At 36.9% G+C, this 288,358-nt stretch overlaps 1 protein-coding gene across 1 annotated transcript; it reads right to left on the bottom strand.

Moving 5' to 3' along the window:
* Positions 1 to 45,577: 45,577 nt before the first annotated feature.
* On the bottom strand, positions 45,578 to 220,306 carry LOC149531888 (3'-5' exonuclease domain-containing protein). The gene is made up of 8 exons (XM_089809433.1): positions 219,375 to 220,306; positions 196,390 to 196,542; positions 168,963 to 169,095; positions 101,576 to 102,018; positions 101,237 to 101,313; positions 100,860 to 100,995; positions 71,786 to 71,989; positions 45,578 to 46,006 (listed from the first exon to the last, which is right to left on the bottom strand). Exons 1-8 carry the CDS (start codon positions 220,074 to 220,076, stop codon positions 45,947 to 45,949), a joined length of 1,908 nt encoding a protein of 635 aa, XP_089665559.1. The 5' UTR covers positions 220,077 to 220,306; the 3' UTR covers positions 45,578 to 45,946.
* Between the last annotated feature and the right edge of the window lie 68,052 nt (positions 220,307 to 288,358).

The raw sequence follows: 288,358 nt of genomic DNA, 5'->3' as shown, positions 1-288,358 counted from the left end.
ACACAATATTTTTGGACAAATTGTCCCTGGAAAAACCCCTAAGGGAAAACCAGTTCTACAGATGAGAAATTATATTAAACTTCAGCAAATCAAGAGATACAAAATTCTTTGCCTCTTACTAGCAGAATTCTGACAACCTCCTAATTTCTCCCGCTGATATTCCCCACTGCTATTCCCACGCTAACACTGCGCCCTTGCTAACACTGCAAGACTGTTTGCTAACACTACAAACGTTTCTCCAAACTTCTTATGTTCTCCAAATGCCCCCCTGACCTCCTTTTATACTACTCTTGTTGTTAAACCAACGATCGAGATTGATTTACAATCGACGGTTGAGATTAAAACAACTTAACAACCCTAACCAAGTCGATTTCTAGTTGTTTCCAAAAGTGGTCAATTAATTAACAAATATTTGTTTCTAATCTAACCAATTAGTTAGCAAAACAATTACTTGCTAAATAATAGCAAATGAACAAACAGTTATCCAAAGATAACAAAACTAACACTCCCTCTTAGCGAGGAAGCTGTTCTGCAGGACACCTAACTTATCTCTGAAGAAGATAAATTTTGCCTTCCCCAATGCCTTAGTCAGAATGTCTGCTACCTTCTCCTCTGTAGGTATGTACTGTAGCTGAACAACTCCCCTTTGTACACAACCTCTGATGAAGTGATATCTGATATCTATATGTTTAGACCTATCATGAAACATTGGATTCTCAGACAACTTGATGCAACTCTGATTGTCACAATGTATCACAATAGTCTCAACCTTCTGACCAAACAAGGCTACTAACAACTTCTGAAGCCATATAGCTTCACATGTTGCCATGCTAGCTACTATGTATTCTGCTTCTGCTAAACTTAGAGCCACAGACTTTTGCTTCCTGCTGAACCAAGATACAACTCCTGATCCCAAGTTGAAACAACACCCTGAAGTGCTCCTTTTGTTTGTTGTACTTCCTGCCCAATCTGCGTCAATATAGCCTATCAACCTGATACCTTCACCTCAAACATATCTAATCCCATACTCAACTGTACCACACAAGTAACGTAGCACATGCTTAGCCGCTATCCAATGCATTCTCTTTGGTTCAACCATGAACTGACTAAGAGAGTTTACTGCAAATGCTATATCTAGCCTAGTGTTGACCAAATACATAAGTGAACCAATCAACTGTCTATATAAAGTGGGATCTACATCCTTCTCCTTAGATGTATCTACCTTCCTCCAATTCGTAATCATGGGTGTAGACATGGCTTTGCAATCCTCCATCCCGAATTTCTTCAAGATTTCAATGCAATATTTCCCTTGACCAAGGAAAATCTCCCCATCTGTCTGCCACACTTCCATGCCTAGAAAGTAGTGCATAAGTCCTAAATCCTTCATCTTGAACTCTTCTGCAAGGTTCCTCTTGCAATCCACTATGAGCCCTAGTGAACCTATAAGAAATAGGTCGTCCACATAAAGAACAAGAATGAGAATCTCACCCCCAACCATCAAGTAGTAGACGTTAGCATCTACTTCACTCTTCACAAAGCCCATTTTCTACAAGTATGTATCAATGCGCTCATACCACGTTCTAGGAGCCTGCTTGAGTCTGTACAATGCTTTCTTCAATCTGCACACGTGGGTTTCTTTGATGTGTGCTACAAAGCCTTTTGGTTGTTCTATGTATACCTCCTCCTTCAACTCACCATTAAGGAATGTTGTCTTGACATCCATTTGATGGATTTGCCATCCCATCTATGCTGCAAGTGAGATTACAGCTCGTATAGAAGTATACCTGGCAACTAGAGCAAATGTCTCCTCATAGTCTATTCCCTCCTTCTGAGAGAACCCCTTTGCCACGAACCTCACCTTGTATTTCTTGATGCTACCATCTGTACCGTGCTTTATCTTATAGATCCAGCGTGATCCAACTACAGCCATATCTGGTGGTCTAGGTACTACCTCCCACACATCATTCTGCATTATTGAAGAATATTCTTCAACCATAACATCTCGCCATACCTGATGTTCTGCAGCTTCCTGATAGCTAGAAGGTTCACTATCTACCAATTGACTAACTAATGCCACATAGTCATTGAACTTGGCTGGTTGTCTTCGCTATCTAGTACTCTTCCTAGGAGCTCCCACAAACTCCTGAGTATCCCTTTGTATATCTAGAACTACTTGGTTCCTGCTGCCAACTGTAGAGGATGAAATGTCAACCTCTAAGTCTTCTAGATGCATTTCCTGTTGCACCTATTGCTCCATACTCTGTGAATCTTCACTAACTGAGTCTACACTCGTACCGGTAACTGTACTTGAGCTTTGTTGCTCTTGACTTGGTCTTGGAGCTTCTGTTGGCTGCTCACTCTAATCATCTACTGGCAAATCTCTAGATCTCCTGAATGCCTTGTCCTCCATGAACTTGACATCCCGTCTAACAATAATTCTTTTAGTCCTCGGAATGAAAATCCGGTATGCCTTTGAGGTCTCACTGTACCCAACAAAGTACCCCCTCTCTGCAGTCTGATCTAACTTTGTACATGTATCTCTAGGAATATGGCAATATGCCAAACTCCCGAATATCCTGAAGTGACTAACATCTGGCTTCTTCCCTGTGAAAGCCTCCTCTGGTGTCATCTTCCCTAGCACCTTGTGTGGAACTCTATTCTGGATGTAGACTATTGTATTACACGCCTCTGCCCATAAGTAATGAGGCATGTCCTGGTCATGTAGCATAGCTCTTGCTGCCTCCGATATAGAACGGTTCTTCCTCTCAGCAACTCCATTCTGTTGTGAATTGTAAGGAATAGTCCATTCTCTCTTGATTCCTTCTCTGGTATAGAACTCCTGGAAGACGTTTCCTTTGTACTCGCCTCCATTGTTTGACCGAAGAACCTTTATCTTCTTTCCTGTCGAATTCTCCACAAGAGCCTTAAACTCTTGTAATCGACTGAAAACCTCATCCTTAGTCTTCAAGAAGTATATCCAGGTCTTTCTAGAAAAATCATCAATAAAAGTAACATAGTACTCATATCCTCTGAGAGATTTCGTCGACATTGGTTCACAAACATCTGAATGTACTAGATCAAGAACACCCTTAGATCTGGTGTCACTCCTTGGAAAAGATGCTTTCGCAAACTTCCCCAACACACATCCCTTACATACATCATCATGCTCTGTGCTCACCTCTAGAACACCTGTCATCGTCTCACGAAGCAATCTAAGTGCTCCATGATGAATATGGCCCATCCTCCTATGCCATAGCTCTCCAAGATCTCTAGGATTACTGTTGCTCATAAGTGCCTTAGGAGTATCAAATTGCAATCTATAAAGGCGACCACTCCTAACTCCAATAGTTATGGGTGATTTCCAATCCTTGTGCTTAATCAACACATTTGTCCCTCTAAAGAGTACATTATACCCCCTATCCTGAAGAACAGATACATAAATCAAATTCATACCTAAGCCTAGCACATATAACACATCATGAAGCGGAATTATCTTTCCATTCTCCCTCTAAAACTGAACAATCCCTTTCCCAACAGGGTTGAGTTTGGACAAGTTTCCAATAGAAATCTGGATGTTGGTGTCCTCCTCCTTGTAACTGGAGAAGTACTCTCTAACTCTTGTCATATGAAATGACGCCCCACTATCTATATACCAAACACACTGTGAGGTTGAGCTAACCATACAAGCTATGAGTGCAAGCTCATCTTCCATTCTACTTGAGAGTTCTTCCGCACTTGCTGAAGCTACCACCTGCTTGTTACCCTTCTTCCTCTCTGGGAAATCACTGACATAGTGGCCAAACTCATGACATCCAAAGCACTTGACCTAAGAAAGGTCCTTCTTCTTCTTTTCGTTTTGTGAATTCGATCATTTGCTAGATCCCTTCTTTGCTTTCCCTTTACCTGCCAGAGCAACGTTCTCTTGTTCCACCTCATTTTTTTGACTCTTGTTGGCCCCATTGACAAGACTTAGTCTAAACTCCTCCTGAGTGAAATCAGTCCATAGTCGATCCCAACTCGGTAAAGTATCTCGTCCACTGACAACTTGAACAAAGACACTCCATTGTTTAGTAAACCCATTTAGGGCTATTCTCACTAGCTCGTCATCACTAGGACTATCTCCAACAGCTGCTAACTCGTCCTTGACAAGTCTGAGCCTGGTAAAATAACTTGTGATGTCTTCTCCCTGATTCATTCGAGTATTCTTTAGCTTCTCTCTGAGAATCAACTTCATGTTGGTGGTAGCATTCTGGTATAGATTCAGAATGGCGTCCCACATCTTCTTCGTCGTATCTAGCTCTGCGATATGTGGAACAATATGATCCTTGACACCATCAAGGATAATCCTCCTCGCTTTGGCATCATCCTTCCTATATGCTGCAAGCTGTGTTGCATCTGTTGGTACAGGTACAACACTGGTAGCATAATCCTTGATACCATTCTCTTCCAACAATAAAGAAATTTTGGCCTTTCAGACACCAAAATTTGAGGCACCATCCAATCTATCCTGATCTCTCAAACCAGCTGAAGCCATCTCAAGGATTTAAAGCAATAATAAATCTAAAGAGATCAAAATTTCTTTCCTAGGGCAAAACCCTTCTACCCTTAACAATGCTCTGATACCATGTGAAAAATTTAACTATTGCAGTCATTGATTATCAATCTCCTATCGTAAATGGTTATTAAATTGCTGAAAATAAATTCTCAGCTAATATCGAAAAATAACACAACTGCAACTTCACTTATAAAATACGGAAAGAAATGAACAACACAATGAACTTAATATTTTTGGACAAATTGTCCCTAGAAAAACTCTTAAGGGAAAACCAGTTCTACAGATGAGAAATTATATTAAACTTCAGCAAATCAAGAGATACAAAATTCCTTGCCTCTTACTGGCAGAATTCCGACAACCTCCTAATTTCTCCCACGAATATTTCCCACTGCTATTCCCAGGCTAACACTGCGCCCTTGCTAACACTGCAAGATTGTTTGCTAATACTGCAAACATTTCTCCAAACTTCTTATGTTCTCCAAATGCCCCCTCTGACCTCCTTTTATACTACTCCTATTGGTAAACCAACGACCGAGATTGATTTACAATCAACGGTTGAAATTAAAACAACTTAAAAACCCTAACCAAGTCGGTTTCTAGTTGTTTCCAAAAGTGGTCAATTAATTAACAAATATTTGTTTCTAATCTAACCAATCAGTTAGCAAAACAACTACTTACTAAATAATAGCAAATGGACAAACAGCTGTCCAAAGCTAACAAAACTAACAGAAAGTCCCAAATTTTGGCACTTCATCCAGCACCTCTCATGTAATTATTAGTGATTATTAAGAAGCTATCCTTGCTATTATCTCTATTATTGTCAGACCCTGAAAATACATGAATCCTTCCAAATGCCTACTTATCGTTTGGAGAATTTTCTTGATACTCGTCAGTCCTAGATCTTTTAAGACTCAATGGTTGATTCAAAAAAATCCTTCCTGTCTAGCAGTAAGACATAAATATGTCTTAGTAGATGCCTTCATATCCAAATGAATTGAGTTGACTTCATCGCCCTTGCCTTGGTTACCAAGGACTTCTTCTATCAAATTTGATGCTAACTTCAGCTGTTGATTTTGATCTTGACACTCAAATTATTTGGAAATGGCATCATACTGGTTTTGATACGGCAGTGGCGTATAATTGCATTGTTTTCCCTAAATAGTTTGTCACCTTCCCATATTTCATATGGGAGAAGTATTTAAGTTGCATCACATATGTGCTAATGGCATTTTATTGTTCTGACAATGTTGATTGTGTGAACATATTTCATTTGTTGCTACTGCTAACCGCGAGCGTATATTCGCCATGTTCTGTCTTTTTTGAGATTTATGAGGGCGTGAATTCTTTACTCACATTCTTTGCATACTTTGATTTTTCAAAGTAAATGTCATGCATACGGTTTTGGTTGTCATTGCCTTCAGACCGCAGTATAGCAAATTTATTGACCGGTAATATATTTGCATCCCCATTATTTACATGTATTGATCCTCTTATCCTGCTTTCGCTGAGATTATTAATTTCTGCCCTTTGAGCCTGCTTCATTCATTTACAATTATTTATCACGATGTCTGCTAGTCCAAAATGTCTGCTGAATTCGCCATAATAAATTGTAAATAAATACAACTATTGATTTTCAATCTAATATTATTTTAATTTTATATTATAAGTTTAATTTATTAAAAAATTAAAAGTCCAACTATTATTTTAAATTATTAACTTAATTTTCATGTGTATGACTACCATTTGAAATTCATCCCACTTGTCCATTTTCCCTCAACATTCAGAAAACCACATTTGCTACAAAATATGATTCAATAAATTTAGGGTTCATTTTGTGGTTTTAAATGTTTTGTACTCTCTTTATTGCCCATTGTTATTTTAAGTGCAGTTATATTGATTGATTTTATACATTTATATTACATAGTTTATATAAAATATTTATACCTTTAATATAGTTTGTATTTTATAAATCAAAATTATGTTATTAAACATTATATTATTATTATTATTATTATTTATCGGTAAACGGCCATGGCTATGATTAAGTTTTATTAAATTAAATTAAAAGTACAAGCTGTCCACCGTTCTGAGGGGCACTGGTAAGAAAGAATGGGGAAAGAAAATCTCTAGTCTTGCCTGGGACCAAAGTCCTATGTTATACATAAGGGGCATACCCCAATTTATTACATCATTAAAAGTCAAAAGATAATATCTGTATCTTTCATGAAAGGCTCGAAGGTACAAGAAAGAATGGTAACCAAATCTCTGTAAACATGTCACCACAATCAACAAAGCGTTAAGAGTTAGTAGATAAAGAAATCCATCAAAACCTTAACACAAAACCGGGAGGGCCCATTCCATAAAGATATTTTAATGAATTAAATAATTAAAAAATTGATGAATTTAATTGTAATTAGAATTCAATTTTTTTAAATAAATTGTTATCTAAAATATAGTGAAAAAATATGATTAATTAAAATATTAAATAATTAAGTTTAAGAATCGTTACTACTTACCATGATTAATGCATAATGTTTTTATTAAAATGAAGAGTGTCAAAAGTGAATAACTATGCAGATTAAAAATGATTACATGGGGAGCAAACCAAGATGGAACCTATGATAAAGGAAAACAAAACAAATGGAAAAATGCAGGAAAGATAAAATTGCCATGGCAGAAGGAGGACCAATCTGTAAACGCATTTCTTGTTTATTGTTTTAAGTGAGTGCACGAAAATTGAAACCTAAATTATGCAAAACTGGGAGAAATAATTAATTGGAATTAGCCCTAATTGAAATGTTTTCAGCTTACCAAGTAAAGCCGAATGATAACAAAATCCAGAGATTGCAACCGAAACTAGAAGTTGAGGCTAAATCATAGCTATAGAACGTTTATCTTTATTATATGGATCGATATGTACAGTATCAAAATGCCACTAATAATGTAGAAAGGGACATCATATTAAAGTATGCCCTGCATGCTACTCTTTAACAGAAAATGTAGGCAATAAAGCTATCTACAGTAGGAACCCATGCTTATAATAGAGCGCAAGAACCAAAATTTTGGGTCGAAGTATCATACAAAATTACCCAAATTACATATATTTATCATGTTCTCTTAAAAACCATAATAATTTCTACGGCTTCATGCAGAGTGGAAGCCTTTGAGCTTGGGGGAACTTGTATGTCGATCTTCCCCTACTGGTTTTGTCGTAGTTAGGCAAATAGAATTCCACGTCCTCCAGGTTGGAAAAGTCTACATCCGGATGAATGTAGGCATCATACGCCCTCAAATAGTTGGTGAGCCAGTCCCTACCTGGGTCTTCAACAATTCCTCTCCACCTTAACAGGAAGTTGACGCTTGACTCCATTCTTGGCCATTCACTAAAGAACTTGACGTTATCCCTAATTACCAAGCATGGACGCCTCGGGCTCCTACCAATTTTTAGACTATTTACTTCAAACTCCATGTAAACCTCAGGGAGAGGGATTCAGAGCCTAGCATCTATGTTGGCGACTGCAATTTCCAGCCCAACTAACCAACAAGGATCGAAAATATTATGGGTTAACCTGATAATATCCCCTTTTTCCACTCTAGCCCTAGCTAAGCAACCTACCCAAAGCCCTACAATATCATTGTTAGTCCTCCAGGGGTATTCATAACTAAATGTTCCCTCTCCTAATACCCGACTAACTGCAACTCGACTCATATCATCTATTGACCAGAGAAGCCGATTCCATCTCTCTTATTTTATCGGCCCACAAAAAGCCATAGTGTGAAGGCATGAAAAAGACTAATATTGGAATCCATAAAACCTAAACCAGACCTCTACTTATTACTCAGATGAAACCAATTGCTGGCTGAGTTAAGATGAAAATGCATCCCAAATTTGACTAATAAATAGGAGAGGGAGAAAGATCTAGATGCGAGATAATGACAATGACATCCAAATGATTATTAAGGTTTCTCTCAAATTCATCATGGAAAGTTAAATCACTCAAAAGTTAGATTTTCCTCAATATTGGGTACTCTGCCCAATTCATATGAAATCAATTCACATGCAAGAATATAAATTGATTATGATTGTTTCAAACACAATAAAGGATCAAAGATATGATTAAATGATAAGGTGCTATAACCACCAGTTCCCAAATTGGCTAATTTGTCGGCCTTCTTGTTGCCTTCTCTGTAAATATGTGAGAATCTAACTTCTTCAAATGGAGAAAGTGATTTGATTATGTCTTCTAATTTGGAGTTTAAAACCTAGTTTGGGGTTACTCCCTTCCTGAGAGCATTAATAATAATTTGGAAGTCCCCTTCAATCATAAGGTTTTTAATTTTGAGTTTAATGCAAAGATTAATTCCTTCTTCAACTGCTTCAAGTTCTACAATATTATTTAACACCATGTCTAGAGGTTTGGATCTTTCTGCTAACCATTTACCTAATTCATCCCTTATGATACATCCAATTCCAGCTTTACCTGGATTCCCTCTTGATGCCGCAATGAAATTTAGATTCTTCCATCCCGGTGGTGGGGGTTCCCATTTACAGGTTTGTCTGGCTAGATTATTCTTCTTCTTATAATAGAGGGGAGGGTTGATTAACAGTGGCCATCATTTTTTTATTTTTGCATCCCATTCAGAGAAGGATCCTTCTTCTCTTGTTCTCTTCCTAAGATCACTATTCATCACTTTCGAAATCGTTACTTCTATTTTTTGCATAAAGAGCTTGCTCAGATAGACTTTGGTTTTGAAAAATTCGACGATCTCGTTCTTTCCAAATTTTCCATAAAGCAATTGCTGGGGAGATATTCCAAATTTTACCATAGATTCTCTTAAAAACATCTTTAGGCCAGCCTAATAAGTGATCTATCCAATTGCTAGCTAACTGGGAGGTCCAATTCAATTTACTTTGAAGCCACCTCCAACAGTCCTGAGAAAATTTACATGCATATAAGAGGTGTTCTGCGTTTTCTTCTACTTCTTTGCATAAAATACATCTTGAGGGTCCTTCAAATCCCATTTTCCTAATTCTATCTGTTGTTAATATTCTTTTTTGCATGGCTGCCCAGAGGAACATTCTTGATTTTGGAAGACCTGCTAGATCCCAGCATAAATTCATGGGGAGGGTGTTAGCTTCCCATTTTTGCAAATTTGTAATCATTTTATATCCTTCCTTAACTTTATAAATTCCATCTTTTGATGTTGCCCAAATTAGCTTGTCCTCCCTGTCTTTAATTGTAATAATTTGGTTCTTTAGAATGTTTTCTAGTATCTCCTTATCTGACTACTTAATTCCACATTTAGGTAACGATTTCCATTTCCATTTTTTCCCCATGTCTGAATCAGATTCCTCTATGTAATCTTTCACCTTTTTCCCTTGTAAGGTTTTAAGGAGAGAAATTGCTTCTAATGACAAGTCTGAACTCATCAGAGGGTGATATTTGTTCCACAAATCTTCCTAGAAAAAAGCTTCATCTCATTTCGCTATGTCCCATGTAAGGTACTTTGAGATCAGGTCTCTACTATTAATAAGGAAATTCTAACTTGCAGAACCTTTAGGGGGGTTTTTAATTCTAAATAATGAAATTTTGTCTAAAGGGTTAAGATATTTATTGAATAAGATTTTAGCCCATTTCCTTTCTCTTTCTTGATATAATCTCCATACTTGTTTAAAGCCCCTAGGGCTTCGTTTTGCCATTCTAGATTTTTGATTCCTAATCCACCAAATTCTTTTGGTTTGTAGATTTTAGTCAACTAATTAAGGTTGTTTTTTTCTTATCCTTTAGTCCATTCCAAAAGAAGTTGCGAAGTTTTTTTCCTAGTTTAGAGTTAATATTTTTGGGGAGATGGAAGAAGGAAAGTTGATAAATAGGGATGGCCAATAAGACAGCTTTGATCTTAGTTGTTCTTCTCGCCTTTGTTAACCATCTTCCTTTCCATGATTCTGTTTGGTTGTCGATTTTCCTGAGAATATGTTCCCAGCCTGGATTGGTGTGATTACTTTTGTCAAGATATATCCCTAGGTATTTGAATGGTAACTTGCTTTTTTTGAATCCTAGTTTGTTACAAATTTGATCTTCAACTTCCTCAGCAGTATTTAGAAAGAAGATTTCTGATTTTTCGGCACTAATCATTTGCCCTGATGCTTTTGTGTATGTATCTAGGATATGTCGCATGTGATCTGCCTCTTGAAGAGTACTGATTCCAACAAGAATAGTGTCATCAGCAAATTGTTGGTGGGTGGTGTTTTCTACTGCATTTGTAACTCTCACCCCTTTAATTTTACCCTCATCTTTAATTGCCCTACCAAATGCCTCTGCCATTATAATGAACAAAAATGGGGAAATTGGGTCTCCTTGTCTGATAGCCTTAGATATGTTAAATAAACCTTTTGGGGTGTCGTTGATGAGGATCAAAATTTTGGGAGTAGAGATACATTGAAAAATAATGTTGACCCATTGTTTAGAGAAGTTAAAGGCATCTAAGGTTTTACAGAGAAATCTCCAATCTACCTTGTCGTATGCTTTTTGAATGTCTAGTTTAAGTAACATACAGGTTTCCTTATTTTTAATTGCTGAGTGAATAGTTTCCTATATGATGGAGATGTCATCTAAAATAGATCTACCAGGGACAAAGCTAGTTTGTTCTTCTGAGATGGGTTTTGGGAGGAATCTTTTGAGATGATTAGCTAAGATTTTTGTGAAAACCTTATAAATAGTATTACATAATGCAATAGACCTATAGTCCCTTGGCACTACATTTTCGCTATTTTTGGGGATAAGAGTCAGAAAAGTGTGATTGATTTCTATTAATATAGAACCTCCATTACGTGTGGCTTCTAAGGCTTTCCACAACTCTTCTCCTAGAATTTCCTAGCATTGTTGGAAGAAGAAAGCTTGAAAGCCATCCGAACCCGGTGATTTATCCGGGTTAATACTAAAGAGTGTTGTTTTAAACTCTTGAAGAGTAAAGGGTCCAGTAAGGAATTTATTATCATCTTCTGAAATCAACTTTGGGATGTGTTTTAACATCTCTTCTTGGGAAATTCTATTGGATGAGTCATAATTATTAAGTGTATTGCTGAAGTATTTGATGAAAATATCAGCTATTTCTATTGAGTTTTCAGTTTGCTTCCCCTCTGAATTCTTAATTTTTGAAATGTTAATATAATTTCTATTATAAAGAGTTTAATTATGAAAAAAATTGGTATTGCGGTCCCCTTCTAGGAGCCATTTTTCTTTAGATTTTTATCTCCAGAATATTTCTTCTTTAGCTAGAATTTCCTCATGTTTTAGTAGGTATTCTTTTTCTAGATGAAAGGATTCATTATTCATTCCTTTTGTGATGGTTTCTTTATTTAATTTACTTATTTTTTCTTCAATTTCTAGTTTTTCTTTAAAAATATTTATAAAGTGAAGATTATTCCATTTTAAGATCTTTTCTTTAACACTTTTCAATTTTGAGACAAGGCAAAACATTTTAGAACCTTCGAACTATTCCTCCTGCCACCATTTTCTGACATGATCCATGAATGCTTTATCCTGAAACAACATTTTCTCACATTTGAAGGGATTCCTACTTGGTTTGATCTGCTCTTTGATTTCTAGTCTCACTAGAAAGTGGTCAGATCCAGCCATAGGGAGAATTTCCGCATTAACCAACTTGTCCAAACTGGGTTCTCCTTTTAGGAGAAATCTATCCAATCACTTTTCTATATAACAGAATCATTTCCTTTTGTTATTCCAAGTATAGATACCGTTCTTTATTTTGATATCCATAAGAGAGTCTTTCTAAATCCATTTTTTGAAATCTTCCATAGTTTTGCATCCTTGATTACTCCCTCTCTATTTTTCTTCCTTACTTAAAACCGCATTAAAATCTCCTCCTATAATGATTGTTTCTTGGGGCATTGAATTGATGAATCCACTGATTTCTTCCCAGACTGCTAGCTTATCTGCTAATGGTGAAGGCCCATAAACATTTACAGTGACTATTTGGAGGTTTGATTTTGTGTTGATGATTCTTACTCCCATCCAGTTTTTTTGGGAGGAGAGCATTTCTATATTGATTTATTGAGGGTTCCATATGATTCCCAATCCTCCTGATGCTCCCTACGAATGCTGGAGTTCGGATTTCCATTTTTCCAATTTCTGACTCAACTTTATTTATTCTTCTTTATTAAGTTTAGTTTCTTGTAATAATGTAAGATTAGAATCAAATAAGGTGAGGTTATGCTTTAGCAAGCATTTTTTGCTAGGGGCATTAAGACCCCTAGCATTCCAACTTGTTATTTTCATTGCTTCTTGGGAAGGAACTTCCCTTTCCCGTTGTGTAGTATATTGAGAATCTTAGTTTGATCCTTGACCTGTCCAGCGGCCTCTCTGAGTTCTTTTAGTGATTTCCTTCCCCTTTTCTACTTTGATTTTCCACATATTGGAATCTTCATTCCTTCCTGATTCACTACTATATCTATTCTTTCAAGATTTTGCTCTTTTATTACCTTTTCTGCAATAGTTGAATCCTCACCTTCCTGGTTTTCTTCTGAGATGATTTCTTTGATTAATAATTTGTTGATCTGTTGATCCTTATCATTAATGGTCTGGATAGGTCTTGAATCTTCGACCTCTTTGCTTCTATTTTCTTTGATAGGACTACTCATTGTCATATCCCACCAGATTTTATCTATATTAGAGGAGTAAGGTGGCTCTCTTAGAGCAGAATCAGTATTTTTTGAATCTAATGCAAACATATCATGTTCATTACTAAGGGTTTCCCAAAATTTGTATCTTTTCTTTTTCCCTTTTTCTTGATTGTTATGTTGCTCCACTGAGCAGAGTCTGCTAATGAGATGATCACTTCTTGCTCTAGGTTTTCCTTTTGAGAGACTACTTATTGTAAGACTTATGTGCTTTGCTCATCTCTCTTTTATGTTCTTTGTTCCTCTTGCCTAATGAGATCCATTTCTTTCTCATGCCTCTGATCCTCTATTTGAATATCGCAATTTCTTGATGTCTCCCCTATTTCTGTGATTTTAATTCTCTTCCCTTTATGTTCCCTATGTATTTCTTCTACTAATAGACTCTGATCTATTAGGTCATTTTGAATCAGGAAGGCTTCATGCAAAAGCTTATTTAATTTAATAATGTTCAAGTCCATTTCCTCAATGGCCTCCTTTTCCAACTGATAGTCCATACAATTTTTGAATTTATTTAATGAGTGTTGATAGCTGATGTTATCCTTCCAGTCAGATTCTGTCATTCTCTCTATAACCTTTCCAATGTCCATTGATTCTTCCCTGCTTTCTGGTATACTTTTCTCAGTAATATTTACTGCTTTTTCTTCAATCAGATTTTCTCTAGAGCTTTTTGTCTCTATGATTGCCTCTTCCTTCCTTACTGATTTTTTGCCTATCCTCTTTTTTAAGATTATGTGATCTTTGATGTTATTTTTTATATATAATTTTGATAGGTTTGGATCTATAATTTTGTTAATGTCTCCTACATATTCTTTGAAGGTTAGATTATAAATAGATATGTTTGTAATGATCTTTCTGCTGACAAGATGGTTTTGATTTGTTTTAACCAAAACCCTAATTTTATTAGTTCTACTTAAATTATCTTCAAAACCTATTATTGTTCCTAAAGAATTACCAAATTTTTAATGGTCGTTTCTTCCATTAGTTTTGATGGAATCTCTATGCTCTCCATCCATTTTATAGTTTTTGTATTTTTAATATCATTTTTATTGAAGTTTGGTTGCCAAGCTAGAAATTTAATATGATGGCCCTTGTAGAAAACATAATCTAATTTCAGAATTTCCTTTTTATCTTGTGCATTTCAGCATAGAATAAACCAAAAAAATTCAGCAAACGAGTTGAGGCTACTTACCTTGTCACCCCAAATCTTTGAGATAATGCACACTAGCCTGGATCTGTTTCTTGACAGACCATTCCAATACATATAGATACCCTTATCTTCACAATCCTTCCATTTCCCTTCACTATGAGGGTTGCTGATGATAATTTCTTCACCTTTTTCTATTTTTGTCAATGAAACTTGGATTTAATGTCTTTCCACTTTTTGCTTATTGACAGTTTGATCGATCTTTCGATGCAACGGGATGTAGACTTCTTTCTCCTTGAATGGGGTTCTAATCTGCGAGTTGTGCTCATAATTCTGCTTCGGAAGAGCCAAAGGGCTTCCGGGTTTAGATATTTTTTCCTGAGCCCTCCCTAAAGGGATAGAATCGGCCTCAAAAATTATTCATGGCTTTTCAGGCATCTTTATCTGAGAAATTTCTTTCAATTTGGGGCTAGGGTTAAGCTCAGGTTCCGGCGCATATTTAGTTTTACTGTAAAAGGCTTTTTGTTTTTGAATTTTTTCTTCCATTCCATTTTGACTACGCCAGAATTGTGATTGCTTTCTCCTTTTGCACACAGTCTGTCATCCGTCTTCTTTTTTGTGGAATTGATTGTCATGAATCTCATTGTTTCGTTTGATGTGTTGCTAGACAAAAGTTTCAAATTTGTTTTTGCTTGCATCCTGGACATCACCTTGTTCATGACTTCGCTATGAAAGGGCATCAAATTTGTTATAGGTCGTCAGAGGAGGCTATGAACTTATCTTCTGTTGGAAAGCAATGAATCTCAATTTGGGGTGTTTGTCTTTCAATTGATATTTCGCTGGTTTCGCCATATTCGCAGAGCAGAGCTTGAAATGTTTTTTATTGTTCAAATTGTGAACAGCATTACATTATTATTATATTTATTCTAAGTTGATGAATTGTAGATTGAGGTCTAAGTCTATTTGTTATATCAAATTGAAATTAAATTAAGATAATAAATTGATTGAAAATATTATTATAGAAATTGAAATATTATTTATACATATACTTAATATATTATTTGTCATGATAGATTGTTATTTAAGTTAAAAAGAGTAACATGATTAACAAAATTCTTTGTAGTATTTTTAATTTAATTAGAATTATAAATATTTAATCTAAATTTATGGTTGATAATTATATTAATTTATTTGATATAAGTTTAAACATAATTTTAAAGTAATATATATAGTAGGTACTTAAAGAAACTATCCAATGATAACATCTTATGTAATTGAAGTAACCTGACTATTATCATTTATCGTGGTTTTTTAAGAATGTGTGATTAACAATTAGAAGGGAGGAGGAAAATATTGTATTAAGATTGTCCCATGTATATAAAGTTACAAATAAAACTAAAAAAATTAACTCAAAGAAGCTGCTCTAGAGATGCATACAACCACAAAGACAATCCCATACTTTAATAGTTTCTAGTGAAGTTGTTGTAGACCTTCATACAACTAGAACAATAATAAGAATCTAATATCCTAAAGTTTGAGGGGATTTATTTTTAGAATATATTTATGTACACTAATTTTTCATTTCTTATAGGTTACTTTCAATTTTACCTGGATTAAAATTATTTTTGAACTTCAAAACAAAAACAACTCAAAAAACAAAACACTTCAAACTTCATTTTCAAGGCTTTACAATGGTTTTTTCTCTCTTTTGAGTCTATTTTAAATTTTGTGATTTCTTACCAATTTCATTTGTGTTGCAAAGTGGTTTTCTCCTCCTTAACCAGTCAGGATCTTATGATTACATGCTTTTAACCATATGTTCTCCTTTATTACACTAAGAAAACATCTCTTGATCTCAAAAGAAACTCCTATTTCTAAATCTACTTAAGGGTGGGTGAGAACTTCCTCCATTCCTATTATGAAGAAATTAGGATTCAATGGGAATTGAGAATCTATGTTTCATACGAGGTTTCCACAAATGCCTAAAATCTGGACAAAGGAGCAGGTCAAAGTGGGGAATCCCATTGGGAACATCGACCATGATAAAGGAGGTATTTTCTTTAGTCAATTATGGCATGTCAAAGATGTTTTCATGTTGGTCTATGTTGCTTTACAATTTCTTCATATAATTGTAATCCAAGAGAAGAGGGCTACTCTTTAATTATGATTAGTTTGGGGATGCAGATTTATCAACCTGTTGGCTAGAAGAATGTTTGGCAAACTTATTTTAGAAAATAGTAAAGATGTGACAAAGGCATTTGTTCCTCATTTTAAGGATAGAGGAAATTTCACTTATTGTTGCTAATTTTTGCAGAGCTGCAAAAACTGCCAAACGCACATGAGTTTTACTTACGAGCTTGATTTATCCCTAAATCTGATACGATGGGAAAGTAGATGTCTGATCAATAGAACTTGTATGTGTAACGTGAAATGATAGGTTTTCTATGTAAGAGGGTTTGACAACATTGAAGTTCATGGAGGTCAAGAATTCCTGATGGACCAAATCATGAAAGAAAGTGTAAACAACATAATGGATCACTATGGTAAAAATTTGGAGAATCATTGTAAATTTTCACTTGAAATTATGAAGCAGTGGTGGCTGAAATTGGGGTAGAGCATGTGGGAATTCGGCTTGCCCTAGGAATTTACATGGCAAAGGCCTTGAATAAGTACAATATTGCATATGCCCACTTTGTAGAGGCGATGCATGAAAAGGGAGATGGAATGAGCATGAGCTTGTTTCCCATGAGGAAAGCTTTTTAAAACACTTTCATGGTTGCAAGTGGTTATGATGGAGAGGAAGGGAATGAAGTTGTTTCAAGTAGAAAAGAACATCTAGTAGCTCATGGCAGTTTTTTAAAAGTATATACCAAATTGTCAACAATATTATTGTGTTTGATTCAAATAAGAGATTTTGCATTTTGTTTTTCTTCCTCAAGCTTGTCAATGGTATGGTTTTATTGGTGCTTTATTCTTTCCATGTAAGCTTAATTTCACCATGGTGGATCCCTTACTGCCGTTGGTGGTTTTAATGTCATCCTGTCATGCACTGCATTTCTAGTGACTTTGTGAGGCCAAACAAACCACAAATGGATTTTGTGGCATGTGTATTATGGGACGGGCTCTGTCTACATTGGCCTCTCTATTCTTGGATTTCAATTATCATGGATATTCTTTCTTCACTTGTTTTCACTTTGTCACACACTTATCATGATGGTAATTTGGTTGCAACTCTTGGAAGCTCTTGGTGATTCAATTAGTCCTTGTCCCTTTCGTCCTACATGGCAAGTTTTAGCTCTAATTTTGATTGGTCCCTACTGTGGGAATCTTTTGTAATTTTCATTTTCCTTTGTTTCAATATAAAGGGGACTATCCCCATGATAGCAATTTGCCAAAAAATAAACTATCAACTTCAAATATATAACCAAAAAATGATCATTTTTATATCTCATTATATATGCTCTTCATAATTATTCGATTAAAGCTATAATCACATTAACACTCACTCTTGGTTTAGGAAAGATAACACAAGAATAGATATTACCTCAATGTAATATTACAAAATAGTAATTTAAGAATATCTTTGATCAAAAGATATTCCTTATTTAGATATCATCTCATAATATCAAGAGTAATGGCCTCTTGAGTGGCAAGTCATGTGACATTCACTAAGTACTCTTTGAGCAATGTGAAGAATAGCCATGGTATGTTTACAGAACTCAGTCCACCATTCAAGTTATCATGTATTGTGATCTGCTTAGACATTATGAGATGTCCATCACAATACAAGTTCATGGTCTATTTCTAAGGAATTTAATCCACCATGCAAATTATCATCTATAGTTATATGCTTAGACATCATAAGATGTCCATCACAATAGAAGGCCATGGTCTATTTAAGGAATTTAATCCACCATGCAAGATATAATCCATCATGATCTGCTTAGACATCATAAGATATCCATCATGATAGAAAATAAGTTATTGTAAAATAGTTACCTTTCAATAACTTCTGCAAATACAAGTGATAATCATTTTGAAGTTGTCAATTCCTCATGATGTGTACACAAGGCCCATATGAAATAACATTTTAATTAATAAAAAAATCAATAGTATAATAATCAAATCTTCTGAGACTCTTCTCAGTAATCACAACATACCAAGTTTGACCTTGACAGCTTTCCACCTTCATTTGCAAGAGGCTTGGTGTGGATGCTAAATAATTGTGAACTCCCTCTTAATCCAATACTACACTAATTTTATGGATATCTTGAATTTCTTTAGAATACAAATTTCTTCAAATCCAAGTTTCGATTACTGATTTCAGCAAAAGAAGCTTGATGTTTATGTATGTCACGACAATTTGTTGTAGTAGTTGGGTTCCCTTCATTGGTGGGGTGGGCCCCTACAATTCTATGGCCCCCCCCACGAGGACGGTTTACCTGACCACTTAATAATAGTAGGCAACCTCGGTCGGATGCTCCAGGGACTCTAATTTATTCATTCGATGCTTTGGGGCTCCTTAGTAACTCTCTCAGTAGCAGGGAATATGTCCCGGATCTAACAACCCTACTGGGCACCGAGGTTTTCACTTATTCTAGCCCCCTACCCCTTCTTACTAACCCCCGACTCAACTCCTACCCTCAACCACCAGCCCCCTGCATACCCCCACCAACTCACTTTTCTAGTACCTACCCCCACCCCTACCAACTCACTTCTCTCCCACCCTACCAGCCACCTTCAACTACACCTTCCTTTGGCAATAATAGCCGAAGGGGCCCACCCCCCACTATTCTATTAGGGCTAGCAAGGGAGGCGGGGTGGGGGACTCGATAGCTCCGGTGCGAATAATATGAAAGGGTCGGCTGATTGTTCAGTAGCATTTCCCATCTATTCGCTCGCCCGACCTAACTGTCGCTACGCGCCATTTGTTCCCAAGGACGTGCCCATAGTTGTTGCATCTATAACATTGTACTTTGAAGCAGTCTCTTTGTCTCTTGTGCGACTATTTAGTATGGGTACTTGCCCTTTTTCCTCTTTAATTTAGTGGTGAGAATTTGAACTTCTTCATTTTTGGATCCTATACTAATTCCTAGGGATATTAGATTACACTCTTCTTGAATACAATCAACCTTTAATCGATCAAATTTGAAGAGTTTGAAACAAGCACATACTCCTTATCTAAAGTTTTCCCATGAAGTAGGGAGTCCATCTAATGTTACCATAGTTAACTGCTTATTGTCATAGATGTGACAAAGTATTAAGAGTCGGTTTCTTAATTTTGTTATCCTCATGAAGTATGAGGTGGTCTTTTCTTTATTCATCTCTATATTACAGAGTTGTTTCTTTAGAGTAAGAAGACTACTAGTGTTGTTAATTTCAAGCATATCTTCTAGTACTTTTAACTTATCATATACAGAGTCCACTTTTGTGATAATAGGTAGTAAATGATTTTTCACTCCATCCACCAATAACTCCATTGTTGTCGTGTTTTCATCCTCACATCGATTTTTTTTGTTGTCTTTCTCGGGTTTAGGAGAATTTACTATAGTTATGAGATCATGCTTTCTTAGGGTTAACATCATTCGTAATTTTTGGACTAATCTAAAGAGCCTTCGAGTTTGTCTTCAAGACTCGTGTCGTTTGCCATTTTGCAATAGTATGGTGATTTTCGATTATTTTCCAATAATAATTAGGATAATTTCCAAAGAATATGATCTAATCTTTTCTTCAAACTTGCTCTGATACCATGTTAAAGGTTGTGATCAAATTTAAATTTATAATTTATCAAGTTCATTGAATCATACAATAAATTTTATATATATATATATATATATATATATATATATATATATATATATATATATATATATATATATATATATATATATATATATATATATAGAGAGAGAGAGAGAGAGAGAGAGAGGTGTTATATTCAATATATGTGAATATGTATTTAACTTATTAACATGGATTGTTTGTCAAACTTGAATAGTATGTAAAAGAACTTTTATTTGATGTGTTTGATTATAAGCAGAACTACCCGATCCTTTATTTAATAGGAGAGTGCAAACATTTAGGAGGCACATCACAAAGAGACATGTCTCCTAAGTGGGAGGCACGTCCATTTGTGACGCCTCTTCGAGTAAATCAAAATGATCATTGAAGACACTAAATTAACCTATGACTTAACTTGCTAAGAATAACGACAGCCAAGCAAGTATATTAATATTGTTTAGTCAATGAGGATAATTATACTTCACAATTATCTAACTAAAGCTATAATCAAATTAATTTAATTACTTAATAATGATTATTTTCATTATTTACCTGTTGTAAAGTTTCCTAACATTGAAACAACAACAAAAATGATCAAAAGTTGATTTTTGTATAGCTAGTTCTAATGTTTTCTTATATAAAAATATTAATGTCGTATGTTTTAGCTTTTATGTTTGATATGTATAACTTTATATACTTTTGAAACTATTGTTATTATAAAAAAATTGAATGGTTTCATTTATTACTATCATATGGTCAAAAGAAATGAGATGGAGAATATAATAATAGTAAATAGTTCACAGTTGAAACTATGGATCACTATTATATGTAATAGCGACAATATTGTAAACTACTATTGTTTAAAATAAACTAGGTTCACTTGTAACATTGTGTACGGTTGCTCTCAATTTTCTTTGTTTTTTCCTATTGTTTTATCAATGAGATGGTAAAACTATTGTTTTGCATTAATAGTGCAATGTGATATATCTTAGTCTTAGGCTAAAGATTAAAATATATATTGCAAATCAAAAATTGTCAGCTACCTCATATACCTCCTAACCATTGCACAAGACATAGACTCAAGCTCCTCAAGCTTTCCCAAGAGTCTTTGTTATGATATGATTTCAGAAAAACACAAAACGCTTATATTCCTAGCTAATATTCTTATGCATGTATGATCAAAATATCAACAAAATGTTTTATTTTTAAGTTGTCACTATATATTTTCATATGAACTTATGAATTGGTTGTGTTATTACGAAAACCATGCATCGTTAAAACTCGTTCTATTTGTTCTACATTGTTTATTTGCCAAAGGCTTGAAAAAGCAACACATCAAAGGAAAAATAGAACCTACAACAAAGGAAGAATAAATTGTTATACAGAAGATTATTAGCTAATCAAAACAATAGGAAGCAATTAAAAGTTATTGCATTTGGTTGAAAGTTTCTGAAGTTTTTTCAACAAATCCATTTTGTAAATATCCTACAAACATAGAATTCCATGAAACATCGTGTTTTTAGCCATTTTGTCAAACAGTTCACATGCCTGGTCTATGCATCCACATTTTCTTTCTTTCGGATGAAGCAAATTTTGCATCTACCATAATGATATGGATTTTAAGGTTGGTGCTCTCAATGTTCTAGTGACATTAGTATTTTCGCTTCCATCTTATATCTCTTGCTCTTAAAAAATGAAGTTAACAAAATTCAAAATAAACGTAAATGCAAAAAAGCTATAGTGAAGCAACCTCCATTTTAGCACGTCAAGTGAAAAGGACTCCAAAGCTCGTTGTGTTCTAGTGATAAGTTTTAAAGAACAAAGACAAAACCAAAGGAATTAAGGTTCTAAAAAATTCTCTAGAAAGAAATGATATTAAAGAAACCATGGCTCTAGTTTAGAAAAAATAGGAGAAAATACATAATTCTACACACACTATTCGAACTAAACTTTGAAACTCTAGCAGGCAACCATGTAATGGTTTCATTGTTGATACTATCAAAATGCATCCATTAAAATCTTTTGTACACTTAAATTCCACGACAATGCAACCCTGTGAAATATCAATGTAGCCAAACAATACAATAAGCTATTGTTGTTCTTCAAATTTAGAATTTAGAAAAAATTAAGCAAATAATACCCTAATGTTGCCATAAAATTTTCGACACAACAAGTTGTTCAGTCTTTCCGCATTGAAACCTTGTCCATGAGCCCTCCACTATGACTTGGCAAATGAAAACACTAATTGTCCTAAAATTAGGATATACATAAAATCAGAACCTTTTTATTGATTCGGCCAACCTAAAACACTTATTTTCCTAAAATTGGGGCATGAATAGTGGCACCAATGACTATGGGGCAACATGTATGCACCTGTCTCAGTGTTTTTGCTCTTATGTGCTTTATATTCCTTCTATGAAAAGATGCATTTTCATGACACTGTAGACAGTGCCAAATAACGACATCATCAATTCAGCAAAACTAGACTGCAATTGTTATATTAATTAGACAAACTAAAACCCTAGTTGTCTTAAAGTTAGGGCATCAATAATTAGAGCATGGATTCAGCCAAACTAAACAAGAATCTTCAAATCAATTTATTGAGAACTACAAAAGATGGTATTGAACTAGGAAGCTCAAAAGAGTTGAAAATATACCTTTTGATGCAGTTTCTACAGATCAACAAATGACAGACTTTAGCAAAACTCCAAGTTCAAGCTCAAAAAGATGTGAGTGGAAAGCGGCGCCCCTACGGCAACCATGAAGATACCAGTGACCCTTTGCTTGTTTTCTTATTAGTTAAGCTAGAAGATGCTTCAATTGAAATGACGACATGGAAGGTGGCATAGATGGCAGATATTAACAACGTGCTCAAACATAGCAAACCTTTCCATCCTCATAACAAAAACCATGAAGGAATTCGCCTTGGCCAAAATTTGTGAATCCTTGTAGTTCAAAACAGCCTGCATGAACACTCCAACCCAAGACACCAGACCAGGAACCCTAAAAACAGAGGGATTGATGAAAACTCCATTGCAATTGATCTACATCGTCATGGTGACATCACATTGTGTTGTTGAATACTATTTACCTCTTAACAAAACCCTAGCCACTCTCACCAAAAATAGAAGAAAAAACAATACCACGAGGCAATGTCGAAGCACCAAGAAGGTGAGATCATCATCCAATGAATTCAATAATCCAAATTTCTTGAATCAAATCAATGGCTGAAAAAGAATTGTGCACACGAATCGAATGCAATTGTATATACACCTCTTGGCACAAAAGCAAAAGAAATAGAATACTACAATGGAACTAGAGCGTGATTCGGGTTTTTCAACTTTTTGCGTAGGAACATTCTTGGTGCATTTGTTACAAACTTATATGTGTAGACATTTTTGGGCATTGGCAATAATGGTATACAAAGGTCGGTGTGTTTGCTAGCATGAATAAATCCTTTAGATAAGATGAGCCAACATGTTGATGATTTTTTGTTGAATGAAACCAATTGGGCAAGAATCATTTGACCCTTTTCAGTATCATCTATGAACAAATTCATCATCGAGAAATCATGTCACCATGTAGAATTCTTTACTGCATGCTTTGCATTGCAATTACTTGTAGACCCCAATCTATCTAACAGAATTGTCTGAAAGCTTTCCACACATTTGCCCATAGTGAAATCAAGCACCCCATCCCCTATCCTCAACTAGAACATGTCCTCACTATAATTCAAACACACAACATGTTGAACAAGAACAAATCCATCATATGAACATTATATTATACAACAAATGAAGATACTGTTAGAAATATTGTAATCATATTGTTCTCATTGATGTCAAGAAAGAATGTCACATTGTTCCATTGATATCCCAAAGAGAAGTGTTGATTCAAGAAAGAAATTGATGATCAAAGACAAACTGTTGTAAAAGGATTCAGGACACTAGTCATCATCCAAATTAACTCGGCTAAAGGATGAATCTAAAAGACCAAAAGAGACCCAAAGACAAGTTTCGGGGGCATTAAAAACGTGTATTAATGTAGACCAAAAGACAAGTTTACGGTTGTTCAAAAATACTGGCTGACCCCCCTTCATATTGGCCTATATGCAAGACAGATTTATATATATGTTGGCCAATTCTCTCTTATTGTTCTCCAGAAAAACAAATATATATTGATTTCCATCAATGCTCGCTGACTCGTACTTTGGCACCTTCTTTGCTCTACATAATATAAAATGAACCTTTAACTAATATTTAGCTAACTTCCTCTGATGCTTACGAAGACAAGATATATGATTAAAGATCAAATCGCCCATGTATGAGTCTGAAAAGAACAATTAAGATTGAAGCAAGAAGCAGCAACTGCAATGTAATTCAAACAGTCATTGCCCTTGGACAGCAATGCATAATGAACAGATATCAACATTTAATAAAGCAAAAATTATGTTGTTAAAAAATGGATTACATTTTATTATTTCATGTGGAAAAGACAAAATAGCAATTATGGATTTTTTTTGTTTAAAACAATCAAACTTTAACAAAAGACATGTATTTAAGAAAGGAAACCTCACTTGGATTGTGATGCATCCATTAGGAGGTGATGCTTCTATTTCGTACAAGCAAAAAGATATAAAGGAAGATGTGTGAGAGTAGAATGCATAAAGAGTGATGAAATAAAAGAATATAGCCAAAGGAAGTGAATCGAATATCCATTCAGGAAAATATGTATCATCCAGATTTCAGAGCAGACATTGAAGAAGAATAAGAGCAGAGTTATAAAGAAGACAGATAGCAGATGTGCAAAGAAATTATATTAGATTATTAAATTGCAGAAGAAGATTTGAGGAGGAGATTGAACTGTGGATAAAGAAGCAGATGTAAATTTGGAGCAAAAATAATTGCGAAAAATGTAGCAGACTAATGAAGCAATTTGAAGGAATATCTTCCCTATTCGAGTAGAGTTATGAGCTAATTGTTAAAAACTTTTATGAGCAGAATTTAACCTCATCTTTTCAGTGTTAAGGTTGTGATAACTTTACCATTACGTAAAAAAGTCACAGCTGGAGGAGAGATCTGTCAATGGCCTATATAACGAAGATACACAAAGCCCACCCTTTAGACCTTAAATGTCAAGAGAATTAGTACCTATATATTCAATGGATTATGTGGGCTTCTGCGGATTAAATTTTGCCAGACATCAACTTCAATAATGTCATTGGCTTTAGCCACATTTAATTTGGCTGAAACTAATGTGTCACTCATGCAAATGTGAAATCATTTTCAAGCATAAAATTTGAAGCCTAAACTGTTATTCGTGACCAAGAGTAAAGTTTCAAGTCCCATTTATCTGTAGAACCAATCAATGGAGTAAAATTTGAAGCTGCATTTATGTGCACCTAAAAGGGAAAATTTCCAAGCCCCAAATCATCCAAGTAATTCGTAATCTAAATATCAAACAACAAACAAAATCAAAAAATTCCATTCATACATAATTATCATTTAAAGTTTTCAACCATACAAAGCTGAAGTTTTCATAAACTTGCTCCTCCAAAAACAGAAACCATATTACAGCATGAATTACAGTATTAGCCTCCACAAATTTTGACACTCACATGCAATAAAACTGCCTATTGTATGTCCTTTAAACCAGTAAACCTTCAAAATGACCTTGCCTACTTGTATATTCAGAAATCATTTTCAGCACAAAGATCATGAATTGAAGGTTGCAAGGATAAAAGTAAAAAAACCTGTTAATGAGCAGACCTGTGTTCATCCAGCAAAACGAGGAGGCAAAGTAGTAAGGTGGTCGAAACAACAAGGGTGGACAAAGATTAATTTTGATGGTGCATCAAAGGGTAATCCAGGGCCTCCAGGGATTGGTTATGTTGCAAGGGATTGCCTGGGTAACATCTTGATGTTTGGGGTAAAGAGGATTGCGAAGGGGACTAATAATTTGTGCAGAAGTGCCTTCTTTTGGACTTATTGAAGATTGTATTCTCAAATTGTAAGGTCCTTTGAGACCACTGGTCATTTGTAAGGATGTTCAATGCATCTTGTCGTCATTTTGCGCGTAAGAGTATAGGCTACTTGCAAAGTAGCGAAAACAAATTCCAAGTATCTTGTCACCAATTTGCAAGTGAGGGTATAGGCTACTTGCGAAATAGCGAAAGTTTTGCTATTTCGCAAGACTACCAGTTTGTACCTTGCAAAACTACAGAATTTTGCTGTTTCACAGGTCTGCCAGTTTGTGTCCTGTGAAACTGTGAAATCTGGTCACCAATGGTTATTTGATTCAAATTTCTGTTTCGTCGGTTGTTGTTGGGAGGGAACTGATATACCATGCCTATATGGGCATCCAAATGTAACTTCCAAACAGAGAACCAAAGATTAATTTGGGGAATGAATAATTTAAAGAGTTTTTGTGTGCAAATATTGAGTTTTTCCTGTGTAAAATCACCATTACAGAAATCTGTATGGACTTGTATTGATTGGGAAGGTATCAAATTTCATCCTGATGTGTAGAGCATAGAAGTATTTTCTTATACTTTTTAAAGTTCTGATTCATTGTACAGAGGATGATGCAGCGAGAATCCAAAGGTACCCCTACTGGAGGTACTCCGAATCCCTGCAAATAACCATGTAGCTCAAACACAACAACAATGCAAGATCTGATACCAAATGCAACTCTTTATTCATAAAACAATTGTTTACATGTAATGTGCATGGTTTTAAGGCCTTCCGAGTTAGGGCCATATACAAAAGCAATTACAAAACAGTTCTGCAAGATCCCTGTAAATCCAACTCCACACTAATCCCAGCTAGTCCAGATCTACACTTTGGTAGAAAACCCCAACGAAATCTCAACTTGTGCTCGCAAACCCACCAAGCAATCTCCTAGTTTGTCAAGCCTCGGCTACTAGCCCTTCTCAAAAGTCGTTCCCACACTTCATCCCCTTCTCCAAGCTGGATGACTCTCTCATAATCTGCAATCTGCTTTAAGACTCCACAAGACACCCCTACTTATACCCAACTAAGCCACAACTTGGTTAGCCCATTACAAATTAAAATAAACCCTTATATTAAATGCCCATGCAAGCCACAAGTCAGCTGCAACACAAATTAAATACCTATACACAAATTAAATGCCAAAAGTCAACTCACAGACAACTCGGGCACTATAGAGACCAAGATCAAACCGAGTGTCAGAAACCACCATCGAGCATCAGCATTCCACCAAGCATAACCAAGCTCCATCATTGACCGAGCCAACTCGGGCAACACTACTATTGAGTTCCTAGTGCAAACTGAGCCACAATATAAGCCGAGTGCCACCTTCACGAACCGAATCCCTTTACTGACCGAACAACTCGAGCAACACTACTGTCAAGCTCCCAATGTAAACCGAGCTTACAGTATCTGCCGAGTGCGCCAAGCATCGTCGAACGCCTTCATTAACCAAGTCACTCACTTAACAAAGCAACCATGAACAACTCAATATCGACCGAGTACCACCTCTTCACTAACTGAGTCTTCCAACTCCAAAGCCAGAACACCCCAACATGCAGGATTGCCAACCAACCAAGGATGCTCCTGCATCAAAGGTAGATCTATACATTTTGGTGACTATAGGCCCTAAAACCCTCAAAGCTAGGTCTTCTGTAATAAATGGACAATTCCTTTTAATTCTCAGTGAAATGGAGGATTGCCTTGTATATTTTATGTTTCTATTTATTGTTTGCATGGCACACAATGGTTCCATGGTGTTTGGAAGGAATTGATGGCTAAGCATCCTCATGTGACTAGCTGTTGAGAGAAGGAATTGGAGAGTAGAAGATCCTAAAATGCTAAGGGAAGGAGGGTTTAGTTGAACCTAGAAGACTAAGTGGTGAGACTCACCTTTGTGAAGGTTGGACTGTCTTGGATGGGTTCGCTGGAAGGGACAATAGACAAGTCCGTTTTTGGATTAGACCTAGTGTATAGGTCTAGTGATAGGAGTTCGGGAGGGATCCTATAGGGTGGTTGAAATCTAGGTTGTGTTTGGGTCAAACATCTTTCCCTCTGCATCAATAATGTTGTTTAAGGGTTTGGTTGTGCTCCATGTTGCCAAACCTAGGAGAAGTATGGGGATTAGGAATTTACACCTAGAAGGTGATTCCTTCATCACTGTTGAGGCTATCATGCTGGTACTTCACAAGCCTAGCATTTGTGATGAGGTTTTTTGGTGGCTTGGTACAGAAGGAAGCTAATTCTTTGTTGTTTACTGCATGAGGTAAATAGATTAATGCATACAGACAATAGACAATAACAGCAATACTCCTTTTATTATTCGCATAAATGCCGAAGAGATTACATAATGCTTAGAATGACCATTACACTGATCTCAAATGGTGTAAATATACTTCTTGAAGAACCTTCTTGAAGGGGTCCGTTGGCTACATAACAATTACCAACAACATCAACCTGTTGGCTACACAATATTTACCGACAACATCATCCCCCCAAAAAAGAAAAGTCGTCTCCGGATGACAACACAAAAAAACTCAAAAACAACTAATTACATTAATGCATAGATACTAGACCGAAGGATGTGCCTCTGACTATGTAGACCGGCTTCGTCGTAGCTAATACACTTGTTCCATCCAGACCTTTTGATCAGCTCTGATCTGTGAATTCTCTTCCACTACCTCCTTCAGCATCATCGTGACCTCATGGCATTCAGCTTATTTCTGATCATGTGCTTTCTTTGTTGATTCCTTTTCCTATAGCGTTGCTGTAAGTTGTTGTTCTGCCTCCTGCTTCCCTCATACAATTTCCTCGAGTTGTGCTAAAAATGTTGTCTGCTCCATTTCCCATGCAATCTGCTGGATGGCAAGTCGGTCGACCATCTCCTCCCGAGCCTCTTCTACGGCCTCTCGAGCTTCTTGCCCAGCCTTTGTCGGTCGTCTTTTTGTGAGCACCAACTCTACAAGGAACTTGCTTCTCTTGGTGATATCACTGAGGATGAATGGATATCCTTTTCCTTTTCCTTCACTACTGGTATAAGACCCTGCATCTGTACCCTTCCTTCTGCTTTATCTGGTGCTGCTGCACTTTGATCTCCTGCCTCTAGTAATGTAGGGACCTTGGTAATGTCACTGTTCGACCAAATTGCCTCTAACTGAAGGTTCTCTCTCATGGGAGACTGAATGAAAGGACCTCTGGCAACAGGGGGAAGTAGTCATCGTCTCAGATACTCACTTGCCCAACTCGTTGAGCTAATCTGTGCAACTGCTAGCACCTAGTGTTCATCTTCCAGCGTGCTCAAATCAGCACCCTGATCTACTACATCATGCAACAGTGTGTCGGCTATCATGACTACTGCATCTGTCCCAATCACCTCTAATCGAACCTGCTCTTGTGCCCTTCCTTAACTATCTCCTCCCTCTGTGGCTGTCGACTCTACTACTGGATGTGGCTAAGGTAGACTCAATGCTACTGACTGACGTGATTCATGCTCCTGAGTACGAAGGTCAATTCTCTTCCCTCCTAAACCGCTAGCTAAGATTGCGTTCCCGTAGGTGTGTCTGTTGGTGATGCTGTCCTCCAGCTTCCTGAAGGTTGGGCAGCCGCTGAGTGTGAAACTAATCCTGCCGCTCCTGCTGCTGTTAGTGATCTAGGGTTTAGAGTGACTAGGGTCATTAGCACTGGTTGTCATAGTGTGCACATGCAGTGCTAAAAAAGATGGCGTAGCTATTACCGGTGTGCCGTCAATTGTCGCGGAAAGCGAAGTGGGGTTGCTGAAATCACCCCAACTTCCTCATCATCTTCCTCCTCATCTTGCTCCACCTCCTCCATTTCCTCTGATTCGTCCTCTTCACAAGACATATCCTATCGGCCACTATCCGTGTTTCCGGATTCCTCTATCTCTTGTCGTATCCTCTTCTGGCCAACGTCTTTTTGCCCTCCAAGTGTGTCTAAATGCCTCCACTACATTATTGGAGGCTCACCAGGTCTAGTCAAACTCGGCTGGATTTCCAACTTTTCTTTAGGTATCATCCTCGCAGTCGCCTCCAAAAAGAATCTGATGGCATAGTGCAGCATGTAAAATGTTTTATGCGGCATGTAAAATGTTTAATGCTGCAATGTCATGAACTCATCCATTCGTGGCCAATAGAGAAGCCCAGTCATAAACCCTCCCATTCATGAGTCTGTTCATGATACTAACCAACAGAAAGGAGATGTTCAATGCCCTACTTGACCCTGTAAGTCGACTCTTTATCACGTCCATGAGGCACCTTCAATGGCCTTCTCTAATATCTGATTTCCGCAACCCTCTTCCCCTCAAGGTGTTGATAAGGGCATCTTTCTTCTGTTGTACCTGATCCCTGTACACTAATTCCACCAGCTTCAATTTTCTCTCCTTATCCATCTTTCTTGGCTTACTGTCAATTTTCTTTCCTCCTTGTGCCATTCCTGGTATGCCGAATACCCTAGTAAAGTCAGTTGGCCGGAATGACATCACCACGTCGTACCCCAAGGATGGAACTGAACTTTTACGGGAGTGTCTGTCGTATGCCTCAATCATGATACGCAAGACACCTTTGAAATCCCGGATACAAAAAAATGGCATCCAAATTGCCCACTCTACCTGTGCCTTCCATATGCTTGCTTTGACGAGGTGGTCATCCGAATTTTCATTCCACCATTTCCTGCACCCCAGCCCATTCAACCCTTCGAATGCTACGTTCTATGGTGTTATCTGTACATCTGGCTAGTTCTGCACTTTGGCCCTTTGTTTCCCCTTGTCTTTTCTAGCTGGCCGCGCTCTTGAAGGCCCTATTTGCATATCTTGACTCATGGCTAAATCTTGATCGAGTTTCTTTCTGATGGGGACACAACCCAAGAACAGAATGGACACAACAGAAAAGGGGAAATTATATTAACTGAGAAAATAAGCTAGTACAAACATTACAGGAAAATAAACTTCGAAACATGCCCTAAGGGTTTACAATAGCATAAATCTGGAGATAATTACTCCTTTCAGTACCTCCTCTCAAACTCCACTCCGAACTGCTTTTTACAATGCCAGAAATCTACTTAAATAGACCCCGAAGGGTTAAGGACTAGGAGTACATTCTAGAAAGTGCTAGTAGGCATCCCCCGACCAAATAGAAGGTTCCAAAAGCTGCGTTAGAAGTCGGCGCAAATCTAGAAGAATCCAGAAATGGTAACCGAACTTCCGGGAGGCATAACTTTTGAACCGTAGCTCCAATTGACGAACCGTTTACATTTTCGAAAAGCTCTCGAAGCGCTCTATAGCCCTATGGACCAGCTTCGCTCGTCCCCCATTTTTCGGCCCTTTTCGAGGTCATTTAATGCCCCTAACCTAACTTTGAAGCATTCTTAGGTCTCCAAAACTCGAAAAACTGCAATAACTTTCAAACCGTGGGGCCTTTTGACCTGATTCTTTTTCTGGAATGCTCTAAATCACAATTACATTCATCTGGCCAATTCACACCTTCTCGGTCACCAAAATGATGGCCAAATTGCATGCTCCTATTTTTTCGGGATTTTCTAGCACACTGATAGTTGAACTGTGAGAGTTGGAACCTTTATTTGACCCAAATGGGTATCCAAAAATGAAAAGACATGAAACAGAAACTAAGTCTAAGTACATTTTTTTGGGTGACACAGGATTGCCCTTATACCTCTGGATGCTCCTGCATCAGACACCCAGGGTAGATTGAAAAGTGACCCTGTCACTTTATGGATGGTAGAGGAAATCCCAAATGGGAAACCTCAGCTACTGAAATCCAAGTTGAGTCCTTGATCGGCCGTCCTTTCCATTTGACCAAATACTCTTCATACTGCCTGTTTCTGGTACTCCTACCCACACGATGATCTAGAATGTCTTCTATCTCCTCCTTAGAAGCAGGAATTGGACATGGCTCTAACACCAGCTGCTCATCTGCACCATCATCATAATACTCTGTTAAATCTGCAATGTTGAAAATGGGAGAAATTTGAATACCATCTGGCAGCTCCACCTCATATGCATTTCCTGCGTCATGTTTCTTCAGAATTTTGCAGGGGCCAAATTTCTTCATTTTTAGCTTGTTGTAAGTACCGGCTGGAAATCTTTCTTTTCGTAAGTGCACCATGACTAAATCTCCTACTTGGAATTCCTTATGTCTTCTCCTTTGATCAGCCCTAGCTTTATACTCTTGATTCATCTTGGTAATGTGTGCTTGAACCTCCTCATGTAGACGCCTGATATGTTCAACAAATTCCTCAGCTTCAGCACTTGTCCTCTCCCCTTGTTCTATCTTCCTCAATTCTGGTGCAGTCCTTGGGCTACTCCCATATACAATTTGGAATGGTGATTTTCCAGTACTCCTATTTATAGAGTTATTGTAAGCAAACTTTGCTTGTGGTAGAATCAAATCCCATCCCTTGGGCTTATCCCCAACTAAACATCTCAGCAAATTGCCCAGACTTCTGTTTACCACTTCTGTTTGGCCGTCAGTTTGTGGGTGATGCGTGGAACTGAATTTCAAGTCTGTTCTCAACTTTTTCCACAATGTCCTCCAGAAATACCCCACAAATTTAGTATCTCTGTCAGAAACTATGCTCCTTGGAAGACCATGTAGTCTTACCACCTCTTTGAAAAACAAGTCTGCAATATGGACAGCCTCATGAGTTTTGTGGCATGGAATGAAATGTGCCATTTTGGAGAACCTATCAACCACCACGAATACTAAGTCATTACCCCTTTGTGTCCTTGGCAATCCAAGAACAAAATCCATACTTATGTCCTCCCATGGCCTTGATGGAACAGGCAATGGCTTATATAGGCCAGTATTGTGACTAAACCCCTTGGCAACTTGACAAACCTGGCAACTCTGTACAAACTTCTTCACATCCTATGAAATTTGAGGCCAAAAATAATGTTCTCTAAGAATGGCAATGGTCTTATCTCGACCAAAATGTTCTGCCATCCCTCCACTGTGTTTCTCCTTAATCAGATTTTCCCTCATGGAACTCCTTGGAATGCACAATTGACTACCCTTGAACAACATGCCATCCTGAATCAAATAGTCTAACCACTTGGTTCTATCTACAGCAACAGGTTTTTTACAAGCTTTCCATGCTTCAGCAAAATCAGGATCCTCGGGGTACAAATTCTTGAGTTCATCAAACCCAACTACTTCAACCTGCATTACTGTAAGCAACAACTGTCTCCTACTTAGTGCATCTACAACCCTGTTAGATTTTCCACTTCTATGCTTCAACACAAATGTATAGCTCTGCAAGAACTCTACCCACTTCATATGCCTCTGATTCAATTTACCTTGGCTATTTAGGTACTGTAATGCCTGATGATCAGTATACAAAACAAATTCTTTTGGCAATAAATAATGCCTCCATTTCTTTAAGGCCTGAACTATTGCATAGAACTCTTGATCATAAACAGAGTACTTCTTCTTTGCATCGTTCAACTTTTCACTAAAATATGCAATATGCTTACCTTCTTGGCTTAATACAGCCCCAATAGCACTACTACTGGCATCACAATCTACCTGGAAAACCTTTCTAAAATCTGGAAGTGCCAACACAGGCTGTTCTGTTACCTTCTTCTTCAGCAATTCAAAACTTCTCGCAGCTGCTGCAGTCCATATGAACTCTTTTCTATCCCCTCTTATTGTATCAGTTAGGGGTGCACATATGCCACTAAAATTCTTAATAAACTTCCTGTAAAAACTAACCAGACCATGAAATGATCTCACCTCAGTAGCAGACCTTGGAGTAGGCCATTCTAAGATGGCTTTTACCTTCTCTGGATCCATTTTGAGACCTTCAGGTGATATAACAAACCCCAAATAGACTAACTCCCTTTTAGCAAAGATACACTTCTTCAGATTAATTAACAGTTTCTCTTCCCTTAGCCTTTCAAGGACACTACGAATATGCAATAAATGTTCTTCCAAAGTCTTGCTGAAAATTAAAATATCATCCAAATAAACAATAACAAATTTTCCCAAGAACTTCTTAAGTACCTCATTCATGAGCCGCATGAAGGTGCTTGGGGCGTTCGTCAATCGAAAGGGCATGACTAACCACTCATAAAGACCCTCCTTGGTCTTGAAGGTTGTTTTCCACTCATCTCCTTCTCGAATCCGTATCTGATGATAGCCACTCTTGAGATCTATCTTTGTGAAGTACTGAGCTCCACTCAAGCAGTCCATAAGATCATCCATCCTTGGCAAAGGAAATCGGTACTTGATGGTTATCCTATTTATAGCTCGAGAATCTGTACACATCCTCCACTCTCCATCCTTCTTTGGTGCGAGTACTGCAGGTACTGCACATGGACTCAGGCTCTCTCGAATCAAGCCCTTCCTCAACATCTCCTGAACCTGTCTATTTAGCTCCTCTGTTTCAGTAGGAGTCATCCTGTGAGCAGCCTTGTTAGGCAAACTAGCTCCTGGAATTAGATCTATCTGATGACTGATTTGCCTTATTGGTGGCAATCCATCTGGAACATTATCAGAGATAATATCTCCAAACTCCCCTAGTAAATCTAAAACTTCAAGTGGTATTTCACTACTACCTTCTTTATCTTTCCTAGGAATCAAAGCATAGCACATATGCTGATGTTTCATGCCATCTAAAAACTTCCTTTCATCAACAAGACAAATCCTAGCACTGCTACATACCTTTTCACCTTCCTTTTTCATGGGCTTCAATTTGTGGCGAACTCCATCCTTTGACAGAGAGTATGTGTTTGCATGTCCATCATGTACTGCATGTCTATCAAACTGCCATGGTCTACCCAACAATAGATGGCAAACATCCATTGAAATAACATCACAGAGAACTTCATCATGGTAACTCCCAATTTTGAATTTCACTAAACATTGTTCACTTACCAGAACCTTATGATCATCTTTTACCCAAGCAATCTGATAGGGCTGGGGATGTTTCTCCCTCTTGAGCTTCAGCTTAGAGACCATCTCTTCTGATACCAAGTTATCAGTACTACCACCATCAATGATCACATCACAACATTTATCCTCACACTTGCATCTCGTACGAAACAAACTCCTCCGTTGTCCTTGTTCAATCTCACCACTTAGTAGGACTCTTTCATTTACCAAGGTCTCTCCTCTTTTTGCATCCTCTGAATGTGATGATTGTGCATCCTCATCCACATGAGCAACCCTAGCTTGGCCCTCAGCTCTCCTATCTGTCCTTCCTTGTCGTTGAGGGCATTCAAAGGCACGATGACCTTCTTCATTGCAATGGAAATAGGTACCACAGAAGCCTCCTCTCCCTTGTCCACGTCCTCTACCTCTTCCTCTTTGATTTCCAAAGTCTTGATCATGGGAGCGGTTGAAACCCTCATTCCTCTAGTTCCTGCTAGTACCCACATCTTCATTTTTCTTTTGGGTTTCATTGCAGCCTCCAAATGATCTACCGCTTCCCCTTCCTCCTTGACCATGCCCTCTTTGTCTTCCTTCAAACCTTTTATTCAACTTCTCTTCAACTCGTAAGGCAAACTGGTATGCCTCTTCAACGCTGGTCATTCTTACCAGACTTAATTCCTCCTGGATGCTAGGTCGCAACCCATTGATATAACGAGCAACCTTCTCCTTATTTGCTTCTGCATGCCCCGCTCTAATCAAGAGTCGGTAAAATTCCTCTGTATATTCTTGGACTGATCTTCCTGCTTGCTTTAACCTATGCATCTTCTTAAACAAATCAAGCTCATAGTCCACAGGAATGAACTTCTTCTTCAATTTGTCCACCATGCGATCCCATCTTGTGATCTTCTCCTTTCCTCTTCTGTTTCTTTCCAATTGAACCTCTTGCCACCAGATTTTGGCATGGCCTTTCAGTTTGGCCTTTGCAAACTTAACCCTATCTGGGTCTCTGATATCCTCATACTCAAAGTATTCTTCCAGTTCATTGATCCAATCGATCAACTCATCTGGTTTCAGATTTCATGAAAATATACCCACTTCAATTGTGGGTCTTTTCCCAAACTTAGTAATGGCCCTAAAAAGCCTTTCCTCTGCATGATTTAGAACTTCCCCGTCAAATTCCTCTTCTGGTCCCATTACTTCTTCTTCATTGTCATCCTCACTGTCGTCACCTACGGAAACATTTGCTCCTCTACGGAGCTCCTCTTGCAATGCCTGCACCTACCTTTGGAGGGCTCTAACCTCCTCAAGATTAATAGCTCTGGCCCTTCCGCCACGCTCTCTTCGTGGAGGCATCTTCTAACTCGAACCCACAACCACACAGTCCTGGTGCAAACTACCTCACAGTCGGCGCTCTGTCTACACACTCAGGAAAACCCGCTCTGATACCACTTGATGGGGACACAACCCAAGAACAGAATGGACACAACAGAAAAGGGGAAATTATATTAACTGAGAAAATAAGCTAGTACAAACAGTACAAGAAAATAAACTTTGAAACATGCCCTAAGGGCTTACAATAGCATAAATCTGGAGATAATTACTCCTTTCAGTACCTCCTCTCAAACTCCACTCCGAACTGCCTTTTACAATGCCAGAAATCTACTTAAATAGACCCCGAAGGGTTAAGGACTAGGAGTACATTCTAGAAAGTGCTAGTAGGCATCCACCGAGCAAATAGAAGGTTCCAGAAGCTGCGTTAGAAGTCGGCGCAAATCTAGAAGAATCCAGAAACGGTAACCGAACTTCCGGGAGGCATAACTTTTGAACCGTAGCTCCGATTGATGAACCGTTTACATTTTCGAAAAGCTCTCGAAGCGCTCTATAGCCCTATGGACCAGCTTCGCTCGTCCCCCATTTTTCGGCCCTTTTCGAGGTCATTTAATGCCCCTAACCTGAGTTTGAAGCATTCTTAGGAGGTCTCCAAAACTCGAAAAACTGCAATAACTTTCAAACCATGGGGCCTTTTGACCTGATTCTTTTTCTGGAATGCTCTAAATCACAATTACATTCATCTGGCCAATTCACACCTTCTAGGTCACCAAAATGATGGCCAAATTGCATGCTCCTATTTTTTCGGGATTTTCTAGCACACTGATAGTTGAACTGTGAGAGTTGGAACCTTTATTTGACCCAAATGGGTATCCAAAAATGAAAAGACATGAAACAGAAACTAAGTCTAAGTACATTTTTTTGGGTGACACAGGATTGTCCTTATACCTCTGGATGCTCCTGCATCACTTTCTCCAAGCCCTTTTTCTGGCCGATTGCATACCTATTACTCCTTTGTCGTTTTGCTGGATAGATTACCGTTAGGTCAGTTACTTTTTCCGTACAGCTATCTACTGCAAAAATTCCCCTCCTGACCTCCAATTGTACCAACCCCTAGCCACCGCATAGAAGCAACCTATATATTTATTATTATTATTACTTTTTTTTCCCTTCCTTATACATCGTACGGCCGTACGGTTGTCCTTGCTTCTCTGCTGTTGGGTGCACTGTACAAACACTATACCTTCCCTTGTTTTGAACGGCCTAACGTACGGCCTCCTGTGCGATGGTTGTTGGTGTCATACACCATACGATTAGTGTGAACACAATACGGCAATGCTGCAAGTTTGGTTCCTATAGACTATTCTATTTCAACTTCAAAGACTGGCATTCTCCTGATGCTCTTAGTATTTCCAGACTTGAGATTATATCTTTTAGTTCATGCACTCACACCTGATATTACAATGAAATTCTCTTACCTCTAGTTGCCAGTTTTGCTTGACTGTGATAATCGACTACTTCCTTGTGCTTACTGTATCGAATGCTCATATTGTTGATTCAATTATTCAATATTCTTTCCATATTGATGAACTAAACCCTTTGTAGACTGAGGGAATCCAAGGTCGCCAAAATTGTCAAGAGATACCGATGCTAGTCGATGGAGACCAACGAAAAACAAATACAAAAATCATCCTTGCCCTTTTCCATGACGGCAATCCTTTACATACTTGTTTGTCCAAATGCGTCCCTCCAAACTTCATATGGAAGTCAGTCAGTTTTTTGAAGTTGCCAAAAATAATCCTTCGTCACAAGATATCTTCCACAAGTTATAACTGTCTCCAGCGTATGAAGTCTTCTCACAACTTAATAATTTATTGATGAAACTTCATATCAGAATGACTGGAGTCGCTTGCTTTTTCCACAAAAATGTATACCAACGTCACTTAAATGGGCACTTCATATGTTCGTAGACACCTCCTAACAACAGAAACCGTTATTCTAAAAAGTATATTTGTACACCTGAAGTCGTCTACCCAGAATAGATAAATCTCTAGATTGCTATGCCAATATTCTCGGGTCATATAAATATTTTGTCTTCAGGCTCTACATCTCCGTACCTAGCATTTGTTCTTCTCCTTCACCGATAGCCATATCTCCCCCCTTTAAACTTAATTTTTATACGCACAAGGGTAGTCAGAGGGTTTCTTATTTATCCATGTTTGTCGTACGGTGGAGGCACTTAACGTTGTACAGCAGTCAACGGCTTGGAGTTGTCGTACAGTGACTGTATGTTAACTGTATGGTGATTTCACTTTTCTTTCTCTTTTTTTTTTCTTCAAAATTTTACTGCTCTTCGATATTCGGTGACTATGGAACAGGTCGCGCATGATATACTTTCAATTTGGAACCATTCACCATTTCAGGAATTTCCTGTCCGTCCAATGTCCATAACTTTATTGCTTCGTTATCACCTACTTCCTGGATCTAGTATGGCTCGACCCATTTGACTTTAAACTTGCTTGGTTTGATTTCATTCCGTCCGTCATACTTCAACACCAGCTGTCCCAGTTGGAACTTGTTTAGTTTTAGGTGTTTATCATGCCATGCTTTACGCCTGTTTTGTGTCACCTCCATGGCCCATTGTGCCAATAGTCGCTTCTCCTCGAGTTTGTTCAGATTATGCAACCTTTCCCTCAGACTTTCCATGTCATCCAACTTATTCTCCAGCACAATCCTCAGACTCGGTATCATAAATTTTGCTGGTACCACTGCCTCTTGGCCAAACATCAACTGAAATGGTTTGTGCCCCGTCATCACCTTGTATGCCATGCGGTATGCCCAAAGGGCAAAGGGTAGTTTCTCCTCCCAATCTTCACCTTCGACCGCACATGACTTGTAGATGATTGCTACCAGGATCTTGTTCGTAGCCTCAGCCTGTCTGTTTGCGCGTGGGTAGTACGAGCTTGATAGAGAATGAGATATCTTGAATTCCATCGTTAACAGTTTAATGACGTGATTGACAAAATGCCCTCCATGATCACTCGTTATCTGAAGTGGAATCCCATAATGAGTGATTATTTGTTCATAGATGAATTTTGTTGTACTGACCGCTGAGTTATCCGGTAGAGCTCGTGCTTCCACCCAATTTGTCAAGTATTTTGTAGCTACAACTATATATCAGCATCAGTGCGTTTGGCTTACTTTCAGGGGTCCCATGAAATCCAATCCCCATTGTTCGAATAATTCCTGCGCACATGAGGGGTGCAACGGCATGAAGTCTCTCTTTAGCGGCTTTCTAGCCCTTTGGAAGGTGTCACACCCAACAACCCATTTGTGTGAGTCGTTGTGCACTATTGACCACCAAAGTCCTGCCAGCAATATTTTCCGCACTGTGGTATCAGGTCCCATATGTCCTCCTACTGGACCCTCATGTGCTTCCTTCAACACCCTCAGTATTTCCTCCTCTACCACACACCGTTGCAAGATGTGATCAGGCCCCATTTTGTACAGTAATCCATTAATCAATTGAAATGTACGGCTCCTTATTACTAATTTTTGCCTTTCATTTTGTGGCATATCCTTCGGTGGCTGTCCCGTGGAAAGGTACTCCCCAATACTCGTGTATCATTTGGTAGTACTGCAATCTGGAATAATTGTGCATCAGGAAATCATCATTCATGCCGTCGTCCGCTAGTTCACCTATTTTAATGTGCGACAAATGGTCTGCGCTGACATGTTTCTTCCCGGCCCATACAATGATTTTGAAGGTGAATTCCTATAGCAAAAGTAGCCACCAATTGATTCCTCCTTGGATGATAGGTTTATTCACCAGGTACAACAGAGCCTGATGGTCTACATAAAACACAAACAGTGTCGCCAGCAAGTAATGTCAAAACTTCTGCACTGCGTAGACCATTCCTAAAGCTTCCTATTCTATTATACTATAATTTTTCTCTACCTTAGATAGTAGTCGACTAGCAAAATACACCAGGTGATCTAGCCCGTGGTTACCTGTCTGTGCTAGAGTTGCTCTTATTGCATAGTTGGATGCATCTATGTGAACATGAAATTCCTTGTTCCAATCCGAGTACACCAAGATAGGTGTTGTGGCCAATTGTACCTTCAATCCTTCAAATGACTCATCCTGTTCTTTCTCCCGTTTGAACGGTTCCCCTTTGCATGTTAAACTGTCCAGTGGGTATGATACTTTGGCAAAGTTTTTGATGAATCTTCTATAATAGCCTATGTGTCCCAGGAATGACTTTACCTCCATTACATTTGTAGATGGCTGCATTTCCATTATCACTCTGACTTTGTCTGGATCTGTTTTCAATCCCTCCTTACAGACTATATGCCCCAGCAATCTCCCCTACGGAACCATGAATCTGCATTTCTTTGGATTTAAAGCTAGTCGTGCCCTTCGACATCTTTCCATGCGTTCGCCCAATGCCGCCAGATGTTTGTCTTCGGTGTTGAATACAGACCAATCATCCAAGAATGCTTTGAAATTTTCGACGGACATTTTATCGAATATGTGCAGTACAATTCTTTAGAACGTCGCCGATGCATTGCACAAGCCGAATGGCATCCTGTTGTATGCATACACCCCGCCTTCTACCACAAATGTCGTTTTCAGTTTGTCCTCTTCTGCTATGCAAATTTGATTATATCCCAAGAACCTGTCCATAAATGAATAAATCTCATGTCCAGCTACTTCCTCCAATATACTGTCTATGAAGGGTATCGGGAAGGGGTCCTTGATTATTACTACATTGAGGCATCTGAAGTCGACAAATATCCTGATTTGGGTGGTATCCTTCTTCAAGGATATGACTATGGGTGATACCCATTCACTTGTTTGAACCTTAAAAATAATACTGGCCTCCAACATTCGATTAATTTCTTCTGTAACCCGCACCGCGTAGTTTTTATTCATCCTATAAAGTCGCTTCCGTACAGGCATTGCACCTTCAACCAGCAGAATGCGGTGAACACACAGCTCCGGGGGAACTTTCAAATCCTTATATGTCCAAGCGAATACATCTTTGTATTCCAAAAATATTTTGAATGTTGCAGCTTTTAGTACTAGATTCCAGTTATCTCCCACCAGTACATTTTTTGGTTCGGACTCATCTCCCCAAATTCATGGTTTGCACCGCGGCTTCATTGTATTTGATCGACTTCCCCTCATCGAATACATGTGCAAGTGTTTCATCCAACGGTGCATCCCCTTCTTTTATTTCCCTGAACTCTTTTGGAAATTCGTCTCCATTATGCCCTTCCTCGACCATTAGTATGTTGCAGCTCTGGAATAGCTCATAATCCTCCATCTGCCAGTGAAATAATCCGTTCACCGAATCCAAATCATCATCCGTCGATCCACTTCCAACCATAGGACTCCTTCCGAATCTGGTTCCATTCGCTGCTTTCCTTTATCCTCTTCTTCAGAATCAGATGAAAGAGCTTCCTCGCCCACCATTTGTGTGTGTAAATCAATAATGAATTTTCACCCTTTTCTTTATAGTGATAGCGTATTCTTCTTCCAGTCATACTTAACCTTTGCTTGTACGAGCCATCCACAGCCTAGAATGGCATCATATCCTCTCCTCTTCAGCAGGATGACGACGAAATCGAGTAGGAATGGCAGTGTTCCAATAGTTATTGGTTGTGCCATCAAGACGCCGAGAGGTTTAATGCCATGTTGGTCCGCCGTCAATAATTGGAATGTAGATGGCCACAACGTCGGCTGTCCCAACTTCTTCCAAGTATCTTTTGGTAGGACATTGACCCCTGAACCTCCGTCCACAATTGTGTCTGAAAAGATTGTTCCGAATATATCCATCTCGACTACTGCCATATGCCTTCCCGTTGTGACTGCCAGAAGCATTGGGTTTGTTGTCATCGTTCCACTACCGTTCCTTCCTATTTCCTCCATCGCTTTCGGAAACAGTGTCATATTCAGAATGGCCATCTGTAACTGGGGCATTGTGAGGTGGTCACTTAATTTGATCAGGACTTCCATTTGCATCACTTGCCTTATTATGTTTTGCTCAATGCAATTCCTCGTTGAGGTACCAGTAGTGTCCTTCAATTGTGATTTCTCTGCCTGCGTTGCTTTCTCAATTTCCGCCCTTGCTTCTTCCAATCTCTTCTTTTCTTCTGTTGGGTCAAGGTACAGTTTTGCTTGTTTACAGGTGATTGCCAACACCTCTTCGTCGGCACCGATACTGATCAAATTCACTCCTGAATTCGAACACTTGGCATCTTCATAATCTCCAGGACCGCACCATCTACATAACATCTTTGGTGCGTTTGTACAGTTCCGTGCAAAGTGGCCCCACAAGTTGCATGTTCGGCATTGAACCATCGGGCGGCTGTTTGCATTGTACTGAATTCGGCTATGGCCCCCATTATTATTGTTGGTACTGTTGTTTTGCCCTTTTCTATTATTTTTGTGCCCACCCAAAGTGGCACCATCACTGCTGGTGTTTCCGCTCCCTCCTAACACGGAAGCCTCCTGTGTCAGGAGCACTTATTGATGCCCTCTTGTCTTCATATTGAACAAGCATTCCTTTGTGGAATGTCCCATAATTTGACAAATATCGCAGAACTGGTTTTTCAGACAGGATCCCTTCGTGTGACCTTTTGTCTTACATTCCATACACCATAGCTTGTTTCCCTTCGTCTCTTTTTGCATATTTTTTAATTCCTTCATCATTCTAATCATATCCTTCTGGAGAGCTCGAACCATCTTGCTGCCCTTTTCATCATCACTGCTATCTTCTTTTGAAAACGCGTCATCTGAGTCGGATGAGCTACTTTTTTTCTTCTTTTTCATTTTGTGTTCACTCTCTAAGTCCATCGCTCGATTGTGTGCTTCTGTGTATGATGATGGCGGCGCAATCTTCATTTTCTTCCTTAACTCCAAGCATAGTCCTTCAATGAACCATCTCTTCTTCAGTTCATCTGCTAGCTTACTTTCCATTTTATTTATTAATTCTTTGTTTCCTGGCATATACACAGACTGTTTCATTTTTCCCCTGCTTTGTGGTATAGATTTCTATTACGATCTCATTGTCGTCTCTCAGCAATTGAAATTTGGTGATAAACTCCTTTTTAACTCCCGCCCATGTAGTTAATTTTTGGGGATCGGCATCGGCAAACCAATCGATTGCTACACCCCTTAGGGTTGCTGGAAATTGTCGGACTCATTCATCTGTGTCAGTTAAGCCATTTGCCGTCCAAATTGTTTCACATGTCTTACAGTGTCTAATTGGATTGGTCGTTCCATTACCATCAAACTTTGGCAACTTCTCCTTTGGTCCTGCCATTATTACTTGATTTTGTGTACGGGCGTTGTTCAATACTGCAACATCGACACTGTTCGGCACTGCAACACCACCATTGTTCTGCACTCCAACACCGGCATTGTTCTGCACTTCAACATCGGCGCTCTGTACTCCGACCCCGACACTTTACACTCCGACACCAATGCTCTACACTCCAACACCAACGCTCTGCACTCCAACACCGGTCTGTTTCGGACAGTCATCTTATTTCCAACAGTTGCATTCTTTGGTGAAGAAGAGTCTTCGTTAAGCGAAGTTGTCCATTCTGGAAGAGTTCACTCCACACTCGTGCTCCCTCGGCACTCTGAGCCATGCGAGTTAATTCCCTTCCGTCTGAATTCTCTTCCCTTGGCATATACAGGTTCAGAAATTCCTCCCTTGCTTCTTCCACCAAATCCAACTGTTGTCGAGTCTCTTCCAACAATTCCTCAGTGCTTCGATGTCCATCAGCAATCTACTGAAACCTTCATCTACGCTCGGCCTGTTGTGCCAAAATTAAATTCTCTCGTCATCTTTTCCCTTTATCTTATTCCTATCCTTGTTAAGCTGATTTGGCATTAGTCTTCATTCCTCTGCCTTCGTTTCAAGTCCATTGGGCAACGGCACCAAATGTTTACCGCATGAGGTAAATAGATTAATGCATACAGACAATAAACAAGAACAATAGTACTCCTTTTATTATTCACATAAATGCCGAAGAGATTACATAATGCTTATAATGATCATTGCACTAATATCAGATGGTGTACATATACTTCCCGAAGAACCTTCCCGAAGGGGTCCGTCGGCTACATAACAATTACCGACGACATCAACCCATCGGCTACACAATATTTACTGACGACAACCTATCGGCTACACAATATTTACCGACGACATTTGTTAGCCCTTTGATAGCAACAAGGTGATTTTGGCCCAATCGCTGCAAAGCATCATTATTGTTTAAATATGGATATTATTTTGTTGGTGCTTGACTAGCATCTCGAGGTTGCAGAGAGCAAGGGTGTCATCAAATGGGCTTTCAAGTTGTTCATAGATGAGGATTTGCTATTCTAGCTTGACAATGTTCTAGAGTGGGCAGTTCAAGGGGTTGGGTTTAATGTGTTAGAGGGTATTGAAGACCTATGGAAGGCATAGGAGTTTGGAATTATTCCCTTCGCTCAATGGAAAATTGGGGTGGCTAACAAAATGGCTACAGAATAAAGGTCCTCACTACATGAAAGGAATTGAAGTTGGCAAATCAAGTTGTAGAATTGGTGGTTGTGTAGCCACGAGTCCCGAGTAAGTGAAGGTTGAATCGTAGTTCTTGTGTGGTTTTTGGTTCTGTTGAGGTACAGGAGGGGAATGTTGGGGCAGATCAGGATTTTTGGTGGGTTGGTAGGGGGCGGTTTTTGGTCTTCTTTTTGCTATGGGCACTAGTTCCCTGAGTTTTGTATTCCCAGTGTGGGTCTTCTCTGTTCAAATTTGAATTGTGCCCATCTTGTTGAGTTTCAGTCATTATAATCAAAGTTATTTGCCTAATTATCATTTTGTACTGTTGGTGGGTGGTGCTGGATTGGGTAGGTGGTAATCCTTTGGTTTTGGGTGGTGGTATGGTGTCAGTAAGGCAGTTGATGGGTGGGCAATTCACATGATACTTCTGTAATTTGATGCAATGGTGCACTTTTTAATCCTTTTATTATTAGTAAAATTGTATATTATAACCGACCAAAAAAAGACTAGTTTTAAAAATAAAAATTCATAAATTAGATAATTGTGATACCATCATAGAACATTCAAAATATGCATGTGCAATGCATTGAGGAGCTAATACAAAATTTCACTTTTGCCCTAGGATTAATGGTTAAGGTTACTTGCTTAATTATGATCAACAAAATGTAGGACTGACTGCAATCACTTTCTTGGAAAATGTAATTGCACTTGCAAAAAAATTCAACATTGATAGCTTTTCCAAGTGTTTGTAAGAGATTGTCAATTGTGGCATGTTGTAATCTTTAAGTTGTAGAGTTCTTGTTCTTACAATCAAGGTTCAAACCCCATTAACTATTCTTGAGTATTTAAATGGGGATGACCCCTTGTTTGTCACCTTGCCTGTACATAGCTTTGAGGAAAAAGCATTTACCCCTCTTTAAAAATGGATGTCCATAAGAAATGATTTAACTTGCAATATCATGATTCAAACATTAAATTTGCAAATACTAGAGAATTGTTGAATCGCATTGTGGTATTGAGTGCCCTGAAAATCCACACAATTTTACCAAATTAGTTTATGCAGAAAATTTGATCCCAAATTATCTATAAATATTAAAAAGAAATGAGAATATCCTCTTGTCAATCATAAATGATGTTAGTGCATCTCCAATAAACATGAGTATAAAACATCGCTAGCTAATTAACACAAAGGAACTTCAACATGCCTGTTTTCATGATTACTGACATGAATGACAAGTACTTTTATAATATATAATTTGCAAAGACTAAAATACATAATAATGACAGTCAGATTTGTTAGGAAAATTGAATCATGTAAAGAAGATTTGATCATGCATTCAAGATGAATTTCTTCACTAAATTAGCCAAGTATGCCTTGGTCCTTGGCTGCTAGCTAGCTGATAGCCATCATTTTCCAAAACATACACGCATGCTCTCAATTAACATTTAATGTCATTAAAGTGGATAGACCAAAATAAAATTTGCAATGCAGTAAATAATCACATCCAGGAAATCTTCTGTTTCATTTAAACTAATAATTGTAAGAAAAAGGTAGCTGATATTCTCATGTATAAGCTTTGTTAAGATAAAATGCCACTTAAAGGGGGCTTTGTGAGTCATTTCAGACCTTTAGATGACAGCTCCTACTTTTTAGGGCTGGGTTGGGGGCTATTTTTAGGGAATGATTGAAAGTTGGTTCTTTTCCATTTCACTCTCATATTAAGTTTACTTAAGTGAGCTCATATATTAGGAGGAATTACATATTTTGGATGTTATTATTAGTAGAATATTGTTGAGTCATCGTTTTGACTCCAATTACTCATAAGATGTCATGTGGTCAATTCCAATTTGGACACCACCCTTCTAGATTGTAGGTGGATGGTAGGTGGTCGATTCCATCACGACTCTACTTCCTCCAAGTTGAATCACTTGTCTCAATCTTGTCCAAGTATCCTACCATAGCTTGCCTATATAAACAAGCCAGCTCTCTTGCATTTTACATATTAGGAAATATTGATGTTATAATGCCTTTAATATTTACATCAGAGATTGTTCTTGTATTGTTATTCTAACAATTTTATTTCCTCTCGATTAATCTATGTATTTCATTAGATTTTGGTTTTTATTTGTTTTTCACAAATTCTAACATAGTATCAAAGCAATTTTGAAAGAGTACATTATTTTTATTAGAGGTCTTGTAAAATCTTGTATGCTCTTCTCTTGCGTTTTTATACGAACTAGAGAATCAGAAAGGATTTATGAAGACCCAATAATCCCTCTTTTGCATATAGGTGTGTTTTCTTGTTCTATTGATTGCAGCACTCTGGTGAATTCATAGAGCTATTCTGACAATTTCATTACATCCAAAAGGCTTGAGAAAGTCAAAATTGGCTTTCGTTTCATCCAAATCGGAGTCTGTTTGCATCAATTACAAACTCATGCTTATAGTTCAAATTTGGAAGAGGGCATGTGAAATAGAGCATTTTTAGGCCAAATAGACCCTACCATTACGTCCAAAAGACTCGAGAGATGAACTTTCATATATAATACGTCCTATTTTGGTACTCAGGGCTCTCTAAAGTAGGTAAAAAAAACTTATAATATTGACATGCAAAACGAAGCAGCAATGGATGGTTGAAAATCAAATAAAAATTATTTCCCAAAAATTGCAGGCGCCTACATTTGAATCTGCGCCAAAAGAGAGTCGCCCATGCACTAACAACAAACCCATGTGACAAGCCGCCCAAAAGAAACTGCCCACATTAGGTAGCCACCAAGTGGGGCCCACACACATTCACTAGCCGCTAAAGGAGACCACCAGCCATTCATGTTTGTCTTCTACTTAGGCGCTAGTCAATTTAAAGCACTCAAAACCCATTTTCTTATGAATGTGGGTCTAGAAGTCTTTGCACTATGTCGCCGACCTTCTAAGTTAAATTTGACATCCCCATGCCCGTCTCTATGAGTTGTTTTTCTTTGTCATAACGTCCATTAGCCCATCAAGTTGAAGCAATGAGATTTCTAATTTACCCCTCTTCAATTGCATTTTATTTTGGTAGTCTAACTTTGAATGGCCATAACTTCATCATTTGGACTCCAAATTGGATGCAATGTTTTTTTATTTGGGGTAGAATTCTCCAAATAATTCAATGGTGGTGTTAGTTTTGTGTTTTGGATGTAGATGGTAATCCTAAATTGTAGGTTTTTATGGTTGTACCTGTGTAATCCTACATTTTGCAACTTTCAGAGCATCGTATGGGCTCATATGGACAGATTTTGGAGTGCCATTTTTTTTAAGTGCATGATTTTTTGAGAAGAATCCAAATACTCTATTAAAAAATAGTCTTATTTGCACAAAAAATGTACTTTCAGCCTTTGGCAAAAATTGACACTAGTAATAGTTTGGATTCATAGAAATCTTTTGTACTGATTGTATAAGTCTTCATTTCCTTCAGATTGGAAGTTTTAATTGCAAAATCAAGTCCACTTTGATCCATATTTTGCAAAAGTGGCAATTGTTCTTGCACTGAATTATAAAATGTCAAAAAGATTTTAAGATCACTACCTATGAAGTTTGATTCTAAAATATCTGCAATTGAAGAAAGAAAAGATTTAGATACGTTGGCAAAAGATGAATTGCATGGAATCCTTACTACTTATGAAATGCGGGTTGGAAGAAATGAATCAAAGAAGGAAATAGCATTCAAGGCATCTAAAAGGGGTAAAAGAAAAAATAAGATTTCAAGTGAAAGCTCAAGTACTGAATCAGATGAATCAAATGCTCACTTCAAAAGAAAGTTGAAAGAGGGGAATGTAAAGAACAAAGGAAAATTCAAATGTTTCAATTGCGAAAGACCTGGACACTATGCATCAAAATGCCCTCTAAACAGCAGTGGCTCTAGTGATGATGAAGAAGAAAAGTATACAAAGAAAAAGGATAGGATGCATGCTAAGAACCATCATAAGAAAAAGAAGTTTCACAAGTACAATAAAAGCCTATACTCGAAGAAAGAAAGTAGCTCATCAAAAGAGTGCAATGATGAATACCATAGTGATGATACAGAAGACAAGATACTTTTTTTGGCCATGACCAGCGAGAAAGAAGAACAAAATGTTAATAAGTCATGCAGCAAGGATGAAGATGTTGATGTGATATATAGTGAAGAAGAAGAAAATGATGTCATCTACTGAGGATGAAAATGTTGATGTCATGGAAGAGTTACGTTATGCATACAAACAAAATACTGTTGTGAGGTTTTCACACCATCGCCCCAAAAATTTGGGGACCCCCTTTTAATCGCCTTGGCAAATTTTTTCGAAGTTGTCCAAAAAATTTTGATTTGTTTTTTTCGAAAACTTTAAGCCTTGGACACCTTCAAGGCCAATGGGGAGAAGGTTAGATTTATTTTTCATCCGGTGTCAACTTGATTTTCCAGAACAACCAATTTCATCCTTAGGCCAAACAAATTTTTAAGAGCAATACTTGGCAAGGTAGAATTGTGAATTTTGTACTTGGACGATTTGTTTGAAAATTTGGATAATTTTCAAAAATGAAAATTTTTTGTTAAATCTGGTCTTTTGGAAAATCTTCAATTTTTGGTGAAAAGAAATTAATTTTTGTGATGATGAAATCAGATTGCAAAGTCAATTTTAGACTATAGAGGTAATTTTATTTCTGTCAAAAAAATTTTAATGGCATAGCAAAATCGATTTGGATATGAATTGCAAAAAATTGGCTTTAATGGATTAAATTGCCTTGAAAACTTTTTAGCCTCTAATGAAATTGGTAATTTAATATTGAAAAATGGCTTTTGGTTAGCCAAAATCCAATTTTAATGACATATTAATTACTAAATCTTCATTTAATGGAAATATTTAACACCTCCAATGCATTATTAATTTTCTTTTGCAATTTTGGTCCAATTACCAATTTAAAAAGTTAATTTTCATCATGGCAAAATTAATTTTGGTTAAATATTTAATTGTGAACCATAATTTTGCATTAATTATTTGTTTTTCTTTCTCCGAGGGTCCAAGTTGGCCAGCTAGGGAGGGTTTGTGGAGTTGGCTATAAGAGGAAACTCCTTCCTCTTCTTTCCTCACTTCTCATCTTCTCCTCCTTGCTTTTGAGTGATTTTTATTTGAGGACAGATTTCTCCATTTTTGAGCAAATTTCTTCTTGAAGCAGCTCTTTGGTGTTGGGTGATTTTCCTTGCAAGGCAGATTTTTCTCCATTTTTGGCAATTTTGGTCTTGAAGCCAGATTTCTCTTCCATTGGCGATTTTCTTAAGGGCAGATTTGGCCCTTGTCTTGGGAAATTTTTGGTGGAAAGGCAGATTTTTCATGGTGTAGGCAAGTTTTTGCAAATTCTGATTTTTGCAAAGAGCTGCGATTTTTGCCCTAGGTTGGGCAATTTTATTTGGAGGTGAATTACATGGTAAATTTATGATTTGCAAGTGGATTTGACATTCTCAAGGTCTGATCCTAAATCCGAAAAGTCACTGTCCGGCTATTGGTTAAGGTGAATTTTAATCATTTAGAGTTGAAAGGGGTCCTTAAGCTGATATCCTTCTTTCGTTCTAGTCTAAGGATTGCTTCCCTTGGTTCTGCTAGCCTTCTGGTCCACCACTCTACCATCCCGTAATAGGGCGACAAGTTGGAGAATGTTAGTGCAAGTAAGAATCCCAAGCAGACAAACACTAAGAAAGACAACGAGGATATGATGCCCAAAACACCTTTCTTCTCGAAAATAAAGCGAATAACTGACACCAATATTGGTACAGTGGACATAATACAGATGAAGGATAGACTAAAAGAAGGACAATCCCCCTTGGCAAAGAAGATATACAGAAAGCGGTTGCACATCACATCCTAGGCGTCAACACTCCCATTACAACCATGATGAGCGACATCTGAGCAGCACTTGATTTTGAAGACATCAATGAGACAGGACTTAGATCCAGATTGGAGAAGCTAGGAAAGATTGCTATCAAAAATAAGCATTTGAACACCCTGTCCTCCCTCAATGCTTCTGTTGGATTCACAAAAGAGTATGAGAAGGATCATGAAAAGATACTACAAGCAACAAGCAGCGTGGTGAAGTCATCGGAACTCAGGACAAAGCACACGCCTTGTCCTTCTATGGAGGAAGTCAACGAAACGCTAGCTAAGTTCATTGCCTTAGCTAAGAAAATGAAAGAAAAGGGAAGAGTTATATTAGAAGATCATTTGATGTAAGCCCAAGTGGCAATTTCTCTTTCTTCTAGAATAGGACAAGTGTCTATTTCTGATTGGCCACCATTTTGGTGCCTTCTCATTGGTTGCCACTTTTTGCACTTTCTTCATTGGTCCGTTGATGAGGCGGCGTCTTCTCATTGGCCGATGGGGTGGCAACCCTAATTAGGGTTTTTAGGAGCCAATCTGGATTGTTGATTTTGCTTTTGATCTCTACCGTCGGTTGTAATTTTGGCCTCTATATAAGGCCATTTCGCTCTCATTTGTGGGGGAGTTATGTTGGAGAATTGTTGCCAAGATACAATCAAAATTGTTCTCTATTCATTGTTGTGACTTGCATGGTGGATATACATGATCATTTTGGTCTATTGCATGTTTCTTCTCATCTCTCAAATTAAAGTAGGATTTTATTTCATGCTGCTAGAGTAGAAGTAGATGGCTAATTGTATGGTGATGTTGGTAGATGTTTGATAGGGATCAATGTTAGACCACTAGCATCCTAGCAGCTGGTTGGGAAGCCTTGTGTGGTAAACTAGTTCATTTTCCTTTGAATCATTGCATCTATGGAGATGGGGCCACTAGTTAGCCTTCATTGGATTTGATCCCCGTCCATTTGTTAACCTTTGCATTCATAGGAGTAGGAGTAGAATAGCGAGTAGTTGGGTAGTCGAATTTCATTCTGAGAAAGTTAGGAAGGTAGAAGTCATTAGAACCATTATTGCCTCCTCCTCGTGCAATCAACATCATCTAGCACTCACACCAAACCACCATCTCCATCATCCCACCAAAACCCAAGTCATCCTTGAATAAATCGTGTAAGGCCGCCTACGTGATTACCAACAAATCACATCGATAAACTGAGCGAGTATCCACAAGTGTAAGGAACATTGGAGTTATTCTCATATCCCATGAGCAATAACTTTTCAAGAGAGGAATTGTATGTTTGATACTTCGTATCGGATATTCAATTGCTAATATGTTATGTAAGTGATACAAAACTCGCATCAACATTATCTGGCGCTAGGAGGGCTGAATGATTTTCATTCTTGGATCAACTTGGAAATTCAGAGTAGAGATTGACAAGGAATGAGCTTTCAAAGTTAGATTTGAGATGAGAGATCTCTTTTAAAATCGGAAAATCAAAAAATTCAATAAATCAAAAAAATTCAAAAAAGGAAGAAGAAAGGTTTCTCAATGGATAGACGAGTGGACGTTCATCCTATTTGGTCTGATTTGAACAAAAGGTTACCTCCATTGAATTTGTCTCAACTTGCAAGATCAAGGAAATGTAGGATACATGGTACTACAGATCATGGGGAGATGGATTTTTGGTATTTCTCTTAAGAGTGGACTTGGCATTAAGAGGAAAATTTTCTTTTTCACAAATACATGAGCCTGCAGTCTTTGTCAATTCGGAGGAAGATTTTCTTGTTTTCAAAGAAGATATCAATAGGGAATAGGGAACCAAAAAACAAATGTGGAAAATGTTATTGGTGCCATGCACATAGTCTCATATATTCAGAGTCTACTTGCCCATCTTGCCAAGACACCATTGACTTGGTTGAGTTTCAATTGGGTTGGTACGAGGAAATATCAGTAGGGGGTGGTAAGAATTTCTTTCAGCTTTCAAGTTGGACACCAAAGAATGAAGAGGGTGATATATATCAAGATGATGTGGTTGATTCTAATGTTCAAGATAACCAAGTGGATGAACCTTCGCACATTATATCAGGAGGTGGAGAGGTTGACAAGAAAATCGAGGAAACAATTGAATTTATCCAAGAGAGAGAGAAGATGGTAGGCAAAGGTCAACATGTGAGAGCACACAAAGAACTACAGATGGAACTTCGAAAGGTGGACGAAGAGGAAATCTTTGGTGAGCCTTTATGCATAATTCAAGGGGTGACTCTTGAGTATGGGTTGCAAGAAGTCTCAAATATCCTTAAAGAGGAAGATAATCAAGTGGGTGAGTTGAACAAGAAATTACAAGATATCACAAGAGAGTTCAAGTATGAGGAAAATATTGATAAACCAATACAAGGTGCTATCTCCACTAAATTCTTTGGGGGGATGCTTGAAGATCCTTTAGAAGAAATACAAAAGAAGTCATTGCCCAAGGCCTTTCAAGGTGATCAAGTTGTTGCAGGTGGCATGATTCACCATCAACTTCGACCTCTAGAAATTTTGTCTCTTGAAATGGAAGATGATGGGCCACTCACAAAGATGTATGATGGTCCTCTTATCAGTCTTGAAGGTACTATGTTCGGTGAGAGTCTATACAAAGAATGGCAAGATGTTCCTGAAGAGAGTCCAAAGGGAAATTACATGCTAGATGATGCAGCTTCTATTGACGAGGATATGCAAGGATTGTTAAGTGGTGATCAAGTTGCTCCCATGGAAAAGGAAAATAAAGAACAGTTTGGGTTGATGCTACAGTTCGATATTGTGCTCAGGCAACTTGGAGAGGTGTTTGATGGGGAGAATACCAAGGAATCCTTGATTTTTGAGGATACACTTGAGGAGATTCACAAGGATTCATGGTTCATTAGTCACAGGGACAAGCCCCCAAAGGCAATATTTCATGAGCTTGATTCCAAGATTGCTCCTGCCTGGACTACTAATGAGTCTGATGTAGATGTTATTGGGATGGCACACCACCAACTTCGACCTCCTAAGGCCATGGAGAATTTTTAGGTTCCATTTGAATTTGAAGCAAACCAGGTTGTTTCTTTCCCTGCTCTTAAAGATGAAAGGTTTGAAAGTTTTTATTTTGATTATGAAAATTCTGGAGAAACAACTTGTATTTGGATTAATCATGGACCCTATGAGTTGCCTCAATTGTTGATCTTGCATGATAGTTTTCTAGAGTTTGAGTTTGAGGTGACCAAATTTTTTTCAGAGTACAAGGATGAGTTTTCGAAATTCAGAACTATCACCCAAACCTTTCTACTTTTGAACATCCTAAGAAACCATGTTAGATCCAGTGTATATATTCGATCGGTTAGTGTTGTCCCTTTAGAGTTTTGTACATAGTTAGGGTAGGTTTGTCTTGGACCATTTGGTTCAGGAGAGTAGTTTAGTTTCCTTTCAGTTGGGTTAGAGTAGTTTCCTTTCAGTTGGTTAGAGTAGTTTCCCTTTTAGTTGGTTAAGATAGTTTTCTTTCGGATGTCTAGTTTAGGTGTTGTGAGGGAGCTTGAGTTTGATTTGTATTAGGTCATTTGACTTGAGATCTTTTAGCTTCCTTAGTTAGAGAGCGTTTTGGTTTTGGGTCTTTACAACTGCAAAAGGGGGGGTCCATGTTATCACTCATGGGCGAGGTGTGTAGATTTTATATTTTTGGTGACAAAACGGAGTCTGTCTTGTTCATTTATCGAATATATTTGACGAAGTTCAGAGGTTAAAGGATGTGTTTAGTCATTGGTCTATGGTAGGACTTGTACTAAATTTGGGTTAGACTCGACAAAGGTTCTTGAGTTATCTTTGACATGGTTACAACATTCTACTCACACTTATTTGCTCTGAGTTCTTGATGTTTCAAAGTGAAATTGGACTTGGTAAAATCATACACCTGCTTCAGCGCCACTGTGGTCTTCCAAACCCTCTGCAAGCTTCATTGCCTGCAAACCAAACGAAAGATTTTTTAAAAAAAAAGAGAAAATATCATGAGAAAAAAAAGAGAAAAGCAGTATCAAAGTAAAAGTAAAGATGAAATTTGGTTCGAGGGTGTGCAATCATCTCTACCAGTGCTATAAAAATAATCGCTAAAGGTAGAATCATGATTGTGGTGCCAGAGCGACAACTCCGTCAGGGCTATAGACGCCTGACCGGCAACGGGGCTCTATCCAGGTTGCTTTTGAAGTAAGGATATTATAATAAGCTAAGTTTAATCGATCGGAGAGATTATCAAGTTCTTGTCGAGCGGGGAATAAATCATTTACACACACGTGGGTAACTTATGGTTAGGATGCTTAGGATCAACTTGAGAGTTCTTTCCTTTGTTGAGTGCTCGTCCTTAAGTAGATTTCCGGATAGGCCATCCTGAGATTTTTGTTCTAAGTTACTTATTTCTTGGAATGTTCAGAACATTCCTTTGGGTTGATGCTAGATGTTGTGAGGTTTTCACACATCGCAGCAAAAATTTGGGGACCCACTTTTAATCGCCTTGGCAAATTTTTTCAAAGTTGTCCAAAAAATTTTGATTTGTTTTCTTTGAAAACTTTGAGCCTTGGACACCTTCAAGGCCAGTGGGGAGAAGGTTAGATTTATTTTTCACCCGGTGTCAACTTGATTTTTTAGAACAACCAATTTCATCCTTAGGCCGAACAAATTTTGAAGAGCAATACTTGGCAAGGTAGAATTGTGAATTTTGTACTTAGACGATTTGTTTGAAAATTTGAATATAATTGTATAAATTTGGATAATTTTCAAAAATGAAATTTTTTGTTAAGTCTAGTCTTTTGGAAAATCTTCAATTTTTGGTGAAAAGAAATTAATTTTTGTGATGATGAAATCAGATTGCAAAGTCGATTTTAGACTATAGAGGTAATTTTATTTCTATCAAAAAAAAATTAATGGCATAGCAAAATCGATTTGGATATAAATTGCAAAAAATTGGCGTCAATGGATTAAATTGCCTTGAAAACATTTTAGCCTTTAATGAAATTGGTAATTTAATATTGAGAAATGGCTTTTGGTTAGCCAAAATCCAATTTTAATGACGTATTAATTACTAAATCTTCATTTAATGGAAATATTTAACACCTCCAATGCATTATTTATTTTCTTTTGCAATTTTGGTCCAATTGCCAATTTAAAAAGTTAATTTTCATCATGGCAAAATTAATTTTGGTTAAGTATTTAATTGTGAGCCATAATTTTGCATTAATTATTTGTTTTTCTTTCTCCCAGGGTCCAAGTCGGCCAGCTAGGGAGGGTTTGTGGAGTTGGCTATAAGAGGAAACTCCTTCCTCTTCTTTCTTCACTTCTCATCTTCTCCTCCTTGCTTTTGGACAAATTTTTTTTGAGGGCAGATTTCTCCATTTTTGGGCGAATTTCTTCTTTGAGCAGCTCTTTGGTGTTGGGTGATTTTCCTTGCAAGGCAGATTTTTCTCCATTTTTGGCAATTTTGGTCGAGGCCAAATTTCTCTTTCATTGGCAATTTTCTTAAGGGTAGATTTGGCCCTTGTCTTGGGTGATTTTTGGTGGGAAGGCAGATTTTTCATGGTGTTGGCAATTTTTTGCAAATTCTGATTTTTGCAAGGAGCTACGATTTTTGCCCTAGGTTGGGCAATTTTATTTGGAGGTGAATTACATGGTAAATTTATGATTTGCAAGGGGATTTGAAATTTTCAAGGTCTGATCCTAAATCCGAAAAGTCACTGTTTGGCTATTCGTTAAGATGAATTTTAATCATTTAGAATTGAAAGGGGTCCTTAAGCTGACATCCTACTTTCGTTCTAGCCTATGGATTGCTTCCCTTAGTTCTACTAGCCTTCTGGTCCACCACTCTACCATCCAATAATAGGGCGACGATTTGGAGGATGTTAGTGCAAGTAAGAATCCCAAGCGGACAAACACTAAGAAAGACAAAGAGGATATGATGCCCAAAACACGTTTCTTATCGAAAATGAAACGAATATCAACACCAATATCGGTACAATGGACATGATACGGATGAAGGATAGACTAAAGGAAGGACAATCCCCCTTGGCAAATAAGATATACCGAAGGCGGTTGCACATCACATCCTAGGCGTCGACACTCCCATTACAACCATGATGAGCGACATCAGAGCAGCTCTTGATTTTGAAGACATCAAAGAAGAGGATATCAATGAGACAGGACTTGGATCGAGATTGGAGAAGCTAGGAAAGATTGTTATCAAAAAGAAACATCTGAAAACCCTTTCCTCCCTCAATGTTTTTATTGGATTCGCAAAAGAGTATGAGAAGGATCATGAAAAGATACTACAAGCAACAAGCAGCGTGGTGAATTCAACAGAACTCAGGACGAAGCACACACCTTGTCCTTCTATGGAGGAAGTCAACGAAAGGCTAGCTAAGTTCATTGCCTTAGCTAAGAAAATGAAAGAAAAAGGAAGAGTTATATTAGAAGATCATTTGATGTAAGCCCAAGTGGCAATTTCTCTTTCTTCTAGAATAAGACAAGTGTCTATTTCTGATTGGCCACCATTTTGGTGCCTTCTCATTGGTTGCCACTTTTTGCACTTTTTTCATTGGTCCGTTGATGAGGTGGCGTCTTCTCATTGGCCGATGGGGTGGCAACCCTAATTAGGGTTTTTAGAAGCCAATATGGATTGTTGATTTTGCTTTTGATCTCTACCATCGGTTGTAATTTTGGCCTCTATATAAGGCCATTTCGCTCTCATTTGTGGGGGAGTTATGTTGGAGAATTGTTGCCAAAATACAATCAAAATTGTTCTCTATTCATTGTTGTGACTTGCATGGTGGATATACATGATCATTTTGGTCTATTGCATGTTTCTTCTCATCTCTCAAATTAAAGTAGGATTTTATTTCATGTTGCTAGAGTAGAAGTAGATGGCTAATTGTATGGTGATGTCTGTAGATGTTTGATAGGGATCAATACTAGACCACTAGCATCCTAGCAGTTGGTTGGGAAGCCTTGTGTGGTAAACTAGTTCATTTTCCTTTGAATCATTGCATCTATGGAGGTGGGGCTGCCGGTTAGCCTTCATTGGATTCGAACCCCGTCCATTTGCTAACCTTTCCATTCATAGGAGTAGGAGTAGAATAGTGAGTAGTTGAAGGAGTAGGAGTAGAATAGCGAGTAGTTGGGAAGTCGAATTTCATTTTGAGAAAGTTAGGAAGGTAGAAGTCATTAGAACCATTATTGCCTCCTTGCGCAATCAACATCATCTAGCACTCACACCAAACCACCATCTCCATCATCCCACCAAAACCCAAGTCATCCCTGAACGAATAGCGTAAGGCCACCTACATGATTACTAGCAAATCACATCGATAAACTGAGCGAGTATCCACAAGTGTAAGGAACATTTGAGTTATTCTCATATCCCATGAGCAATAACTTTTCAAGAGAGGAATTGTATGTTTGATACTTCGTATCGGATATTCAATTACTAATATGTTATGTAAGTGATACAAAACTCGCATCAACAAATACAAACTTGAAAGAAAAAGATACTTAGTACAAAATGCAGGTTAAAGAATTAAAGACTCAACTGGAAGAATCCAAACAAGTTGAGAATGATGAAGAGGAGTGTACCAAATTGAGACAAAAAATTGAAATGCTGAAGAAAGATCTAGAGGAAAGCAATATCAAATTAAGTAAGAGTCTCAAATTTGAAAAGAGCTCTGAAATTCTATCCAACATAATTGATAGTCAAAGACCATCCACCAGCAAGAATGGAGTAGGTCTTGAAGGAGAAGTAAGCAATCAAAATCATACATTCAAAGGTTTTGTGAAGCAAGGATGTAATACAGAAGATCCATTCACTAAATTTAAAGGAATTGAAATTAAAAAGAATTACAAAAAGCAAGGATATAAACCTAGCTTTTATGGATATTGCTATTCATGCAGCTATTTTGGTCACATGGCAAGAGAGTGCAGAACAAATATAAGAAATTCCCATGAATGGAGAAGCTGGAATCACACTCCATATTTGAACTATAACATTTTATGTGATAAGTGCAATAACTATGGGCATATAGAAAAACATTGTAGACTTGATGTTGAAACTGAAAGAGATGTCAAGAATCAGGATACCAGAGGTGATCATAAAGTAAAAACTACAAAAGTTTGGAAAAGAAAGATGACAAAAGGAGGAGAAACAAGTGCAAGTGCAACTTGCAGTACATACACCTCTTAGTCATGAGAAGATGCATAGACTCAAGGGGAGATATAAATGAAAGTATTCATTAACCCTTGGAGAGGAGTGAAATGTTTCAAGATAAGTTAATGTTTTGAAGACATTCAGAAGATGAAAAGCAGATTGCTTTGATGTCAAAGTTTGCTAGAGGAATGTTTCAAGAGGCAAATGGGAATATACAGGAGCATTGAAGAAATCTTCTTAGGCGGAGTAGTGGAGAACATTCAAAGGAGGAGCTATATATCTGTATGTATTTAATGATGAAACATGCATTCAGATCGACATCCCTTTGCCATTGATGTCAAAGGGGGAGAGATATTGAAAAGAGGAGAGCCGAAAGAGATTTGAAGTTGCCATCAATGACAAAGGGGGAGATTGATGGAAGTATTGTCATTGATGTCAAAAATGGACAAGACACATAACTTCATCAATGTCAAAGGAAATGGAAGATACATATAAATAATGACAGTTGGCAACTAAACTAAAAGAATGAACAAACATCAGTAGTAATATTTGCTGGCAGATATGAAGTAATCATGAATCTGAAAGAAGTGATATTGCAGATTTATTACAATGCTTATCAGACATGTCACCATTTGAATGATTAAGACCAGACCTGGTGAACCAAGCATGACGAGTGCTACATTGATTAAGACATGAGGTTTCAGACATATACATATATAAAAGATGTGAAAGCATCCGGAACAGCTTGATATGAAAAGCGGTGGCAAGAGATAAGCTTCACTGTATTCAATATAGAAACATTGAAAGTAAAACTTGGCATGATATATTCAGAAGCAATATACTTAGCATAATAGAGGCACGATAATATGAATGAAACCAAACAGCAGATCATGGAGATCTAAGGCAATTACACATGTTGTGAATAAAGTTATCAACTAACGGTAATGCATGAAGCCCGATATATTTTGGAGAAGGCCCTAAGAAATGAGTTTTTCATATATTTGAGTAAAAGATCAGACGGAAGTGCTAAAGAATAATGCCCAGCAGTGAACCTATGCTAAGAAATGATTACACATTGATAATAATGGACATCTTCAGACAATTGCAGATATACATGAGCAATAATAATAATTTAATCTGAAAATGCGATGATAGTAATTTATTCAATAGCAAAAGAATTTATCAAGACAAAAAATATCATTTGCGATTGGTCTTTGAAAAACTGTGATAAAGGAACGGAGCGAGAATGATGATTATAATCAGCGATCACATATACGAGCAAAGTATTATATGATGATTATAGAGGCACCGTGGAAATTTAATGAGCAGGTCAGCGATAACAAAGATCTGAGTCAGCATATAAGGAAGATGGCGATTATTTCAGGACGCATGGAATAAACGAGTGTCAGATTTAAATATCCATGATGGAAGCAAAGGTCTCAGTTTCAAATAAAAAGGAGACACATTTAAGTGTGCCGCTGAGTATGTGGTGGGCGAATACATGAAAACCTTCGATTTATAAATGGAAAAAAATGATCCCCACTGGGTACACTGAGTTGATTAAAGAAGTCTATGCAAAGAAGATTATAAACCGGCATTTACCAATTGTGTTTTAGTTTTGAATAGGTGTCATTTATAGTAAAAGAGATACAACTCTTAATGTTGAATAGTCATATCTGTTATCAAATCAAATATAAATAAGGTGTAACATGGAGAAATAAGAGCGTGTAGAAAAGTGAAAAAGAGAAGATTATTTATAAAGAAAAAAGACTGAATGTGAGCAGATGTAAGAAGGATAAATGAAAGAGTGAAAATAAAGAAATCTGATATATATGTTGGATAGATAAGATAAAAAGAAGTATAATATCATGTAGACTGGGGATATATATATAAGACATTTTTATGAGGCATATGTGCAGATATAGAAGAAACAGATGCAAATTATAGAAATGATATGCAGACTTGAAGTAGAGATTTGATTGTCCATCATTAGTTGAAGTAAGCCAGATTGCTAGGGTGGAAAAGAAATTTGTATTAAGTGGGTTGGTGCTCACGAAGACAGCAAAGGGGGTTGGAGCTTCCTGTAGATCGAAGCTTGCAAAGTGTGGGAATTGGAGCTTCTAGTGAGTCGGTGCTCATAAGCTTAGAGGTTGTAGACTCTAGTAGGTTGGAGCCTACAAATCATTGTAAAAGATCAAAATTTATATAAAAGCATTTATTGTCATGGTTTTGTCCCACATTGGATTTCCACGTAAATCATTGTGTTAATGTGTTCATAATTGTTCATTTTAGAATTTGAAGTTATTGCTTGGATAAAAGTTTTAAATTGGTGAATTTCTTAATATACTAATTCACCCCCCCCCCCGCCCCCCCCCCACTCAGTATATTCTGTGCACTTCACCATCTTCCTCCAGTCATCATTCAAAGAATGATTCTCCTCCAAATTCTCCAAATGCTCCAAATATTGGGCCTCATTGGGCTCGACAAACACTAGAATTAGTAGGCGATTGGGTTGGTGATCCTTCAGATGAGAGAAGAACAAGGTCTCAGTTCGAGCAAGCTCCACATCTCTTTATTGCTACAACTTCTGATCCACAAACATTTCAAGAAGTTTATGGTGTTCTCGAGTGGGATACTACTATGCATGAAGAGTTCAATTCCTTAGAGAGGAATCATACTTGAGATTTAGTCCCTCTTCCTAAGGGAAGAAAACTTGTTCGATGCAAGTGGATCTATCGAACAAAATTTGCAGCAGACGGGTCAGTTGATAAGTATAAGGCTCACCTAGTCGCTAAGAGATTTTTCCAAGTTCCTAGAATGGACTTCTCTGAGACCTTTGCACCCATTGCAAAGATGAATTCTATTTGACTTGTCCTTGTCATTGCTGCATCCCATCATCGGGAAGTTCATCAGATGGATGTGAAGAGTGTCTTTCTTCATGGTGACCTTTAGAAGGAAATCCATATGGAGCAGCCACAAGGGTTCGTCTAGGATCCTACACTTGTCTATCACCTTAAAAAGTCCCTCTATGGCCTTATACAAGCTCCTCGAGCTTGGTATACTAAGATGGACTGCTTCCTTCTATCAGTTGGGTTCGCTCAGTGTCATTCTGATTCGAACATCTACATCTTGCAGCAAGATGATACTCACTTTTCTTGTCCTCTATGTTGATGACTTGTTGATCACAGGGAGTCACTCATCTCATATCACAACAGTCAAAACTGCCCTCCATGATTAGTTCCTAATGTCTAACTTAGGCCTTCCTCACTACTTCTTAGGGATTGAGATCACTCAATCACCTTCCGATATATTCATTGGCTAGCCTAAGTATGCTCTTGATATGCTCTCCAGAGTTCACATGGCCAACTTCAAATTTGCACTAACTCCATTTTTGTCAAGGGTCAAACTTGAGGCTTCTTGTTCTTCACCCTTGGTCAATGCTACCTTGTATCATCAGTTGGTTAGTAGCCTCATATGCTTGACTCACACAAGGCCTGATATTTCATATGTTGTGGGCATGGTCTCTAGGTTTATGCAAGAAACACATGAACTACATTGGAAAGCAGCTAAGAGGATTCTTCATTACATCCGGGGTACTCACAGTTATGGGATTCATTATGTAACGAGTGTGAATATTGACTCGGTGGACTATACATATCCAAATTGCGCAGGTGATTCTCAGGATCGTAAGTCTACTTCTAAGTATTGCTTCTCTCTTCATTCTGGTCCAGTTTCTTGGTTGAGCAAGAAGCAGTTTGCTATTGCTCTTCATCCACTAAGGCTGAGTATCAAGGAGCAATTAATGCAACCACCAAGGCTATTTGGCTTCAACACATCCTTACTGAGTTTGGCATTCCTTTCCAAAAGCCAACAGTCATCTTCTGTGATATTCAGATTTCTTGTAATCCAGTCCCTCATCAACGAACCAAGTACGATTCACATGCACTATATCCGGGAGTTGATTCATAAGAAGGTCCTTCACCTTCAGTATTGCCAAACACCCGATCAAACTACAGACATCTTCACCAAACCCTTCACTAAGAACAAGTTCACTCACTTGTGTGCTTTTCTTGGGGTGTCTTCTTCTAGAGTTTTTTAGCTTCATTTCTACTCTCTTTTGGAGAGGAGTTTTGTCCCACAAGGTTTTCTCATTTTCTCCGGTTATGAGAGGATTTTTTTAGTTATACATGGGTACCTAACATGGCTTTGATGCCAAGACCCATTAGCCATATATTGCATTATAGTACTCCCTAGAGTTTCACTTAAGGGGGGGTGTTCAATAAATAGTTCTTTTCGATTTCACTATTATATTAAGTTTACTTAGGGGAGCTCGTAAATTAGGATGAAATATATATTTTGAATATTATTATTAAGATATTGTTGAGTCGTCCTTTAGACTCCAACTACTCCTAAGATGTCACCTATGGTTGATTCCAATTTGGACACCACCCTTCTAGATTATAGATGGATGGTAGGTGGTCGATTCCATCAGGACTCTACTTCCTCCAAGTTGAATCACTTGTCTCAATCTTGTCCAAGTATCCTACCAGAACTTGCCTATATAAATAGGCTAGCTCTCTTGTATTTTATATATTAAGAAATATTGATGCTATTACGTCTTTGAGAATTATATCAGAGATTGTTCTTGTATTGTTATTCTGACAAATTTATTTCCTCTTGATTAATCTATGCCTTCCATTAGATTCTGGTTTTTATTTGTTTTTCACAAATTCTAACAGATCCTGGGGTGTCTATGGACCATTCTTGATGATTTGAGACCATCCCCTAAATTTTTGAAAGGGTCCTATTCTTAAGAAATGTCAATTGATTGGTTGACCACCTAGAGGACTATGGAGCAGAGCAAGCTCACTTTGAGCAGTTTTAGTTGATTGGAGACAACCTCTTACTTTTTATGGAGGATTCCTAATTTTTATGAGAAACTACTAGTTGGCCTGCAGGACTCAAGCATCACGAGTGATCACGAGGGTTCAGTCAAATTCCAGATCTAAGTCCAAATGAGCATTTCATGAATAAATTAAAAATATTTGGGTTAAATAAATAATTATAAAGTAAGTATTATAATCACTTTATATTTTAGTAAATTATAATAAGGTCATGGGCCTATTTCCCTAGGAATGATGACTATATATTGTTTTAAATAAGGGGCCAATGCTAATAATGAATAAATATGCCTTTGAAGTTAAAGCTATAGAGAGAGCATATATTTTATTAAATTCAATAAAAAATGAAGAGGAAACCCTGAAGCCATTCAAACTTCATTGTGATGTCCCCAATTTCATAATAGGTTTTAATAGAAAAAAAAAGAATTAAATAATAATATTAGATTAATATGAATAGATAAATATATGATATAATATCATCTAATATATATTTTTTGATATATTTAAATATAATTTATATATAATGATAATATATTAGTATTTACTAATATAATGATAATATACATACTAATATAACAATCTTATGAGATATATAATAATGATGACAAATAAAGATATTGATTATAAATAATATCAATTATCTATATGGGTTATATTATGCAATGAACATACTCAAGGATAATATTATTATATAATTGTAATACAAATATAGAAATTTAAAATAAATAATAATATTATGTAATATAGACATCATAGTTACGGGACTCGGACTCACCTCTGACTCGGAAAATCAAAATCCGACTCAGACTCGGACACAGCGACCGGACTCAGCCAAGACTCGGCAAGGACTCGAAAAACCAAAAAACCCATGAGATTTGTTTACCGTATGGGGTAAATAGATTAATGCGTACAGACAATAAACAAGAACATGTAACAGCAATACTCCTTCTATTATTCACATATATGCCGAAGAGATTACATAGTGCTTCCAATGATGATTACAATGATCTCGGAGGGTGTATATACTTTTCGAAGAACCTTCCCGAAGGGGCCGTCAGCTACATAATATTTACCGACATCATTCATCCCCCCAAAAAAGAAAAGTCATCTCTGGACGACAACACAACAAAACTCAAAAACAATTAATTACATTAATGCGTAGATACTAGACCGAAGGATGTGTCTCTGACTGTGTAGACCGGCTTCGTCATAGCTGATACACTTGTTCCGTCCGGACCTTTAGATCAGCTCTGATTTGTGAATTCTCCTCCACTACCTCCTTCAACATCATCGTGACCTCATGGCATTCAGCTTTTTTCTGATCATGTGCTTTCTTTGTTGATTCCTCTTCCTGTAGCACTGCTGCAAGTTGCTATTCTGCCTCTTGCTTCCCTCGTACAATTTCCTCGAGTTGTGCCAATAATGTTGTCCGCTCCATTACCCATGCAATTTTCTAGATGGCAAGTCGGTCGGCCACCTCCTCCCGAGCCTTCTCTGCAACCTCCCAAGCTTCTTGCCCAGCCTCTGTTCGTCGTCTCTCTATGAGAACCAACTCAGCCAAGAACTTGCTTCTCTCAGTGATGTCACTAAGGCATGAATGGATATCCTTATCCTTTTCCTCCACTACTGGCATGGGACCCTGCGTCTGTACCCTTTCTTTTGCTCTTTCTGGTGCTGCTGCACTCTGATCCCCTACCTCTAGTGATGCAGGGACCTCAACAACCTCGTTGTTCGACCAAATTGCCTCCAACTGTAGGTCCTCTCTCATGGGAGACTGGATGGAAGGACCTCTGGCAATAGAGGGAAGTAGTTGTCATCTCAGATATTCACTCGCCCGACTCGCTAAGCTAATTTGTACGACTGCTAGCGTCTGGGGTTCTTCTTCCAGCAAGCTCAAATCAGCATCCTGATCCACTACATCATCCAACAATGTGTTAGCTATCATGACTGCTGCATTCGTCCCAATCACCTCTAATCGGACCTGCTCTTGTGCCCTTCCCTGCATGTCTTCTCCCTCTGTGGTTGTCAACTCCAATATAGGATGTGGCTGCGGCAAACTTAATGCTATTGACTGAGGTGATCCGTGCTCCTGTGGTATGGAGATCAATTCTCTCCCCTCCTGAACCATTGGCTAAGGTAGCATTCCCATAGGTGCGTTCCCCTCCTGGACCACCGGCTGAGGTAACATTTTCGCAGGTGCGTTCCCCTCCTAGACCGCCGACTCAGGTAGCGTTCCCGTAGGTGTGTCCGCTGGTGATGCTGTCCTTCGGCTTCCTGAAGGTTGGGAAACCGCTGAGTGTAAACCTGCTCCTGTTGCTGCCAATGAATTGGGGTTTAGGGTGACTGGGGTCATCAAGACTGGTTGCCTAAACTACTCAAACCCTAGAATGTGAGCCTCTGCCATAGTGTGTACATGCAGTGCTAAAAAAGATGGCATAGCTGTCACTAGGGCAGCCGTCAACTGCCACGGAAAGCAAAGTGGGGTTGCTGAAATCACCCCGACTTCCTCATCATCTTCCTCCTCATCCTGCTCCACCTCCTCCATTTCCTCTGAGTCATCCTCCTCACAAGACATATCCTGCCGGCCACTATCCGTGTTTCCGAATTCCTCCATCTCTTGCCGTATCCTCTTCTGGCCAATGCCTTTCTGCCCTCCAAGTGTGTCTAAATGCCTCCAATGCATTATTGGAGGCTTGTCAAGTACTGTCGGACTTGGCTAGATTTCCAACTTTTCTTTGGGTATCATCCTCGCAATTGCCTCCAAAAAGAATCCGATGGCGTAGTGCGACATGTAAAATGTTTTATGCTGCAATGTCATGAACTCATCCATGTGTGTGGCCAATAGCAAAGCCCAATCATAAACCCTCCCATTCATGAGTCTATTCATCATACTGACCAGCGGAAAGGAGATGTTTGATACCCTATTGGATCTTGTAAGTCAACTCTTTATTACGTCCATGAGGCACCTCCAATGACCACCTCTGATGTAAGATTTCTACAACCCTCTTCCCTTCGAGGTGTCAATAAGGGCATCTTTCTTCTGCTATACCTAATCCTTACACACTAATTCCACCAGCTTCAATTTTCTTTCCTTGTCCATCTTTCTTGGCTTATTGTCAATTTTCTTTCCTCCTTGTGTCGTTCTTGGTATGCCGAATACCCTAGTAAAGTCCGTTGGCCGGAATAATATCACCACGTCATACTCCAAGTATGGAACTGAACTTTTACGAGAGTGCCTGTCATATGCCTCAATCATGATACGAAAGACACCTTCGAAATCCAGATACAAAAAACTGGCATCTAGATTGCCCACTCTACCTGTGCCTTTCGTATGCTTGCTTTTACGAGGTGGTCATTTGGATTTTCATTCCATCGTTTCCTACATTCTAGCCCAGTCAACCCTTCAAATGCTATGTTTTGCGGTGTTATCTATACATCCGTCTAGTTCTGCACTTTGGCCCTTTGTTTGCCCTTGTCTTTTCCGCCTGGTCGCACTCCAGAAGGTCCTACTTGTGTATTTTGACTCATAGCTGAATAGTGATCAAGTTTCTTCCTCCAAGCCCTTTTTCCGATTGATTGCATACCTATTACTCCTTTGTCAGTTTCCTAAATAAATTACCCTTACGTCAGTTACTTTTTCGATATATCCTGCTTGAAAAATTCCTCTCCCTCCGTATAGATCTGTACGGTCTTCCTTTGATGCCTTGAGAATGGCTGGTTCTCCTGTGTTTTGGTACAGCCCTACTGCTTCATTTATCCTGGAGGGTACTGACTTCACTGTATGGATGCATTCACTATACGGATGCAGCTAACTACTCCATACGTCATACGGTCGTACGGCCTCCTCTTTGCTTGTTGGTGTCAAGGATTTACTTGTGCAGTAGATATGTCAAAGGTGATTCTCCAATGCCCTAAAACGTTCACTGATTTCTTCAAAATTTTGATCCTTCCACGAATCCAAGTCTCCTATTGGTTCTAAATCTGCCCAAAAATCCTCTATGTTCACAAATCTTCACTAACTCCAAACAAAGTTCCTACAAACCCTCGAGCTTATAAACTCTCCAAACCCTTGTACTTGCTCCGAGGAAGGCCCGCGTTTTCATTGACGTGTCTTGACAGCCTCGACATGGAATTTGCAATACTCTAGAATTTTGGCAAGGATTTGACCTCTCAAGTTGAGCAAAGGTACAATGATTTCCATGCACATATCCCCAATCATTTGCTTGTATATTTTGCAAAGTAGCAGCGGCAACAAGGAGAAAAAAAGAACCCAACCCTTTTCCTTTTGTTTTCGAAAGTTTTAACTGCCTTGAAACCCTCGGCTCTATATTGGTCGACTATCTTGTAAATAGATTAATGCATATAGACAATAAACAAGAACATGTAACAGCAGTACTCCTTTTATTATTCGCATATATGCTGAAGAGATTACATAGTGCTTGCAATGATGATTACAATGATCTCGGAGGGTGTATATATACTTTCTGAAGAACCTTCCCAAAGGGGCCGTCGACTACACTATTTACCGACGACATCAACCCGTCGGCTACACAATATTTACCGACGACATCAACCGTTTGGCTACACAATATTTACTGACAAGATCAACCTATCGGCTACACAATATTTACCGACGACAAGATTAAAAGATTTTTTAAGGATTTAACGATATTTTTATGCATCATCTAGTCAATTAACATCAAATACACAATAATTGAGATAAATAGAAGCTACTTAACACTCATACACAATTTTGCATAGATCACATAAGTATAACAATCAATTTCTGAAGGAAAAAAACTGAATAACATAATATAAAGTTGAAGATTTAAGATTTAAAATTCAATCCTTAATAAATTCGTGAAATACCACAATATCATTTTCAAAATTAATATTCACTGAAAAAAATACCTTCCAGAAATCTCTATCTTTTTAAATTTTAAAAATAAAAAATAAAAAAAATTTGGAGAGTCTGAGGCTCAGGACTCGGTAGAGTCCCTGGACTCAGCAAGTCCACGTGGTCTTTGCCAAGACTCGGCTGAGTCCGAGTCTAGAGGCAAATTGCCTCGGAAAGGGTGACTCTGGCTCGGACTCACAGAGTCCTGGTCAGACTTGCTGAGTCTCATTACACTGATACATATACAACAATATTATTAATATAAGATATAATATATATATTATTAAATATGAGTCAATTAAATAGTATTATATCATAACAATAGTAATTAGATTGATTATTACTTGAAGGGATGTAACCATTGGCGACCATTCTCTAATAATGATATCTATAAATAGGAGGCAAAAAGGTAGATTAAGGCATCAAGAAATGGAAATATTGATTTCATATGAATCATAAAACAAATTAATAGTGATTCTAGAATGGGACATTACAGAGTGCATATATTTTATTAAATTCAGTAAAAATGAAGAGGAAACCCTGAAGCCATTCAAACTTCATTGGAGAGAAGATAAAACGAGCTTGGTGCTTTCATTTTATCTATCTAGGTTGTATAATTTACATTGCACATTAAGGTTGGAGCTCTGATTTCAGGGTTTGCAGCAGATTCGCCCTTCAAGAACAAAAACTCTTGAAGAGACCAAGCTGGACATACCGCCAGCTAGCCTGTAGATTGGGTTCTCATTATTCCATCAGCTTGAAAGAGCATTTTGGGCATCGATTTTGGGAAGGTTATTGTAGTTGATTGGAGAAGAGGCAGAATTTCACATTAGATTAACAGATCAAACCTGCAGTAGCAAATCAAAATTAGCCAGGAATCTAGATCAAGTCCATGCAACCTCCAGACGATTCTCATGTCCATCCAAGGTAGAGTTTGCATGCAGTTTCAGTCATATCAGGTAAAAATTGTTCATTGTTGTTGACATCAATGGGACAGAAACTATTGTTCAGAATCTATTAAGGTTTTGTTCCACTGGGTTGTTGCATCTTTCTCTGTTGGTCGTGCAACCTAGTACAGCTCTGTTACTTCAGATTTGAGTTAAAGAATCCAAAGTCAGAATAGATTATCATATTTATTTGCATTCTATTGTTTAGTTTCATTTTGACATTAGGCGATTTCCTATTCTTGCACTTCATACTATCAGAAAAGACAAAAATCCCAAAAATCAGGAAAAACATGAAAGAATCAGAAATTTGAAAATTTAAAATATTTAAAAATTAGAAATTTCTCCATTTGCTGGTCAGAGAGTTGGAAAACAAGAAACTTAGAGATTTGCTTTGAAACCGTAGTTAGAGATCTTTCATCATCAAAAGGTATTTATCAAGTCTATAAAATAAACATGCAAAGTGCCAATCCACTCACCTTCGACCAATCATATCATGCCAACTATCCCAGTGCAAGAACTCTTAACAATATTATGTACAAACTCTTAACAATATTATGTACAAACTCATTGAATTTGCCAAAAGCAGAAAATCAAAGAAAAATATCTTCTAAAGGAAGATTTATTACAAGTCCATGGGGCATTTTATCATTGGCCCATTAATTAATGCCTTCTTCAATAAGCTCCTACCTAACTAATTTTCTCATTGGTTCACAAAGAATTATAATTTTCTTATTGGCCCACAAGATGGTGCCTAATTATAATTGTCTGGCATTTAATGTTTGTAGTTGTTAGGTGGATTCCGGTTGTACTGGCTAAATCTTGGCCTTTGATTTCAAATCAACCTTGGCCATCCATTTTACTACGAACTACTATAAAAGGCTGAGCCTTCTCATTTGCAACTCATTAGATTATATTAGATAAGGGAGAGATCTGAAGAACTTGTTGCAATAATACTCCCATAAATATTCCTTCTTCATTGTCAGTTTTTATGGTGAATTGTTTGTTATATTTGGAGTATCGCATGGTTTCTAAATTTCCTCACTTAGATTAGGATTTTATTTCATGTTGGTTAGAAATAGTGTTTAGTTGAATGGAAGATATTTTGGATGCAATTTGATGAACTCGCTTAGACCAAGCCACTAGCTGCTTGTTGATTGTAAGTAAATCTTGCGTGGTCAAATGGCATATTGATGAGTTTTACTTCAATTATTGTTTGCACAATGATATGCATTGATGGATGGTGTTAATGGACTGGTGATATTTTGAACATCTTACATTTACCTTAGGAGATCACACTAGCTTGGTTGATGTTGATGGCTAGACTAAGTCTAGTACAGTCACAAAGACAACCACAGTTTCTTACATTCTAGGAGTAGTATAGCTTTGTAAACCCTTTTCTTTGCAATTTGTTTGTTTGGAAATAGTTGAAGTGATTGATATGCTTTGAATGAATAGTGTAAGTCTGTTTGTGATAACCAACACATCACATCATTATGAGTGAAAGTTCACAACAAAAAAGAACCTTGGGTTTGTCTCTTTTGATCACACAGTCCATATACATTGTTTAGCATAGGAGCATCCTCATTCAAGAGAGAGTTGGAGATTTGACATTTCATCTCAAAATGCTTAGTATACAATTATGCACTTTGTAGTGGCATAAAAAGCACATCAACACTGCCTTGCTTATTTTTTAAGGATTCGTCTCGTGAAGTCATGTATATTGTCAAATAGCATGCTTCACTTAAACATACAATAACTAGACTAAGACAATAGAACATTTATGATCCATACATGTTTTCACTAATTGGATATACAAGATTTTTTCTACATCAACATAAAATCAAAACAAAATCTAGGAAAGAAAAAAAAGAACCTAGGAATGATTTGGAAGACGGGGAACACAAGCTATAATATATCAGTGATTACAATGAAAAGCCATACAACCAGAGATTTATTGTAAAAAAACAATTTTTAAAGAGTTGCATACCTCCCAATATATTTGTTGGCAGTCTGAACATTGCCAAAACTCTAAATCAAGATCTATCAAAAACTCTGGAATCACTTGTTCAGATGTAGCAGCTTCTATAGCTTCATTTTTTGTGAGTGACTTTTCAATGAACTTTCCATTGCATTTGATACATCTAGACATGAGTTGGTACTCAGATATTTGTAGATTGAATGTTTCAATGACCTGAAAAAAGAAACTGCATAAGTTATCGATCTGAACATAACAAATATAGAAGCCAACAGTAACAATCATACCAAACATCCCAAGCTAGCAGCCAAATAAGGTAATTTTCTTTATTGCCTTTTTCCACTGGCACATCATTGAGAAGACACAAAGTTATCGATTTGCGCATCATTAAATAAAATTTATTATCCTCCAATCATGTTTTCTTATCAGAAAAAATGCACATTATCGTACAAGCTGCTAAACAAAATATAATGACAGATAAAATAATTTTTGTGGTCAGTTATCTATTTTGAGTCACATGCCAATTTCATTGCATATTCAATTCCAGCTCTGTGCCTCATGCTACCACAGAAGCAACTGCTACAAAAATATTAAGGCCCTCTTGGAGGAATGAAACTAGTCTCATATGCAATTACTAGTTTTCCTTAAGAAGAGAAGCAATAGAATATTTTTCGCAAAAGGTTTTTATGGCTAAATATTTTTTAAGTAGTTGTAGATACACTACTAACAAAATGAAGTATTTAAACACAGTATGCGAAATATAATCTCCCCTCTCAACTAAGGGGAGGTACCCTTCCTATTGTCATTGAAACAATTAGAACTTAACAAGAAACTCAAACATAATCTAAGACTGGGTGCTGCACATATCACTTCCTTTTTCTTCAAGAAGGATTTCCACTTTCAAAAGCATGCACTTACAAACTTGAGACTTTTGACAACTTCACTTCTAAACACTAATTGGAGCAATAATGGCAATAATCTTAAGATTAACTGAAAGATTATCCTTACACATACCTGTAAACTATTAACTAAAGACTCATACGTTATCCTAAAATGATTTTTAAAGGATGAGGCAACAATATGTTTGTTGTGAGGTTTTCACAAAATTTTTGGGGACCCCCTTCTTTCTAATTGCCTTGGCAAATTTTTGGATTGTCCAACAATTTTGAGTTTTGAAAAATTTCACGCCTTGGCACCTTCAAGACAGATATGGGGAGGCTTAGCTTATTTTCACCCGGTTTTCTTAACTTGATTTTCCAGAGCTATCAATTTTATCCCTAGGCCGAATAATTTTCTAAGTTAACTTCAACTTGGCAGGATAAAGTTGTGAATTTTGTACTTAGGCGTTTTCTTTTGAAAATTTGGTCTTAACTCTGTAAATTTGGATAATTCTCAAAAGAGAAATTTTAATTAGACTTAAGTTTTTGGAAAATCTCAAATTTTTCTTTGGTGAAATTTTTTTAATTTTGTTGAAATGAGGAAAATTGCAAAAAATCGATTTTTGGTTCTAAATGCAATTTTAATTTTTTATTTTAATTTTTAGCTTGGCAAAATCGATTTGGTAGAAAATTGCAAAAAATTGGCTTTAATTGGATTAATTTGCCTTGAAAACTTTTAAGTTTTTAATGAATTTAGTAATTTAATATTGAAAAAATAACTTTTGGTTAGCCAAAATACAATTTTAATGACGTATTAATTACTAAATCCTCATTAAATGGAAATATTTAACACTCTCAAGGCACCATTTAATTTCGTTTTGCAATTGGAGCTAATTGGTAAATTTAAAAGTGCAATTTTTCTTTTTGGCAAAATTAATTTTTTTTAAGCTAAGTATTTAATTGTGGGCCTTAACTTGAATTTAATTTTTGTTTTTTGTTTTCTCCTAGACCATGTAGGCCAGCTTTATGGAGAAAGAAAATTGGCTATAAAGGGAGTTTCCTTCCCATTTCATTTTCACAAATCATTTCTTCCTCTCCATATGGGCGAATTTTGTGGAGGAGCAGATTTTTTCCAGACTTGGGCGAAATTTGTGGGAGCCGAATTTTGTGGAAGGCGAAATTTGTGGGGGCCGAATTTTGTGGGAGCCGAAATTTGTGGAAGATAAAATTCTGATTTTTTTCCAAGAGGCTGCGATTTTTGCCCTAGGTTGGGTAATTTTATTTGGAGGTGAATTGCATGGTAAATTCCTGATTTGCAAGGGATTTGAACTGCTTGAAAGTCATATCCTAGGTTCCGACAGTCGCTGTAAGTTTATCGGTTAAGGTGAATTTTCATCATCTAGAGTTGCAAGGAGTGCTTAAGCTGAGATATCCATCTTTCATTCTAGGCTAAGGATTGCTCCACTTGGTTCTTCTTGCCTTTTGGTCCACCACTCTACCATCCCGTAATAGGGCGACGAGCATGGAGGATGATAGTGCAAGTAAGAATCCCAAGCGAGCGAACACTAAAAAAGACAAAGAGGATATGACGCCCAATACTTCCTTCTTCTTGAAAATGAAGTGAATAACCGACACCAATATCTGTACAGTGGACATGATACGGATGAGGGACAGACTGAAGGAAGGACAATCCCCCTTGGCTATAGGTAGAGGTAATTTCATCATTTAGAGTTGCAAGGAGTGCTTAAGCTAAGATATCCATCTTTCGTTCTAGGCTAAGGATTGCTCCGCTTGGTTCTTCTTGCCTTTTGGTCCACCACTCTACCATCTCGTAATAGGGCGACGAGCTTGGAGGATGATAGTGCAAGTAAGAATCCCAAGCGGGCGAACACTAAGAAAGATAAAGAGGATATGACGCCCAATACTTCCTTCTTCTCGAAAATGAGGCGAATAACCAATACCAATGGTGGTACAATAAAAGGATATACAAAAGGCAGTTGCACATCACACCCCAGGTATTGACACTTCCACTGTGACCATGATGAGTGACAACGGCGTAGCCCTTGGTTTTGAAGATATCAGAGAAGATGTCAGCGAGACAGATTTTGGATCGAGGTTGGATGAGTTAGGAAAGGTTGCTATCAAGAAAAAGCATTCGGGCACCCTTCCCTCTCTCAGCGCTTTTATTGGATTTGCAAAAGAATATGAGAAGGATCACGAAAAAAATACTACAAGCAGCAAACAGCATGGCAAAGACAGCGGAACTCAAGGCGAAGCACACACACCTTGCCCCCCTATGAAAGAAGTTAACGAAAGGCTAGCTAAGTTCATTTCCTTAGCTAAGAAAATGAAAGAAAATGGAAGATTTATATTAGAAGATCATTTGATGTAAGCCCAAGTGGCAAATTTCCCCTTTCTTCTAGAATAGGACAAGTGTCTATTTCTGATTGGCCACCATTTTGGTGCCTTCTCATTGGTTGCCACTTTTTGCACTTTTTTCATTGGTCCATTGATGAGGTGGCAGCTTCTCATTGGCCGATGGGGTGGCAACCCTAATTAGGGTTTTGAGGATCCAATCTGGATTGTTGATCTTGTTTTGATCTCCACCATCCATTGTATTTCTAGCCTCTATAAAAGGCCATTTGCTCTCATTTGTAAAGGGTCGGAGAAATTGTTGCGAAGATAATACCAAAATGCTCTCTTTTTCATTGTTGCGATTGGCATGTTGATCAAGAACATTGGGTGTTATTGCATGTTTTCTACTTCCACTTAGTTAGATTTTCTTTCAAGTTGTTTTAAGTTGGTTGCATTTGAAGTTGTTTAAGTGAAGTTAAAGTAGATGGATAGTTGTATGGTAGCATTGGTAAATGTTTGATAGGGATCAATACTAGGCCACTAGCATCCTAGCGGCTGGTTGGGAAGCTTTGTGTGGTAAACTAGTCTATTATTCCTTTGAATCATTGCACCTATGGAAGTGAGGCCGTTGGTCAGCTCTCATTAGGTTCGATCCCCGTCCATTTGCGAACCTTCCATTCATAGGAGTAGGAGTAGAATAGTAAGTAGCTAGGTAGTCGAAGCTTAGAGAAGCAAGTTAGAGTAGATCAAGTGATAGAACTCATCCATTCACCTTCCACAACCATCGCTTTCCCATTAACATCATCATTGGCAGACACACCCTCCATCATCGCGACCATCAAAATTATCTGCCTCCGCACATTTCACAAACCGAGTCGTCATCTCCATCATTCCACCAAAGTTCAAGTCATCCTCGAATGAATAGTGTAAGGCCGCCTACGTGATTACCAGCAAATCACATCGATAAAACTGAGCGAGTATCCAACGGTGTAAGGAACATTGGAGTTATACTCATGCCTCATGAGCATTAACTTTTCAGGAGAGGAGTTGTATGTTTGATATCCTGTATCGAATATTCAAATCCTAATATGTTATGTAAGTGATACAAAACTCGCATCAACAATGTTTAGTACGAAGACTTTCACACATAAGACTTCCTTCTAATTTCTACTATAACAAAGATTCGCAGCTCAAAGACTATGGATTCACTTCTATGTAACTCAAATTAAAACTACTGCACAAAGTCTGTATGAAATCAGATTTAAGACTTTCCTGTAATTGGTACAAATAACTCATAATTTTCTCAATAAACCCAAGGTAATATCACTTTTGTGATGTAAGAACACAACAATGATATAACAAGTTTCTCCAACTCAAAGATTGAAAACACTTGCTCTGTTATTTACTTTGAAATCAACTTGCACAAATAAAATAAAATTTTGTACTTTGCATTGGAGCCTGCTTACAAAATAAGGCTCATGGCTTGATTTGTTGATTTGGCAGGTCATGTGTGCAAAAATGACTGACAAAGGCAGGTTGAATGGATGCAAACGTGGTGCCAAAGCTTAATTTCGGGTCTTGGAATGCAGACTGCAAGTGGCAAAAAACATGGATATTGACTTGCAATAGTGAAAAATGCAAATACATTTCATGTGTAATGGGAATGTAAAAGTCTTAACTAATATTTGGGTGCTAGAGACCTGAATTCAAGTGATTTTAGTGTATTTTGGGTTAAAAAAGGTTAGCTGCAAGTTTGGAAAGCTCATTTGGTTTCTTAAAGTGTCAAATATAGCTCATAAGGCTGCATTTCGGGTTTTAGATTGCAAGTTACAAGTTTGGGTAAAGCATGCTTGCATTTTTGTGTTGGAATGAAAACTTGTAATGATGCTTTCAAAACCCGAAATCAATAAACAATGAATAATTTGGGTCTTGGAAGACAGATTACAAGTTGCAATTTTGGGTCTTCAAAGATGGATGATAAGTTGCAATTTTAGATCTTGGAAGACGGATTGCAAGTTGTAATTTCGGTTCTTAGACCTTCGTTGCAAGTTCTAGCTTTGGATCTTGCACCCTTCGTTGCAAGGTTATAATTTTGGATCTTGGACCCTTCACTGCAAGTTATAAAGTAAGTTACTTGAAATTTTTGATTTTGGACGCCAACTTACAAGTAATAAAGTAAACATAAAATGTACTTGCAATGACCATAAAAAGACCCATTTTCACTGAAAAGGACCAACTCAACATTAATAACAAAACAAAAACATAAAATACTAAATCAAAATCTATTAGCCCCAACTAATAATGTTGTTAATGTATGTGTAAGAGTCGTATCAATTCTTATGTTCTCATTGATGTCAAACCTTAATTGGTTAGACAAAATGCTGATTCAGAAGAGTGTCATATCATTTGATTGATGAAGAGGATTTCAATAAAGTATGAGGGGCACTTGAATGAGTTAGACTTTGACGGTATAATGTTGGTTTGATTCTATGTTACCCGGGGACGCATTTCCAGCCCTAAACCTGAAGTTTCGGAAACGAGGACGGTTTCAGGGACGGGGGAACAGCAGGGGACGTTTCCCAGATGTCCCCACTTGGAGAAGAAAATAGGAAACGCGTCCCCGAAACTTCGAAAACGGTCAACGAGTTTCCGAACCACGTTGACTGTTTCGAAGACTATTTTTCCATTTCCTAACATCCTGGGGACTGCATAAAAGGTTTCCTATTAAAATTTATTAAACTCAAAAAAACCATTAAAAAAAATGATTTTCCAGTCATCTGCAGGGCCGAACATGTAGAAGTCAATTTTTTTATAAAATATATTATAAAATGAATGATTAGGGGCAACTATCATACCATCTTTGTTTTCATTTTGAAGCTCAAGATGATAGTGATAGTGACTTTGATATGGATGATTAGGGGCAGCTGCCTTAGTATCTTTTGTTTTCATTTTGACTTTGATGTTTCAGACTTGGCGTGTTCTGTCTTGACATTATAATATTATATGATCATCGATACACTATAGTTGATACTTCAAAAGTTTAAAACTTTAAAGTTTGAGTCTTTATCTATTCAATGTTTCCATTTTATTGAGAGTTGATGTTTTTCATTCTCTTATTTGACTCATTTCATTATGTGCTAATGGTATCTTAAGTACTTAAATGATGATTGAAAATGATGCTATTTAGAATTTTCTATGATGATTCGATTAGATGCTGATTGCTATGCTCTATGATCATTGATGAATCATTATTTGATGAATGAAATTGATAATTTTAAACTATGTTGCTATGATGAATGTAAAAGTGATGAATATATTTGAAAATTCAAATAAAATTCAGATATATATATATATATATATATATATATATATATATATATATATATATATATATATATATATATATATAGCCGTCCCCTATTTCGGCAAAAAAAAAATCGTCCCGGAAACCCATTTCCCCGTCCCCCCGTCCCCTCGTCCCGGAAACTTGGAGTAACATAGGTTTGATTGCTTTACATGATCTCAAGCAAGATGTATAAGCAAGACGGTTTAGTCGATGAATGAAGGAAACAGTATTAACGGAGCTACTATAGTTGTCACCTTGCACCTAAGCAAGAAGTGAAGAATACATAGTGTTAGTTGAGCAATTTAAGTGTTAACCAAGTCTAGTATTGACAGTGAGATGTAATGTTCACCGAGTGCGAACAACAAGAACAAGTTTAGAAAAGATTAAATCTGAGGCCGACATTTGATGAAAATTAAGAATGTTCGAGAAGTTTCAAGGATAAGGAAGAAGTCAGCTATAAAATCAACGGCTGGAGAAATTCAAAAGAGATCTAATGGAGAAGATTTATCAATTTAAAATGGAGCACAGAGTTCAAGGTGGAAGTCTATTCCCCGAGCGTTTAGATTCAATGAGATTGTGATTATGCAAAAAAACCTCAAAGATTTTGGTATGACCAAAATTTTCTATTTAAGGGATGAAATGCAAAGTTTATTGTTGTTGATTGATGATTGCTAGTGATTGAAGTTGAAGAAAGTATAAGTTGAACCAAGCATAACAATATTGGAAAGATCGAGCAGAGGAAGTGCGAAGTTGAAGTGTGAATGTGAAGTGTGTGAAACAACCAGAAAGGGATCAGAAGAAGGAGATTGACCGAAGCAGAGATCTGAACAAGTAAGGTAGTGCTAAAACCTAATAAATCATTTCACTGTTACTTTCTTATCATTGTAGTAGTAAACTCTCTTAACCAAGGGTCTAAGTGGACCTAACAGTCTTTTGAAATCCTATATGGTAACATTCAATAGTAATGTTTGTAAGTCCTTAAAAGTAGACCACTCTTTAGAAATGTCAAGGAGTGATAAGGTCTAGATGATCTTTGGTGTAAATCCTCTAATAAGGTCACATTAACAATGTGTATGTAACCTATAACAAGGTTGGCTCCTAATAGAGCTTACTTTAGAAGAGTGAAAATATTTGTGTTGTTTGTTCCCAAGTGGTTTTTCCTTTTACAGGGTTTCCATGTTAAATACTTGTGTCAAAATGTGTGATTGTTTATTGTGTTGCATGATTATTTCATGTTAATTGTTTAATGTTGCAACTCAGTATAAGCTGGATGTTTACTCTGATACTTGGTATATTAAGAAATAGTAAATTTCACAGTCTGATGCAAAGTTCAAATCAGTTTGAATTATGATGTTAGATTGTGTTACCGAGTTAATGATCTGAAAGTTTAAGAAGCCTAACTTAGTGAAAAGTGTTTTTAAGGCATGTAGGATAACTAGTTATAACTAATTCAAACCCCCCCCCCCCCCACTCCTTTAGATATCTAACAATTGGTATCAAAGCTGAGTGCTTGAAGGAAGAGGTTTGAAGGGACTTAAGCAAAAGATCCAAAGATGTATAAGAGAGAGGTACCAAAGCTGAACAAGGAGTGTTTTTCTTCATGGCAAAGCAAGATAGACTTTATCTATCTGGGATTGGAGACAATGCACTTTTCTATGTGGACAACCAACACACCCCTCCCATTGGTCCTATGACAATTGATGAGATGAAATAGAAGAAAGAACACAATACTCTTATGATTGAGATTTCTTCTGCATAGAATAATGTTGAGTTTGATGATGTCAAAGATTGTGGTCGTACTAAAGAAATGTGGGATAAGCTGATACTTGTGCATGGTGGAGATCAAAATGTATTGAGAGCCAAAGCATAAAGTCTTAAGAGGCAAGTATGATAAGATGAAGATGAAAGAGAAAATATTTGTTTTGTATGTGAGCCAAATCAAGGAAGTTGTGAGTGCTATCAAAACTACTGAAGGTGTCATCAGTAATGAAGAAGTTGTAAGTAAATTTCTAAGAACAGTACTGCCTATTTATGCTATAAGAGCATTTGTTACTCAAAAAATTTGTTACATCCCAAATTTTGACCTAATTTAAATTTATTTATAGTCGTTGGATTGAATGGATTTTCTTTCATAATCATGTGAAGAGAGTGGTTAAATATATCCATTGTATTCATTATGTTAACTGTTTAATGATGATGGGCATTATCCATTGTTTGTCATGTGATGATTAGCAATTGCTTGATTTCAGAATTATGGTTGATAATTAAATTCGTTATCGACATTAAATGTTATTATGGATTTACCATGGAACTTGTTATTATCGTGGAAATGTTGCACAGGTGATTGTAGGAGAAGAAGAAGGGGAGAAGCATTGCTAAATGGGATCAACGGAATGGGATACTAGCTTAGTCCAATTATCGGGTTAATAGGTATGACCTTTAATTGTCTTGGTAAGGACCTAGCGACTTGAACATCAAGGTGCAATCGATGAACCCGCACGAGCTATTAAATAAACATTTAAAACATTAATTATTTTAGTAAAAATAATGCGTACCTCAAATGGTTTTTGGTTGACCTTTACACCATATCATTATAACGTATATTTATGTACGTGCACATAGATATAGGAATAAAGGTGACACCATAATTTTTTTTTTTAATAAATAATATGATGCCACCTCAAAGGTACATCTACGTACAAGTAGATAAATATTTATTATAATTATCCTCGATTTATAACCTTCAAATCTTTTTCCATATTTATTCAATTTCAAAGAGATTTCGAATACTTCCTTATATTATGAATTCGTGAGAGACCATAAGCATGATATCTCTTCCATACAACACCCGATATCTCTACAACTTATCACCTGATATCTCTTCCATACAACACCCAATAACTCTACATTTTTTCCTTGCAACAAGTTGCCATTTAGATGTGATTGATAATCACACAGAGATTTTGCGCCTGAAGTAAATTTCATGAAGGAACTGACTATTAGCATCCAGCCAAAGCTCCAATACTTCTGAACTTACCAGGTTATGTGGTTGACTTACCATATCCAATCGATTTATAATATATTCTTTTATCAGATACCTCTGCATTATATTTTCAGCTGTAAGCTACAAACTCTAGAAATATCGTACATCCTTGTTGATATCATCAGATAGTTCCTCCTTAAGTCAGAACTTCTCATGATAGGTCAATACCAGTTATTCACGATATGCTTTCACATCTTTATTTTACTGTTGAATGACATAGTAATTATTTTGCAAAGATTATCTTTCTCAAGTCACACATATGTGATATGTTGAAAACATGTAATATTCTTATATCAAGTTGAGGACCAAAGACAGACCCGATTGCTCTGAGATTCGAACACCTGGGACTCACCGGCTGTATAGCCATGGAAAAGGTGAAGAGGTGAAATGAGAATCTACAATAACATGGAAATAAAAGTCAGATATGACATAACAATTCTAAATTAAATTCATTTAATTGCTCATGCTTATTCATACTATTGTTCCCCTGTTATCAAGTCGAGTGGTAGTGATCGAGTCATTGAACCCATCAGAAAACCTTGGCCAAGGTCGTTAAAGGCATGCTTTCCATCTATGATCACTTGATGTCAGTAGTGCCAGTTATTCGGACATGTCCATCCATAACTGTGTGGACATTCTAAACATCGGAATGCAAAGGTGGCTAGACTAAAAGTATCCCAAGCCTAATCCCGGGGTAGGGAGTGCCTTTCTATTCAATAGATTGTGTGGGGATGAATATGGTACGAGGTTGGGAGGTTAAGCCTAAGCCAATATATCTCCTCTTACCGAAAGTCGAGTCTTGTACAACCAATTAAAGACTCATCAGATACTTCTCATATGTTCTTTCTATTTCATGTTATGCATTTACTTTATTTGTATGCAAAGAAAGATAGTAAATTGTTATTTCAGTTATATCGGTTGATCATTATTACAGTTACTATAGTTGATCATTATTACAGTTATTTCAGCTGATCATTATTATAGTTATTTTAGTTAATCATTGTTAGTCGATTGTTATTATAGTTATTTCAGTTAATCTTTATTACAGTTATTTCAGTTGATCATTGTTACAATTATTTCAGTTGATCATTATTGTAGTTGTTTCAGTTAATTATTATTACAATAATTTCAGTTGGGTTTTGTTATCTCAGTTAATTGTTGGTAGTTAAAATCAATTAATATCTCATGAAAAAGAATTCAATATACTTTGTTTCAATAATTAGTTGAGGAAAACTCTTTCTAGATCACCTTTATTTTGTTATGAAAATCCGTTTGTTACAAATTCAGAGCTATGCCTAGTAATGATCTTACTCTTGATGGTTTGGTAGGTCGTTTGACTACATTTGAATTAAGTAGCTTTGCTAATAGTGTGCCTAAGATTGAGGATGCTTTCAAGTCATCACTAACCATTGGAAGTTCAAAGAAAGGAAAGAGCCGTAAGGATGAAAGTGATTCAAATTCAAAGGAAGATATAGATGAGACAGAAGCATTACTTGCAAGAAGGCTACGGAGAGGTAAAGGAAAGTTCAAAGGTAAACTAACCCTGATATGTTTTAAATGCAATGAAGTTGGTTTCCCTGTCAAACAAAGCTCGCCTAGAAGTGTAAAATCTGTGAGAGCCAACCTCAAACGGTTGCATGCGATTGCTAAAACCCTCAAGATGGCAAGATTTAGCTCTGATGCCAATGTAATATCCCTTGTAGTTTTGATTTTTATTTTCTAATTTCTTAACCTAAGAATTTCGTCAAACACTTTGCACACAAGGGATATATTGCAGATATAAATTTTGATTGCTTTCTAGATGCCAAACTTTAATAAATATGCTTGCAAAAAACTCCAAAACATCTAACAATGAAGATGCAAATGTTTTTTGTATTTTTTGATACATATAACACTAGTTACGAATGAGAAAATATGCATCTACAACAATAAGACATTAGGGCAACAAATTTTGATGTAAAACTCTGATATAAATAAGATTACAAATGATTTCAAAATTCTTAAACATGCCCTAAGATATTCCAATCTATCCTCCATGCAATGCAAAATGAAATAGATAGAAACTTGGAAGATGCTCAAGAAATTTGGATTTTACTATAGCGAGTCATTGTAGCAGCAGCGACACTGCAACAAATCACTATAGCAATATTTGACTTATTCCTTCAATCGTACTCCACAATCTCGCCCTAGGCCACAGATTTGGCATAATGAAAAGGCTGTGGGTATTTCACCAGCTCAAATGGAGGCACACAAAACAACTCCATTCTCCAGTGGCAAATGTTGAAACCCTCGCTCAAAGCTCTAAGAAATCAAATAAGCAAATAATCGATGTCTAGCAATGAAGCTGTCGTCTCTATTTATTCTTTTCGTTCACCCTTATAGAAGAAGATAAAATATTATTTAATTGCACTCTCTAGAAGCTTCCCCCTTTCCAATACAATAATTAGTTGTGCTTCTAGAAAATTCACTCTCTAGAAGCTTCCCCCTTTTGTCATGTCCCCTTTTAGCTCAGTCTAGCAGAGACACGAGTCAGCTTATTATGGGGTCTTGTAGGCTAACAGGGTTGGATAGAGACCCAGTATGGTTATTCAGTGTTGGGGACTTGATGTTCTGGCAGTTATTGATCAGTTGGGAGACATTCCTTTTTTTTAGGAGGCAATTCTTACTTTTTAGGAGGTATGATCTTGCCCAGGGTTGGGTCTCCATGAGATTACTCTTTGGGTTCAGTTTCAGAGGGATAGGGCTTGTTTCCTAAATTTTAGGAGCATCCTTAGATTTTAGGGATGAGACTACCAGTGGATCCTTGATTTCCGACTTCAGTCACAGACAAGTGACAGGATGATTTTATGGTTTGTGATGTCAATTGGGCATTTTGTGGCTATTTGGGTTATATTTTTCATATTTCCTAAGTTAGCATTTAATAATTAAATAAGGCTAAGTTATAGCCATTTTGGAGTAATAAGGGGTTTTTGGCCTCATCTGAATTGCTTATCCCTTGGTGTAATAGCTCGTTGGAAAGGTCTTGAACTTTTCTAAATATTTCTCTTTTGACTCAGAGCATTTCGGTGAACGGATTTCTTTCTATTGGGAAAAAAGTCATTTTGTAGATACTTGACCACTTTAAAAATGAGAAATATATTATTTCATAACCCAACGCCACATGGAGACACTTTTAGGGTTTGAGCTAAGTTTGGTGGGTTATAAGGAGATGAAGACAAAGTTCAAAGGTATTATTGGCATATTACATTTTGGATTTGGATTTTGGGCTTTGATTGAGCTTTCAACATTTGGGATGCCAAACCCTCTTGCTTTGCCTATTTGGGACGTAGCCCCCAAAACAGTGGTTTGGATTCTTAGCAGTCAGAAGCATCTTGGAGATTGTGCATTGTTTCTTCAAGGGAACGCAGTATTCAGTCAGAGTTTTAGTTGGAGTTTGGACATTTTATCCACGTGTGGACACTTTGCAGTTGTACAGCCATGCCTGGCAGCCATATTCTTTCCCATGTGCAGCACTTAAAGAGCTGGAATCTGGCCGTAACTTCTTTCTGGGCTCATGTTTCTCATTCACGCCTTCAGGTTGGCTTTGTCCTTGGTTGTATTCATCTGGATATGATTATAAATCTTCATCCAATTACTTATTAGGCGTATATTCAGGAAAATCTGCTTGAAGCGACTTTGTTTTAAATATATTCAAAATACATTTTTAGAACTGGTTCATGCTATTGTACTTCTGTTATTACTTATTGAAAATCATAAAAAATACAAAACAATCAAACCCTTCTACAACTTCTGTCTAGCTCTGCAAGAAAATTTTAATAAACAGGGAAAACAAATTTAAAAATATAAATTTACAGCAGATTAGCAGAAGAGATCCATTAGGGATCTTTCACCTTTCCAATACAATAATTAGTTGTGCTTCTAAAAAATTTAATTACTTAAATATAAAGTCACCTTTAGATTTATTTATTTATTGACTTTAATTTAATTTATTTCTCCACTTAGCCTTTGGAGAATGAAAGGCTAAGAACTCTACTAAGGTTCTAAAAGATGGAGAAATTATAATCCGCCCTTCCTAAAATTGCTTGTCCTCAAGCAACTTAAATTCAGGGTGTTGCGAAATCTCCACATTCTCCCATGTTGCATCGTCTACCGGCAAGCCCTTCCATTTCCCTAGATACTCCCTTATAGTACACCGCCTCAAGTTCCTTTCCCTAAAATCAATGATAGCCTCTGGCACCAATACCAATTTTCCCTCATCATCCAAGGGTGGAAGCACTGTAGAAGGAACAATATGGTGTCCTAACGCTTTTTTGAGACGTGACACATGAAAAACATTATGAACTTTACTTTCTACCAGCAAGTACAACTCATAAGCCACCTCTCCAATTCTCTTGATCACCTTGAAACGTGGCTTAAGTTTCTCGGCATCACTCTTTTTGAGAGTGGACTGGCGGTAAGGCTACAACATCAGATATACCATCTCACCTACCTCAAAAGTTTGCTCAGTCCTCTTCTCATCAGCATATTGCTTCTATTGATTCTATGCCTTAGGGATATTCTCCTTAAGAGCCTTTACAATGTCCTGGCTCTCTTGTAATAAATCTCCAGCACTAGGCACTCTACTATCTGATAGCAACAAATCCATGAAACTAGGTGCCTCATATCCATATAATGCCATGAATGGTGACATTTGTATAGACAAGTTATAAGTGGAATTATAACAATAGTCACATAGATATATCCACTTAAGCCAAGCCTTCTGCTGCCCTGCTATGTAATTCCAGAGGTATTCCTCCACCCATTTGTTCACTATCTCTATTTGACCATCTGTATAGGGGTGATAGCTAGTACTCAAAGTGAGCTTTGTCCCGTACAATCTGAACAACTCCTTCCAGAAGTGACTCATAAACTTGTTGTCCCTGTCACAAACAATGCTCCGAGGTAAGCCATGCAACCTGAATACCTCTCTACAGAACAAATCTGCCACCTGTGTAGCAGTGTATGTAGTGTTGATCAAGAAGAAGTGGGCAAACTTTGTAAGCTGATCAACAACATCATATATACAGTCTCTACCCTCTGCTCTCGATAGTCCTATGATGAAATCCATGGACAAACATTCCCACTTCTTGTAAGGAATTGGAAGTGGTTGAAGAAAGTCAGCTGGGTAAGAGTGCTCCTGTTTATTTTGCTAGCAAGTAGGACACTCTAACATACTACAACACCTCAGCTTTAAGCCCTTTCCAAGAAAAACGCTCATAAATTTGCCGGTAGGTTTTGTAAAAACCTGGATGTCCTTCCATAGCTGAGTCATGATAAACTCTCAACACCATCCACCTCACCTCTGACCCTGGCACCAAATAAATGCGCACTTTGTAAATGATGAGCTCATTCACAAGGGTGAAATCACTATTCTAGATCGATCCATCTATGAATCCCGATGCCCATGTATCCTTTGCATACTCTACAAGAATCAAATGTCTCCAATCCTCTGATATATCTATCATCAAGATAAAGTGGGGTCTTCATGACAAGCCATCTAGTACTACATTCTGTGTCCCCTTAAAATAAGTAATATCAAAGTCATATGCCTGTAATTTACTTACCCATTTATGTTGCCTGTCATTAAGATCTCGCTGCCACAGGAAATGTTTCAGGCTATTGTGGTTGATTTTTATGTTGAATTTACTACCCACGAAATACTACCTAAATTTAGCCAAAGCATGCATATGGCCAACATTTCCTTATCATAAATGTTGAAGCTCCTCTCAAGCCCCCTGAGCTTCCTACTCTCATAAGCAATCGAGTGCTTGTCCTGCATAAGCACCACTCCAACACCTTTGCCAGATGCATCACAATGTAGCTCAAAAGGTTTGCTAAAATCTGGTAATGCTAGCACTGGACAAGAAGTCAAACAACTCCTTGAATTTATCAAAACACTCTTGTGCCTCAAGAGTCCATAAGAAAGCCCCCTTTCTCATCAAGTTCGTCAAGAGTATTGCATGCCTAGAATATCCACTAAAAAACCTCCTGTAGAACCCACACAACCCCAAGAATCCTCTCAACTGTGTCAAGTTCACTGGAGTAGGCTACTCAATATTAGCACGAATCTTTTCGAGATCCATGTGTACTCCCTAAGCACTGATAATGAGACACAAATATAGTTAACTCTGATAATCCCAAATCACATTTGGACTCCTTTGCATACAAGGAATCCCTGCTCAGAATGCTCAACACAGTATCTCGTGTTGCACATGCTCATCCCATGTCCCACTATACACCAAGATGTCATCAAAGAAGACTAAAATAAATTTCTTCAACTGAGGTTGAAAGACCATGTTCATCGTGGATTGAAAAGTAGTTGGACCATTAGTTAGCCCAAATGGCATAACTACAAACTCAAAATGGCCAAAATGACACCTGAATGTCATCTTATCTATATCCTTCTCTCTGAGTCATATCTGATCATAGCCTGATCTCAAATCAATTTTGGAGAAGAAACGTGGTCCATGTAACTCATCTAATAACTCATCAACCTGTGGGATGGGGTATACCTATTTTTGATAGTCTTCTTGTTCAGGACCCTATAATCTATGCACATCCTAAGAGTTTCATCCTTCTTCACCAAAACCACAGAAAAAGTGAAAGGAGACTTACTTGGTCTAATGTGCCCTATAGCAAGTAGTTCCTTGATGATTTTCTCGATCTCATCCTTCAATCTCTTTTGAAACCTATAGGGTGTGATCATGATGGGTTTAACACCCTCCTCTAACTCAATAATATGCTCAATACCTCTATCTGAAGCTCTACCTAGTAGTATTTCACTGAAAACCTTGTAGTGCTTGATTCTCAGTTCCTATATGTCTGGGTAATATTCTGAATTTTGCTGCCCCTATGATAGCATTAAAGTGCAATGGGTTGCCCACACAACCTGGTCACATCTCAACAAGCTCCCCATGCATCTGCAAGACATATCCTAAACCCACTGTCATGAATGGCCTCAAGTATATGGGTCTTCCCATCTGACTGAAACTTCAACTCCATATCTCTCAACTTGAGAGTGAACCCTCCAATATCATGTAGCCAAGTCATGCCAAGAACTAAATCTGTATCACCCATGTTAACAACATAAAAATCTACTTTGAAAACAAAGTTGTTGATCTTTAGGGGTAGACCTGTAATCTTCCTATCACATTTGAAGATGTAACCATCAGCTACCCTAACTCTCAGACCCTCAAACTGCTATGTCTTTATCCCACGCCTCTCAATCAACTTGGAATCAATAAAATTGTGAGTAGCACATGTATCGAACAAAATGATAACTCATTGACCAGCCAATACCCCTCTCATCCTGAATGAGCCCTCTTGTTGTACACTAGTGCGATGGGCCTCCTTAAGTCTACCCTCAGTCTTCTCATCACCTGTAGCCATTTTCTTCAATGTTTCATCATGTGTGCCTTTTTTTCAATTGATTCCTCATTTTCAAATTGCTAGTCCGAAGTTTCAGAATTAGAATCCTCATAATAAACCCACATAACCCTGTTTGTTTTCCCCTTTGGCCTCAAAGGACAATCATGGTTCATGTCATAGGGTCTTTTCCAATAAAAACAAAGTTTTTTCTTCCTTAAATCATTCAATGTCTCTCTATCCAAGGGAGCAAATGATTTATCTTTATTTTCAACCTTTGTTTCATTCCTCTTAGGTTTCTTGAAGAATGGTTTTTTGTCTTCGCCAAATGATGCACCCTTTGAATCAAATTTATTTACTGAGGTTGTTTGTTCCATACGTATAGCCTTCTTAATCGCTTCTTGCAAATTGAATGGATCAAAGGCTTTTACCCAACCCTTCAGTGGTTTGGATAATCCCTCAATGTACAAAACAACCAATCTCATATTTGAGATATCTAGCACCATAATGAATAGCCTCTAAAAGTCACTAATGAAATACTCCAATGCACTTGTTTGTCTCAACTGCGCCAACTCCCTGAAGTAGACGCCAACTCCCTGAAGTAGACTTTTGGATCCTTCTTATCAAACCTCTCTATCAACCTACCCACGAAGTCCTAATATGAAGTCACCTAGTTATGTTGAACAACCATCCCATGGTACCACCAATCATGTGCAGCTCTTGCTAAATGTAGCATGGCATATTTTATTGCCTCCACTTCTGTCATAGGCCTCAGTGCTAAGAAGGTATCAAGCGTGTGAATCCAAGCTTGCGCTGTCATTTTGCTACTACCATCAAATGTAGTCAAGGAAAGCTTCCCTGTAGCACACTTTTGTTCATTATCCTCATCACAAAGTCTCCTATCTTGTCTTGTTGCCCTATAATGCTCTCTCCTCTTGTTAACAAACCGCTCAAATGTCATCCTCCCTCGCACCTATGGAGCTAATAAATCTCATCCATCATTCACACCCATGAGGATATCTATGAATGTCTCCACTCCCACTTCTTTTGTAGGTGCTATCTCAGGCTCATCTCTAATGAAGGTAGGACGAGTAGGCATGTCTATTGTCCTGGAGTGCGTCCTATGAGCTCTAGGAGAACCCACTGCACTCCTGTTATCCCCATGATTCTGTCTATCCTATGGGTTCATGCATTGAACCATGGTAGTGAGTGCCTACAAATCCTGATCCATCTGCTCCTGTCTTGTAATCATTGCTCTGAAAAACTCCCTTGTTTCTTGATCCTCATCCCTATTATCCCTTGGTGGGCTGCCCTCTTGCCTGTCACCCATGATGTCTGGTTGCTTGTCAAATTCCTCTTCCCTGTCAAACAAAGCTTGCCTGGAAGTGTAAAATCTATGAGAGCCAACCTCAGACGATTGCATGCAATTGCTAAAAGCCTAAAACCCTCAGGATGGCAAGATTTAGCTCTGATACCAATGTAATATCCCTTGCAGTTCTGATTTTTATTTTCTAATTTCTTAACCTGAGAATTTTGTCAAACACTTTGCACACAAGGGATATATTGCAGTTCTAAATTCTTATTGCTTTCTAAATGCCAAACTTTAATAAATATGCTTGCAAGAACTCCAAAACATCTAACAATGAAGATGCAAATGTTTTTTGTATTTTTTGAAACATATAACACTGGTTACAAATGAGAAAATATGCATCTACAAAAATAAGACATTAGGGCAACAAATTTTGATGTAAAACAATTAGGCTACAAATGATTTCAAAATTCTTAAACATGCCCTAAGATATTCAAATCTATCCTCCATGCAATGCAAAATAAAATGGATAGGAACTGTTGGGTGGATATTTTGCAACCGAAAATTTTGGGTAAAAATCCAGTCGCAAAATAAGATGACCAGTCACAGCGTGTGACACAGAGTCTCTCCTACCTTAAAAGGAAGACTCCCCCTTCTCACCGTTCCTTTGATCAACTCAAGGTAAGCAAGAAGTTGAGAGATTTTGTAAAAAGAGTGTTCCCAATATTCTTTCTTCTTAACTTTCAAGAAAGAATCCACTTACTCATGGAGCAAGTAATGGGTAGAGTGAATCTCTAACTACACTTCTATCTAAAGTTGGAAACGGTGATACCAATAAACTGACACTAACTCAAAGGCTAGCTAAAAGTGTACCGGGTTGGCTTTAAGTCCGGTTGTACTTTTGTATGGGAAAAGCTTTACAAATGGGGCACAAAGACTTCCAAAAGTAAAGATAACTATTTTGTGAATTAAGAAAAAAATATAAGCTACAGACAAAACTTCTAGCCATATATATATATACATCCACAATTTCTCCCAGTCAAAGCTTCGACTCCAATTGCCTCTCAACTCTTTTGTATTCAATTACCAAGAATGCAAGATAACATGAATCAAAGATAACGTATGTGAATTATAGACAAAGCTTCTAATTCATACAAATAACAATCTAACTCAATCAAAGTTAAGTGTAAATTGCTCTTCTGTATTCACTTTTCTCTCATAATAGTACTACACAAACAAAGTTATGCTGGCACAATTTCTCCAGAGCTCTTTTGAATACAATAAAAGATGATTTTTACAATGAGGGGGCACTCCTTTATATAGGCACGGGAGTTGAGAAAGAAGTGGAGGAAAAAGTAGGATTAAGTCAACTAACTTTGACCCGGTCTAACTAACAAGAGAAATTATTGGATCACATGTCATTACACATGTAAGTTGCATTACATGTAATTACACATTTAAGTCTATTACATGTAATTACACATTTTCATGTAATACATTCTCTTCAATTACAAACATGAAAGAAGAAGAAGAAGAAGAAGAAAAATGGAAAAGAATTGAAACAATCCTAGGGATTGTCCTGAAAGGCCTTGCACATGACGATGCTATCCCGGATGATCACAGGATCAAGAGTTCCTATATTTTGTGTCACTGCATTCACCTTGATAACCATGGTATTGCATCTTTTGATAACCTTTGACTCTTGATGAATTGCCTGTTGTCATTTAAAATTTTGATATGATCAAACTTTTCTCATTCAAGTTGTCGTGAATTCTCCTTTGTAGATTGGCACATTCTGCATTTTTTGACACTTTGAAAACCTTCTTAACAATGTCCAGATGTAAACTCGGAATAACTTTCCATCAGCACCTTTAACTTTTTTTTCTTTTTTTTGAAGTAAAGTGCTTGGTGTATGTAAATGCGTGCAAATGACAACTTTTGACTTTAAAAGTGTGACCTTTAGTCAAAAGAGTTCTCTATATGTCATTACACGTAAAGTACATTACATGTAAATGCAACATGTAATAAGGAATGGAAAATGAGATGACATGCAAATGTGGATGGAGAATGAGCATACATGTAAGTGCATATGAAGGATGAGATAAAATGCATAATGACAAAGGAAGTAAAATGACATGTATTTGCTCATGGAGGTGTAAGTGTATATGGAAAGAATGAATGCAATGTAACTTGAGGCGAAGTGAACTTTATAGTCATCTTGGTGGAAAAGTGAAGTCAAGGTACCTGAAAATGACATCTTTTGACTTTTCAAAAAGTGACTTTAAGTCAAAAACGGGGTTTTGAGATGCAATTACATGTAAGGTTTTTCGTGTAATCATGTCGTGCAAGTGAATACCGAAAGTGAGATGAATGAAAATGGAAGCGGAAAATGAGATTACATGCATGTGTGGATGGTGAATGAGATGGAAAACATGTAATCGCATTTGTTAGATGAGATGCAAAGTGTTGTGACATGGAAGATGGAAATGGAATGTGTTAACGCTTTCGCATGAAATGAAACAAGAACAAGTTCTTAGGAAAGAACTTCTAACTTCTCCAAAGTGGAGAAAACCAGAAAGCAAGCACACAAAACACAAAAAATTCAAAAGAAAAACGTACCTTTGGCAAATGACTCAAACATGTCAACAAGCAAAGCACTACAACATGCAAATTTGAATTTGGAGTTTCGGAAAAACCAAAAACATGAAAATGAACAATTTCTTCATTTTTAAAGGAAAAATCAAGTGGCAATCATCAAGCAATAACGTGCATAAAATCAATAAGATAAGCACAAATTAAATAGCAACAAAGAATAAGTCCACTTACATGAAGATTAAGTGCCAAAAATGATGGAAAAAGATGATCCAAAGTTGAATATTTCTTCAAAAACTTTTGGACTCTTTCAAACTTTTACAAATTTGAAATGGAGAAGGCAGCAAATAAGGCATTTTTAGCGATAGATGGCAAAAATGTGCCCTATTATTGCTCTAAACTCCAACGTTTTTGGCAAACTATGCTCATGGGACATTTTTTGCCAAAAACATTTTTCTCAAGGTGTGAGATCAAAACATTTTGGCTTCCAAAAGCCAAAACGTGTATCAATATGCAATGTAAACACCAAGAAAGGCCAAAACAATTCCTCTTGGGACAAAAACGTGAGCCAAAAATGGATTTATTTGAAGATTCTTCCAAAAACGTAGCCTTGGAAGGAACTTGAAATAACGTTTTTTAGCAAGATAAATCCATTTTCAATGTTGGAAAATCATTGATAGGCAAAAACGACTCTATCAGAGAAAATTTCATGAAAAAACATGAAGGAAAACTCCCACAGTCGTGAAAATCAAGTTCTTGGAGGCTCTTTCCATGTGTTCTTCAAGAGCTAAAACATGAACTTTAGTGCAAAATACACCTTTTGGTGTCCATAGCATGTTTTAAAATATGCATAAGGTGAAAATCGCACCTTTTGGTGTCCGTTGCATGTTTAAAAATCCCTCCATAGTGCAAAACGCACCTTTTGGGAGGCATGGCATGTTTTAAAATATGCATTTGGTTTGAAAACTCACCTTTTTGGGTTGATTGCATATTTTAAGTGAAAGCTCACATTTTAGATGTAATAGCATATTTAAGTTATAAAACTCACCTTTTTGATGTCATTGCACATTTCAAGTGATTTATATGTAATGGCATCAAAAAGGTCCACTTTTAATGACTTTTACATGCAGAGGCATTAAAAAGGTCCACTTTTGATGGATTTATGCTTCCAAATTTGAAAATTATATGCAATGGCATGTAAAAAGTCCATTTTTGATAGATTTTACATGTAATGACATATAAAATGTCCACTTTTGATGATTTTAAGTGATTCTAATAAGCACATGTCAATTTAAATTCATTAAAATATTACTTAAGTGGAACATAAATTATATTTACATATCATATTAATAATATAACATGTGAATATCATTTAAAAAGTAATATTTACTAGAGCATTTGATTTAAATGCTATAAATTAAATTGAACTATATAGTTAATATAGTTACTTAAGTGAAAAATCAAAAAGTAAACTCAACTTAAAAATATAACATAAAGTGCACTATAAATACTTTAAGTGAAAATTTAAATGATAAAGTAACTTAAAAACATAACATAAAGTAAATTTAAGTTATATTTTTCAAAAAGTGAATGTCAAATTAAAAATATAACATGATATTTTTAATTCATGTTGTTGCATCAAAAAGTCCACATTTTAGGCACTAAAACGGTCATATCTTTTAACTGACAACTCTGATTATGCTCTAGGTTAGATCAAATCGAAGGGGAAACTGAAAGCCATGACTTGAGCAAAAACCAAAGGACTAAAAACCAACAAACGCACACTCAAAAGAAAAGAAAAGGACGATGAAGGCCTGAAAAGGACTTGACAAAAGTCTTCAGTAAAACAATTTGATATATGAATTTGAGTTAATTGATCGATCAACATTAAGCACTTGAATATCAAATTCAACTCAGAGAGATGTGAAACTAGTTTGACAACATTTCGTACTATTACCTACATTTTGTGGTGACAAAATACAAGACAACAAGAACCTAGAAACCGCTCAAGAAATTTGGATTTTACTGTAGCAAGTCACTATAGCAGCAACGGCATTGTAGCAATATCCGACTTATTCCTTCAATCGTACTCCACAATATGGCCCTAGGCCACAAATTTGGCACAATGAAAAGATTGATTTGTCTTCTCCAATAGCTGCAACCCTTCAGAAGATCTTTCACCAATATGCTTGAATAGAACACCTGTATGATGTCCTCCCAATACCAAATTCACTGGGTATTTCACCAGTTCGAATGGAGGCACACAAAAAAACTTTGTTCTTCAGTCGCAAAGGTTGAAACCCTTGCTCAGAGCTCAAAGAAATCAAATAAGCAAATAATGGATGCCTAGAAATCAAGCTCTCGTCTCTATTTATTCTTTTCCTTCACCCTTCTAGAAGGAAATAAAATATTATTTAATTGCACTCTCTAGAAGCTTCCCCCTTTTCAATACAATAATTAGTTGTGCTTTTAGAAAATTAAATTAATTAAATATAAAGTCACCTTTAGATTTATTTATTGACTTTAAATTAATTTATTTCTCCTTATTTCTCCACTTAGCCTTTGGAGAATGAAAGGCTAAGAACTCCACTAAGGGTCTAAAAGATGGGGACGTTACATAAAGGAAAATTCAAAGGTAAACTACCCCTGATATGTTTTAAATGCAATGAAATTGGTCACTTTACTGCTAGATGTCCTAACAAGAACCGGAGCAACAAAAATGATGAGGAACACAAATACAAACAACTCAATAAAGAAAAAGATAAAATATCTCAATCCCTAAAAATAAGAAAAGAACTTTCAATCTAGATGAATGACCAACTCTACATTGAAGAAAGAATTGAAGACATCCATTCAAGCAATTCAAATGAAGCTGATGAAGCAATCAAAGAACTATTTGAAAAGAACAATACTCTTCAAGAAGAAGTAAGAAAACTAAGAAGAGAGTAAGTAATTTAGTTAGTAATATTGCGTGAAGTCATGGAAGAGAAAAAAAAAGATAAAAGCAGAGATAGAAGGAAAAATAAAATGAAATTCAACGTCTATCCCTTCAGCAGACAGACTTCATTGATCAGCTCACCAATGCAAATGCAAAAATTGTGAATCCAAGATTAGAGAATGAAAGATTGCATAATGATCTAAACACTAAAAGGAAAACAAGGACTAAAAGGACTAAGGGAAGAAATCATTCTACATGGTTGAGGAAGATCACACCAAGACAGACATAGAAGATGAGGAGTAGAAGTGGTATATGTTGTTGTTAAGGAAGATCCCAATGAGGAAAGGTATGAGGAACAAAAAGCTTTTATTTGTCATATCAATAAGAGTGATACATGGATTATTGATAGTGGATGTTCACATCACATGACTGGTGATATAAGTAAGTTTGATAAGCTAGAAGAGTATGAAGGTGGAACTATTAAACTTGAAAATGATGTTCCATGTCATGTGAAAGGTAGAGATTTATTGATGCTAAATGATAAAATCATATGTGAGGATGCATATTGGGTTCAAGGACTAAAGTACAATCTGTTGAGTGTTGCACAGTTGAATTATACAAGTTACAAGCTGGAATTTCAGAACAAAAAAGTTGAGATATATGATGATAATGGAAATCTCATTGGCACTGGAAAGAAACAAGAGGTAATCTATTTTATCTAGATCCTACTTTTAGTACATGATTGTTTGCAAAAGTTGAAGATTTGTGATTGTGGCATAAGAGACTATGTCATGTCAATGTTGAGAATATGGTCAAAGTAAGTAGAAAGAAGAAAGTGAGAGGCTTACCAAATCTGCATAAACTAGAGAATGCTATATGCAAACAATGTCAACTTAGTAAGATGACTAAGTTTAGTTTTTCAAGCAAATACCATTGAACTAATGGTATCTTGGAGTTAGTTCATACTGATTTGTGTGGTCCAATGAAAGTTGAGAGCTACTATAGAGATAGGTATTTCATAATGTTTGTTGATTATTCTAGAATAACAGTGATGTTTTTAAAGTTGAAATTTGATGCTTTTCTAATGTTCAAGTGGTATAAAGCTAGTGGAAAAAGAAACTGGTAAACAATTTAAGTGTCTAAGATCTGATAGAGAGAGTAATTTTATGTCTGATGAATTCACCAACTTTTGTGTTGAGAATGGAATTAAGAGACAACTATCCCCACTGAGGGTGCCACAATAGAATGGAATTGTTGAAAGAAGAAATAAATCAATTGTTGATCATGCTAGAATACTGCTAATTGAAAAGGGAGTTTCACAAATGTTTTGGAGAGAAGTCATTAGCATTGCAGTATATACTCTCAACCAAGCTCAGTTGAAGAAAGGAACAAGAAAGACACCATATGAACTCTAGTATAGTCATACACCGAATGTAAGTTATTTCACAATATTTGGAAGTAGTTGCTCTATTCATAAAGATGCAAGGAATCGGAAGTTTGACTCTAAAGGTGATGAAGGCATATTCCTAGGTTACTCTACTAAGAGCAAGGCTTACAAATGTTTGAATAACTCAACTAACACAATGATTGAAAGTGCAAATGTTAAAATTGATGAGTTTGCAGATAAGAATGATGAAGAGAGCAAAAAGGAACCTGATGATAACAAGAAGTTTGTATATGTCTATGAAGATGAACCTAGTACAATACCTTAGCAATAGCAAAGAGCTACCGAGCATCAACCTAGATTACACGAGTCATAGACTAAACAACCTAAGCAGAATGTTTAGACCCAACCGAGCAATGATAATGTTAGAGATCAAAGAGTTGAACCTATCCTAGCAAAGTATGTGAGAAGGAACCATTCGCCTGAGCAAATCATTGGAGATAACAGTGTTGGAGTCATGACAAGAAGTAAAGTGAAGGATAATACTTATTTGACTGTTGAGTTTGAGCCAAGAACTATGAAAGTTGCACTTGATAATGAAGATTGGATCAATGCTATGATTGAACAGATAGATCAGATTGAGAAAAACAATACATGGACATTGATGTCTAGACCTACAAACAAGAATGTAATTGGAACCAAGTGGATTTTCAAAATCAAGTTGAATGAGAATGGATAAGTCATGAGAAACAAAGCCAGATTAATTTGTAAAGGTTATGCCCAAGAAGAAGGTATTGATTATGGTGAGACCTTTCCACCTTTAGCAAGATTGGAGCATATGAAGTCTAAGGAGCGAATTGTAGATATATTCACAAAGCTATTGTCTAAGGATGCTTTTGAGTATCTGAGAGGTAAGTTAGGGGTCCTTCTCCTATCCAAGATTTGCTAAGCAAGGATGCATATTTCATCAATTTATGGATGATCAGATATATCTTTTTGGAGTTGATGCAAGAGTTCATCACTCTTTAAGAATTGTTTCCTGAAATTGTTAAAGAGACTATAATGAAGCTGATATAATAAGTACATGCAAGGTACAAGGTATTACAACAAAGTTTTATAAGTTCTAGATTGGAACTTATAATTACCTTTGGTATTGTTTTCAAAGGGGGAGATGAACTAATAAAAGGCAGTGATATACTATATGAGAAAGAATCTACGACTATGAGTAAGTCAAAGGGGGAGAGTAACATGAACAAGAAGAGAATCTATAGATGAGAAATAACAAGTGTTGTATACTCAAAGGGGGAGTTCTACAAGCTGATATGAAGAGATGTTGTTGCACAGAAAAGTGAAGTACACCCTAAGGGGGAGAATTTGTCAAAGTGGAGATGAATTGAAAAGAACCTGATGCTGAACCTGTTGCAAAGAACCTAAATGAAATTGGAGAGCTTAAGAGAAGTGTTGCTGTCAATAGATACATTTGATTATCTCATGATGTAATGTTATGTAATATCTTATGTATATATGTTGCCATGAATGCCAAAGGGGGGGATTGGTAGCCCCAACTGATTATGTTGTTAATGTATGTGTAAGAGTCATATTAGTTATTATGTTGTCATTGATGTCAAGCCTTAATTGGTTAGACATTATGTTAATTCAGTAGAGTGCCCTATCATTTGATTGATGAAGAGGATTTGAAGAAAGTATGATGATGTAAGTGTTGATAAGTATATGGTATTCAATGGGCACTTGAATGAGATAGACTCTAACAGTATAATGTTGGTTTGATTGATTTACATGATCTCAAGCAAGATGTATAAGCAAGATAGTTTAGTCGATGAAGGAAATAATACAGTATTAACCAAGCTACTACAATTGTCACCGAACACCTGAGCAAAAAGTGAAAAATACATGGTGTTAACCGAGAAATTTCAGTGTTAACCAAGCCTAGTATTGAGTAAACGAGATGTAATGTTCACTGAGTATGAGCAAGAAGAACAAGTTTAGAAAAGATTAAATCTAAGTCTGACATTTGATGAAAATTAAGAATGTTCGAGAAGTTTCAAGGATAAGGACGAAGTTAGTTATAAGATCAACAGCTGGAGAAATTCAAAGGAGGTCTAATGGAGAAGATTTAATCAATTTGAAATGGAGCACAAAGTTCAAGGTGGAAATCTATTTCCTGAGCATCCCTCGAACATTTTGGAACAGCAAAAGTTTTCTAATCAAGGGATGAGATGAGAATTTTATTTTTGCTAATTAATGATTGTTGTTGATTGAAGTTGAAGAAAGAATAAGGTGAATCGAGCATAACAGCATTGGAAAGATCAAGTAGAGGAACTGTTAAGTTGAAGTGTGAAGTGTGTGAATCAGCCAAAAAGGGATCAAAAAAAGGACATTGAGCAAAGCAGAGATCTGAACAAGCAAGGTGGTGCTAAACCTAACAGAGCATTTCACTATTATTTTCTTACCATGATAGCAGAAAAATCTCTTACCCGAGTGGACCTAATAGTCTTTAGAAATCCTATATGGTAACATTCAATAGTAATGTTTGTAAGTCCTTTAGAAGAGGCCACCCTTTAGAAATATCAAGAAGTGATAAGGTTTAGACGATCTTTGTTGTAAATCCTCTAACAAGATCACATTAACAATGTGTATATAACCTTTAACAAGGTTGGCCCCTAATAGAGCTCACTTCTAAAAAGTAAAAATATTTGGGTTCTCGGTTCCCAGGTGTTTTTTCCCTTTACAGGGTTTCCACATTAAATATTTGTGTCAAAATGTGTGAATGCTATAGTGTTGCATGTTTATTTCATGTTAATTGTTAAATGCTACAACTCGATATAAGCTAGATGTTTACTCTGATACTCAGTATATTAAGGAATGGTAAATTGATAGTTTGATGTAAAGTTTATATCAATTTGAACTGTAATGTTAGATTGTGTTACTGAGTTAATGATTTGAATGTTTAAGAAGTCTAAGTTGGTGAGAAGTGTTTTTATAGCCTGTAGGATAACTGATTATAACTGATTCACCCCCCCAATTATGTAACAAAATCGGGTTTTAAGAAGGCTATTAGAAGTGTGAGCAATTCAATCTTGTAACTTTACTTGTAATAACGATTACTTGCAATTACAGGCCAGAGATCCAACATTGAAGACAAACTTGCAATACAACCTCTGAAACTCGAATTTGAAGAAAAAGCTAACTTTTAGACACCGAAACTTAACAAAAACAGAGGTGAAGGACTTGAATTTGTCAATATACTCCTAGGAAATCAAGAAACGGCTCGAAAAACATGTCTAGAACCCTAAAATGTTAAAATTTTAATAGGTTAAACCTTAGGGACAACATTTGGCTCCAATAGAGGAATTGCCTTCAGTCATGGGAACGAGGAAAGATAGTAGATTTGAAAAACTCCAAGTGCCTTAGTATCTATTGGGTTACGAAGTCTAGCATCAAAAACATAAACTAACAAAAACAATGACACAAGAAACACAAAGCAAAAATACTTTAAATAAGACACAAACTTGTGCAAATGACACTTATTGAAAATGAAAAGCCTTCCTAACCAAAACTAGCAAGCACTGAAACTTTTCAAATAAAACCATTCACAACCTCAGCAAAATAACTACCTTACTTCAACAACTTGCACTACCTTGTATGTTCAGTAACAACTTTGTATAGATGAAGCACAAACAATAGTACCAAAACTTTATGAAACCCTCCTTGGAAGAAGTGAACAAATTCACCTTCTTCTTGAGATGAATAAACATTAAAACATTTCAAACATTTTTTTACCAAATGATCAAATGGAAATGAAGTATTTTTGTATACCTCAACAAGTTGTTCTTGCTTGGCAAGATTCTTCACCCTATATGCTTGGTTATTAGGTATAAGATTACGTCTCAAAAGTTTGGTGTCACGAGTCAAGAGTACCCTTTTCTCTGCGTGTGCTTGCTCTAGCAGTTGCCTAAAAGTACAAATGTCTGTCAAAAACAGTTCAAGAACAGCTAACCACCAAGAAGCACAAAGAAAAATCCTGGCTTTTTTTCTGTACAAAAATAATTAAAGGCATGAAATATACAAAGAAAAGGTAGATAAGGATGTGATAGTTGATTCAGTTTCCATAAATAAATTATATTCCTCAAGGCCCACTGATGGCAATGTTTGCACTCCTAATTCACCATATTTCCATGATTTCATCTGTTTACCTCGGATCAGCCTTCTTGAAAGATGGAGTAGCAGCATCAATACCAACACAGCGGAGTTGCTTTGCCAGACCTTCAACCTGCATAACATTTACATGACTTCTTGCAAAAATTTATATCACATTCTTTAAAAAACAATTGAGATAGCAAAATTTCATGGTTACCACCTACTGTTGCATTTAACTGAAACCTAAGATCTCAAAGCAATAAATTTGAATTGCATAACTCTCATGTTCAGCTAGTCTAGTGAGACATTTTCTGAAGCAAGTTTTAGCTATCCTAAGGGAAACTGTTCTCAAAACTATGTTTGAATTCAAAATTATGATACAATTAACAACTCACCATAACATCACAAAGAAATCTAGGAATTCCGTCACCACCAAGTGTTGGGTCCCATGGTGGAGGTCCTTTCCATTCACTGTATCTCCCTATTGTTTCTACATTGTCATTCTCACTTGTTCGAAATCTCCGACTTCTCCTCTTCCGGGTACCCAATCTTGCTTTTCTCTCACATTCACTCAACATTATTCTTTCCCCAATAATTTGTGCAATTTTTGAAATAGACTTATAGAAAGGAACTAAATTTCTTCTTTTATAATTCAAAGAAGAAAGTGAAGCCGTTGATAAGGATCCTTTCATAGTTTTCTTAACTATATCAGCTGCTTGTCCAAACTTTGCTCTCAAAATATGTATATTTCCATCTTGACGTGGAGAGGAGAGTAATACTCTCAATCCAAGAATTGCAGTGGAGATGCTTGAATCGATGATCTCATTCTGAGATGTGCCTGCAAATTAAAGAAAAGGGGTCATTGTGCTCTTTATTTTAATAAGCTTACATCTAAGCAAGTAGAACCTAATTTAAAACCATGTAAAAGTTGAAACATAGAAATAACCATGTAGAATGCTTACTATTTTTTATTTTTGTCATTACTGTAACTAAGCATAAGAATAGTAAATACATCATAAGTTTGTTAAAATTACCAATGAATCTGTTGTGCCAATAATCGTAACATACTTCGTTCAGTCTGAATACTGTCCTAAATGAGGGCAACTGTACGAAAGTAGAACAACAGGGTGAGACAAAGCAGATGTAGTACGAGAGGGCATTCCTTTTAATCATTCTACAATTACCTTTTCATCCACAAATATAGTAGTAGCAACCACCACCCATATACAGATGCATTCCCTATGAATAGAACCCATGACCAAGAAATTTGAATCATAAAGAATAAAGCAGAAGCATTCTTCACTGCAGAGAATCCCAAATTATGTACTTGTATTCCTAGCTACCTGCCAAGCATTTCTAATGCTATTTCAAAATTAAAAGTCTCATTACCACAAACAATTATTAACATTGACTACCAGCACACAGGAATTTCATCATTGAGGTCGTTACCCCATTTCCAAAACAAAAGTTGAGAGTTTGAAGCTTTATAGTGTTACACCCCATGAAACTCAGTGTTCATATTTGAGTTTATGTTTTTGCCATTTGTTCTCATAATTGATTATTTGTATGAGTAAAATACCAAAGGGTTTGAATTTGTTACCGCCCATGAGGAATGCTCTATCTCTTACCAAGGCCAGGAAATTCAAATCATAAAGAATAAAGCAGAAACATTCTTCTCCATTCCAAAGACTCCCAAAACCTGTAACAATATTATTCCCTGCTACCCACCAAGAGATTACTAGTGCTATTTCAAAAATAATATCTCATTAGCACATGGATTTATTAAAACTGATTACCAGCAATATTTTGTACATTAGCACATGGATTCATTAGCACGCTACATATTTTGTACATTGCAGAATCCATTCTCTATTGATGTAAGAATGGCCTTGCATCCATATGAATCAATGCCTCCTAATAGACCTCTGGTCAGCCTTGTACTTTTGGCGCCAAGAATAGGATCAGACCTATTAATTACAAATTACATTCATATAGGTCTTGCCCAATTACATAATTGCAAGTTACTTGAGTCGCCCAAATAAGGATTGATATGACAAAGTACATTAGCAACATGGCTAAGGTCAACAGGCCAATTGCCAATTAGGTGTACTAAGTTGGCCCTAGAAGGGATATGACCTAACTACACATCAACACCATGATACACGGTCTATCTCTTATTATGATGATAAGACTAGGTCGGTCATCGATTGGCTTTGAAACTAGTCCATCTGGATCTCCAACTGGAAGCTATACAACTGTTGGATCTATTACTAGCTATCCATCCAAGTGGGGACACTAGATCTAGCTCAAAAATTGGATCTTTCTTTGGTTCTTGACCAACTTAATGACTTGCATGATCAACTCCCTGAGTTGAACATCCCACAAGTTTTTCGACCATTTACTTGCAAGCTTCTGGCAATTACTTCAACAAAAACTTGGCAAATGTTGCCATGTCAAAAAACAAGCATAAAAAATCAAACACCTCTCCCTTTTTCTCTGTAAGGCAGGAAATCCCTCCCAAACAACAAACACTAATTTCAAACTTTTTCCAACAAGGAGAGAAGATCAAAGGTGATTTTTTAGTCAATTTTGAAGCACAAATCAACATTTTATTTTTCAATTTTCAGTGTTTTTAAACATTTTGGCTGCAAAATGTTACATCTAGATAAAAAATAATCATCATATACTAAAACTAAGTAGTATTTTTGCATTTAAATTCCAAACAATGAAATTCATAAATCATTTTGTTTTTGTTTTTCATTTGTTAATAGCTTTTTTTTATTAATTCAAAAGAAAGGATCTTACATCATTAACAAATCTACACCTGTCCATTGACCCTACTCCAAGCTAATACTTCTGAATTTCAATGATTAATTCCCCACCCCAAAAAAAAGAGATACTAAAAAAGTATAAACAAAATCTCAATATCCAAGCAAATGTTTACAATCACTTTATAACCAAGTGAATTAAGAAAGAGACCCATAAAAGGGTTGCAAACAAGGACCACCTCCCAAAGACCCTAAATGACAAGAGGCCCTTTGACAGGCATAAAATCACACTTTACAAGTAGGCTCACTGTTCAAATGATAGCGTAGAATCATTTCAAACTCACCTATCTTCCTAGATTTATTTTATCTTTTCCCTTTGACAACTTGCCAACCTTCTTTAAATCTCGCATCCTCCTCAATCCATTTTGGCAGGAAATCTGAATTAATCTCTCCCTTTTTATGACCATAGCCCTCCCCCAAATCCTTGAGGGTACTCACAACACCAAGTCGGTCATGATCTCAAATCTCTAATTTGTAGAAAATTCAAAAGGCTCAAGAGAAGGTTGACTTCTCCCCATTGTGCTTGATGCCTGGATCTCATTTTGATTGAGGTCCTTCTGCTCTCGTGTGCTCACATTCTTGATTGGGGAGCATTCAGACTTGTTCCATGATAACGTCTTAGCACAATTGCACTACAAGCTACTCATCTTCTTGTCTAAGCCCAACTTCTTAACAACCTATGTGGCCCTCATTGCTTTGAAACCCACAAAATCGCTCTTATCTTTTGATGCCACTCCCCTTAATAATTATCTAATGCAATGATGGACTACTCTCCTTCCACCAAGATGTTTGTGTGATGTCCCTTTTCTAGTGGGCTTTAGAAGCTTGGTTAAGTTAGCTAATCATTGCAACCCTCATGAGGTAACAACTGGATTTGAGGGTCTCTGGTGATTGACTTACTATTTATAGTAAGTCAGGAAAGCTAGTTTCCACTTTTACTCGTGCACTATACTGATGCCTTGGGTCTGGCTATTTCAGTAGTCTGATGGAGCCTTGACAATTTCTTGGGCTAAAAGCATAATGAAAGTTATTTATTGAGTTTTACGTAATTAAATAACTTCATTTTACAACCAAAAAGCAAGATATGTTTTAAGTGAAAAGTGTAAACATGAAGCCTTTTTAGTGAAAAAAGTAACCATGAAGCCACTTGTCGTTTGGTGTGGAGAAGAAGCCATTTGAATTAAAATGTTATAAAAGCAAGCTCTTGGAGATGAAAACCATCCTATGTATTTTATTGGTAAACAGATTCTTCTTTCTGATTTTAACTCTTCAACGCCCTAATTTGTGAACAATATATGATTACAACAGTTGGAAAGTCACTTCTGAAAAAACTTACTTTCCTCTAAATTACTAGGTACAGCTCCCTATTGCCAAATTTGCAATGAATTTTGTTTACTCCTAATCTAAACAGGGTATTGCAATGAATTTTGTTTACTCCTAATCTAAACAGGGTATGTTCTTAACCAAAGTACAGGAGAGGTAAACCAAGTCAAACCTATACAAGAATTAACTCAGGCAAGAAATGATATTTTGAGGGTTAATTAAGTTTATGAACTCACACATCTTATGAACTCATGGTTAATATGTACTAAGGCTAACTGATCTATCTAGAAACTAAATTGCACAGAGAGAGATTAAATTGAATGAAAACATCTAAAGGATCTCTTTTAAGCCTATAATGACAGTACTTATCATATTCAGCCTGTTGTTTCAAAACAGGGGAATGAAGCTCTATTCGTTCCTCATTTCAATCCAGAATAAAGAGAAAACAAGCAATTAACAATTAAACAAAATAGATTAGAAAATAATTGATACCAAAATAACATTCAATTGACTCTGCAACATCAAGTACTTCACACCAAAAATTCGCCGACCTTTTATTAATCTTTAATTATCATGCATATAGGATTTCGTGATGACCGTTAGAATGGAAGTTCAATCGGTTCATCTCCTCAAAAATGACAAATGGCAAGGAGCCAGTTTATCTATTACAATGATTACATTTTTTAAAAATGAAAGGGCGGAATATGAATCACTTCGCCTTCTTTCCTTTTTCTGCCTTTGCCCTATAGGCTTTAGCGGCAACATTGATCGGAATTAGCTCTTCGTGTTTATGGATGTGTACATTAGTGTATCTCAAGAGCCATTTAGAATGCTCTCGGGCCAGATCTTTAATGGCACCCAACCGATCTTGTAATTCTTCCATGGCCACGTGCACTCATCCACCAAGCCTCTGAAGCTTGGAGATTCTGTCCTGGTGACTAGAAGTCATTCTTGTCAAATCATCTATGAAATTGGAGAAATTTATCTGCATGACAGTTACTCCAATGATTGCCTTCCCTTGCCCACTAGACTGGGAGTCTGTATGCAAACCTCTTAGTAGTTCATAATCTCTATCTTGCTCCTTTACTTTGACTTCAGTTTCTTTAAGTCCTTCTGCCGCCATGATCATTTCGAACTTGAATTGCATGCTCTAAAACCACTCAACTAGAGGCTCATCGCCTTTAGGTAAAATCTTTGCTTCAACAGCCTCATTTACCTTCATGTGGATGATCATCTTCAACAAGGAAACGCAATCATCGCTCTTGGTTTTCTCTGCAGCCAAGGTGGCTCTATTTGATGATATTTTATCTTTCTCTTTTTCCAATCTTAATATAGCATTACTAATTTGCTATATAATGAAGAGTCCTTCCACCTTGATCTTCTCTCTCCACTCTCTACCAATTTTCCCAAAATGCTTATCTTCCTGGAGCTGGGAGATAAGTGCATGAACGTCTACAGCGGTGGGATCTCTAGTAATGGGCATCCCAAAGATGTTTGCCAAAGGAGTGACTAATTGCCTTATAAAACCATCCAATTCTTGTATTTTTGCTTTCATTCGGACCTTTGACAACTTAAGGCTTTCCAGCTAGCCTTCAATCACCTCATTTGTGGACTTCCACAAGCCAACTTTGGTATCGTGTCTAGCTTCTCCAAGATACACCGAATGCATGGTGAAATCATTTGTAGTCATATCCTCAATCTTTCCTTCTTTAGTAGGTTTTGTTATATCCATTGTCAAATGCCCTGTTTCAGGGTCTTGTCCAAGGATAGACAAGGTCTTTTGTTTCTTAACCTTAGTCAATGCAGATCCAGCGCGGACAGCAAGGGATAAGGTATCCTTGTTGGGAGCACCTTCATCCTTCCTCTTTCTCTTCCTATCCAGAGTATCTTCCAACCAAGAATTTGTGCCTATTACCTTTGAAGCCGTCCCAAGAGAATCTATGCTAAACATTTTCCTTTTGACTAGAGTGATTGCTTTTGCAGTTGAAGAGAAGGGATTCTTTTGGGCTTGTGAAACGAGTTTTGAGGAGTCTTGGCCTTTCTCCGTCTCTGCAGTCTTCTTGGTTGCCTCATCTAATTCAGTGGACTCACTATCACTACCTCCTCCATCTCCTAAGTCCACTACTTGCACATGAGGGCTGCTTGGTAGAAGTGCAGCACTTGCAGATGGAACTAAACTACTATGAGGTGAGGGAACTAGAGTAACAGCACTATCTTTCGGTTCATCCACCTTCTTCTCGGCTTCTGGTTGGGCACCAATCACTAGGAGGGAGTCGTCCTGACAAGTCTTAGCCATAGGGATATTTTTGTCTAGAGGTTGATCACCTCTACTTAACGGTTGAGTTGGTCCGTGAGTTATAGCCAAGGTTATGCCTGATGTGCCACCTTGTGAGGAGGAAGCAAGGGCAGTTGTTGGAGAAGCTTGAGTGGGTGTGCTTTTATTTCGACTCCTTGCTATAGTCCACTCGACACACTTCTCGGTCCTTTTAATAATTTGGGCCATCATGACATCTAGATCTTCTCTAGTATCCTCATAAGGCTTTGAGCTGATAGGAGTATTTCTTAGCTTTGTTAAATAGGTATTACTATACATATTCTGCCCATCATCTTCCACTCCCTCCACATTGATATCAACGCTATACATTTTCACTTAATCTAGTGTGAGTCTAGCGAAAGCACGATCATGGCTCTCGAATTCATCCTTGCAATCGGCCCAGTAGTCTTCAATGGTGGTGATGTGTTTGATAACACTTCCAATCTGCAACACCTCCCTTACATATCCATTTGGATCAAACATAGGCCTCAAAACCTGATACATCTCCAATTTATATTTCATCTCGAATACCTTTAACATATTCTTTGCATCAGAACGGGACTCACAACTGAAAGCTCCCACCTTCATAGGAAACTTGTAACCTTTCTTCTTTAAACTCCCACTCAGCACGTTCACTTGAATCGTTTGCCTCACGATCTCGATCATATCGCTTGGATATCTCAGCAGCTTCAAGGGGAATTCATCAAAAGCTGCAGGACGCAAATATGAAAATGATGAGAACTGGATAAAATAACTCCCGAACTAACTAATGGCCGACATAGCTTCGGGATTGAATCTCCTCTCTGGGCATCCTTGGAGCTCCCTGCAAATTCTCATGGTAAATGCATCATTGACTCTTGTATACTCTGCGTAACTATTTTCCAATTGTAAACATGGGTAGAACTCATAAGACTTCACATCGTCAGAGAAATTTTCTACTCTTGGGAGAGCTTGCCATAACTATAGAGAAGCTAACATGTAAATCAGAAAGGAGGACATATAGAAGGTGTTGTAGAATTTCGCAGCACGGAGAGCATTGGACAAAATCTCGCTTACCTCGTGAGCCCAATAAATCTATTGGGTGTCAGAGCAGATAACTTGCACCAAAAAGAAATATTGCTCAACGAAGTTTAAAGCTTCTACCTCACCTATCAACCTATGCAAGAGAACCAGGATGTCGACAATCTCAAGCTTGAGATTAGTACTAAAAAGAGTCTTAGGAACCTTACTCTTGGTGCTCCTTGGTTTTTGAAACCATGATTACATGATTTCCTTTCTCCAAATCATTTTCTTCGCGGAAAACTCAGAGATGGCTCCGCCAATTGTCAAATCTAAAAACTCCTCCCACTCCGAAACTCAAAGGCAAGTTACCACAGTTTGTCTACCAATGGATATCAATATTGTATCATCTGGCAATACAATCTGTCTAGTGTCCAAGTTATAATGATTTATGCACTCATATATCAATTCCAGAGCTTGGACTGCAACTGGAAAACCCGCTACTTCGAGTAGCCCGCATCCTCGGAGCTTCTCAATAATGGGATAAATAGGCTCTAATCTCACTCTCTTCTGAAAATCTTGCATGTCATAGAAATGAAGAGAAGTATCTGTGAAATTCTGCAGTGAAGACTTGATTCCATTCAATCCGTTGAAACCTACAAAACTAGTTGCCATTCTGTTTGAAACTGAATTTTGAATCCAGAAGACGAAAGGAATAGCAAATGTGCTTATACTAGCTTTTTGAAAAAGTAATGCAATTTTAACAGAATAACAGTTCAAGAAAGAGCGGTAGTTTTGTAACTGTTCATGTTTCCACCCCTATAGGGGCTTCAATTCACCTGATGGAATGAATTCAAGGAGAGATCCATTGGAACAGTAAATGCATAGTTTTAATGGGTATTTAGATGTCTTTTCACTGTTCCGTTGGCCCAACGGTAACTTTCTATCTCTCATACTTACTTTCCTGTTTCCCATTAAGTTTCGAGAAGTTATGAAAAGAGTACTCCATAAGAAAATATCCGCTGAATTGAATTATGCTTAATAGATCTTTCCCGCAATGGTTAGATTATTTTCATTATCATCTTGAGATGTTTTGCAACAAAATATAGGTTCAATCCGCTTACCAACTTGATTTTCTTTAAAATCTAGAAAATTGTCCTCATGGGTTGAAAACCAAGGAGAAAATGATTTCCATTTCTCCACCCAGTCTTCGCTTTTAACTTTATCTTTTGATTATGTTTTCCCTTGAGTTCGGAAATGTGGAAAAGTAGTGCGCAAAATCATTAGGGGGCCCACATTTTGTTTCTTTTCTCTCAAAATTACCTTTGGCAGGAAACAAACTTCATGGGTTGAAAACCTGCCGAGGAGAAGTCAATTTCTAGTTTTCCGCCTGGAATGATTATAAGAGCTGAAACAAATCCTGAATACTTCCTGAGATACATAATTGTAAGAGGAACATCAATTTGTCATAGGCCACCTTATTATCCTCTTATTTTGACCCGTATGCATCATTTGGTGCTCTTCACCAGAAATCGCCTTCATGGGTCGAAAACCTGTCGAGGAGAAGACGAAGTCCAGATTTCCGCAAGCTTCCATTCTCATGGAGAAAACGATGGGCCGCAAGCAAATATAACTCTTGCGAATAACCTTTGCATGTTTCGTGAATCTCCATCGGACTAGGTACTAAGCTACCCGCAAAATCCCTCGACACAAAGGAAAAACCATCCGGCTATGAAATGTGGAGAAGGAGAAAATGAAAAATCCGATGAAGATTCCTTCCACCTAAGGGGACTTAGACTTGAATACACCTAGGACCTTACTAAAGCAAAAATTTCCACTTTACAAATTGGTTAGAGGATGAAAAGTGGGGCAACACATTTATTATTTTGAAAGAAATTGTAAATTTCTTTCAGACTTTTTCAGCACTTTGAATTGGTTTCAAATGCCAATGAATTGTACCACATTACTGCTCCAATTTTCACTGAGTAACTGGACCAATTCATGTTGAAGAATCGATGTTTTACTGCTGAAAATGGTTTACATGTTTGGCATCATGTAATTCTGAATTGAAACAGCCACATGAGTATACTATTCAACTCAGCAACTTTGGTGGCTCCCAAACAGCAGATCAAGCTCTAAATAATACTAGTGTGGGTTTCTAGAAGGGCTGTGATCAGTTTTAAGGCAGCAGCGATTGTAAATTCTGTGATCATTTTTTAAGGCAGCAGCGATTGCATTTACAAAGCTGCATTTGCAAATTCAAGGCCCATGTTGCTGCTGGAAGGGTCAATGTTAACATTGAAGGGGAATTTATGTCTTTAAATCTCAGCTGGAGACCAGCATTACATTCTGTTATACCAGGTTCATTACATTTCAATAAACAAGTGTCTTCATGGTATATATTTGCATACCTTAGCATATGTTTGCATAATTAAATATAGAAGAGAGAATTTGTAATTTCAATTTCTATGTATTGTTATATATTTCATATTCTGAAAAAAAACATATATCTCAAAAATACAAAAAAAATCCATTCTTCAACATAGTTTGAGTGAGAGCCAGTTGGGCTCTTTATGGTGGTTCCAAAGCGGTTTCTTGCCATCCTTGAGGAAACTGGGTTCACATATGCAGCAATAGAGATTTATACTAGGTATTCATTACAGACATAAAGGGGGGACCTCACCACTAGGTGAAGGTGATATTGATATTCGATTTGGTATTATAATTTATGGGTGATAGGAATGTTGGCAATACAGGTAATGATGAAGAGAGAGAATCTAGAGATTTATTCAGGAATATTGCAGATGAACAATGCGAATTGGGAGCTGGTCAACATCAGGTTGCCAATGTACAGCAGCAGCTCTCTGATACACTACAGCGCATGTCATTTCTGATACATACATCTTGATACTAACGGCATACATCCTCATACCGACGACATACATCCTAATACTGACAGCATACATCCTGATACCATATTTACTAACGACATCATCCCCCCCAAAAAGAAAAGTCGTCTCCGAATGACCACACAACAAAACTCAACAACTAACTACATTTATTCATAAAACAACATAGACATCATGAACCAGAACGCTGTGTCTCAGATTGTGAAGACTAGCTGCATCAAAGCTAATACACTTGCTCCATCCGGACCTTCAAATCAACTCTAATTTGAGAGTTTTCTTCCACTACTTCTTTCAGCATCAAAGTGACCTCCTGGCACTCAACTTCTTTTTGATCATGAGCCTTCTTCGCTAAGTCCTTCTCCTAAAGAGCTTCTACCAAACGTTGCTCCGCTGTTGCTACCTATTGTTCCACCTACTACCTCCCTCGTGCACTTTTCTCGAGTTGCGCTAACAAGGTTGTCCGCTCTACTTCCCATGCAAACTACTAGGTGGCAAGTCGGTCGGCCATCTCCTCCCAAGCCTTCTCTGTCATCTCCCGAGCTTCCTGCCCAGCCTCTACCCTTCTTTGCTATATAAGCACCAACTCTGCCAAGGACTTGCTCTGCTCTGCGATGACAGTCAGGTGAGAACCAACATCCTTATCCTTCTCTTCCGCTAGCTGGTAGAGGGTCTGTCACCTACACCCTCCATCTACTTTCTCTGTTGTTGTTGTGCTCTGATCCTCCACCCCCGATACACAAATACTACACGACTGTAGCAAGTCTAGGTCTCATCAACTAGTCAAACTTCCCACGACTGATAACCGCAATGACTGGGGATCTAGGGGGCAACGCCCCCAGCGGGATCGAGGGGCATCCACTGAAGTTTTCCCTTCCCTTTGGCATCATCCGTTATGCATTCTGAACATTTTCGATTTGTCGACTTTTTTAATTTTATTTTTTTAGCAGACCTCCTGTCACCCTTCTTTGTACAGCTACACCATGGATTGCTTCTGCCATAGCCTTTTGACTCCTTTCTTGCTCATACGGTGGAATGAACCCCTGCGTATAGTGAAATGCTCTAGGCTGTTGTACTTGATACTTTCATTGCACTCCATACTTGTAAAATGGGACCGTACAATGGTATTAGCAAGCCAAAAAACTTGTCGTACGGTTAGCAGAATGATGCCTCTAGGAGCAATTTGTTGCCGTATGGGCTCAATGCCTGATCACTTAGGGCCCGTTTGGCGAGCGGAATAGGAATACGTATTCTAGAATACGTATTCTGGAATAGAAAATGGGGCTACGTATTCCTGTTCCCCGTTTGGTTTAGCCAATATTTGATGAGAATTCGCAAACCCCAAAATTTATGTTTTCTAAAATAAAAAAAAGTGGAATAGGAATACGTATTCCAATAACACCTATTTGGGTGGAATTGCAAAACCCCTTTTTTAGGCCAAAATTGGAATACGTATTCCTATTTTACTTCGTATTCCAATTCCGTTTTGGTGCATCCAAACAAGGAATTCAAAATTTTTGGAATACATATTCCTATTCTGCTCGCCAAACGGGCCCTTAAAAACTTTGCAAAGATATGCCAGAATTGTCGTACGGTGTTATAACTGAGAATGTTGTATGGTGCTTTAATTGGGAAAGTCGTATGGTGTTTTACCTTGGAATGTCGTACGGTGATACACTGCTCCCATCGTACGGTGATCATTGGCCATCTTCATATTGCCTCCTACGTCTGTACGGTGCTATACTTGGAGTGTTGCCGCCTAGGAAGAAGCTATACAGGCTTAATGTACAAACACTATGTCGTACGATGACACCTTCATGTCGTATGGTGTTCAACATTGCTTGTTGATAATGTCGTACAGTCACTTAAAAACACCGTACTGTGTTCATACCTACAGTACGATTCCTCCAAGATGTTGTACGGCCACTTACGGTGCCTTTTCTCTCTCAATTTTTTTTTTTTTTTTTTTTTGAAATTTTAATGTTCAACTGTCTTTTAGCTACCTTTATTTATCTTGCATATATGCAATATTTACATATATACAGTATTTACAGTCGTTCGTCCACGGAGGTGCATTATTTCTTCCATGGTAGACTTTCGACCCATTCACTGCATCGGCTTCTTCCTTCCCATCGAGCATCCATAATTTTATTGCTCTGTTATCACCCACTTCCTGAATCTAGTACGGCCCAACCCATTTCACCTACAACTTGCCTGGTTTGATCTCGTTCCATCCGTCATACTTCAACACCAACTATCCTGGTTGGAACTTGTTCAATTTCAGGTGTCTATCATGCCATGCTTTGCGCCTGTTCTGTGTCACCTCCGTGGCCCCTTATGCCTGCAATTGTCACTCATCAAGTGTATTTACAGTCGTTCGTCCACGGAGGTGCATTATTTCTTCCATGGTAGACTTTCGACCCATTCACTGCATCGGCTTCTTCCTTCCCATCGAGCATCCATAATTTTATTGCTCCGTTATCACCCACTTCCCGAATCTAGTATGGCCCAACCCATTTCACTTGCAACTTGCCTGGTTTGATCTCGTTCCATCGGTCATACTTCAACACCACCTATCCTGGTTGGAACTTGTTCAATTTCAAGTATCTATCATGCCATGCTTTACGCCTATTCTGTGTCACCTCCGTGGCCCCTTATGCCTGCAATCGTCACTCATCAAGTTTATTTAAGGTACGCGATCTCTCCATCCGGTTTTCCATATCGCCCAGTTTGTTCCCGAAGCTTGGTATCATGGACTTTGTCAGCTGCCCCTTCTTGCCGTCAATGACACCTCCACTCCGTACTGCTGCAACTTTTATTAAACCCTTCCTCTTTGTTTCCTGTGCAAACCGTATGATGTGTCTTCCATACTGCTGGCACCTTTCTGTTATATCCATGGTTCGATGTAACATTTTCTTTCTGCGCAGTCGTACGGTGGGATCTTTCCTTTTTTTGGGTTCGTACTATATGTTCTTCCCCTTAGCTTTAGCTGTAACCGCCTTTCCTTTTTCCGCTTCTCTATATTCCTTCGAACATTCATTTTCCTCCTTTCTCACCTTCATCCACCCTTAACATACAACAACTCGGAAAGAGTTCGTAGTCCTCTATCTGCTAGTGGTAAAGACCATTGACAGAATCCAAATCGTCGTCTGTTGATCCTCCTTCCAACCGCAGGACTCCCTCCTGATCTGGTTCCATACGCTACCTTCCTTCATCTTCTTCTTCAGAATCTGATGACAGAGCTTCTTCCCCCACCATTTGGGTATGTAACACAATGACGAATTTCCACCCTTTACTCTCAAGTGATAAAGTGTTTTTCTTCCAGTCGTGTTTAACTCTGGCTTGTATCAGCCACCCCCGGCCCAGAATGGCATCGTATCCTTTCCGCTTCAACAGGATCACGACAAAGTCCAACAGGAATGTTTGTTTCCAATTGTTACTAGTTGTGCTGTCAGGACTCCCAATGGTTTGATTCCATGTTGATCGGCCGTTAGCAGCTAGAATGTAGGTGGCCACAATGTCGACTATCCCAACCTTTTCTAGGTGTCCTCTGGTAACACATTAACACCGAACCCTCCATCCACAATCATTTCCGTCAACATAGTCTCGAGAATTCCCATTTCGACGACTATCAAATAGTGTCCGGATGAGAGGGCTAACAGCATTGGATCTTCTGCACTTGCGCCACCTTCTTTCTCCCTTCCTTTCTCTACTGGTAGCTTAACAGTTGGAGCTATATTCGTGAGTGTCGTCCAGAGTTGAGGCATAGTGAGCAACAGATCATTTATCCTAACGAGTACCTCGGTTTGTAATAGTTGTTGTACGATGTTTTGTTCTGTGCAGTTCCTGGCGGAGGTACCAATCGTGTCCTTCAGGTGTGCCATTTCTACCTACGTTGCTTTCTAGATCTCTATCCGCGCTTCCTCCAATCTCTTCTTTTCCTGCATTAGGTCGGGATATACTTTTGTTTGCTTTCGTGTGATGGCCAGAACCTCTTCTTCGACCGTCCTGATGGTGATCAAATTTACTCCCGACTTCGGGCACTTAGCATCGTCATGATCACTGAGTCCGCACAACTGCATAACAATTTCGGTTTGTTCGTTGTTGTACAGTCTCGAGCGAAGTGGCCCCACAAATTGCATGCGTGGCATTGAACTATCGGCTAGTCATTCGCATCGTACTAAATTCGACTCCTCCCACCATTATTGGTGTTGCCGCTACTGTTGTTGTTTTCACCGCATTGATTATTTTTGTATCCTCCTGACATGGCACCCTTCGTACTGGTGTTCCCACTCCCTCCTGATGCGGACACCTCCTGTGTGAGGAACACTTGCTGCGGTGCTCTTGTTTTCAAGTTGAAAGGGCATTCCTTTATCGAATGTCCCATGATCAAGCAAATCTCACAAAATTGGTCTTTCGGGCAGGATCCCTTCGTATGGCCTGCTTTCTTGCACTCCGTGCACCATAGCTCATTGCCCTTAGTCTCCTGGTGCATGTTCTTGAACTCCATCATCTGAATCATGTCCTTTTGGAGGGCGCGGACCTTCTTGTTGCTGCCTTCATCATCGCTGCTATCTTCTCTAGAAGGCGCATTGTCATCTGAATCAGATGAACTATTCTTCTTCTTCTTTTTGGTCTTTTGTTCACTTTCTAGGTTCATTGCTCGATTGTACACTTCAATGTATGTCGATGGGGGCACGATCTTCATCTTCTTTCGCAGCTTCGAGTGAAGGCCTTCAATGAACCATCTTTTCTATAGCCCATCAGCCAACTTATTCTCCATTTTATTGATCAAGTCCTTCAACTTCCTGGCGAAGACTCGGACTGTTTCATTCTTCCCCTGCTTAGTATTGAATATCTCCGCTACAATCTCATTATTGTCACGCAAGAGTTGAAATTCTACGATAAACTCCTTTTTAATGTCATCCCAACTGTTTAACTTTTTTGGATCGGTATCAGTAAACCAATCAATTGCCACACTCCGTAGGGTTGTCGAAAATTGCCTCACCCATTCGTTTGTATCCGTTATGCCATTGGCCCTCCAAATCGTTTCGCAAGTTTTACAATGTCGGATGGGATCAGCTACTCCATCACCATCAAATGTAGGCAACTTCTCCTTTGGTCCCACCATCCCGACACTGACGCTTGGTATCTCAACGCTGACGCTTAGTATCCCGACATTGACACTTGGTATCCCAGCAGCTATGCTGTTTGGTGAATAAGGGTCTCCGTTAAGCAAATCTGTCCCTTCTGGAAGTGTACAGCGGACGAAAAGTTCACTCCATGCTCTTGCTCCTTCGGCACTCCAAGCCGTGCGAGTCGATTCTCTTCCGTCTGGATTCTCTTCCTCCGATGAATACAAATTCAAAAACTCCTCCTGTACTTCTTCCACCAACTCCACCCACTGTCGAGTCTCCTCCAACAATTCGTCCGCGCTATTGTGTCCATTGGCAATCTTCTGGAACCTACTTCTGCGTTCGGCTTGCTGTGCCAAAATTAGATTTTCTTGCGCAATACATATTCCATCTTTTCCCTTTACCTTATTTCGATCTTTTTTAAGCTGATTTGGCATTAATCTTCATTCCTCCCTCCCTCCAGGTTCATAGGGCAACGGCACCAAATGTTTACCGTACTGGGTTAAAGAAATGCATACAGATAATAGATAAGAACAGTAGAACTCCTTGTATTATTCACATATGCCAAGACATTATATTATGCTTATGATGATTCGATGCTTTACAATGATCCCGAAAGGGGTATATATACATCCCGAGGAACCTTCCCGAAGGTGTCCGTAGGCTACATACAACATGTTGGCTACATAATAAGAACCTTCTCGATACCGATACCTACAACATACATCCTGATACTGACGACATACATCCTAATATTGACGGCATACATCCTGATACCAACGGTATACATCCTGATACTGACGGCATACATCCTGATACCATATTTACTGACGACACTATATACACAGGTGGGATGCTTTACCTCAGGGGGTGAAATGGAACCTAAACTTTCACAAGTTTAGGACCTAGAAGAGAGAGCATTCCAGAGGTAGACTTAATGGAAGACATAGGCATAAACAAAATGATTTGAAACAGGCGACTAGCAAGTTGACTTTCATTCATTTTGATGGGAGTGGTAAGGTAACAGCTAGAGCTTGGGTTCAAAAGCTTGACATCTCTCTCATTGCATCTTATGTTTGTGGAGGATGCTATCCAATTTGTTGTGTTGCATGAGGATGGTATAGCCCATTACTAGTGGTACCATGGGTTGGTCACATTAGATCATGATCAAATTATATCCTACCAAGAGTTTGTGGGTAGACTTGTAGAGAAATTTGATCAGAAGGATCTAGAAACTTACTTCCAAAACTGTTGGGTGGATATTTTGCAGCCGACAGTTTGTATAACTTTTGTTGAAAAATAGGAGCGACAGCCACAGCGTGTAAGACAAAGTCTCTCCTAACTTAAAGAGAAGGCTCCCCCTTCTCGCTATTACTTGGATCAGCTCAAAGTGAGCAAAAAGTTTAGAGATACTTAAAAGGGGTGTTACCGACATTCTTTCTTCTTTTCTCAAAAAAGAATCCATTTACTCATGGAGCGGGTAATGGAAAATATCGATCTCTTAACTACACTCTTATCTTAAAATTGGAACAGTGATAACGATAAACTCAAAATCAACTCACAGGCTGATTGTAAGTGTATAGGCTTAGATCTATGTCTATTTTTTCCTATTCTATGAGGACGAATTGGGAATGTCACAAACTCCTCTACGATCCTTTAAAGATAAATCTCTAGTATTGGGGCACACAGACTTTCAAAAGTAGATGATTTCTAAATTCTAAACCTATAGGTTATTTCAGCACACACACATGAAAGTAATTGTTTCTGATAAGATGCATGAATTAAAGAAAGCAATATAAATTGCAGTCACAACTTCCAATTTATATCATCACAATTGTTTCCAAACATAGCTTCAAAACAGATTCTTTCTTCTACTCACTTTGCTCCAAATACAAACAAGATTATCATGAACTAAAGATAGCAATACAAATTGCAGTCATAGCTTCCATTTTATACTACAACAATTGTTTTCAAACATAGCTTCGAAACCAATTGTTTCTTCTATTCACCTCTCTTTCAAGCTTGTACAACAAATCACAATTATGCTTGCAACTTCTGTAGAGCTTTCTTGCATATAAAAAGATGATATACACTCCTTTATATAGGCAAAGGAGAGAGGAAAAAAAAGGAGAAAAAGGTGGGAGAAACTCAACCACCTTGATTAAGTCAAACAAAGAAAGAAGATTTATTCAATTACATGACTAAAGGTATGTGTAATTGGGTTGCATGTAAATGGATTACCCGCAACATGTCTTTTGAACTACAAACTGAAAGTACACTTACATAAACTTGAAGAAAATGCTGAATCAATCTTGAAGATTGTTAGCAAAAGCCTTGTACTTTGTGATGCAATCACGTAGAACCGAAGGTTCTAGAGTTCCTGTGTTTTGTGCTATTGCGTTCACTTTCCCTAAGGCGTTGCATCTCTTGATGGATTCTTCATTATCTTCTATGAACTGCCACAAGTGTTTTGTCGAGAACTTGTAAATTGAAAACTTGTTCATCACATGCACTCCAAAATCCTTTGCTTCAAATTCACCATTGATTTCATTAGTGAACTCCAAAGTGATGGTTTCCTTGGCCAGCAAGTTGTTGTCATCAGTAAACATTTTGCATCTCAGCTGATCCAAGTCTTCTGTTATGTCAGTCTCCATAACATTGCAATTCCTAAGGGCTTCATGTACATCTATGACTAGCCCTTCTATCACTTGTCCCTTATTAACCATAAGTCCTTGATACTCATGAAACGTTTCTTGGTATGTGATGATTTTGTATGTGATTAGAACATCTAAATCCGTCTCCTACATTTTGTTTCAGATGCTTAAGCCTTCATCCAAGGTTTTTAGTTCTTAATTGAAGGAAGAGTTTGTTTCTTTGAGCTTTGAAACAATACCTTTGAGACGTCCAAGGATTTATGTACATCCCTTATGGCTTGAACTCTATGTGACAATTCGCTCAAATCAACTCTTTGTTGCTTCATCTCTCCAATTCACCTATTCCAAATGAGGAGTGGTGACAATGGATTGTGAAGAGTGTTGGTGAATAATCTCATGAATGCGAGTATTCTCCAGTTAGCTGATTCTTTCTTTCCCTAAGTTCATTATTGCATCGAGACAAGATAGAAACTACATCATGAGCATCCATTTGACATCCCAACTGCGATTGTTTTCCAAGTTCAATTTTGGTGAACTTGTAATCTAAAGCATGAAAAGCTCTTCATGTAGTTTGTCTACCAAGGGTTCTACGATCTCAACATATTTGGTTTTATCAAAATCAACAAGGATCCGTGAGACAACTGTTGCTTTATGTACTGCAAGTTTGGATTTGTACTTCTTTGGAAAAACATCATCAAGTGGCAACTCAATCTTCCTCCTCTTCATAGTAATATTGCTTAGCCATGCTGGTAGGCTGAAATCTTCCTTAATGGAGACTAGGATGGTTGCCATGGCAAACATTGATCCTAATTGTATCTTTGTCGTTGTAATGCATGCATCAATTTGCACAACTTGTATTATCGATGCTCTTTGTAACAACTCTAGCATAAAAATTTCAACTCTAGTGGTCGAGGTATCAAGTTGGGAAACTTGTCCCACTATGAGAGTAGGAAAAGTAAAGAAGTCTCAAAAACATTCTCCAAAATTTCAAATTGTTATACTGTGAGGGCAGGAGGAGCCACAGAAGAAATAGGCATCGCTAAAATGTTCACTTCTAAGATGGGAATGGTGGGTACAAAAACTGTAGAAAAGGAATTCACATCAGTGTCCAATGTAGACAAGAAAGCTAATATTGGATAAATGACTATTTGGCTTTTGACTGTTGTGGAGGTGAAATGATGACAATCTCTTCTTCTTCATCTAAATCATGTTCTTTTGGTGAAGCTGGAGAAGAATAAGATGCTTGAAAAATGCCCTTTCCTCGTATGATTTTCAGTTTTGACCCCTTTTTTCTGAAGTAGAAGAACCATCTTTCCTTTTACCCTCAACCTGTGATTTTTGGCCTACAAGACCAAAATGGTTGCAATTCACACCAGCTTTCAGCTTTATCCTTTTGAGACCCTTACTTTTCAACCATGTACTAGTATTCATGAAGATGACCTAAAATCTGTCAAATATGGATGTAGATTCCTTCTGTTGCCACTGGATGGGAACAAGAGGAAGCTTCACAATTTGACTGTTATGGTATTCTAAATCCAAAATCATATCATCATCCTCAACCCCTTTTGGAATAGGAGCTAGGTTAGGATCTATGATCTGTTGCACGTGACCCGGTAATAGTCCATTCTGGTTACCTTTGTTTCACTTTGAAGATCTACCCAAACATCCTCTATGCGATGAACTTCGGTGAATGTTCTCTTCATCTGAGAGTCCATCCCTCTATAGTCAAAATATCTACCCTCAATTTGAACTTCTTCAATGTCATTACATAAAAGTTCACTTTCCATACACTTGGCCTTGGGCACTGTGGTGATTACATACTTGCCAATTTGCAAAGGATTTGTAGAAGAGATCCCAAATCCCAGCCTATGCTGAGTGGTCTACTATGCTTGCACGATCATGAATTGTCTAGCCAACTCCACGAGGATGACGCTGTCAGTAGGATACGCCAATAAGGTATAGGGTTCTCCTTCGAAGCAACCAACTCTCATGTATGTGAAAGTTGAGAACTGTAGGAACAAGAACCCATACTGGTTCACCTTCTTTCACACCTCCTCAGGAACTCTCTTCTTTGCCAACTCTTTATCAAAGCAAAATTTGAAATGCCTATAGAAGGCATCTCGTACCCTTGTGTAGTAGTACTTGCTTTGTGTGAGAGTGAGTTGTTCGTAGTAGTTCCAAATTCAAAGTAAAGCCTTGTCTCCCTTGGTAGAGAGTCCTAAGAAAGTTCCCATAGTTGCAGCAATGTAGACAAGGTAAGAATTCATGTAGAACGAGAGGAAGCTCTTCACATGAACTGTAATGTCCCCATTTTTAGCAGGTTCCTGCAATTGGCTACGTTAGTTCACCATCGCAACCCTCGTGAGCTGACAGTAAGATTTGAGGGTCTTAGTTATATGGTTATAGGCTTTTCAGCAGCCTATGGTGTGTTTTGGCTCCGTTTGAGGGACTTACTATTTATAGTAAGTCAATCTATTGGTTCCAATGAGCTGAGTTGAGTCAGAGGAGTTGGAGGATGCTCTTAGTTTTTATTTCGAGCTTCCGGTTTGGGCTCCAAGAATCTTGGAGGGAGCATCTATTTATAGTAAGTCACCTCGTCGGGTTCATTCATCGTCTTTCATCATCAGGATCACTTTGGTGTTGTCAGATTTTGATTCTGATGTATCTTCAATTGTTTTCGCAAGGGTGAGTTATTATTATTATTATTCATCTAAATATGCTAAGGTTACTATTTTTGTTAGTGTTGTTGGTTGGTCACCTCAGTATCATAGCTCGTTGGAACCAGGACGAAAAGTTTTAAATCATGGGAATAAGAAACAGTGGCCTTACATGTCAGAATTTGAAGTTATGGTGGAAAAGGTCATTTTCGGAGCCAAAAGCAATTAATAAATTAGTTTATAATGGCACTTTATTATGTTTTAATGTTGTGTGTGGGAAGCTTCTTAAGTGAAGTTCATTTGGAAAACTTTGTGCCGTTTGGAGATTATAAATATGAGCCCATTTGATGAGTAAAGCATCCGATTGATTATTTTCTGTTGTTGCCTGCGAAGAGTTACTGAGTTTGTTGATTTTTTTGCCCTTGCTGAAGTATAAGGGTTTGGAATTAAGAAGTCCTTGGTAATTCACAGCTGAAGTATTGTGAATTAATTTTGAGAATTGTCTTATTTAAATTATAGTATTTCTTGACTATTATGTACTATACTTGGGAATTTCAATGTGGCTGGAGAATTTGTGATGTGGAACACCATTATTGTCTACTGTTTGGCGTGGTTAAAGAGGAATGTATTGTGGTTGTTGTCCCTGTATTTGGCAGCAATTTCAGACTTTGTGTAAGGTTGCAATCAATTATTGGAGGGAAGCAATTAGGTTTTAGAGCACCTGCAATTATAAGCGAGGAGCATGTATTTCTGAACTTGCGAGTAAATTGGATTATTTCTTGAGAGTTGCAATCCATATTTCATCTGTTAGAAGTCAATTTCCTGGTTCATTATTGCATTCTTGTAAATTTTCAAAAGTCAATTTTTAAATTGGATATTAGTAGCATTGCCATCAATTATAGAATTACTTTTGAATTGTTTAGTGTTGATCATTTGTCCAAATTGATAAAGACTTAATCAATTAAACTTGTGAGCAGCTGGTTGTGAATTTAAAGCATTATTTATTGAGTGATAATAATTTGCCTACCAAATGTTTGACAAAATATCAAACTGTTGATTAGCAAAAGCAAATTGATGTTTGTTAAGGATATAGCCTGTTGAGGGTTTTTACATGAACTAACAACTCACATATTGTTGTACTCATGGTCTCTCCCAAACAGATGTGCTCTCTCCTTTCAAGGGTCTGGTAAATAAACTTGTACATCCATGGTTCAAAGTGGTTGGACTCTTTGAGGCCACAAACTCAGGTGAGAAGAGGGATCAAGTCATTGACTTCCTAACAAAAATCTGTCCTATGCATCGCCTTTGGCCATCTACAGAAACTAATCCTCTTTTTAATCAGCCAATTTTCATTAGAGAACTTGATGTGATCAAGTTTATTTTCATTTCATAGTTGTTGAGACTTCTCCTCGGTCAAGTCCACACACTCCGGCTTATCTGGTACTTCAAAGACTTTTTCTTTAAGGTCTAGATGTAGATTAAGGACAACTTTCCTATATACATCTTTGATTTATCTTGCTTTTGCATCAAAATGGTTCGTTCCCACACAAATTCAAGGGTTGTCATTTGTAAAGTAGAGACCAAGTGAATGTTACTTCTCTCGATCCATAACATGTCCTCTTGGAAAGATGTCTCAATCAACTATAGGAAATCCACCATATCAACATGACCAATTTTCCTGTCCTTGATTGCATCAAATGAGGATGAAACCTTGGATGTGGCACTATGCCCCAGTTCTTTATCATATTGGTATTTCATCTTGCCCTTTCCCTTTAAAGGCAAGGATTCCTTGGTCATATCGTGACTTGGAGAATTGGCTGCAACATGAAAGTTCCAAAGGGTGAAAACATCTTCTAATAGGATTGGATCCATGAAGGATTTTGACTTGATCAACAATGATGGATCAATGAGGGATAAGTATTCAAAGTATGATTTAGATATTTTTTGAACACTTAGGAAGACCGGAAATGGTTCAAACATCTTTTTTGGCAAGAATGGCCAAAATTGGGGTTTTCCAAGTGGATTACATGTAGGCAAAATATGGCTTTTGTTTTGAATGACTACGAATATAAAATGAGAGTATGTAGATAAAAGTTTTGTGTTTAATTGTGTGGGCTTTCCCCAAAATCGGGGTTTAGGAATGCAATTACATGTGGTGAAAAACTAACTATTTTTAACATATGCATGTGTAATTGGGTTTTAAAAGTCTGGTTACATATTTGGCGAGTGTGGAGTTGGGCAAAAATTGGAAATGGAATGAGTACGAAGACTGGAATATGGAAAGATACTTGCATTCTTTAGGAGAAATTTCGAATTCTTTTCACAAACCAACCCAAAAACAAATAACAACAAGCACACAAAGTATTTACAAAACAAAGAAATGAAAATGAAGAACATACCTCTTGCTTTCACACAAATTGATAACTTTCAGCACTTCACTCTTGTAAGCAATTTTGTTTTTGAATGAAGAACCCTTTGCATTACAAAGAATGATAGTTTTGAATTTATTTATCAATTTGGAACAAAAATCTAGGGTTGGAACAAAACAAATGGAAAGCAGAGAGGAAAGACTGCATCAAATAAGCGACAAGAACAAGAAATGCAAACAAAACCCAACTCTTATACTTGAAGAGCAAAGAGCAAAAATTGGAGCAAGAAGTTAGAATGAAACTCTCTTCTCCAAAATCGGGTTTTTTGAATGTGTTTGCATATGATCAAAGCTTTTGAAAATCTCCAACACCCAGCCCTAAATCGCCCTTTTCACGTGCCATTGCATATTTCAAATGATGCAAATGAGTTCTTCAAGTGTTATTAAGATATGTTAGCATCAGTCAGGATTCAAGGATAGACACGGCAATTATATGTGTATACATGTATGTATATCAGTTCACATGGTGAACTGATATACACACACAGACATAGCTAGTATTATTGCCATCAGTATTATCTTCCCTGTAATTACCTTCTGTCCATATCATACTAAGTTGAAGTCTGAACCTTGTTTCTTGAATCATACATTATAACTTGCCATAAACCGATCATACATTAAGATCATGATTATGATCCATGCATTATTCAGATCAGTATTTATGGTTGTTTGATTAACTGAAAAACCCAAATTAAGATTTTTGTTAGTTTAATCTATAACACTCGATTAGGATTGGGATCACTAGAATATAAACTAAACTTATCATAGTCTTTTCAGATCAAATAGAGACATCCACAGCCTAATGTAAGTTTAACAATCATTTACATGGTATCAAAGCCAGTCTAAAGCCGATCCAAGGTTAAACTCGAGACATCAGACCACTCATCTGATATTGCTCATATATTAGATTCATCAAAAATTGTTGATACAAAGTGCTATTGAAGAGCAATAAACTTGCATAAAATGGTCGTAAATTATTTCTTGAATATGCCATATATTCTTGAAGTCGATGATTTATTCAATCTTACCAATAGTTATTCTTGTCCGAGTTCTGGGAACAATCCTAAAGAAACTAAGGCCATATTATATTGTCGGAATTCCTTAGATTGAAAGACTCTCTGTGATGGCTGGCGAATATGGGACACATTCTACTCAATGAGGGCCATGGAATCAGCACTCTATGAAAATCCATGGACTGCTGATGGTTACTGCGTAGAGTAACAGGATTTGTGTTGGGTCTTTTTTGCAACTCATGCATGGGTTATTCCTAGAATCATACTATGCGCGTATAGCCCAAGTCGAGCTGCTAACAGGTTGGGCAGAATCATACCAAATTGGCACATTTCAAGTCAGCGGATTGTTCATCCATTATGGTTGCCATTTTTGAAGCTCGTAACTTATCACCTCTACAGTAGTCATTCATCAAGCTTGCCGAAATCTGGGATAGTCAAGATTTAGTCGTTGATGCTTAATGGACCAAACAGTAGGAAAAATAGTAAAAGATATGGAAAGGATTATCGGGAAAGGAGTATAAGAGACAAATTAGTCCCTGGCGTCTGATGAAACGAAACAATAGAGAAGAATGTAGTCAGTGATTAATGAAGGTATATATATAAACTGCAATTCATCCCAGCAGGTAAATTACAATCATCAGGAGGGAAAATCATTAATGAAAATATACATTTCTATGCTGAGGATATAAAAGAAGGAATTACGGCATTTTATCAAGGATGGAATTTCATTGAGTCACAGGAAATAGCCATACACAGAAAGGTAGAATATGGAAAGTAAGTATTGGAACAAATAGATTCATGGTTAAACAAATATCTCTATCATCCTAATCCAATTTTGATCATACAACCAGTTTTTTAACTTTATAGAAATGAACCAATATTGTCGACGAAGCCATGCATTTGGTCTTTGCTAAGGAAGATTGCAAGCTCATTGCTGACGAATGGTAGTGGGAGTTTCATTGTAACTGACAAACAATATTTTATAAATATCACATAGTGGAGATTACGTGCTAATATCTAGCGATGTCTTTGATTTCATCGCCGAAGGTCATCTAAGTTTGTACATCAAAGTTGTGAATGTATTTGGTGACGCTGAAAGAAGAACATGTGCTTATGTGTTGGAGAACTTTCAGAAGGCATAAGTCTAGAAGGAAAATGAATTAGGGATCCTATCCCTGGGTTGAGGCAAACCATAATACCTATTCATAGATGGAAGAGAATCACGGGACTCACTATACGGTGAAAAAAAAAAAAAATTATTACAGAGCTTATCTCTGGGTAGAGAGAAGTTACATAAAATTCTTCTGGATGGAGAACTGTCATATGTTCTACTGCAGGGGGAGAAAAAGAGCCATAGGACCTATTTATATGGAGAATAAACAGACCTACTAATGGATGAATGAGAATTATGGTCACAAGATTTGCTCGTATTTCTATGTGGAGGTGACTGAAAACAGTAAGAGACAATCCACAAGCCACATGAATGGTCGATAAATCAATGCACTGAATTAAAAATACTTTTCGCCAACTAGGAGCGGCTTCAACAACTTAAATTCTATGTGGAATGTTTCAAGAGTGCAGTGATTACCAAACAAGCATCTTTGACAGTACAAATATTATTTAAGAGTTGGAAGGTGACTCTCAATCCGTGGTGGTATCTAGAACAACGTGATTTGCCTTGCATCAAGGCTTCTTGTGGATCAAATTGTAGCTGATGAATTTTACTGATGTTGCAGTTCTTTCAGTCACAAACTTTTGGAGAGAAAGAAAGAAGTAAATTGCATCAAGAAGGATGTTAATGGGCATCTTAAGATAAGGATGATTCTTTGCAAAGAAGAAAAAGAACATAAAGAAGTTTGTCATAATTGATATGATGCATAATTGTTCAGTGATATAAGAATGGGAATTTCACATTGTGGGGGAGAATAATAACCAATGTTGCATTCCCACTGTTTGGCAAATGCTTATATGGAGGCAGTTTTCTGATTTGATGCATATGGACCTTCACTAGAGCAGCTTGTATCAAAGATATTGATGTGCAGATAAGTATTTATTATCCTTGAATATTATATTTATTTACTCGTGGTCTCTCACTTTTGTATTTCTATATGTACTATATAGAGATATCTGCCTTGATCTTTTCCTTTGTCTCCAAGGATATTCTTACAAGAAAAGAAGAATGGTGCATTAAGTATGCTACCAAGGCATCGCAGAGGACTCAATCTTAGGGTTGTAGCTCCATGGTGGTTTTGAATCTTAGTCATATGTTGATCATACTAGAAGATGGGAGTCTATTGAAGAAAATTATTATTCTATAACAAGAGGGAGCAACTAGAGGATTTAATTCAATTGATCTTTGACGATAGATGGGTACTTAAATGCTTACAATCATGGGACAAAGTTGATGGTTGAAACATCTTCCTAGAAGAGGAAAATAGCATTACATTAGAAGCAACCTTCAACGAGGAGGTCAAGAAGTTGACAAATGTACTTGGGGCTTCAGAAGGAAGCCAAATTAGCATGAATGTCTAATGTAGCCAAATCTAAGGATAAATCCACAATTTATTACATTCACTCAGGTTAATATGGAATCAGATAAGTACATTTGTGTCTCTGGAAATTACTCTTATTAATATAATTAATCATGTAACAAATTATGAGTCCCTTAGAACAAGATATTTTCCATAACTGGAGTATATGAATAGGATATGCCTCCGTGACAAAGAGAGCAACCTAAGGATCTACATTTGTTGACATCCAATGATATTGATTCAGAGGGAGTAAACCATGTCAAGATGGTCTCTCTAACATTAAGTTGAGGTACACTATCATTGAAGAACAGACGGTCAACATTCTCGCCAAGCCTCTTACTAGTGAGAAGTTATGCGTACTTCTATTTGTATCCTTACATATTCCTTCCTTTGAGAGAAAAGTTCAAGGTGAAAGCCATTATTTTCACCCTTTGGATTGAGCCATAATGGATCCACCCTCTGATAGGTTGGACTTTTCCAGCCACTTTACACATTACACAAAACACTCAAATGCATAGATGCCCTTTTCCAAGTCATTTACATACTGTCTCTCTGCATAAAAAATGCCCAAGCATCAAGCCAATAGCACTTTTTTAGTGCATTTACACTTGCATTTTGCCTCAAAGGCCCAATCACGCATTTGGCATGCATTTGCATGTAGCTATTTGAATGAAAAGCTGAACGTATGGAGTTGATCACACTTTTTGAGGGGGGTTGCATATTGCATTTACATGCAAATGGGCAAATCGTGGCTTTGAGAATGAGATGCATATTTAAATGTTGCACAAAACCGCCCAGCCATGTAGTTTTGGTGGAGAAACAAGTTGTTTTAATAAGGTAATTTTGGTTTTGAGAGTGAAATAGACATTGTATATTGAAGAAATATCATATACAATATGTTGTTGGCCTAAAAAGGTGTGATTTGCCTCTAGAAATGAGACAAAATAAGAAAAATCGAACTTCTTGTATGCAACTACATATTTAACACAAGGCAAATCACACTTTTTTAGTGCATTTGCATATTTCTTCAACTACATATGTAAATGACTTAAAAGAACTTGTTTCTAATTTGCACATGTCTAATTGATTCGCTTAAGTGAATCACACTTTTTGGGGTCCATTATATATTACACATAACATTTTTACGTGTCATGTGTGAATGGGTTCAAAAAGTGCACTTTTCACTTAAGTGATTTAAGTTATATGATAAAGTGCAAACATTAATGTCTAAATAGATTAAAAACTGCACTTCATAACTTATGTTAGATAAGTTATAACTTAGAAAATTAAAAAGTGCAACCTTATAACTTAGAAACACATTTTAAAGTGATTTTAAATTATAAATGTCAAAAAGTGTAACATAATATCAAAATATAAGATTTAATATTTAAAATATGCAATTAGGGTTCTAAAGTCCAATTACATGTGCACTTAATAAATTTTGATTAACAACTCCAATCAAGTCCTAAGATAGCTTTAACCGAGTGTGTGACCGAAAGCAAGAGAGATCAAAGGGAACAAAAAGACTAAAACAAACAAACATACTAAAACGCAGAAAAGAACCTTGAAGGCCTCAAAAATCAAGTATATGCTACTAGACTTAAAAACAAAATGAATTGACGAGAACCTTCAATAAAAAGACTCGCAATATGAATTGGGAAGGATTACTTGACCATTTTTTGCCAATCATATAGTGAGTTAGAGAAATATGAAATTTAATTGGCAAAGTTGTGTTGCCTTCATTTTGTGATGACAAAATAAAGGACAAGAAGGACCTTGCTCAGCTCAAGAAAATAGGCAGCCTAGAGTCTTTCATTAGTGTGTTTTTGACTCTATCGTGGTTCCTAATGTAACAAAGAAATGCTTGGTTATGCTATTTACAAAGGAGTTACAAGAGCCACTCAGAGGGTGGCTTATGACATTTGATTCGCCTTTCCTACAAGGGACCATCAAAAAAGGCCAAGAACATGGAGCTTTCAACTCTTAAGAGGCAAGCACAACCTGAACCTACCACTTCACCTACAAATGAGGTACACCCACAGGTTACCGATGAAAAAAGAAAATAAGTTGTGAAACATGATGAGGCAACTCGTGAGGATTTGATGAGACAACTTTGCTATTGGTGCAACAAACCTTATGACAAAGAACACTCATGCCCTTTGAGGCCTATGGGAAGAGATAATAGTTCTATGTAGGTGTACCATGATGAGGTTCAGGGTGAATCTTCACAACAACTAGTTGGTTCAAATATTGAGGATGCTCAGAGAATCTCTACTAAGTTTGGTCCTAATGCCAAGTTGTCACATATGGTGTTTTCTACTGATGTACCACTTACCTCCAGTTTCAAAATGTGAGGATTGATAGATGGACATCTTTGCATTTCCATGTTAGACTTCATGGTTTCAACAACAGAGGATGTTTATCTTCCCAAATCCATGGTGTGCACAAGTCTTTCTACCTATTGTTTTCATTGTCAAACCTACAGACAAAAAACCCCCGCATACGTAGGTAAATTTGGACAACTTACAAAAAACTACACCATTGTTCTAAAATCCATTTATGAATTTCTCCATGACTGGACCAAAACCCCTCAAACCTTCCTATCAAGCCAGATTCCATAATAAACTATTAAGGGGCTTCCTAATGAATGGTTCATAAGGCACAACACTTGGTGAAGGTTTTACAAATGGGGTTCCAAGCAGAGTGGGTTTAACCACAGAGGGATTTCTCCATGACTAGACAAAAACCCCTTAAACCTTCCTATCAAGCCAAATTCATGAAAAACAATTATGGGGCTTCCTAATGAATGGTTCATAAGGCACAACACTTGGTGAAGCTTTTGCAAATGTGGTTGCAAGCAAAGCGGGTTTAACCAGGGAGGGATCTTTGTAGTTAAGCGTGCTCAAGCTAGAGTAGTACTAGGATGGGTGACCTACCGAGAAGTCCCAGTGCTTCACCTCTATGAACATCACCTAGATCTATTGCGTGTTAAGTGTTCAATTCATTGTCATGAGAGATGGGTTTGCATAAACCACTACTCATGAAATATGGGTCAAGGAGTTTGACTTAAAAACTACACAGTTGAATCCTAATAGCAATATCACAAATTTTTCATTTTCAACTATCTCTTCTTCAATCATTGCACACAACCTAACTATGAGTCTGTCAGTGAGGGGTTCTACCTATTTTAAACTAGTCTCTCTACCTTCCCCCCATGCCAGTCATATTAACTACATCTAAATATGACCCAATTGATAAAGCATTACAGTAACTTGAACCCTTAAAGACTTGTCGCTCATCTCTTTTCCAAACCTTGTCCTTCAAGACATTGTTGATGGCCACTAAAGCCTCACCCTTCTTAAATCCCTTAAAACACCCACACTTCATATCTTTTATTGGCAGATCATCCATACACATAGAGCCTGAGAGCTCCACCACCCATAGCCATTTCGCCCAACCTAAAAACATTGTCTGTTGTCACCATCAAGTAAGGATGCATGCCGAAAGAGGTTGTCAACGTTGAAGTTGTGTGATGCAGCAAAAACACTACCAATCATAAGAGAGTGGAACAATGTCATAAGGATCTCAAAACCATTTTTTGGGTTATTTTTTCGCAATTTTTTGCATACCTAATTTGTTGTGAAAAAACATTTAGACTGTTTAGATTAATTAAATATTTGCTCATTAAACTAATTTTAGGTTGTTTTTTAGTGAACAATCATTTTATGTATACTTTAGAGTTTTTTGGATTAAAAATAATAATATTTTGTGCTTTCACTTTGCTTGAGTAGGTTAAATACATCATATAATGGCAATAGAGAAGCTTTTGCCTCAAGTTCAACCTGAGGAAGATCGAGAAGCTCGTGCACTCATTCTATAGAAGTTGGCAATTTTTTCTTGAAAATATGCTTATCAAGGCTAGATCCTAGAATAGGTTCTTGCATTATGTGCACAAAATTATATCATGGAAGCATGAATCACTTCAAAAACCATCTTGTGTGCATTAATCATCATGATATCAAGCCTTGTCCCAATACCACTAAACCAGTGTTCCGGGACTCTGCAAGTCTGAGGCAGAGGCAGCGTTTCTAAGGAAAATGGCCTCTGGACTCAGACTCAGCCATGTCTTGGCAGAGTCCACGTGGACTTGTCGAGTCCCGAGCCCAGGACTCTCGCCGCCGACTAAGGTAGAAAAGTGAAAAAACAAAAAAGAATAGAGTTAAGTTGCCTTTTTTTGGTTTGTATAACATCTATTTGACCTAAAAAGGTCATTCCACCCTTTGCTAATGCTTGTGATAGAGAGGAAAGAGTTAGAGAAGAGTATTGGGGTTTTGAGAGAGAAATTGGCAAATTGGTTGGCTCTCCCATATCGATTGCTGATGGTTTGTGCAACTTTGTAGCTTGCACTTAAGCATTAAGAGGAGCAGAAGGAAGCATTTTGAGGAAGCTTCTACAAACTTACTTGCATTTCCATTGTTTGTGCAAATTTGAAGAGGTAAGCAACAAGTTGCATTTCTTTGTGTTGTTTTGTAAATTATTTTACATTCATATTTTTTACTTTCCATTTTGTTTACATTTTTTTTAGTCTCTACTTCTAGTATCTACTATTTAGATTTATTCTAATTTATCTTAATGACAAACTTGATAAGTAAGAAGGCCCTAAAGTTTAAAAATCTGATTTGATGCTAACTTTTTTCTATTTATAATATATTCATATTGCAGCAGAAAACACATTGACATCATGACTCAGGGTGAGCCTTGTGGAAGTGGAACTAGGACTGCATTTAACCTTGATGCAAACCTAGCTGCAATAGCAAGGGATAGGGCTTGGAAACATGCCATCCTGGGCCACAAAAAGGGAGTTGTTACATGTTGGCATTGCAGTGTAATATATAAAAGAGGAGGCATAAATAGATTGAAGTATCACCTAGCACATATACCTAAGCGTGATGCTAAAAAATGCAAAGAAGTACCCCAGGATGTTATGCGAGACATGCAAGCTCTTCTAGAGGAGAAAATGGAGAAAAAAGAATTTAATAAGAAGCAACAAGAAGAAATTGCACAACCAGCCCAACAGGGATCTTCTAGTTTTCGCTCTCCATTATTCTCTGCTGCACCTACTGCTTCTACGAGTGTGACCATTGGGCCTCACATTCATAAGCAAAGATCAACACTTGATTCCATCTTTGTTCCACGCACGGCTCCAGGTGCACAACCATCGCTTGAGAGCATGGGTTGGAAGAAGGAGAAGCATGATAATGGAAAATTGGCACTTTGAAACTTCTTCCTCTACAACAACATTTCATTCAATGCAGTAAGGTACTTATTTATTTAAATTTTAATTTATGTCTTACTTCTATTGCTTTCAAGTTTCAAGAGACAATAATATGCTAATTTTGTTTATTTTAATTTGTTTTCAAATTTAATAGTAATAATATAATATACTAGTTTGTTTAACTCTATATTTTATATTATTTATTTTAGGTCCCCTTATTGGCAAATTGCAATTGATGATATTACTGTTTGTGGTTCGGGGTTCAAAGCCCCTACTGCTAACGAGCTATGAGGCCCTATTTTGACCCAAAGGGTGGCCAATGTAGAGGGTGCAATCAAAGAGCAACGTGAGGTGTGGAAGACGAAGGGTACACCATCATGACTGATGGTTGGGCTGATAGGAGGAGTAGAACACTCCTCAACTTTCTTGTATCCTCATTAGGTAACTGTAGACATTAAAAATTTAGAAGTAGAACTTGTACTTAAGTGATTAAGTTTATAAATTATGAATTTATGATTGATCATTGATCATTATACTAATTTGTTTCTTTTTTTACAGGTGCCACGGTTTTTTTGAAATCAATTGATGCCTCGAGAAAAACAAAGAATGATGTACATCGTACATCTTTGTGAGGTAATGGATGAAGTGATAAAGGGCGTGGGTGAGGAGAATGTGGTGCAGATAGTTACAAATAATGCATCAAATTATGTTGCTTCAGGAAAGCTTCTTATGGAGAGACAACCTCACTTATTTTGGACTCCTTGTGCTGCTCACTACATTGACCTCATGTTAGAGGATCTTGGTAAACTCCCTTGGATAAAAACAATTATAGAGCAAGGAAGGAGTGTATGCAAATTCATATATAATCATACATGGGTCCTCAGCCTCATAAGGAAATACACTGACCAAAAGGAGTTCTCTCGTCCACGAGTCACTAGATTTGCAACCAATTTTTTCACGTTGCAATCTTTGCTTGATTGAAAGAGAGGTTTGAGACGCATGTATGTAAGTGAGGAGTAGATTGCATCATCATATACAAAGATCACTGCAGGGATTGATGCAACTCATCGCGTTTTTGATGAGGCTTCCTCTTGGACACTGATCGCTAATATTGTGATGGTAATTTTCCTTTTTGTCTGCATTTCAACTTTTTTGTTTATGAAATTATGTTATAAATTATTGTTTATTTTTTAAAGAAAATACTTAAAACTTATTGTTTCTCTTCCAACTTCCATAATGATTTCAGTTCATAAAGCCGCTTGTTCTCCTACGAATTGTTGATGGAGAGAAACCCACAATGGGCTACATTAATGAGGGCATGGATAGGGTGAAGGAGGTCATTCGCTCTTTTTTTGCAAAGAATCGAGATAGGTATATGCCTATATGGGATGTCATTGATAGACGTTGGCACAATCTACTTCACAGGCCTACACATGCAACAGCCTACTTCCTTAATCCAACATACCAATTCAGCCCACATTTCAAGGCTGATGATGAGGTGTGGAGTGGCCTCTATGATGTTGTACAGAGAATGTCACCCAATTCAAGAGTTGGAACAATTGTAGTCCGTGAGATTGAGTTGTTTAAGAAAGCTCAAGGGGACTTATTTGCACGAGAGTTGTGCAAGAAAAATAGGATAGAATTGATGCCTGGTAAAAATCTTTGATTCTACATCCTAATTTCTAATTCTATTACCATTTTAATTTGATAAAGTCAAAGTTATTGAATTGATTTAAAATTTTCTTGTTTCAGATGTATGGTGGGAGATGTTTGGCATTGAGGTGCCAAATTTATAGAGAATTGCGATTCGCATCTTGAGCCAGCCATCTAGTGCATCAGGATGTGAATGTAATTGGAGTCTATTCGAGCATATACACTCGAAGAAGCACAATAGGTTGGCAGTGAAAAATTGAATGATCTTGTCTTTGTTCACTACAACCTTCGCCTTTGCCATAGACAAATCCTAGGCACCGATACATCATTATTTGTATAGAGAATATTGATCCACATGCAGAGTGGAACACAGAGATTGCTGATCCTATCTTCAATGATGAAGACGTGGAGTGGGTTGATCAGGTGGATCGGAAGGCTGAGGCAGTAGCGATGGCAGTCGAGGAGGCTAGAGTGCGAGGAGACAGAGTGCAGAACCCTGAGGCTAGGAGTGATGGATCTGAGTCTAATGATGAGGATTATGTGGGTGAGGATGAGGATGAGGTTTAGTCTCAGATAGAGGGAGAGAGGATGGCTCTACAATCTTTCATGACTTATCTTAGGCGTACTCTAGGAGGACATAGGCTAGCCTTAGTCTTCTACTATTCTACACTCTAGTTGTTATTTTGATATATGTTTTGAACTTTTGATACCATGGATTTCGTAATCCATGAATATTATAGACATTTGACACAGCAGTGACACTACGTTTATCACTTTAAGTTTATATTGTAATTCATGTTATTCAGTTTTTTTTCCTTTAGAAATTTGCTTTTATACTTATGTGATCTATGTAAAATTGTGTGTGTATTAAGTAGCTTCTATTTATCTCAATTATTAGGTAGTTGACGTTAATTGACTAAAAGATGCATGAAAAAATCTTAAAATCCTTTAAAATCTTTGAATTTCATGGGTTTTTCAATTTTCCAGGTCCTTGCCGAGTCTGAGTCGGATTTTGACTTTCTAAGTCAGAGGCGAGTCTAAGTCTCGTAACACTACACTAAACAAGTAAAAAGAGAAACAAATGACCTATACTCTTAATCGTAGAATAGAAAAAATTGCAAAAGGATTGGATTCACATAGCCATAGCAACATGCATAGATGGTGGTCATAGCGCTTAAGTCAAACCAAAATCAGATGAAGATACAGCATGTCAACGCATAGTGGGCACTCTTCTTGCTCCACGCATCCAAGGCAAATCCACCTCCACTCATCTACTTCAAGCAAACTCCCAACAACACCGCTTGTCCTACATGCACACTAGAAAAAACTTTTTGTGCCCAGAAACACACCTAGAGCATAACCATCAATGGAAGCTACTAGGTAAAATGGGGAGGTGCATGAACATGCAAATATGGCATGTCTTCGGTCTTGGTATTGTTGTCCTCCATTTTGTGAACAAAATGGAGATAACAGTACGAAACGTTTTCAACTGAGTTTCACATATCTCTAAGATAATTCACTATTTAATTGGCCAACATTGATCAACCAATCATTCCAAATTCGTATAGTGAATCCTTTTGCTGAAGGCTTTCGTCAAGTCTTTTTTGTTTTTTTATTTTATTAGGTTATGCTTGGTTTTTGAAGCCTTCAAAATCCTTATTTGCGCTTTCAAGTGTTTGTTTAATTTCTCTAATCTTTTTGTTTCGTTCAATCTCTTGCTTTCTATTCTCCCTTCGATTCAGTATATCTTAGGTCTTAATCAGACTTATTAGCCAAATGATATGACCATTTAAGTGCCCAAAAAGTGGACTCTCCAAGCTGGATCACATATTTAAAATATGGATGTTGTATTCTTATGTGGAGTTTCACTTTTTGAAAAATATAACTTAAAATGACTTCATGCTATGTTTTTAAGTTACTTTATGACTTTTGATTTATCACTTAAGTGATTTAAATGACTACAGTGCACTTTATGTTATATTTTCATGTTAAGTTGCTTTTTAATTTTTCACTGAAGCGACTATAGTGCACCATATAGTCTAATTTAATTTTGAGATTTACTTTAATGTTTTATTTAAAATATCTAAGTAAAATATACTATTTGACCCATTTAATGTAATATTTTCTCAATAATCAATTAGACATGTGCTAAATAGGAAATTTAAGCTGTAATAATATGTCATTTTTGAAATATGTTGCATACAATTGCATCTAGAGAAATATGCAAATGCAAACAACAAAAATATGCAAATGCATCTCTATAGTGTGATTTCGACTTGTCCGACCCAAATGCATGAAAGTCAAAAGCATATTTTAAAACATGTAATGACACCTGGAGAATGCGATTTGCACTTGGAGGCAAAAAATAAAATATGCAAATGCATCTTTGAGTGCATTTTTTCTCTTGGAGAGATATGTTTGACTTAGAAAAACAAAAAGGCCCAAAAAAACATGTGTTTGCATGTCTAGAGTCTGATTTGCATGAGAAAAGACATTTCCAACCAAGGCATCACATGTTAAGTGGGCTCAAAGGTGCATTTTTCACCAAAAATGCCCTAAAACATGCATTTCCAGCTCATGTGTTTGCAACCTAAGATCACGATTTGGCACTTGAATGCATGAGTTTGCATCTAGGATCCACCCTTTTTACCATTTCATGCAAAAACTTCTCATGCATTCGCATTTGTAGGATACGTTTTTCACCAAAAACGTCCAAGAACATACTCATTGAATAATGTTTTGCATGTAAAGGAGTTTGGAGACCACATTTTGGCATCTACAAGTAAAAATGCCCATGCATTTGACCTTGGAGACCACGATTCGCAACTTTGAATTTGTCAAGTGCTCTTAGTTGTTGCATGCAATTGCACTTGGAGAACCCAGTTTTGGAGAAGACTTGTTCATCCAAACCAAAGTAACAAGAATCGGAATCGGATCGGAATCGGCAAGGCCGAATCAAATCGTGAATCGGCCATGAATCGGAATCGAATCGGCCATGAATCGGAAAATTTAAAAAACCCTTGAAATTTAGTGAGTAACTTATTTCATAAACCCTTTATTGCTGATTCGATTCACCGATTCACAAAAAATCGTTTGGCTTGAATCGAATCGCCGAATCGCGTGAATCGCATGAATCGCCGTGATTCTTGGAACTATGATCCAAACTTCTCTTTCCTCCATTTTTGGCTCATTGAGCTCCAAGTAAGTAAAAGGATTCAACTTTCTTTGTATTTCTTACTTGTTTTTCTACATTATTGGATTCTTTGGCTCGTTTTTGTCCATTTGTTCAAATGCAGCTCATGTCTTTTGCATTCTGTATTTAAATAAGTTTGAAATCCTCTCATTGCAAATGCAAAAACTCTTCAAACTCCAAAAACGAAAAAATTGCATGTAAAGGGATATCTTGAAGTTTGTCATGTTTGAGTCAATAGCAAGAGGTATGGTTTTGTTTTATTCTTAGTTTTTCTTTCTTGTTTGTTGCTTGTTTTAATTTGTTTTTGGAGAAAAGTCGAAGATTTTCACCCAAGAATGCAAGTGCATTTCCATGTTTCCATCTCCAACACTTCATCCTTTTTCCAAACTCACTTATTTTCCACTTTCCCATACATATAATCGCTCTCTCCACACCCGATTGCATATTTTACACAATGTAACATAAGAGATTTTCACGACATGCAATGACATCTAAAGAACCCGATTTGGGTGAAAACTCACATTTTAAAGCACCCAAACTCTCATATTGCACATACCCAAATGCCTCCGACTTGCATTCTTGCCCATTTCCAACCTTCCAAAGTGTTCAGTAAGTATCTAGTCCATACTTCAAACATTCATTCCTCATGGATTAGCCATTGTAACTCAAATCCCAAAGTTTTCATGGATCTAATCTCATTGGAAGATATTTTCATCTTCATGTTGCAACACACTCTTCAAGATATGTCAAAACTTCTTGAAAGAACAGAGACATCCTGTCCAATAGACATGTTTTGATTCGCAAGAAGCAATTATTAGTGTGGTCTCCAATTTCACAATGACAGCCTTGGAACCTGAGTTCGTATGGGAATGCGCCAAGCATTTTGACCAAATGCAAAAAAGAACAGTTAAAGATGTTGATGGGAAAGTTGTTCCCGATTTACATCCGAACATCATTAAAAGGTTTTCAAAGTGTCGGAAAGTTTAGAATGTGCGAATTTGACAAAGAAGAATTCACAACAACTATGGAATGAGGAAAAGCTTGATTACATCAAGTTTTCAAATGACAATTGCCAATTCATCCAAGAGAATGCAATAGTGCAGAATACAGGAACTCCCAATTCGTCAATCATCCACGATTGTACCATAAAGTACAAGCCCTTTGTTGATAATCTACAAGATTAATTCATTCAAAATCAATAGCTCCAACATTTTCTTTAAGTGTTTTTCATTGTTGCAATTGCAAAAGATATAGATTATGTGTAATTTGATTGCATGTAATTTGATTACACAAACCTTCAATACATGTAATCCGATAAATCGTATTTCTTAGTTTGACCTAGTCAAGGTGGTTGAGTTGCTCCAACCTTTCTCCTTCTTTTTCTCACTTATTTTTCTTGTATAAGGAGTGCACCCTCATTGTAAAAATCATCTTTTATTGTACGCAAGAAAGCTCTGATAAAATTGTGCAAGCATAACTTTGATTGTGTAGAATTGATTTTGAAGGAAAGCGAATGCAAAGAAACAATTGGAACTAAAACTTTGATTGAGAGCAATTGCGATAGTGCAAATTAGAAGCTTTGACTGTAATTTGAATTGTTACATCCCAAATTTTGACCTAATTTAAATTTATTTATAGCCATTGGATTAAATGGATTTTCTTTCATAATCATGTGAAGAGAGTGGTTAAATATATTCATTGTATTCATTATGTTAACTGTTTAATGATGATGGTCATTATCCATTGTTTGTCATGTGATGATTAGCAGTTGTTTGATTTCGGAATTATGGTTAATAATTAAATTCTTTATCTACATTATATGTTATTATGGATTTATCATGGAACTTGTTATTATCGTGAAAATGTTGCACGGGTGATTACAGGAGAAGATGAAGGGGAGAAGCATTGCTAAACAGGATCAACGGAATGGGATACTAGCTTAGTCCAATTATCGGGTTGATAGGTATGACCTTTAAATGTCTTGGTAAGGACCTAGTGACTTGAACATTAGAGTACAATCGATGAACCTGCATGAGCTATTAAATAAAAATTTAAAACATTAATTATTTTAATTAAAAATAATGGTACCTCAAATGGTTTTTTGTTGACCTTTCCACTATATCATTATAACGTATATTTATGTACGTGCACATAGATATAGGAATAAAGGTGACACCATAATATTAATTTTTTAATAAATAATATGATGCCACCTCAAAAGTACATCTACGTGCAAGTAGATAAATATATATTATAATTATCCTCGATTTATAACCTTCAAATCTTTTTCCATATTTATTCAAATTTCTTGCTAAAAACTGAAATGCACATTTGGCATATTTTATTGGTGATCAAGAAGCCAAGTCTCTTCTTTATGAGTTACCGCTTCTTCGAAGCCAAAGAGATTTTGAATACTTCCATATATTATGAAGCCGTGAGAGAACATGAGCATGAATATATCACCCAATATCTCTTCCATACAACACCAGATATCTCTGCAACTTATCAACCAATATCTCTGCAATACATCACCCGATATCTCTGCAATATATCACCCGATATCTCTACACATTTTTTCCTTGCAACGAGTTGCCATTTCTTAGTATTTCTGCTGAAGACGTGATTGATAATCACACAAAGATTTTGCGCTTGAAGTAAATTCCTTGAAGGAACTGACTATTAGCATCCACCCAAAGCTCCAATACTTTTGAACTTACCAGGTTATGTGGTTGACTTACCATATCCAATCAATTTATAATATATTCTTTTATGAGATAGCTCTGCATTGTATTTTCAGCTGTAAGCTACAGACTCTAGAAATACAGTACAACATCCTTGTTGATATCATCAAATAGTTCCTCCTTAAGTCAGAACTTCTCATGATAGGTCAATACCAGTTATTCATGATATGCTTTCACGTCCTTATTTTATTGCTGAATGACATAGTAATTATTTTGCAAAGATTATCTTTCTCAAGTCACACATATGTGATATGTTGAAAACATGTAATATTCTTATATCAAGTTAAGGATCAACAGACAGGGCCGATTGCTCTAAGATTCAAAAACCCGGGACTCACCGGTTGTATAGCCATGGAAAAGATGAAGAGGTGAGATGAGAATCTAAAATAACATGGAAATAAAAGTCAGACATGACATAAAAATTCTAAATTAATTTCATTTGATAGCTCGTGCTTGTTCATACTATTGTTCCCCTGTTGTCAAGTCGAGCGGTGTTGATCGGGTCATTGAACCCATTAGAAAACTTTGGCCAAGGTCGTTAAAGGCATGTTTGCCATCTATGATCACTTGATGTTAGTAGTGCCAGTTATTCAAACAAGTCCCTCCATAACTGTGCGAACATTCTAAACATCAGAATGCTCAAGTGGCTGCACTAAAAGTATCCCAAGTTTGATCTTGGAGTAGGGAGGGTCTTTCTATTCAATAGTTAAGCCTAAGTCAATGCTTCTCCTCGTATCAAAAGCCGAGGCTTGCACAACCAATTAAAGACTCACCAGATACTTCTCATATGTTCTTCTTTCTATTTCATGTTATGCATTTACTTTACTTGTATGCAAGGAAAGATGGTAAATCGTTATTTCAGTTATCTCAATTGATCGTTATTACAGTTACTATAGTTGATCATTGTTACAGTTATTTCAGTTGATCGTTATTTCAGTTAATCATTATTACAGTTATTTCAGTTGATCATTGTTACAGTTAATCGTTATTACAGTTATTTCAGTTAATCTTTATTACAATAATTTCAACTAATCATTGTTGCAGTTATTTTAGTTGATCGCTATTAAAGTTATTTCAGTTAATCTTTATTACAATTATTTCAGCTAATCATTGTTACAGTTATTTTAGTTGATCGCTATTAAAGTTATTTCAGTTAATCATTATTACAGTTATTTCAGTTGGGTTTTGTTACCTCAGTTAATTGTTGGTAGTTAAAACAAGTTAATGTCTCATGAAAAGGAATTCAATATATATTGTTTCAATAATTAGTTGAGGAAAACTCTTTCTAGATCACCTTTATTTTGTTATGAAAATCCATTTGTTACATGAATGTATTATCTTAGATTCATGTTGTTATTGTGTGTTTAATAATAGAGCATAACAAGTTAAAAAGCAATTGGAACGGCGCTTTGATTGGGAACTATTGTGGTGATACATAAACTAGAAGCTTTGACTATAGCTTGTATTGTTGTCTCAATTCACAAAAATAGTTATTAAAATTAAATTTTATGCTAGTTCCCAATCATAATTATTTATGTTGAAATTTAAGCTAAATTTATGTTCTTCAATTTATAATAGTTTATGTTGAATTTAGTCTAATTTTTGCTTAAAATTTGAAATTTGCACTTTCAATTTATACTTGTAAGCTGCTCATGAATGCAAATAAAAGGTCAGTCTAGACGTGGCAGAACAAAAGAAGAAATGGAGAAAATATGGCTCCACTATTCTTTCAAATGGGTGGATAGATGATGAAAACTACACCATTACTAATTCTTTGATAGCTTCAAAAGGTGAGGTTTTTTTTAGATAAGTGGATGCCTCAAGTAAAAGATTAGAAGTTGTCATGGAGGTGGGTATAGACAATTTGGTGCATTTTCATTATGTAACAGCATGCATGGCTGCTAGGAGATTTCTCAAAGACAAACATAGGCCACTTATTTGTCACCTTGCACAGCACATTGCCTTGACCTTCTTTTGGAGGACATAGGCCTCGACCTTCTTTTGGAGGAGATAGGCAAGCTTGACAAGCTGACATCTGTTATAGGTGATGCAAGGAGCATCACAAAATGTATCTATCATCACCCTTAGGTTCTTTGTTTGATGATAGAAACATCCAAGGGAAAGAGTTGGAAGGATCAAGTGTCACAAGGTTTGCAATGGTTTTCCTAACATTGCAATGTTTTATTGGTTCATTGACTAGTTTGAAACGAATGTTTGTCAATCAAGAATGGTTAGACTCATCTTACTCAGAGAAACCCAAAGGAGAGAGTTGCAATCATAGTCTTTCACAACCTTTTTTCACTAAGAGCTATAGAGAGTGAGAAAATAACTTCAAAACTTCAAATTTAATCCTTTTTCATTTGTAAATTGTAGGTGTTATAAGCCCTAGCTTAAAGTTCTCCGTTTAGTAAATGGGAATCGAAACCCAAAGGGATGTATTTAAGACTATATTAGTAGCGATAAAGAGTCAAAGAAAATGTATTACACAAGGGGCGGCCTCAAATTTAATTCCATATACAAGATTATTGACTAAGAGGTGGAACAATCAACTCTGCCAACCCATCCGTTAATCAAGGTATCTCCTCAAACATTGTCCTTTTTATTCAAATATCCTCTAGAATCCTATGAAGAGCACACAATTATATTGAATGGGGAGCGGGGGTGAATCAGTAAAATAACAACTTTGCCAATTTAAAAAAATTATGCAAACTATAACTTCAAATGCAGAAATAAACAATTATGCACATGAAAACAAAGACACAAGATTTTACATGGAAACCCAATGCGGGAGAAAACCACGACAAATAATTGTTTTATATATAAAATTGTCCTTTTATAGTGTTTTGAAAGCTCCAACCTATTAGAAGCTACAACCTCTATGTTTATGAGCACCGACTCACTAGAAGCTCCAACTCCCACACTTCACAGGCACCGACCTACTAAAAGCCCCAAATCCCACTATTGTATTCGTGAGCACCAACCCACAACACCCAAACTGATTCTCCACCTTATCAATGTTGCTATCTTCAACTGATGATGGACCTATTTAAAACACTCATTTATTTGTTTCTGTTGGTGTAAATAAGTATTCACTATTTACACTTTACTTAAGTTTACTTAAGTCAATGCATTATTTTATTATTTATTAGGTTGACACTTAGGATTTTGTGTACTTTTATGAGTTGTCATGTTGACAACACAGAAGTAAGCAACTCTAATTCAACACATGGTGTCTACAACACTAGAGTTTGCATAATTAACTGAGTTGTCATGTAAACAACACAGTTATTTGCACTCTTAATTAAGCACATTGTGTCTACAACATTATTTTTCGTGCTACACCTTTGTAGGTTTATCCTCTCATCATTATACTTACTCCTTTGCTTAACAGAGGATAATCCACTCCTAGTGGACATGTGCTTGGTTGTAAGACTTATTAGTCTGCTAACTCCTAGACATTCTAGAAGCATTCCAGAGGCCTTTATAAACAGGCACTCCTAGTGTACTTGTACATCAATTGAATACTATATTGTTATTCTGATCATATTCTGGTCTATTTTGTGCTTGTGCTTGAGTTCCTTGATCTTGGATGAATTTTTTCCTAAGGCAAATTCTTACATGGTATCAGAGCTGAGGGAGATTCTCTTCACATAGCCATTGGAGACCTCGTTGCTTCATCTCTCGAAGGGACCCGATTCAAATCCAGAGCATCTACAGTCATTGGGAGCGTCTAGAGCTAAAGCGGAACTCACCATTGCGCCCGCAGCGTCAATTCATTGAAAATCAACTATAAATTCGCCTATATTGGGCAATAGTCGATTTTGAGGAAAAAAATTTGCAAACCGGCACCTGAAGGCCCAATTTGCAAATCTAGTATGGTCATTTATTAGATCTGTTAATTTATTTTCCAGGTCTGTATTTTTCTCTACATTTTTGAATCTCTATTTTCGGAAAAAAAATTGGCCTATTCAGCCTGTAGAGAAATTTTTTTTGCAGGAACCGAACGGTGAAACCCCGGCCCCTGCAAAGAATATTCTCGGAATATTCTTCGTAAATCAAGCAAGTACCTCAAACTGCTGGTCATTCCAATTCACATTAACCGACAGCTGGCATCAACTATTTCCGGCATATTCCTTCACCAATTTCTTCGGCGAGCACATAAATCCCTACTCCTTACCACCTCTAGAAGTTCTTTGTTTTAGTTCTGCGGCATTGTGCTTTTAAAAATTCCTTTTACCATACACCTTGTGCATGTGGGACAAAAGTCAAGTCCTCACGGACGTTTTAATAACACTTCCGGCGACTATACTCTAAATCTTGGCATTTAAAAACTTCGGAGTTCCGACCTGCTGGCGAATAGCCTTTTCCAGCACCGTCTTTTAAATATTGTAGGCAACCCCAGCCACTGCCAAGTTTCCTGGCCCACACTAAGTTTCCCGGCCCCTAGCTCTAATTTCACAACACTGACGCCGTGAACTCCTCCCGTCGGTGAGTTTGTCCTAGCCCTCGGCAACTTCCTTCCAACAGGACACACGGCCCCCCATAGACGTGCCACGTGGTGCCTCCACAATAGTTGCTTCTTACACGTCTACAAAAGCCAGTCGTACACAGCCGCAGACCACGTGGACGCAACAAATCATGAATTGCCATGCAGCATGTCTGCACAGCATTGTCCCAGCCCAATCATCACGCCACGTAGCGGCCAGCTCTGTAGGCTCCATACACACATAAGTGGACACATTGCTATCGACACGTGGGATCCGTACGCCACATGTTGATCCGTACGAACACAGTTAGCAATCTGTACTGCCGCATCACCCTGGGAGGCGATTTTTTTGCTACGTCAACAATTCGCTGTCTTAAATTTGACGATCGTTTGACCATCATCCAGAGGCAAATTTGAACTGCTGCTCTCCAAATGCAATTTTGATCTGACAGTCCGACTTTGAGAGGCCATAACTCAGTCATCCGGACTCCAAATCAAGTGCAATTTTTTTTATTTTGGGTAGAATTTCTTGAACTTTTCAATGGTGCTGTTATTTTCTGGTTTTGGTGCACGGATTTGTCAGAAATAGCATTTTTTGGCAACTGTACCTCTCCAATCCTGCAATTTACAACTTCAAACACACCCTACGGGCTCATCTGGACTCCAAAACAAGTTCCCTTTTTTTGGAAAGTGCATACTTTTTCATCTACTTTCCAAATCTACAATCAGATTATAGGCTTGTGTGGACAAAAATACCACTTTCAGAAATAGGTCCTATTTTGCATTGTATTGCTTCAAAATTGTTGTATTTTTGAGCTACATTGTAAAGTTCCAGATTTGAACTCCAAGAGGAGGTTGTAAAAAGAAAAATTAGAAGCCCACTTTACACATTTTGACAAGTGGCCTATTGTAAACGCATTACATATAAAGTGTCAAAATCTTTCATTTGGGAGGGGGGAGGATTTTTTGATTGAGTGAAAATGGGGGGTGTGTATTGTGTTTTGTGTCTCCTTGATATTATGCTCTTGCATTATGGGTTCTTTTTCAAAGTTAACTCCACATAATTATGCTACTTGAAAAGAAAACATAAAAGAACCATTGGTTGACAAAGGTTTGCTGCATTATGTAACTGGTGCAGCAAAGAAACCTTCGACTGATGCTGATAAGGCTTGAAAAGAAGATTGGGAATCCAAATAAGAAATGGCCCTAGGAACCTTGCTAATATCTCAGATCCCGTCAAATATCATGTTAGGAAACTTACCAATCCAATAGAAGTTTGGGCTAAACTTGAAGCATTGTATGGGACAATAGCTGAAGACATGGCCTACACCATTGAGGAAAAACTTCTCAAGTTGGATCCTAGGAATTTTGACACCATCAAAGATTATCTTACCTAAGTAGACATGTATAGGGCACAACTTAAGAATTGTGGTGAACCCGTCAAGGATGGAAAGATGATCAAACATATAATGACTCATCTTCCACCTAAATATGCTCCTTTTGTTTCCAGTTATAATACTCACAAATTAAAGATGGGTAGTGCCTACACTAAGCCTTCATTCGAGAGATTTTCAAAAATGTTGGTCTTAGAACATGACAATTTAGTATGGGAATTATCCAATCATCCAAAACCAAAGCCTTGGTAGCTAATGAAGGGAATTCAAGTGGTAAAAACTCCAACAAGAAGCAGAAGCAGTGGAAGGCTAAGCCACAAGATGACACACAACAATCCTCCTCTAAACAACAATCTTCCTCGCATCAATCTTCTTCCACTCAACAACCTTCCTCACAACAAGGCAAGTCTTTTTCCAAAAATAATCAGAAGGGGAACAACTCCAACAAAAAGGAGAAGAAAACTTGTGCCTATTGTAAGAAGAATGGTCATGATGAACATGAGTGTAAGGATAAGCAAATTGATGAATTGGTACCTAATGAGGAAACACAAAATTGATGTACCAAATACCTATAAGGATAAGGGATCTTCAACCACTTCAAAGGGTAAGGGACAAGCTTTTGTAGCAAGTACAAACAATGCTGAGGAATGGGTTCTTGATTCAGGAGCTACACATCATATGGGTGCTTCAAGGGAGCATTTTTCCTCTTTGAAACCATCAAATGTACCTTACATCTATGTGGGCAATGACACTTCCCTTGCCTTGTTGACTCATTCAAATTCACAAAGTAAACTATGGCATGAAAGATTTGGACATCTCAATTATCGCTACCTTCAACAACTTAGCAACAAGGATATGATCACTGGTCTACCTCAAGTCAAGTATTCAAAGGGTGTATATCCAGGTTGTGAAGAAGGCAAGCATCCCGAAGAGAAATATGACAAGGGGAAGTCTTGGAAGGCTACTGTTGTTCTTGAATTGGTTCATAGTGATGTAGCTGGCCCATTTCCAGTACCATCTTTTGGTAAGGCTCGCTATGTTCTCACCTTTATTGATGACTTTTCACACTACACTTGGGTCTTCTTTCCTGCTCATAAGAGTGAAGTATTTGATAAGTTTATCACCTTCAAAGCTCAAGTTGAGAAAAAATCAGGGAAAGCCATCAAGATTCTACAAACAGACAATGGCAGGGAATATGTCAACTCTAGGCTTATAGACTTTTGCACTCATGAGGGTATTCATCTTCAACATTCAGTTGCCTACACACCACAACAGAACAGTGTTGCTGAAAGGAAGAATAGAACCCTTAAAGAAATGACCACTTGTATGCTTCAACATAGGTCTCTAGATCAAGTGTTTTGGGCAAAAGCCATGTGTTGTGCCAATTACATCCAAAACAGAAGTCCCCATAAGGCCTTAGATGGAATTACACCTTTTGAGGCGTGGTGTGGCAGAAAACCAAGTGTCAAGCACTTTAAAGTTTTTGGTTGTCCAGCATGGGCAAGGATACCTCCACAAAAGCGAAAGGCATTAGAACCTCAAAGTAAACCTTGTATATTTGTTGGATATCCTGACCATCTTAAGGCAAACTCATGGATCCAGAGACACATGAAATCCTTTTTGAGAGGAGTGTTCACTTCGAAGAAACTTGTCCAAGTTTGGCTTCTTCAACTACTCCTTCTTCCTCCTTCGTCGCAAGTGATAATAGTGATGATAGTGACTTGGAAGATGAGATTCCTTCAACTTTGACTCGCAAGACACCACCTTCGCAGGGTCCACAAATAGTTGAGGACATTCCTTCTTCTTCCACTAAACCTCATTGGGCACAGCAAACCCTTCATTCAGTAGGTTCATTGGTCGGGAATCCTTCAGACACTCGGAGGACAAGGTCGCAACACAAATCATTTCCACATGCTTATATTGCCATTGCTTCAAATCCACAGTCATTTAAGGAAGCATCAGGGATTCCAGAATGGGACAAGGCCATGGAGGAAGAATCTAACTCTTTGATGAAAAAAAACACTTGGGACTTAGTTCCCCTTCCTAAGAGAAGAAAGTTGGTTCAGTGTAAGTGGATCTATCGAACCAAATTTGCAACGGATGGAAGTGTGGATAAGCATAAGGTCAGACTAGTAGCCAAAGGTTTCTCACAAGTTCCTGGTATTGACTATACTGAGACTTTTGCACATGTCACCAAGATGAACTCCATTCGCTTGACACTAGCTATTGCTGCAACTCATGGTTGGGTTGTACATTAGATGGATGTAAAGAGTGTCTTTTTGAATGGTGATCTTCACAACGAGATTTATATGGAGCAGCCACAGGGGTTCGTACAAAATTCTACTATAGTTTGCAAATTGAAGAAGTCTATCTATGGTCTTAAGCAGGCTCCTCGAGCTTGGTATGCCAAGATGGATTCCTTCTTACTCTTAGCAGGATTCACCAGGAGTCATTTTGATTCAAATGTCTACATTCTTCAGCTAGATGACTCACATTTGATACTCGTGCTCTATGTAGATGACTTGATCATTACAGGAAGTACTTCATCTATCATTGCCAGTGTCAAAACCTCTTTGCAGGACAAATTTTCTATGACAGACTTGGGTTTACTACATTATTTCCTTGGTATTGAGATCTCACAGTCTTCAGCAGGGATCACACTTACTCAACCCAAGTATGCTCTCGACTTGCTTTCTCGATTTCACATGAATGACTACAAGCCTACTCCTCCTCCCTTTCTTTCAAGTGTCAAGTTAGAGGCCAAGTGTACCACTCTACTTGTTGATGCTACATTATACAAACAGTTAGTTGGGAGTCTCATCTACTTGACACATACACGCATTGATATAGCTTTTGCAGTTGGCATGGTTTCTCGCTTCATGCAAGAGCCACATGAGCTTCATTGGAAGGCCGCCAAGCACATCGTGCACTACATACAGGGTACACATACACATGGGATACATTATGCAGCAGGTATAGGACTTCATCTAGTTGGCTATACAGACTCAGACTATGTAGGATCTTGATTCTCTCAAGTCTACTTCAAGTTACATGTTTCACCTTGGTTCGGCCCTATTTGTTGACAGAGTAAGAAGAAAAATAACATTGCTCTTTCTTCAACTAAGGCTGAGTATCGAGGAGTTGTCAATGCAGCTACAGAGGCTCTTTAGTTACAGCACATCCTGGAAGAGTTTGGATTTGATCTACCTAAACCTACAGTCATACATTGTGACAATCAAAGTGCTATTGAAATCTCAAAACATCTAGTTCAGCATTAGCGGACTAAACATATTGAGGTTCATATGCACTACATCAGAGAGCTGATACATGAGCAAATCATTGCATTACAGTATTGTCCTACAGCAGAGCAGGTCATAGATATCTTCACCAAACCCTTCACTGAGGTCAAGTATATTCATTTGTGAGATCTCTTAGGGGTGCAGGATGTTGCAGAAAGGGAAGTCCCTTGACTTCTCTTTTCCTTCTTCTGGGAGGGATCTTTTCCTCATCTAAGGTCTTCTTCTCTCTCATCTTCTTTATTGTACTTATCTCTCTTTTCGAAGGAGGGTTTTTCCCATGAGGTTTTCTCTCTTTCTCCGCTTTATGAGAGATTGCATTGCATCACATTGTATGTCTAGCATTGCTTTTGTACATGGGTACCTAACATGACCTCGTAGCAGGGACCCATCATGCATTTGTGAGCTTAAGTGCATTCCCCTAAGTTGCACTTAAGGGGGGGTGTTGGTGTAAATAAGTATTCATATTTACACTTTACTTAAGTTTACTTAGGTCAATGCATTATTTTATTAATTATTAGGTTGACACTTAGGAGTTTGCGTACTTTTATGAGTTGTTATGTTGACAACAGAGAAGTAAGCAACTGTAATTCAGCACATGGTGTCTACAACATTGGAGTTTGCATAATTAACTGAGTAGTCATGTATACAACACAGTTATTTGCACTCTTAATTAAGCACGTGGTGTCTATAACATTATTTTTCGTGCTACACCTTTGTAAGCTTATCCTCTCATCATTGCACTTACTCCTGTGCTTAACGGAGGATAATCCACTCCTAGTGGACATGTGCTTGGTTGTAAGACTTATCAGTGTGCTAACTCCTAGACATTCTAGAAGCATTCCAGAGGCCTTTATAAACAGGCACTCCTAGTGTACTTGTACGTCAATTGAATACCATATTGTTATTCTGATCATACTCTGGTCTATTCTGTGCTTGTGCTTGAGTTCCTTGATCTTGGGTGAATTTTGCCCTAAGGCAAATTCTTACAGTTTCTTTATTTTTCCCTTTCTAATTTGTATCTAATTACCAGCATATACGTCTCATTTGTACCTTCACAAATTCCTTTTATATTTGTATATATGTCTCTTTTAAATTTGCGCATATATATATATATATATATTATCTTACACATATATCTAATTAAAAGCTGTATATATATGTAGTTACTAGTTTATGTCAGACCAAACCAATATATCTGAATTTATATATACTCTTCTGGCCTTCACACATACTGCTCTGCTCTCCTCCTTCTGACGCTTCTCTCTGTTATTCTGCATTCATCCTTACACTCTTCTCTACACTTTCACGTTCTTTCAATACTCTGATGTCTCTCTCCTTATTATTATTCTATCTCCTCACTCACCTTTTTTTTTGGTTAATAAACCATTCTAAGTCATATCTTTTCAAATACTTTTAACAAATCATTATTTTACGATATTTGTTCGTCTCCTTTTTATTCTATCAGGCCTTGTCTTCTAACATCCTCTGTTTATTAGATTATTTAATTAAACCTTTGGCACTGCATAAATATATTGATTATTGCTTTCATTATTATTATTGCCCACCTTCGTATTGTGAAATGGCATCAACTTGGGTTCCTTGAATTGCCCTAAACTTCCATTATTTGTTATTTCTGACGTGGATCAGAATATCACCGATTATGATAATTGCTGCATCCACTTTTAATATATTTGTATATTCTGAACTTTTTATTAGATGTGTCCAGTTCTGTCTTCTTGCCATCGGTTTTTTCTATTGTGCATTAATTTTAGAGGAGACTTTGTCTTTAGTGTTATCTTGCATTCAATCGATTGGTTACTGCTTCTGTATATTCGAGTGGTGATCTTTCTGGCAATCAACACTAACTTCATTTGACATGGTGAATTGACCTGTTATGCTGTCATAAATACTTCAGTATAGAAGAGAAATCTTGTCTTAATCAGTTTTTGTCTTTTTACGCGACGCTTCTTTTTAGAATAAGACATATTTTGTCCTTTTGTGCTTCTGTTTTTTGTTCTTATCAAACATGGCTTTCGTAAGCTTTGTTTATGATATATCTTGTGCCTGTCATAGCTGCTGTCAGGTATTAAGAACCATAATTGCTGTGCCTTCAAAACTCATAGATCGAGATTATTCTACTATTGAAAAGATCTTCAATATCATTTACTCTATTGATATCATCTATTGAACGCTATGACATCAGACTGTCCTGAGATTAATCAGTTTGATAACAATGGCATTTAATTATAACATCACTTAATGCTGACTTGGAAACTTTGAATGCACCGTCTTCTCCATTTGAATGCTAAGATGACTTCCGTTGTCATATTCATCAAGCCATGTCTTTGATCAACTTCTGTATGCATTCCCACATATATTATTCACTGGATTTTGATATAACACATGCCACTTTGATGCTGTGTATTACCTTATGAAATGCCCTGCTGTACATTTCCCTTCTTAATTTATCATTGCTTTCTTTTAGTTAAAAGACAAAATGAAGCACCTTCTTTTGGTGATCTGTACAGATTCATTTGTTTTAGTAACTTCTTTTACATGTATAATTTGTTATTCAAACTCCATGGTAATATATTTTGTAATCTCTAATACAGTATCTTCACCATCACTTTCATCATCTGTTGAATATGAGTTATCTTCCATTCCTTGTCTGAATCGACTTCCATTTAATTGGAAAATAGTCTTCAAACAGATTGAACAAATCGTCTTCAAATAAGTTGTCTTTGAACACTGTCACTGTTTTGTTATAGTTGACTATTTCAGTATTTTTCTTATTGCAGGCCTGCATATGGCTCACTGATCTGTCCACTTATTTGTATGATGTGTATCCAGTCTTGCATCATTGACTTCAGACAATCCTTAATACTTATTAAATGCTGAAGAACTTCATTTTAAAGGTTTCTGGAATTTGCTATATTCATCATCAATATCATGATACTGTATGTTCAAGTATCATTCAATCTGTTGTATATTCATTGCTCGTACTATGTTATATTTATTTCTGCATGCTTCAGCTAAAATCTTGGTCTTAATAACAGTTAGCATCATGTAAAGGAGAGACATTGTCATCTCATAATACTATTATATACATCCATATTATCTTTGCATGGCTACTTGTTTTCTTGATCACACCACGATATGTCTTTGAACATTAATACCATCATAAGAATTAATTCTCTGTTATATGCTTATAATCAATCTTGTGCATATTCATGATGATCTTGTGTACGACATACTTGAATATTTTCTTTGACATCAATGACAACTTTTCAATTGTACCTTTGACATCAATGACAAAATCTTAACATCCTAATGGAGAGTTCAAGTAAGAGCTCACAACATGCAATCAAAGGATGACATCCCAAGTTGACGTGAGAGGCTTCATTGTCCAATAAGCGGAAAGTTACAAGGGGTGGGCTCTTTTTTTTTTGGAGCGAACTCCCCAAAAAAAAACCTGTTGGGTGGATATTTTGCAACCGACAGTTTGGGGTAAAAATTCAGTCGCAAAATAGGATGACCAGCCATAGCGTGTGAGACAGAGTCTCTCCTACCTTAAAGGGAATGCTCTCCCTTTTCACCGTTCCTTGGATCAACTCAAGGTAAGCAAGAAGTCGAGAAATCTTAAATAGAGTGTTACTAATATCCTTTCTTCTTAACTTTCAAGAAAGGATCCACTTACTCGTAGAATGAATAATGGGCAAGGTAAATCTCTAACTACACTTCTATCAAGAGCTGGAAACAGTGATACCGATAAATCTTCACTAACTCAAAGGCTAGCTAAAACATACTGGTTTGGCTCTAAGTCCGATCGTAATTCTATATGGTAAAAGTTTTACAATTAGGGCACAAAGACTCCTAAAAGTAAGAACAATCTAACTATTTTGTGAATTAAGATGAAAATACAAACCACAAACAAAGCTTCTAGCTATGGATTTTCACAATTGTTCTTGGTCAAAGCGCGGGCTTCAATTGTTTCTTAACTCTCTATGCTCTTTTATCGAACACACAATAATAACATGAATCAAGACAGTAGGCACAAATTATAGTCAAAGCTTCTAATTTGTTCTATCACAATTGCTTTCAGTCAAAGCTTCGAATCTAATTGCTTCTTTTATTCACTTTTCTCCCAAATTCGTACTACACAATCAAAGTACGCTTATACAAATGTGGCAGAGCTTTCTTGCATAGAACAAAAGATAATTTTTACAATGAGGGGGCACTCCTTTATATAGGCAAAGAAGTTGAGAAAAAGCGGGAAGAAAAAGTGGGAGCAACTCAACCAACTTTGACCAAGTCTAAATACAAAAACTAAAGGCTTACATGCAACTGCAAATGCAACTCACATTACATCTTTTACATACACATGTAACTCGCATTACATGTAATTACACTTTTTCATGTAATGCATCTTTTCCAACTACAAACATGAAAGAAGAAGAAAGAAGACGGAAGAGAAAAGAACAATTCTGAAAGGCCTTGTACTTGATGATGCAATCCTAGATGATAACAGGATTCGGAGTTCCTGTATCTTGTACTGCTGCATTCACATTGATAACCATAGTGTTGCGCCTTTAATGCATCTTTTCCAACTACAAACATGAAAGAAGAAGAAAGAAGACGGAAAAGAAAAGAACAATTCTGAAAGGCCTTGTACTTGATGATGTAATCCTAGATGATAACAGGATTGGGAGTTCCTGTATCTTGTACTGCTGCATTCACATTGATAACCATAGTGTTGCGCCTTTTGGCAACCTCTAGCTGTCTTTGATGAATTGTCCATTATCATGTGGAAACTTGATGTGATCCATCTTTTCTCGCTCCAATTATTGTGAATTCTCCTTTGTAGATCAACACAAACTGGAGTCTTTGACACTTTGAAAACCTTCTTGATGATGTTCGGATGTACACTCGGAACAACTTTCCATCAACACCTTTAACTCTTTTTTTTTTTTTGAAATAAACTGCTTGGCGCATGGGAATGTGTGTAAATGCAAATTGCTGATTTTCAAAAAGTGACTTGGGCTTTCAAGATGTCACTGCACGGAAAATGGATTACATGTAAATGCAACATGTAACGGAAGGTGGAGGGTGAAATGAGATGCAAGTGTGAGTGAAAGATACGCTTTACATGCATATGCGGATGAAGGCTAAGATGAAAAGCATGGAATCGCATTTCATTGAGTGAGAGATGAAGTGTTGTGACATGGAAATGGAAAGTGGAGTGAAGTGAAACATGCTCAAGTTCTTGGGAAAGAACTTGCAATTTTTTCCAAATGGAGAAAAAATCGAAATGCAAACAAGCAAAACATAAAAACAAACACAAAATAAACACATGCTTTTGGCAAAATATTCAAACATGTCAACAAGGAAACCACTTCAATATGCAAATTCGAATTTGGAGTTTAAGCAAATTCCAAAAGTGTGAAAATGAGAGTTCCCATCCTTTTTAAAGGCAAAATGCACTTTTCATGGCATGTATATGAACAAATGGGCAATTTCAAGCTAAAATATGCATGGAAATAGCAAGATTAGCACAAATTAAATAGCAAGAAAGAAAGAGTCCACTTGTATGAAGATTAAATACCAAAAATGAAGGAGAAAGAGCCAAAATAGCAAGTTTTGTAGACTTAAGACAAATTCTCCCTTAAATCCAGATTTTCAAACAATCTTTTGACTTTTTCCGCACTTGTATGTAATGGTCATTCAATGGTCGGATTTGACATGAAAGTGCCAAATAAATGGTCTCTAAAGACAATATCATGCATTTAAAACTCAAAAAGAATCCCTCTTGATCAAAGGTATGGGCTGGAAATGCATTTTTTGAGTTTTTTGAACAAAAAGATGACTTTTTTTATTCAAAAATCTGGGTCGTTTTTGCAAAAACGTGACTAAAAAATGCATGTTTTAAAATCATTTTTGACTTGTGAATGCAAAAATGACTTCCCCAAATGGGTATACATGGATCAAAATGCAATAAAGTGGCTTCAAAACACATAAAAGTGGATTAAAACTCCAATTTTCTGAGCATTTTAAGCAAAACGTGTTTCTCCAAGCAAAAATGATTTGGTGTTTTAACACCAAAATAATGATCACAATGTAATGGAATCAACAAATAAGGTCAAAACGATTTGATTCCAAGCAAAAACATGATCAAACTTGGTAGATTTATGGATTTTTATGCAAAAAACATGCCCTAGCTTGAAGTTTCAAACACGTTTTTGGGTGCAATAACTTGATTTTTGATGAGGGCAAAATGATCACCTCTCCAAAACATGATGAATGCAACTGATTTCATTCAAATCCATGGAGAAAATCAAAAGTTATGATCAAAATAGGAGGTTTTTGGAGCAAGAACATGTTTTCTTCACATAATAGGACATTTTTATGTTCATTACATATTTTAAAACATGTAGGAAGGCAAAAGAGGACCTTTTAGAGTCCATTACATGTTTTAAAATATGTCTTGAGACATAATCTCACTTTTTGAGACTCATTGCATATTTTAAAATGTGTAAGACTCTAAAATCTCACTTTTTGGAATCACTTACATATTTTAAAATGTCTCACCTTTTTTTTATGCACAAGCATAAGAATTCAACTTTTCATGTCATTGCATCAAAAAGGTCCATTTTAACAAACATTTGATGTAATGACTTGAAAAAGGTCCTCAAAGTGAATTTTCATATGCATTAGCATGAAAAGTTTCCACTTTTCATAGTTCTTTACATGCATATGCACATAAAATGTCCACTTTTAAGCTTTTAAGTTATGCATTTCACTTATTTTTATAAAAATGTCAACAATATGGGTCAAAAATAACATTTATGCATCATACTAATCAATATAAGTCTTAAACATTAAGTTAAAGTGACATTTATATAAGTATTTGATTTAAAAATCAAAAATTTAAAAAGTAACTATATAGTTCTATAGTCACTTTAAGTGAAAAATTAAAAAGTAACTCAACGTAAAATTATAACATAAAGTGCACTATAGTCACTTTAAGTTATAAATTTAAATGAAAAGTAACTTCAAAACATAACAAAAAGTGAGTAAAATGTTATATTTTCAAAAAGTGAATGTCAAAATGAAAATATAACATCATTTTTTTAATTCGTGTTGTTGCATCTAAAATGTCCACTTTTGAGGCACTAAAATGACCATATCTATTAACTGACAACTCCAATTGACCTCTAGGTTAGATCGAATCGAAGGGGAGATCAAAAGGCATAACATGAGCAAATTCAAAGGACAAAAAACAAGCAAACACAAACTCAAAAGCAAAGAACGGACTGTGAAGGCTTCAAAAATCAAGCAAAGGCTCGACAGAAAGCAAAACGAAAACAACTTGACAAAAGCCTTCAATAAAAAAATTCATTGTATCAATTGGTACCGATTGGTTAATCAATACTAACCAATTAAATAATGAAATAAACTCAAAGAAATGCGAAACTAATTTGAAAAAGTTCCATACTGTTACCTAGATTTTGTGCTGACAAAATGCAGGACAACAAAACCACTAAGACACTGAGTATAAACTTTGAACTCTTTCACATGTGCCTTACAAACTAGAAATTTTAATTTACAACTATTGATAATTTGAAAAAATATGTTGACTTTTCTTTCTTACTCTTCAATACCTTATTTTATATAATCTTGGAGGGCAAATTGGGGTGCAAATACCCCAAATCTGTGAAGATTTACCCTCTGCATTGTTTGCCAACCTTGAAATGCATCCAACTATGATTGCAATTGGAGCTTGTTTGAGGTCATCCACAGAGGAAAAACAAATTAGCTCAAGCATGCCTAAACGATCTTGTATTTCTGCAATACAACCTTTGGTTGCGCACAAGAAAAATATAGACAAAATCAAATGATCCCATTGTTGTGGATGAGACATATTCTAAGAGGTAGGCATCGGAGGAAGTAAATACAGAGATGGAGGATTGGATATAATTGATTAGGTTAAGGAGTCATTGCCATTGGCATTTGCTGTCAAGATTGAGGTTGAACCACTCTGTATCATGTTGAGGAGCCATAGCAGACTCCTAAATTTCTAATTTTCCCATGGTTTTCAATAGATCAAGGAAGAGGAGGATGTTGATTTAATTTTAGATTTACTACTCTCATGTTGACAACTATCTATTGTATCCGACTATGTTCATTTTGACAACTGTTTACCGCATAGGGTAAGAAGTTAACACATGTATAACACGATTCAATTCAGAACAGGTACTTTATTCATGTATGCACTTGCAAATTACAATCCGATTACAATTACTACAATGATCTATCGATGATTCCAAAGTCCATCTCGGACGTGTACATATACCTTTCCGAAGGGGTGACTCAAGCGTCACGTGCCCGTTCGGATACTATTCTACCCGTCGGCTACATTATACATTTTATCGACAACATCATCCCCCCCCCCAAAAAGAAAGGTCGTCTCCGGACGACAATACAACAAAATTCCTTAACAAAATTTTACTAACAAAATGCATTAATGCATAAGTACTAGACAGAGGGATGCGTCCCTGGCGTAGTGGTCATCCGCGTCCGCAACTCGTTCACCTCTGCCCTTAGCTTGTAGACCTGTTCTTTCCTAATCTTCAGCTCTGCTTCTACTTCCAACTGGAGCTCTAAGGCTAACTGCATCATCTCTCCAACCTCTCCCAATTCCTTCTCCTTCTCTACTGCCATCTTCTCTTTTTCTGTCCTCAATTGTTCATTTGCTGCTAACAGGGCTGTCCTTTCGGATTGCCAGGCCGCCCGCTCCGACTCCCAAGCTGCCCTCTACGAAGCAAACCTGGCAACTGACTCCTCCCAAGCTCCCTCAGCTGCTAGCTGGTCCGCCTGACTCCTCCGAAGGGTGTAATATATCTCCCTGTGTAACCTCGCGATCTCCTGAATCAATACCTCAATCCGGCCCTCCCTCTCGGGTTCCCTCGTCAAGGACCAATCCTGTCGCATCTTTGTGGTTTCCACATCAGGCCATCCCCTCTCCTCAAAACAAACCGTAAAGGCAATTGGACATCCCATCCGTATGAAGGATATGACTCTCTCCAGCTCCTTCCCTACTGACTCCAATGTCTGCGTCTTTGTTGAAGCCAAAACCTCGCGAGCTCGAGATGCTAGAGTTGCGACATCATCAAGAAAAATTGCCTCCGCCAACACTGTCTTCTGCGCTAGTGGGTGTTCCTGCTGTATACCCATAGCCTTCTCCACTGCATCCGCCATATGCTCAACAGCGCTATGCGACGCTCCTTCACTCCGTGTTTGCACGAACTCCTCTGACACTGCTTCCCGCGTAGGTGTTGGCAAGTATGTCACTCGAGGTGCCGGAGTTCAATGGAACTTCGTACTCAGAAAAGCACTCACCCTCTGGGTTCTGTCCTCTCTCTCGCTGTCCTGCTCAGGTGATGTCATCAGTGCCATGTCTACTGCGACCACCGCATCATATTCTACTACCTCCAATCGGGCACCTAGTGCCCCCAACTCTTTGCCTGCGGGTGCCTCCAACACCCTTGTCTCCGTGTCTATCTCCACCTCCATATTCGGTACCAAAGTCTCTCCTGTATCTAGTAGAGTCTCACGAGTCGGCTCCATCAGTGCTTCCGGAGCTACTATCTCCGTCGGTGCTGGATGTGACTCTGCTACAGCTCGTGTCTCTACAGTGGGCTGTGTCGTAACTGAGTCTGGCGCCATCACCACTGGCTGTCTGAACTGTCCAAACCCTAGGATACCATGTGTACCCAGTGGAACCAAGTGTGTCGTAGTTGAAAGCACAGGCCGTGGAAATCTCAAGGGCGTAGCTGTGATTACTCCTACCTCTTCGTCATCTTCCTCTTCCCCCTCAAACCCGTTCTCCTCTGAAGATGTCTCCTCTCGCCCACTATCTGTGTCGCCACCATCCAGCCTTAGTCGCTTCTGCCCTATTGTTTTGGTGCCGAAAGTTTCCAAGTGCTTCCATTGCATTATAGGTGGTTCACCAAGCACGAGTGGTCCCAGTTTTGCCTCTAGTGCATCATTCGGGATCATCCGCGTCGCGCATCCAAAAAACAGACCAATAGCATAATGTGGCATATAGAACGTTTTGTGTTGCAATGTCATAAACTCTAACATCCGCTTTGCCAATAGTGCTGCCCAATCATAAACTCTGCCGTGCAGGATTCCGTTCATCATGGCTACATGTGGAAACGAGATATCTGAAGCGCGGCTCGAACCTGTGAGACGACTTTTAACTATGTCCATCAAACAACGCCAATGCCCCTCCTGGATATTAGATTTCTTTAGTCCTCTGCCTTTGGACGTAACTGAGAGAGCCTCCTGTTCTGCCTGCGACAGGTCTCCGCACACAAGCTGTATCAATTTCATCTTCACTTCATGGCTTAACTTCTTCGGCTTGCTTTCTATTTTTCTCCCACCCTGAGCATGACCAGGTATGCCAAATACTCGTGTAAAATCTGCCAGTCTGAATGATACTGTTAACTTGCAACCAAGATATTCAAATGTACTGCTTCTCAAGAACCTGTCATATGTTTCAATCATTATGCGCAAAAACCCCTCGTAGTCTCTGATGCAAAATATTGGCATTTGCACTACCCATTCTACCTATGCTTTCCGAATACTAGCCTTCACCTGGTGGTTGTCTGGGGACTCCTGCCACCATTTCCGGTACTCTGCACCATTTAACCCCTCGAATGTGATATTTTGTACTGTAGGAAATTCTCCCTGCTGCTTGGTCTGCTTTGCTTTCTTACTTGCGCCTGCACTAGTGGTTCCTGTATACATGCCTCCTGCTACACGAATTCCAGACGGTAGTGTTTTCGCGTTCTTGTTCATGTCTTCGTCCAGTTTCCTCTTCCAAGCCCTTTTCCCAGCTGACTACATGATTGTCCCCTTTTTGTCGTTTTGTGAATAAATGTCACACTGTTACGGCAATTACTTTCCACAATTTTTCTGGCTTCTGTATTGTACGGCTTCTTGGAAAAGGATAGCTTACTCCTTTTAATGGTATGGCTGTTTACAAATTTGCAGTGTCTTACATACTTCGTACGGACATCTCCTTGTGCTGCATACTCCGTACGAACATCTCCTTGTGCTGCCTAGACCATACGGTCTTGTATATTCCTTTTATCTGCCGTACGGTATCCTGCTTCTGTACGGTCGTACCGTGTAGATATTCCCTGTTTGAATGGCTTCCAATTGCGTTTCTGCTCCTTAGCGTCCTAATTCCAGCAAATTTTCTTGGAACCATATAAAGTCCAGGACCTAGACATACTCTGAGTTATGATCTACAATCTCCTCCTTAATGCCGTATGTTGTCTTCCCCTATGCTTTTGATACCTTCATTCGTATGGCTTCCAAACAAGTTGTAACGAAATCTGTATTCCTTATGCCCTATGTACGGTACACCGTATAGTCACAATATTCTTGTATGGTTTCCACTGTGACATGCTCCTTTTATCCACATACGTTCATACAAGTTTTCATACGATCATGCAAACTTCTATTCAATTCCTTCCAAGTTCGTACATAGCCTTGGCTCAAGCCGTACGGTCTTTCATTCAACTTTCTTGTCTCCTCTCAAGCCGTACGGCTTCCACTTACCTTTCTTGTGTCTCCTCTCAAGCCATACGGAATTTCATTTAACTTTCTTGTGTCTCCTGGGGGCCGTACAGTCTTCTATTTAGCTTCCTTGTATCTCCTAGGGGCCGTACGGTCTTCTATTTCACTCTTCTATGCTAGTCTAACCGTACAGTCTTCCTGTCTTTGGATATTGTTGTATCGCCTTTTTAATATTTATTTATTTTGTTTATTTTTGCTTTCCCTTCACCTAGCTTGAGTCTGTACGGTCATGAGGGTGGGCCGTACGGTCTTAAATCCTGGCCCTCAAAGACTCTTGTTGCCAATTTTACTAACTCCTTTTATTATTGTTTTGTCTCTTTATTAATATTTTTCTATTTTGCTCCCTTTTCCATCATATTTACTTATATCTTTTTTTCTAATGAAAGTCCTCTGGGCCGTACGGCTATCTAGAGAAGCCGTACGGTCATGTAAAACTACTTCACTTTTTGTTTTCTAGGCCGTACGGCCTTTAAAATTCACCTCTTTATACATTTATTTTATACTTAATTTTATCAGCTCATGCTTCTACAACTACAATTTATTACTTCACATTTAAAACTATATTCGATTTTAATATTATACATATATACACTATTTACAAACATTTTCTTCGTTCACTTATTTGTCCGCGGGGGATCCTTCTTTTCCCTGTATATTTTCAACTTTGATCCATTTACGACATCTGGAATTTCTTTTCCGTCCAGTGTCCATAATTTAATTGCTCCATTATATCCAACTTCCCGTATCTTATACGGTCCAATCCATTTAACTTTGAATTTCCCAGGCCTTATTTCATTTCGTCCATTATACTTCAGTACTAACTGACCAGGTTGAAAGTTGTTCAATTTTAGGTGCTTGTCATGCCACGCCTTCCTCCTTGTTTGTGTGACTTCGATGGCCCACTGCGCCTGTAACCGCCACTCATCGAGTTTGTTCAGGTTATACAACCTCTCGTAAGCTCTCCATATTGCCTAGTTTATTCTCGATCGCTATCCTTAAACTTGGCACCATGAATTCTGTTAACACTACTGCCTCCTGTCCGTACATTAGCTGAAACGAGGTATGTCCTGTAGTTACTTTATACGAAGTGTGGTACGCCCATAAAGCAGATGGTAACTTCTCTTCCCAGTCTTCTCCCTCAACTGCACAGGATTTATAAATCACTCCTACCAGAATCTTGTTCGTTGCTTTTGCCTGTTCGTTAGCTCTTGGGTAGTACAGGCTCGACAATGAATGGTAAATTTTGAAATCAGTAGTGAGTACTCTAATCACATGGTTAACAAAATGTCCCCCGCGATCACTCGTCAACTGGAGTGGGATCCCGTACCTTGTAATAATTTGTTCATATAAGAATTTTGCTGTGCTGACTGCAGAATTGTCTAGTAACGCGCATGCCTCCACCCATTTAGTTAAGCACTCTGTTGCTACCACAATGTATCGGCACCTTGTTTTGCTCGCCTTCAGTGGTCCGATAAAATCCAATCCCCACCTCTCAAACAGTTCCTGTGCATGCGAGGGATTCAAAGGCATAAAATCTCTCTTCAATGGTTTTCCAGCCCATTGGCATGTATCACACTCAACGACCCATTCCCTAGAGTCGTTGTATGCAGTCGGCCACCATAGTCCTGCCAAAAGTATCTTCCGCGCAGTAGTATCCGGCCCCATGTGTCCTCCCGTTGGCTTTCGTGTGCTTCCATCAGTACTTTTGAAATTTCCTCCTCGAGGACACACCGTCTTAGAATCTGATCTGGTCCCATTTTATACAGTAGGCCATTAATTAACTGAAATGTCCGGCTTCTCAGCACCAATTTTCGTCTTTCGTTTGGTGACATGTCGCTTGGAAACTGCCCGTCGATAGATATTCTCCAATGCGTGTGTACCAGGCTGGTAGTACTGTAACATGAAAAAGTTGCGCATCTGGAAAATCATCATTAACTCCTTCAGGTGGCTCCCCCGATTTTATTCTTGATAGGTGATCTGCACTCACATGACTCTTCCCTGGCCGTACCATGATCTTAAATGTGAACTCCTCCAATAATAACAACCATCGGCTTATTCTTCCTTGAATAATCGGCTTATTGACCAAGTAGAGTAACGCCTGATGATCTACATAGAACACAAATGGAGTGGCCAAGAAGTAGTGTCTAAACTTCTGTACTGCATATACCATCCCCAACGCTTCTCGCTCCGTGGTACTGTAATTTCTCTCCACTTTCGACAACAATCTGCTTGCAAAGTACACTGGATGGTCCAACTCGTGGTCACCAGTCTGCGCCAGTGTTGCTCCGATGGCATAATTTGAGGCATCTACATGGACATGAAATTCTTTATCCCAATTCAGATAGGCCAAAATCGGAGCCGTAGCCAACCTTGTCTTCAATCTGTCAAAGGCTTCGTTCTGCTCAACCTCCCATCTGTAAGGTTCACCCTTGCAGGTGAGTTTGTCCAGTGGATAAGAAAATTTTGCATAGTTTTTAATAAATCTTCGATAATAACTTATGTGCCCCAGAAACGACTTCACTTCCGACACATCCATCGAGGGTGGCATCTCTAAGATCACGCGGACCTTGTCTGGATCCATCTTCAGTCCTTCTTTACAAACTATATGCCCAAGCAGCTTCCCCTGCGGCACCATGAACCTGCACTTCTTCGGGTTCAATGCTAATCTTGCTCGCCTACACCTCTCCATACACTCCCCTAATGTCGTTATGTGTTTGTCTTTTGTGCTAAAAATTGACCAATCAACTAAAAATGCCTTAAAATTTCCAACAAACATCTTATCAAATATATACAGGATAATCCTTTGGAAAGTGGTCGGAGCATTACATAATCCGAATGGCATCCTGTTATATGCATATACTCCATCCTCGACAATGAATGTCGTTTTTAGTTTATCCTCCTCAACGATGGATATCTGATTATACCCTGAGAATCCGTCCATGAATGAGTAAATTTCATGCCCTGCCACTTCCTCCAGAATGCTATCTATAAATGGTATCGGAAACGGGTCTTTAATTGTTACTGCATTCAGACATCGAAAATCCAAGCATATTCTTATCTGTGTCGTATCCTTTTTCAAGGATATCACAATCGGTGATACCCACTCACTTGTCTGCACTTTAAAGATGATATCGGCCTCCAGTATCCTATCAATCTCTTCCATGACCCGCGCTACATAGTTTTTGTTCATTCGGTACAGTCTCTTCCGTACTGCTACCGCGCCTTCGATTAATGGTATCCAATGGACACATAGTTCTGGTGGTACTCCTTTCAAGTCCTTATACGTCCAAGCAAAAACATCTTTATACTCCATGAATATTTTGAATGCTGCCGCCTTCAATACTGGGTTCCAATCATCTCCTACAAGAATGTTCTTCGGATTTTCCTCATCACCCAAGTTCATTGTTTTCACTGTCGCCTCTTCATACTTTATTGGTTTATCTTTACTAAACATATGGGCAGGTGTTTCATCCACCTGTGCTTCTCCCTCCTTCAGTTCACTGTACTCCTTCGAAAACTCATGGCCTTCTTTTCTTTCCTCGATACTCAAAATATTGTAACTCGAAAAGACCTCATAATCTTCCATTTGCCAATGTAGCAATCCGTTTACTGAGTCTAGGTCGTCATCAGTCGACCCTCCTTCTATTCTCAGCACCCCTTCATCATCTGGTTCCATCCTCTTTTTCCCTTCATCATCACTCTCGCCACCGCCTTCTGAGTTCGACGACGCGGCTTCTCCTACCATCTGTGTATGCAAATCGATTATAAATCTCCTACCTCCCTTCTCCATTGACAGGGTGTTCCTTTTCCAATCATGCTTTACCTTAGCTTGCACCAGCCACCCCCATCCTAGGATGGCGTCGTACCCTCTTCTTTTTAATGGAATAACTACAAAATCCAGTAAAAATGATTGTGTCCCAATTGTTACCAGCTGCGCCATTAGAGTGCCCAAGGGTTTTATCCCATGTTGATCTGCTGTAAGTAACTGGAAGGTGGGTGGCCATAGTGTTGGTTGTCCAAGTTTTTTCCAGATATCTTCCGGCATCACATTCACTCCCGATCCTCCGTCTACTATTGTATCTGTTAGCACCGTACCCAGAATGCCCATCTCCACCATTGCTGGATGTCTACCTGTCGTAAGTGCTAGTAACATCGGATCTGTTGCTGCTGCCGTGGCTATTTCCTTACTATCCTTTGATTCCTCCGTCATTCTCAGGGATGATGTCATATTAATAATAGCTGTACGCAACTGTGGCATGGTGAGAAGAAGATCATTTAATTTAATTGGCACTTCCGTTTGCATGATCTGCTTCACCATGTTTTGTTCCGCCGAGTTTCTTTTCGGAGTTTCAGCAGTGTCTTTTACTTGTGACTTCTCTACTTTCATCTGCTTCTCTATCTCTGTTCAAGCTTTTTGTAACCTCTCCTTCTCTTCTTCCGCATTCAAATATTTTGCCTTCCTCGCCTGCTCCCGCGTGATTGCCAATACATTCTCATTACTTGTTTCAATACTTAATAAATTTACGCTTTGCTTTGGACATTTTGAATCTTCATGGTCCCCTAGACCACACCATCTGCACAGTAGTTGCGGCGCCTCCTTCGTAGTAAAGTCCCTCGCGAAGTGACCCCAAAGATTACATGCCCGACACTGTATCATCGGTCGTCCACTCACATCATATTGTATTCTACTCCAGCCTCCATTGTTATTGTTATTGTTTCCACCCCTCCCGTGTCTATTATTGTTTCGATATCCACCTGAAGTTGCATCAATGCCCGCATTGTTGCTATTGTTCGACGCTTCCTGCGTTAGTAACACCTGCTGGTGTCCTTTTGTTTTCAAGTTAAACGGGCACTCTTTCAAGGAATGCCCCGCCACCTAGCAGATGTCACAAAACTGCTTCTTCGGGCATGAACCCTTCGTATGGCCGTCCTCCTTGCAATCTGTACACCACAATTCTCCTTTTACTGTATCTGGATTCTTTTTCAAATTTTTGAATTCTTTCATCATCCGTAGCATGTCTTTCTGTAGCGCTTTCACCTTCTTGTTTGATTCCTCATCACTACTACTACTCTCCGAGGATGAATCATCTGAATCAGAGGACTTATGTTTCTTCTTCTTACTCGTCTTTTGTTTGCTTTCTAAATCCATGGCAAGAGTATATGCATCGGTGTACAATGACAGTGGTACAATCTTCATTTTCTTTTTAAGAGCCAGTCGTAGCCCCTCCACGAACCACCGTTTTTTCAACCCGTCCGCTGGTTGACTCTCAATCTTTCCGATCAATTCTTTTAGTCGCTTGGCATAGGTTCGGACTGTCTCATTCTTTCCTTGTTTGGTGCTGTAGATTTTTGCCACTATTTCATTATCGTCTCTGAGTAATATGAATTCTGCTATAAATTCTTTTTTAACATTATCCCATGTATTAAGTTTCTAAGGACTAGTGTCAGAAAACCAGTCTATCGCCACACCCCATAGGCTCGCTGGAAATTGTCTTACCCAATCATCCTCATCTGTCACACCATTTGCCATCCATATGGTTTCACACGTTTTACAATGTCTAATAGGGTCTGTTGAACCATCACCGTGAAATTTGGGTAACTTTTCTTTAGGGCCAGCCATTGTTACTTGTCTTGGATTCTGAGGTACTTGTGTACCCGCGCTGTTATGGACTCCCGCGCTGTTCTGTGTTCCCGCGCTGTTCTGAACTCCCGCGCTATTCTGTGTTCCCGCGCTGTTCTGGACTCCCGCGCTGTTATGGACAACAGTCTTGTTTCCAACAACTGCGTTGTTTGGTGAAAAGTCTTCAAGTGACGTTCTATTCTCTGCCTGTATTCGTTCGTCCGGTGTATCGGGAACGAAGAGATCCCTCCATGCTCGTGCACCCTCGGCACTCCGAGCCGTGCAAGTTGCTTCCCTTCCGTTCGGACACTCTGCCCTCGGCGTATACAAGTTAAAGAATTCTTCCCTTATTTCCTCCACCAAATTCAAGCGTTGTCGAGTTTCTTCCAGCAATTCCTCGGCCTACTAGGTGAGTGCACTCCCTCCGTCTATGCCTCTTCACCCCTTCGGTGCTCCTCGGCAATCTGCTGAAGTCTTTGTCTACATTCTGCTTGCTGTGTTAAAATTAAAATTTCTTTTGCTGTACTTAGTTCATTCTTCTCTTTCACCTTATTCCGATCTTTGTTTGGCAAATTCGACATCAATCTTCATATCATTCCTTCGTTCCAAGTTCGTCTGGCAACGGCACCAAATGTTTACCACATAGGGTAAGAAGTTAGCAAATGTATAACACGATTCAATTCAGAACAGGTACTTTATTCATGTATGCAATTGCAGATTAAAATCCGATTACAATGATCTATCGATAATTCCAAAGTCCATCTCGGACGTGTACATATACCTTTCCGAAGGGGTGACTCAAGCGTCACGCGCCCGTTCGGATACTATTCTACCCGTCAGCTACATTATACATTTTACCGACAACAACAACTATCTACTGTTCAAATGAAAACACTTTTGTACTCGTTAGTGTTAATTCTATAACTCTGATATCATATTGTTCTGGACTGCAGATCATCAGATCTTGTAAAGCATAAATATCCTTAAAAGGATTTACCTCTTACGTAACCTTATATGTTTGATAAAATCAGAGTCTTTCCTTGGAACCATTCAAATGTTCTAATTTGTATAAGTTATAGTTAGTTTATCTACTAACTAATTGTAAATCTGGGAGATGCTGATCTTGGCAACATAGGTAGGAATTTGTATAGAGGGCCGACCTAGCAAGAGTCATGTCCTTTCCAAGGACATGACTCTTGGGTGCCTTATAAGTAAGAGATAGGAATTTGGATAAAGGACACACAAATACAAGAAGTCTGCTCCTTTAGCATTCCCTGCCTCATACAAATTACTAGCAGAATTAATCATATTATTGCAGAACTATACATCAGCCAAAGGATACTGTATCTACTGCATAGGATTGATAAAGATCATCTTCAGCGAAGTATAAATGCTTTATATCAGACTTGGAAGTTCAGAATTTGCAGAAATTTTACAGTTAGATACATCGTGTCATTGACTTCTGCAAAACAAATGTTTCTAAAATTTGAAGCTATTTTTTAAGTAGCCAAGTTTTTAATGAGTTGAATTTTTTGGGTCAAGCGAGTTTTTGCTGAGTCCAGGATGAGAATATCACAAGCAAATCAAGATACAGTGCATCAAGATGTAAAGAAAGAAAAGTAAAGATAATACTTGCAATATTTCATATAACTCAATGAATTGATAAGTTGAGAACAATAAGCTATACCTCCATGGTCCAAATCAAGAAGCTTTTGACGTACAGCATCGAAAATCCGAATTAGGCAATATGCATCTGCAGCAGCATATGCTATTTGTTCATCCATCAGAGGCCTTTGCTCCCAATCACTGCACTGAAGACCCTGAGGAACAAGTAACCATAAGGAATACATAAAAGTACCCAAAACAGGTTTCAAATCAAAAAACATATATAGAAACTGAAAGTAAATAACTTAAATTCCTTTATATAATTGGATATTACTTAGCATATTATTAATTTAGAAAAAACAAGTCATCTAAAGTCCCTTGCATGGAAGGAACTTTATGTGTATCAATAATATTTCCCAGAATTTGTCTCTTACAACGTCTCCAAGCAAATCGTACAGCTGTATAACTGTTGACCCTAAAAGTAGCTAACTAAGAATGAGTGGACCCCAGAAACATGTTTTAAGAGTTCTGGCAGTCCCAATTGAAAAGTACTTCCTCAATTTCTTCCACACCACTGATGCATAGTTACCATTATGACTAAGACACTTTGTTTCCTCAAGTTCTTTAGTTGTCATCATACACAGCCATATCCATAGTTAAACAAAATTGTCAGAATATCATAATAAATTGAAAATCGCATAGAAAAACAGTTTTGTAGACAGAAAACTCAAGGTGTTTGACAAAAGGGGTTAAACAAAATTACTGTATGAATCACAATAAACTCAGGGAAAAACTTCAGCTCATGAAAAATTGTGATTTTTGGCAGATTTTGGCAATTATTTGACTGTATATTACCATTTTGTTCCCATGTTTTTAAAACCTTTAACCAATTTATTCCCCAATTAAGCTGCAAAATTTTGAAAAATCAATTTATCTTTTGATTTGACAATTTATTTCCACAAAATATCTCTGCAACTATGGTCATATACATCCTCTAGGGGTTTTGTGACACTATGATCACTTGATTATTTTTTGTGTCGTTGCTGAATAAATAGGTTTTTTCCCTCAACAACCACTTACACGGAAGAATTCTTTTGACTCGAAAAATGGTAGCACTTTAAGGGTCACAGATTGAGAAGCTTTGTAAAGAAAAGTTGATGCATCTGCGAAGTACCAATAGCCAAGAATTAACAAATTTGATTCATGGGGCTTTTTCAAAGTGCAAAAAAGCAAAGAAAATTAAGTCTGAAAACAAACTGTTTTCCACCCAAATAAAGAAAACCTTAGCATTAAAGCTTAAAAGAAGATTCTGAAAAAGAAAAAGAATAGTTATTTGATGACAAGGCGGCAAGAGCTAATCTTTCTTGGTAAAAATAACCCCAAATTATTTTGGAAGGAACTTCAACCAAGAAACAAACAAACTGAAGATAATATCACATCTACACAGTGGTTTGAATATGCTAGGCATCTTATGAAAAAGATTGTAAGGCAGACTGGCCACCATTGGTAAATAATATGACAAATTTTTTTGTTGTACTAGAGGTTGAGATGGGTATTAAGAAGTTGGGCAGTAGTAATGCAAAAGACTTCGTTGAGATTCAAGCCGAGTATCTCAAGTGGGCAGGAAGGTGCTTGACCGCATATTATGAAAGTCTTCAATAATATCAGCCAACAAGGCTTTTCTAAAGATTGGACAACTAGTTTAGCAATACCCCTTTTAAGAGTGGTGATGTCAATAACCCCTTCAATTACAGGACGATAATGATCAGTCCTTTGTTTGCAAAAAATTTTGGCAGCGTGATTGAAAATAGAATTAGCAAGTGGGTAGAAGATAAACATAAACAAGCAAAAAGGAAAGTTGGTTTCAGACCTAAGCATTCGACAATTGATCATTGCATCACTCTAAGACACATTACTGGAAAATGATGGGAGAAGTAGGATGATGTCTTTTGTTGTTTTGTTAATTTTAAAGAAGCTTTTGACACAGTCCCTAGGGACAACCTTTGGCATAGAATGGAAGAACTTGGGATCCCTATACACCTTAGAGTTATTGTTCATCAGATGTATGAAGAGGTCAAAGTCAAAATAAGAACTTTATCCAGCATTTCAAAATGTTGAGTCATATTGGGGTCAAACAAGGCTATCCCTTATCCCCTATTCCATTTGGACTGTATATTGACAAACTAGAAGAGTGGTTAAACATGTGAAATGGTGAGGGTATTCAATTTGGAAGGTTGCTCTTTTATGTGGATGATCTCATCCCTTATCCCCTATTCCATTTGGACTGTATATTGACAAACTAGAAGAGCGGTTAAACATGCAAAATGGTGAGGGTATTCAATTTGGAAGGTTGCTCTTTTATGTGGATGATCTCATTTTAGTTACCAAATCTGCATGTGGTTTGCAAGAACATTTGCAAACACTTAAGTGTTTTTGTAATATGGTGGGAATGCAAGTCAACATCAGCAAAACTAAAGTCGTGGGTTTCTCTATTAGCAAAAAACAGAATTAGCACAAGTTTTACTTCAATCACAGCAGTTTAGAGTAAGTTACAGTGTACAAATAACAGGGCATTGACTTTAACAAGAATCTAAAATGGGAAGGATGCAGAAAGAAAAGAATTTTAGGAGGCTAGAAAGTCTTTTATGCTCTTCAAAACAGATGTAGAGAGGTAGATGGTTGGGATTAGAAAAGTACTCAAACCCTTTTTGGTCTTTTAGTTTTATTGGTTGTTTTTGAACCAAAATGCATAAATAAAAGGAACTAAAACACAAACACAAATAATCAGACAACACAAGTCCTTATCCTCAAAAAACCCTCCTACGTGAGGGGAAAACCCAGCCACATCAAAGACATTCTCCTTTATTGAAATAAATATCAAGACTGGTTACAAGGCTTACAAGCTCAAACAAAGAATTGAATCCTACTCTAAGACTGTTCCCAATTAGCAATCACACATAAAATGCCTTATAAAAAATCAAAGCAGCTCAATGTACTTTATGCAGAAATGATCAGCCAACAAATACACCAAGGAAACAAAATATCACTGTCCATGCAAACCGTAATAGAATCTCAATGATCAATTCAATCAACAACGCAATATGACTTAATGCACTCCTGCAGCCACACCTTGAGAAAATAATAGACTCTATATTAACAGTTCCAATGGAGAAGCATGATAATAATATTGTCCCACTCAGTAGACCAACCCCGATTCAATCTGTCTTCATTAACCAAAGAGTGCATGACACAGTAAAACCAAAAGACTACCGTTACGATGAGACTCTTCAACTCCGTAACCATTGACACCTCATAGTATTGGCAACAATACAGCAGTTACAAATGACTCTTCGAATTCCAACTTCCACGTTAGAGTCAAGCCCTTCACATTCCAATTGTCAACATACATGAATATAGACGTTTGGAAATGTGTCATACATCCTGTCAACGGTTCTAATAAATCTGACTTTCCGATGACCAACAGTAATCTATTGTCTACTCCATGTCAACCAACTTGGCAATATTTAATGGTGCAAATAATTTATAAAAGAATACTCTTTCACAGATGCACATAATTTGGCACGAACACAATGCTGAAGTCTATATGCAAAGAAGGCTATAACACATAGCATTACAATATTAATAGATGTCATTAATGCAAAGATGAAAGACACCTCCACAAAGTCATGATGCAGTTAATAGATTAACTGTAGAAAGCTCTAATGACAAAGGAATAAATGCACAGCAATCATTTCAGATAGATGGTCCCTCTCACAGCTACATAACTTTAAACTCCCTCTTAGCAAGAGAGAGATCATTCATGTGGCATAGTGTATCTCAACCAGATAAGCACAAAGGTGATGCAAGCAAAAAAAGTCAACCAAAAAAAATCTCATCATAGATTTTCTCAATATAAATTGTTATCTAAGCATAACAACACCATAGCTACTCCTAGAGGGTGAGTTAGAAACAGGGAAAATAAAGTAATGGAGTCAGAAATGACTTCCACATTGGCTACTCTTAGATGGTGGATCCACCATAGATACTCCTACAGGGTGCAACAAGGGATTTCACCTCAAACTTCTCTCAAAGAGAAGAACTCACTAACAAGGGATTTCACCTCAAATTTCTCTCAAAGAGAAAAACTCAATAAAAAGGGATTACACTTCGAACTTCTCTCATAGAGAAGAACTCATTAACAAGGAATTTCACCTAGAACATCTCTCAACGAGAAGAACTCATTAATAAGGGATTGCACCTCAATCCTCTCTCGCAGAGAAGAACTCATTAACAAGGGATTGCACCTCGAACTTCTCTTGTAGAGAGCAGCTCGTTAACAAAGAATTGCACATTGAACTTCTCTCATAAAGAACTCATTAACAAGGTGATTCATCTTGAACTTCTCTCGCAAAGAACTCATTAAAGAACAGAAAGATCATCTAAATGTTAAGACTCCCTCTCAAGAGGGGAAACAAACTTGTTTGAATATCACAATAAATTTATCGACTCCAAAGGTTGACCAAGCATTGCTTTTGCAATTACACCGCTGCACAAGAATTTGGCACTCTCCCTCTACCACACAAGCTCCCTTTGAATATCATCTCTTCCTCTTTGAAGAAACTAATCATAATGACAACCTGTATAGGATCTTCCTCGTTAACAAAGTTATGTATCACCAATTCAGTCCCATGGGTGCAAGCAGCATCCTCGTGTTCATTTCTATAGCCTACATGACTATGCATGTAATCTCTCATCATCCAATTGCTTCTCGATCTATCTAGAACCAAGAGAGATTTATAATAATTCATAGAATCAACCAATCATGAATAGAAATATATAGATCAATGCTAAAAGCATAAACTACTCCCGAGGTTATAGCAAAATTTCATGATCAATATTTAAAGGTATAATCATAAAATGCTTGTCTCTTTGTTGTCTAATCTTCCTCAAGAAGGATGTCACCATGCACATAGATATGAGTCAATACATAGCCATCTCTTTTAACAATATTAAACAATAATCGCAGACCCACATTCATAGATGATCATAGCACTGTGTGCATACTATCTCCCACAATGAATGCCAACAAACATCTCCATGCATAAAATAAATTAAGGCTTGAGAGTTCTAGTTCCAAATCTTTTCTTTAGACCCGCTCTGATACCATGTTAATGTTTTTGAACCAGAATGCATAAATAAAAGGAACTGAAAAACAAACACAAATAACCAAAGAACATATGTCCTTATCCTGGGAAAATCCTCCTACTTGAGGGAAAAACCCAGCTATGCCAAAGAAATTCTCCTTTATTGCAACAAAGATCACAAGCTCAGTCAGAGAATTGAATCCTACTTTGAGATTGTTCCCAGTTAGTAATCACACATAGAATGCCTTATAAAAAAATCAAAGCAGCTCAACACAATGTATGCAGAACTGATCACCCAATGAATACACCACGACAACAAAACATCACTGTCCATGCAAGGCAATTTAGAATCTCAGTGATCAATTCAATCAACAGCGCAGCATGACTTGATGCACTCTTGCAGCCACACCTTGATAAAATAATACTCTGTATATTAACAGTTCCAATGGAAAAGCACGATAATAATACTGTCTCACAGTTCTAATGGAAAATAACGATAATAATACTGTCTCACTCAACAGAGCAGTTTACCTTCAATTTGCCTTTATTAACCAAAAAGTACGTGAAATGGTAAAACCAAAAGGCTACTGTTACGTTGAGACACTTCAACTCCAGAACCATTGACACCTCATAGTATTGGCGACAATGCAACAGTTAGTAAAGACTCTTGGAATTCCAATGTCCACATTAGAGTCAAGCACTTCACATTCCAATTATTGATGTACATGAATATAGACGTTTGGAAATGTGTCACACATCCTGTTGACAGTTCTAATAAATATGACTCTCAGATGACAAACAATGATCTATTGTCTAATCCATGTCAACCAACTCGGCAATATTTAATGCTGCAAATAATATATAAAAGAATACTCTTCCGCAAATGCACATAATTTGGCAGAACACGATGCTGAAGTCTATATACGAATAAGGCTATAACACATAGCATTACAATATTAATCGATGTCATTAATGCAAAGATGAAAGACACGATGACTCCTCCACAAACTCATGGTGCATTTAATAGATCATTGGAAGAAAGCTCTGATGACAAAGGAATAACTGCAAAGCAATCATTTCAGGTAGATGATCTCTATTGTGGCTCCATAACTTTAACACTTTATGCTTGTGAGGTGTGGGTTAGCAGCATCTCCATCTCACAATGGAGGCAAATAGACAGAATTCAAAAATGTTTGATCACAAGCAAGTTCAAACTCAAGAGCACTGTTGCATATGATATCATGTAAAGTGGAATAGGAGTTGCCCCTAATGGACCAATGGTTATGGTCTGTCTCCCAAGTTACTTAAAAAGAACCAAACAAATGGAAGACGATAGATGACCTAAGGTTGTCTTTAATGATGTTTTATCCAAAAGGAAGAAGACATGGATGCAACAAAACAACAAATGGATGGGTAAATGGAATATTCATTTCAAAATTTGTCCCACAAATAACAAAGAAATGACAGTTTTCATTATGGATAAGTTCTATAGGAGGCACAGGGGTAATGGGATGGGCAACAAGAAGAAATACTATATCAGCGAGTTTAATTCCACTTATGAACAACTTCAAAGAAACTTATGTAGGGGCCAATATTTCATGGAGAACAAAAACTCTTATTGTTCAACTTAGGACTAACTCGCATCAGCTTTGTTGTGAATCTGAGCATTGGAAAAGACCAAAAGAGGCGTGGGAAGAGTGAGTTTGTCTTTGTTTTGCAACTTTGGGAATGTAGAAACTGAACACCATTTTAGTGTTGAATGTGTTGCTTACAAGGACAGTGGGGACAAAGATATGAGTATTTGAACAGGTAGCTCTTGGCATAAGTTATTCAGCAAGGAAGACATTGAGAAGTTGGGTGCACTCATCATCAATTTGCATAGAAAAAGAAATGATTTACTGAATTCGTAAGGCTGTCTCATAGGCTATGTTTAGCCTTGTGGATGTTAAAATTATCTTCTTCCTGTTCTTCCAGATTCTTATATTCCATATTTTGTATGGCATTATGGCCATCTTTTTTTCCCCTGCTCAAAGATTTTGTTCCATTGTTTGTCTTTGTTTTCACTTCATGGAACGAATACTTCAGTATAGAAACACACTTTGCCAGCACATATTGTGCCTAGTTTTGTAATATTTCTTTTTAAAGATTAATATAATTACTATGTTGTTCTCACTTGCCGAAAGGCTCCGTGCTCTCAGAGCTAATAGGAAGTTATTCTCTCTCCCTTCCAAGATTTTCCTAGATGAAGATCTCACGAAGGCTCAGGTTACAAAGTTGAAACATGCTCGTGGTGTTGTGGCTGAGGCGAGGCGAGCTCGTAAATGGGCTGTAATTAGAAATCTCAATGCAATTATTTGGGATTCCCCCCCAGTGGTTGGGAAGAGAGACAGGCCCTCAAGGCCAAATGACTGTCCTGCTAGCAGTCAAACAAGAGGGAGACCCCCACTTGCTCCCTTCTTGTTAACTGTTGGAATGGTAATGGCTCATTATGGTCATTACCCAGTCTTTTGTGCAATGTTGTGGGGTCAACGGTGTCTTTCACTTTATCTTCAGGAGGCCACTATGCTCCATGATAGCACTCTACAGTCACTACTTCCTCACCGGCATACTTCTACTCAACTCATTACTACCTTTTTCACACCATTATCTCCTTTGCGTGGTGTGAAAATGTCGTCTAGCTCTACCAACTCCTCTAGTCATTTCAGATCTGTCAAATCTTGTACCGGCTGTTTGTAGCAGTGACACTCCTCTACGAGTTCTCGGAGACAAAGTAGAGCTTCTACCCATCGGCAAGCTTATCCTTCTGTGACTAATTTCTTTGTGCCTAGAAAGGACTCCTAGTCTTTTCTCTTGGCCTCTCTCTGTTTCTTTTCTTCTTCTTATTCTGTTGTATGCTTTTGTTTTCGGACACTGTTGGGTGCTCCTATGTTGCCAGCCTCATTGTTGTAACCTCCAGTCCCATAGACCTCTTGGTGGTCTTTTGTTGGATATTAATATCATTATCTTATCTTATTTGAGGTTCATAAAAAATATTTAACACTATATTCTTAATTATGTCTTCTTACCAAGAAAACTATAAACTAAAAGAATAAGGAAAAGGGAACAATAAATTCCATCAAAGTTTTCACTCAACTCCACTAAATCAGTCAAAATCATGAAAAAATGTTTTGATTTCTACTTTTCAAATACTTTTAAATTTTGGCTTTGTAAAGGTTGGCAAAAACATACATATAGCAAACTAGAAGTGGTACCTAATAATTTCCCTCAAGAACCAATGACAATTGTGTTAATGTTTATGGTAGCTACGAGAGTGCTCCTTCATACCTATGATGAAGGTGAAAACTCTTTGCTATGCTATTTCAGAGATTTAATTATTCTGGTGATTGCTGATGAGTTCATTCTTACTCTACCATATTCATTCTCGGAAGATTCTATCGCAATCTGAGCTTGTTCTGAATCCTTTGTTTATTGTCAACGAGTTAATTTTTATCTCCACCGGTTATTCTCTTCTTACCGTCTTCGCATATGCAGTGCCATAAGTGAAACGGCTCTCCTTTTATCGTCACTAATATCAATGTATTGTCATCGGACTTTAAGTTTTTATGGAGCCAGTCGTTTGTGCGGGTAGTGATTATGTTGCAAACTGTCCACCTTCACTGCTAAGAGTGAATAACATGGCATCAATATGGTATGATTTGGCACCATTTTTCTTGGTCTTACAGTCTTTATGTTACCATCAGTTTCTCCTGTTGCTTTTGTGATTCCATTCTCCAGTTTGGGCATCAACAGAATCACTGTGATAAAGGATGTGACTCTGTTGAATATGAAACAGCACTCTTATGTAACTGCCATCAAGTGTTGATGTGGCTTCCAAGCCATGACTCCTTGGCTACCTATCATTGTGATCTTTCTGAACAGTGTAACGTAAAGGTGGAGCTTTAGAGATAGCTGTGTAACACTATTGTGTGTGTGAGAAGCTGATATAGAGTTTGATTGTATCATCGCAACTGCAGAATATGGATCACGATATCTGCTACTGATATTATTGTTCTTTAATAACTGTTGTAGTTTGTAGAGACCATGAGATATGATCAGTGTAAGATCATTCTTGTATGCAACATTATAAGGTGTGTCAGAGAGTTGTTTTAGTGTTCACTTCTTGTATACGGCATTGTCTTTTGTAACTGTGTGTTTGGTCAGAAATGAGAGTCTGCTCATGGTAGTATTTGGATGAAACTGTGATGTATGATCTATGGAAAATCATTTCTGATGAGGAAATCACTCATAATGTGTAATCTCTGAGATTCATAAGGTGCTGTTCATTTTGTAGATTCTAGTAGGCTATACTCAAACTGCTATAGGTGGTTGTTAAGAGCTAACAATCCTGTTTAGTTTATCTTCTGAGAAAACATTGTGAAGCTAAATCTTGCAATTATTTAATAAAGGATTGATCTTTGGGGACCTGGGTTTTTCACTCTCAAAAGAACAGTTTTCCCAGGATAATCTTTGTGTCATTTGTGCTCGTGTAATTTTGAGTTTCAGAATTTTGCATTCATAGCCTTCTGGTTAAAACTCACCAAATTAAACAGAAAAACTCAGAAATTTTCACATTGACCTCAGGACAATGTAAGCCTGGCCTAGAAAAATCTATCTTCTCTTCCAATATAGGCAGAAAGGACTAACTACAACATTCAACACCTTTCTTACTGAGATTAGCATTATCATATCGCATGTTAGGTGTGGCAAAGTAACCAGATACACCCATGCCCCTCACCAATTGTGCATACTACCATATCTGATACAGATATGGCTCAGATACACATTGGATACCATAACCACACATGCCCAAAAATCATTAATTCGCCAGCTGTGTCAGATACTGTGTGATTTGATTGTTAAAAGTTTGACATAAACATTCCTGAATCGCAAAAACACTAATTCATGCAATTCTTATTTTATATTTTTGTTTTTTTGTGAAATTTATTCTTAAGCTAGATTAAAATTGTTTATCTCATTCTTTGTATTTAAATCTCAATTTATATAAATATTAATTAAAAAAAGATATGTATATGTATGTCTCTTTTTTTTTAAATAATATTTATGTTGGGTGGATATTTTGCAACCAACAGTTTGTTCAAATTCAATTGCAAAATAGGTAGACCAACCATTGTGTATGAGACAAAGTCTGTCCTATCTTGAAGGGAAGGCTCCCCTTCTCACCATTCCTTGGATCAACTCAAGGTAAACAAGAACTTGAGAGATTTTGTAAGGGAAGTTACCAATATTCTTTCCTCTTATCTTTCAGGAAAGACTCCACTTACCCGCGGAGCAAGTAATGGACAAGATTAAAATCTCTAACTACACTTCTATCTAATAGCTGGAAATGGTGATATCGATAAACTAATACTAACTCAAAGGCGAATTGAAAAACCTCTACCATTGGGGCGCAAAGACTTCCAAAAGTAGGGAAATTCTAACTATTTTCGTGAATTTGAGATGATAGCACAAGCTACACTCAAAGCTTCTAGTCCATGTATTATCACAATCGCTCAAATTAAAAGCTTCAACTCTGATTGTTTCTTAACTCACTATGCTCTATTATTAAACACACAATAACAACATGAATCAAAGATAATAGACACAAATTATAGTAAAAGGCTAAAGCTGCTAATTTCCACTGTCACAATTGCTCACAATCAAAGTTTCAGCTCCAATTGTTTCTTTATATTCACTTTTCTTCAAAATTAGTACTACACAATCAAAGAATTGCTTGCACAATTTTATTAGAGCTCTCTTGCATAGAAATAAAGATGATATTTACAATAAGGGGGCACTTCTTACATAGGAAAAGAAGTGAGAGAAAGAAAGAGGAAAAAGTGGTAGCAACTCAACCACTTGACCCACTAAAACTAGGCAAGGAGAATTATTGGATTACATGTCATGATGACATGCAATCAAATTACATGCAACTGCATCACGTGCAATTCATCTTCTACAACTACAAAGATGAAATTCTAAAAACTAAAAAGAAAAAAGTAGAAAAATTTGAATCAAGCATTAAAATTGTCAAGGAAAGCCTTATACTTGGCATTAGCATGTGTTGTTTTTACAACTTTGTAATTCTCTGCAAGAGAATCCCACAAGTGCTTTGCCACAAACATGTATGTAGCGAATTTGTTCGATGTATGCTATCCAAAATCTTTTGAATCAAAATCAGCATTCACTCTGTTAGTGTACTCTGAAGTCATTTACTCTTCAGTGAACAAATTATCATCTTCAGTAAGGACCTTGCCTTCCATTTGTTTCAGATCACTCATGATCTCTATTCTACTACCTAACAGCCTTCTAAGGCTCCTTGTATTTTTGTCAAAATCTTTTCCATCAATTGCGCCTTATGACCCATGAGTTCTTGATATTCGTAGAATATATCCAGGGATGGAATGATGTTGCATGGGATCAAGACATTCAAATCAGCATTTGCCATTTGATCCCAAATACCCAAATCTTCTTTCAAGGTATTGGTCTCTTGGTTGAAGGAAGCAATCATGTCATAAGGTCTTTCCTCAACACCTCTACTACATTCGAGGACTTTGAGTGCATCTTTGATCGACTGAACTCCTTCTAAGACAACCTCTTTGAACCAAGCCTTTGCTACCTTGGCTCTCTGATCCACCTAAGTTGTTTGAAATGTGATGACCATGGGCTACGAGGATTATTGACGAATGATCTCGTTAAGACAAGCATTCTCCTACTTCAGCTGATTTTTCTTTTCCCAGAGCTCTTGATTGCTTTTCAACAAATTCGAGAGTGCATCTTGGGCATCATATAGAGACTCCGACCATGATTGTTTACCAAGTTCAATTTTGGTGAACTTGTAATCTGAGTGATTAAGCTCCTCAGTTAGTTTATCCACCAAAGGCTCTGCAATCTCAACATATTTGGTCTTCTTAGAATCAACAAGTATTCTTGAAAAGACCTTTGCCTTTGGGAGTTTAGATTTATTTTTCTTTACAGAGAGATCTTCTAGGGGTAGTACAACCTTCCTCCTTTTCATGGTGATGTTTCCCAACCATATAGGCACACGGAAACCTTCATCTGCTGAAACTGGTGAAGTGGCTAAAATAGACATTGATCCTAATTGTATTTCTATTTTCATAGTAAATGCTTCAATTTGCATAGCCAGAACCATGGGTGTTCTTTTAGATAACTCCATCGTGAACATCTCAAACCCTGCAGTTGAGGTATCAAGTTGGGAAACTTGACCTTCTATGAGAGTTGGAAAATCATCAAATACATTTCTCAAGTTCTCACTTTGCTTTGTTGTGAGGATAGGAGTTGTAGAAGAGATGGGGAGTGTCGACATGTTCACCTCTAAGATAGAAATGGTAGGTGTGAATACAATAGAGCATGAATCCACATCATTGTCTACGATATCCAAGAACGGTTCCTCCTGAGTAGATGGCTCCTAGTTGTTTGATGGCTATGGGGAGATGTGATCATTATCTCTCCCTCTTCCTCTTCATCTTCTCCATCAAATTCTTCCTCTGATTCTTGTGCTTGCAAGGATGCTTGAAAAGAATCTAATGGTAGATTTGAACCCTTTCCTCCTTTGAGCATAAACTTGAGAGTTTTAACTAGCCCAAATGAGGATGAACCATCTTTCTTCTTGATCCCCACTTGAGATTTCCTTCCAACTAGCCCAAAGTGATTGCAATATATCCCAACCTCTGGATGTACTCTCTTGAGGCCCTTGCTTTTCAGCCACTTGTTAGTATTCAGCAAAATAGATTGGAATCTATCAAAGACACAAATTCTTTCCTTTTGTTGCCATTGAATATGAAAGGGATCAAGGTTGTCGAGTATTGTGATATTTTAGATCCAGGATCACGCCATCATCTTCAATCTCATTATGGAATCTCAATCATGTTGAGGTTGATGATTTGCTGCAATGTAAACCTACAATAATCCATCTTAATAATGTCCATCTCAGTGCGCAAATCAATCCACACATCCTCTATGTGATGAACAGGGGTGAATGCCCTTTTGATCTTTGAATGCATCCCTCGCTAATCAAAGTCGGATCTAGCCTTGAACTTCTTCAAGGTAATGAGCTGAAGTTTTGCTTCCATAGCTTTCGCCGTATACACTGAATTGAGTGTATATTGACCAATCTAGAGGGGTTTGGCAATGGTAATATCGAATCTTAGACTGTGTTGGCTGTGTTGGTGTGTTTGCACTTCCATGAGTTGTCTAGCCATCTCCATAAGGATGATCCTATCAATAGGATATCTCAGTAATGTGTAGGGTTCTCCTTGAAAATAACAACTCTCAGATAAGTGAAAGTTGGAAATCGCAAGAAAATGCACCCGAACTAATTTATCTTTTCTCAGGCCTCATCTGATACTCTTTTGATTGCTAACTTCTTGCCGAAAAGACACCTAAAATGCCCAAAGAACGCATCTTGTACCCTCTTGTAATGATGCTTTCTCTGTTTTAGTGTAATTTGATCATAGTAGTTCCAGATGAGAACTAGAGACTGATCTCCCTTGATGAAGAGTCCTAAGACCGTACCCATGACCGCAAAAATTTAGATCAAGTATGACTTCATGTAGAATGGTGTTGATGTCCCCACATGAATCAGTTGTTCACACAATCTTGTACTTATGACCTCTCCCCAATAGATGGGTTCCTTGTTCTCAAAAATATGGAAAATGAACTTATACGTATAGGATTCAAAGTTACTAGATTCTTTAAGACCACAGATTCTGCTAAGAAGAGTTATCAAATCATTAACTTCTGAGGAGAAGTCAGATCTGCATATTGTTCTCAGCCATCTAGAGAAATTGGGTCTCTTATTCTCTAACTAGTTATCATTGGTATGACTCTAATAATCTAATTTGTTCTGATTTCATAGTTGCGGAGACATTTCTTTAGACAAATCCACACATTCTGAAGTTGGAGGGACTTTAAAGATTCGCTCAAAAAATCTAGATCCAAGCTGAAAATCACCTTACCATCTGCATCCTTAACTGTTTTTTATTTTGGGCTGAAGCGACCCACACATCCCAAGACAAACTCAGGTTCTAGCGCAGCCATGGTGAAGGTGGATACTAGATGAGTACTACTCCTTTTGATACGCTGCATACTCTTGTTGGCAGGAGCTTTGATCCTTTGCAAGAAATTGGTCATGTCAACATGCCCAATCTCCATATATGAGATTTGATCAAGCGTAGATGAAACAAGTGACGAAGTGGTGTGACTCAGCTCCTTATCATCTTTCCTTTGGCTTTTGCTGGCGCAAACATATCTTCCACTGCAATATGGAAATTCCTCTATTTATACCCTATGTGATAGAGGGTGTGTCTTTTCAGACTGAAAGATCACATACATTTTCTAAAACTAATTCTTTCGCACCTTTACATTAAATGACTTCTTTCATAATCTTTCCTAAACATAGACCACTTTAACTAATTGGTATTGCCACCACATCTTATGTTCACCGGGCTTGTTATATATGTCTTTTATAACAATTATCTTTCTTAGTTCATCTGGTGTATGGCTTGGACATTAGTTGCTGACTAATGTATAGCACAATAACAATAATTGTTGCTTATATCACTGCTTGAGAAACAACATATATGTGAATATTTTTATCTTCGCCATTCAAGCTGCTTCTTTATTGATGACACGTCTTTGTTTTAATTTACCGTATTAAACAATTCCGACTCGGGCTTCATTTGTACTATTGGGTCTTTGATCCTTATAATTGCTGAACTCAATAAGACATTGCTTATATCAATATCAGCGGGTATTAATAATTAAATTATTTTATCATCCACAGACGACTTTATAATCACGGCATTCATAAAGTTTCTCTTATATTCATCAATGCTTTTCATCCATGTGTTTCGTTGCTTTTTCTGCATAATTTAAAACTCCATCATCACATCTTGACCATAGTCTTCTATAGGGATTTACGTACTGATTAATTCCGTCACTGCAAATCGTATCTTCACTGTGAATGTTGCTTTGGTAGAATTCGTTACCTTTGATTATCAGCAGCCTTCAATATGCTTTTATTGTGTCGTTCAATACCAATCTGTTGCTCGATATTATTGACCTATGTCAGATACTTGTCACAATATTCTTTGTCGACTTGCTGTGCTTGATGTTTTGTGTTTGACTATTTCTTTGAGCATGTTTCTGGCAAATTCTTACGCTGTTCCTTCCTATAGTCACCATGTATGATAATCTATGTCATAAACATTTATGCACATAACAAAATATGATGTTTGTCTTTATCGCAACTTAGGATTTCTTCATAATATTATTTGGCATTTATCACTTCCCTCCATCATAGTACAAATGACCAAGTAACTAATTTGCTTATATCCTCCATCATGGCCTTCGGTTTCAGATTTATAAATCTATGTTGTGAAATGTCTGAATTCCTTTACTCACAAGAGTGCTCCATTTTATCCATCATTGCCTCTGCACTTTTTGTATCTTGTGTGGCTCTTTCATCAATGGTAGTTGTTATTCATTACCGAATTGTAAATAACAAAAGTAAATGGTATGGTGCCTTTGTGTTTGACTTGTGAATCTCCAGCACTGGTTTTGCTGTTGTAGATTGTTTCTTTAAAATGTCATTACTGTTCCTTACACTGTTTGACTTTGCTTCATGCTTAATGCCGAGAATTATCTTTTATATAAGACAATCACAAATTCTTGATGTGAGTTTCTTCAAACCTTATCACTGTTGTATTTTTTATCTGACAAACTGCACTATGAATGTTTACTTAATACATTTCTGCCGTATGTAATACATTGCTGCAAATAACTACATTCAAACCCATTCAAACCTTTTATAACCACCGGAATCCTTTTATCTTCACCTCTGTAATTTACTTGATTCAATGAGGGATCTTTCAGTCTTCAAATGCATCTTCAAAATATAACTTCGTAAATATTTTCTCCATGGTTTGTAAATACGTCTTCTCATTAAGGATAAAAGATATAATAATGTTTGTAAACTATTATGTCCTTGACTTTTTGTTTTTCTTTTTACTTAATAGTATATGCTCATCAATAATTAGTCATGGCAATTGCTGTTATATAAATCATTCCTCAAAATACATTTCTTTATTCAACATATCCCACATGTGTTGTACTGACTTTGTCTCTAATGGCTTTATCATATACCTTATATTCATACTTCATTTAGACCTTTCACATTGATGATGTTTGTAGTTTTGTTCATGCTCTAGAAATCCTTTGACATCAATGACAGTACTTCCATCAAATCGCACTCTTAGAGTGCCATTACATGTTTTAAAATGTGTTTTTTGTTTGCCTACATCCAATGCTTTGACTCCTAGAGGAAAAATTGCACTCTCTAAATGCAATAACATATTTTATTTTTGCTTTCAAGTGCTCTCCAAGTGGGTTTGCATGTTTTAAAATGTGCTTTGACTTTCATGCATTTGGGTTGGACAAGCCAAAATTGCACTCTAGAGATGCATTTGCATATTTTGGTCATTTGCATTTGCATACAAGAGGAAAATTGCGTTCTCTACATGCATTTGCATTTAACACATTTCAAAAAAGGCATGTTATTGAATTGCATACCTTAACTTCCTATTTAGCACATATCTAATTGATTATTAGGCAAATATTACTTAAAGGGGTCAAATAGAATATTTAGACTATATAGTTTACATATTATGTGTAAATATTTATTTAAAAGTAACATTTTACTTAGATGTTTTAAATAAAACATTAAAGTAAATCTCAACATTAAATTAGACTATATTGTGCACTATAGTCATGTGAAAAATCAAAAAGCAACTCAACATCAAAATATAACATAACGTGCACTATAATGACTTAAATAATGAATTTAAGTCATAAAGTAACTTAAAAACATAACATAAAGAAAATTTAAGTTATATTTTTCAAAAAGTGCAACTCAACATTAGAATAAAATATCCATTTTTTGAATATGCAGTTGAACTTGGAGAGTCCAGTTTTTGGGCACTTGAATATCTTTTGACTAACAAGTCCCATTAAGATCTAAGATATACCGAATCGAAGGGAAAACTAAAAGCAAGAGATTGAAGGAAACTAAAAGATTAAAGAAAACTAAACAAACACTCAAAAATGCAAATAAGGACTTTGAAGGCTTCAAAAATCACGCATACGCTAATAAAATGAAAAAATGAAAAGGACTTGACGAAAGCCTTGAGCAAAAAGATTCGCTATGCGAATTGGGAATGATCGGTTGATCAATGTTGGCCAATTAAATAGTGAATTATCTTAGAGATATGTGAAACTTAATGAAAAAGTTTTCTACTGTTACCTCCATTTTTGGAGAACAATATAAATTTTACTTTATTTTATCTTAATTCTAATATAAATGACATTATTATTAATTTAATCATCTTACAAGCAAGGGATGCATATATTTTTCTTTTGTGCGATGAGGTGAGCCTGTGCGATTGACTGTGTGCCCTTTGCATCTATTGTGCATTGTTCCTCTTTCACCCATAGCCATGCCAACATTTGCTATTCTACATCGTCATTTCTACCAAACCTCCCTAGCTTTCTATTCGCGCATTTGAACCTCATTGCTATCTATTGCATTTGAGGTTTCCCAAGCCAGTCGTGTGTCTCTTCTTCGTCGATGGTTGCATACCTCCCACGAATGCAACCTAACCTCCCTTGCTCATCGTTGACAACGCCCTTCCTTCTCGAGCATTTACCACAAGTTCGATCCTATTTGCAGAGCCTTTGCAGCAGAACAGGCAACAGTCTTCATAATTGGTTACCCTTCGTCTTGCAAGTTACATCTAGCTACATCGTTTGTTGTCGTGCCTCTTGCCATTTGTTCAGACGCGGCCCTTCTCTTTCACATATTACTTTGCAACTGGGCATCTACAAGTTATACAGATATCGAACAAACAAACAAACAATCTCAAATAGACCCGGCAATGACCGAGTGTTTCCAAACAACAGCAACTTCTACATATTCAACATTGATTGTTAGGACTTTACGGCCACATTCAACTCATTGTGATTATGTGTCTTCATATTGCTGATTACAATTACAGCTACTATTTTGTTTCGTCTCAGTTGCTTGCACTAGTTTTTCTCTAATGCAACTGGTGCATATTCAACATTGATGGTCAAGATCCACAAAGCTACAGTCGTCTATTGCAGCTAGTCTGCATTCATCTATGATCTGATACAACCAATCTGTGTGCATTTATGTCTCATGGATTCTAACAAGAAAGGGGTGTCCTCGACCCCCCTACAAACCTACTAGTGTACAAAGTGTGACACCACTCACCTTTCTAAGCTACTAGAGTGCATCTCCTACTAGGAATCTGAAAGTCATACACTAAGGGAGACCTTGCGAGTTATTTCTGTTAAACTAGTTACATTTCCTACTGACTATATTTCATGGACAACAGATTACACAAAGATGAAATAATTGGACCTAAATCATGAGAAAATCAAGGTAACTTCAGTCATTGTCTTCTCAGCTATCAAAAAAAATTGTAAACTACAAACAACTATTGGATTCCCATGTGGTATAGGTCTCAAATATCCAAAAAATTAACGATATGCAACACAAATTAGACAACAAGCGAGCATCTTTGAAAATTGAAATAGAAACTCGGCTAAAAACATGGGTCGCAATTCATAATGCAAATGGGACCTCTCCCCTCCACTTATCAAAGTTGAGGCTCTCGTCCACTCCAAACTCATGGACAAGAGGGCTAAGAGAGCAAGGGAGCTCAACTTGAAAGTTTGTGGACTCCCACCCATCATCACCGAACTATTGGATGTGGCTTAGGCGTTCTTCCATCACCAATTGGATCTACCTAATATTTTTATTGAAAGAGCATGGGTCGAATATGATTCCACCTCATTCCTACAGTTTCATAATCCCTCAGACAGACTTTGTGTGCTCAAGGCACATAGGAAGCTTTTTCTTCTTCCTTCATAGATATACCTAGACAAGGATCTCACTAAATCACAAGTGGTTGAGCTGAAAGAAGCTCCAGTTCTTTTTCAAATAGCACGATAGAACGGCAAGTGGGTCATGATCTGTAACCTTTGAGCAATTATTCAAGACAACTTCCCACCAAGATAGGTGGGTAATCCAATGGCTTCGACGTCTAAATAATGATCATTGAGATAGCTTGGCAGGGTGGTTCAAAATGCGGGGTCCTTACATATTAGTTGTTGGAATGGTAATGGGTCCTTTTGGTCTATACCAAGTTTACTCCAGGACTCGGCTGATTCGGTAGACCTTCTTTGCATCACCAAGACTCATGCTCGATCTCTTCCAGGCGTCAAGGTCTATCACTAGATGTTGGCTTGGAGGGATGAGGTGAGATGATTTGGAGGTGTTAGGGGTTCTGGTGGGATTACTTGCCTTGTCAGCAATAGGTTTTAGGGTAGGACTTCAATGGTTCATGCCAACAATTTCGCGAGAGTGCTCGACAACCTCTCGCCTTAGAGATCTTTTCATATGCTATACATAATGGGTTGGAAAGGGACCCCTACATGGACCATTTTGATAGCATTTCTAAGTTTTCTGACTTGGGGGACATCCTTATCATCAGTGACTTCAACGCATGGACTAGGGACTAACAAACTACACTCCATGACCAAACATCTAATTCAACTTGATTTGTGCCTCGCCTAACCCAGCCCCCTAAGCCTCAAAAGATCCTCTAGTGATACTTTACGTCCTCTCACAAGATACCACCACCACCTCGCCCAGCCTTCTTGACTCTGATTTGTTTACTTGTTGGCCTCACTCTAGGGGTGCGAGTGTTGTGGACTACGCACTCACAAGCTCCTCTCTCATCTCTGCCTTCAACAACTTCATTATCACCTACCTTCCCATGGTCAACCACACTCTTCTCCGCATCACCTTTCAAGCTCCATCCTTGCCTTCCCACTACGCTCCCCCCACTCTATCACCCCCTTTAGACCCTACACCCTGCCACACCTGCTCCATCCACTCATCTCATCCCTCCTACACAATCCTTAGCTTTGACGAGGGAGACCAGCACCTCTTACACACACATCTTAGACGACTCCTTCCTTTGAACTGCTTCCTCAGCCGCCCTCCTCACTTTCCCTCATCACACCTCCACTTGCTCCTCATCCCCTGCCCATAGGAACAGATGCCCCATGAATCAATGGTTTAATGATGACTCTAAATTCTTCCACGACAAAGTGTGCATGGCCTCTACACTCTACCCAGATTCCTCTAGGCAACTAAAGGACTCTAATTTCAACTCCCTTTGCTCCAAGAAGCGCACCTTCATCTCACATCGCAGTCGTTCCTCCCTCCTTTAGTCCACCAAGTCCTTCTAGCATACCCTCTTCCCTCTTGGTCTTCCAATCCCCCACCCCTAGACCAAATCTCCTTGGTTTCTCACACCTTCACCCTTTACAATATTCCTAGGCAACCCGCACTCACCATTACTCCACCCCCTACTACCAACTTTTCACCTTCTGCAACATATACAAGGCGATTCGATCCAAGCCAAAAGGGTCAACATATGCAACATGAACAATACTAGGGTGGCGAATGAGGAAGGTTCCAAGCAAAAATCTTTAAACTTGGATCGCAATTCTTGGCCCTTTTCTCACATATTTGCTTAACAAGGACATTTGCACAATGTTCCCTCCCTCTTGGTCACATCACATCATCCATCCGATCCATTATATAGGGTTGGCTTTTGATCCAAACAACTACAAGACCATCATGGTGGGACATACATTCTCTAAGTTGTACACCACAGTTTTGCATGACATTCTTTCTCGTCATCTTAATCAGAGACATGTTCATGCTCGGGTACAAGCAAGCTTCCAACCAAATTATCAGGCTATGGACCACATCTTGACATTTAGGGCTATCACTAAGGAGGTGTAACATTGCTCTTCGAACGTGTATTGTTGCATTTTATTGTCCCCAAGATGACCCTTTTTCAAAGATTGTGGGACTCTGGCATTTTGGCAACCTTCTCAAGTGCCATCATAAGACTCTATGAGACCATGGTTGGTCACATCATGACCCCCTATGGATTATCAACCTTCTACAAAACACCATTGAGGTAAAGCAGGTTGTCCTTTATCTCCCACTTTATTTGGACTCTATATTTATGAGTTGGAGGAGCACCTTCAGATACACTCCTTCCCATTTATGGTTGCTACTTACACTAGGTTTTAATTTCTATCCTACTCTTGGCAGATGATGTGGTCCCCATGGCCTCCTCTCCTGAAGGCCTGCAGCGACTCCTTGATGGCCTTGACTCTTTTTGCATTCTATATTGGTTGATGATGAACTTGGACACGACCAAGGTGATGGTCTTCAATTGTCTTAAGGCCTCTCACCTCAATTTTCTATTCTAGGGGAGGAGATCGAGATTACTTCCTCATACACTTACCTGGGAGTCAGATTTTCAAGCCCTCACTTCAGCTTGCAGCCGATGATTCAACCTCATATCAACAAGAGCTATGGTTATTTTGCCCTTGTTGAGATGCAGTGCTTCATACATCACTTTCAGGACACTCGGGCTAAGCTGACCCTTTTGGACACTTTGATCAAACCGATTGTTTACAAGTTTGTGGTTTGGGGGTTGTCTTTACTAGAGTCAAATTGGATTTCGATGAAGTAGGTTCAGACTCATCTCCAGCGTATTATCAGATGTAGAGAGTTTACGCCCAAAGCATTATTCTTGCAGAGTTTGGGGCCCATCTGTTCAGACTTGGTACCATGTTTTACCTAGCCTAGTTTCTTCATCGCTTGCGAGGATTTACAAACTCCTTGGAGGGGCAGTGCAGATACTCTTTCTTGGCCCTCTGCTCCTTGGAGGCCATTGCCTACTCATGTTAAAACTAAAGCCCATAAATCCATGAAGATAACCAACAATAAGAAAGAGAGAAAACTGAAACAAAGAACACCAAAATTATCCTGGGAAAACCCTTTGAGAATGAAGGGAAAAAACCCAGCCACACAACACAAATACATCTTTGTTGATAATGAAATGTTCAAGTGTCCAATGCCTATCGCTTAATGCAATATAAATAAGAAAGGAAAGACTCTTCACATTCCAATAGAAGGTCTCTTGAGATTCTCATAACTCTTATAATTAATTATAACTCTTCAAATATTCAAGCCTCAATGCATGTGAATGACACATGCCATTTACATTTAATATTACAAATTAAGCTTAAGTGTCTTTTTTCAGCTGAAGATGACAATAACGGTAATAACATTCAAATTTTGAGAGATAAAGATCTCTATCGCAGCTACAAACTTTAACACTCCCTCTTAGCAAAAGAGATCTTTAGCTAAACAGTCACACAAAGCTACAACCAAAAAAAAAAGTCAATGATAAATTTTGATCATAAAACATAAATTCACGGAGTTACTCAACATGAAAACCTATAATAATGAGTCATATCAACATGAAAACCTATAACAATTACTCATATTCATGGAATCACTCAACATGAAAACCTATAACAATTACTCATATTCATGGAATCACTCAACATGAAAACCTATAAAAATTACTCATATTCATGTAATCACTCAACATGAAAACCTATAACAATTATTCATATTCATGGAATCACTCAACATGAAAATATTTGTAAGACTCACAACTAAGTCTTTATTCATGGACTCTCTCAATGTGAACTGTCATGGAATCTCTCAACATGACATCCAACTCCCATCACGGAATCTCTCAACGTGATGATATCATGGACTCTCTCAACATGATGTTCACTATCGCATAGTGAAAGAGTTATCATAGCTGATCTTACAATCTCATTTATTCACACAAGAATAAAATAGGCAATAACAAACTAAGACTCGATTCCATTTAAGTCTCAAATTTTATAAATACCACAAGCATCACAAGCATCTATAAGAGTGATGGGGATTCCATAAGTACTCCATCTTAATTATGAAGCCTCCCTTTGAAGCTAAAATCTCCCTCTCAAGCTCAACATCTCCCTTTGGAGCTATAATCCTTATCTTGTTGCATCCTGCAACAGAGAGAGATTAAAAAAATTCATAAATTTTAAATGCTTTTCCAAAATAAAAAGCTTTTACTCATAATACTTATATGATGTATCATAATCTTTTTAACACGCAAAATCAATAACCAGTGTTTATATATAGGACTGTACTAGAAATAATGCATATAGTACTCCCAAGTACCCGTGTACCATTGTGACCATTATACTTATCTCATATTTCCTGCATAGAGGCAACATCACCTTCGAACACTACCACTGCACCCAGCTTGTCGTTCCTATTATAAGATATCTCGGAATACATCCTAACATGCATTGAAGAAGACGTGGCAAGTAGGAGCGATTTAGGAAATCACAATATTCCATAACTCCCAATTACCATGCAATTAGGAGCTCACTCATCAAAAGTCCAGGATAAAAAAAACTAACGATCGTCGTCACTAAATCAAAGAATAGCCACATGCAACACCTCTCACATATACAAAATAATATGGGAGAAGACAGAGACACCTGTAGCTGCAATGCGTGGTAATGACCGAAAAATCAGTGAAACGCTGCCCTGGGAGATGAGAGAATTCACCCCACTTCTCATAATCCAAATCGTTATCCTCCGGCTGAGGAATTTGAACGAGCTGCAAAATGAGAGGCCTCCTCATGCAAATAGTTTTTCTTCACATATATTAATATCCAATACAGAACACATGCCGCACACAACACTCAAATATGAAGTAAAGAATGCCAAAAACAAACATGAACATGGATAGATGCCTTCTTTTCAATTGACAACAGTTACCAAAAGGAGAGTGGTGATAGTTGTAGGAACATGCATAGACTTGGCTGAGTCAACCATAAAGACAATTGACAGTCTCCATGCGAAATGCCGATGATAATTATAAAGATGACAACAGTGGTGAGAATTATAAACTGTCAATACACATAACAACATAATAAGCAATAACTAATCACTAATGAAATGGAAGCACTAGCCATGTGAAACAAGTATTACTGCCAATAATATTATATATTTGACTGGAGCCATCTCAGAAAGATGCTTGCAAATTATGAGTCGACCTTCACCTCCATGTCAAATGCAATGCAAATTTAAAGACAAATATTGCCCATGCAAATTTAATTCCAGACAACCGCAGGAGAGCACAACTCTGCTTGGAGGCGTCAAATGTAGGATATCACGAGATAGCTAACATCAAAATGCTCCCCAAATATAACCTTGGCAGAGGCAATAGAAGCCAAAAAAGAAAGCTGAGAATTCCAAGACGGAAAGACACATAGGAAGATGATAAAGCCTGCATGTGCACAGATCAAATATGACCTCAACGAAACCAACGTCTTCAGAATTTCAAGACGCGATGGCATGTGGAAACAAACTTAGTAATTGTTCCCGCAGACAAGAACAACAGGCAAATTTTTCAAGGCGGCAATATTTAGTGCCTCGAAGAGCTCCATCTCCATGCATGGCATTTATGGGTTAGGGAGACTATTATTAAAATCACAAGAGTTGCATGTATGTTGCCTCTTAAATTCCACTTTTTTGAAAGGTAAGCATCAACTGACGAGAGACATACTGAAGCTCAGGCAAATAATGTTTGTTGAAGCTCACATCAACTTTAGAAAAAACATGAATACACATATTCATTGAGAATGATTCAAGAACTCTCGGCACAAAAATGGGTTGATACAGGACTCTGAGAAATATGAAATGAAGGGAACCAAATCTTTGAAAATTGCCTTTAATTCCTTTTCAAATCAAAGGAAAGAAATAATTAAAATCTCCGATAGCATATAATACTATAACCAGAACATGCAATTCTCATAAATAACTTGTAAAATAGAACTTACCTATCATCCGAATATGCAAACGTCTGAAAAAAAACTTGTGCCATCATGACTTATCGTTGAATGATAAAGACAGGTAAATCCATACTCAATGTCGTCAATGATCCAGAAGCCCGTTGAGGAAAAGATTGTTATCTAACATGGCTCTGATACGATGTTAAAACTAAAGCCCAAAAATCCATGAAGATAACCAGCAATAAGAAAGAGAGAAAGCTGAAACAAAGAACACCAGAATTATCCTGGGAAAACCCTTCAAAAATGAAGGGAAAAACCCAGCCACACAACACAAATATCTCTTTATTGATAATGAAATGTTCAAGTGTACAATGCTTATCGCTTAATGCGATATATATAAGGAAGGAGAAACTCTTCACATTCCAACAGAAGGTCTCTTGAGATTCTCATAACTCCTATAATTAATTATAACTCTTCAAATATTCAAGCCTCAATGCATGTGAATGACACATGTCATTTACATTTAATATTACAAATTAAACTTAAGTGTCCTTTTTCAGCTGAAGATAACAATAACGGTAATAATGTTCAGATTTCGAGAGATAAAGATCTCTATCGCAGCTACAAACTTTAACAGCTCGAACACTACTTGTTAGAGTTGATGGTTCGTCCAAGTGTAAGCTTTGTTGGGTTCTATCGGGACTGACATCAATCACTTCCCTCCTTTCCAGTACTCCCTATATGCCTCGTCTAATCTTTTGCCCATCCGGCAGGAATTGAACATGCATATCAAGACAAATATTTATAGACAATATATCTATACTACTTAGATCTATCCCCTAGGGAGCTTCATCCTAAGATGGCATTTTACACAAAGCATTTTCTTAAGGTACAAGACGGGGTTATTGTGCGCCCTACATACCTCTCCCATGGTTGGTCTCATGCTCTCCATATCTCTCTTGGTTCTTTTAGAGTTGGCTCTCATCGGCTTTGCATCTAGACCAATCACCATTTAGCTACAAAGGATAGGGGTTGTCAACATTGTGACTTGGGGCTGGTCGAGACGAAGATTAACTTCATTTTCCATTGTCCTGTCTATTACAAGATTTATGGGAGATTCTATTGTTTATTCTGGGAGGCTCGCTCTCATAGCCTTCTTCACATACAAAGACCAAAGATGCCTTTCACTCTACTTACAAGTGGCTCAGAGGTTCTGGGACCACACCTTGCAGCGGCTCCTTCCCTAGAGACCACAGTTTGAACAGCTCATCTCCTCTTTTTTCACAGTGGTTTTCCCTATTTGGGCTACCAAGCGTGTGTTAGATCCTCGGCCTTGGCTCCCAAGGGTTGTCAAACAGCACAGAACAACTTCCACTCAATAGTGGCCCTCTTCTACTAGCACCGTCGAGAGAGCTCAAAGACAGCTTGGCACTTCATATACTATGGCTCCAACTATTCCTAACCTCTTCCGAGTGGATTGGACGAGCTAGTTTGCAGGCTCACTTGTTTGGCAGCCCCTATTGGTCTTTGGTTGGTTGGTTTTTTTGTTCTTTTGTTGTTGCTTTGTCTTCCCCTGGACACCATTTGGTGCTCCTACTTTGTACTAGGTTGTTGCTTTGTTTCTTACAGTCCCTTAGACCCTTTGTTGGTCTTTTGTTGGACAAAATAAATTTATTTTGTTATTATTTATTATTATTATTGTATAGGTATTGGTTTTTATATTAATCAATATATTGTAAATTGTCAAATCAACTTATAATTATTTACGTAGTAATTGTGTCTATGTTGTTTTTTAAAGTAATGAAAATATCATACAATAACATAAAAGTTTGTGTTAAAGAAATGTGTATGTGGTTCTTATGAATTTTGTATCGAGCCACATCCATATTAGGGGTATTCAAGATGACCATATTCATATCCAATATTGTATACATATTTGTATCCATATCCATGTCCATGCAACTTTGGTGTATGGTAAATTCCTAGTGTAATATAAAGAATATTAACCATTACCTCAATCAATGTTCCATAGAAACTACATAAGTCACTAATGTTTAGGTTGGAATGCTAAACAATGGGTTATGCCATCTCATCAGAGCCTTGACCTATACAGATTTAGCTCATCATGCAATACACAAAATCTGATTGAACGTAAAACTACCACCAAAATATTAGTGGACCATATATACATAGCATCATATAGTTTCATCCTCAAATACATAGTATCATATAGTTTCATCCTGAATTACAGAAGCACAAACTTAAGTAATTTTGATTCACTCAACACATTTTCTTAAGATGCGTTACATAAAACCTTCTTACATAAGGTTTACAAAACTACATTCTCTATTATATCAACAAGGAGCAAATAAAACAAAGGAATTTCAGGAATTAATGACTATAATTGATCCTAGAGTCTTATCAAAATCTTAAAGATATCACACCTTAATGAAGAAGAAAAATGAAGGAGAGTGATCTTACCTTGGAAAGTTTGAAACCAAGCACTTCCTCACATATTGATGATAAGCCTTTGCTTTGTTGAGTTGGCATTTTATTCTTCCCTTTGCTTAGTAGCCACAAATCACGATTTTGTAAATAATTGTAAACTTTCCCAATATCTATATAAGGATCTACCTGAAACATTAAAAACACAAGTCATTGACAACCCAAATATAAAATTATATCTTCAGAGACGTGATATCACAACTCTTACTTTTGATTGCTGATAAATAACTATAATTGTGCTTAAGGTGGAATGACATTAAGCAATTTGTTGTTGAGCCAAGAATTACAGAAATGAATAAAAGTAAAATTGAACTTCAGAATACAATAAACCAGTGTCAAGAGTTGTCCACATGTTTTGTCTTGTTTGTTTACCATAAGGGTTGCATAGAGAAGCATCATATCAGACTTCATGCAGTTGTTTCAAAACCAGTTTCATTCAAAGAAATGGTTGTCAATCCCTACACTGTTTCATTTGTCTCGGAGACACAAATCAGCAGAAGCCTGCTAGGGAAGACATACCCTCATTAGGATAAGCATATAGAGACAACTTTCTTTAAGCTACTATAGTTGCTAGATAGTTGTGATCTACACACCATCTGCATATTCATCAGCTGATCAGTATACCAAAACAGATCAGTCTTCACGAAGCAGCAGATTGATTGGGCATCTAAAGCACTGTTCAGAGGCTGTTATGTGGTGATTGGATTGTAAAAAATGAGCAACAAAGACTCACTAAATTACATAAGTGCTAAGCTACTATTAATGCCAAATAGCAGATTGTTGCCAACAAAGGTCATCAAGGTATGCAATAAAGTAAACAAGGTATGAAATAAAGTAAACAGGAGATATCAAAAAACAAAGAGTTACACAACTTGAACAACTAAAGTGGCACAAAAGGGCGCACTTGGAGACTTCATATTGATAAAGAGCCACTAAACCATGCCATCAAAGAATGCAGATGACAACTGGACACATTAAGATTCCACAACAAATCACACAACTAAGTCTGAATGACAACCACTTTATAGGACCAATCATTTGCAAACAAACATTTGGGATTCAAAGCATTAATTTTATTTTGTTTCGCGGTAGTTTGCATCAGTCAAGCAACCAAATAGTTACTGAAGTCTCGTGGTGCTTCAGTATCCCAGTTTATTAAGATTCTTCAAACATTGGGAGATTTTCAGATTACCTATTTTTTGTAAGTCTATTTTTAATGCATTTTGAGTTTGGTGGATAATGAAAGCATATTTTGGGTTGTTTGTTTTACTAGTTTTTAAAATAGATTTGTTTTAAGTTAGTTTTTTTCCTAGTTCTTTGTAGCCTTAAGCATTTGTACTTTAAACAAATGATTTTCTATGATAAATAATTATTACTCTAAAATCCCAAAATGGAGATATTCTTTGTAAACCTAAAAAAACAGTGTTTTTAGCACAAAAATACTTAATGATGGTTGATGGTACATTTATGTTGCCACAATTGTTATTTAAGTTGATCTACATTGTATGTGATTTCATTAATTAAATTAAATTGTAATCAAATAACATTGTCACGCTTTCCATTGATGCCATGTGTTCATGTAAGTAGTAGAATTGCATGTGACTAGGTGTTTTGGACTTGAGACTTACATGTTGTCTTCTCTTGAATTTGTCTTTGTTTGCATCAACTGCTGGTCTTTGTTTAACCAGCAAGAAGTTACCTTGTTCGTGCTTAGATTAGTTGCTTTCATTCACAAGTCCAAGATTCTCATTTGTCAAATGAATTACCATGAATCCAATGCTCTTATCTTACGTAAAAACAAGAGCATGCAGTTATTTCATTCATGCGAATTGCCCAAGAAGATATTTTATAGTGTCAATATCTTTATATCTTGGTCCTAGTTTCATGCATAGGATCAATGTAGCTTAATCTCCAACTTTAGTTTGGATATCTTGCAGCTTCCTCACACTGTGGGAGGAGAGGTTTGTTCTCACAAGCTTTTGTTTTGTGTACTCTTGCAATGGACAGATTGAGTGCTACTTCTCTTCACCACCGATCCTCTAACAGATGGACAGTCCTTTCTCTCCGTTCAATTGGATATCTCAAAAGTCACTTTAGACAAGTGTTGGGTGGGACAACATGATACTTTTTTCTTGCAGTTACTCTCACTCACTGACAGGTTTTGGGCTATTAGATTGAAGAGGAAGCTTTTCCATCTTCCTTCTAAGATCTTTTTGGACGAGGACCTTACTAGAGCACAGGTTGTCAAGCTGAGACACTCTAGAGGTTTGGTTACTGAAGCGAGATGGGCTAGGAAGTGGGCAGTGATCCGTAACGTCTGAGCTATTATTCGAGATTCCCCTCCCAGTGGTTGGGTAGCGACACTGTCTCTCGTAGCAGCCACATGGAGAAGAACCATCCTTCAATTCTCTTCATCTCAACTGCTAGAACAGTAATGGCACCCTTTGGTCATTACTTGGTTTGTTTGTAGATGCCATCGTTTCAGTGGATATTTTGGTTTTCATGGAGACTCGTGAGACTCTGGTCTGCCCTCTTCTGGGGTTCTCTGGATATCAATGGCTATCTACCTGTAGGGAAAAGGTTTGTGCCTCCGGTGGTGTAGCTTGCTTGATCAAGGACGACCTTGTTAGTGCCACGACGATGGTTCACTCCAACACCTCAGCTAGCTTCATGTGGATCCATATCAGCCACATTGGTCACCGTTTTAGAGATATCTTTCTTGCAGTCTGCTATTTCCTGCAGGCCACCTCTCCTTACGCAATACATAGTCCACTATGATGGAGCCTCAAATTTTCACAACATTTAGAGTATCCATTTATGAAATAGTGTTTGAAATTAATGTCAAAGGATTCTCAAGAACACAAAGAAGACTATAAGCATCATTAATGTCCTAAGAACAAGCATGTCATAAAGAGGGATGTTCTACTAAAGATGGAAGAAGAATACATTGAAAAGATATGTTTTCAGATATTAGGCTTCAAGCCAGAAGGTCCTTAGTAATCTTACAACTCATCACAGCAAAGTGTGAACAAGTGAACAAGTGCAATTCGAAGGTTGAGAAGAATGGATAAAATATATTTATCTTAGCAAGGCCTGCACAACAAGAGGCAATAATTTAGAGTTGATATCTATAACTAAAACATTCAGTACATTTTGTGATGCACACAGAATGCTTTAGGATATTAATGTTGATAATATATCTATTGGTCCTTATGGATGGGAATACTTTGTCACGCTTATTCATTTCCCATAAATTTGGATGAATATCACAATGAAAGTAAGAATGTGCAAAATGCAACATCCACAGGAATCATTGAAACTCATAATCACGAGAAGATCTACAGAATAGAAGCAACAAGCCCTTACAATGGTAATGGAGATTTTATTGCAAAAGGACAAGGGGACTGCATCAAAATTTTAAAAAACACATAAACAGACCCAATGTTCCCTCTTGAGTATTGTTTATAACAATATCCCCGTGAAAAGAATTTGCAAGTACTAATTAGTTTTATCCAGTGAATGGCACTCAAAGCCTTGCCATTATTAACGGTGGTAGAGGAACACATCATATATGATAGCCATGTATTAGGAAAAGAAATGAATCTCAAGAATGAGATGCACAACACATAGGGATAAACGTATAAATCTGTTTTAAAAAAAAACTCAGATACAAAAAAGTAAAACACTCTCTGCATATTTCCAAGGTTTTGTGTCGTGGAGAATGGTTGTTGAACATTGAACTACCAAATAAAAAACCCAACTGGAACACCAATTCGTGCACAGGGCTGTATTGCAGGAGCATTCAAAGGTGATGGCAATAACATACATGTAGTAAAGATACAGGAGCCGATACCCAAGGTCAGAAAGCAAGATAGTAGTGCGTTGATGGAAGACTTAGGACATTTTATCAAGCTTCCCAGATGCCTTGTATGCCGAAGTTCTCTCTTCAACCTGTTGAAGCTGCAAATGATTCAAAATGTTTGGAGATGTACGTGGAATGAGGAATAGTTTGAAGAAGACTACGCAGAAAACAACAAATCTTCCCTGCGATTTTCATTAAGGGCCTTTTAAAAGCTTAAATGAAAGAAATAAAGTTAGCGAGAATATATTAATATCGCTTGAAATTATTTATTCATACCATAGGTTAACGTCATCGTAAAAGCATAGTAGTAAGAGTGATTACGATTAAGAGATGTAATTTATTTCTAGAGGATATGACTTTTCATTTTTCAAAAGTCACCTTATTTCATTTGCATAGGATATAAATATGAGTTTATTATTTGGGACAAGAGACATTCAATATCCGAACATTTTATATTCTCTCAAGAGAAAGTATTTCATATTTTCTATTGTATGGAGGAATATGGGGCTTATTATGACTTTGTCATTTAAATTCTATTATTTTATTTTAATAATAAAATAAAATGTTATTTGTTTATTATTAAAGGCCATGGAGATTTAAACTGCAGGTGAATCATCCTTTGTAATTATTTTCTGGAATTCTGTATGCAATTTAAATATTGGATAAGTGGACACAGTCATTTAGCATTTTGAATTTGATCATTACAGATATTGTGAAATATTAAATCATTTCTGCATTTGTATCCAGTTTGTCTCCCTACCAGAGGAGTTAAAGTTCAATATGGACTAATTTAAGATTGCATATATATTTGATTTGTCGCATCTTGATTATTTAATTGTTGGCAGTTAACGTGTGTAAAGCATTATAAAGTTGTATGTGATAATTCAATGAAGTTGACTCTATTGCCCGGATGAGCAAAGGCACTGGTCTTTTTATTATTAAAGTCAGAAATTTTATATATTCGTTCTACAAGCATCAAATCTATTATTAAAACCTTATACAATTCATTTAATTCAAACACTTAGTATCCTATTTCAGTTTCATCGAGTTCAAGGACCTTGCCAACCAGAGAACTCCAAAGTTTAAATTTGCTATAGAAAAGCCTTGAACCACACAGTCAGTGTTTGAGGTGAAGGTTTACCCGCTTGAGCGTAGCAAAGCCTGAAGTGTAGGGGAATCGAGAAGTATTCTCGTTCGTTGGCCAAAATTGATTGAGAAGTCCTATCGAAGAAGTGGCAGGCTCTTGGATTTCCAATTTGTAGTTTTGGGAACCAACAAATTGGCGACTCTACTGGGGAGAGTTGCTCGCAATACATATTGTTAAGTTACCCAAAATTTCTAAGTTCGTAGATCAGTATCAGAAGTTGTATCAGTTTGTTTGGAAGTGTACTCTACTAGAAGTGAGAACCCAGGAAGATCAATGCATTCCTAGAAAGAGGCGACTCTATTTAATAAATGATTTCAGTTGGTAGCTCTATTGAGGGAGAGGACTCAGAAGGAAGTGATTTGATTATCTAACATGGACAATATGTACTAGGATCAGGAGGCAGATCTATGTTACACCATGGAGGAAGAATACATACACCCCTTAGATGCATTTTTCAATCTGGAAGGATATGAAGGCGAGATATTGGCACATTTGTTTATAAGGATGGTGGATATTTTTCGGCAAGTACCCTCAGACATCATGCCTCCACGCAAGGAACTGATAAGAAAGTTTCGTGAGTTGGGAATCTCGCCAAAAGATCTTGATTTGATGCTTCTCTTCCAAATATTGGATGAAGGTCCGAGTTATATATCTCCTTTGGATGCATATTTGAATTCAGAAAAGCAAGAAGATGAATCTGCAACACAATTCTTTATAAGAATGTTTAATGCTTATCAAGAAATGCCTTCAGAATACAAACCTCCATCATCTAAACTTCTCTACAGGATGCGGGAATTAGGCCTCTTATATGATCATCAGTTTGTTAACTTTCTCAAACTTATGGATAATGAATTAGCTGTATTGGAAAATGAATGTAGGACCGAAGTAAGGTATGAGTCAAATGAAGTTTCAGATTCAAATGGGGATGAAAATTTTGAACATTCTGAAGGAGAATCAGCCCATAATGAGACTTATATGCCTACAGATGACAGTGAATGTGAAAATGAGGAAGAGGATTCTCTTATTGTGGAAGAAATTTCAGCCTTGTTAGATGTGGAATATCAGAAACATATTGAAAGAAATCGTCCAATTTTTTTCTCAAATCACCATGGTGAGCAAGTTGATGAAACGGTGCATTCTCAAGGGGTATTGGATGAGAGAGATGATCATTTCTAGGAATCATATAGCGAGGATGAAGTAGAACATTATATGGTGTATAAACAAGAGGAAAGTTCCAAAGGTAGTGTTGATGAAGACATTAGCTTCGTTGACAACACACTTGATGATCCAAATGAAAGCTCTCATGAAGGCATACCTGAATATTCTATGTTCCTAAACCCATTGTTTGAAGAGCAAGCAGAAAGTAATATGTCTGAGTTCACTATGTTCTTGAATCCTTTATTTGAGGAAGACTTGCCATGCAGCCAAATCCATCAATACCATGATGAAGATACCAGGTCTCATTTTGAAATTGATGAAATTCATGAAGTGTATTCAGAAGGTGAAACATCTTTCGGTCCATCCTATGAATAGGAGGTACATCAAACATGTGAAGGTGCAGTGGAATCAGCCAAGCGTAATAAGGAGAGTATGCTGGAGAACAGTTCTAAAACTTGTTCCAGTATCTTACCTGATCAAGTTCTTGATATAAAGGAAGTTCTTGAATGTGAGTTATCTTCGATTTCTTTTTGTGAAAATGAGTCAAATTGTATGCATAAAGATCTTCCACCTAGCAAAGATGATAGTGTACTTGATGACTTCTCAGAGGCTAAACATAAATTAGATCCTAAAGACTACATCGAAGAAGTAGAGCCAATAACCATCATCTATGAGGACAGTGCATCTGATACAAGTTTGATGTACGAGCAGCAAACTGAAATGATGAAAGGAAAGCATATCATGATCAGAAGAAAGGTAGTGTTACATGATCAAAACCAGGTGTTTGATAGAGGAAAGAAGCAATGTTCATTTTTTTTGTTTTTTTTTTTTTTTTTGTGGGGGGGGGGGGGGGGGGGGGGGCGCCCTGGGGCCACCCAATTTCACCTTACATCATGCTAAGCATGGATGCTCGGTTTGCTCCTCCAAAGATAGCTGGAATCTCATCATGCCCACAAGGGGCATATGTCCCCAACAAGAGCCACTGATGGAGCCTCAAATTTTCGCAACATTTAGAGTATCCATTTATAAAATAGTGTTTGAAATTAATGTCAAAGGATTCTCACGAACACAAAGAAGACTATAAGCATCATTAATGTCCTAAGAACAAGCATGTCATAAAGAGGGATGTTCTACTAAAGATGGAAGAACAATACATTGAAAAGATATTTTTTCAAATATTAGGCTTCAAGTTAGAAGGTCCTTAGTAATCTTACAACTCATCATAGCAAAGTGTGAACCACTGCAATTCAAAGGTTGAGGAGAATGGATAAAATATATTTATCTTAGTAAGGCCTGCACAACAAGAGGCAATAATTCAGAGTTGATATCTATAACTAAAACATTCAGTACATTTTGTGATGCACAAAGAATGCTTAAGGATATTAAAGTTGACGATATATCTATTGGTCCTTATGGATGGGAATACTGTGTCACGCTTATTCATTTCCCATAAATTCGGATGAATATCACAATGAAAGGAAGAATGTGCAAAATGCAACATCCACAGGAATCATTGAAAATATGAGTTTATTATTTGGGACAAGAGACATTCAATATCCGAACATTTTATATTCTCTCAGGAGAAAGTATTTCATTTTTTTATTGTATGGAGGAATAAGGGGCTTATTATGACTTTGTAATATAAATTCTATTATTTTATTTTAATAATAAAATAAAATGTTATTTGTTTATTATGAAAGGCAATGGAGATTTAAACTGTAGGCAAATCGTCCTTTGCAATTATTTTCTGGAATTTTGTATACAATTTAAATATTGGATAAGTGGACACGGTCATTTAGCATTTTGAATTTGATCATTACAGATATTGTGAAATATTAAATCATTTACGTATTTGTATCCAGTTTGTCTCCCTACCAAAGGAGTTAAAGTTCAGTATGGACTAATTTAAGATTGCATATATATTTGACCTGTCGCATCTTGATTATTTAATTGTTGGCAGTTAAAGTGTGTAAAGTATTATAAAGTTGTACGTGATAATTCACTGAAATTGACTCTATTGCCCAGATGAGCAGAGGCACTGGTCTTTTTATTATTAAAGTCAGAAAATCTATATATTCCTCTTACAAGCACCAGATCTATTATTAAAACCTTATACAATTCATTTAATTCAAGCACTCAGTATCCAGTTTCAGTTTCATTGAGTTTGAGGATCTTGCCAACCGGAGAACTCCAAAGTTTAAATTCGCTATAGAAAAGCCTTGAGCCACACAGTCAGTGTTTGAGGTGAAGGTTTACTTGCCTAGGTGTAGCGAAGCCTAAAGTGTAGGGGAATCGAGAAGTATTCCCGTTCGTTGGCCAAAATTGATTGAGAAGTCCTATTGGAGAAGTGGCAGGCTCTTGGATTTCCAATCTGCAGTTTTGGGAACCAACACGGTGATTGGAGATCCCTTCTCCGACCTGCATGAGTACATCTCCAAGTTCTCGGGTCTGACTGACATCATCATTTTGTGACTTTAATGCACGGACTAGAGAACTTCAGGCCCTTCTCCATGACCATACTTCAGACTCGACTTGTACTCAGGAGATAGATCCTGCTACTATGGGTTTACAAGCCACTCTCACAATTGTCTCGAGCCCCTTTCTTGCTATGTTCGCCATCTCCTCCAGCTCTGTGAGTCCTCCAACTTGTTGATTCTGAATGGCCTCCCCTGCTTCTCGGGCTTTGAGCTTTTTACTTATTGGCCCCAATGTGAGGGTGCAAGTTTTGTTGATAAAGTTCTTACATCGGCCTCTTTTAGCCACTTGATTAGTCACTTCATCGTCACCCATCCCCCTTTGGCTGACCACTTAATCCTTAGCCTCGTCTTCCGCTTCACCCACCCCCCCGGTCCTCTCCCCCTCCACTCCACCCCCTGACCTTACTCGAAATCCCCCGTACCATTTTCTGCTTCTTCGAGTGTGACTGCTACCTCTTCACCCTCCACCTCAGACGGCTTCTCCCCCTAACGACTTCTCGGATTCCTCTCAAGCTTCAAACTTGTTTGACCTTTTGGCCACTAGTATCTAGGAGTCTGCCCTCCTCTCCATCCCCCATTGTACTTATCCATCCCCCCTTGGCCCCATTCACCAAAAGTCCTACCCTATGAACCAGTGATATGATGATGACTGCAAGTCTTCCCATCGCTCCCTGCGTGCTTCCTTTGTTGCCTTTTGCTCTACCTACACTCAGTTTTGTTCCTCATACCACCGCCTTCTTCGCCACAAGAAGCAGTTATTTGTGGCTTCACAATGTAGATCCCTTTGCGACACGCTCATTCAAGACTTGAAAGCTTTCTGGTATACCATTTTCCCCTGCCACCCTCTCCTGCCTTCCACCCTTAATTGGCAATCTTGAGTGTCTAATGCCTCCACTCTTTACGATATCCTTGGCCAGCCACCCATTCACCCTACCCCTCCCCCCCACTGCCATATGTTTACTCTATCCATCGTTTGTAAGGCCATCAGATTCATGAGATGTAGTAGAGTGGTCGATGGAGAAGGCTTCCAAGCAGAGCTTTTCAAGCTCAATATTTCGATTCTTTGCTCCTAGCTTTTCAAGCTCGGTATTTCGATTCTTTGCTCCTTTCTTTTGGTACTCTTTAACAGAGTGGTCTGCATTGGGTTCCCTGATTCATGGTCGAGACATGTGATTTACCCGATCTACAAGTCCAGGTTGGTTTCGGACCATGGCAATTACGAGACCATGATGATTGGGCATACCTTTGTTAAGCTTTATGCCACAATCCTGAACACTATTCTTTCCAAACTGCTTGACATGAGACAATGTCGTGCTCGAGGCCAAGTGGGGTTCCGTATTGACTACCAGGCCATGGATCACATATTGACACTACGAGCTATGATTGAGGAGGCTAGACATCGTGCTGTGAAAGTCCACTCTTGTTTCGTAGACTTTCGCAAGGCTTTTGACTTCATTCCTCGAGGGGGCTTTTCCAAAGGCTCAAGGACATTGGCACTTCAGATATTCTCTTGACAACGATTATGAGACTCTATGAGATAGTGGTTGGCAGATTTAGGACTCTTGAGGGCTTCTTTGATCCGATTCAGAGCACTATTAGGGTGAAGCAGGGCTTCCCTCTCTCACCCACTTTATTCGGTATCTATATTGACGAGCTCGAGACTTTTCTCAGTGAGGTCTGCCCGGAGAATGGCTGCCACTTACACCAAGTTTTGATCTCCATTCTCCTCTTTGCCAACGATTTGGCTCTTTTAGCCTCCTCTCCAAAGGGGCTCCAAATACCTATTGATGGGTTAGACTCTTTTTGTGATCAACACAACTTGTAGTGAACTTGAGTAAGACTCGAGTTATGGTCTTCAACTATCTAAAGACCTTGTATCTTCACTTTAGCTTTCAGAGTCGGTCAATTGAGATTGTCTCCTTATATACTTATCTCAAGGTCAAGTTCTCTAGCCCCTGTTTCAACATGAGGCCAGCTCACCTACCCAGGGTCGCTAAGGGGATGGGTTCCCTTGCCCTTCTTGAGGGACAGTGCTTCCGACACCACTTTTAGGACACCGAGTCCAAATTACCTCTTTTGGACTCTCTAGTCAGACCGACAGTTTTATATGACTCAGTGGTTTGGGGGCCTTCTTTCCTTGATTCGGATTGGGCCTCGGTCGAGCAGGTCTGGACCCTTCTCCTCTGCCAAATTATCAAATGTCACCGGTATACTCTAAACAATATTATTTTGGCCGAGTTCAGGGCACATCCTCTCAAGCTTAGTGCCATCTTTGATTTGATCTCGTTCATTCACCGCCTTAGAGGCTTTACGGACTCCATTGACAGTCACCGTAGATACTCCTACCTCGCTTATTGCTCCTCAGCTGATATTGCCAGATCTGTTGCAATGACCAAGGCTCGTTGTTGGTATACCCAGGCCACTACTTTATTGAGCTTAATCGGTATTGACATCAATTGTCTCCCACCTTACCAGTTTTCTTTGGATGCCCCCACCCATTTCCTCGCCTCACAGCAGGAGTTGAATGGGCATGTCAAACTGGACATATACAAACAGTACATCACCACGACCTAGATTAGCCCCCCGGGGGACCTGTGCCCGTTAATGGCCTTCTACTCATAGCATTTTTTGGAGATCCAGGAAAGGATTATTGTGCGTACCTTTTACTTGAGCCGTCAGTGGTGTCACACCCTCCACATCTCTCTGGGGTCTTTCAAAGTTGGCTCTCACCGGCTTCAGTGCCAAACAGATCACCACCTTGCCAAAGACAATTGGATCTGACACCTTTGCACTTTATCCGAGACTGAGACTAAGATCCATTTCATCTTCAGATGTCCCATATACTATGAGATCATTGGCAGGTTCCACTGTTTATTCAGAGATTGCAATTCCCTTGCAGCCTTTTTCAGCCATTTGGACCAGTGGTGCTTAGCACTCTACCTCTAGGAGGCTTCTCAGCTTCATAACCACACTCTTCAGCTCTTGTTTCCCCAGAGTCAAATCTGGGATCAGCTCATCACTGTCTTTTTCCCACACGTCTCCCTCCAACGGCACGAAGCAGCTGCTCACAACAACTGTCTCCAAGCACAGTAGATCTGTTAGACCTCATAGAGGATTCACCAAACAGCTGCACCCTACTTGCAACGTTACTCAGAGACAATCTCGGACTCTTGGTCATCCAGGGCTGTATCCTTCAGTGCTGGATCACTTCTTACAGAGAAAGGATAGCTAGTCCTTCTCTCGTCTGTTGTTTTCCTTCTTTGCTTTCTTGTTCGTTCGTTCCCGAACACCGTTTGGTGCTCTCTATTCTTCATGTCCCTTGGACCCTTTGTTGGTCTCTTGTTGGACATTAATATCATTATCTTATCTTATCTTATCTTCATTTTAACATGTTTACCTAAGAATTTAGCATTGAGTTGTTTTATGTTATCTTCTCCCTTGTCTCATATTATGTGATGAATTCAGCCATTTTCATAACGTCTACTAATTGCAACAGCTATTTGATCAGAGTGCTTGTTTTTCTAGGTGAATAACTGTTATAAAGTACAAAGTAAACACTTTCCTATTTCTTTTCTAGATAGGTTAGTATATTTTCATAGACTGAATGATTCCTCACTGCTTTATTCAGATGGATGACATCATGTTTCATAAATGATTAAGCACCCAAGTACATTAATCTTCTTATTTATCTAAGAAACATATCATAAATCTTATTCCAAACTGCAACTGTGCTTTTTGGTGTTGTTATATCTGTCTGTAGCTTTCTTGTGCACTTTCTTGTATATTTTCTATTGCTTATGTGGGGTTTGCACTTTGCTCCAATAACTGTTATGGCCTTGGAAAGCATAAGAATTCACTATCTGCTCGGCATTTTCATAGACTTCTTTGTACATATTTGGATGTAGTCAGGTTAGAAAGGCATGTTTACCTCATTGCATTTAAGCAGGTAGGTAAAGATTTTCTCTGACCTTCATGCTGGTGTCACTACTTGCTAGGAATTCATATGCTGGTGGGTTAACAACTTGAATCAACTGAATCAAACAGTGGTAGGGCAGGTATCTATGTCACTTTTTGAAAATGTGGCTTTCTAAGTTGATAATCTAAAGATCAAAAAATCAGCATTTCCATCAAGAGCTTCCCACCTAATTCTGGATCTAAACTATTCATTCCTGAATCTGAATGCTCATAACTGCTGTGATTTCCAATCCAGTATGATTGCAACATAAATCAGATTGAGAAAAGGATTTAAGCCATATACTGAATATAAAGAATGCATTAATTTTAATGTTCTTCATTGTGTTGAAAATTGCTTTTATGGCCCTTATTTTTCTTTGATGGAGATACTAAAGTATGGAACAAACTTCAATTCTAATAAAGCTAAACCAAACTCAAGAAATACAATGCTAATTATAGGTTCTAAGAACAGAATCTTCACCCCTTAGGCTTCCTATACCCTCTAGGTCTTCACAAGAAACCAAACTCATGAAACACACTGCACATTATAGGTTCTAGAGACAGAACCTTCACTCCCCTAGCCTTCTACAATGTTAAATATAGGTTCTAAAAACATAATCTTTGGTGCAGAAGCACCTAAAAGTACAAGAACATGAGAAGGTCAAGATTCCTTATATGAGATATTTAAATCCATTTGAGTCATTTATGTTGTCTTTGGGTCAAGATGTAAAGGCTATGAAAACATTTTGTCATAAATTGTAAAAGTTATCAATTTGCCCTGGTTATCCTAATAAGGTCATGAATTGGTCAAGAGGTCAAAATATGTTTGTAAACCCAAGGAAGGGTAAAAATAATGTAAATGGTGATTAATATTCTATTATGACACGTTTGTAAGGTTGGAACAAAGTTGTGAGGTCAAAATTTCTAAAATGTAAAAGTTGTTTAAATGTTGCAACTTTAACACTTTGCAAGAAGTGTAAAAAAAGGTTAAAGAATGTAACAAGTTGGTTCAAAAGTTGGTTGGGAAGTTCTCAACTATCAAAAATCCTATAAAAGCATTGTAATGGTCATTCCAAATCGAATTAATGAAAATAAGGAGAAGACAAAATCATTTTGGAGCAATTTTGATTGGTTTTTTGGATTTGTGTTGGTTTCCAAGCCTTGTACGGCCTCAAAACCCTGTATAATCTGTATATTTTTATAGTGATATGAATTATCTTTCTTCTCTCTTTGGTTTAGAGTAATTTCATTCAGTTTTGAGGAGGTTATGATCATTTTGGTGAAAGTTGTTGTTTTCAGATTTGAGAACTCTTGCAAACAGTCATGTTACAGCATTTGATATGGACACATATGGATGGTTAAGGAACTCTAAATGGATTCATTGGAAAGATATGTGAATTACCTTCCAATTCCTTTTTGTTTGAGACGTTTTTTTGCAGATTTTTTGAAGTTATGAAGATTTGAGTGAAAACTGGTTTTTAAATGCCTTCAATGGTGTTGCTGGCAAAGATTTGTGCTTATACAATGATTTATGTATTGGAAAAATTGATGGCTTACAGATTTGAAACTAGACTCACAAATGGATAATTTGGAATTGGTTTGGTGTCATATGATATTTTTTTGTGAAAGATATTGAATTCCCTAGGCAGGGTTACATATTTTACTTCTGGTTTTTGACAGATAAAATGGGTCTCGTTGCAAACAACATAATTTGTAATTGGTGCATTGAATTGTACTGAGATTTGGATAGGTTTTAAAAAGGTCTAATTTGGAACAATTACACCTGAGGGTTTTGCAAGAAGACGTTTAGAACAGAAGTAATGAGTAATGGAATTAGATATATAAATCAGGATATGCAAATGGAGAAAGGTTGATGTTTTTGTGTTGAAAGATGTTGTGTTTTACCTCGTAAGATGCCTCTATATAATGAAATTATTGAGTTGATGATGAAAAGATCAGAAAGGATCCTATTATTTATTTAGTTTGTAGGATGCTCTGCATCAATCTTCACTCCCTTAGGCTTCCTATACCCTCTCGGTTTTCACAAGAAACAAAACTCATGAAATAAAATGTACATTATAGGTTCTAAAGACAGAAACTTCACTCCCCTAGCCTTCCAATATGCTTTAGACCTTACACTTTAGTTTGTCCAAACATTTAATATCCAACATAGATTATTAGATATTTCATTACTACTCACATTAGCCCAAATAGCATATTTTATGCATGTAATAAAATGATATTGATTTACCTATCAAATGCTTATTTATGTCTGCTTCTATAATAATTTGGCTTCTTAAATGTGTCATTTACTTCACTCAAATTTTAATAGAAAAATACTCTAGCATATAAGGACTGTTGGAAAATCTGATGTCAAAAGGCACAACCTAAGCAACTGCAGCAGATCACCAAAGTAGTTAACTAATTTCGAAAGTAAAAACAGAAATTAAAATACCAATTTCAAAAGTAAAAGCAGAAGCGGATAACACAAGGAACAGTAAAACGAAAAAAAGCAGGATGCAAAATGAAGATGAGAAGTCCTTATTACAATAGGAATAGCAGACAAGTGGCAAAATGAGAGGATAAAAATAGTTGGATAAAAATATTGTGGTTTTTAAGCAAGGCTGCGTTTAGAATATTAATTCATTGTTATAGGAAGGATGATAAAATTGTTGCTATAAGGAGGATGGTGTTATAAGAAGGATGCTTACATCATTCTAAGGATATATAAAGAAAACATTTCAGGAGAGAATGGATGATGAAGAAAGTTAAGTTTTTGTAAGCTCTGATTGTGCTCAAGCAAAATAGGAGATAGAATACTATTTTTAATTTAATAATGTTGAAGTTGTAGAGTCAAGAGCTATCTTTCTTTCCTAAACTAATCTCTTTTATTGAAGACAACTAAGGGTTCTCACTTTCAAGGGACAAAAAATTGAAGAGTCAAAACATTAAAGAGTCAAGACAATGAAAGGTCACAAGTACGAAGGGGTCTTCATTTTGTAACAGCAAGATAATGAAGGGTCAAGGCAATTTTATATTCTTCGGGCATTATTTTGAATTGGGTGATTAACATTGATATCTTGTTTTTCTGAATATCACTTCAGTTTGAGCCTTGTGTTTGGGTATATTGTCTTTCAGACTTCTGCTTATTCATGAACAAAGATATCATTTTTCTGTGGTTGGGTTTTTCTCCCTTAAAGGCTTCTCCCAGGATAAATTGTTGTGTCTTAATGTTAATTATTTTATTTATTGTTGATTATCTTCATTTCTGGTCAAAATATTAACATGGTATCAGAGCAAGGTTGGATAACAGCAAATAAGGATTATTCAAGCATGTTTAAATGTTTATTGAAATTGATGAATGTCTGATTTTAGCTAGAATTTCTGGAAATTAAAACCTTCAGGAATTTGGGAGGAGCTGTAACCTGGTTCTTCAATAAGGTAGATTTGCAACGATAATGTACATTTACACCAAGTTTGATAAGTCTTCCTTTGAAGACAAAATTGCAGTACTGAAGTATTTGTAGGGATGAGGTATTTGTTGATTATAATTTATTAGTGAAATTGAAATATTACATCCTAGTGTTAGCTATTTTGGAAATTGTCATCTAAATATAATTAATAGTCTGATATTTCATTTTTGAGTATTATAAGTGATATAAGATTCAATAATTTGATGCCACAAATTTCAGTGTATTTCAGTCCATTTATGGGCAGGCGTATTTGGCCATATGGTATGAGTAATATTGACAGGTCCCAGTCTATAGCCGTATAATTATTTGGTTGATAATAAAGGCACACTTTTATAATTCATTCAAAGGACTTCCATTGAATCGATATGAGTAAATGGTCTTAATTGTTTGGGGTGTTGCTGCAGGCTATTTTTCTGGAAGGAATTCACAACAAATACAAATGTTGATGTAAGTAGAAATTTTAATTATTTCTCACAGGGTCTACATAACAAGTAGTGACTTGACAGAATGGGGACAATAGATTACCACCCAATTAATCTTTGTAGGTCCCGATCTTTTAATTTGGCATCTCCAAATTATATACATTGCCTTGTGTGAAATACATTGGTCGTCTTATCATTCCGACCGTAATGGAAAACAAAAAAAAGTTTTATATTCCGCATTGAAGACTATAGTTTTGTGTAAAGGATTAATTGTCGCCAACTAATTATTTAATTTTCTAAAGCACTTGTCATGTATATAATATTGGGCTCAAGCTTAAATATTGTTAAGTCTTGAATTGTCCTACGCAAAGATTAAGTAGTTCCCAAGGTTTGGAAAGATTGTACTTTGCAGGACCATGCTTAAAGACAAACACGCGGAGGTGGCCAAAGTGAACATCAGGTAAAAACTTTAGGGTACGTGCTGGTCTTCATATTTCCGAAGGCACTTAAATTATAAAGGGCACACTTCCTAAGCAATGGTGATTAATATAGTACCTGGTACTGGTTGTTGCATGAAAGACAGACAGTGCTTTGTCTATTTCCTGAGCTGACCCTTCATTTTGATTTGTACATAGAAGTAATGTGATTTCTGAGACTAGTTGCAGACCTGGGCATTTTTGCTTATCATCCATTAGCAACCAGCAGCAGGTGGAAGTACTAAAGCGGATGAAAAAATGCAGAGGTAGTAATGTGAAGTGGCTCCCATCTCTAATCAGCCTTTCTAGGAGACAAGCTGACCACAACTGTAAGTTCTTGTCATTACCGGAGATACCACAGTAGTATAATTTCAGACTTATTGAGCCAGCATTATTAAAGACACCTTGGCCAAATCAAGAGAGTTGTCACATTGGGCATTTGTATTGTGTTTACTATTGTATCAATTGTTAAAGATGGAAGTCAAGTCTCATCAATAGAGGCACTCAATATTTATCTTGTTGAATTCTCAGCAAGAATTTATAGACATTGGGCTTGTATCTGGATGTGACAGCAATCTGTGGGTTCTTTATTTGCATTGGGCAAAGCATGTCCAGTATATTGCCTAGTTTAATTGTGCAAATATTCTACACTGACTCTTCCTTCATATTAGGTTAGAGATTCAGAAGGAGCTTGAGCTGCAGATGGAGAATGTCAAAGTCCTTTACAAAGGATCAGCAAGCTCGTGAACCAGTGAGGCTTTGAAAGCTCCTTGTTTGGTCGTCTTGCATCCAGATGTGACAGCAATTTGTGGGTTTTTTCTTTGCATTGGCAAAGCATATCTAGGTTACTGCCTGGTTCAATTGTGCAAATACACTGCAGTGACTCTTCCTTCATATCAGGTTAGAGATTCAGAGGGAGTTGGAGCAGCAGATGGAGAGTGCCAAAGTCCATTACATAGGTTCAACAAGCTCGAGCAGTGTAGCTTTGAAAGCTCATTGTTTGGTCAAACATTGGAGTCAACTGTAGTTTATTGTTATAATCTAAGTTGTGAGAGTGCTGCCCTTGCTGAGAGGGAGTCTCAGCATCAGTTATTCTTATATGTGCTATAATGCATTTTTCTCTATGACAGAAATTTGAGGTTAAAGCCCTTGCATTTTTCTCTATGATAGAGAAATTTAAGGTGAAAGCCCTTGTAATGCTTTTCTCTGTGACAGAGAAATTTAAGGTGAAAGCCCTTGTAATGCTTTTCTCTGTGACAGAGAAATTTTTCATTGAGTTGGAGAAATTTGGGGCGAAATCCCTTGTAATGCATTTTTGTCTGAGATGGTGACACAATACGAGGCCAAGTCAACCCCCAATGGAGGTGACCAAGCCTCCAACAAACAACCACACAGCAGAAACACAACACAAGATACAAGATCTGATAGAAAATCCAACTCTTTATTCATCATATTCCTAATTGCAATGTGTCATGTTGTAAGGCCACCTCGATTATGGCCAAATATAAAGCAATTGGAGTAACCAAGATCTCACAAGATCCAAATAAACCCTAGCTAGCCCAAATCTACAACAGCACAGCAACCGAGTAGAAACACCAAGCAAGATCTAAAATTGTGCTCGCAAGCCACCAAGCAACCTTTTGCTTCCTATACCCACCCTTAGCTACTTGCTTTGCTCCCAAATTCACAACTCCAGATTCCTTCATGAATCTTTGCTTCTCCATGAATGCCTACAACACTACCCATGCCCCTCTTATATACTTGCACGGCCACAAGTCGACATGTTACAAATAGAATCATCTAGAACCCAAATAAACAGAAGATGGCTTAAGTTGGCTTACAACAATCATTAAATGCACATAAGAGAAAGAGCCAAGGCCCCAAATAGGTCTTCACACATCCCACAATCGATCCAAGCCACAATCACATGCAACACATATTAAATGCACCAAGTCGGATCATCAAATCTCCCAAGAACATCCATTCGATGAGCCAAACCACTGAGTATCCGCAGCAACCGCCGAGCATGCCAAGTATACACCGAGCGCACAGAGCTCCCACAAGCATCACTAAGCACTAGTTCCACCAAGCAGATCATCAACCTAGCACCACAAGCATCACAGAGTTTCTTCAATCACTGAGCTCCTCGAGCAAAACTACACTCACGAACTGCCCCAATAGTAACCGAGCATCACCTCCTTTCAATCAAGTTCTCCAACTCCAAGGTCAAAACCACTCAAACATATAGGATTGCTAACTTTTCCAGGATGCTCCTGCATCAAACACCCCAGGTGCGAAAAGATGTTCTTAGTAGCTAGAAGAACATCTTCTCAGATTCAACACATAAACCCAAACTAATTTTTCACATACATGTCTTCCAAGTCATCAACTTGTACACTCTTTCTTTTGTCCCGTTTTTGCAAATCCTTTCCTAAAACAGACAACTCCTTACTCTACCTCTTCATATCCTTCTTTTGTGTACCACAGGTTTGTTTCCCACGCTGATCTCTAACCCCTTGAGAATCCTTTAAATCAACTTGCCTACCAAAGCTTAGGGTTCCTCCTACCGAGTTCTACAAAGGAATCAGGGAAAACTTCATGCCACCCTTCTCAACAGTAAATACATTCTTGACACAATCATGCATTGCCCTGCAATCATACTGCCAAGGTCTACGAAGTAATATGTGACAACTACTCATGTCCACAATATCACATCACACCTAATCCACATACCATCCAATCTGAAAATAAAAAAGACACTGCTCCCTCACTTCTAAAGCATGTTTATCTTGTAGCCAACTAATCCTATAAGGACAAGGATGTCTCATTCTCTTCAAACCAAGTTTCTAAACCATCTCCTCAACAACTAGGTTATCAGTACTACCACTATTCACAATTACATTCCAGCATTTACCTCCAGACTTACATCAAGTCATGAACAAATTTCTTCTTTGACAAGATTCCAGCACCTTCTTACCCAACAATACTTGCCAAGCCAACAAGTTATCTTCCACCTTTGGCTCATTCACTGAGTCCTCACTTTCATTAACCATAACAGCTCTTTTATCACTAACCTTCCTATCAACATTGGGACATTGAAAAGATCCATGTCCTTCACCACATCCGAAGCAAGTACCTTTAAATCCACATCTATCTATTCTTTTCCTCTGTTCAACAGGTTCTGGTTCATCCTCAGCCACCAACTTATCTTTCAACGAGTGTTCCTGTTTCTCCTTCCCTGGGGAATCACCTTAGTGTCTTCTCTTCAACTTATCTTCTACCTTCAAAGCATACTGATAAGCATCCTCAACCGAATCAATCTTTAGCATACCAATCTCATCTTGTATATTGAATCTCAAACTAATAATATATCTAGTCACCTTTTCCTTAGAAAGTTCTCTATGTCCAGACCAAATAGTCAACTTGTAAAACTCCTTGGTATAATCCTTCACAGACATATCCTTCTATTTCAAATTTTGCAACTTCTTAAACAATTCAAGTTCATAATCAACGGGAATGAACTTAGTCTTCAACTTTGTCACCATCAATCTCCACCTAGTGATCTTCATTCCACCTTCCTCTTCTCTATCTCTCTACAATTCCTTCCATCCTAAAGCAACATGTCCTTTCAACTTAGTTTGTGCCATCCTCACTCTAAGCGGATCACCACTATAACTCAAAGTAGTCTTCCAACTCACCAATCCAATCAATCAGGTCTTCAGGATTCAAAGTACCTGAGAAATTAGAAACATCCATCTTATGCTTCTAATCTATCCAATCGAACAGTTCTATCTTCCACAGATCTCTCTACGCGATCAATCCTATGTTCTCCACTAGATCCAACAACCAATATCCTCTTAACTCAAAGTAGTCTTCCAACTCACCAATCCAATCAATCAGGTCTTCAGGATTCAAAGTACCTGAGAAATTAGAAACATCCATCTTATGTTTCTAATCTATCCAATCAACCAATTCTATCTTCCACAGATTTATCCATGCGATCAGTCCTATGTTCTCCACTAGATCCAGCAATTTGAAAGTCTTCAGCAACTTCCTCGTAACCATCTTTCATACCAGTGTTCCTCGATAAACCAACCATACCTCTCATGATCTCAGCGACCATATCATTATCAACTCCATCTCAGATCTAAAATTTGATCTAACCTTCTCTGAAATTTTAGTCTCCACCGCATCACAGAGATCTGCAATCGCCCTAGGGTCCAATCTTCTCAAAGGCATCTTCCAAGATCTTCGTAAACCCTCTGCAACAAATCCAACCAACCAACTTGTGAAAAACCCAAGTTGTTTTCAAGTCAGATTGCAACCTACCACCTCCCACAACCACCAAGCAAGAGTTTCACAAGTTCAAGAACACAAATCTGCAAACGAAATCGCATGAAATCTCTACAACCACGCTCCAACAATCTTCAACCAAAGCAAACATTCATTCTAATACCCCCAATGGAGGCGACCATGCCCCCAGCAAACAACCATGCAGCGGAAACACAACACAAGACACAAAATCTAATAGAAAATCCAACTCTTTAATCATTAAATAACTGATTACATGCAATCTGTAGGGTTGTAAGGCCTTCTCGATTATGATCAAATATAAAGCAATTGTAGTAACAATTCTACAAGATCTCACAAGATCCAAATTAACCCTAGCTAGCCTAGATATACAACAGCATAGCAACCAGGTAGAAACACGAAGAAAGATATAAACTTGTGCTCGCAAGCCGCCAAGCAACCTTCTTATTTCCTAAGCCTACCCTTAGTTACTAGCTTTGCTCCCAAATTCGCAACTCAAGATTCCTTCCTCAATCTCTGCTTCTCTGTGCATGCTTACAACATTACCTGAACCCCTCTTATATACTTGCACGGCCACAAGTCGGCCTATTACAAATAGAATCATCTAGAACCCAAACAAACACAAGAGCCAAGGCCCCAAATAGGTCTTCACACATCCCATGACTGATCCATGTCACGATCATGTGCAACGCATACTAAATGCACCAAATCAGCTGATCAAATCTCCTCAGAACATCCATTCGATGAGCCAAACCATCAAGCATGCCAAGTATACACCAAGCACACCTAGCAAGCATGTCCATCGAGCTCCCACAAGCATCAACGAGCACTAGTTCCACCGAGCACAGTAGGCATCACCGAGTTCCTTCAGTCACCGAGCTCCTTGGGCAAGATTGCACCCACGAACTACCCTAGTAGTGATCGAGCATCACCTCCTTGCAACTGAGCTCTCCAACTCTAGGGTCAAAACCACTCAAACATACAAGATTGCCAACTAACCCAGGATGCTCCTACATAAGATGGAGAAATTGAGGAGAAAGCCTTTGTAATGCATTTTTTCTCTAAGACGAAGAAATTTGAGATGAAAGCCCTTGATTGCCTCTAAGATGGAGGCATTGCTCTTTCCACTCATGGGAGTAGCCATAGTGGATGTCATGTTGAGAGAATTCATGCGAACATCACATTGAGTGAATCTGCAATGAGAGCTTGTGTTTATTTCACACATAGGAGTAGCTATGGTGAACATAATGTTGAGTGACTCTACGATGGTTTCACACTGAGAGATTTTCTAATTAGGTTTTGGTTTTCTCACAAATAGTTGTAGCCATTATGATAATCATGTTGAGAGGCTCCATGACATGAGAATCTGAAAAGATACCTCCCTAGCTAAGAGGGAGTATTGAAGTTATAGCATCAAGAGCTATCTTTCTTTCCTAAATTTGAAATATTTAAATAATCTATCTTTTATTGAAGAATCAAGACATTGAAAAGTCAAGACTACGAAGGGGTCTTCTTTTTGTGACAGCAAGATAATGAAGGGTCAAGGCAATCTTTTGAATTATATATATAAATGATTCCTAAATTGTTTATTGAAAAAGGTAAAGTATATCCAAAACCCTAGTTGCTTTGAATAATTGTAATCTAGGGCAAATTTTGGCACTCATAATCAGGGCAAAATTACCATGGAAAAGCATGAATAAGCCTCTTCTGAGGGGAAAGTCCCAGCCAAATATATCAAATCTTGTTTAAACTTGAAACCCAACTTGAGGATGTCCACTGAGATAAGAACAGATCTTAAGGTCTTCCCAAATGATGAAAGTGGGAGCACCAGCAAGTCCAATAAAAAAATCAACTCCTGTACTCTGCGCACTTCGCCATTGCCCACTTCTCCGAACAACTGTCTTCTCCATTTGGCCTCTTCAGAATTTGGCACGAAATTTCGCATACCTCTTGAGACATCAAAGCCCTCAGTACAAACCTCACCTCTGCGTTCTTCTAATGAAACCATAGCCTCTTTACTCTGGTCATCGGCTTCTGAAATGTGCTCCTCATCATAATCATATATTCGACAAGCAATTTGGAAAATAGCGACTTTGGGCGTCCTGCTGCTATTCGAAAGAAAGGCTGCCTTCCATTCACTGTCCATTCCAACGATAAAAGCTCGATCCATCGCCCAACAAAAAAGACGAAATTCTTCTGAATCCGCTGAATCAATGAAAAATATTCTCTCTTTGCTCACCGGATTTTTCCAGAAGCTTCCCAAATCATGCCCTGCGTCGTCCGACATTGCCTTGACCACGAGATTCGAAGTTCTTTCGTTTAAAGAGCACGGCAATATTTGATTCAGCTTAGCCCTTTCTATTGAAGATTGAAATTCCGCCATGTATTGATTTGATGTGTATCTGCGAAAAAATTATTTTATTGCTCATCATATGAAAGTGAATTTGACGCATTGACACCTTCGGAGACTGCAGAGACCAGAATTCCAATTGCCTTCTTGGAGCTGCCTGTCTATCAGGATGGTTCGAGAAGAAAGCGACAAACAAATTTTCGGGAGAAAATTGCCCAACGTTATTATTTATAAGTATTTATAGTTTGACCGATAATCGGACCTTTTATCGTTATCTATATTTTGACCGGTATTAAAATGTCTCACATGGTGCTATATCTATGGCCGCTGGCTAATTTCGAGAAAAAAAACAAGGCGCGTATATTTTTTCAGAAAAGGAGTGTTCTTTTTTTGGGGTTGTCACACAAAATATAATAAAGAGTAAATAATGGAAACTTCATACAAATTTATTATGGTATAAGTAGGAGATTCATTTATTCGCATATTCTTATAGGTGATGGATTCATCTATGAATCACTACTTGTGAAACATGGGTTAATGAGTTTGACCCAAAAAACAATCTAGCAATATCACAATCTATTGTGTTTTCAATTTTATAGAAATTTTGCCTTTTCATAAATTAAGATTTTATTTGTGGATTAAATGTAGTAAAAAATTAGTTTTATTTTTTTATGGGTAATAGGTTGAAGCCATGATTAATTACCATTATTTGTTGTGTTAGGCTCAATTAGACTAAAACCCAATACCTCCTAGATAAGTAGCTCACAATTTATTCTTGTATTGTAGGCTCTTGTCTAGAATTTTACTTTGATATTTATTTCACATAGTAAAATAATATTTGTTTCAAGGAAAATTATGTTTTTAGTGGGTTAAGAATAGTTGATCTTTTTTGTGACCTTTAGGTTTCGGTGGTATGGTAGATTTTGAATGAGGATTAGATTAATGTCAACTTCGTTAGGGTCTTTAAGGGCAATTTGGAGTTTAGTGGTATTGGATGTGTGTTATGAGATCATAATCAAAGAGTGTAATTAGTAGAAAAAATAAATTTCATTGGGAAGACTATGAACAAATTGCAAAATTCAGAGCATGTGTAATAGGGTTGAGGTGTGGGGGAACACAATTATTGTTGGGTGATGCGACGCATTCCCCTGCCCACAAGTGGTTAATTATGTGGTGTTCCATGTTCACTAACAGTCATGGCTTTTGGTGCAATGGTAAATGGGCCCTACAAGTGGTATCAGAGCCTGGTTTTGGCTTGGTCATGGGTTCAAATCGCCTTGGTGCCTTCTCGACCCGCGTAAGCACCTGGTATGTGCGTCGAGGGGGAGATTGTTAGGTGATGCGATGCACTCCCCTACCCACAGGTGGTTAATTATGTGGTGTTCCATGTTCACTAACAGTCATGGCTTTTGGTGCAACGGTAAATGGGCCCTACAATTTTTAGAGGAGAGATCAATGGTTTTGCACACATTTCCTATGAAACACACATTAACATTGTTTTCCGGCGGCATATTGGAGCAATCTTACATTTAGGAGCTAGGGTTTTATCCGCAAAACTAGTCCTCCAAGATTGACGATGCAAGCATGTGACTCTCCTAATTAGACTGCATTTTCCTCTAGATTTCTCACAGGCGAGGGTGAAAATAAATTATTCATTTGTTATACCTCTCTATGCGAAATCACTAAAACCCCACAAGGCAAAGGCCAATGCATTTTGCATGCCACAAGAGAAACAAGAATCTGGATTTCAACGATGATTAGGAATTATCAATGGCAACTTCTTCAACATTATCAATATCAGGGAAGAGAAACATAAATCTTTAAACCTTAGTTTTTGTTACATGATTTTAAGTTCTGAACAAACCCTATGAAGCTCACGAATACCTGGTGGATCAATTCCTCAAAGACTTTATTAATGGTCGCATAGACAAATACAGTGGATCACCAAATTCTGCGCTGCCACTGATGAAGAGTGATGATTTTCAAATAGCAGTTGTATACCAAAAAATGCCCTTCGCATTAGTGCAGTAAAAAAAAGTTCCCAAAAAAAAAAAAAGATAACAGACTGCTCTAAAAAAATGGCGAGAATTATAGAAGTAGTGAATCAAGCGAATAGATCAGTATTTCCTAGATTCATAAATCATTCCTTTTCCGAAAAACACCGATATCAACAATCGGTGGCAAGTAAATTTGGCCCTAATAAGGGTTTGGCTTTTTCTCACTCAACGTATAAGCAACAAGGAGATAGGCTGAAAGGAAAACAGGCAATCCCCTATATTCCAATCAGCAACAAATTTGAAGCTTTAAACAATGATCATTCAAAGCTAAACACATTTAGTGACCTGGTTAAACAACATGAAGTCGGGGATAGGAAGATGACAAAGCTAAATAAGAATCCATGCAAAAATATCAATGGGTGGCAAGTTGTAATTTCAAACAAGAATCGAAGAAGAAATGCATCGCAAAAAAAGAGACCAATGATGGAAGAAAGTAAATATCCTCAGAAACAGTCTACCCAAATTATCAAACTAGTAGAGGAAGAAAAGTGAATGGCAAAATCAGTTACTTTCCAAGCAAAAGTGGACAACAATAGTAAGGTAGCAATATATAAACCTGCCAAAATTTTTGAAGCTAATTGTATTCCGCTAGTGCAAAAACAACAAGAAGTAGACTCAGAAAAAGTACTTAGGGTTTCTGAGAAAAATCAAAAAATGTATATACCACCACATAAAAGGGAGAAGTGTATTTTAGATAGTGCAAAGTTGCCAACACAAAAAGGCAAGATGACAACTCTGCCACCAGATAAGGTAAAGGAAACTAATTGCTATAATTGCTCAGATATAATAATCATTACTGACAGGTATATAGAAGAAAAGTGGAAGGAATGTTCAAAGCTAGGAATATATGTACATTGGAGTGGACCAGACAAGCATTTATCAAAATTGACAAAGAAATTAGAAAAATTCTTCAAACAACAAGTAAGTATTAGTACTTCATCAATTTATCTTCATTGCAAAAATAAAAAGATTAGAAATAAAATAATTTCTATATCAAAATGTTATTATAAAGGGCATGTATTTAAATTTCAAGCTTGGATACCTAATTGGAATGATGAAAAAGAGCATATGTTACCAACTTGGTATGAATGTAGTAATCTTCCAATAGAAATTAAACATTTATATACATTATTCAGAATAGGTAAATCAATTGGCAAACTTATAGGTATAAACTCTGAGTATAACAAAACTAGTAATGTTGAATTTCTAATAGATGAGGAACCAAATCAAAAAATGATTAGGGGAAAAAATATTATAACAAATAGATCCATTTATGAGATTGAATTTAAGAAATATAAAGGGAAAATTAAAAGAATTATTAAAACAAATCTAGAAATTGATCATAATATATCAACCATAGAGGAATCCTTTAGAAATGTCAAAATAAAGAAGAGGGAATAGAAGATTAAGACAAATAATAAGGACAAATATAAGAAGATAGAAAAATTAGATGAAAGGAAAAATATTGACCAAAGGACACAAATAGAAAATACACCTATAGTAAAAAAGAGTAAAGAACAAATTCAATTGGAATGTTTAGAAGTACTAGAACAAAGAACCAAAGATATACACAAGGAAATGACAATAGTAGCAGCATTGAGAGAATGCAAAATTTGTCACAAGGAGAATGAAAATTTGAAAGAAATAGAATGAAGCATTAAAAGATGGTATAAAATGACACATGAGATTAAACTATTACAAACAAACATTGAAGATCAAGGTATGCTAAGAGAACAATTTCATCAGGAACATGAGGTAAGACAACAACAACATACAGACCAAAGAAAGGAGGAGGAGAATTATAATACTAAGATAGAAATTGGGATCAATACGAACAATAAGATGGTAAACATATTAGATATAAACTATTTTAAGGATGACACTATTCGGATACATTGGGATGGTGAAGATATGATGATTAATAAGGATATGAATCAACAAACAAGCTTGGCAAAGGAAACCACAGAAGAAGAAAGTTTAAAACCAATAGAGTATACAAAAGATCAGGAAGACATATAATTCTAGCAACAAACTCAGAACAATGGAGTAATATAACAATTAGGAAAAAGTCAACAACAAAAAAAGTTATAAATTTTGTCAAGCACCAATGGATGGGAAAGATATCTTTGGAATTAAATCTACAAAGGTGGAGGATAAAACAAAGGAATATAGTATCCCTCTAGAAGTAGAAACTTTATTAAAGGACTCTAAAATGTATAATCAGGAAGATCCTATTACAGAGACTAAACTTATTGAAGTGTCACAGAACTGGGAGGAATTTGGGGTATTGAACGAGACCCCAAAAACATCAGAAAAGGAAAATTTAGAAAAGGATATAGATACAGATGTGGAAGAAAATTAAATGACAAAGCAGATATTAGAAGATTTAATAAACGAGGAAGAAGATAAAGAAGGAACTACAAAAGAAAACAATAACCATATAAGCATAGATAATTTGGGTATTTCAATCAACCAAGAAGGATTTAGAACTCAAAATATGGTAAATCAAGACTGAGAAGAGGAAGAGAATCACTTAAGGAATTAAGAGAAGCAGATGGTCAAGCCAAGGAACAAAAAAAGATATTTGAGGTTCTTAACTCTGGTAAGGGGAAGTACCTTCCCGAACAGCAATGCGGATCATAGCATGGAACACTAAGGGCCTGAATGCTCCTAGTAAAGAAAGAGTGTTAAAATGTAACCTAGCACTCTTTGAATCAAATATAATTATGATACAAGAAACCAAGCTTAACAAAGAAGAAGGGGAAAAACTAAGAAAAAGACTAGGTAGTTGGAATGCATAAATGAAAGAATCAGAAGGAGCATCAGGTAGAATGGGAATCATTTGGAATACCAGGAAAACAAACATTAATAATATAATATCAAATAGCAACTAGATGGGGAGTATGGTTTCAAGCATTAAGCATAATCTCCAATTCATTCTAATCAATTTTTTTGGCCCAATACAAACTTTAGACAAACAAAAAGTTTGGAATGATATATCTGCCTTTATGGAGCTGTATCCTACGACAAACATGATCATAGGTGGTGACTTCAATGCCATACTTGACCTCAAAGAAAAATTTGGAGGTTCTCAGATTTTAACAAGAAATATAGTAAAATTCATAAAATGGGTCAGAGTTAATAAATTGATAGAAATACCAACCAGTAATGAAGTATTTGTCATGTCCCCAATTTTCTGGTGACAGTTCGATTTAATTAATTTAATTAATGGTTGTCCAAGGATGACTAATTAATTATTTTAATTAAATAAATAGTTATTAAAAGATAACTTTATATTTAATAAAGTTACTTGGAGTATTTAATAAAGTCACTTGAGGGATAAGATCAAAAAGGTTCTAGAAGTCTCTGGAGAGGATGGAGGAAAAGAATAAATAGGCACCCCGGGGCTCCATTCGAATCAAGCAGTTGTGTTATCTCTTTTGATTTCATGTTGTGATTCAATCACAAGTGCATTGTGGAACCTAGGGTTTTCGCAATTGTCACAGTTGGCCATTGAGAACGATAACTCTCAATAGGTACGCAATTTTGAGGGTGTGAAATATCATCCGAATTATTGCAGATTGGAGGTGACGCTGCAGTCATTTCATCAGGGACAAATCTGTGGCCTAAGGCCAAATCTTGCGATTCATTGATCATTGGAGGTTTAGTTAGAAAGGGATTAACTAATTGCAGTATTAGAGGACATTCGAAAGGAAGTCGGGAAGAGAGGTTAAAGAGACAAGGATCCGATTCAGATCAACAGGTCAAGAAGGGCTCGAATTTCAAAGGAAGTTACAAGCAACGATTTATTTCCAACCAGCATACTGTGCCGATCAGCAAAGAGCATGTTATAGGAGATAATTGGTAATAAAGCCATATGAATAGAAGTCGTTTGGAATTATTTGCATGTCTGAATGCATCATCGAATCAATTGCAAATTATGCAAGTCCCAGCTTTACCGGCGGCTTCAAACTAGCGGATCCACGGTACAGTATCTATGTATTGGGAGCGACTGACATTTCACAAGGGCTAGCCGAATATTGGATCGCACACACCTGCCAAGCGGCCATCCCATTTGCGAACTGTTACGTCTCCCACCTTGGGCCGGCAATTGACTAAGGCGACTCGCATCGTCTACCATCGTGGGTAAAAGGAAACGGAGGAGATTGGGCGGGATGAAGAACAGGATCGCGCGGGCAAGAACAAGATTGACAAACCCATTTTTCATCCGACATTACAGCAGCGATTCCGTATGGGACTAAAAGCATGGAGTAGGGAATAATGAACACATCGCAGGTCTAAGCGTATCTTCCAAAGCAGAGTCGGGTCGGATTCTCAAGAGGCAAATCACACCCATGATCTGGCTCATTGACAATTAATGCACAAACAACCATATTAACCGGCGGTCAAGAAGAAATCTCAATACACTGTGGATCATCAGCAACTACCACCACTCGAAGCTGGATATCATAGCCAGGAGTCATTTGCAGGACGGGTATAGAGGGGACAGCGAAACAAATTATCATTCTGCTAGGACACACCCGACCCAAAATGGAGCGATTATGAGTTGTGAAAATTGAGGGCATCAGCATTCTTTTGGATCGGGCAGACTTCCAACCATTTCACAACAATTATCAGAATCAGTAAATCCAGGTTTTTGATATTGATCTAGCTTTTTACATTCAAACCAGGCTCTAATTTATTACTGAATATTGTAAGGGTTTTAAGATTATTGCTAGTAATTTTATCTATTCTGTTACATCTATATTGCTTGGTGCATATCACTGAAGATAATATAAACTGAAGGTTACGTGCTAAGTATTTGACGAATTGCCACAGTTCAGTATTGGTTTTTAGTGACCTTTATAGCCAGGGTCATCTCAGTGGTATCAGAGCGGTTTTCTTGCCATCCTGTGGGGTGAGAACCGAATTACATGGGTGATCAGCGCTTTACTTCAAACAAGATGGACAGGTACAGCACAAAGTCTCCAAGGACACAATCTCGGACAAGTAATGGACAGAGTATTCAGAGTCGGAATTGTGGAAAGGAGGACTATTCAGGCATTCAGGATGAGCTCAGAAAAATCAAACATAACATGTCTGAACTGTTGGTTAAACACCACCGTATGCTTGACAGGCTGTCCGTCCCAGCTAAGGTGAGTAAATCAACTGGATTTCATTTTGGTAAATCTTCTCACGAAGCGTTGACAGATACAATGAGAGATGTTACGAGGAACCTTAATGAGGAGTTCGAGAAACAGGTGTGCAATCAGCTAGAGGTTTCAGTTCAGCCATAGGAAGAAGCAGTGAAGGACATTACGCTGATGGATAGTAACTGTCAACTTGACACTCAAGTTGAGACAGTTGAATACGAGCTTTCCGAAGGTGATGTCTCATGTACTCAAGGTAGTTTGGTTCCAACAAGCAATGATTTCAGTGAAGTGAGTTCAGATGATGATGAAGATGTCATTGTGCATGGTGATGAGATACCTGGTGAAAATGAGCAGACATCGAGCATTTATGATTTTGCTGATAGAGAGTACCAGGCTCAGTTAGAAGCTTCGTCACATGAGGATGAAATTGGCGGTACTTCACATGATTTGTCCAGCCAGCTGAAGGTAAGCAAAGATAGTATTGTGGCTTCTTTATCTCATCATGACAGGATGCGGGAGATGTTAGAAGAACACATTCAGATGATTCAGTTACAAGGAAGACATAAGGGAGTTCAGGCTAATTCTTCCTGTTGTGACTTACATGCAATTGGTGAAGGAATGGGGACGACGAAGCTGAGCTATTTGCATCTTCTATCAGATCGTGACCATCTTCTAAGCCTTACCAAAGATTATTCAGATACCTTGAGGAGGAAGGAGGAGGAAGTTGTCAAGCTTTCTCGCGAGCTTGAGGACACTCGAGCAACTTTGGCATTACAGGACTGGGAGAAACAAGGGCAAGAGCACGACATGGAGCTGAGCTTCAGATCATCTTGCACTCAGTTTTTGACAGAAGAGGGATCATATATGGTAGTTGATAATGCTACGAGTTCATCTTGCAGGACAATGGCAGACAAGTATGTGAAGATTGGTCACATTACTCAGGTAAGGAGTTTGCTTGAGTTACCAGTTGATTCTTGCATATGGATTCGAGAATGTTTCAGCAACATTTGGGATTCAGTAAACCGAAGATCTTTAGCACTTTATGATAGCCATGATTGTTTGAGTACTATCATGGATTTGATTAGCAGAATATACGGTGTTATCTTTCCTTGTGCCAGCAGAACATCCGATGTTGGTATTAGTTTTTATACACCGGTATTGGGCTTGGTTCATATATGTAGACGACCCTTCTTGCTGAAAGGTGTTGAAGATTTTTCATATTCGCCAGTGTGTACGGATGAGTCCCAGGATCATTTTGGCCTTGATGACATCCAGGAGAATGAAATGGACAGTTTTGAAGACACAGTTTCTTTGGGTACAGAAGAGCTTGACAGCAGTACTACAATTTTTGACAAATTGGATATTGATATGGACCTTGGAGATGATTCACGAGATATGGATGTTAATATTGAGGATACTCCTTTAAGAGCTCCAGAAGAAGATTGGTGGAGATAGTTCAGCTAGAGCCATCATGTGGTTAGCCAGTTGAAAGTTAGCGAGCGAGACATTGCTATCGCTTGTGAGCATTTTGATACTGCTCGTCAATTGTTGGCTGTTACTGGTTGGGGTTCTATGAAAGATGAGTCCAGCGGTGGTTACTTTTCTTTGGCAGAGATTCATGCCTTGCGTGAAGCTGTTCGGATTTTAAAGCAGGATTATTTACGATTGGTAGCCGACCGTGATCACTTGGTTGAGTGGGGGAGTACAGCCTATGAGGCACTCTTGGATCGTGAAGAGGAGGTGAGTGAGCTTTCCCAAGAGCTCATAGCGACTACTGAGGCGTTAGAGGACACACAGCGAGATCTACAAAAGTCGCAGTTTCAGTTGAAGGAGGTGACCGTGGAGTTGGAGCATTTGCGGTCAAAACTAGCCCCAGACCCAGTTCATTTGACTACTGAGGTAGATGACGGTAAGTACACTCCTACAGTTGCTTTTGAGGAGCTTATTGTTGAGACTGACACACATGTTCAGGGTTTGGAAGAAGTTGGTCTTAATGAGTTTGGGATACCGGTAGAGTCAAGTTTCCAGAGTGATTCTTCTCAGATAGTTGATAGTGTGGCACAGTTGAGTATGCTACCCTTATAGGAGGACCAGTTGTGGTGTAAAGGGGAGTATGTTAATGCTTCCTCATATAATTTTTACTGCACTGAACCGTTCATGAAGTATTTGTTGGATAGTGCGTGTGTTCAGTTAGACTCGCATAAGGTGATAGAAGGTGTTCTCATCCAAGATACTAGTGTTATTTGCAGATTGGTTGAGAAGATTATAAGGGTCCTTTCTACTATGCTACCTCACAGGGATCTTGAGGAGGGGTTTGTTGAGCAGAATGCACGGGATCCTGTCCAGCCTACAGTCACTTGGGGTCAGAAAATGGAGCCATCTGTTGATTCCCAGTTCAGTGATGATGAGCCAGCAGCAAAGAGTGGAGATTCTTACCGGCATTATACGGTAGGGTACGCTCATCATTTCTCTTTTGACACAGAGATAGAAGATTTTATTTCATGCAGATGTAGATTGGCTCCAGTTTCTTACCATCCATTAGGGGATAGATTGGCACCTTCTTTCGAAAAAAGAAGTGGTAGTAGCAAGTTATTCAGCCTGCAGCATCGATACACCCGGAGCAGTTTTTCAGGGATTGAATTTGATGGCAGTAATTCAGGTACCTTTAGCTGTTGTCATATCTACAGTGCAGTTGGGTGCAAGTGTCATTCTGACGGGGGCTTGAGTTTTGATAGAGTTGATGTTTCAGTTGGCTTGAGTTCCGCAGAATGGTTTCTTCTACTGACATCTACAGTTGGTTTTCAGATGATTTCATCAGAAGTGTCAGTTGTTTGGATGTTGAGTACAGTTTCTCAGCTACTGGTATTGATGATTTCTCCACGGGAGTATGATGAGGATTGGGATGATACACAGATTTACATTTGGGACCCAGGCATACTGATTGGTTCATGGTTCAGCCATTGCTTGGGGACAAGCAATTTCAGGAAGGGCGGACTGTCATGTCCCCAATTTTCTGGTGACAGTTCGATTTAATTAATTTAATTAATGGTTGTCCAAGGACGACTAATTAATTATTTTAATTAAATAAATAGTTATTAAAAGATAACTTTATATTTAATAAAGTTACTTGGAGTATTTAATAAAGTCACTTGAGGGATAAGATCAAAAAGGTTCTAGAAGTCTTTGGAGAGGATGGAGGAAAAGAATAAATAGGCACCCTGGGGCTCCATTCGAATCAAGCAGTTGTGTTATCTCTTTTGATTTCATGTTGTGATTCAATCACAGGTGCATTGTGGAACCTAGGGTTTTCGCAATTGTCACAGTTGGCCATTGAGAACGATAACTCTCAATAGGTACGCGATTTTGAGGGTGTGAAATATCATCCGAATTATTGCAGATTGGAGGTGACGCTACAGTCATTTCATCAGGGACAAATCTGTGGCCTAAGGCCAAATCTTGCGATTCATTGATCATTGGAGGTTTAGTTAAAAAGGGATTAACTAATTGCAGTATTAGAGGACATTCGAAAGGAAGTCGGGAAGAGAGGTTAAAGAGACAAGGATCCGATTCAGATCAACAGGTCAAGAAGGGCTCGAATTTCAAAGGAAGTTACAAGCAACGATTTATTTCCAACCAGCATACTGTGCCGATCAGCAAAGAGCATGTTATAGGAGATAATTGGTAATAAAGCCATATGAATAGAAGCCGTTTGGAATTATTTGCATGTCTGAATGCATCATCGAATCAATTGCAAATTATGCAAGTCCCAGCTTTACCGGCGGCTTCAAACTAGCGGATCCATGGTACAGTATCTATGTATTGGGAGCGACTGACATTTCACAGGGGCTAGCCGAATATTGGATCGCACACACCTGCCAAGCGGCCATCCCATTTGCGAACTGTTACGTCTCCCACCTTGGGCCGGCAATTGACTAAGGCGACTCACATCGTCTACCATCGTGGGTAAAAGGAAACGGAGGAGATTGGGCGGGATGAAGAACAGGATCGCGCGGGCAAGAACAAGATTGACAAACCCATTTTTCATCCGACATTACAGCAGCGATTCCGTATGGGACTAAAAGCATGGAGTAGGGAATAATGAACACATTGTAGGTCTAAGCGTATCTTCCAAAGCAGATTCGGGTCAGATTCTCAAGAGGCAAATCACACCCATGATCTGGCTCATTGACAATTAATGCACAAACAGCCATATTAACTGGCGGTCAAGAAGAAATCTCAATACACTGTGGATCATCAGCAACTACCACCACTCGAGGCTGGATATCATAGCCAGGAGTCATTTGCAGGACGGGTATAGAGGGGACAGCGAAACAAATTATCATTCTGCTAGGACACACCCGACCCAAAATGGAGCGATTATGAGTTGTGAAAATTGAGGGCATCAGCATTCTTTTGGATCGGGCAGACTTCCAACCATTTCACAACAATTATCAGAATCAGCAAATCCAGGTTTTTGATATTGATCTAGCTTTTTACATTCAAACCAGGCTCTAATTTATTACTGAATATTGTAAGGGTTTTAAGATTATTGCTGGTAATTTTATCTATTCTGTTACATCTATATTGCTTGGTGCATATCACTGAAGATAATATAAACTGAAGGTTACGTGCTAAGTATTTGACGAATTGCCACAGTTCAGTATTGGTTTTTAGTGACCTTTATAGCCAGGGTCATCTTAGTATTCACATGGAATAATAAAAGAAAAGACTTTAGTTATATTGCAGAAAAACTGGACAGATTCTTTTTCAAAGGAGAACTAGTAGAAGTGGATTTCACAATCATTGCCTCAATTCAGCCTATTGCAGGATCATATCATTATCCTGTTAAAATTGAATTAACAAAACCTATAAAACCTAATAGGAATCCTTTCAAATGTGAAAAGATGTGGTTCTTAGATAAAACATTCATGGAGAATATTAAACAATGGTGGGATGAAGGCAAGTTTATAGGATCAAAGATGTATTGTTTTGTATCAAAACTTAAAATGCTCAAAGAAAACATACAAAAATGGAATAAAACACATTTCAACAATATATTCCAAGACAAACTAAATAATGAAGAAGATCTTTGAAAATTAAATAATGAAATCATTAAAAATGATATGGACGATGAAAAATGCATTAAATAAAAAGAACTATTAATCATATAAGAAGACATTTTAGCAAAAGAAGAAGTCTTTTGGAAACAAAAGTCGAGGGAAAAATGGTTAGCATAAGGAGATAGAAACACAAAATTCTTTCACTATAGTACAATACACAACAAAGATTTCAAAACTATTACTCAAATTAAAGATAATAATGGTAGTATTATTGATATTTCTGCCATCTCAGGAACACAACCAAGGTGGAAGATACATTCTCAGCATGGGATGAGAATATGAGGAACAAGTGGCTTCATTTGATTAATCCTCCCTTAGTTTATCCAAAAAAGGATAATATAGCTAGGAAAGAATGTAAATGGGTAGCACCTCTGATAGGATGGAAGAAATTAAACTTTGATGGAGCTTCTAGAGGGAATCCTGGGAAAGCAAGATTGGGCTATATAGTTAGATCAAAAAATGGAGATTGGATATTAAAACGAGCTAAACCATTAGGTAATGTAACTAATAATATAGTTGAATTGGAAGCATTAAAAGAAAGATTAAAATTAAGCACAAAAAAGAATATTAATCAGTGCAATTAGAAAGTGACAAACACCAAATTGGATATTAAATGCTAAACTAGAAAGTGTACTTACTCTTATAGATCAATTTGAAGAGATTAGAATACAACATATTTATTGTGAAGAGAATTTAGAAGCTGATAAATTGGCAAATAAAAGAGTGGAGGGAGAAGACTTTATATATTTACCAGAATAAAATTAAGTTAAGAAGAATATTAAGATTAGAGCAAAGGACAATTTAGTAGAAATATGATGCACCTTTATTAGAATTAATTATTAGACAGACATTCGTAGCAAGAAAACCTACTTACATTTATAACACATCTGAGAAACAATCATGAAACATTAAGTATAGTCTCTTCTATTGTATCTCAATAATTCCACACATATATGAGTAGGCATCAATCAATACTTAACAACCCATGAGTCACCATCTATTATTTAAGGGTCAGAATACTAAATCTTTTTATGGCTCTTCTTTCTTATCAAACCCCAATGTTTCTCTGTGAGCATGGAGTTTGCTATTGTCCTCTTTCATGCTCTAGAAGTGAGGACAATGGCATTTAGAGGGGTTGTCAAATAGGAGAGGTGGAATAGGATCCTTGACCCGGTAGATGATGTTTCTAGGTTTGTAATCTCCTGAGCAATTGGGGAGAGGTTGTTTAGTTATTCTCCTCTTAAACTCATAAGTGTATGATAAGAATAAGAAGAATTAGTGAACGTCTAAAATTATTGAATTCAGTTAATATAATTTTGATTAATCTATTCATTTGAACTAGATAAGGACCTGGCTATCAAATCTACTCTAAGCATAAACTGTAAACTAATTAGGTAATGGAATGAGATTCTAGATAAAGATTCACATAAAGCATATTATAAAATCTTCTAATTAACTCTATTAATACAATTTAAGATTCTTATTGTATGAAGAATCTCTTAGTGTGTTGATTGGTCTCTTTACTCCTCCCATTTTTATGATCACATTGAATTGGCACTAATCCCATATTAGAAGATAGTTGTATTTTGTCATGCAGATGGCAGATGGATTAATTCTTCGTGGCAGGATCCTTGCTAAATTTTGTTAGGAACCTTGCCTCTCTCCAATTTTATGTCCCCTTTTCAAAGGATGTCTATATGTTATTACTCGCTTCATCAAATTTTGTATTAATCTGTATGAAGCTTCATATAAACTGGGGTATGCCCCTTTTATACTGTATAATATAGGACTTCGATCCTAAGCAAGACTGGAGGTTTTCTTGCTCCATTCTTTCCTACCAGTGCGTACTTGAATGAAGAATTCTGTAAATTTAATTTAATTTATTCAATATAATACAAGGCTTTGGTCATTTACTTATCAAATAAAAGGGTTGAGGTGTGAGCTAGAAATTAATTTGAAACACATGCATGTGAAAGGGGACCCTTAATTGTAATTAAAGTCATTTGTTGGAACTTTGCCCTGATTGGAAGCTCACTAGGTGGTTAACTCTAATTTATGAGTTAATGAGAATATTTAGAACATAAGGTTTCACATTTCTATAAGGAGGGCAACTCAATTGCAGATAAGTTGACTAAAAAAGTGTTTGAATCAATTATAATTTAGGTCTTGATGGTATATTTCCTTAAACCACATGTGATATTAATAACATCTAATCATTGATATGTTGTCATCACTTCCAATAATAATAATCACTCTTTAAAGTGTCAATAATAAATAGGTTATTTGCATTGATCAAGTACCTCAAAAATGATTTTAGATATAGAGCTTGTATAAATGGTTTGAACAATATGATGATGTAAGGTTATAATAAGCACTTCGGTGTGATGGTCATTTCTTTGGTTGATAGACTTCTAGAACTATAATTGTGGTACATTGGAAGTATGCTTGGCAAGGGCATTTATTTCTCATTACCTCATCCTCGAATAACTAAGGGCTTAATAGTTCGATGGGATACAATAACCATAAAATTATGATATTTTCCTACAAAATTTTGAGATTAATGTGTGTAAGGGCATAGACATGTTGGTATTGGTTATTAATGGGTGGTGACTTGGTTTCTTTTAGAAATCCCTATTAATTGATTATTTAAAATAGACACCTTGATTTGTTTGTCTTGAAAAAGCATCAAATGACATTCCTTGGATAAATATTTGAAAAATGGTTAAAATAAGTATGAATCTATAGGCACATTTTGGTGTTTAATTGATGAAGGGTGCTTCCCTTAACACCACAAACACATAACAAAAATACATAAAAATAATAATAATAATTTAGGAGAACAAAATACAAGCTTCTTATTATCTCCACAAATGTGGAATTACATAATTCTAAAATACAATATGCAAACCCACTTTGGTGCCTTCTTTACAATTATCCGCAAGATAGAGCTACGAACTATCATCGAAAACTATCTGAGACAACTTATGGGCCTTCCTATATAGGCAAATTTTCATCGCCTGAGAAGGTTCTAGATATTTAGCCCTAACCCTTGAGGTTGACCAACCCTAAAATTACATATAGATTTGGGTCAAAACAGTAACAATTTTTATTCTAGGAATTTTGGTTAGTCCAACTTCTAGAGATTACAACTTGTAAATTATTGAGTTGATTAGCTATTATGGCCCTATTATAGAATCTTGAGCTCCTGTCTTGCAATACCTGACTTGTGCAAGCTCCAATAGGTCAAGTTCCAGACCCCATTCAGAGTCTCTAAGGCCTTCAAACTTATACTTAATATTTTGTACCAAAATTTAACACCAAAAATCCATGATAACATAATGAATACTCAAGATATGGCAGTAAACCTCAACTGACAGACTAATATATCCAAGATGAACCTCCACCTTTGAAATTAGAACATTTTGAGCCTATATGATTGACTTATCGAATAACAAGCTTCCACAAATATCAATTATGCATTAAGACAACCCTTATTCAAGAGACAGAAATGAAATGTTTTCGGGTGATGCAAGATTGCTCTTACAGCTAAGATGCTCTTGCATCAAACACCTGGGGTAATTTGAGAAGTGATCTTGTCACATCTCAAGTTCACAAAGGAAAACCAAGATGATCAACCTACTCCCTTTTCATCCACGGTGAATCTTCTATTGGTCTCCCTTTCAATCTGATCATATATTCATCATAGATTCTATTCCTTGTACTTTTACCAACACAATTGTCCAGTATCTCCTCAATCTCTTTTGCAGCTTAATAAGTTGTTGGAATACTCCACTATGCTTCAGTGACTTCATATCCATCACTTCCTTTATGATACTCTATCATAAATGAAATGTTAAATATTGGTGAAATATTCAGTTCAACAAGCAACTATACTTCATAGGCATTTCCAGAATCACGTATTTTCAATATCTTGCATGATCTGAACTTCTTCATTTTCAACTTGTTATATATTCCCACTGGAAAATGCTCCTTCCTCAAATGAACCATGACTTCATACCCAACCTAAATCTTTGTATACCTCATTTTCTCATATGTCTTAGCCTTGTACGATGTATTCATCCTTCTCATGTGTGTCCTAACCTCCTCAGGGATTTTCTTCAAATGTTCTACAAAATCCTAAGCTTTAGCACTTCTTATCTCTCCTCCATATAACTTCTTCAATCTAGAAGCATTTCTGGGACCACTTCCATATACAATCTAGAATGGTGATTTGCTAGTACTTTTGTTGACAAAATTATTATATGTAAATTATGCTTTTGATAAAAAATTACATCCCATCCTTTTGGTATATCTCCAACCAAACATCTCACCAAGCTCCCCAAACTCCTATTCACAACCTATGTCTGCCCATCAATATGTGGATGATGTGATGAGTTGAACTTCAAACTCATTTTCAATATCTTCAATAATATATGCTAGAAATACCCAACAAACTTGGTATCTCAATCTAAAACTATATTCTTTGGTAAGCCATGTAGCTTCACCACTTCTCAAATAAACAACTTTGTCACATGAACAACATCGGTAGTCTTCTTGCAAGGAATGAAATGCATCATCTTTGAAAACCTCTCAACTACCACAAAAATTGAATCATTCCCTCATTGATTTCTTGGTAAACCTAGAATGAAATCCATGCTGACATCCTCCCATGGCTTCTCTGGTATAGGTAATGGCTGATACAACCATGTATTCTACTTGACTCCTTTTTCCATCTAACATACTTTGCAACTCTATACAAATTTCTTCACATCTTACTCCAACTGTAGTTGGTAATAATTATCATTAACCAAAGCAATGGCTTTATCTCTACCAAAATATATAGCTAATCCACCACTATGCTTCTCCTTGATGAGATTCTCTCTCATAAAACTTCTTTGAATACACAAGTGGCTTCCTCTGAATAGCATTTCATCCTAGATTATAATATCCAACACTTTTTCATGTTGAGTGTAACAGGTTCTGTACAAGCTTTACCAAAATTAGGATCCTTTGGATACAAACTTGTGAGTTCCGTGAACCTAACAACCCCAAACTACATCTCTGTCAACAAAAGTTGTCTCCTGCTAAGAACATCTGTAACTCTACTAGACTTCCCACTCTTGTTTTTTTAAAACAAATATGTAACTTTACAAAACCTAAACCCATTTCAAATGCCTCTGGTTCAATTTTCCTTAACTATTCAAATATTGCAAAGCTTGATGATCTATATACAAATCAAACTCTTTAGGAAGAAGATATTGTCCCCACTTCTTCAATGCATGAACTGTAGCATAAAATTCTTGATCATAGACAAAATAATTTATTTTGGCATCATTAAAATTCTCACTTAAATAAGAAAAAAGTCTACCTTCTTAGCTCAAATAACTCTTACTGCAGTACCACTAGCATCACAATCTACTTGAAACACCTTGTTAAAATTTGGAAATGCTAAAATAATTTATTTTGTAACTTTTTATTCAAATAAATTAAAACTCTTATTTTCTTTTACAACCCACTTAAACTCTTTCCTATTCCCTCTGATTGTTTCAGTCAAGGCTCCATAAATACTGATAAACTTTCTATAAAAGTTTTCCAAACCATGAAAAGATCTTACCTATGTATCACTCCTTGGATTAGGTCATTAAAGGATAGCATTTACTTTCTCGATGTCCATTTTTAGACCTTCTTCCAAGTCTATGAACCCCAGACACAGTAACTCTTTCTTCACAAAACTGTATTTCTTCAAATTAATCAAAAAAAATTCTTCCGTTAGCTTCTCAAACACCCTACAAATATGCATTAGATGCTCCTCCAATATTTTACTGAATATAAAAATATCATTAAGGTACACAATGGTAAACTTACCCAGAAATTCCTTTTGTACCTTGTTCACAAGCTACATGAAAGTGCTCAATGCATTGGTTAGTCTAAAGGCATGACTAACCACTCATATAATCTCTCCCTTGTCTCGAAGGTAGTCTTAGATTCATCTCCTTCTTTGATATGAATCTAATTATATCCACTCTTCAGATCTATCTTTGTAAAATACATAGCTCCACTCAAACAATCTGTAATGTCCCCATTTTGGCTGACATCATTTTGCATGCCGAATCAGTCTAGCACAGACTCTCGTAGACGAGTGGTTGTGATGAGAGAGTCGTTCTGGCATTTATTTGGGGATTGGATGGTTTATTATGCTCTTGGAGATATTATTTATATTTTATCGTTACTTCTTATATTGGGCCTACATGTTATAATTCTAAGTTGAGTTGCACTTTTTATTTTATAAAGTTATTTTATTATAAAAGTGCATTATAATGGGATTTTATAATGGATGTTTCTAGAAGTTCTTAGTAACTTCTTAGAAAAGGATGCTTCTAGAAGTCCTTAGTAACTTCTTAGAAAAGTCAATAAATAGAGGGCTTGGCCTCTCATTTGGATACACGAGATTCGGTAACTCAACTACATCTTCTATGAGCATTTGTGGAGATTGATAGTCTGCAAATATTTAGCATAATCCTTGAGAATGATACCTCTCAAGAGATTGCATAACTAAGGAAGTGAAAGACCTTCTAAAGGGTTGCACTTTGGAAGTGGTATTCAGCCATTTCAAGTTGAGCTTAATTTGAATACTCAAACTACCTGAGGGTTTGAGTTTTAAAAAGCAGTCCAAAAAAGCAGGTTCAAAAAAGAAGTCCGAAAAAGTAGGTTCGAAAAAGCAGTCCGAAAAATTAGATCTGAAAAAGTAGTTTGAAAAAGAAAAAAGAAAAAGTAGATTCGAAAAAAGCAAGTGAAAAAACAAATCAGAAAAAGCAAAGCAGAAAGGCAGCATTGGAGAAAATTATTACAACCATCTACAACCAAGTTCCTTTGTTAGCATTGCATTTTAGGTGTTACAAGTTTCAGCTGTAGGTGTGCATTATACCAACATTATCATTTTTGTAATCCATGTAAATGCCAAGAGTCTTGGCCATATTTCATGAGCGTTGTATTAGAAATTTCATTGCAATTAAGGAGATAATAGTTGTTGGTGTCATTTGAGCAATTCCATATCATTAGTTATCAGCTAATTAGTTTACATACCAACTGTTTGTAAAAATGCCAGTTGGTTGGAGGTGTTCATTTCTCATGCTTCGATCATATATATGCATTGAATATTGCCAAAATTAGTTGCACATTCATGCTAGGTCATTGTTTAGTCAATTTAGAGTCTGCTTGCAAGCATTCTTATTGATGCTAAGTGAAGGAAAGAGCCATAAAAAGCAAACTGAAATTTTATATTAGTCATATGACCCTTGTATGCAAAGCATTTTCTTGAACCTTTATCAACATTTTGGGAGGGTCATTATAGTGGTATCAGAGCTAGATTATCCTACCATCCTAGTGGGTACAAACACAATAAAAAGGTGGTGATATGACAGATTGGAATGTTCAATCTTTAACTCATCACTATAATTTAAGAAGAACCAGGGCTTGTCTAAACACAGGACAAGAGGAACATGGAATTCTAGAGGATCATATTGGTACAAGTGAACAGGTTATTGGCAATATGGGAGATAGGAATACTAGGGATCCTAGAGATGACATGTTTTTACAATTATTAGAGACCTTGGCATAGGGGCAATGATTAGCAGAACAAAGGGCACAGGAACAAAATCAGAGATTAGAGCTTATGATGCAGATGATGGCTCGTCAAATGGGGTTGAATGCTAACATGGGTGGTGGAAATAATCAAAATGGTAATAATTCGAATGGGAATAACCAAGATGGGATACAAAATGGAGGTGAACAAGTTGGGATCAGATTTTGAGCAGGGTTACTACAATGGTATCAGAGCTATAAGTCCTGCCATCCTGTGGAGGTCTTATTTGGAATTTGGAATAGCTAGATAAAGAGAAAAATGTTTGACAAAATGTATATCAGTCCATATCAGGAAAATATAATGTTCAAGTTATTGGATACATTAGAGGAGCAAAATAGGCAAATGGATATGATGCAACATGAGCAGAATAGGCGAATGGATATGATGTTGCAGTTTATGGCTAGACAGATGGGCATCAATATTGATGATTTGTATGTTGCTCCAATGCAGGAGGTAGTTGATTCCTCAGGTGGGATCAAGACACGTATAGAGCCACCCAGCTATGATGTTGGTGTTTCAGTAGAGTCAGTCAATGTGGGTTTATGCTCTAGTATAATTGATTCACAATCTGGCATTGACTCATATGTGCAGAGTTAGGAGTCCACATATGAAGCTTTGTCAGCAGATGAAGATGCAACAATAGTGGGACTAGGAAAATGTGAGGATACTATCATATCAATAGCCACTTCTATGTTAGTTGAACCATCCAATGAGGAGTTTAGTACTATGCATGCAGTGATTGATGTGTGTTCTAATAATGGCACACATGCTGATTATGAGATTTCATCAACTCTAGATTCGGTTAAGTTTTCTATTGCAGTTGTTAGTGTTGTTCCTATGTCCATATATTTTGATATAGCTACACCTATTGTTGATACAATTAGTATGAGTGCATATGGTTCACCTGTAGCTACATCTTTTTCAATGCGTGTTGGTGATGACCAGGATTCCAATCCAATATATATTATATGGGTGGATATAGGGAAGAAGAGATTTCTTAGATCTTCTACAGAGTTGCCTTTTGGTGTCATTTTGACTTCTACATCACCCGCACAAGTTTTGGGTGCTATGTTACAAGACATGTGGTTGGTCTTGATGATGTTGATTTGTAGTTGGTTTAATGTCCACAAGGATGTCACATACTACTTCATTTGGGATCCAGGAGGATTGATTGGTTTGTTGTCTGGCCATTGCTTGGGGAGAAGCAATTTCAGGAAGGGCGGATCGTAATGTCCCCGTTTTGGCTGATATCATTTTGCATGTCGGATCAGTCTATCACAAACTCTCGTAGATGGGTGGTTGTGATGAGAGAATCATTATGGTGTTTAGTTGGGGATTGGATGTTGTATTATGCTCTTGGAGATGTTATTTATATTTTATCATTACTTCTTATATTGGGCCTACATGTTATAATTCTAAGTTGAGTTGCAATTTTTATTTTATAAAGTTATTTTATTATAAAAGTGCATTATAATGGGATTTTATAATGGATGTTTCTAGAAGCTCTTAGTAACTTCTTAGAAAAGGATGCTTCTAGAAGTCCTTAGTAACTTCTTAGAAAAGTAAATAAATAGAGGGCTTGACCTCTCATTTGGATACACGAGATTTGGTAACTCAACTACATCTTCTATGAGCATTTGTGGAGCTTGATAGTTTGTAAATATTCAGCATAATCCTTGAGAATGATACCTCTCAAGAGATTGCATAACTGAGGAAGTGAAAGATCTTCTGAAGGGTTGCACTTTGGAACTGGTATTTAGCCATTTCAAGTTGAGCTTAATTTGAATACTCAAACTACCTGAGGGTTTAAGTTTTAAAAAGCAGTCTGAAAAAGTAGTCCTAAAAAGTAGGTTCGAAAAAGTAGTTCGAAAAAGAAAGTTCGAAAAAAGTAGTCCGAAAAAGCAGCCTAAAAAAGTAGATCCGAAAAATAGTTCAAAAAAGAAAAGCGAAAAAGTAGATCCGAAAAAAGCAAGTGAAAAAATAGATCAGAAAAAGCAAAGCAGAAAGGTAACACTGGAGAAAATTATTACAGCCATCTACAACCAGGTTCCTTTGTTAGCATTGCATTTTAGGTGTTACAAGTTTCAGCTGTAGATGTGCATTATACCAACATTATCATTTTTGTAATCCATGTAAATGCCAAGAGTCTTGGCCATATTTCATGAGCATTGTATTAGAAATTTCATTGCAATTAAGGAGATAATAGTTGCTGGTGTCATTTGAGCAATTCCATATCATTAGTTATCAGCTAGTTAGTTTGCATACCAACTGTTTGTAAAAATGCCAATTGGTTGTAGGTATTCATTTCTCATGCTTAGATCATATATAAGCATTGAATATTGCCAAAATTAGTTGCACATTCATGTTAGGTCATTGTTTAGTCAATTCAGAGTCTACTTGAATTTTTATATTAGTCATATGACCCTTGTATGAAAAGTGTTTTCTTGAACCTTTATCAGCATTTTGGGAGGGTTATTACACAATCCATAATATCTTCCATCCTTGGCAATGGAAATATGTAGTTGATCATGATCTTGTTGATAGCTCAAGAATCTATACACATCCTCCATTCTCCATTCTTCTTCAATGATAATATTGTTGGCACAACACATGGGCTCAGACTTTCTTGAACCAACCCCTTTTGTAACAACTCATGTACTTGTTTGTTCAACTCTTCACTTTCTGTTGATGTAATTATGTGTGCTTCCATGTTTAGCAAGTTGGCTCCTAGAATCAAGTCCATCTGTTGATTATTCTTCCTCACAGGTGGTTGTCAATCAGGCATGTTATTAGATACCATATCTAGAAACTCATTGAAAAAATCTTCAACTTCTGTATGCACCTCTTGTAATTCTTCTTTATCATGTTATGGAATTATAGCAAAACACATGTGCACATGCCTCATACCCTCTAGGAACTTATTTCCATCAACAAATATATGCTCTGGAAAAACTACATACCTTTTCTTCTTTATCCTTCAATAGCTTTAGCTTATGTTTCACTCCATCCTTTATCAAAGTGTAGGTATTTGAATTATTATCACGTATAACATGCCTATCAAACTATCATGGCCTACCCAACAACATATAACATATGTTCATAGGTATAATATCATAAAGTACCTCATCCTAGTAGCTTCCAATCTTGAACTTCACTAGGCACTATTCAATGACCATGACCTTATGGTCATCCTGCACCCAAGCAATGTTGTATGAATGTGGGTGTTTCTGCCCCTTCAACTTTAACTTTGTGGCCATCTTTTCCAACACCAAATTTTCAGTGTTTCTACCATCAATAATATCATGACAACAGTTATCTTCACACTTGCACTAGGTGTGAAACAAGCTCCTCCTTTGGTTTGGTTCACTCTTGCCATTAAGCATGACTCTTTTATTAACTTGGACTTCTCCTATTTCAGCATCTTTAGAATGTGACAATTTGGCATCTTCATCCATATGTGAAAGTTTGGCCTAGCCTAATGCATCTCACCTTAGAAAACTTAGGAGGAAATGAATCACTCAACTAAATCTGCATCAAGGGGTTCATACACTTTAAGGATCGATTATTAACTTAACTTAGATTTTTATCCAACTAACTCTCTTAATATCAACTAATAAACTAACATGCGATAGGAAATTCTTTGACCTCTTGTAGCAACATTAGATTTTTCCTGCACCAACTTAATGTAAACTAACCAAACTCTTCCCTATTGCAATTGAAATACATAAACAATTCAGTCACCCTCAAATGTGAAACTGAGGACCCACACTGATCACAACATGATCATCAAACAATATTGATTTGATTCCCAACTTATATCACTTTACTGCATGTGCAATTTAAAACTCGAGCACAAACTAACTGTCGATCATGACATTTTTTATCATTAACAAAATTTGCAACTTCATGGTTTGAACCGATTCTGCTCACTATCATGTATCAGTTACGTGATATAAACATATTGTTGAATACATGAAGATATTCACCATACTCATAGATTGTCTTCCATGCGGATACAACCAGGAATAACTAAAACAGTAAAAAAAATGAAAATGAAATAATATAATACACGATTCTTCCATGATCCCAGAAAATACATTGTGGAGAGATTAAAAAACTTTCATCTATGAACACAACCCTCAAAACAACAAATATTTACATTCACAAACTCTAAAAAAATAGAGTTTCCTACAACAATTTCAAATAGACAACTCACTTCTGATTCACCCTAATCAAATAGTTTGTTATTTTGCAACTAGACTATCAACATACTTTAAGGCTTTCAGTGTTTCAATTTTGGAAAGAAAATAAGGAAATATTCACATTCAATTCAAAACTCACAAAATCATTAAAAAAAACTCAAAAACTTTATATTTCTCCTTTATTGTATCCGATCCTCTCAACTACATAAAAATCTGCCTTTTCAATACTTTTTTCTTCTCTTCTATTGGGAAGATGAAATGTCAACAAAACAAGAAATCAAAAACCATTTTTGAAATCAATAGGGATTGGTCAAGCATAAGAATTTTCCACCAACTTTTCCAACTATTAGAAGTTTCCTGTAGTTATCAATTTCCTAGTTGGCTTAATGATCAAATACACACAAAACACACTTAAAAGAAAACTAACTCAAGTTAACATGAAATTAACTTTGTCCTAATTGGCTATAATTGGAGATCTTATAGGATCGCTATTCCATTTATGCCACCACATTGCAAGACTTTATTACAAAATCAAAATTTAAAACACACTTAAAACATGATATTTACTTTCTTCATAGTTTCTACACTTCCTGTAGCATTTTTAACCATGTCAGTTCTTGTAACATGATCTGTCTAGTCTACTCCTGCAACATACTCCCCTATAGAATGAATCTTAAGTCTACTTGAGATGAGATGTTGTAGTGATGAACTGTAATGTCCCTTGGTATGCAAATCTGGAAAACTGGGGCAATTACCAATTTCTTATTTCTTATTTTTCAAATGATTAAATTAGAATCGAGTCAAGATGTTATCCCAAGGCAACAATTATTATTTCTTAAATATATGTTTAGATTTTGATGTGAAATAGGGAGTAATATCCAATGTTTAGTGATATAAGATGCTAGGGTGGTATTGTTTAATAATTTAATATAGTAATTGGACTGTAATGTTTGAATATAAAAATATAGGTAGGTAATGCTTTAATAAAGATGAGTAAGCTTGCACTTTGAGGATATATCTATCTACATGTCACAAATTTTGGGATGAGGCAATTTTCTCAAGGAAACAATACTAAGTAATATATAAATTGTGACCTAGTATCTCATGTATGTGTATTGATTTGAATGTTGGAGTTTTATATCCTCTCCCCTATGTAATATTCTTCCTGTTATAACTTGTGTTGCTTCCTTCAAACTTTTATTATTGATTCTTTTAATAAGAAGACCCCAATTGATTATAAACAAGGTAAAGATTCCAATATGATGAAGTGACTGTATGTTGCAATCCAATTGCTCCTTACAATCTGAAGTACCCTGTCCTAGAAAGAATGTTTGATGCTGATGTATATATTAAGCTACGAGATACCCAACAGGGCCAACTCCAATAAGAAATTTGTGCTTCTGATATCCTGTGATGTCTTTATGTCATTCCTTATCTTGTTGTATTTGGATATGAGTTTTCAATCTCCTATTTGTCATATACGTGTCCTCCCTGGTGTAATATCAGTTATCCTTTATAGATCTTGCTCTTCTGAAACATTGCAACCATTAAGACATGACACCCTTTAGATGAATTCCATACAATAATCTTAATCATTTGTTAAATAATAATTTAATAATCCCCAACGCTGTTATGACACCATCTCCAGGAATGAATTCGATGTAATTACTTGTTCATTGTTGGTAAACCCTCAACGTAGATGTTTGTCGGGTGGTCTAGATATTAACTTGATTCAATATTTATATCTTCTATAATTGATTGTCTGAGATACAAGTGCTAATATGGAGTTGGTATTATAAATAATATCACGGTTAAACGTAATATACTAATTCTCATATGTATACGAGTCTGCATACCATGTCATGAGAGAAGTAAATTTATCATTCCCCTTCATTGATTCTTGTTTACTTCTCCTCGGTATTTGAAATACTACAATCCAATGATGATTGTCAACTAGTCCAAGATTTAGTTGCCAATGTAGACATCCATTAGGGCTCTCAGTTGTCTACTAAGCACCCAACCGTGCGTAGTAGTATGTAAGGGGAACAATTTGGATATGATTGCCTTCAACCAATCTTTCACTATTTTAATTTATTAATATTATAATCTGTGATTTATTATTCTTCGTTTAATATATTGTTATTTATTGTTATATTAATAAATAATTTATTAATATAATATTATCAATAATTACTCTATTAATATTATTATAATTTACTATTCTTTATTCTATTATTAATTTGTTTTAATTATATTATTAAATTTTATAAATATGGGGATGTGACAATCCTGTCTTCCCAAAATTGCTTGTCCTCAAGCAATGTAATCCTTAATTTATGTGATGTTTGACCATGTCATTCTAGTTTTTACTTCGACAATCCTGAAATGACAAATTGACTTGAAGTTAGAACCATGATATAAAAATAATAAAAATAATTTATCTACATGAAAATATTTCAGCATACTATTCAATTTTCAAAAAAAATCTTCAAAATAATCCAAAAGGTAAAACTTATCTTGATTTACCGTGGCACTTCTTGTTGCTTGCTCCATGATGGCTCTTGATGAATAATCCATATGAACTCTGGGAAAGATTTTATTTCTTCTGAGGTCTCTAGGGATATCTCTTTAGGATTATCCATCTCTATTTAATCCCTAGGACGAGTTTATCTCTTCCCAATGCCTCTTACAGATATCCTTTTGGGATTACCATCTCTATAATCCTTAGGATAGACTTTATCTCATCCTAAAGCCTCTAGGGATATCCCTTTAGGATTTCCCCTCTCTATATAATCCTTAAAAGAGACTTTATCTCATTTTAAGGCCTCTATGAGTATCCCTTTAATATGTACTCACCTCTATGGACATCAGAGAGACTTTGTTTCATCCCAAGTCACTAAGGATATTATTTTAGGTGTATCCCTCTCTATTTAATCAATAGGACAAACTTTATCTCAACCTAAGGCCTCTCGGGGTATCCCCTTTAAGATTACCCATTTCTATAAATCTTGGGAGAGACTTTATCCCTTCCTAAGCCTCTAGAAGGGCACAATCTTTCTATAGTTTCATGCAAGGAGTTTTGAGTATAAATAAAATTTAATATTTGTATTGATATGCTTATTATGAATTCTCATTATCAATTACCTGGTTTTACTTGTCATTCCAAAAGAAATAGGTATGACTACTATTGAAAGCGAATAATTTCTTATGCCATTTTATCTTCCCTTCTTCTCTAGTATCAATTACCAATCCCATTCTCATATTCATGCATCAAGTGGAATTTCCTCAAAATACCATTGCTTCTCTCCTTCATTTTGTGCTCGGATACTATTCAAATCTCCTGGATCATGTCTTGCTTTCTTATTTGTCTCTTCTATCTCTCTCTTGGATGTTGCTTCTATTCTATTAATTTGATTCTTTTTTCTACACTTGTGGCCTAATGCCCATGGTTCTCTCCACCTAAAACATAAGCCTTTCTTTGTTACATCCTATAATGCCCCGCCAAGGGATCCAAAAGAACTAACCTAAAGTTTTACTAAGTTTGCCAAATATAAATAATATGTACAACAACCATAAAGTAGAAGAAGCAATAACATACAATCATACATAAGCAAACATAACAAATTACATTCCTTAAGGATCCCAAGACGTTGAATCACATATAAATTTAAATAATACTAAGTCCAATAAATAACACATCCACATGAAATAATAACTACGAGTCTAGTCCATTCAAATAATATACATTTGTTTCGAATGCCACTTGGCAATAAATTTTGAATGCACAATCATCCACTATACATGTCACGGGGTATGAAAGGCTAAAAGAATATACATTTACAAATGCATGAAACAAGATACAATACAATAAGTAAAATCATCCATCAAATAGATATAACCATCCATCATAATACACAAAGATAGAATGAAAGGAAATGCAAACAAGGAACTCCAACCACGACATCTACGGATGGATCTCAATGCTAAAAGTAAAAAGCACTACCACCCGACCTCATGGTAATCAAAAAAGGTCTAGTCCCACCGCACTGAGGAGATAGTCTCAAGTCCTAAATAAGATATCAATCCCAAAATCAAAAGTAATATCTATGTCAAGGAAATCCCTAAAAGTAATCTAACTCAAAAGTTCCAAGATAATACAATATCTAGACCCAGAGGCAAACAAAGACACGTAGGGAATCTACTATGCAAGCGGGCAAGTGTCATCGCATGAATCAACTCTAGAGTTACCTTGGCAGTCTAACTTGACCCTAAACCCTTAGTGACTCTATGTGGCACTAGTATCCTTTCGTACTGATAAGGCATACTAATGATGCATGGTCACAACCAAGTGTCCTCTCCACTCCCATCCTAGTTTGTACTAGCACTCGAGGCATGGGCGAGGAAAGACAAAGACTCTTATTAAGTTCATTTTACTCTCATTAAGTTTAGTGTTTTCACTTATTAAATAACCTAAAATGGGTTACCTTGGCAACCACTTTGGGCCTTGGCCTCCATTGCAAGCCACTTCCCAACATTACATATAGATAACCTACCCTAAGCTCATAAAAGTACAAATCAAATAATCATAGTTTTCACCTCAATCCTACATAGGTGATTGGAAAGCATCAAAAGACAACTCGCACTAACACCTCAGTTCTTTACAAGCAACTGAAAAGCATCCCAAAAATAATTGATCGATAACTCAAGGTTAAGTCTAATATGTCATAACATTCATCTCGTTATTACATAAGAATACTGAAAGTAATAACGAACAATAGATCCAAACTCATCATAAAACATACCAAACACATTACCATGGTTGAACTTAAAAGATCAAGATCAAAATATCATCACAATATCACAGAAACAAAACTCTCGAGCCTCTGATAAACGTCCTAAGATTGGTCAACACTCTAGTCAACCCCAACCCAAAACACAAGACAACATATAGATAATAGTGTAGTTTCATAGTTTGTTTTGATTTTGAAAACACATAGTTAAAGTTAACAATAAGATTTTAAGTTTTCGTTTCAATGTATTTTTTCGAGCAGATGAGATTTATAGTTTACCTTTACAACTTAACCCATTTCTCATATTTGAACATAAAGCACAATTACCCTTATTTGATTACAATTATTGATTATCTAATAAAATAAGAGTATTTTCGAGGATGGTGAGCAAAATTCTATCCTACGCTAAGGCTTGCGTACCCTAGCTCGACTTGCGATGGGTGTTTGTGCTCTTGGATGAGCTTCTTTGCTACTCTCAAGGGCCCTTAATCCGTTGTCTTGGGTGTGTGTTGGTTGGTCGAGTGGCCTGGTCTTTTCCCAGCTAGTGGGTGGGCATTTTTAGACTGTTCACCACTTTTGGTGCATCCTCAGTGGGGGGCTTGTGGTGGTCTAAGACTGTGGGGCTCTTGCCTCATTTTTCTATCTTTCTTGCTAAGTCCTGGTTCGTTGATGAATGGGGGATCAAGGTACAACCTTTTCTCAATTTTCCACCAGAGATATGGAGATGGGTGAGTTGTCTTCTTTGTTGTATGTAAATGATAAGGAATTGAATAGTAAACCCCAATCGAGGGAAGGTGATTCCTCTCCAAAAGGGATGTTTCGATTAAGAAAAGTAAACAAATATCTGCAGAGATCCAAGGACTGGCCAGTTTTGGTTATTCAACCTAAGAAAGTTTCAAAGGATGTTGAATACTGGAGCAATCATGCTCTTATTTGCAAATTTTTGGGCCTTCATCTTTCTTTGCCTGTGCTGAAATCCTGAGTGCATCAAGTGTGGAACCCAGAAGGAGACATGGAGATTTTGTTAGCGGTTAATAACTAATTGATGGTTATCTTTTCAAGCATGATAGACAGGAATGAGGCATTTGAAGGATGCCCTTATTTCTTTAACTAGGTGGGGCTTTTCATCAAGCCTTAGCACATGGGCTTTAACTCTGCTGAGGAGATCCCCTCGCAAGTTCTGGTGTGGGTTCACTTGTCGAGGCTTCCTTTGGAATTCTGGAGGGAAGCTATTCTTCACTCAATCTCTTTTCTTCTTAGAAAACCTGTGGGGTCAACTACATAGACTCAAGATCATAAGGTAATTTATTTTGCCCATATTTATGTGGAAGTTGATTTAAATAATTTGTTGCCAGATTCTATGGAGATTTGTATGGGGTCATCTACTTGGATCCAATAGTTGCATTACGAGACCCTTCCATTTAGATGCAGAATTTGCTATGAATATGGGCATTTACAATGCAGATGTCCCAAGAATAAGTCCCCCCCCCCCTTGGTTTCCCTCGAACCCCCTAGGAAGGATAAGGGGAAGGCTCCTTTATCTAATGGATCTATTGATAGTGAGGGATTTATTCAAGTTAAGTCTCGTAACAAAGGCAAAGGTAAGAAGAGAACCTGGATGGATAGACTGACTGATGACACCTTTAATAGGTTTGATGCTCTTGGGGACTTGGTCTAAGAGGAAGGTACTCTAGTTGAGCTCTCTTCTAGGGCCAAAGGTCAGCATGAGATTCAAGTTGAAGATATGTAGAAGGAGGATCATATTCTATCTCTAGGGGACCAACAGGCTAGACAGTTGGATATTGATTTTCCTCATCTTGTTCAGGATATTGGAGACCTTCGAGGGTCACAGGGTTCGAAGGGCTCAATCTTGGTGGCTCCTAATCCCCTTACGCCTAGGGGGACCTTAGATTCAATAAAGTGTATTAAGGCTCCTCCCGTCTTAGTCATACAACAAAAATCCTTCAAAAAGGGGCCTTTCAATAAACCTTAAAAGAGTGGTACGAAGACTGATCAAGAGAAGGTGAAGATAATGGGTGAAAATTTGGTTGAGTCTGGGTCTATGAAACCCTTTGATTCTCATTTCTCTCACCCCCATAAATGATTGTGTTCTCATGGAATGTAAGGGGGTTGAAAAACATCCCAAAACAAAAGGTTGTTCACAGATTAATTGAGTCCCAGTCTCCTGATGTGGTCTTTATTTAGGAAACTAAGCTTACAATGGATGGTTTGGCTAATTGTGCTTCATGTATCTTGCCCCAAGGCTCTCGGCAGGGGGTGGGTGCTTTGAACAGTTTGGGGGGGTGGGGGTGGCTTGCTTCTGGAACCCAAGGAAAGTTTCCCCCTTATGGTGGATTTCTAGCCGGTCCTCCATTTCTTTGGTTACCTCTAGTTTTGAGATTGGAGAAAGGTGCCTTTTATCCAATATTTATGCTCCTATTGATTTTTTTAGGTAAATCCCATTTATGGGCTCATATCAGATTTATTTGGTCCTTGGACCCATTTCTCCCATGGATTATGGCTAGAGATTTTAATGTTGTTACTAGTTTGGATGAAAAATGAGGAGGGCTAGCTAAGCTAGACCCATCTTCAAATCTGCTCAGGGATATGATTGGCTCCTTGAATCTCATTAATGTGAAGCCAGCTAATGGTGTCTTTACATGGAATAATCAGAGATGTGGTGGTGAGGCTATTTTAGAAAGGCTTGACAATTTTTTGGTTTCCTACTATTGGATGAACAATAGGTGGATCACCAGTTTTGAAATTCTTGACTGGAGGGGCTTTGACCACTAGCCTATCAAGCTCTCCATCACCTCTTATAGAGTCACCAAAAATCCTTCTTTCAAATTTTAGTTGATGTGGTTAAGAGACTAGTCTCTACTAGACCTTATGTTGGATTGGTGGTATGAGGGGATGCCTGCCCATGGAACAACCATGTTTAGTTTCAGTAAGAGGCTTCAACATGTGGAGTATAGGCTAAAGAGATGGAATAAATAGTATTCTAGGAATCTTCATGCTTAGAAGACAACTATTTCATGCTTAGAAGACAACTACTTAGATTATCTCATCAGATTCAAGACCAAGGTTTGACCTCTGAGCTGAGTAAAGTGGAGTCCTTAGCTCTTAAGGGACCAAAAGAATGGGAGCTTTCGGAGGAGATTTACTAGAAGCAAAAATCTCATTTTGATTGGCTATAGGAGGGGGATAGGAACATTATTTTCTTCCATAACTCGGTTAAGGCTCAGAGACAGGGGAACTCTATCTCCTCTCTTGTCTCAACTAATGGAAATTGGATCTCTTCTTGCGAAGAAATTTCTAAGGAAGCTATCAATTAATTTTTTAAATATTTTTACTAGGGAGGATCTTCCTGTTGGAATTGAGGAGCAAACCATCTTGGATTGTATTCCCCTCCTAGTCCTTACTGAGATAAACGGGGCCCTCTTAAGTCCTATCTTTTTACTTGAATTGGAGAAAGTTGTGTTTAATATGAAAAAAGGTAAGGCCCCTGGCCCAGATAGATTTCCAAATGAATTTTTCCAAGAAATTTGCTAAATAAAAAAGTTTAATCTCTTAGAGGTGGTTTAGGAATCTCATAGAAACAAAGATATGTTGAAGTCTTTGAATTCTACCTCCTTGGCTCTCACCCCTAAGAAGGAAGGGGCTAATCGGTTGGATCAATTTAGGCCTACAATGTTATGTAATATTGTTTATAAGATCATCACCAAATTGATCACTAAGAGACTCAAACCATGCCTTGGTTCTTTGGTCTCTACTAAATAGGGTGGTTTTGTTGAAGGATGACAAATTTTGGATGGAGTTGTGATAGTAATGGAGGCTATTCACTCTATGGCTGCATCTAAGGAGAAAGCTATGTTCATTAAACTCAACATGGCTAAAGCTTATGATCAGGTGAGTTGGGAGTTCTTACAGAAAATTCTTTTGGCTTTTGGTTTTGATGAGTAGTGGGAGAATTGGGTTCTAAGCTGTGTGACCTCATCCTCCTTTTCAATTCTCATTAATGGGGAACCTTCAGAATTGTTTGGTGCTTCTCGAGGACTTCGGCAAGAGAATCCCTTATCTCCCTATTTATTCATTACCATGGCAAAGGGTCTTGGAAGATTTATAAAATCTCAGGTGAGGCAGGGTCTTATCCAAGGTTGGAGCTGGAAAAATAATCTTCCTTCCTACTCTCCTCTTCAATTTGTGGATGACATTAGATTATTGGGCATGGCTAGAATCAGTAAGGTGGTGAATTTCAGGTGAGCTTTGGATATCTATTTGAAAGCCTTAGGTTAGTGTATTAATGAGGATAAGTCTTCCATTTATTTTTTTAACACTCCTCAGCTTATTCAGAGCAGGATTGTAGGGATTGTTAGATTTCAAATCGGCTCCCTTCCTTTTATGTACCTTGGGGTTCCTTTGGTGTTGGGATATTAGTGTAGAGCCTACTAGTAGGGGAATTTGGATAAATTATGGAGTAAGGTTATTCATTGGACTTACAGATGGTTATCTTCTGTTGGGAGAGTGGTTCTCCTAAAGACTGTGGTGTAGTCTCTCCCCATTTACAGGTGTTGTGTTCAGGTTCCCCCTTCCAACTTCGTGAGGGATTTTGATGCTTTATCTTAGCAATTTCTTTGGTCTGGCAGCCTTCTATCCTCAAAGTGGAGCCTTGTCAAGTGGGAGTCTATGTGTAGGCTGAAGCATGCCAAGGGCCTTGGTCTTAGATTGATTGCTCTTGTTGTCACGACTTTGGCTGCCAAGTCGTACTGGCGGTGGTGCAACAGTCAAGATCAAGATTGGGCCAAGATTCTTGCCTACAAGTATTTTCTTGGTGTGGAATGCCTTGATGTGCCATGACTTACTCTGATAGGTAAAGGTTCTTGTATTCAAGACACTCTTAAGAAGGGAGTTCAACTTATTAAGGAGGGTCTCTTCTGGATTTGTAACAGGGGCTCTAATGCCCTATTTTGGCAGGACTCTTGGGATGACCACACTCCCATTCTTTCTAGCTTCCCCCAGCTTCAACCTCTTTGCCATACTTTTACTAATGTTGGATGGTTTAAGGTGGAACATTTTAAGACTGTTAAGCATATGGATCAGGTGGAGGTGACTTGTTGGAAGGACCCTCAGGATTGGCCCGTGGGTGGCTCTAATGAGGATCATGTTGTTCTTACTAAAGCTTTGGAAAGTAGGTTTTGCAGCTCCCTTAATGAGCAGGATGCTTTGGCTTGGAGTCCTAGCCCAAAATGTAAATATAATGTGGCTCAAGGCTATGCTATACTTGATAGGAACCTACATGATCCAGCTGAGGTGCACTAGTGGGAGAAGGTTTGGATTAACTTTTCTTGGCCCAAATGTAATTTTTTCTTATGATTGTTGGCTCAGAAAAATGCCTCACTTGGGAGAATCTTCGCAAACAAGGTTTTTAGGGACCTTTTGTTTGCTTCCTCTATTTGAACAATGAGGAATGTACCTCTCACTTTTATTTTATTTTCCCTTTTTAGAGAGATATGGCACAAATGGTGGGAGACTTGGTGACATGGTTATATTCATGCTACCCCTCTAATTCATTTTTGGGAGAGTTTGGGCAGACCTCTAGTGAAGACTTCTTTCCTGTAGGTAGCTTGGACAGTCAGACCAACTCTCATTCTTTGGAACCTTTGGCTGGAGAGGAATCATAGAATTTTTTGTCTCCAAATTAGGAAGTTTTCAATTGTGGAAGATGATTCTTAGTAGGCTTCAGGATACTATTTTTGCTAAGTGTGATATGTCTGAAAGTATTGACCTTGGTGATCATGCCATTGTGAGGAATTTGAACCTAGGTGATAGTAGACGAGGATGCACTCTTGGAAAAAGACCTCGCCGTGTCAAGTACATGGTTTTTTGGGACGGGAGGTGGACTCCTCCCTTGGTTGGGACCTTGAAGATCATTACAGACGGTTCTTCTCATAAGAACCCTAGTCATGTTGGTATTGGGGGTATAAGTAGAGGCAATGATGGTGGTATGGTTTTTTCTCTTCTCTATTTACAAAGGCCAATACTCCAATAATTTTATGGAGGCCCTTGCTATTAAAATTTTTGTTGAAAGAGGTTGCTCTTTAGACTGGAAGAGGATCATCTATGAGTCTAATTCTCAGATTATTGTGGATATGCTGAATAACTTGAGTATGGAGGATATTAGTTGGCAATTATCCTCTTTGGTCAAACAAACTCTAAGTCTTTGTCATTCTTTAGACTCTATCTCCTTTCATCATATTCCTAGGGAATGGAACAAAGTGGTTGATTGTTTGGCGAAGTGGGCTTTAGAGAATGTGGATGGTTGGAATATTAATGGAAGGGATGAGTTACCTTTTGAGTATCGTGGGATCGTAGAGAAGCTATTATTAGGAGACAGGAATATGTAGTGTTGGTGTGGGCCTTTGACCTTTGCTTTGTACTTGGAATTTGATTGAATAAATTTTTACCCCCTTTTTTTCAAAAAAAGTCATAAAATAAATTTAAAACTTTATTAGATAATATTTATTATTAGTTAAACTTAATTAAACCAAATTTAATTTAATCAATAAATAATAATTAAAATAAACTATATTAGTATTAATTAATCATTAATTAAATTAATAAATAATAATAAAATTATTAATAAATAATAATTAAAATTTAATTTAATAAAATTTATAAACAATTTTTTTTAAAAATATTGCATAATATAATGTGTTTAAGGCCCGCACGGTCGGCCTTCAAAGGCTGATGTCATGCGACCATAGACTAACTGTTGCCATAGGCAGCAATATTGATTATTGTTGCTGCATGCAACAATACAGTCTGCGCACGCAAACAATAATAAGGGCCGCAGGGGAAAAATAAAGGGGAGGTGGGGGTTTGGTGGCCTTGCCTCCTCTCCAATATAATATATTTTTAAATTTTCTTTTATATATAAATAAATCATTTTCAAAATAGCCCCCGCACCCCCCCCCCCCCCCCCCACACACACAATCATCTTTAAAAAAGAAGAAGATATATATATATATATATGATAAACATTGCAAATTTAGTCTAATAGGGAGACCTAGACAAACCAGTCAAATTTTCAATCTAAAATTTCTATTTCTTTTCAAAAAATTTCCTGATGCTAATACGCAATCACCCGAAGATTGTGAGAGAATTCTATTCTCTCAAAACCTTCTCTCTGAAAAATCTCTTCTCCGAAATTCCCAGTCCCTACGAAATGAACTCCCAATCTTTGATATGAAGTTCTCCCTAAATTCGAGGCACTAATTGTGCAATCACGCAAGGGAACTCGTTGATCACAATCCTTTAACTCTTTATTTACTTTTTCAAATATTCATGCACACTTTATGCAAATTAAAATATCTTTAATAAATAAATTTCTCTTTCACTCTTTAATTTATTTTCGAAGCATTTTTTTGATAAAATATTTATTAACTTAAGTAATAATAATATTTAGCATTTATTAAAAAATGATCTCCTAAATATATTATTATTAAATTAAATAAATATTATTATGCTCTAAATTTATACTATAAATTTCTCTTTAAATTTAATTCTTTTATTTAATTAATTTCTCAATTAATTAAGTATAATTAAATATTAAAAATTATCTTAATAATTTTCCAATAAATTAAATCATTAATTAATCTTTTAATTTGATTTTATTAATTGAGAAATCACCAAAGACCTATAAGACGAAATATGAAAACCCATCATAAAATACCACATACAAGATCAAACTCAAGGGTTATAATCACAAATTTATGTCATATGGCAAATTCAAAAGGGTAATCATCACAGCTACTTGTCCTAATTTTTTAGGACAATTGGTTTAAAGGTTAGGATTTGGACTCAAGAATTTATCTCCCCTCTCTTACCATTGAGATATTGCAATAGGGTACACTCATCCCAGCAATTCAGGGAAGTTGATATCTGGTACCTAAAATCTGCATAAAATCCATGTGTATACAAACACATATATTCTAAACTAAATAGGCAACGACAGGAAGTGGTGCATCGTGTAGATCTCGACTAGGAGGTGACTAAGGCTCCCTTCCTTAACCACATCAAAAAAGTCATACATAAAAACACACACACACACCATACACATGTAGTATGGGGTAAGTATCCATAGAAAACACATATAAATAATCCATCTAACTAACATTATCAAATAACTAAAATCACTGTAAATAATCATCATTAATGTATAATCACGCATACATGAACTAAGTGGTACCAAAGTAGTCTCATCATATAATCAACTAAGTATGAAACAATATCCAATAATCTAGAAAATAATACTATTAATCATCAAGCATAGACATAAATTGGTGTAAAAGAGTTTTGTAATAATAACTGAATGTAAACTAGGCGCAAACACTACACGTACTCTTTTTTCTTGAGAGCATCCTTTCCTTGGCATTGATGCCCAACACTCCACTGTCCTTTACAAAAAATAACATTCTTTTTCTTTATAATATTTTCTTTGGTCATTGTTTTTATGTTCTATCTTTGCTAAGAAATTCTTAGATCTTTCATTTGAAGGATTTGATTCTACCATTTTCACTTTTCTAATGGTTTCTTCCAAGTTTTGTGGTTCATGTTGTTTAATAGAGTGCCTAGTGGATTCTTTTAATCCTTCTATAAATATATGAGTGAGTCTCTTTTGAGAAAGGTTTGGAACCATAACTGATAACTCCTGGAATTTGTGAGCATAGTCTTCCATTGTTCCAGTTTGTCAGAGTTGAGTTAGTTCTTAAAAACACCATTCGATGTCCTTATCATCAGATATGTTCATGAGCTTTTGGCATCTTCTTCCATCATAGGGTTTAGAATTAAAAATGTGTTTAATTTTTCTAACAATTGGCAGGGTGTAATATTTTCTAAACCATCAAAATGTAGAAGCTTTATTTTGTTAATTTTATGTTTGAGTTCTTCATTTACCATCCTTCTAGATGTCTCCCTTCATTTATCATCACAAAATTCTCTAAATGATATGATTGCTCTAATGTTAGGTTCCAGAGCAACATATGCCCTCGCAATATCTTTCGTACTAGTTAGGGGTTGCTTGACCCCTTCCTCCTCTCTTACATTTACCCTTCTAGGTAGGAATGTGGGTTGGGGTAGGCCGGAGCTTGAGTTACATTGTTATTTTCAGAATGGACTGAATTAGTTTCCCTCCCTATGTTGGGTTGACTTGTCAAATTATTGATCGAGTTTTCCATGTTCTGTAATGCTTGCAGGAGGGCCTGATTTGACTGCTCCATTTTATTCAATATAGTTTGGTTGGTCTGGTGGGTTTGCTCCATATATGTTCTCACTTCATTTTCTAAGTCATTCATTGCAGTTTTATTTGTCCTTCTCTCGATGGTTTCTATAAGCCTTCACTCACAGGATGATAGGATTATGCTATGATACCATTGTAATGTCCCTTGGTATGCAAATCCAGAAAACTAAGGCATTACCAATTTTTGATTTCTTATTTTTCAAATGATCAAATTAGAATCGAGTCAAGATGTTATACCAAGGCAACAATTATCATTTCTTAAATATATGTATAGATTTTGATGTAAAATAGGGAGTAATATATGATGCTTAGTGATATAAGATGCTAGGGTGGTATTGTTTAATAATTTAATATAGTAATTGGACTGTAATGTCTGAATACAAAAATATAGGTAGGTAATGCTTTAACAAAGATGAGTAAGCTTGCACTTTGAGGATATATCTGTTTGCACATCCCAAATTTTGGGATGAGGCAATTCTCTCAAGGAAACAATACTAAGTAACATATAAATTGTGATAAGATGATGATGGGCACTCTCACTGTTTTTTAATTAGCTGGTTCGCAAGAAGGTGGGAAACTAGTTGGGGAGAATTTGGTAGGAGGTACGGACCCTAGAGTAACTAGAGGGGGTATTGAGAAGAATCTGCCAAAGAATGATTGGACAAAAAGTATCTTTATGGCCAATGTGGACAATGGAAAGTCTATGTGTGAAACAGGCATAAGTTGTGGGGTCTGAGACCCTCTCTTGGATTCCCCTTCTGCATTTCACGCGCTGGGGCAGGTTTCTGAGAAGGATAAAATCCCTTTGGTTATTGTTGAGACCAATAAGGAAAAGTCTTTTGAAGGGCCAGAGGTAGGGTTTTTAGAGCAAAGGACTTGGTCTTCCCTTTTTGGCAAAAAACCTAATGGTAAATCTTCCTTTCCGCCAGTGACTACTAAATCTTGCTGGGAGAAAGGTGAGTTTCAAATCTTTATCCTGAATCCTTTAGTTGATTTTTCTATGTCTTCCATGGATTTCACCCTAGTGGGAAAATTTTTAGGGGCTAGACCAGATTTAGATTCTTTGAGGAAAATGGTCAAACAGAAATGGGTTATTCAAGGGGATGTGGATATTACTCCCATGGCGAATGGCTTTTTCTTGTTTATTTTCAACTATAAGGAAGATTTGAATCTAGTTCTCTGTGGAGGCCCGTGGTCATTTGGAAAAAGTTCTCTAACTATTAAAAAATGGGAGCCAAATATGGATTTATCAGATTCTTTTTTCTTAACCACTCTGATTTGGGCTAGACTCCTTGGCCTCCCTTTAGAATTTTGGTATGAAGATATTTTTAAAGGCATTGCTAGATCATTTGGTGAACTTGTGGCTTTGGATAATGCTATGACAACTAGAACCAAACTTCATAGTTAGTTAGAACATGCCAAAATATGGAAGAAAGTTTAGAAGAAAGTGTGGAAACCTAAAGTTTCTCACTTGAAAAAGAACAAGGAGATCATGGATTCAAAAGCTCAAGATTAAGCGACTAATAAAGATTTTGAGAATAGTCAAAAGGAAAGGAATAGATCTGTGGGGAATAAACCTGTGCTACAACCTAAGAAAGAGAAAGAGAATATTGGAAAAGATGACAATGGATCTATGTTTCAATCTGTGAGGCCAGAACAAAATATAGAAGAATTGGTAGATTTAACAAAACAAATTGTTATTTATCAAAGGATGGAAGATCGATGGGGAGATCTAGATGAGAAGGAGATTCTTGAGGAAGGGGAAATCCTAGCTGACTCCAGAGTTTTGGCAGAGGAGATAGATATTACTGAGTGTAAAGATATTGTTCCTTTTAGGAATGATCTTGTCCTAGAAGTTTCAAAGGAGGAAGGAAAAGACTTAAAGCATAAACCAAATCAAAGGAAAAAGGCTAAAAAAAAGATCAATTATGTTTCTCAGGGGGTAGAGAGAAGAAGCAATAAAGTGGATTAGCAAGTTAAGGTGAAACCAAATGATCATACCCTAGAAAAAATTGGAAGTAGACTAGATCAGTAAACTAAGGTGAAACCAGATGTTGGTATCCCAGATAAACCTAGAAGAAGATCCTCTAGTTTCCTAGAGGATTAGAGAGTATGCAGAATATTGTTGATGGAAGACAAGCAACTATTCTAGACTTTACCCCTAAAAAACAGTAATGAAAATTATAACTTGGAATATTAGGGGGTTGAATAGCATCCATAAACTTGATGTTGTTAGGAATTTTGTTAGAGAGCAGAAGCTAGATTTTCTTTTATTGCAAGAAATGAAGATGGATAAAGAGAAAGCTAAACAGATTAAATCCTTTTAAAATTACTCGATAAATGCTAGTAGTTCAAAAGGTGCTTCAGGGGGAACTCTGATGTTATGGAAGAAAAATTGTTATTTAAGAACCATTTTGAATGCTAGTAAATATCTAATGGTAGCCAAAATTACTAGCATTGATCATAAAGAAGATTGGTATATTGTCAATATATATGCTCCCAACAATAAGAACCGTAGGAAAAAGGTCTGGGGTACTCTCTCCAATATAAAAAGTAAGGATTATTTTGGTCAATGGATCATTATGGGTGATTTTAATGTGCCTCTCTATGACCATGAGAAAAAGGGAGGAAATGTGAGTCAACTGGAAGGTAGACTGGATCTTATGGATTTCATTAACAAGGAGGGTTTAATGGATATGGATCTCCATGGAATCCAGTTTACTTGGAGTAATAAGAGAGTTGGTAATGAATGTATTCAGGCTCATCTTGACCGTGTTCTTTTCTCTCCTGAGTGGACAAAATATTTTATTTGTAAGTTGGAAGCCTATCAGAAGATTGGGTTAGATCACTTTCCTCTGATCTTTACTACTGCAAAGATAAATTTCAAGAAAAATTTTCTTTTTAGATTTGAAAAGATGGGGATGCAGCATCCACAGTTTGAAAGCAAATTGGCTGAATGGTGGAATATAGACATTGAAGATATTGCTCTCTATAGAGTAGCTTCTAAGATCAAAAATGTTAAAAAAGAAGTTAAAATATGGAACAAAAATTGTTTTGGTAATATTTTTGAGAAAAAATCAGCTATCAAGGAAGATATCCAAAAAATTCAGGATAAAATTCAAAAGGAAGGATACACCCCTGACCTTATTACAGAAGAAAATGAAAAGTTGGTCCAATATCATGACATCATTACTAAAGAAGAAATCTACTGGAGACAAAGATCAAGATTGATATGGTTGAGAGCAGGTGACAAAAATACTAGATTCTTTTATCTCCCTACCCTCAAGCACAGAGCTAAAACTCACATTTCACATCTAAAAAAGGGGGATCTAAAGATTACTAAGCATAACAACATTATGGAAGAAATGGTTGCCTTTTTCTCTTCTTTAATGACTGTTGATCCCAATATTAATCTAGATCACCAGGCTAATTTTCTTAGAGTGATTCCACCTTTGGTTTCGAAGGAACAAAATAAATTGTTAAGCTCTATTCCCAAAGATTAAGAAATTTTCAAAGTTGTTTGTTCTCTAAGAGGAGACAAAGCACCTGGTCCACATGGTTTTCCCATGTTTTTCTTCCAAAAATTATCGAAACTCGTTGGAAAAGATGTTTGTGGTGCTGTTAAGGAATTTTATGGAGCAAAACAAATGCTAAAGGAAATAAATTCCACATTCCTTTATCTCATTCCCAAGAAGATTGGAGCTGATTCTCCATATCAGTTTAGACCGATCAACTTTGTAATTCTTTCTATAAGATTATTTCCAAAGTGCTTACTTCTAGATTACTTCTGGTGATTCCTTCAATTATTGCTAATTAGCAAAATGGCTTCATCCCAGGTAGACAAATTCTTAATTCTATTATCTCAGCCCATGAGAATATTCATTCTTTGTCATGTTCTAATAATCAGGGGTTTATTATGAAAGTGGACATTGCTAAGGCCTACAATAGAGTTGAATGGGCATTCCTTTCTAAAATTTTACATGCTTTTGGTTTTGACCATAAGGTTGTTGGAGCTATTTATCAGTTGATTTCAACCTCTTCTATAGTTGTCTTGGTCAATGGAAGTTCTTCTCATTTTTTCAATCCCTCCCGAGGTCTGAGACAAGGAGACCCTTTATCCCCCATTCTTCATTCTTTTTGTTATTATGGCTAATTGTCTGGGGAGATACATGGGGGATTTGGTTCAAAAAGGTGTTATTAAAGGTTTGCAACCTTCTTCCCATCCTCTCATTTGTTCTCATGGTCTATTTGTTGATGCTACTATCTTTATGGGTAAGTCTGAAGTCAATAAAGCCAGAAACCTGAAGCAAGCTCTAAATTTGTATTCTTCAACATCGGGTCAATTGGTTAATTGGAATAAAAGTGTTGTGTTTTTTAACCAACACCCCTATTCCTAGACAGAATAAAATTGCTAATATCCTTGGGTGTTCTATAGGATCTTTCCCTTCAATTTATTTGGGTCTACCTTTAGGTTTGAAAGTCCCTGATTCCTTCTGGGAAGACCTCATAAATAAATTCAATAAGAAGTTGGCGGGTTGGAAAGGAAATCTTTTAAGTCAAGCAAGTAAATTAACTCTTCTCAAAGCTTGTCTTCAAAGTATACCAACTTATGCTTTGAGCCTTTTTAGAATTCCAGTGAAATTTGCAGATACTATTGATAAAATTCAAAGAAATTTTTTATGGACTGGTATTGAGGAAAAAAAGAGAGTGCCTTTAATTCCTTGGGACCAAGTCTATAAGCCTATCAGAGAAGGTGGACTAGGAATCAGGACAATAAGAAGTATGAATAGAGCTCTTTTGGCTAAACAAGGATGGAGAACTTATCATGATGACAAAGAATGGAGTACTATTTGGAAACATAAGTACCTTTTTAATGTTAAAACTTTACTTGATTTCCTTTCTTCTCCTAATGTTCTTTATCCGTCTACGATATGGGGAGCAGTTCAGGGGACAAAGAATACTCTTGAAAAGGGTTATTCCTAGAAAATTGGAAATGGGCAAAAGGTGAGATTATGGGAAGATGTTTGGTTAATGGATCATCCTCTGGTAGAAGACTTTCAAGATACTGCTCAAGTTGACATATGTAAGCAAAGGTATGGCATTCTAGTGAGTCATTATTGGCATAACAATTCTTGGGTGAAACTAACTGATATTGATCAAGGTTTCAATAACATACAACTAAGTTTGAATGATTTTTCTCTTTATCCTACTTATGAAGATGAGATGATTTGGAATGCTGATCCTAGTGGTCAATTTAGAGTTTCTACTTTCTTTACTTCTAGGGAGAAGGGTAATCATCCTTTTTGGTCTCAAGCATGGATTAAGGGTCCCATAGCTAAAATAAACATTTTCTACTAGATTATGCTTCAAAATAAGATCCTCACCTAGGATAATCTGCAAAAAAGAGGTATTAATGTGGTAAACAGATGTACCTTATGTAAAAATGGACTCGAAGATAGAGACCATTTATTCTTGAACTGTCCTTATAGTCAACAAGTTTGGACCACGATTCTTAATTACTAGAATATAACTTAGGTTCATGAAAACAATGTTGAACTTTGTTTTAAAAGTTGGAAGTGTCCTTCTAGGGATCCTGATGTTGAACTTCTTTGGAAAATAACTCTTCCCCATCTCTGGTGGGGTATCTGGAAAGAAAGAAATAATAGAATCTTTAGAAATAAAGATTTGCTAGGATGGGTGCTTGGACAAAATATTGTTACAACAATAAAGGAAAATATTTGATCTTAGAGGAAAACTGTTCATACTTTTCAAATTGACAATCCTTTGGGATCACAAGGTCCTAATTTGAAAGTTGATAACCCAAGATTGACTACAAGATGGAATACTCCTCCTAATGGATGGATTAAAGGGAACTTTGATGGTGCCACAAAGGGAAATCTGGGAAAAGCGAGATGTGGAGGGGTCTTAAGAGATCATGCTGGCAATATAATTGATGCCATTGCAGTTCCTATAGGTAATTCTAATAGCCACATTGCTGAAGCTATTGCTACTCTATACACTATGAAGTTAGCAGTTGATTCAGGTTACCCTAAACTATGGTTGGAAGTTGACTCATTAAATATTATTAACATGCTCAATAACAAAAATTCAATTACTTGGTCGACTGAGGCTACGGTCAAGGAGATTAAATCTCTTATTAATAAATTTGAAAAAAGTCATAATATCCCACACTTATCATGAGGCTAATGGGGTAGCTGACTAGGTTGCCAACCATGCAGTCCAAATGGGTTATAAAATGACGTGGATCAGTGAGCTAAACAAGCACATTGATCTAAAAGCTCTTATTAATTATGATGCTACTCATGTGAAGGTGGGAAAGATTTTCCAAGATTAGAAATTTAATGATTTTTGGTAGTGGGCCTACGGTTGTCAGTGTTCCTTCCCTGAGGAGGTACATTTATGTGATTACAAGGTGGGATTTGTACGTATCATCTCTAAAGCAGGTTTTATATGATGTGATGAAAATCTGGTATCAGTTTCACTTGTTTTCTTTCTACTACTTATGGTTTTATCCATTCTCTATAATTCTTTGAAAATTGGAGGTGACCCACGTAAACAAGAAACCAAAAACTGCAACAAATGGAAGGTTCAGAAGGATGTTTGGAAGATTTTGCAGAAGGGAAAAGTGACCAATTATTTGGAATGTCTTCACAGGTTCAAACCGCATGTTACCATGACCTTTTTTAAAAATTGGACTGAGGACAGGGTCTCTTTAGATGGTGTTACTGTGAAATTAATGGAGGACTTCATAGCTGAGATCACGGGTTTACCCATGGAAGGCATAAAGTTCAGTAAACAAACCAACATTTCAAATATTGCTTTCAAAAAATTTCCTGAGACGGATGTTGAGGAGAAAAATCTAGAAAAAAGTGGAGATTTCTATGATTTGGAATAGATAAAGGAAATTTGGAGCATGTGCTCTCCTATACCTGTGAGTATTTCATCCTTGATGGTAGAAATAAAAGAGTACATAAATTTCATTTTGTATTCCTCAATCATTTTAGACATAAGGACAGACTTTCTTTTCCTTTCTATTTGTCGTTCTCTTTGCTTCAAAGTTTGCAAGCTCATAGGAAGGAGTCGCGTCCTATTTTACATGAAGGTTTAATCCTCCTTATTGAGGGTTACTATAAAAACAAGTCCATTGTTTCCACTCCTTCATTAGATAAAAATAAGGGTTCTGTTACTGATTCTCATTCTAAAAAGAATAAGAATGAAGAGAGTGTCAAGGGTAAAAAGAGGATTCTCAAACAAGAAACCTCGCATTCTCAAAAGCACAAGGTGAAAGAGAACACTAAGTCTGAGAACTCTGAAAGGAAAGAGGATGATACTCTAGAGGAAGAGGAAAATACGAATGTTAGAGACTTTAGTTCTAACCTGGAAGGTTACTCAAAGACCAAAAGAAAAAGTGGGAAAGAGGATGAGGAAGAAAACAGTGAAGAAAACACAGAACAGGGTAATACTAGTGATGAGGGTAATCAGAGTGATACTGATGCTGGGGAAGAAGAGATGGAAAAGGCTAAAGAGGACCCTGTTACTACGAGGGAGGAGGAATAGACTATTAAGATTGCTTCACCCACCAGAGAGGTTGTGGAAGAGGACAAGAATAAGGACCCTACTGCTATAAGGGAGGAGGATCAGACATTTAAGATTGCTTCACCCACAAGAGAGGTTCTGGAAAAGGAAAAGAATGGTTCTCCACAGAGGGAAACTTTGCTTTCCTTTTTGCATTTTGCTAAGCAAAAAGTCGACTCCATACTTCAAGTTGATTCATGGATATATAACAAAATAATGGGTTTGAAGAAGAAAATGGATATTGTGCAACATAAACAGGATATTGACCATGCCAAAATTAGCTAGTTGGAAGTGCAGGTGGGAAACATCCCAAAAAAACTCAAGGATTATGAACAAGACCTCAGAATGCTTATTAAGGAAAGTGGTGATAAAATGGAACAAGTGACTTCCAGTATCTGCGCTGCTACTACTAGTCTTGGAAGATGCACAAATGATGAGATTATATCACCAGGGGGTCCAAGCAAGAGAACTAGGCAGAGTTGTAGGAAGCGAGCTTAGGAGGCTGCTAGTGTTTTGGTTGCTGATTCCATTAAAACACTACAAATATTGGAAAAGAGGTTGTCCAAATGATTAAAGAGTTGTAGTAGTAGCTCTCACTAGGTTTTGATCTCTGGTTTTTATCTTAGCCTTTGGTCATTATTGCTGGTTGCGATTAATGGTTTATGTTTTTCGTCTTGTTTACTGGTTTTTGTCTGGTATTTAACTAGGTTCTAGGTCCTTGTAAAACCTGGGTACTTTTATTGGATATTGTTTGTGGTTTCAGGTCCCTGTAAAACCTGATTTTGATGCTATTTTTTTTAGTACAGGTCCTTGTAAAACCTGGTAGACTTTAATGCTTTATCTTTTCTATTTTTGTTAAAGGGTTTCGAGGCCCCTTTAAAACCTATTTTTACTATAGTCTAAAACATATAAATTGTGACCTGTTATCTCATGCATGTGTATTGATTTGAATATTGGAGTTTTATATCATCTTCCCTACGTAATATTCTTCCTATTACAACTTGTGCTACTTCCTTCTGACTTTTATTATTGATACATTTAATAAGAAGACCCAGTTGATTATAAACAAGGTAAAGATTCTAATATGATGAAGTAACAGTATGTTGCAATCCAATTGCTCCTTATAATCTGAAGTACCCTATCCTGGAAAGAATGTTTGATGTTGATGTATATATTAAGCTACAAGATTCTCGATAGGGCCAACTCCAATAAGAAATGTGTGCTTCTGATATCCTAGGATTTCTTAATGACATTCCTTATCCTTCTTGTATTTAGATCTGAGTTTTCAATCTCCTATTTGTCATATATGTGTCCTCCTTGGTGTAATTTTCATTATCCTTTATAGATCTTGCTCTTCTGAAAGGTTGTGACCATTAAGACATGACAACCTTTAGATGAGTTTCATATGATAATCTTAATCATTTGTTTAATAATCATTTAATAATCCCTAATGCTACTATGACACCATCTCCAAGAATGAAGTCGATGTAATTACTTGTTCATTGTTGGTAAACCCTCAATATAGATGTTTGTCGAGTGGTCTAGATATCAACCTGAATCAATATTTATATCTTCTATAATTGATCGTCTAAAATACAAGCACTAATATGTAGTTGCTATAAGAAATAATATCATTCTTGAATGTTATATGCTAATTTTGATATGCGTACTATGTCGTGAGAGAAGTAAATTTATCATTCCCCTTCATTGATTCTTCTTTACTTCTCGATATTTGAAATACTAAAATCTAAAGATGATTGTCAACTAGTCCAAGATTTAGTTGCCAATGTGGACATCCACTAGGGCTCTCGGTTGTCTACTGAGCACCTGACCGTGGGTAGTAGTATGTACGGGGAACAATTTGGATATGATTGCCTTCAATTGATCTTTCACTATTTTAATTTATTAATATTATAATCTTTGATTTATTATTCTTCATTTAATATATTATTATTTATTGTTATATTAATCAATAATTTATTAATATAATATTCTCAATAATTACTCTGCTAATATTATTATAATTTATTATTCTTTATTCATTTTAATTATATTATTAAATTTTATAAATATAGGGACATGGCATGAACCGTGCTTGTTGATTTGTTTCTCATCCATCCAAATAGCTTTTATTGTAGGTTTGTTCTTCCATTTGACTAAATATTGAGTATATTGTCTCCTTCGAGTCTTCTTTGTCTTTGTATCAAGTATCTTCTCTAGTTGAGGTGGTGTTGGTTTGGGTACTTGCTGCAAATCTGTTGTTACTGAATCTTCATGTGTTGGTTGTGTTTCTGAACCTTTGTATGGTGTGAAATACAAAACTTAAATATGGGTGAAATGCTAATTTCTAGAGGTAACTGAATCTTGTATGCATTGTGTCCATACTTTTCTAAGATTTGACAAGGACCAACCTTCTTAGGTAACAATTTAGTATGGTTTGTTTGAGGTAGTCTCTCTTTTTTCATATATGCCCACACCAAATCACCAACCATGAACTGTACTTCTCTTCTTTTCTGATTAGAAAATTCTTTTTATTTTTTATTTGAATTCTATAGCTACAACTTGACTTGATCTTGGACCTCTTTAATAGCTTCAACAAATTCTTCACTGTGTGAACTACTAGGAAAAGTGTTTGGAAGTTCTCTAAGCTCAAGAATTCCTCTTGGGTGTGTACCATACATAATTTGAAAAGGAGATTTTCCTGTACTTTTATTCATTGTGTCATTGTATGAGAATTTAGCTTGAGCAAGTATAGAATCTCATTTTTCTACATGTTGTTTTGTAAGGCATCTTAACAAGTTTCGTAAACATCTATTGACAAATTCTCTCTAACCATCAGTTCATGGATGATATGTTGATGAGAAAGTTAATTTTGTGCCAAGTTTCTTCCAAAGGCTCCTCTAAAAATGACCTGCAAATCTGCCATCCCTATCTGATACAATATTCAATGGTAATCCATGAATTTGAACTATATTTTTGAATATATCTATTATGTATGAAGTTTGTTTAGTAGACTTGCATGGTAGGAAATGTGTCATTTTGCCAAATCTATCACCACAACAAAAACACTACCATACCCTTTCTAAGTTCTTGTTAATCCCACAGCAAAATCTATACTGATACTTTCCCGTGGTCTTGAAGGAATAGGTAGGGGCTGATATAATCCAACATTAGTACTTTTCCCTTTGCTTTGCTAACAAATGGTGCATTCTTCCACAAATTTTCTCACATATTTTTGTAACTTTGGCCAAAATTAATGTCTATGTACTAGCTTTAAAGTCTTATCTAGTCCAAAGTGACTAGATAATGCTCCATTATGTTTCTCTTGTATGATGTTATCTCTCATTGAGCATTTTGGTAAGCAAAGTTGTCCTCCTTTGAACAAAAACCCTTCTTGAATCAGAGAATCTACATACTCATGATTCTACCTGTCATCTGGATTAGTACATGCTTGATAAATCTCTTTGAAACATCATTAGCATACATATTTTTCAAATTTGAAACTCTTGTAGTTTCCAATTGAATTTGTGATGTTGTCAAAGTTCTTCTACTTAAAGCATCAACAACTTTATTTGCAACTCCCTTTTATTCTTTATAGAAAAAGAAAAAGCTCGCAATGTCTCCACCTATTTCATATGTCTATGATTTAGTTTCTCTTGACTATTTTTGAAACTAAGGGCCTGGTTATCTATGTATATAATGAATTCTCTAGGCAGCAAATAGTGTCTCCATTTCTTAGGGGATTGGACACGGGCATACATTTCAAAATCATATGAAGAATATTTATGTTTAGCTTCATTGAGTTTCTCACTAAAGAAGGCTACAGGTCTACCCTTTTGACTAAGTACACCTCCTATCACTATGTTGCTTTCATCACATTTTATTTGAAAGACTTTGCTAAAATTAGGAAATGTGAGGACTGGTTGTTTAGCTACTTTCTCCTTAAGAAGTTCAAAGGCTTCATTAGTTTTCGTTTTCAAAAAAAATTTACATTTATGTCCTCCTTTTATAGTATTCAGAATAGGTACACAAATCAAGCTGAAATTCCTAATAAACTTTCTGTAGATAGTGGCTAAACCATGAAAGCTTCTAGCAGCTGCAATAGTTTTAGGAATTGGCCATGAAATAATTGCATTTACCTTATCTTGATCCATCTTGAGTGTTCCTTTTGAGATTACAAATCCAAGGTATTGCATGAAATTGCATTTCTCCAAATTAATTATCAACTTTTCTTCTTGTAGTCACCTTAACACCAAGTATAGATGTTTCAAATGTTCCTCCTTTGTGTTGCTGAAAACTAAAATGTCACCTAGATATACTATCACACACTTTCCTGCAAAATCTCTGAGAACTTCATTCATGAGTCACATAAATGTATTAGGAGAGTTAGACAATCCAAATGACATTACCTTCCATTTGTATAATCCTTCATTTGTTTTGAATTGTGTTTTACATTCATCTCCTAGCCTAATTCTTAGTTGATGGTATCCACTTTTTAAATCAAAATTTGAAAAGTATCTTTCTTTACCCAAACAATCAAGTAAATCTTCTATCCTAGGCATTAGAAATATGTACCTTATGGTGATTTTATTCGGTGCTCTCGAATCTATGCAAAGCCTCCACGTCCCCTCTTTCTTAGGTGCTAGGACTGTAGGTACTACACATGGACTCAGACTCTTTCCAATCAAACCAACTTCAAGTAATTCTTCAATTTTTCTTATCATTTATTTGTTCTATTGTGGTGTTAGCTTGTATGTAGCCTTATTGGGTAATGTTGAACCTAGTATGAGAAAAATGCAATGACTTATTTCCCACATAGGTGGGGGACTTCTCAACATTCCATTAGCTATGATTTCCTTGTACTTATCCATAGTTGGTTTAACTTCTTCCATTACCTTCCGTGTCTTCTTTCTACCACTTCCACCTTCAAGTTTGAACTTTACCTTTCTGATTTTCCTTCCTCAATTTGATTTTCAACATCCTTCTATAATTTATATTTGAGTATGGGAATCAATGCAAAGAGTGGACACTTCTTTCCTTTAACTTCCTTCAAGAATTCTTTCTTATCCGTTACCATGATCTTAGCTTCTGTAGCTTTTTCTTCTTCTTGACTTGGTTCGGTTAGAGTTATTAATTCAATCATATTTCCATTCTTTGTAATGGTGTATGTGTTCCTTACTCCACCATATTGTTCTTTGAGATTGTATTGTCACGGTCTACCAAAAAGTAAGTGACATGCATCCATATTAACAATGTCAAACAACAATATGTCTTTGTATGCTCTAATCTGTAATTCAACCCGAGCTTGTTCTTACACTATAGTTTATTGTCCTTTATTCACCAAAGATACTTTATAAGGACACAAATAGGATGTTCTTGGTATTTTTAACTTCTCCACCATTTCAAGGGCTACGAAATTTTCTGTTGAGCCAGAATCTACCAATACCTTGCAAACTTTTCCTCTAGACTTATAAGTAGTTCTAAAAATAGATTTCCTTTGTGGTGGTTCTACTTTTATAGGAATCTTTAGAAGTATTCTTCTCACCACATGGGCTTCTCTTTTCTCTGGATAGCCATAAGTGTCTAAATCATTTTGTGAATCAACTTCTTGTGCAAGGTGTATTCTCCTTTCTCCATGAGTACTAGAGCTTGCCTTTTCTGGACATTTGTGTGCCATGTGACCTTGGTTACAATTATAACATATTTTTTCATTTGTTCTTCTTGGTGATCTTCCTCTAAAATTTTGTCTTCTACCTCTGAAACTTCCTCTGAAATTATCAAACCTAGTTGCTTCATTATATGTCTATGGTTGCAGCTGAAAATTTGGGCTTCTTTCTCCAAGTGTGCCTCTTCCTCTGAATGATTGTCTTCCTCTACTTCTATTGCTATTCTCTTGTCTTCTCTTGATTTTCTCCTCCACTTTCAAAGCTAGTTGGTAACACTTAGTTATTGTGTTAGGACTCAACAATTGCAACTCCTATTGCATGTTCATTCTTGAACCATTTAGTTATCTTGCTACCATTGACACTCTCAGGTTCTACCAATTTTGATCATAGACTCTACTTTTGGAATTCCTCTGTATAAGTGCAGATATTCATATCTCTTTGTCTAAGATTTTGCCTATTCATATCATAGACACCATCTTCTTCCATGAAAAAATCTTCTTCTTGTCTTCCTTTACTATTTATTCTTGTAGAAAATTCCACCATGATAGGTTATCTCCCTTCATCCTAGACTTAGCCAACTTGACTTGCTATGATTCTGAAATCTTCTCACAGTCAAAGTAATTATCTAAAGCTTCAATCCATTCCAAAACTACTTTAGTATCCATTTTTCTTCTAAATATAGGTAACTCGATGGATTTTACTCCCAAAGCCTTCAAAGCTTTGATGAGTGGATTCTTGCTCTGATACCAAAAATGATGCAGAGCCTCACCTTGGAAAACTTAGGAGGAAATGAATCACTCAACTAAGTCTACATCAAATCATTACTCTAAGTCTACATCAAGGGGTTCGTACACCTTCAGGATCAATTATTAACTTAATTTAGATTGTTATCCAACTGACTCTCTTAATACCAAGTAATAAATTGACATTCGACAAGAACTTCTTCGACCTCTTGTAGAAACATTAGGTTTTTCCTACACCAACTTAATGTAAACTAACCAAACTCTTCCCCATTTCAATTGAAATACATAGACAAATCGGTCACCCTTGAATGTGAAATTGAGGACCAAGACCAATTACAATATGATCATCAAACAATATTAATTTGATTCCCAATTTATATCACTTTATTGCATACACGATTTAAAACTCAAGCACAAGCCGATTGTTGATCATGACATTTTTTTATCATAAACAAAATTTGCAACTTCATGGTTCAAACCAATTCTCCTCACTATCACATATTAGATATGTGATTTAAATATATCGGTGAATTCATGAAGATATTCATTGTACTCACATATTGTCTTCCATGCAGATACAAGCAGGAATAACTTAAATAGTAAAAGCAAATGGAAATAAAATAATATAATACATGACTCTTCCATGATCCCAAAAAATAGATCGTTGAGAGTTTAAAAGACTCTTGTCTACAAATGTGACCCTCAAAATAATAAATATTTACATTCACAAACTCTGAAAAATGGATCAAACATACAACTTACTTTCGATTCAACCTAATCAAATAGTTCACTATTCTACAAATAGACTATCGACATACTTGCAGCCTTTCAATGTTTCAATTTGGAAAGAAAATAAGGAAAATTTTACATTTAATTTGAAAGTCACAAAATAAAAAATAAAACTCAAAAACTTTCTATTCCTCCTCTGTTGTATCTGATCCTCTTAGTTACATAAAAATATGCATTTTCAATACTTTTTTCTTCTCTTCTATTGGGAAGATGAAACATCAACAAAGAAAGAAATCAAAACCATTTTTGAAATCATTAGGGATTGGTCAAGCATCAGAATCTGCCCCCAACTTTTTCAACTGTTAGAAGTTTCATGTAGCTATCGATTTCCTAGTTGGCTTAGTTATCAAACACACATAAAACACACTTAAAGAAAAATGACTCAACTTAACATGAAATTAACTCTATCCTAAGTGGCTATAATTGGAGTGCTTTAGGATCGATATTCCATTTATGTCACCACATCGTAGGACTTTATTACAACATCAAAATTAAAAACACACTTAAAACATGACATTTACTTTCTTCATAATTTCTACACTTCCTGTAGCATTTTTAACCATGTTAGTTCCTATAGCATGATATGTCTAGTCTGCTCCTACAACATGGCCTTCAATTCTCCTATTTGTCCTTCCTTGGAATTGAGGACATTCAAATGCTCTATGACCTTCTTCTCCACAATGAAAACATGTTCCACATAAGCCTCATCTTCCTGATCCTTGCCCTCTTCCTCTTACTCTTTCATCTCTATTATTTTCATCATAAAAACAATTGATATTGTTTCCTCTCTGATTTTGAATGTTGTTGTTAGCCTTGTATTTCCTCTTTTTATCTTCATTTTTGCCTCCATAAGACCGTCCACCATGTCATCCATTGTGACCTCTTCCACTTTGCTCATTCTCAATCTTCTTGTTAAGCTTTTCCTTAACTCTTAGGGCAAATTGGTATGCCTTTCAATATTGTTCATTTGGACTGGACTTAATTCTTCTTGAATACTTGGCCTAAACCCACTAAGGTAACATACATCTTTCTCCTTATTAGCTTGTTCATGACATGGTTTGATGAGAACTCGAAATAACTCCTTTGTATGCTCTTGAACAGATCTTCCCACTTACTTTAACCCTTGCATTTTTTGTAGCAGATCAACCTCATAATCGACATAGATGAATTGGCACTTTGATTTAGGTATCATCCAATCTCATCTTGTGACTTTCTCCTTCCCTCTTCTATTCTGCTCCAATTAAATCTCTTGCCACTTTGCATGACCTTTCAGTTTGGTCTTCACAAACTTGACCCTATCAAGATCCTCAATATCTTCATACTCAAAATACTATTCTAATTCATTGATCCAATCAACCAATTCCTCCAGGTTAAGATTTCCCAAAAATGTGGGAACCTGAAACTTAAGTCTTTTTCCAATCTTGGAGACAACCCTAAAACCCTTTCTTCTTCTAAGTTCATATTCACATCTTCTTTTTCCTCATCAATGTTTCCTTCTTCTCTTTCATCCTTACTTTCATATCTTATGGCAAGGTTCATCCCTCTATGCACCTATTCTTGCAATGCTTCTAGTTGTCTCTCAAGGGCTCTCAAACCCTTAAGTGTTACACCTCTGACTCTTCCACTATGTTCCCTTTGTGGAGGCATTTTCACGCTTTCACTAAAACCCTGCTACAAATTGCCTCACAATTGATGACCTATCTACATGCTCAACTCAAACCATGGTCTTGGTACAAACTACCTCATAGTTGGTGTTTTATCTATACACTCAAGAACTCCTACTCTAATACCACTTGATTAAGGGTGCTCCCCTTAATACCACAAACACATTAAAAAATATATATAAACAATAACAATTTGTGAGAACAAAATATGGGCTTCTTATTATCTCCATAAATGTGGAATTACATAATTCTAAACTATAATATGAAAATCCACATGGGCGCCTTCTTTACAATAAGCTTCAAGATAGAGATGTAAACTTTCACTTAGAGTTGTCTTGGACAACTTATGGGCCTTCCTTATATAGGAAATTTTCCATTGGCCAGGAAGGTTCTAGACATTTATCCCTAACCCTTGAAGTCGACCTACAATAAAATTACTCATAGAGTTGGCTCAAAAAAATTACAAATTTTATTTTGGAATTTTTGGGTAGTCCAACTTTCAAAGACCATGACTTGCAAACTATTGAGTCGATTGGCTATTATGAGCCCACTCTAAAATTCTCAAATTTTTTTCTACATTATCTGATTCATGCAAGCCCAAGTCAGTTGAGTTTTCAACCCCATCCGGAGCCTCTAAGGCCTTCAAAATTGAGCCTTAAGTTTTTGTACCCAAATTTTACACCAACACTCCACAATAATATTATGAATACTCATCATATGACAGTGAACCTCAACTAATAGACTGATATATCCAACATGATTCTCCACTTCTTAAATTAGAACATTCAAAGCTCATATGACTAATTTACTAACTAGAAAGCTTCCACAACTAAAAACTCTACACTGAGATGACCCTTATCTAAGAGACAAAATTGAAAAAAAAATTGGGTGATGCAAAATTGCTCTTACACCCAAGATGCTCCTACACCATGAATTCAATGGAGACAAATTCTTTGTAGCAAGTTTCTAAAAAATACTCTAAGGTGTCAAGTAAATAGTAACATATTGACTATGTTTGTGTTGCTTCCACGTAAAGTGGAGAAATCATCAATCTCTAAAAAGATATTAAGTAGAAACTTTTGAATTCTCAAATCTTGGGTGAACTAGATGATCTCCTTGTCAATGTGGATGAAAGAAGGCTCATCTTATTGCCAAAAGATTACTACATAGTGAAATAAAAGGGTGGGGTTGTGAAGAAGTGGTTGTTGGTATCTTTCATCGAGTTGGAAGTATTTTAAGTTAAAATGAAATTATTAGCCATAATGTGGATATCTTGAATAAAGTTGTGGGTTTGGTTGTTATGGGAAATGATGTATGAATGCAATAGTACATGAAACTTGAAGGCTTGGTGAAGGAGGAAGATAAGGATAGGGTTTCTAGGATGGGATCAATGGTGACTAAGGACACACATATTAAAGGTCGTTAAGAATAAACAAAACAATATATTCATGTTAATTTCAGCAATGGATGCCTTATCAAGGTCAAGTTAAGGTCTCTAAAATAAACTGATTTTCCCATCAACCACAGTGTGTCTTTGTATTTTGAATGTCTATTTAAAGTTAGTTTCATATTTTCTCCATTTTTTCTTTCCTTGGGAGACAATATAGTTATGTCTATTATGATATATGAAAATTTGGGAGAACCATTCTATTGGTCGTTCATTTTCTTATTAGGTTCCTACAATCTTATTCAACTAGATTTGCAGCAATAGGTATCAAATTTAGATTCTTATTACAAGTTAGTATGTCATTGATGGGTATTTGACATTGTAATTTTTTTCATATCAATGTATGGGTGCAACCCCTTAGCTTCTATTTAACAATCAATATTTGAAATAAAATAAAATATTATAATATGAATGTAGAAATAGGTGGTTAATAGGCTTTGTGTTAATTAATGACTATGCAGATTACAAGAGAAAGTGGGACTTTGAGCACAATGGTGCACAATAGAAATATGGAAAGTGATAGGAAGGTGTAATAGTTCTTGGAGGTGAAATAGTCTTTGGAGATAAAATACAAATTGAAGCCATTTCTCAAGAACGAACAACGGGTTGATAGCTATGATGAGCTTTTAGTTGTATTGGCAAAAGAAGAGGGTTCCTCGACCATGAAGGAAGAGTTGGCATGGCTGTAAATCATGCAGGGCAACCATGATGACCAATAAATAAAGAAAAAGCATTAAAACAACAAACAAAGCAAGTTCAAAATTTGTGCTTTCAAGAGGCTTCCCAATCAAGTATTTGACATAGCTTAGGACAAGTGAGAAAGCATCATTCATAACAACACCCAAACATGAAGATGCTAATGGAGAAGAGTAAATGTAGCATGTAATGCATGCTCATAGTTTATTTTTTGTTCTATATGTTGAATTCTTTTAGGCCTATTTCATGCATGTGGTTTCAAAGTATTTGATTTATATTTATATGGTATTACTTCATGTCTTGGATTACCTATATATCAGTGAAGAATTACTTAGCTAATTATAATTCACATGTTATTTGATGATTATGGTTACTTGCACATTAATGATGCTTCAATGATTCTTAGTTAGTAAATATGGTTGCATTTAGGATGATGTTGTAAGATAGGTCTATAATAAAAGATTATATTTATATTCATAATGATGAATTGTTATATCTGAGCATGCGATGATTTGTACACGAGATTTATTATGGTACTTACCTCATACTTGCATAAGTATGGTGTGTATGTATGTTTTACTTTGTTTGATGTGTTTGAGGGAGGGAGTTGTAGTCACCTGCTAGTCAGGATCTACATGATGTACCACTCCCGACCATTGCATGTTTAGCTTAGATATATATGCATATGTACATGCTTGTCTATTATGTAGGCTATAAGTATCGAGTATCGACTTCCCTAAATTGTCATGATGAGCATGCCCTATCACAATAAATCAATGATAAGAATGAGAAGACAATGATCAGATCCAATCCCAACCACAACCTAAATATTTGTTCTACAAGGAGGACTCATATCTAACTATCTACCCTTTTAAAACCTGTGAGTCTTTCTGTGTGTATGTTGTTTGAGTTTGGCTTTGGTTAGTTTTCCTTATGCATTTCATGTGGTTTGACTTTGTGATTTGCTTGGTAGAATGCTTATTTATGATGTTTGGATTAATCATTGGTAGTTAAATAATTGGATGTTATGTAATTAAAAGGAAAATTTATTAAAATAAAACGATATTTCATTTTATGGAATTATTGGAATATTTGGCTAAATTAAAATATTTTACTTAAAGTCCTAATTTATAAAACTAAATAAAATAATAAATTAAATATTAAATGTGGTTTTAGTGTTAATATTGAATTAACACTAATTTAAAAGTGAGTTAAATTTGTATGCAAAGATTAATTAAATAAAATGCTAATATTTTAGGGCCTTTTAGAAACATAAAGCCTAAAGGGAGTTAGGGCTCTATATTAGAGATTTTTTGGTCATTACTTCACACAAGTTTTGGGGAGCAAAAATTGGAATTGGAGTAAAAAATGTTAAAAGTTTTGAAGGGTTTGGATCTGCATGTATTCATAGATTGTCTCAAATTTTAGCTATTGTTTTGAGGTAGCATTTGAAAACCCATTGTAGAAAATTATTGAAAGATTTGTCTACTTCATGTCTTCCTCAATGTTTTCATAATGCTTATTAATTTATTGTAATGATTTTTGGATAAAGAATTATGTTGTAGATTTTGAAAAGAAAACCTATTGATCAAGAAAACTTGACTAAGAAAACTGTAGAAAAAATCTTTAAAACTATTATGACTGTATTCTTTTAAAACCCTTTCTAATATAGGGAAGATTCAATTATAGAAAATTGGAAGAAAACAACAAATTAAATAGTTGGGGTTTCAACTTTAAAATTGTCATTAGAACCATGTGATTATCATGATTTTTCTAAATAAAGATAAATATTCTTCTTATATCTAAAATAATTTAGTTGCAAAATTTATTGGAAAAGAAAAAGATTAATTGAGAGTAAAGCATGTTGTAACTAAACTTAGAAAACAAAGTATATTATACTTGCACGATTAGAGAGATCAAAGGCATGTGAAAATACTAATTGCATTTTTATTTTTATTTTATAAAAATATAATTTGATTTTTGAATGTTATGATGAGCTTTGTGATTTGAATTGAAAGTTACATTTATGAGATTTGCTTTGAAGTGGATATCTTTCATTAACTTTATCTCATGATTTTGATACTTGATTTATAAATTTTTTGTTGACTTTGGTATATTGTGTTGGTATTGGATTAAGTATCTTTTTTATTTTGACTATCTTTTCTTCTTCAGTAGTTGTGTACCCTTGAGGTAGAATTTGGCTATTAGGATTCCTTTCTTAAGATTATTTTATGATTCATTAACCATATGTAGATTGTTTATTATCTTCTTTGCATGGTGGGAGTGGAAACCTAACTAGGTGACCACATGGTCGAGAGGTAGTGACTTCTTACCATTTGGGTCCCCCTCATATTAACAATTGTTGAATGTTTGTTGATGTAATTGTACCATTATCATTCTTGTTCCTATCTCAAAGACTTCTATTCAGTTGACGTATATATGTTATCATGTATCTTGTATTTTGATGCTATAATGCCCCGCCAAGGGATCCAAAAGAATTAACCTAAAATTTTACTAAGTTTTCCAAACAATTTTTTATTTTTATTTTAAACATGAAAGATAAACCATTCACATCAAACACATAGTAGTGGAAACAATAACATACAATCAACTGTAAGCATACATAACAGGTTACATTCTTTAAGGATCCCAAGACGTTGAGTCACATTTAAATTTATTTAATACTAAATCTAATGACTACCACATCTAATCTAAGTGTGTGGTTCCTCCCAACCATCAATAGCATCATTAGACCATCATGGGCCCTAGCCATCCCCCGCACGTAACATCCCAAGCCACCGAAGAGATCATTGATATTATAATAAATAGAGATGTCACTCCTAAAACATACTACATCATATGCAGAAAGGAATCTAACATGCTACAACATAAAGAAATCTAACATGCAAGAATAAAGCATAAGATGATCCTACGAAGTAGATAACATCATCTATCACATGCTAATCATCAATGTAAAGAAACATGCTAGTAATTACATCCATCATAAGATATAACATCCATCATAATGATCCAAGAACATAATGAAGATAAATACCAACCAAGAATGCTCCAACCACGGTGTTTACAGACGGATCTTAAATGGTAAGAGTGAAAAAGCACTACCACTCGACCGTGTGGGACCTAAATGGCCCACTCCCACTGTGTTGAGGAGATAGTCTCAAGTCCCAAATAGGATATAAAATCACATAACACAAGAGAACAAATCACATAACACAAGTACTCTCTAAGTCCAAGAATCCTAATTGCATACTAACTCAAAGGTTCCAACACACAGACTGACATCTACACCTAGAGGTACAACAAAGACCTGTAGGAAACCTACTATGTAAGCAAGAAAGTGTCATCACACGGATCACGCTAGAGTTACCCTGGTAGTCTCTCAATAGACCTCAGCCCTCTAGTGATCCCTATGCAGCCACTAGTATCCTCTCATACTGACGAGGCATACTACGGAATGCAAGGTCGCAACCAAGCGTTCTCTCTACTCTCATCCTAGTCTGTACTAGCACTCGAGGCATGGGCGAGAACATACAATTATCTTATTAAGTTCATTTTAATCCCCATTTAGTGTAAAATATTTTCACTTATTAAATAACTTACAATGAGTTACCCTGGCAGCCACTTAGGGCCCCGACCCCCATTGCAAGCCACTTCCCAACACTACAAGTAGATAACCTACCCTAAGATCATGGAATCATAAATCATAAAATCACCTCAGTCTTATACAAGTGACTGGAAAAAAATACCAAAAGATAATTCACAATAAGAACGTCAAATATCCACAATATCAAAGATAATCACAATATCCATCGGTCCTCATCGAGCAACCGTATAAATCTCAATATCCATATCAATGATAAATCACCATATCTATTGGTTCTCAATGAATAACCAAAAAGGCATCTCAAAACAAATAATATTGATCAAAGACTCCAAAATGGTCGAGTCAAAACATGTCACAACATGACAACATCAAGAAATAAATCAACACTTCAGTCCCATCATGGTGACTGGAAAGTAGTCCAAGGATAACTCATCGATGACTCAAAAATGGTTAAGTAAAGTGTCTCAAATACATACACCTCAGCTTCACACAAGAAGACTAGAAAACAATAGCAATCAGTAAATACAAACATCTCGTAGAGCATGCCATCACATTACCATAGTTGGGTTTTAAAAGAATTAAGACCAAATAACATCAACATGCCATCACATTCACATAACTCCCAAGCCTCTAGTAGACATCCTAACTGGTCAACACTCTAGGACCACCCAAACCCCAAACATGGATAGCATAAAGAACAAGATACAAACACATATTTCAGTTTGCTTTCGCAATCACATGGTTAACCCAAATATTAGGTTTCAGTTTTCGTTTTCAAGTACATTTCAAGTGTATAAGATTCTTCATTTAATCTACAATTCAACCCATTTATTCTTTTGAATAAAACATAGAATTATCCTTCCATTATTTTAAAACAATTTTCTAAAATAAGCATAAGATAATTATTTACTTAATTAAATCATTGAACTAATTCCCATTGACTTTTAGATAAAATCATTCACATTATTCAAAACACTAGAATAATACTTATCAACTTTCAAATAATTAGTTTACAATTTCCTTTAAACACTTCAAGGACAATCATTTATTTAAAATAATCCTCATTGATTTTAAGTAAAATCAATCTCATTAATAATTCAATTATTTAATTCCACTTATTAATATCTCTTTTCTTTTAATTTGCCCTCATTTAAAAATCTATTTACTTAAATTAACTAATAATTAATTACACTTCTACTATTAATTGGTGCATGAGCATCAGGGCCAAGGACAAAAGGCCTAGAGGAAATTGGGTCACTAAATAGATCCTAGGGGGATCAAAGGATGAACATGACCTTGAAGGGTCATTTGATTGTAATAAGTCCACAATGGTCACTTAATAATGTTTTATTTATGTTTTAAATGTTTTGATTGATCACTTTGTAAAAGGATCAATGATGTAGCCTTAATGGCATTTTGGGAGTTAGTGTACCTAGGGTTCACTTCAGGATTCTAAGGTAGATAAGTTATTTAAAGACCTTCAAAGGACCAATTTATTTTAATATGGAAAGTAGAGCCATTATATGGTGTCAAATGCACTTGAAGTGCCTAAAAATATAAATTGCCAAAAAATGGCAAAATGAAGCCTAAAAGGCTCATAGAGGGTTTATGGGATTTAAGAGTGGTTTTAGGATTTAAAGTTAGGATAAAACTCTTGAAAATACTTTGGAATATTAATAAAATGCATGATGATGTAAGGCTATCAAATCTGACAACCATGTTGTCAACTACACAACAAAACATTCAACTAAATGTAAATAGTCATAACTGACTGTAACCGGTTTGAGGAAGTTGCAACTGGTTTGAAATGTATTATTAGAATTGATGAGCATGAGTTTTAGAAGGGAAGGAATGGTAGGGAGTTTTTAGGGTGTATGTGGTCGAAGTGATGCAATGTAACAAAGTTTCATACAATACCAAATTAAATTCTCTGCAAAGTCCTAGCTTGTTGCTGTAAGGGCACAGTCTGCTTTTTTGTATTGAAAAGACTTCTCATTTGGATAAAATCTTGAGTATAAATGTCTTAGATCTATGTTGGTTTAGTTTTTAATTCATTCCATGCTTTGATAGATTATTTTTGTGAATTTTAAGCACAAAGAACTCCTGGTTATGGAAAATGGAGGAATGACTGTCATTGAATAAAATAGTCCCAGTACGAGGGCCATATCTCCCCAATGAATCGTTGGATCAAGACAAATTTGAAATATGTTGGAGAGGGCCAAGTTGCGTGTACTCTGACTGAAGTAATCAAATAAATTTGGTCAAGGTAAAAAGTTATGAATGTTTGAGTTCAGGTCTATGTAAGGGACAGCGACAGGGCAATTTGTGATGAATTTCCTTCATAAATAAAACTAGGGTTTCCTAATGTTTTCTTCGCAACCAAATAAAAATTAGCATACGTATCTAGATTTCAATTTCAAGATTGAAGATTCGTTCATGGAGTATATTCAGACACATATAACAGACACGATGAAGATAGGTAGAGAAAGAGTGCAAATGAAATATGCAAAAATCACAAGTGCACCTGGATACTGATGCTAATTTTTTATGCCTCAGAAGTCCATAGAAAAATCCCTTCCTTCTCCAACATTCACCATTCCTCCAAGAATCAAACCAATTGAAACCCCCAAGTGACTAGAAGTTCTTGCAGAAGCATATGAGCTTCTCGAATGCATGTAAGCTTCTCCATACACACTAGGAGAGCCTCTATATAAAGGTCTCTAAGATGTATCTAGAATGTGTCTAGAAAGAACTGGGCGATAAGCATGACAACTAAGTACGTAACTTCCATGACAAGAAGATAGACATGATGAGGCCTCTAGAATGTCGTAGACACCATGTGCTCAACTAATGTGCTAACTCCTAAGTGTAGACAACACGTGCATAATTAGAGTGCAAAATCTTGTGTTGTCAACATGACAACTCCCAAGAGCTCGCATACTCCTATGCGAATAAATATTAAAATAATGCACATTAATTTATTTAATATTTTCTTTATTTATTTTTATTAATTTATTAATTTTAAATCTCATGCACTCGTCATGTGATCATGAAATTTCAATAAATTAATTTCTTTTTCATTTATAAATTTATTTTTGAAACTTAATTGATAAAATATATAATAATATTATTTAGCATTTATTAAAATGAACTCTAAATATATTATTAGTAAAATAAATATTGTCACATTCCAAATTTAAACTTATAACTTTCATCTCCAAATTTAATTCTTTTATTTAATAAATTTCCCAATTAATTAAATAAAATAAATATTAAAATATCATATTAATTTTTCATTAAATTAAACTATTAATTAAATCTTTTAATTAGGCTTAATTAATAGAAAATACACTAAAGACTCATAAAGTAAAATACAAAAACTCATCATAGCAAAACATATACAAAATCAAACCAAAAGGGTTAATATCATGAATTACATCATCTGATGTATTCAAAGGGTGCCCGACTCAGATACTTGTCCTAATTTTCAATTAGGACAAATGACTTAAAGGGTTGGGATTTGGACTTGAGAATTTATCTCCCCTCTCTTACCATTGAGATAATGTGATAGGGTACGCTCATCTTGACAATTTAGGGAAGTCGATACCTGGTACCTGCAACCTGCATAAAATCCATGCATGTACAAGCACAATATATACTAAGCTAAACAGGCAATGGCAGGAAGTGGTGCATCGTGTAGATCCCGACTAGCAGGTGACTACGAATCCCTTCCTTAACCACATCAGAAACGCCATACAGAAAGGAAACAAACACACACACCATACACATGCAAGTATGGGGTAAGTATCCATAAGAAAACACATATTATAATAAATCATCTAACTAATTATCATCAACAATTGCAAACACTAAAATAATCACCATACATAAATGAACTATAAAGTACCAAGTAATCTCATCATATAATAAACTGAATGTAAAAACAATATCTGATAATCTCAAAACAATGCCACTATTAATCATCAACATAAAACTAGCCCTAAAAGAGTTCGACAATGATAACAAAAATGTGAACTAGGGGCAAGCACTCCATCCACCCCCCCTAGAATTAGGCTTACTCCTGGAAGCCTACATGAATGATAATACTGAAGAACTCACTGTGCGGGTCACATTGAACCCTTTCCCCTTGTAAGAGGATGTGATTCTACTGAGGACACTACAACACACTTAGAGCAATATGATTATGGTTTAATGATAAACCGAAAACCACATTGTTCCAACATTTGTTCTTTTAACAAATATTGAAATAGATTACTCCAAACAAAGGATCAACACAATGCTTGCAAAGACAATCAAAGGCATAGATGAAAGATATATGTTTTTTTTTAAAAATAGAATAAGTTTCAATTTTCAGTTTTGCCCATGTTTAAGTTTTAGTATAATTTCAGGTTTGAAACCTAAGTGTTGAAGTATGAAAAATATGCAAGTTATAGTTTAAGTTTTAGTTCAGCTAGTTATCAATTAGTGGCATTCCAATATACCCAGAGCTCCCAATGTTGAAACTCAGGCTCTGATACCAGATGTAACACCCCGCCAAGGGATCCAAAAGAATTAACCTAAAATTTTACTAAGTTTGCCAAACAATTTTTTATGGGCCATTTAGGTCCCACACGGTCGGGTGGTAGTGCTTTTTCACTCTTACCATTTGAGATCTTTCTGTAAACACCGTGGTTGGAGCATTCTTGATTGGTATTTATCTTCATTATGTTCTTGGATCATTATGATGGATGTTATATCTTGTGATGGATGTAATTATTGGCATGTTTCTTTATATTGATGATTAACATGTGATAAATGATGTTATCTGCTTTGTACGATCATCTTATGCTTTATTCTTGCATGTTAGATTTCTTTATGTTGTAGCATGTTAGATTCCTTTCTACATATGATAAAGTATGTTTTAGGAGCGACATCCCTATTTACTATAATACCGACGATCTCTTCGGTGGCTTGGGATGTTACGCGTAGGGGATGGCTAGGGCCCATGATGGTCTAATGATGTTATTAACGGTTGGGAGGAACTGTGCACTTAGATTAGATGTGGTAGTTGTTAGACTTAGTATTAAATAAATTTAAATGTGACTCAATGTCTTGGGATCCTTAAGGAATATAACCTGTTATGTATGCTTACAGTTGATTGTATGTTATTGTTTCTACTACTATGTGTTTGGTGTGAATGGTTTATCTTTCATGTTTTAAAAAATAATAAAAAATTGTTTGGAAAACTTAGTAAAATTTTAGGTTAATTCTTTTGGATCCCTTGGCAGGGTGTTACAGATGTAATTGTATCTATTCTCGCATACCCTATGACATGTGGAGTGGTTGTTATTCATTAGATGTATTGTATCAATTGTATTTATGCATTTTCTTGTGAGATGATGTAACTATTATTTCTTTATGATCATGAACATTGTACTTGAGACTTAAGCTAACTGTTATAAGCTTCTTAAACATGACTCAACATGAAGGAACCCTTGAGGAATGAAAACTATATTTGTAATTGGTTATGTATATTTGATGTGTTTGTGTATATTGTTTCCGCTTTGTTACTTTGATATTGTTTAAACTTTTAAAAAAAATTGTTCAATAAAATATTGTAACATAATAGATTAATTTCTCTTTGGTTCCTAAGTGGGGCATTACATGTCATGCTGATTCAATCCAAGATGTTGATTTCTTCAATTAGCAATGTGAAGTAAATCACACTATTTTCATTCCTTGGGAGATGTTGCATAAAATGATTGAATATTTCTCATTTCTCCATACTCTAGTATTTTCCTTTTAGTATTTTTATAATTGTACTTTGAGGAAGAAATGAAACTATTTAATCCAACCAGTTAATGGTTTTTTTTAGCATGGTTTGTTGTTGGTTAGGCTAGGGAAGACTAGTTTTCAAGATTTCCAAAAGGGCCCATTTGGTGGCAAGAATTCGATTAGAATTAGAAAATCTCACTACTCGAATGTGCCAACTCCATGTTTGGTAGTAACTTATAAAATTAGAATAGGAATTATGATATACTAATTTCACCCCGAAATGGGCATGCGACTCTTCCATCTTGAAAGGTGGAATAAGGAATGAATTCCTATTCCACCTTTTCTATGAAATCGATTTAATATCATGTCAAGTCTGTAGCTTTTGTGGTAAACTCCAAATTGATATTTTCTTGTGTCTGCTTTAGAGGAAAAATCCATGATTTTTTTAAGGTTTCAAACAATTAATGATGGGCTTAGCAGTAAGGTTTCAAACAAGCAAGCAATGGCAGGTTTAAAGCCAAAGTTACAAATTACGTCAAGTGTACCACACTTCCACAAGTTTATTTTACAACAAATTTACTCAAGTGTTGCTCGAGAAAAAATATTTGTACAACAATGGCCACTATCGCTTTTACTAGACAGGCTATATTCAGTCTGAATCCAAAAGCGCGCTTTTCAACATAGTTCAATTGCAAGTTGAATTGGAGCTCCATCTTGTAGATTCCAGTTTTGAATGCCCACGCCAACATAAACCAACATTTACCAAAGCTCATTCACCTCACTCACTAGGCTTGTCAGATCGTCAGACTTAAACAAAATTTAGATTAACAAAAATACTTATGTCGATTCTTATTTTAATTCTTGCAACCAAACGCAAAATATATATCTTGTGACTCCTTTTCCAAGACAACCAAATAGGTCCAAAAGATATTCTTGGACTTATTTTAAGAATGCATGACTTCCAGAAGAGAGTTTATTCTAGCATAGATGAATTTTACATTTAACAATTCTTGCTACCAAATGGGCCCTAAGTGTTGTAGAACACAGTTAATTTAGTTTTAGTTGTAGTTTTCCCAATTTTCAATTATTGTTCCAAGTTCAAGGTCTCTTTAAGTTACAAGGAAGGTTCTTGAATGTAGTCAATATGAGGAGAGTTGTGTTTTGATGTTTTCCTAATGTCTATAAAAATAATACAAGTCTTTCCTAATGATCAAGCATACATATGCGATTTGTGATGAAGAAGTTAAGTTCTTCAACACCATTATGTTCTTCAATACCACAAAAGATAAATATACACACAATAATTAAGGAAGGTTTATCCTACATATACATACCATGTTTCAAGTTTTAGTCATGTTTGCATATCTGACTCCATGCCTAATAGACTATATTAGACTATTATTATTGATGTCTAGCAGACAAAAATATAGAAGATATCACCAATAATGTTACCTATATTCCACCCCTAGTTTAATTTAGGTATATACCTAATCATGTCAAATCATAAAGTGAATATCCACATCATGTACTTTTGAATTCAAATTCAATAGCTTCAAATTTGTATACAAGTCAAAATCATTACATTTGATGAAGAAAAGAATATATCATACAAATAACATTCTAAAAATCTTTTTATGAAAATGTAATGTTTTATTCATCAAAGCATTGTATAAGTGCTCCACACAAGACGTGAAACTAGCTATAGAGTATTGAATGCATTGTTAATTCAAGATATGCATATACATGTGTAAAAAAGGAACAAATTAAACATGCAAAGTGAGGCCAGTCATCCCCAAAGCAAATGGTTACCATGGAATTGATCCCAATTGCTTGCACCTTTAGCACTTTTCTTTCCCATTTCCTTCCTACCCCATGTCCTAAAAAATGTAATAACAAGATGTTGGATCTAATAAATTATGGGTCCTAATTCACACATTTACCCCACACATACATACAAAACTCAACATCAAAATGTAGCGACTTATCTTTAACTAGTTTATTCCTTGTGTAGTAACAAGTGTCCCTAGTTAGCAAGTGGATGTAGCCATAGAT

Source organism: Cupressus sempervirens, chromosome 11, assembly GCF_028749045.1.
Source record: "Cupressus sempervirens isolate cs-2001-9-10 chromosome 11, ASM2874904v1, whole genome shotgun sequence".
Lineage (NCBI taxonomy): Eukaryota > Viridiplantae > Streptophyta > Pinopsida > Cupressales > Cupressaceae > Cupressus > Cupressus sempervirens.
This window is presented reverse-complemented; position numbering and strand designations above follow the sequence as displayed.

Excerpts from the sequence above, each read along its gene's own strand:
- LOC149531888 (XM_089809433.1), bottom strand. The coding sequence starts at position 220,076 with ATGGCGGAATTTCAATCTTCAATAGAAAGGGCTAAGCTGAATCAAATA. Across the intron at positions 196,543-219,374 it reads CTTATTCATGCTTTTCCATG|GTAGATCCTTATATAGATAT; the intron begins GTAATTTTGCCC and ends TTAATGTTTCAG. Across the intron at positions 102,019-168,962 it reads TCTTGATTTGGACCATGGAG|GCACATCTCAGAATGAGATC; the intron begins GTATAGCTTATT and ends TTTAATTTGCAG.